This window comes from Cervus elaphus, chromosome 20 (genome assembly GCF_910594005.1).
Source record: "Cervus elaphus chromosome 20, mCerEla1.1, whole genome shotgun sequence".
NCBI lineage: Eukaryota > Metazoa > Chordata > Mammalia > Artiodactyla > Cervidae > Cervus > Cervus elaphus.
The window spans coordinates 71,411,736-71,641,336 of NC_057834.1; the positions used below are offsets into that span (position 1 = coordinate 71,411,736).

Consider the following 229,601-nt stretch of genomic DNA (forward strand, 5'->3'; position numbering starts at 1 on the left):
GAGTGGATTGCTGAATCATGTGGTAACTAGCTTTTTAAGGAACCTCCATACTGTTCTCCATAGTGGCTGCACCAATTCACATTCCCACCAACTGTGTAGAAGGGTCCCCTTTTCTCCACACCCTCCCCAGCTTTTATTATTTGTAGATTTTTTGATGATGGCTGTTTTGACTGGTGTGAGATGATACCTCACTATAGTTTTGATTTGCACTTCTTTAATAATTAGTGACACTGAGCATCTTTTAATGAGCCTTTTTGGCTATCTGTATCTCTTCTTTGGAGAAATTCTATTTAGGTCTTCTGCCCATTTTTTAACTGGGTTGTTGACTGTTTTGTTATTGAACTGTATGAGCTGTTTGTATATTTCCAAAATTAATCCCTTGTCAGTTGCATCATTTGCAAATGTTTTCTTCCATTCTGCATGCAATGTATATATTCTTGTGAAAGTAGGTTTTATTTCACAGTAAGAAAAAAAATCAATTGAAAATTAATGCCAAAAAAAAAAGAAAATTAATGCCTTCTGCATTCTGACTTTTCTCATGTTGCCGGGGAATGTGTCAGAAATGAAGAATCCGGACCCCATTTCAGAGCTACCAGACCTACTGGTCCTCAGTGGTTTGTCTGCTCATTAAAGAATGAGAAACAGTGCCCAAGCTTAATCACTAATCCTGATGCATTGGGAAAGTCACTTTATCCTTGAGTCTTGGTTTCTTGTCAGCAAAATGGGCATAATAATACAGATGTGGCCTCCCTTCCAGTCTGCTGTGAGGAGGATGGGAGATGATGTATGTGAAAGTACTTTGAAAAAACAGTTAAGCACCATATAAACGGGGCTTCCCAGGTGGTGCTAGTGGTAAAACATCTGTCTACCAGTGCAGGAGATGCAAGAGATGTGGGTTTTAACCCTGGTTCAGGAAGACCCCCGGAGAAGGAAATGGCTACCCATTCCGTGGACAGAGAATTCCAAGGACAGAGGAGCCAGGTGGGCTACACAGTCCATGGGATCGCAAAGAGTCAGACATGACTGAGCACAGATCATGTAAATTAGGTATTGCTATCACCGTGGGGCAGTGCCCTGAATGAATGAATTACAAAGAAGTGATCAGTTATCATTCCCTCAGTTTCATAATTTCTGAAATCTTTTCAGCTCTAACTTCCTAGAAGCCTCATGCTTCTTGGTTCAGCTGCTATGAACTTGCTTTCATCCCTGCCCTAGGACCCAGATGCAGGGTCCTCCTAGTCCTTTGCAACCTATCTAGGGCAAATGACTTCTTTCAAAAGGCACTGGGGTCACCAGTGTGACTTTCTGACAAATCAAATTGTGCTGTGTAACAGCAGTGGTCTGGCCTCCCCTGAGAGGAAGCTGGGCTCCAGAGGAATCTGTGAGCAGTGGGCAAACAGGCCTCTGACACATCTTCCATTGTTCATGGCTCTTTTCTTTCTTTCTTTTTTTTTTTAAGAATAAAAGCAGTAATTCTGTGCTCTGCATGTTGGAAAAACTTAAGAAGTGATGATAAATATGTGCATTGTTTCATAAGATATAAGTTTTGAAGTTTCTTCTAAGCTTTGAAAAATACAAAAACAGTTCCAAAAGGTCTAAATAGGTAAAGAAAGTACCTATAGGTGTGGCTGGCCCAGATTTCTTGCATTGAGCTCCTTCTACTGAGTTTCAAGAATCAGCATGATACTATTTTTAAGGATGAGGTTCATAAACGCTAGACATTCAGTTGTGGTTAATCATTCGTTCATTTCAACATGCCTTTAAAGGCTAATCACACCAGGTTCCGTACTTGGTTGTCTTTGTGATCTACCAGTACAACGTGGGGAAATACAGATGTGTGTGTGTGTGTGTAGGTTTTTCGATGACCACATTAAAAGAAAGAAAGAGAAGATATGAAAGGGGTATGGTAAAATTTTTAAGAACTACCCCCAGAGCCCACATTCCACTGTCAGACCCTCCTGGCCAATCCTAGCACTACCAGTTATTAGTTGTGAGACTAGGTAAGTTATTTAATTCCACTTGGTCTAAATGTTCTCATCTATACAGTACGTTAGGTTTATTGTAAAAATTTGTGAATGACTTAAACCATGTGCCCAGTGTGTGATAAGGGCTCCATAAATGTCAATTACATAATGATCAAAGAAAGGAACTAGATGTTCAATGCAGGGGGAAAATATATGAAACTTGTTAATGTCATTGTCATGATTATCAATATTCTACTGATGATATTTGTGCAGAGAAGAGTTAAATTTAGCTGGCTCTTTTATTTTCAGACAAATTATATTCAGAGACTGAGAAGGTCTTCACTAATTATTCATTTAATGTAGGTTCATTGTGGGAATTACAATAATTTCACAAGCCAAGAGCATACAGGATAATGTCTAAGTCAATAAAGAAATAACATGTTCCAAACCACTGATAGATTGATTATAATATTGTTCCAGGCAAGGGGGAGATGAAAGGAATAAAATCCAAATTTAGTTGAGTTGTGCCTTTGTGTAAGCTGGTTTGGAAGAGTTGGCTTAACCAACCAGAAGCTAACTTCCAGCTGCTGGAGAAGCAGAAGTCCCGTGTTTCTCGGGATGAAGGTGCCGGTGTTGGCCGGCAAGATAGTCTCCTTCAAGAGGCTGCTGCACGTTTTTCACCAGTGCTGGCAAAGAGTTGCCTTGCCCAGGCAGGGGCTAATGCTCCAGGATCTTCAGAGAGCTATTTAGATCAGCAAAGCGTAGCCTTGCCCAGACAGAATGCTCGTGGCAAGTCCTCACCAACTTGGCGTTTAAGGCTGCAATGTGCCATAGCCAGAGTGACTCCTCATGCATTCTTACCCATAGGCCCCCAGCAGTGCCTGCCAACAGTTGACCTATGGAATGCTCATTGACATCAACAGATGTTGATGACCTCAAGATACAGCTTCCTCTATGTAAACAACTTTGCTCTTAGATCAAAACAAGCTCATTCTTAGATCAAAAACCAAGTAAGAGGACTGGCAACAAGATGGCAGAGGAGTAAGACTAGGAGATTGCCTGCCTCCCCACAAATACATCAGAAACTCATCAAAATATGGAACAACTCCAACACAGTAACTTCTAAAGGATAGCAGAAAACTCCACAAAGGCAAGCTGACCTTTCTGGAATGAGAAATGAAACCAATATTGTAAAAGCAAATATCCTTCAATTAAAAAAAAAAAAAAAGAATTCCCAAGGTGGGGGGGGAAAGTGAGTTTGAAATCATGTGAAACTAATACACGAGACTAAACTGCTATCCAAGAAGAGATCGGCTTGCAAGATTGGCCCTTGGCTGGTGTCTGGGAAAGTAGATTTTAAGAAGTTTCCCACCCTTAACTGATAAGACTAACTTGCTGTGCCCAAACTGTTTATACAAACAATGTGGTTTATACTCAACACCCGCTCTCCTTCTGAGAGTCTGGAATTTGGGCATGTGCCATGCAGAGGCTGCCTGTCTGCCCAGTCAAAACCTCGGGCACTGAGTCTCCAAGGAGCTCTGGATGGCATCTCTCACACATGCAAAATTCTTTGCTTAATCAAAGAACCAAGTGTGTCCTTTGGGACTACACTGGGAACAGACCACTGGATGCTTGCACCTGGCTTTCCCCGGTCGTCACCCATCTGCTCTTCCTTTGCTGATTGTGCTTGGTATCCTTTCACTGTAATAGATCAGAGCCCAGTGGTAAAGAATCCAGCTGCCAGTGCAGGAAACACAGGTTCAATCCCTGATCCAGGAAGATCCCACATGCCATGAAGCAACGAAGACTGTGTGCCACAACTACTGAAGCCTGCATGCCCTAGAGCCGGTGCGCCGCAACAAGGGAAGCCACCGCAAAGAGAAACCCACACACCTCAACTGCAGAGTAGCCTCCGCCTGCTGCAAAGAGAGAAAAGCCCGCGAAACGACAAAAGCCCAGCACAGTCAAAACTAAATAAATAAATACAATTTTAAAAATAAACAAATTAGAAATGGGACAGGATGCTGAGTCCTGTGAGTGCTGCTTGTGAATCATCGAACTCGAGAGTGGTCTTGGTGACCTCCAGACACAGTGCTAAACTATGAAAGAAAAATATTTTTTTGGAAAATACTGATACCACAGCATTATCTAATTCAATATCAATAAATGAACATATCATTTTCATAAAGACTCAGAAATATAGGACTTGAGAAAATGTTCTTGAAAGAGCAAAGAAAAAAAATGCTGCCAGGCAGCTTCTGTCCTCAATGACCTCTCTATAAAATTGTAAAGATGTTAGGAATCTTTCAGCACTGTAAAAGTTAACTGCAATGTGTAGAGGAAGACAAAAATTGGCAGTGCTATAATTTATAATTTTTAGATCATCATACTTTAAAAGGCTTCCTGCTCCCTTCATACAGTTTATCCCCTGAAAAAGTGAAAGTGTTAGCCATTCAGTCGTGTCCGACTCTTTTTGACCCCATGAACTGTATGTAGACCGCCAGGCTCTTCTGCCCATGGGGTTTTCCAGGCAAGAATACTGGAGTGGGTAGCCATTCCCTTCTCCAGGAAATCTTCCCCCAACTCAGGGATCAAACCCAGGTCTTCTGAATTGCAGGCAGATTGTTCACTGCCTAAGTCACTAGGGAAAGTGGACTTGATTTCATTGACCAGTATAAATTAATTTTGATATTCACTCACAAATCCTGTGCTCTAAGAGTTAAAAGCAAATGTATCGTGTTATAAATATTTCTTGACTAATTGCTTCAGCATCAGTTTTGAAATGTATTCATTCAATGAGAATTGATTGAATACTTTCTACGTGCCAGGCAGACATGTACAATTCTTTGGTTTAACTTCAGTCCTGCTGTTTTCATTATGTTACCACAGAATCCACTTACTGGCCCTGGTTAGGCAAGCCTCTCAAAACCCCTTGCTTTATTTTCTCTTGAAGATGATCATCAGACCATGTATTTGGGTATGTTGTTGTGCTGGGCTTTGTATCAAATGAATTAGTCAGGAGTATTGTTTTCCATCCTTTTGATGAAAGACAGCTTTCCCATTAAAAAAGCAAATCCTTTATATTAAAAAAAATGTTTAATAGAATGTTACTCTTTCCAGCTGGTTAAATTTAGAACACTGAAAAAAAAAAAAGTTTCACATGAGACTCTTCTCCACTTCTGGGCTAGAGCATTTTCAACGTGAGTGTCAGCTGGATGTGTTGGTATTTAACTCACACATCCACAAGCCTTTGTCCATTCACAGGAAGGGATCAAACCCTCCTGGTCCTCCTGGTTTGCATAACAGTGGGTGAAGATTGTGATGACAGATTTCAGGGAAGGGCCTGTGCCAAAACTGTTAGTATTTTCCACTTCAAGTTTCAAATTGAAACATTCCCTGATCCAGTTGCAGGCCCACCCTTTCTGTTCTTTGAAGTAATTTGAAAGCCTACAGTCTGTAACCAGTAAAAATGATACAAATAGTAAATGTATCCAGTTGCAAAAGGCAGCAATACATTCAGTGGAATCAATGTGTGTCTACTGAGCACAGGGCACTATGGAAACCCACAGTCAGGAATAAGAAAGTAAAATGTTGATTTCCAGGAACTTAGAACCAGGTTGCCTGTCTTAGACAAAGCTTTTTGGTGTCAGGGAACAGAAGGGCCCTTGGGCTGGCTTATGCAAAACCAAGGCTTTACTATAAGCAAGAGAAAGAAAGTTGCTGGGTCTCAGTAAGAGAACAAAACCAAGACCTGAGTGCCAGTAGGAACCAGAATGGCTCTCCTTGTAGGTCCCAAGCCTCCGGCTGCCTCTTTTTCTATTTCATGCTGACTCTGTGCTGGCCAACTTTGTGAGCTTGAGACCAGGTAAGACTGCTTGTTGTACCTGTGAGATCACTCCTCCCCTTCCATGGGTATAGAGGTTTAGCTGGACCCAAGGCTGTCAGCCAAAGGCTATGCTTCTCTGCCTCCCTTGCTGCTAATTGAAGCTGCTGACTAGGCTCTGGTCACATGCAATACAGACAGGAGTGACGTACATTTACAACTTCCAGGTTATGCCTTTACATGGAAAAGAACTCCTTTACAAAGAAGAGCTCCTCTTTGAATGGACAAAGAGCTCCTCTTCTCCTTTGCCTTTACTGGCTAGTGTGGCTGAAAGTGGCAAAACTGAAGACATTTCTTTGACCTGAAGATGGAAGCTGCCCGTAGAAAATAGCAAAGACATGAGTAAGAGCCTGGTGGCCAACTCCATGGAGCCATCAGATTGGTTTTGGATGACTTGTGGGGGGAGGGGTGTGTGTGCACGGGGGTGGGTGGGTGTGTGAGTCACTCAGTCGTGTCCAGCTCTTTCCTGATGCCCGCCAGGCTCCTCTGTCCGTGGAATTCTCCAGGCAAGAATACTGGAGTGGGTTGCCATTTCCGCCTCCAGGGGATCTTCCCAACCCAGGGATCAAACACAGGCAGATTATTTACTATCTGAGCCAGGTTCAGACTGTTTTAGGAAAAAGAAACCTGCTTCAGTCTTGTTTAAGCTGCTGTTGTTTTGGTCATTATGAAAGAAGCAGGAGCCTGGAACCTAATGAGTAACCCTGCTTTCTCTGCTTTTCTCTGTATAAAATGGAAAATGACCACCTCATAGCTTCTAAATTTATAAGACCTAAATTGAGATGACCAACCAAGGATCAAACACCCAAGCAGGAGGGAATGTGCTGGTGGTCCAGTGGGTAGGACTTGGCACTTTCCTTGCTGGGGCCTTGGTTCAATCCCTGTTGAGTAACTAAGATCCTGCAAGCCTCGTGGCCAAAAAAAAAACAAAAAACAAAAAAGCCAAAAAAACCTCAAGCAAGAGAATTGATTGTCCCATCTTGGTCTTCTAGTCAGCTGGACTGAGAGGGGAGAACTGACGGATACAAGCCTAGCTCCTGGGCTCACCCCATGGGTGGAGTGAATTTCAGAGGTCCTCAGAGAGGCCCGTCTACTTTATTGGCCAGTGCTTCTGTACTGAGACTAAGCGTTCCTAGAGGTATATATGTATTCTTTTAGAAATGACTTATAACATGTAAACATAAAGCATATGAATTAAGTGAGAAGGAAAGCTCAGAAATTGAAAAGGAAGCCAAGATCTCTCTCCCAATTAATAAGGTCTCTTGTGGATATGAGGGTGGACTCCTGCTCCCACAAAGATCTTCCAAGGCTGCTGGTTCTGCTGAGGAGGGTGATGGTCCCAAGTAAAGAAGAAAGACTCTTTGGGCAAGGGTATTCAGGGAGTTGTGTGTTGTTAGACCCTCAAACACAGAGAGAGAGGTGTTTTGGTAGGTAGGGGAGAGTTTGGAATGAAAGGAAGGGATGCCAGAATGAAGAAAAGTATATGGGTGGGTCATCCCCAGGGAATGAGAAAACAGTAAGGAAGAATGAAGGAGGGGATTCTTTATGTTCATCATCTTCTCTTGTCCTCTGTTCTCTTAGCCAGTAACCAGTAGCCAGCAGCAGGGAGTAAGAGTTACAAGAAAAGACTCAAGAGCCCCCCGGAGCGATCTAGCAGATCACCCTCTCTGAGCCACAGTTTCACTTTCATCTGTAGAAGGAAAACAATAGCATCATCTCACAGGATTATGTGAGGATTAACAGAGGTAATAATATGTGGAAAGTGCTCAAAACAGTGTCTGGCACAGGGTAAGTGCTATGTATCTTAGCTATCATTATCAGACCTCTAATAATCATTATTATTCCTTCATTAAGCAGATGCTTATTAAGCTTCTGCTTAGCACTGACAGCAAGAGACCCAGCGGAGTTAAGTAACTTGCCCAGAGTTTCACAATTAAGAATCATTGATGGTGGGTTTGGACCAAGTACGTCTGACTCCAAAAAAGGGGAATTCTTATCAATTTCACCACACATGTTCCCTTTCTTCTTCTTTTTTTCTTTCATTTAATATGGTCATCATAGATATAAAAGAATTAATTTCTAAATTAAAGGGGCACATAATCTAGTGAAATGAGGGGCTAGTCAATTATAGTATATGACCATTTCTATGACAGAGGTTAAAAACTAAAAGTCATGAAGCCCCCAAGAGGTATTTAACCATATAAGGAGGATCCAGGAAGGTTTCCTGGAGAAAATAGAGAGAAGGAACAAGAGAGAAGGTAAAGCAGAAAAAGACATATGGAAAAAAAGCTTTCTGGACACAGCTGTTTTACTAAATTACTAAAAGCAAGTTGTTGCCTAGAACATAGAATGTGAAGGTGAAATAGATGAGGCTCAGAGTGTACCCCCTCCCACACCTCCACAGACATTTCAGGGAGAAAGGCATCGTAAACTCAGAGATGTGTATCTTCATCCTGGAAGCACAGGTGAGTCTCACAAGAGTAGGACAAGACTGAGTGTGCTGCTATTTGGGGGCACATGTGCTTTTGGTTAAATCAAATATAAAAAAACAAACATCTTGACTTTTCATGAATGAGTTCAGATAGTGAAACCTAAACAGGGGAAGCCATGATATTGAAGGCATGTACTGTGTCTTACTCAGAGCTCTCTCTCTTGAGCCTAAAACAGACCCTGGCACACAGTAACCACCCAACAGATATTTGTGTAGTGAATAAATGCATTGGATAAGAAGATGTGTGCATTTTAAGAGCACTGTTTGCCAACCTTCACTTATCCTTTGTGGATTAACGTTGATTAGAATGGTACTTTTGGCTGATATCTGAAGGAGCTGACTGGTTATATATTAATCACTCCTTTGGATGGTTATAAAATTAATTCAGTAGTTCTCAGGAGGTAACTCTGCATTTTCTTTTAATTGAGGTATATGCAACATAATTGACCATGTTGTTGTTTAGTCACCAAGTCAAGACCAACTCTTTTGTGACCCCATGGACGACAGCCAGCCAGGCTCCTCTGTCCATGAGATTTGCCAGGACACACTGGAGGAGGTTGCCATTTCCTTCGCCAGGGGATCTTCCTGACCCAGGAGTTGAACCCGGATCACCTGCATGGCAGGTGGATTCTTTGCCACTGAGCCACCTAGGAAGCCCTATAATCTACTATACCTCAATTTAAACTCATAAGTAAAAAGTGGGCATCACTTTGTACTTGAGATTCATCTAGGAACCATTAAGGGATAGACATAAAGCATGACCCCATCCTGTGGATGTAAGTTGTAATAATGGGGATAACGTGAAGAGGATCAGACTATTCATGCCAAAATATGTTGTTTTGGCACGTGTATTCTTTTGAAATGAAGGCAATTAAGAAACAGCAGACACAGGAGGAAACTACTGCCTTCCTCTTTTCTGCCTAAAATCAGGAAATGAATATCCCTTTGTAAAGGTGTCACCCCCTTCCCTCTCCTGTACTAAGAGACCCTTAATCACAAGAGACTCTTATCACTGGAGTTTGCATAGCAGACCTTACTAAAATAACCCTTATCTCCATTCATATCCCTCATGTATCTCCCTTCCCCCAATTTTATGCCACTAGAAGCCAGAACCCCTTTATTTTATCTTGTTACTCTTCCACATTCACGGCCCTATGCTAAAATGGTATATAAGCTCTCAAGCCTAGACACTTCTTTGGGATTTCACTTCTTTTCTGTGAAGCTCCCATGTGCATACATAGTCAATTTTTTCTCCTATTAATGTCTTTTGTCAGTTTCATTTGCAGTCATCAGTGACCAAACCCAAGAGGGTAAAATCTTTTCCTCTCCTACACTTGCATTAAAGAAGGGTAATCATTATTAAGGCTAATTGCATGATAAAAAGCAATAGTGGTTTAACTCATGTATGCAAAGATAAGAGCATGTTAATAAATGTAAGATGAACAATTGAGAGTTTTTAATGATGTACAATTTCACCTTGGAAACATAAGCTTAAAAATAAAAATATATGATTATTAATCTATTTTTAACTTGTATTTGTTTTTTATAGAAGCTTTTCTTTTTTTTCTTCTTAAGATGCCTTGAGATTTGGAAGATTTTAGTTCCCTGACCATGGATGAACCTGGGACCAAGTCAGTGAATGTGCCAAGTCCTAACCACTGGACCACTAGGGAATTCTCTATGATCATTTAAACCTCACATAACCATAGGAAGAAAACATGCTTTTTTTCCTGTATAACTTCTGGTAAGACAGTAGTGAAACCAAACAATTCAAAGGCAAATTGCAATAGCTGAAATTGATTTTTATTTTCTGGATTTGAAATACAAGAATGCTTTGTTACATTGCACTTCACTTTATTGTGCTTTGAAGATATTACATTTTATAGAAAATGATGGTTTGTGGCAACCCTGCATCGAGTGTCTATGGGCGTCATTTTTCCAAGAGCATTTGCTCACTTCATATATCTGTGTCACATTTGGGTAGTACTCACAATATTTCAAGCTGTTTCATTATTATTATATTTGTTATGGTAATCCTTGATGTTACTTTTGCAATTGTATAACATGATGCCCGTATAATACAGTGAACTTAATTGATAAATGTTGTGTGTTCTGACTGCTCCACTGACCAGTCACTTCCTATCACTCTCCCTTCCCTTGGACAACTCCCTGTTCCCTGAGAAACAACTATATTGAAATTAGGCCAATTAATAACCCTGTAATGGCCTCTAAGCATTCAAATGAAAGGAAGAGTCTCACATGTCTCTCTTTAAATCAAAAGCTGAACATAATTAAGCTTAATGAGGAATGCATGTCAAAAGCAGAGAAAGACTGAAAACTAGGCCTCTTGTGCCAGTTAACCAAAGAAGTTCTTGAAGGAAATTAAAAGTACTACTCCAGTGAATTCACGAATGATAAGTGAAACAACCTTCTTGCTGATACGGAGAGAGTGTTATTAGTCTGGATAAATCAAAATACGCATGGCATGCCCTTAAGTCAAAGACTAATTCATAGCAAGGCCTTAAATCTCTTCAATGTTAAGATGGCTGAGAAAGGTGAGGAAGCTGGAGAAGAAAAGCTTAAAACTAGCAGAGGTTTCGGAGAAGGCAATGGCACCCCACTCCAGTACTCCTGCCTGGGAAATCCCATGGACGGAAGAGCCGAGTAGGCTGCAGTCCATGGGGTCGCTAAGAGTCGGACATGACTGAGCGACTTCACTTTCACTTTTCACTTTCATACACTGGAGAAGGAAATGGCAACCAACTCCAGTGTTCTTGCCTGGAGAATCCCAGGGACGAGAGCCTGGTGGGCTGCCGTCTACGGGGTCGCACAGAGTTGAACATGACTGACGTGACTTAGCAGCAGCAGCAGCAGAGGTTTAAGGGAATAAGCTATCTCCAATAATGTAAAAGTGTAAGATGAAGCAGCAAGTGCTGATTTAGAACCTGCTGCAGGTTATCCAGAATATACAGCTAAGATCATTAATGAAGGTGCTATACTAGAAAACAGATTTTCACTGCCTGGCTTCAAAACTTCAAAGGACAGGTTGACTCTCTTGTTAGGGGCTAATGCAGTGGGTGATTTTAAGTTGAAACCAGTGCTCATTTACCACTCTGAAAATCCTAGGGCCCTTAAGAATTAAGCTAAATTTACTCCGCCTGTGCTCTGTAAATGGAACAACAAAGCCTGGATGACAGCACATCTGTTTACAACATGGTTTACTGAATATTTTAAACCCACTGTTGAGAGCTACTGCCCAGAAATAAAAGATTACCTTCAAAATATTACTGCTCATCAACAATGCACCTGGTCAACAAGAGCTCTGATTAAGATGTGGAATGAGACTAAAGGTGTTTTCAAGCCTGCTGACATAGCATCCTTTCTGCAGGCCACAGATCAAGGGGTAATTTCAGCTTGCAAGTTTTATTATTTAAGAAATACATTTCATAAGTCTGTAGCTACCATCGATTGGGGATTCCTCTGATGGATGGGAAAAGTAAGTTGAAAACCTTCTGGAAAGGATTCACCGTTCTAGATGCCATCAAGAACATTGTGATTCATAGGAAAAGATTAAAAAATCGACAATTACCAGGTTTTGGAAGAGGTTGATTTCAACCCTCATTGATGACTTTGAGGGGTTCAAAATGTCAATCAAGGAAGTAATTGCAGTTGTGGTGGAAATAGCAAGAGAACTAGGAGCAGAGCCTGAAGATGTGACTAAAGTTACATAATCTCAAGATAAAACCTGAATGGATAAGGAGTTGCTTTCTTAAGGAGGAGCAAAGAAATTAATTTCTTGAGATGGAATCTACTTCTGGTTAAGATGCTGTGAAGAATGTTGAAATGAAAGCAAAAGATTTCAAAAATCACATAAACTGAGTTGAAAAAACAGCAGCAGAGTTTGAGAGAATTGACCTCAATTTGAAAAGTTTTCCTGTGGGTAAAATGCTGTCAGGCAGCATTGCATGCTACAGAGAAACTGTTCATGAAAGGAAGAGTCAATCTGTGTGGCAGATTTCATTGTTTTATTTTGAGAAATTGCCAAAGCCACCCCAACTTTCAGCAGTCACCACCTTGATCAGTATGCAGCCATCGACATCAAAGCAAGACCCTCCACCAGCAAAAGATTATGATTCACTAAAGGCTCAGATGTTGGTCAGCTTTTCTCAGAAATAAAGTATTTTTTAAAGTAATGTATGTGCACTGTGTTTTTAGATATACTGCTAGTGCACACTTCATAGACTACAGTGTAGTATAAACATAACCTTTATGTGCACTGGGAAACCAAAAAAGTTGTGTGACTTGCTTTATTGCAACATTTGCTTTATAGCAGTGATCTGGAACTGAACTCATAATATCTTTGAGGTATGACTGCATTGCCTATAACTCATACCTATACCTGCTTCAAGCTGAAAGTAAAGAGTCCTTGCATCACTTTACAATGCAGTTGCTTTGAAAACTTTTTGGAAAAAAAAAAGACTGGGTGAGGTCAAAATATTTTTAAGATCTGTGATCAGGATCCAAGCATTTTAAAATGCAAAATTGGAGAAAGAAATGGAAACTAATAGAGTGGCCAATTCTAAACATACAAAAAAGAGTGGAAAAATGTTTTCCTGTTATGGTGACCACATTCCTCCCCTAAGTAATAAGAATTTTATTTGAACAAGCATTATAATATAATAGGGGCTCATTTATCCAGAATGACTAGAAAATGGGTCCACCTACTTAATAACATATCAGATAACTCACTCAAGAATTTCTATTTTTAAGTCATCTCAAAACTTCACTTATTTTTCAGAAAATAAGTACGAAAGAATTTTTCAGGACCTCAGATCACCATTGCTACTTTTTTGAGGCCAAACTCCTCACAGCCTTCAATACCTTCCTGATCTGGCCTCTGCCTACCTCTCCCACATCATCCTTCTCCATCTTACTCAAGACCTCCAGCCAGTTCTCTCTGTATCTTGAATCTTCTGGCCTTTGTCTCCACTTAAACATCATTCCTCCCTGGCTACCCTCTCTGAAGCTGCACACAGACTCTCCAGCAGAATACTGATACACTGTCTTCATGACTACAGGAAATTATCTCCCCTGTTGTATTTGCTTAAGTAAGCTCCTAAAAAGAATTTTTTTTTTTTTTTTTTCCTTTCTGCAAGGCATGTGGGATCTTAGTTCCCTGACTAGGAATCAAAGCCATGCCCTGTGCAGTGGAATCACAGAGTCTAAACCATTAGACTGGCAGGGAAGTCCCCAAGAAGGATTTTTTTTTTTTTAAACAGGTTTCAGGGTGGTTTTTACTTTATAAATTTTTAAAAATTTTATTTTTACTCTATTCTTTTCCAAATTCTTTTCCCACTGCAACTTCCCTGGCGGTCCAGTGGTTAAGACTTGCGCTTCCAGTGTAGGGGGCATGGGTTCCATCCCTGATTGGAGAACTAAGATCCCACATGTGCATGGCATGGCCAAATAAAGAAATAAAAAGAAGAATCTTAACTGTCTCATTTACCATTTTGTTTCCCGAGGCTAGAAGAGCCCGCAACAAATAATAAATGGAATGAGGGAAAGGCTGATCAAATGACATGCCTTCAAAAATGATTTCTAAATTTAAAAATAAATAAGTTTAAAAAAATGATTTCTGTAAAATACATCCTGTTATTAGCTTGCTGTTTTTCATTTTTTCATTAGGTATTTATTGAATGGCTACTGTGTATAAAGTGTGGGAGATAACAATGTTGAACAGATTGGTTCCTGCCCTCCTGGAGTTTATAATCTACTGAGAAGTAAAAGAGAAATCCAGTTAATCTAGAAAAATAATACAGATGAACTTATTTGCAAAGGGGAAATAGAGCACAGACCTAGAGAAATGTATGGATATCAAAGAGGATGAGAGGGCAGGATGAATTGGGAGGTTGGGATTGATGTATATACACTGTGTGGGTGTGTGTGTGTGTGTGTGCGCGCTCAGTTGAACAGTCATGTCCGACACTTTGTGACCCCACATACTATATATAAAGTAGATAAGTAATGAGAACCTAGGGTATAGCAGAGGGAACTATCTTCAGTGCTCTGCAGTGACCTAAATGGGAAGGAAATCCAAAAAAGAGAGGATATATTTATATACATAGCTGATTCACTTTGGTGTACAGCAGAAACTCAACATTGTAAAGCAACTATATTCCAACAAAAATTAACAAATAAAAACCCAGTTAGTTTAGCTGACTATATTAATGTTTTTAATATTGTTGAACAAAACACCTATTTTCCAACAGTAAACATATTTATTTTAAGAAACAGGTGCTAGGCAACTTTCTGTGAAAATATTCTCCTTTATTAGAATAGTGCTTTGTGCTGAAATTTAGACCATTGAGAAAATGATTCCTGCTGGCTCAAAGAGAAGAAAGGAATTGCATTTCAATAAGGAACTCTGGCCTTTGCATTCCTGAGTAAACAAGTTTACAAAGGAATTAAACAGCATTAGTATTTTGATACCATCTTAAATTATCTAAACTTTCTGACAAGCAACAAAGATTGGAATGTGAGTCATTTTGCATTTCAAAATGGTTGCCTAACTGAGATTCTTGATTTCTTGAAGTTAACACTACTTCTTACAACAGAAGTTTTTAAACATATCCTCTTCAAAATCAAGAACACAACTACTATAAAGAAGCTAAAATGAGGCAACTGTATGATGCAATGAGAACCTTTATGATCCTCTTTCTCTTTGACAATCAAGGGAAGCAGTAGGATCCTCTTCAAGAAAAATGTTACACACACACACACACACACACATACACTCACCCTTGCATAACAATTTTTTGAAGATTATGAATCCCTGATTGGGATCTCACCCCTCTTCCTAAATTCTTCCCCAGACTGCCAAGTTCTGGCAGCTGGTGAAGGACTGGTTTGATTTTGAACACCAAGCTTCAACAGTCAACAATTTCTGTCATCTTGAATGACAATATATAAAATGACTAGATATTACCCGTGGCTTCAGGTAGGAATAAGGCAAGAATAAAAGTAAAAGGAGGGAGAAGAGCAGAGAAGACACAGGAAGAGAATGAATGAGGAGTGAATCAATGTGGGAATGAAGGGAGGGAGGAGAGATAAAGAGAAAGGGAAACTGAGGCAGCAGGTGGGGTGTGGGGAGGAGGGGGAAGCCCTCCCTCCTAGAAGTCCAGAAGAAGCACTTTATTCTCTCAGCTCCTGCTGGGTCTTCTGGCTCCACGAACAGCCAGCCATCTGTCCAGCTCTCCCAGCACCTTCCATTGTACACCTGCTTCTCTCAGCCCACCTGCCTTTTTATTAAGAACCACTGCACTTCTTTGCTTCTTCCCACTAGAGATGGGTTTTCCCATTCCTGCTGCCTCCATTTCTTCACTGACCCTTCTTTTTCTTACCAGTAATTTGATTTCTTTTTTTTTTTTTTAATAGTTTTGGTTGTTTTATTGTATTTTGGTTGTGCTGGGTCTTCGTTGCTGTGCGAGGGCTTTCTCTAGTTGTGGTGAGTGGGTGGCTACTCTCTAGCTGCCATGTGCCTGCTTCTGGTTGCAGTAGCTTCTCTTGTTGTGGACACAGGCCCTAGGGCATGCAGGCTCCAGGAGCTGTGGCACATGGGCTAAGTAGTTGCCGTCTGTGGGCTCCATGGCTCGGGCTCAGTAGTTGTGGAGCACGGGCTGAGTTGTCTCACGGCATGTGGGATCTTACCAGACCAGGGATCGAACTGGTGTCTTCTGCATTGCAAGGCAGATTCTTAACCACTGGGCCACCAGGGAAGCCCCAGTAACTTGATTTCTACTGTGCTCTTGGGGCCTTCCATCAAGAAGGACCATAGTGAAAAAAAGGGTTTTTTTTTTTTTTTTTTTTTTGGTCTTATAGTTACTCACCTTTGCTCTTAAAATACTCTTCTACCTTTTTTTCTGGGTTCCTTTCAGTGATTTTTTTTTTTTTTTTTTTTGCACTTCTTTGTTGTTACACTGTTCCATCTCTCTGTCTCTCTCCTGTTTTTTTTCCCTCCTCTCACCAAATCTGAGCAATCTCAGAGTTTAGCTTTCACTTTCCTGCTTTCATCACATTTCCTCCCTGAGGAGACTATGAATTATAATGATGCAGTATAGTGCAGTAAGAAAACCATGTGGTTCAGAAGCAGAAAAAAAACCTAAATTCTGGTAATATCACTGTTGTGCCACCTTGAACAAGTTATTAACCTCTCTGAGCCTCTGCTTCTTCCATCAGAATAAAAAAACCTGAGGACGGTAGTATACTCCTAAAATTCTTGGTGTAAGGGTTAAATGGGATAAGATTTGTAAGAAAGTTTCCCATTGTCATAGTTTCCCATTGAGTAAGCATCTTGACCGTCAACTATATATAAGATGCTGAGGAATGAGGCAATCAACAATATAGTTTTCTGTCCTAAATCTACTCAGAATCTAGGAAGATGATTGGCATGTAAACATGTAAATTAAATACACTGTGTCAGGAGCAATAATAGGAGTATTCACAAAATATTTAGAAAGGACACACGGGGAAGGGAATAGATAAATCTACTGGAGGTGTGTGATACAAGGAAGGCTTCTGGGGGAAAGGCAATGTTTGAGTTGGATTTTGAAGGATAAATGTGAAAGAACAGAAGCAGAAAAAAACAGGTTATGTAGAGGCACCTAACTGTGAAACAGCATGGACTACTCAGGCCAGAAAAGTATGGAGAAGCCAGATAATAGTGTGGTGGTGTTGATGACGGTAATAACACCCAATTATTGAGTGAATGCTCTGTGCCAGGCATTGCCGCATCACTAAGCACTTGGCATACATGATTTCTTGATATCCTCATTATGAAAAAGCCTTGTGAGTGGGAGAGCTTGGGCTTGGCCCTGTGGCCAAATGAAAAGCCCCGAGACTTTTAAGTAGGGTGGGTGTCATGATCATAGTATATTTAGAAAAGTGATTGAGGCATCATGGTTTTTTAATTGTAGTGAACTACAACATACATTTTGTCCATTTTTAAGTGCACCATTCAGTAGCCTGAAGTATATTCACATTGTTGTGCCACAATCACCACACCATTCGTCCACAGAATTTTCATCTTGTAAACCTGAAACTCTGTACCCATTATATAAGAACTCATTTCTCCCTCCCCAGCCCCTGGCAACCACCAGCCTGCTTTCTATCTCTATGATTTTGACTATTCTAGGTATATGATATAAGTGGAATCCTACAGTATTTTTCCTTTGGGGACTGGCTTATTTCGTTTAGCATAATGTTCTCAGGGGTTGTCCATGTTGTAGCATGTGTCAGAATTTCCTTTTTTTTCTTAAAGCTGAGTGATATTCTATTGTATGTACATTCCATATTTTGCTTTTCCATTCATCCATTGATAGCCCCTTGGGTTGTTTTCACCTTTGACTATTTCAAATAATGCTCCTGTGGACATGGGTGTACAAATCTTTTCAAGATCCTGCTTTCACGCCTTTTGTGTATACACATGGAAGTGAAATTTGGATCATATAGTGAGTGTGTGTTTGTGTGTGTGTGTGTTAGTCACTCAGTTGTGTCCGACTCTTTGCAACATTGTGAACTGTAGCCTGCCAGGTTTCTCTCTCCTTGGAATTTTCCAGGCAAGAAAACTGGAGTGGGTTGTTGCCATTCCCTTCTCCAGGATCATATAGTAATAGTCTATTATTATTCTTTTCCACCATGACGCATCGCCTAGTTCCCCAACCAGGACTGAACCGGGGCCCTTGGCAGTGAGAGCAAGGAGTCCTAACCAGTGGACCACCGGGGAATTCCCAGTAATACTCTTTTTAAAAAGTAATACTTTTTTTTTTTTTTTTTTTTTTGAGGCAATCCATGCTGAAAGGCATCAGTTTTGGAGAGGAAGCCTGGGGGCAGGATGTCATTCCCGGACAAGACTTGATAAGAACCTTAACTCCAGGCTATTGGAAATGAAGAGAAGGGAATGCAGGTAAGCCATTGACAAGATCTTGGTGCCGCACTGATGATAAGAGAAAGGAGGAGGTGGGTATTCTGGATGACTTCCTTACAGGTTATCTCCAGACTTTTTGCCTGAGGCAAATAAAGTTTAAGGACCCTCTTTGAGAAAAAGAATCCTGTGGTGATTGGGGAGCTGCCTACTTACCTCCCATTCCATATGAGGCCCAGACCTGCCAATCAGAGCTTTTCTCCCTGTGGCTAAAGAGATTGCTGTACAGAGGAGTAGGTGACCCAAAGCAGAACTGAGTTGAGACTCAGTTCTGGGACTTTTGTTGGAACTGTTGAGAAATGGTTCATTTTTCTATTACCTCTTGTGTGTGTGTGTGTGTGCCTGCTGAGAGGTTAGGATGTAAGCCTGGACCTTCTGGTGGTAAGCCTGGCACCAAAAGGGAAGGGACAATGGAAGAGAAGAGGTATATGGAGATATACTGGCTTGTGATACCCTTTGATTGAGTCTCTGAGTCAGTCATGCATCAAGCTCGACCTATTTCAACCCTTTCTGTCACATGAATCCATTTTTTTGTCTGTATCACTTTGAGTTAGTGTTCTATCTGCTGTAAGCAAAATATTCAGATTCTATGTCTGTTGACCAAAAAGAACAATGGTGGGCCCTGCTTGAAACATAAGACTCCTTGGACCCAATAATTTCCTCAGGGCATAGGGTAAACCCTTTGACGTGTCAGCCAAGTGAATGCGTCTGTGATTGAGAGACTAACATATCACATGAAGTGAGTGGTGGGTACTCCACAGACGGATGAGATGAAGCCAAAAATAAAAAAAAAAAAGAAGAGCAGATGTGCCTTGTCAAAGAAATTTTAGATTCTTGAGGGATCTGGGAAATTGGTTTTTGAGAAATCATGCTAAAGCAAGCCTGGTTTCAAATCCTAATTTTGCTCTCCATTAACCACCTGGCTTTGGCCAAGTTGTGTATCCTTTCTGAATCTTAGTTTCTGATTGCAAAATAGGAATAAATAATATTTACCATCTCAGGGTTGTTGTGAGTGATGCCATTAAATGAAGTGATCATTTTAATTATTGAAATCTGTATGCAGGTCAGGAAGCAACAGTTAGAACTGGACATGGAACAATGGACTGGTTCCAAATAGGAAAAGGAATACATCAAGGCTGTATATTGTCACTGTGCTTATTTAACTTATATACAGAGTACATCATGAGAAACCCTGGGCTGGAGGAAGCACAAGCTGGGATCAGGATTGCCAGGAGAAATATCAATAACCTCAGATATGCAGATGACAGTACCCTTATGGCAGAAAGTGAAGAACTAAAGAGCCTCTTGATGAAAGTGAAAGAGGAGAGTGAAAAAGTTGGCTTAAAGCTCAACATTCAGAAAACAAAGATCATGGCATCCAGTCCCATCACTAAATGGCAAATAGATGGAGAAACAGTGGAAACAGTGGCAGACTTTATTTTTGGTGGGGGGCTCCAAAATCACTGTAGATGGTAACTGCAGCCATGAAATAAAAAGATGCTTACTCCCTGGAAGAAAAGTTATGACCAACCTAGACAACATATTAAAAAGCAGAGACATTACTTTGCCAACAAAAGTCCATCTAGTTAAGGCTATGGTTTTTCCAGTAGTCATGTATGGATGTGAGAGTTGGACTATAAAGAAACCTGAGCACCAAAGAATTGATGCTTTTGAACTGTGGTGTTGGAGAAGACTCGAGAGTCCCTTGGATAGCTAGGAGATCCAACCAGTCCATCCTGAAGGAAATCAGTCCTGAATATTCATTGGAAGGACTGGTGCTGAAGCTGAAACTCCAATACTTTGGCCACCTGATGCAAAGAGCTGACTCATTTGAAAAGACCCTGATGCTGGGAAAGATTGAAGGTGGGAGGAGAAGGGGATGACAGAGGATGAGATAGTTGGATGGCATCACCGACTCAATGAAAGTGAGTTTGAGTAAACTCTGGGAGTTGGTGATGGACAGGGAGGCCTGGTGTGCTGCCATCCATGGGGTCACAAAGAGTCAGACATGACTGAGCAACTGAACTGAACTGAACTGAACTGACTGAAACAGGCATACTTATTATTTATCATTGTTATTATTGGGCTTCCCTTCTGGCTCAGCTGATGAAGGAATCCGCCTGCAACGTGGGAGACCTGGGTTTGATCCCTGGGTTGGGAAGATCCCCTGGAGAAGGGAAAGGGTACCCACTTTAGTATTCTGGCCTGGAGAATTCCATGGACTGTGTAGTTCCTGGGGTCACAAAGAGTTGGACACAACTAAGCGACTTTCACACCCACGTGGTTATTACTGACTGTGCTGGGTCTTTGTTGCTGCATGGGCTTTCCTCTAGTTGTGGCAAGCAGGGGCTCCTCTCCAGTCACAGTGCACGGGCTGCTCATCGTGGGGGCCTCTCCTGTTGTGGAGCAAGGGCTCACGGCTGCACGAGGTTCAGTAATTGTGCTCCTGGGCTCTAGAGCTCAGCCTCAGTAGCTGTGCAGCATAGGCTTAATTGCTCCAAGGCATGTGGGATCTTCCTGGACCAGGGATCAGACCTGTGTCTCCTGCACGGACAGGCAGATTCTTTACCACCGAGCCACCAGGGAAGCCTAACAGGGATATTTTGGATCGTAGAAAAGAACATTATCAAGGAGACTTATCAGAACTGCCTGAGACAAACAATATTAGCAATACCCCTTTTCACTCTCGGAAGTATTCCTATTCGGGTGATAAAATTATATGACCTTGCTGCCCATGATGCACCTCTAGTATTGCTTAGCACGTAGTAGATGCTTAAAAGTTGCTTAGCCTCCTCTGAGTCTAGGATAAACTGATGCCTCTTGCTTCTTTGTAATTCTCCTGCATTGTGTATTTACAGGGTGTATTCTCCCAAACATTTTTTGCTATTGTCCAGGTGGGAAGGTATGTGACAAATGTGACCCATAGATTTGTATCTGTGAAAGAACACTTTCTTACAGCTCCCCACCAACTTCTTTTAATTAATGGGAATTTAGAAAGGTAGTATTGACCTCTTTAAGAGCATTTATTTCAATTCTGCATATTAAGGCAGCTCCAGTTAAAATAATTGAGATTGTTGGGCCACACCTGGTAGTTATTTTGTAATGTGAAATTTTACTTTCTAGCATTTGCTGACACATTCTATTGTTAGACTTTGGTCAGGATTTTCTAAATCTATTCTGGCAATGATAAGTTAAAGATGTCTACTATAATAGGAAAACACATAAAATGGGGGAAAGATTGAAAAAATTCTTCATGAAAAATATATACTCATGACAAAAATAAGCACAAGAAAAGACACCTAGTATCATTACTTATTTGGGAAATTAAAATTTAAACCACAATGAGATATCACCTTACATCTATTAGAATTGCTAAACTTAAAAATATTGACCATAACAAGTGTTGGTGAAGATGCAGAGAAGCTGGAATTCTTGTACACTTCTGGGGGGAATATAAAGTGGTACAATTATTTTGGAAAAGACTGGCAATTTCTTGAAAAGTGAAACCTATGCCTTTCTCATGATCCAGTCATTCCATTCATAGGTATTTATCAAAAAAAAAAAAAAAAAGATGATAGCATATGTCCATAAAAAGACTTGTACATGAATTTTCATCTAGCTTTATTTGCAATAGCTAAAAACTGGAAACAACATAAATGTTCATCAACAAGAGGATGGAGATATATATATGTACATACACACACACACACACACACACACACACACACACACACAATGGGGGAGACCTGGGTTGGATCCCTGGGTTGGGAAGATCCCCTGGAGGAAGGCATGGCAACCCATTCCAGTATTCTTGCCTGGAGAATCCCCATGGACAGAGGAGCCTGGTGGGCTGCAGTCCATGGGGTCACAGGAGCCCAACATGACTGAGTGACCTAGCCCAGCACAGCATACTGTGGTATAACCTTACAATGGAATGCTACTCAGTAATAAAACTAGGATGAACTACTGATATATGCTACAATGTTAACAAATCTCAAAATGATTTTGCTGAGTGAAAGAAGCCATTTGAAATGGAAACATTGTATAGTCTCATTTATATAAAATTCTAGGAAACACAAACTGACATGCAGAGACAGAAAATGTATCTGTGGTTGTTTGATGAGGTTGGGTAGCAAGGAGGAGAAAGGGAGAGATTAAAAAAGACCCATTTAAACGTATATAGTGGCATTAATTACATTTTCATTGTTTTATGACTATTGCCACTATCATTTTCCAGAATTCATCATTCCAAGCTAGCCTTTGTACCCATTAAACAATAACCCCCATTACAAAAAGGTCACATTTTTGTCTTTGTTTCCATGATGAAACTGAATATGATTCTTGTATATTCTATGATACAAGGAATGACCTTGAAGTAGATGAAAGTGATTTTGACTCTATGTTCTCCATCTTACTGTAGTGAGACAAGCTTACATCATGTGTTCTCCATCTTACTGTCGTGAGACAAGCCTTCATCACAGCAGGAACATCATGTGATAGAACTGTGACTTGTACCTCAAATTTGGCCGCCATTTCTCACTCTTTAACCCCAAAGAAGAAAAGTGGGTGGTGTCTTGTCCATGACACTCAGCCACTATGACACTTACTGGAAAAGCAGCCTAAATTGCTGGCCTCACTAATCCTGGGTCAATCGTGTCATTTCTGTGTGGGACGACTGACCTAATTATCATTCCTACCTCCTGACTAAATTAGCAAATCACATGCAAATCATACACTTTCCTCCCTACTAGTTGCCTCCACCTTCTACCCTCCCGCCACCACATCACTCAAAAGCGCTTGTAAAGCTAGTAGCACTTTTGTGCATTTTCTTTCGAAGTTGCCCTGTTCATTTCTGTTCCAAGCAGGCTCAACTGCGGGAAAGTTTGACTCCTCCTCTCAAGCAGTTTGCCACACCTGGTTCCATGATCCGTTCTGGCACAGTAGCTGGTGTTTGGTAAACAGAACTCTTACACCGGCCTCTCAGGGATAGAAACATGCCCTACGTGTGCACGAGAAAGCTGGGGCAAGAGGCAACGTTTCAGAGGCCGGCAGACCTGGGTCAGTCTACTTCCATCTCTGAGTTTTGGTTTTCTCACCCCTAAAATGGATATGATGTCTACCTACGGGTTGTTTGAGGGGAGTAAATGAGAACGTGTTTGGGAAGTGTCTAGAACAGTGCCAGGCACTCTGATGAGTGAGGAGAGTTCTGTTCCCTTCCTCCTCTCTATCAAGTTACTTGAGATCTGAGGGACAGAAAGTGATGCGTTGGAAGCGGGACCATGAAAGGATGAAGGCCCTTCTGGCCTAAAGGATACAAGTTTACTTAGCTCTACACAAAAGATCTGGCTCAAAGAAGCCTACGGATTAGAAAGAAAAAAAACAAACAAACAAACAGAACAGTCACCTGGGTTTTTGGATTAGTTGAACCCTGGATAAAAGATGCTTGTAAAAAGGAGTTGGTGCGAATCCAGAAAATGACTTAAAATGCCCAGGCTCTGCCATGGCACATTCCCCACTTTTTCCGTACAGCACACACAGAGTGAGCTCGAATTTGGCCCGAAGCCTTGACTGTTCTCAGGACGGCAGCCGTGGAGAGGTCAGACCAACAGGTGTGGGAAGCTGCAGGGTAAGGGAGGAAGCAGCAGGTGTCGGAGGAGGGGGCCCCCCCTTTCTTGGGCACAGGGGCTCCAAGACTGCTCCCCGCATCGAATGGAGGGGTCCTGCCCGCCACCTGCGCGCGCGGGGTCTTTAGCCAGGGAGGAGGCAGAAGGAGGCGGTGGATCAGCCACGGGTCAGCCCTGGTGGGCTTCCCTCTCCTTTGCTGGCCGCAAGCGGATGCCTGGAAGTTGACGCGAACTCCGGGCCGCTACGAAGCCCCCGGGAGCCAGGGCGACTCCCATTGCGGGGCAGGCCTCCGCCGGCGCTGCCGGCTCCGCCAGGCCTGGAGGAGGGGCCGCTTCGCCCCTGCAAGGCGTGAGGGCGGGGACCGGGGCCAGAGACCCGCGCCGGGAGGGAGCGCGGCGCCCGCCGCCCTTCAATTGGCCGCGCCGCCCCATCTCCGGAGACGCGGGAGGCGGCGGCCCTCCATTGGTCGGGCTAGTCGGCCAATCCCTGAAAGTCCGGGGGAGGCGGTGGGGGGCAGTTCGTGCGGGACTCCGGAGTCGAGCGGGAGCGTCTGGGGGACCTCGTCCGACCGAGTAGCCGAGGCACCGCCCGCGTCCCGCCGCCGCGTCCCGGCGACTCCTGCGCCGCCCAGGAGAGCGAGCTCCGAGCATCTTGTAGTGAGGCCACTCCTGGGGGCCAGGAGCGGGGAAACCGAGTGGAAGAAACCCCCGGACCCGAACTCAGCCTCTTCCCGCCCCCGAATCATCATGACCCACTTCAACAAGGGCCCTTCCTATGGGCTGTCGGCCGAGGTCAAGAACAAGGTATGCCTGGGCTCGGGTGGGGCGGGACCCTGGGGCCAGAGGTGGGATGCAGGGCGCCGCCCCGGGACCCTGAGACCCGGGTGGCCGGGGCCGCGCTTCTCCCCGCGCGCCTTGGCTGGCGGGCTTCGCGGATAGTAGATGTCGGGGCGGGGAAGGGGGTGCGCGAGAGTTTCTGCGCGTCCCCGTCCTGTCCCCGGCTGCAAGCGCAGGCTCCCGGGCGCTCTGCTGGCTTTGTTCCAGCGCCGCGGGCCGAGGCTAGCGACGGGCGGTGGGTTCCCAGGCTCTTGGAATCCCTCAGCGCCGTCCCTTGGTTCCAGGAGCGGGTCCGCGGCTGCAGGACGCACCCCTCCGTGAAGGGGGCGCTCCGGCCTGGTCATTCGCCCTTAGGTGGGGCCCGTCGGCGCGGCTGGGGACCCAGCGAGCAGCCTCCGCCATCCACTCCGGCCTGGGCCCCTGGCAGACCCTGCACCTTCACCCACTCTAGCCCCCGGGCGGAATTCAAAGCCGCGAGTAAAGTTAGGCGGCTAAGTGGGCAAACTGGGTCCCCATTGTTCCTCGCCTCTTGCCGGGTGGGAGACCGCTGAGCGGCCCCACGCAAGGGCCTTAGGACCACCGGAAGGACGGGAGCCGGCCAGAACCCTTCCTGGTTTTCGAATCCCGGTGCCAATTGCTGCTGCTTTTGCAGCAAGAGGAGACAAAGCCTGAGCGCGCCACGTCGGGGATATCCGCGGTAGACTTGAGCTTTTTATTTTTCTTAAAAAACCCAAAACACTGAAGTTTGTAGTACGTTAGACTTTAACGGTGTCCAGGAAATCTTCGTGCGTTGCTTTTGTTCAGGGTGTATTTGCCGAGGTGGACTGTAGTTTGGAGTGATTGGGCTTTGGTAACGCTCTGTTTTGCCACTTTGCCCAGCATAAGAATGCGTTGAGTTTATCTTTGGGACTTTCGGTCTGGGAAGGAGATGAGAGGCGTCCCCCTCCCCAAACCCGCTCCTTCCTTCCTCCCTCCCTGCATTCCAAGCCCATGACATCAGGGGTTTCTGGGGGGAGAGAACAGCCAATCCGCGCGGAACTGCGCACAGAACGCTCATTGTCTCCTTTCTGCTGTTCTGGCCAAAGCGCCACAAAGGAGGGCTGCTGTGGTTTAATTCCCATTAACCTCCCGGGAGCCGAGGCATGTCAGGATTGCCACCAAACCGTCCTACCTCTGGCAGAATTCACCGGCATTGTCAGAACTGTAACATCCCAGCGTTGGGCGTGTAGGAAGTGTGGAGGGAATTACCTAGGGACCATGAAGCGCACCATTGTCACACCCCAAGGGAGGATTGTGGCTCTGCTCAATCCCTGATATAGTCTCCACATCATATTGTTAATTCAGTTGTTACTAAATTCTAAACAATCTTTGAAGCAAGCAGTTGATTTTAGTTTGTGTATCTAAAATTGAAATTTAGATCTTTTACCTTGTCAAGAGTGTTGCCCCTGTTAGAAAACGGTTTCCTGAACATTATTTTGAAGAACAGAAAATGAGTGGTTTGTGAGTACAAACCCCACCAATTGAAAACCCGTAGACTATTGTGCTGTTCTTCCCAAGGTTTGCAAGTGGACCTTTAGGAATCCTTTCAGTGGAATCAGCTGGATGTAATAGCCTGGCCTGGCTTGTGCACGTTAATTTGCCCTTGAGATACTTGCATGGCAACCCTTAAGTCTCCACCTTTTGCGTTGTAAATGAGGTACTGATAACCTTGGCAGTCCTTCAAGTGACTGACTTTTCTTGGTTGTTAATATCACCTTTTTGCTGATTAATGAAGCAACTTCTGCCCCTTTCCTACTTATTATTGAGTAGACTGAAGGAAGTGCATAGACTGAGGCTAGATCACTGTTTTTTTATACATTTTTAAAAATAGTAAAACCTCAGCTTTCAGGATCTTTGGAAAGTTGGTTTTAACTTTTGGTTTGTATAACTGTGGGTTTATCCCTTTAAGCATCAAACCAACCTTTAATAACCCCTTTCATTTATATGGTTCTTTCAGACAGTATCCTTTCATAGGAAGTCTTTTGATCTCCACAGCAGAGCAGCCCTCTGAGATGGGGAGGATTCCTGGGATTACCCAACATCGTTTACAGATCAGGATGCTGAAGCTCAGAGAGGTGTGATTTGCTCAAGATCACAGGAGAGAGTTGGAATATTCTAAGAATTTTAACTCGAAGAGTGATGTCTTAGTTTAGTGGAGTACTTAGGGCTGTTCTGTTACCAGTCATTATTGTCTATCCCCCTCCCCGCTATTTTTGCTATCCACCTGTCACTTCCTGGCATCATGGTTATTCATTTAATGCTGTTTTAAATATCCCTGTTTGCTAATTCTTTGTATGAGATAATACATTTCAGCTGAGGGCTCAGAACCACCTGGTGAGTGAGTCTGTGGAACTTCAACTTTGACACTGCTTTATTTGGATAGCTTTTGATTTCTTCTTGCTTTTTCTCTATGTATTGCATAACATAACTTGCTTTTTCTCTATGATAGGTTGCTTAAATGTCAGTTTTTTTTTTTCTTAAAACCTCATTTAACCATGTGGGGGGTTGGTAGTGTGGTATGGACCTTGGAGTGAGGCAGATGTGGGTTCTAATCCCCCCTTGCCACTTAACTGCCTTGAATGATGTTGGGCAAGTTATTTGATATTTCTGTCCTAGTTTCCTAATCAGTAAACCAGGGAAGTAATAGTTACCACTTCTAAAGTTTGTGTTACTGAGATGTGTCTGGCTTGTAGTAAGTACTCAATGAGTATGTTGTGGATATTAATTCTTAGAAAAGAAAATTAGCATTGGTATTTCTTAGACTTATATGTCACTGCCTCTTTAAATATTCCATTTTATTTTAAAAAGCCTTTAGCCTATTTATATTTGAGCTGTGAAAGCAGTTCATCATTGAATTGAGGAAGCCTTTGATCTCAGATAGCTTTAATTAATAAAATTTCAAGGGAAAATCAGTCAATTTAAGATACCTGTTTGAGAAGATAATAATACATGGCAGAACATACAGATTTTTTTTTGTTTTTAATTGGCAAGATGTTTGGAAACAGACTAAAAAAAGTAGAATCCTTTAGCCTGCAGTATAACAATCTCTCTCTAATAAGAAGAAAAGGATCATAACTTGCAATCTACAAAGTCTATAATGTAGTAGAAGGTCCAGGAAAATATAGGAGCTGGTGTAGATAGTTCAGTGAGAGATGGAAACATAAAGTAGAAAGGTCTTACATGGGTCATACAGGTTGAGCCAGGCCCTTGACTGCATCTAAGGGACCGGAGGTAAATACCTCTGTGCCTTATGAACCATGGAAACGTGACAGGCCTCGAAGGGAAGCACAGCATTTCCGACACTTGGCTCTGATGTTGGAGTCAGGGTGCATGCATGCGTGCTCAGTCATGTCCAACTCTGCCAGGCTCCTCTGTCCATGGGATTTCCCAGGCAAGAATACTGGAGTGGGTTGCCATTTCCCCCTCCAGGGGATCTTCCCAGCGCAGGGATCAAACCTTGCTTGGTCTCCTGCAGCTCCTTCACTGGCAGGCGGATTCTTGACCACCGCGCCACCTGGGAATCCAGGGTACTTCCTTGTAAAGCTGAGGATGCCGTGAAGTATGCCCTCATCAGTCTTAGAGCAAGTGCTGCAGGGGCACTTACAGTTCTCAGGGAAGTGGAGGAGTGAGCCGTGGGGCAGGAGTGAGTGGAGATGCAGTGATTCTTACCTGGGCATGTTTTTGGGGAGGGGTCTAATTGAGATATTAAGAAGAATGGAATTGGAATGCACACTCACAGTTTTCTGCTCCCAGGGAATGTCTGATTTGAGCAAAGTAGCTTCTCACACAGTCTTCTTGGTTTCAAGATGGTATCCCTCAACAGACAAAAACCACTTTGGAAGACTTACTACTAAAATTGTAAGTCTTTAAAAAGTAAGTTAAGCCATCATAGAGTAATAATTAAATATAATTAAATATTATTACCAGATGTCCCATTGAGACCCTGCCCGCCCAGTGCCATTTGGACAAGCAGTTTGCCCCACAGATCAGAGTAACCCTGGGGTGATAGTGGACTCCTGCTGTCAACTGATCTCTAAGGTGGTCTGCCTCGTTTTGCTGCCAGAGAATCCTGATAGAAACGTATGGATAGGTTTAACTTTAGCTTTTTTTTGACTTTACAGTTCAGTAATAGCTTTTTAATTTAGAACTTTTTGTTTATTACCTCTTTACACCAGCAGTAGGATCTTTGTCTTATTCACTGGTGAGATATCTCAAAAATCTATCTTTTAGAATACTACTTGGCACATAATGGATGCCCAATAAGTATTTATTGATTTAATGAATTTATTCATCAGGAATAGATTTTGCTGTCTCTCGTAACTGGAAAGTAGCAGTGTTTGAGAGGTCTATGTAAAGAATTCTGTGGTACAAGTGTGAAATTTTTGAAGGAGATGGTGATTTTTATAGTTCATTTTTCTTCAGTTTCTTTTCATTGTTAATACTACACTGAAAATTTATCACTGAGATAATTCCTTCTTGTTGTTGAAGTTCTTTCTTAGACTCCCAGGTTAGGGAGGAACAGTAGAGATCCCCTCTGCAAGACTCTGTCAGGTCACCTCCCAAAAGGCCTCCTGCGAAGTGGCCCTTAAGCCCACCTGGATATGTGCCACTCCTGGGAGGGGTGTACCATTGTGATTTGCCTGCTTTTGGGGTTTGTTTTCTTGTCTTGACCAAAAAATTAAAGGAAAAACAGTTTGCTGAATTGAGAAGAGGTACTTAACTACCCATTTAAAGTGGTTTAGTCGCTAAGTTGTGTCCAACTCTTGCAACCCCATGGACTGTAGCCTGCTAGGCTCCTCTATCCATGGGATTCTTCAGGCAAGATTACTGGAGTTGGTTGCCATTTCCTTCTCCAGGGAATCTTCCCAATCCAGGAATCAAACCCAGGTCTCCTTCATTGCAGGCAGATTCTTTACTGACTGAGCTATGAGGAAAAAACCCAAAGAAAACACAGTTTGCTAAATTGAGAAGAGGTACCTGTTACCCATTTAAAATACTTAAGACTTATTTCCTCTGGAATATTAATAAGGATCATTATCAAACATTATCCTATGATCTACAGCTTTTTACGTTCTTTTCTTTGTGGAAATTGTGCAATCTGTCTACCTCTGTCCTTTAAAATTCCCAAAGTGAGCTTGACAGTGAAGATCTTGCTGCTACCATCATCAACAAGAGTCAGATCCTCTATTTCTCTAGGCGTTTTTCCCTTGTAGGTGGGATCATGAGATCAGTGATTGTTTTCTTTTCACTGAACAGTGTATCAGGAACCCCAGTTAATATTATATATTACATTTAAAAAAAGGCACAGTTGGGTGGTTTTGGTTTTTCAGCCAGTCATGACCATTATATCTAAGAGAGAGGGGAAATGCTTATTTCTCATCTCAATATGACTAGGTCACGGGAAGGAGCTTGTTAGAATTTTTTTTGCAGGTTTGATTTTCTTCTAGGCATCCTTCTATAGCATTTACTATGTGCCTTGGCTTTCCTGAACTCTGAGCTCTAGCCATGTGGACTCTTAATGGTTATTCATATGTACTTGTGCTCAGGTTTTTGTTAAGGGTTTTTTGAGCCTGTGGTTGATTCACACTGTGGGGCCTGAAGCTTATACAATTTAGAGTTCGTCATTACAAAAGAAAAGTATTTTCCAAATTTTATGAAAACATGACCATGGGAATCTTTGTGAACTTGAAGATGTCAGGTGGGTCCCCTCTTACGTTCTTCTCCATGAGAAAGTAGAACCTGGTGGCCCTGGAGGCTCTGACTGGCTCCTAATCTTGGTTCTGCCTCTTACCCCGTGACTTTGGGCAAATAACCTCTCAGTGTCTCATCTGTCAAGTGTGGGTATGCTAGTACCTATCTGTAGGGTTTGGGGTGAAATAAGCAAGACAATCTATGTAACGTGTTTCAGATAATACCTAGAACCCAAAGTACACATTTCGTACATGTTAGCAATTGTTCCATTTTGCTCTACTGGTTAGATTCAGTCCTAACTGGTTAGGTTCAGTCCTAACCAGTTCAGCTGGTTCACCCCAGCTTCTTTTACCTTCTAGATTTTGAGATTATCTTGAGGACTCGGATATTCACGCACCAATCTGTGTCTGAAGGAGGCTTCTGGCAGATCCGGGACTACAGAGGCCAAGCAGTAACTCTCTATTTCTAACTCAGGACTGTGATCTGCTCCCCAAGTCCTGATCCATACCTTCTCCCCCAGCAACCTGTAACGGAGTCCTGCAGTGAACCCTGGGCTGTCTCTGTCACACTGCCCTCAGGGCCGTGGACTTCTGTGTAGGGCTAGAGGCTTTGCTTTCTGGGTGTACCAGTACTTGGCTTTTTCTTCCTAAGAAATCGATTTCTGTTAGACAAGATACACCTTTCATTTCTGGATTTCAGACAGGGTAGGTATTCCTCCGCAGTGGACTGATAAACATATTTACCTTGTGGTGTTGTCACTGGAGACCGTCAGTCTCAAATCGTCTTAGGAAGGTTCTCCCTAGACCTGTGTGAAGCAAGTCCATGAGGAGAAAAGACTTAATTCCTAGCTTCCCCTTGGTCGGTAGGGAGGGATCCTCTTCAATGTCTTCCTTCCTCCCAGGGCCAGGAAGCTTCAGGGTGTGAGTGTGGGGCAGGCATATCCGCCCTGGGAAGGTCAGGAGTTAGGGATTCAAGTGCAAAGAGAGGAGGCGCTCTGGGCAAGTCATAACCTAAGCATTTATGGCACTTTCCCCTCTTCCCCCACACGTCTTCCAAGGGATCCCAGCTGCTGAGTGGCTAGGCACGCTGGCTATGATATCGTTCGTTCTTCTTTCCTCTTCTCAGATGTTTGCATACTAATCTTTCATCATTATCTTAAGCCTCTCTGCCTGCCTAGTGCTGCAGAAGGCTCCTCAATTGGATGGCGAGAGTGCTTTATGATTGCAGTTTTCCCTCCCTCCTTTTGTTTCACGTGGGAGGAAATAGAGAAAATAATCAATGCCATGTGTAGTGAGTCTCTTATAACTCCAACATGTGATTCTACTTTGGAAGCAAAAATAGCAACAGCAATCATACTTCTAATTGAGTATAGAAACTCTGCTTATATGAAATAGCACATTTTGAGCTTGTTGGAGTCCTTGGCCCTTAGGAGCTGAGCTGGAACCTTAGGGCGGCTCTTCAGAGTGCTCCCACAGCCAGATCACTTCCCCTGAATGGACGTGCATTCATCTCTGTCTTTCCCTTTCTTCAGAGGCCTGGATGTGAATAAAACCCCCTCCCCCAACCTCACCTCGGCCACACGCACACGCACGCACACACACACATGGGCTTTGCCTGCCAGGTTTTGTTCCTAAATTTCTTCCTCTCTGGGCTTCGTTTTTTTCATTTTCTGTTTCTCCTTTCAGTGACAACTCTGCTGTTGACACCCCTTCCAGCATTTTCTGAAACATGCATGTGGAAGGAAGCTACTTTTTATAGGGGCCAGTGGAAGAACTGAAATGCTTTTAGTCTGAAGCATCTCTGCCAAATCTCTTATTATGAACTTTTGAACCATGCTGGCAACACCCTTCGAGACTACAGATTCCGGGGCTGGTTTGAATCAAAGCCGCAGCAAGTTCACGGTGCACCGATCTGCTGCAGTGATGGTGCTGGTTGTTTTTGGATGCCTTCTCACATCTCCCTGAGTTGGAAGGACTTTTTAAGCCACAGAATCTAAGCCACCACCCTGTTCTCGGTTCTTAATCCTTTGTCTGCAGGCCGCAGAGTTGCCTGTGCTAGCTTAGAGAGTTCTGTCTCAGCTTAGTTAGAAGGGTGGGAGTGGGAGAACGTTCAGGGGTAGAAAAGACTCAGGCTTTGGAGCCACACGTGGGCTGGATGAATCCCTGCCAAGCCCGTGACCTTGGACAAGTCATCGCTGCATGAATACGATGCATCTACCTTGGGATGCCCTCTTCCTTGCCTATGAGAACCTCTTTTCTTTTTTGATCCTTATTTTATGAATGAAATATTTGTCAGGAAGAATGCAAACAGTACCGAAATATGAAAGTAAAGAAGCGAAAGTATCCTGTATCCCTTACCCCCACCCAACTGCTTGTACAACTTTAAATATCATTTGGATGTTTTAGAAATTGAATTATAGTCTATTGTGTGGACTTCCATTACTTCCCTACTGGTGGATATTTCCTTAAAAAGGCACTTGTGTGGAAAAGTGTATAACTTCTGATCCAACATTTAAATGTGCTTATGGATATTGCCAACTTGCTGCCTAAAAACAGTTGACTAGTTCCCACTAATGGTTCAAAAAAAGAAGGGAGGTTTCCTCTTGATGTTAAAAACAAAACTATCAGAGCAGCCTTGTCGAAGTTCAGGTCACTTGCTTTAGTTCTTTATTTTCAAGTCTTGAATCGGTGACATTTGTGGCCCCTACTCCATCTGTCACCTCCACCAGACTCAAGTGGGAGTTGGCAATGAGATGAGGCTAAAGAATGGAGTGAGGGCATCTCTTTCTTAAATTATTTAACTATAATTTTTTTTAAAAACAGCTCAGTTGGCATCAAAATGATAACTATCAAAATAGCTATCAAAGAGTAGCTGGACAGGAGTGGCCAGCAAAATGTAGATAGAAAGTGAAGGGTTAACATTTATTGGGTTCTTAAGATTTATGTAAATGAAGTCATTGATTCTTCTTGGCACCTTCTGATGTGATTGTTATTAATGATCTCTGACATACAGGTGAGGAAATAGGCATGGCAGAGATGGGATTCTAAATAGAGCATTCAGTTTCTGGGGTGCATGCTCCTAACCATTTTAATTTGAGGTCAGAACTCAGGGCAAATTGGCATCTCTCGAGGGAGGAGGAGAAGGCAGACCAGAGGGGAAAGCTCCGGATCTTTTAACAAGAAGGAAGAGAGGTGGGAGGGGGTCCCAGGAGTGCTGCAGAGAGCCCCAGAAAAGGAAACAGGCCACCAGACTTGGCCACAGAGAGATCACTGGTGACCTTTTAAGAGATTATTTTCAGTAGAGCAAATTTCTGATGGGAGTGGAGTGGGGTTTAGGAATAAGTACTAAGTGAGGGAATGGAGAGGACTGTCTTGATAGAGAAGAGAAACAGGACAGTATTTGAGGCTGGCAGCAGGTTCAACTGAAGATGCGCTCGTTTCAGACAAAATAGGGGTAGTCTCTGCCCATTGATGGACTAGATAAAGACCAGGGCTCAATACACATGGCGGCTGGGAGCAAAGCAGCCCAGAGAAGAAGCTTTGCCATGAAAATCTGGGAAGGTATTGGGTTGGTCAAAAAGTTCTTTCAGATTTGCCCATGTTACAAAAAGCCAAATGAACTTTTCCGCCCACACGATAAAAAGGACGAGGACCAGAGAAACAGAAGCGAGGTGGATAAGACGTCGCTTTTTCTGTGGGGGGTGCTGTGTTGCTCTTCTCACAGAGCCCCTGATATCTGATGGCATACACAGGAGGAGCAGAAGAGGGGCCAGGCCAAGGCCTGCATGTGGAAAATGCTGTTGATTCAGCCGCTTCTCTGCTCAGTCCTCCTGGAGCCCCCTTTGCAGCCTGGGCACCACTCTCTCTCCATTCCCTTCCTCGGTCCTTGATTGGAAGGGATGCGAAGTTGGGCTGATTTTGTTATTTTTGCTTGGGTGAGCAGCGAGCCTCCGTGACACAGCGTCCAGGATACTTTGGTGTTGGGTGCAGCCATCTGACGGAGGCTTCCGTGCTTCCAGAGAAACTCACTTTCTCCCTCCCTTTCTGTGCTCTCAGATTGCATTACAATCAGGTACAATGTGTGGAGTTAGCTTTTACTGTTGAGATGCAAGAGTGCCCTCATGGAAAATTCCTTCCCTCTAGTTTTCATGGGGAAAAAAAAAAGACAGTGATAGCTTGCACAGACAATACATCTTAAGACTCTCATGAAATATCTCTAGCCAACATCTATCCTACGTGTAAAATAAGATGTTTCAATCCTGTTCTTGCTGGTTGTATAAAGCCATCTCTCCAATGGGCAGACTCCATCATAGTAAGCAGAAAGGGACCCCCAAGAGGAGCTCCCCTGAAAGCTAATGAGATGGTGGGGTCTGTTTCTCCTTGGCCTACTTTCCACTGTTGTCCATCAGAAGCTCAGAGTAGGGGGCAGTGTGTGTGTTCTGACTCTGTGCCAGGGTAGGCAGCTGGGAACACTTGGGTGAGCGTGGTCAGTGGTCTGGAAGTGGAGAGGGCTTCCAAGATGGGGAGAGAGGAGTTTACAGTTGACACTTGGGATATGAGAGTGGATTTCATGCCTTCTTCCTCAGGTCATAATGAACTCTGAGACTTATCCTATGAAGCAAACTTACCAATGAACAGACATTCTCAAGCTCCAAAAAAACTACTGCCATGATACTTGTAATTACAGAAAAAGAAAGGAAGAATTTTTAGTGCTGTTCACATGCCCGAATCAGATTATTTAAGAGGCTTCTTGGGTAGCACAGTGGTAGAGAATCTGCCTGCCAATGCATGAGATGTAGGTTCAATCTCTGGGTCCGTGAGATCCCCTGGAGTAGGAAATGGCAACCTGATACAGTGTTCTTGCCTGGAAAATTCCATAGACAGAGGAGCCTGGCGGGCTACAGTCCATGGGGTTGCAGAGAGTTGGACACAACTGAGTGACTGAGTGCATGTGCATGCACACACACACACACACACACACACACAGTTCTATGAGGAGACAAGTGCTTGAAAATCTTGTTTAGTCTCTAAGTTGTGTCCTTGCCACCTGTGCTGCATATGTGCATGTCTCCTCCCCTCCTTTGTGCCTCTAGTTGGCTCCTTACGATCTGTCCGGAGTCCACCGTCTGTGTGGCATTCAGAATAAATCACTCCCTCTTCTACGTGACGTCCATCTACATGGTTAGGTGGTACTAGTCTGTCTTGCCTGCCCCCAGAGACCCTTGCAGGTCAAACATAGCCGTTCCCAGCTGACCAGTCTCTCATGATAGGCTGTATACGGTTTTCCTAATCTTTTCCCCAGCCAATTTGCTCCTTCTGGAAACTGATCCCAGTTTGTCAATGTCTTCTTTTAGAGTGTGGCACACAGAACTGACTACCGGGGTACAGTGGGATTATTAACTCACTCTTTTGTTTGACTACAAAGCACTAACCCGTTCTGTTTTGATCAATGTCATCACCTGATGACGTGGTTTGAAGGAAGATTACAATCCGTGCTTTGGCAGGTTGATTTTTTTGAGTCTCTAAAGTAGGGGTGATGATAATTGCCTAAGGCTTTATAGTTCACATACTCCTCACATTTGTTTCATTTAAATAATCCTTTCCTTGATTTACCTCATGAGGCTGTTTTCATCAAACAAATAAGATGAGCAATAGTATGTAGTTCATAAATAATTGTAGACCTCTGCAGACCAAGATAGCATTCACTTTGTTTAGGATCACTAAGTAAGCATTACTAGTTAGTTCTAGAACTTTGGGGCAGGATTTTACATTTATCTTGAAGAATTTGTTTATTAAGCTAGGATCTTTCAGAATACGAATTTTGTTTCTTTTTAACTATTCCCGATTTATGTTCTGTAAGTTTAATAAGTGTGTCCAATAGTTTCAAATCATTAATTACCAAAACAGAAGAGCAGAGATCTAACTCTTAGCCTCTGGGTACCCATCCCTGGGAGCCCCTCCCGCCTTGATGCAGATCAGCACAGTGGGCACGGTTGTTCCTTCTGACCTGGCCCTACTTCTAGGGTTACAAAACTGGGCTTCAGGAGTGCCATAGACATAAGGGACTTTTATCAGAAAGTAAAACAGATATGTCCCTAGTGATCCATCTAAGATGACTAGATTGGTAGATCAAGGAGAAGTGATGCCCATAAGAGTCAGGCATTCAAATGCAGATGCCTTTCGGTAACAGGAGAGATTTTTAAATCTGTGGCATTTCCCTAGTCTGGTAATACTGTTGGTGAATGAAGAAACAATTTGCTGAGTATCCACGATGGGCAGGCATGGGCTGTAAGGGTGGCAAGATGACTGAAGTCTCTTCTGTCGTCAAGAAGACACGGCCAGGTGTTCTTGGATGTGCCTTGCATACCTACACTGGCTCCTGGCGGTGACTGTCCTGTCCCCTAAGTGCCAACACACCTTTTCTGGAGTCCACTCAAGCATGACAGCCAGGCTCTTCAGCCTGTAAAGGAGGGGCCCTTGTTTTTGGGTGGGAGTGGGGAGGAGTGGGCCCCTCTCTAGGTTCCTATTAACTGCTGTTTGCCAAGATTTCTTACACAGGAAGCTATTCAGCATGCACATCTTTTCTCATCATTATTTTGAGTCTGGATTTTTCTGGGAATCCAGCCTCTATGATTACTTCCTCCTTGTTTAAGTTTTAACTTTCTAAATCTACTTTTTAACTATCTATATTCTAAATGCTGTAGTCTGATGGTCATTTTCTAGATAGAGAAGACAAAGTTGACATTCTGTTGTTTCTGCAGTTTCCTGTTAGTTACACTGTTTGCTTTAGGCCCTGGATCAGCTCCTCTTAAGTTATTTTAAAATCTCTAATTTCTTGTTAATTTCACAGTGTTCATATGTTGAGTCATAGTATTTTTGTATTTGTTTGACTATACACATTTGGAGGGGAAATTTTGTGCTGGTGCCATATATTGCTACCTTGATCTGAAGATTCAGCTGTACCTCTCAGAGAAGGGCCCACATTTTAAACACCCTTAGATGTTGCTCTGGTTTACCGCAGGCAGATGTGGCTTTCCATAGCTTGGGAATATATAGTCATTTCCTGTAAATATTTAGTAAGTTCAGGCCATAGGATGAATCTCAGATTCTATAGTGAACTTGAGGAAGTTGCAGTGTATCTTGACATCAATGTAAAGTGATTTTTTTCTAGAATTCCTACCCCCTACTCTCCATAAGATATAAAGCTGCCTTTAACTTTTTAAGTTAAAAAAAAAAACTTTTTTTTCCCATTTAGGGGGAAAAAAAGTATGTTAAAAGTACAGTTGAGCCCCCAGTCCCATGCTTCTCTCTTCCCTGGAGAAGCTGTTGTCTGGCACTTGGTATTTATCATTCCCACAGGAGCCAATTTTAATCCAGTGTTTAAAGCTGAGGATAGTAGACTGAACATTTGTACCAGCTACATCTTTTTTTTTCCTTCAATTTTACACTTTTATTATTTATTCAAGAAATTTAAAAAAATGTTGTACAACTTTTAAAGGTTACGTTACATTTATAATTGTCACAGAATCTTGGCTATATTCCCCATGTTGTACAATACATCCTTGAATCTAGTGTACAACCAACAGTTTGTACCTCCCACTGCCCCATCCCTAAATTCCTAAATTGCTCCCCCAGGTGTTAACTACTTGTTTTGTTCTCTGTGTTTGTGAATCTGCTGCTTTTCTGAGAAACCCACTTAAAAAAATACTTTATCCCTTTCACCAGCAGTAATCTGAAAAGAACAAGAATTTGGAATGCAAAGACAGGCAGGAAAAGAGTGGAGATGTGTGGTGATGGGAATGGACAGGAGTTATGGGCAGTATGTGGGATGAGCCTGTCTGCAGTGGCATGTTCTTTTTGAATTGTGGATGGTAAAGAGAACAGGTTAGTGTGGGATTTGATTCATACAGGTTCTGTACTCAAGCTTGAAACCAGAGGGAAGGGGCCAGGGCATAACCTTTAAAAGAACGACAGAGCCCAAGGACACTACATAAACTGACTAGAACCAAATGGAGTTGACTTCCACTAGATCTTGAGCCTTATTGTATGTTCATTGTAACACATCAGCAAGCTAGATGATGCACCCACAGGTGCCATGACTTAAAGGCTTGCAATCCTGCAATAAAGTCAAAAAGTGGCAGTGGCCCAATTCCTGGAAGTCCCCACCCCTTCCCCAAAATAGCTAAAATACTCCTCCCACTCATTACCCTATGTAACTGTTGTTTAGTTACAGAGTTGTATGTGACTTTTTTGCATCCCCATGGCCTGTAACCTGCCTGGCTCCTCTGTCCATGGGGTTTCCCAGGCAAGAATACTAGAGTAGGTTATGCCATTTCCTTCTCCAGGTGATCTTCCAGACCCAGGGATCAAACCTGCATCTCCTGCATTGGCAGGCGGATTCTTTACGACTGAGCTGCCTGGGAAGCCCACCCTATGAAATTACCCACCTCTATAAAAACTGACAGCCCCATATCCTGGGTCCACTCTTCACCTTCTGGGATAGCTCACACTCTTGTCGAGTGAGTTTCTAAATCACTTCTTACCTATCATTTTGTCTGTCACTGAATTCTTTCTGTGATGGGACTTCAAGAACCTGAGCTTCATTAATTCCTGAGACCAGATGTGATCTCAGTTAAAAGACCAATTTGAGTTGCAATCTGAGTTGCACAGTTTCAAGCTGATATAAATGGCTAGTGTTAATTCGGAGGGGTGTGTGTGTGTGTGTGTGAGGCCTTGAGATGGGCTTCCTCTTCACAGTGATCTTGGAAGGAAGAAGACTACTTGTAAGAAATGAGGTCGCCAGAGTTAAGTTCCTTAGGTCACTCTGGAACTGGAAACACAGTTTTTGGAAGATGGACTTCAAAGCATGTGATCTTTGGTCTGTTGTATCCCCAACGTGAATACTTAAAAATTTACCAAGGTGTTTTACATGCTTGGCGGATCTGTTGGGGGAGGGGTTTAGGGTGGGTAAACCCTGTTAAAGCCTGTTCATTGTGTTGCATGAGGTATCAATAGGGACAAGTGATAAAGGAAGGGAAGCGGCATCTTGATAAATCAGGTGGAAATTGACTTATTTGTTTCTTGTTTTGAGACTGGTGGTCCCAGTCTTTCTGTTCTCCCTTTAGTTTAAATACTCTGTTCTTTTTAAATACCCTTCTTTATTCTCCATGGGGTCGCAGTGAGTCAGACACAACTTAGCGACTGAATAACAAGAATACTTTTTTTGGCGAATGTCTCAACACACCTTGTTTAGTATTTGTTTCCTTCCACTAGAACTTAAGCTTTTAGGGCAGAGTCTTTGCATTTGAATCATGCCTGTTACACAGTCACCATTTGAGTGAAAGGAAGAAGGAATACAGAAGGAGACTGAAGGAAGAATGCCAGACACACCTGGATCACTTGAAAGCGGGAAGCTGACATTGAATGTGATTTTACAGAGAGTTTGGGGTAATGCTGGATTGTCCTGGTGGCTTGAAACAGTCTGTGAGAGTTCAGGCACAGCTGAAATTTGGGGGACGCTGTTGTAACTACCAGAGAAAGAAACCTGTCTGTCTGCTTCAGGTTTTAACAACAGGGCAAGAATAGAGATGCAGACAGAGAGAAACTGACATGTGGGCACAGACCAGGGGGTTGTGATTTGGGAGATTAGCATTGATGTATTTACACTGCCGTGTGTAAAATATGTAGCCAGTGGGAAGCAGCTGGACAGAAGGAAGCTCAGCTCAGTGCCCTGTGATGACCTAGAGGGGTGGGGTGGGGGGTGGTGGGAGCGAGGCTCAAGAGGAAGGGAAGTGTTAGCCACTCAGTCAGGTCTAACTCTGCGCCCCCGTGGACTGTAGCTCGCCAGGCTCCTCTGTCCATGGAATTCTCCAGGCAGGAATACTGGAGTGGGTTGCCATTTCCTCCTCCAGGGGATCTTCCTGACCCAGGGATTGAACCCAGGTCTCCCGCATTGCGGGCAGATTCTTTACCATCTGCGCCACCAGGGAGGCCCCCAGAGGGAGGGGATATGTGTATACATATCGCTGATTCATTTCATTCTACAGCAGAAACTAACAACACTATAAAGCAGTTATGCTCCAATTTAAAAAGAAAGAAGAAACTACAGAAAAACAGGAGTTTCAAAAAAAAGGTGAGAAGGAATATATGGGAAAGACATGCCTTTATTCTTTAGCAGATTCTAGGATATCCTGGGTGTGAGTGGGCCGTCAGACACTTGTTGTACGCATATAATCATCACTCTTCCTCTGCCAGGTACTGCTCCATCTTTCCACTAAATCACCTCCTGGCTGAATGCTCCCTAGTGCAGTGTGGGAACAGCACTTTCGGGTCAGTTGTTGAGATGCTTTTGAGGCTTGGTTTCCTTTGTTATTCAGTGTCCCCTTGTAGGGATTCCGGGGGAAACTTCTCAGACCTTAGTGCCAGGAAGGGCTGGGCAATTCCTAACAGCCGGCAGGAGCAGGCGTTTATCTGATGTTATGGCTCCCTTTACTATTAGGAAGTTTAGGCCCTCAGGGCCTGTTTTTGAAGGGGATCTTTTTCTAGTGCTGTTTTGCACATGATTTATTGTAAGATAAATGCGATCTGGAAGACAACTTGCAGACTGGACAGGCGCTTACCCCTGGGGAGGGGGGAAGGATGTGGGATTTGGGGGAGGAGTGAAGAGAGACCTGTACTTTTAACCCGTGTGTGTGTGTGTGTGTGTGTGTGTGTGTGTGTGTGTGTTTGGGGGAGGAGTGAAGAGAGACCTGTACTTTTAACCCGTGTGTGTGTGTGTGTGTGTGTGTGTTTGGGGGAGGAGTGAAGAGAGACCTGTACTTTTAACCCGTGTGTGTGTGTGTGTGTGTTTGGGGGAGGAGTGAAGAGAGACCTGTACTTTTAACCCGTGTGTGTGTGTGTGTGTGTTTGGGGGAGGAGTGAAGAGAGACCTGTACTTTTAACCCGTGTGTGTGTGTGTGTGTGTGTGTGTGTTTGGGGGAGGAGTGAAGAGAGACCTGTACTTTTAACCCGTGTGTGTGTGTGTGTGTGTGTGTGTGTGTGTTTGGGGGAGGAGTGAAGAGAGACCTGTACTTTTAACCCGTGTGTGTGTGTGTGTGTGTGTGTGTGTGTGTTTGGGGGAGGAGTGAAGAGAGACCTGTACTTTTAACCCATGTGTGTGTGTGTGTGTGTGTGTGTGTGTGTTTGGGGGAGGAGTGAAGAGAGACCTGTACTTTTAACCCGTGTGTGTGTGTGTGTGTGTGTGTGTGTGTGTGTGTGTGCGCGCGCACGCGCGCTTAGTTGTTCAGTCAAGTTCAACTCTTTGCAACCCTTCAGGCTGTAACCCACCAGGCTCCTCTGGCCACGGGATTTCCCAGGCAAGGATACTAGAGTCGGTTGCCATTTCCTTCTCTGGGGGATCTTCCCGACCCAGAGATCAAACCTCTGGGTATCCTGTGTCTCCTGAATTGCAGGCGGATTCTTTACCCGCTGAGCCAACGATTTGTTTTCCTCATCTCTTTCCCAAAGACATCTTTTGAGATGTTTTTCCTAATTGCCTCCTAACCTCCCCCAAATTTAATACCAAGGAACAGAGTTTGTTGGGGGAGGGTCACAAATGATTGTAATTTCTAAGAGAATGCATTGCTCTACATAATTTTTTTAAACAAGTTATTTTAGAAGTCCAAAAGAAAGCTCATACAACCGGAGGACTGCGCTGCCTTTGAACTGTAGGGTGACTCCACACTGGAGCGCTTGGCTGCTCTGTGGAGAGCGTGGGAAGGAGCAGGGGCTGGAGCCACCGTGGGCCTGGGCCCTGGCTCAGAAGCTGTAACAGGAGGATGGTCTACGCCATCAAACGCCCTGGAGGCTTTTTCCCAGTCTTCATTTCTGCTTTTTGATTGTATTTGGCAAGGTGGAGGTGTTTGGTGAGCTTTTGAGAGAAGCCTCCAACAGGTGTTCTCTGCAATTGTAGGAAAGTCATTTGCAGGAGTGTCTTGGTGTTAGAAGGGTTGGTAGGCCCCGCTGTAAAGAATTCCTGGGTGTTTAGGGAAGGAGGCAGGGACTGCTGTGGACTTGAAGGGACCAGGCAGAAATTCTGAAAGCTGCTTAGGAAGGTCAAATAAAATAAATATTAAAGACTAGTACAGAAGTGAATGTTTACAAACAGCTTAGAGGAGTGATTTTTAAACAGACTAAAGTGAAGTTTCCATAGGTATTAATGAGATAAGATTAAGTACTTTTTAAAGGTAACTTTTTTGGTGCAAGGGAAAAGAATGTCAGCATTTGCTTACTGCCTGATGTTTAGAAATGAAAGATTTTTAGATAAAAAATAGTAAGTAAATTTTATTGGCCAAAGCCTACTTTTTATTTTTAATTGCTCTCAGTCCCTTGATTTTAAAAGATGTGTATAACAAAAAAAAAAAACAATGTGTATAACAGTTTAAAAATAACCTGTGTAGTTAAACAATATAATTACATTAGTTTGAGGTGTATTCTAGTATACTTTTAAAGGAAATTTATGATTTTTGCATCCAGTGGAACAGAGCTGCAGGCTAGAAGCTAAGAGACAAATTGAAATAGATTTTTCTCCCTAGATGATTTCATAAATTTTTTATTGTAAACTTAAAACGTGCACATTCCTAAGTCTTGAACTCTATTAAGCTGACATGACTGCAGAAAGCAGTCACTTATTAGCAGTATTTGGGCAGAAAAATCCTTGCTACTCCTTCACTTAAAGGAAAACTGTTAAGTGAAAACCAATCTTTACATGATGTGGAAGCATACCTAGTTTTCATTTTTAGTTTATCAATTGGGGTGTTGAGCTTTGCATATATGAGCTTAACGAATTTTTTCTTCACATGTGCTATTATTACATTAACTCTCTGTCTCAGAGACAGTCAGCAAGTGGTCTAGAGCCCCACCTGTAACTAGTCAGAGTGAGGGTTTGAACCCAGGTCCCTCTAAGTCCAGTCCTTGATTTTTCTCTCATGACTCTCTTGATAAGAACAGTGAACAGAGGAGATAAAAATTTCTCTCGGGTGTCCCTTCTGGGATATTTCATTTACATCTGTAATCACTGTGGTTTGGGGCATGGCACCAAACCTGTCAGAAACATTTTGAACACAGGAAATGTAAATATGCTTTTATGTTTGTTTGGTTGAACATACCGAATGAACATACTGATTTGGTTAAGAATTACCACCACCACCCCACAAGAAAAACAAAACCTCTCCGACATAACTTCCATCTCTACAATTGAAAATATGAAGAGAGAGAATTTCTTTTTAGATTTTATTTTGGAGTACATATAGTTAACAATATTGTTAGTTTCACTTGTATGGCAAAGTGATTCAGTTATATCAGTAGGTGTATCTATTCATTTTCACAAAAGAGAAAGAATTTCTTTACAATTTTTGCTGATTAACCAAATTATTTAACAGAACGCTTAGCATGGGAGCAGACCTGGTTCACTTATTCAGCCTTCCTGTTGTATAGACAGGAAATGGTTCGGAAGTGAGATGAATTAACCAGTGGTCCCTAGCAAAATGGGTAGAACCAGGCGTTAGCCAAGGTAGAGCCCCTCCTAGCCTAGGATATTGTGTTTCTTTGATTCATTGAAATGCCTCTCCCAGTTGAGAGTGCTTTGCTTTTGAAAAAAATTCAACTCACTCTTAGATATTGTTTGTCATAGCTATGCTTAGGGAGTACTACTTTCTACATTTCTTCTTTGCTTGTCCTTTTCCATCCATTTTCCCTTTACTCCCAAATTTATATATAGACAGAACTTCTTTTCTAGCCACCTAGAACCGGATTTCAGTGTGAAAATAGAGTCAAGTCTTAAACTTTTTCTAATTTGTTGTTTATTCCATTTTCGAAAGGTGTCATGCGTAAACAGGTATATTTGGTATGTTGGAGGAGATGCATTATCCAGGAATATTTGTCTGAGGTATATAGAGTAGGGGATGGCACTTTCTTCACACCAGAGGCTGTGTGTTCCTGTGGCAGAACCTTCGAGCATCACTACCTCCTTCTCCCTGTTCACACGTTTAGATGCCCATGTAACTCAGACTGGCAGGGAGTCAGGATAGATAGATGTGTGATTTGGGGGGCTGGGGGTCCTCATGCAGGAAGTGAACAGTGTGGTGCCTGAACGATCTCATAGAAACCAATCTCCAGGCCAAACACTAATCCAGGAAACGCCGCAGTGTTGCTTACCGTAACATGAAATATAAACTCACGGAGTTTCCGTTTTCGATGGCTGCTTAAGTAAATCTACAGCTTAGATAAGTTACTATTTTGTCAAATATTTTGCTGAGCTCTTTCTCTAATTTGGGGAGCGATGCAGATGATAAGGACTGCTGTCTCAACTTGTGTGCGTGCTAAGTAGCTTCAGGTGTGTCTGACTCTCTTGTGACCCTGTGGACTGGAGCCCATCAGGCTCCTCTGTCCATGGGATTCTCCAGTCAAGGATACTGGCATGGGCTGCCATGCCCTTCTCCAGGGGGATTATGTCTCCTGCATTGACACTAGCACCACCTGGGAAGCCCCTGTCTTCTTAAAGGACACAGTAATTACTGGAGCAGAAGCCCCAGCCTTGGTGGGGGAGCGGGGAAAGTTTTCCTCTGTGTCTGAGACAGACTGGAACTTGAAGGGCCTCTCCATGACAAAAATGTCATCCTGCCATCTCATTTCTTTCAGTCATATGTTATAGAAGCAAACATTTCTACCAGTTCTTTCCATTTCCATCAGTGCTGCAGCTCAGCCCCAAGCTTACTGTGATGCCATCCCCCCGGGCATTGTCTGTGTGTTGGTGGCGCTTTCACCTGTGCTAATGAGCAGGAAAATGACATAATCTTTCCTTCTGCCCAGCTGTGTTCTCCTTAATAACTCTGTCTGACCAGCCTGTTTAAGGACCGACCCTGGGATAAGGAACAGCTTAAGAACTTGAGCATGTGATCTTTAACAATATTTACATTTTATTATTATTTTTTGTAATTGAGGTTTATGGTTTTATTATGAAGGGATCTTTTAAAACCTGTTCTTAGCAGGTATTTTTAGCATGTATGATAGTAAAGCAGATATCTGTTTGGTTATGTTTCATTTATTGTTGAATTCTCTAAGTAAAGAGTTAGCTTTTCTTTTACTTATTAAATGGTTGGGTGTTGGAGGCAGTGCTGGGTACTGAGAGTCTAAAGGTGAATTAAATGCTTTTCCTTCCTGTGAGGAGTCTAATGTGATACAGACTATGCATAAGCAGAATTTCAATATTCTAGTGTATGTACAATAATTATTATGAGGAAGGTGTGTGTATATGCACAGGGTGCTGTGTATTTGGCCAAATAGAAGACACAAACACCCAAACTTTCTAGGCAACAAAACTGTTAGACTGGTAGGTACTGGCCAGTTGCAATATCATGTAAAATAGTTGCATGTATCAGAATCCTGCCACTTTCTCTCACTTGATGTGGTAGCTGATGACTTAATCTTCGACGTTTAGTGTTGCCGGTGCCATACTGAAATACACTATTAGCCTGTCACTTCCTGTGTGTCATGAATGGGAATCTGTTTTATCTTGATCCATATCTTCTCCCTCTCAGTCCCAGCTTCCCTCCATGTGTTGTTCATCATTTTGTATGACACCTCCTTAATCACAAAAGTTTTATTAGTTACTGAAGCTCAGATGGTTAGGTTTGTCAGTGAGTGCCAGTGAAGGTAATTTACTGCAGGTCACAGCTATGGTCTGAATGAATAATTAAGAAGAAGCCAGTAGCTTTGGGTGCTTCAGTGTGAAACTTCTAAAGTTAGTTAACTTGTATTTCAGATTGCTTCCAAGTATGATCATCAGGCAGAAGAAGATCTCCGCAATTGGATAGAAGAGGTGACAGGCATGAGCATTGGCGCCAACTTCCAGCTGGGCTTGAAAGATGGCATTATCCTCTGCGAGTAAGTCTTGGTCCTGATGTGGCTGCTCTTCCAGTCCTCCCTATGACCTCTGTCGTGCCCCCTTTCCCAGTCCAGGGTGTCAAACCTTGATATTCTGCAAATGTGTTTAATGCTTTCCTTTACTGATGTTAAAAGAACCAACTTTACATTCCAGTCCTTGTTTGTTATTCCAATAAGTATGCTGTCACTTAATGCTTTTCTTTTCAGACTCATAAACAAGCTACAGCCAGGCTCAGTGAAGAAGGTCAATGAGTCCTCATTAAACTGGCCTCAGGTAACAGCCAAACAGCAACCCCTGATACTAGTTGGTTACTCTTTATGCAGCAAGAACTTGATTATAGTTTTTAAATAGACAATTGAGCAGAAATCCGTGCATATGACTATATTTAGTTTTCTTATAGTGCTACTTTTTTAAGTGTTCCCATAATTACTTAGAATTAGTTCTGTGACTCTTAGATGTTGAGCTTACATGTTTTTTTACTCTATTTAGTCTGTGTACTCTCAGGAGTTGATACAGCTTACACAGAGAAATACAACCTAGACCACAGGATGAATAAGGGAAAAATCAAGGAATTTAAAATAACCAAGGGTTGACTGTAGAACATGGTATTAACCATAGTCTTAGTTTATGAATGTGTATGATTAAGTAAAATTGAATCTTTTGTCTTGAGCATGTTTTGTGATATAAGAATAAACATTTAGTAACCACACATTTTTGAAAATTAAAATTTAAACATAATAAATTGTGCATTAATGTAATTTTGTACCATTTGAGAAAGAAAATTACAATCTTGGATAGCTCAGACACTGAATTCTTTAAAACATGTAAGGAAGGTCTTGACTTTAAAGAAAAAACCTGACTGCTTAAAAAGACCATTATGTAATCCACTTGAAATACTCTTTCCCTTTTTCTAAGAGAGCTACGCTTACTATGTATCTGGTCAAGAATCCTTGCCAAGTAGCTTTCTGCCTTGCATCTTGTATTTAGTCATAAAGACTTAGAATTCCTAGATAATATGAACGTCAGTGTTTAGCTCCAAAAATTTTATGCTTTTTTTTTTTAATAGTTGGAGAATATCGGCAATTTTATTAAAGCTATTCAGGCTTATGGCATGAAGCCACATGACATATTTGAAGCAAATGATCTTTTTGAGAATGGCAACATGACCCAGGTTCAGACTACGTTGGTGGCCCTAGCAGGTCTGGTACGTATATGTCTTTAATGGCTAGTTAAAAAAATCCCTGCTACATTGGTGATTAATTGCGTCTTTGCCCTCATGGGAATTCAGGCTAGGCAGGGAGAAGCCTGTCTCTCTGGTAATTATTAGCTTTGGAGAAAGGCTGCTGACATCAACTGCCTCATACTGGATAGCTTAATTAGAGTACTCATGTTTCAGAGGTCTCTGGTGTAGTTTGAATGGCCTTAGATATTTTTTCCACCACAAGTTTGGGTCTTACCGAATGAAACCTTTATCTGTGGACCACATAATTTCTTTGTTGTTCCTTCTGTAAAACTGTTGGCAGAATCTCTGTGTAAGTGTTCCTTTTCAGTTAGTGTGCATATTTCTGTGTAGGCCAAAACAAAAGGATTCCATACAACCATTGACATTGGAGTTAAGTATGCAGAAAAACAAACAAGACGTTTTGATGAAGGAAAGTTAAAAGCTGGCCAAAGTGTAATTGGCTTGCAGGTAAGTAATGTGGTATCGGGGCTTTGCTGGTGGCTGAGTGGTAAAGAATCCGCCTGTCAATGCAGGAGATTTGGGTTCCATCCCTGGATCAAGAAGATCCCCTGGAGAAGGAAATGGCGACCCACTCCAGTATTCTTGCCTGGAGAATTCCATGGACAGAGGAGCCTGGAGGGCTACAGTCCATGGAGTCACAAAGAACCGGACACAACTGAGCGACTAATACTTGTACTTTTTCATTCTTTCCTGGAGAATCCCATGGACAGTAGAGCCTGGCGGTCTAGAGTCCATGGTGTTGCAAAAGAGTTGGAGCTGACTCAGTGACTAAACAACAATGATGTGGTACTGCTTATTGTTTTTCACCATCCAAAGTGTCTCTTATAAGGAACAGATATATACATTTTGTGATGGATATGCGGCTTATACAATTTATCTCCATTTAAAGCCCATTAGACGATGATGGTTTTAGGAGAAACCTCAGACATGCCCTCTGACTTGGTAATTGTTTCTCCAGGAAATGTTTTTTAGTCCTAATTACATTGTCCTAGTTTCCAAGAAAACATATTTTATAAATTCCTAAATGTTACTGACCAAATAAAGCAATTTTACAAAACCTCAAAGCCAGTCATTTATTTACCCTAAAGCATGGTTTGTCAGTCCTGGGGAGTTTTTCATTCAGGTATTTTTTTCCTTTATGTTGTTCTCTTGGAGAATATCACAAAAACACCACTGCTGAAAGCCTAGTATGCTAAGGGCTTTACTATCTGATCCTTTTGGATACAATGCCTCTCTGTTGATTGAGTCAAATGAGGTGGATCTGTTCATTAATTTCAGCTTTATTGGAGTATAATTGACATATGAATTTGTTTTTTACACAGTACAAAATTGTACTGATGGTGAGAGATTACAAATATGAATTTCTAGTAATCAATTATTTAAATTATGATAACTGATTACTCAAAATATGATAACTCCATAAATGGAACTAGTAATGAAAAAATGATAATACAAGAGTTCAAAGATTAAGGAAAACAAATGATTATAAAATACTGTAGTCAGTGTGATCCCAGTTTTATTTTTAAAATGCGCATGCATATTTTTGTATGTATGTGTGTGTATTTATAGGTATATGTATCTGGATATATACACAGAAACAAGGTAAAACTAAACGGTAATACACAAGTGAATGTCTAAATGTTAGAACTATAGTGATTTTCCCCCCTTTTTGCTTATTTATCTTCTCCAATAAACAGGTTTGACTTGTAATAATACAGTTTTCCTCTAATAGATCTTTGTTTTTTTTTTTTTTTTTTTTTTTTTTTTTTTTTTTTAGATCTTTGTTTTTTAAGGACAAAAGACCAACAGTAGAAATGTGTCCCCAACTAGAACAGGGTATGCTGGTTAGCCCTGAAGCCATGTTACTCACAGTGGAAAAGAAAAGTTAGTTAATTTTCTCTCAACGTGGTTGAATTTAAATTCTTCATTCTGCCTCTCTATGTCTAATGATATGAGAATTGGAGATATAAAATGTAGCTTTTTTCCCCTAAAAATGTTGATTTTAATGAAACTTAAGCCCTTGCTAAAAGCTGCCAGACAAGACACCTGGCATTTACTATCACATTTTATACAAAACACATCTGGAGTAGAAACGCATGTTGTTGAGCCACAGATTGTTCTGTCCCTTTGAGTGGCTGAAGCAGGTACCCCTTAATTTGGTTACCTGTGCTATAGAGTGTGGGGGAAAGAGTAGCGTAGGAAATTATTCATAATTCTGCCACTGTCCTAATTTTGTGTGTGTCTGTCCTTCTCTTCCTATGTGCACATTTTTATCTGATTATGTTGTGAGGTTTTATATCCAATGAAGTCTTTGAAATTTTTCTTTTGCAAATGAGCACCTTAAAATTTATTTGTAAAAGCATAAAGGTTTTGTATTTAGTTAATGGCAACCTCAGCTATGGAGGGGACTTGTCAATGGCGTCCCTTCTAAGAAACCTTTTTTTAGCAGAACAGAAAGTTTGGTTGTGTCAGATAGACTGTTGACTTCTGATAATTAGTGATTTTACTTTTAACTTAAAAGATGGGAACCAACAAATGCGCCAGCCAAGCAGGTATGACGGCCTATGGGACGAGGAGGCACCTTTATGATCCCAAAATGCAAACTGACAAGCCTTTTGATCAGACCACAATTAGCCTGCAGATGGGCACCAACAAAGGCGCCAGCCAGGTAAGCGACACCGTGTTTATGCTTGTTTCAGAGAGCACAAAAGAGCCATTTAAATTCACACTTAACTTTCTTATTAACCGAGTTCAAAGTGGTTATTTTTGTGCGATATATATAGAGTATACTCCTTGAGGAAAGTAAGATTTGCTGAGAAAGCAAAAGGATCACAGGGCCTTTTCTGTAGCCACACAAGTACTGTGTGGCCCATGGCTGTTATTGGCAGTTAAGAATAGCTGGCCTCTCTATCGAACCAGAAGAAAAGGATACTTTTATTACAGTGCTCTTGCTCCAAATCCAAGTGAATTGCTCTGACTTTTATTTATTTCTAATGCTTCTGACTTAGTTTTAAAGGAGCCCTCAACAAACTTGGCAGGTAAAATTATCTGGCGTTTTACAAAGAACTCTAGCTAGCAACCTGGTAAATGTGTGAATAAGTGGATGGAAGTCAGCACAAGGAGAAGGCTGCTAATAGTACTCTAGCACTGTGCACGATGGAGGTGTCTCCTGTGAAAAACATCACCAGTGCCTCGCAAGGAGGTGTACCCATGACTGCATCAGAGCAGGACACGTCTCATATCCAGCAGGAGTGGGGATAAGGTTTGAGAAAGCGTCTTGTCATGACCTCATGAGGCGTGTTGTTGTTGCCCTTTATGGAACTTGTCCTGTCACATGGGCTCTGTCTTAGAGCTGCCACTCAGGTGTTTTTTACCGATTAAATCTGAAGCATGTGCTTAGCATAAATGAAGAGATGAGGTGAGTTACCGGCCTGTGAAAAGGCAGGGAGTAGATGTGGTAGAGGCTCTTTGGTGCCTCAGAGCCTCGAGTCCTTAAGGACTGCTCAGAGTGAAATATTTTTTTAAGTTATAATATTTTGAGAAAGATCTTTATTTGCTTTACACAGCAGTAAAAACTATATTATACATTGTGTACGTGTGTGCTCAGTTGTGTCTTGACTCTTTGCAACCCCATGGACTATAGCCCACTCTTCTATCCATGGAATTCTCCAGGCAAGAATACTGGAGTGGGTTGCCATTTCCTATTCCATCAGTGTGATTTTTGTTAAATGTATTACAGACTTTTGAAATTGGTAACCTGGATAGCGTGTATGGTCATAGTAGGCATTCTATAACTTTCAGGTATGCCAGCATTATGCCTTGTTTTTCTATTCTTTGTGTCCAGTCTTCTCCCTAATCCAAAGTAGGTGGTATTGTCTCCATCTTGTACATGAGAAACCTAAAACTGAAAGTAAATTAACTTGTCTGAGGCCACAGAGCAATGTTATAGCAGAGCAAGGACTTGAAGGGAAGGACTGACCTAGCTTGAAAGTCAATGAGTATTACTTTGTAAGAGAGATTCAGCATCAAGATATTTTGGTAAGCTAGCTTTACCCCTGAACGGAATGAAAGTTATTAGTGTTCACGTTCAATGCGCATTTCATAATTTAGAGACTATTCACAGGAAAAGATTTTAGCTGCTGTTTTAACTTTGCTATGTTTTTAATACTAGGCGGGAATGTTAGCACCGGGTACCCGAAGAGACATCTACGATCAGAAGCTAACATTACAACCCGTGGACAACTCGACGATTTCCCTACAGATGGGTACCAACAAAGTCGCTTCCCAGAAAGGAATGAGTGTATATGGGCTTGGGCGGCAAGTGTATGATCCCAAATACTGTGCTGCTCCCACAGAACCTGTCATTCACAATGGAAGCCAAGGCACAGGAACCAATGGGTCAGAAATCAGTGATAGTGATTATCAGGCAGAATACCCAGATGAATATCATGGCGAGTACCAAGATGACTACCCCAGAGATTACCAGTATGGTGACCAAGGCATTGATTATTAGATTCACAGAGGAGCTCAGTCTTTAGCTCATTGTTTTTATTCAGTGAGAACCAAGCTAGCCTTGAGTAATTTTTATCTTGTCTTCCTAAAACACTATTATGCTTATTGTACCTAAAGGAACTATTGCCTTACATACATTCCTTTTTCCTTTTTCTGCCTCTTCCCTAAATAGTTGCCTTTTAGTGCTGTGAAAGTTAAATCCTACAGCATAACCAATAACTCACATATGAAGTAAAAAGGAATACTGTGAAAGGGGAGTACTCTTGTACAGTCAATTCTTTCATTAAAAATCTATGCATTTTTACAGTCCTCTACTTAAACTGGTATTTTCAAACAATAGGAAGCTATTTTTTTTTTTTTTTTACAGTTTAGTATCTTGTTTCTACATGGAAGACTAAACATGCTTATAGCTAAATGTGGTCTTTGCCAACTAAATTTAAGATGCAGCGTTTTAGAAATTTACATATCAATGTTTCTACAGTATTGTTTGCTAATTTTTAAATAAAGTCCTGATCAGTGTGCATTTGTGATTATATGTGTACTTATTTTTTACCTAAGCCGACGAGATCTTTTCCGAGTGGTGTTTCAAAAGGAGCATGTACAAAACTGGCCTGCAGACATCAGAGTCTGGGGGTGCCTTTGCTCTTCCTGTTTGTGCCAATGTATCGATGTAGAATTGCTCTGTTTTCTTCCACTGTATTTATTGCTGCATTTCTCAGCATAAACCTATCCCATTGTATTTTTTATAAATAAATATTTTTTTTGAACATTCATATGAGCCACAGGCTGATTATTTTTCTGGCTAACTTCAAATGGGTAGAGTCAGACTTTTTTTTTAAAAGTATTCTTTCCCAGGTATTGCTACAAGGTATTTTAACATTTCTTTACTGAATCTACACACTATTACACTGGGACTGAATGCTCTAGATGAAGCTTAGAAAAATGAAGGGACCTGCCCATTGCTCACAGGAAATGCCAGCCAGGATTCAAACTATCATTTGACCCTTTGCTTATTCCATTGTCCTTCAGCTGCCTCTACCTCATTCTAAAACTAATTTGGAATAATCTTAAAATCATCTTGGGAAAAACTGGGGATGGGGTGGGGTGATTTTATGTCATATTCTAGGGTGAATAGATACTAAGAAATGTCTGGATCAGGAATAGAACATGCTATTTGATAACAGATGAGAATTTATAGTAAGTGTTAGCAAAAACCTAACCTTCAGTTATGACATGGAGGAGGTCGAACATCTAAGAGTTGTAATGATAAAAAAATCCAATCATGAAGAGACAAGTGGTTAACATACTTTTGGATGTTTTCTCAGACAAGTGATATCCTCCGATAGCACCGGCTCTCTCAGGCCTTGGGGGTGAAACGCCTGCTTGTTTTTCGCTGAGGCAGATAATAAGGACATAGGGGTGTTTGTACCCACAAAAGAAGCACAGTTGACTTGCTCATCACACAACAATGACTTAGTTTAACACTTCAGAGAAACTGCTCTGTAAATCCTTTTCTTAAAAGGAGACAGTTCAACTAATTCAATGGTGCTGTTTAAGAGAAAAGTCGTAATTTGCATCTGTTATGGGAGACCTGAGCCGGCACGCAGTTTTCTGCGGTCTGTGAAGAAGAGGGAAACATATTCACTGTTTGCCCTGCTAAATAAGCCAGACTGGGTGTCCTGTTAGGAGAGTGGGTGATTCTGTTTACCTGCTCATCTAGTTGAAGCAAGGCTGCCAATTAACATGTTAGATGTTCCTATTTGTTTTAAAAAGGAAAAACAGTCCAAGGACACCGCTCCCGCGCTTTCTGTGACCCACCACTGAATCTAAGTCTGGGAATGGGGTCCAGGCAGAAGAACTTGAAATCTTCCTCTAGGCAGTTCTCAGGTGGGTCCGTGCTTGAAAACCACTTATGCAGAACGTTTTCTAATTTCTACAAGGTAGCCTTGTACTTGGAACAAAATTTAACTTCACATCTGATTAAACTTGTGCCTATTCTATGCCATGCCCACCAGGTGGTAGTTCCAGTTACACTTTTGGTTTTAATTGTCCCTAAATTGAAGAATTGTACTTTGAAAAGCTGTAACATAAATAGCTCATTTCCAGGAGTGGAGGATTAGGTAGGAAAAAGTTCTTTGTAGTAGGGCAATATTCCAGAGATTTCTGCTAAGGTTTATTGATTGTGAATGAGGAAGTCCTTTTCAGGGTGCCCTGAAATGAGTTTTTACATAATGTGCTTTTTTAAAAATTGACCGCATAAACAAGGTCTTAAAAGATTTTTCAGTCTCATTTGGTACAAAAAAGGTTGCATACTTTTTCTGTGGTTCTAGTATTGTAACGTGGTCAAACAATGTGGACAAAAACAGTGGTGAAGAACTGGGGCCACATTGGGCCTTATCGTTTATTCTTTTTTTTTTTTTTCCTTATCGTTTATTCTGCACACAGCTCTTAGGAGAAGGGAACTTTTTCAGGTGCAAATACCTGATGGGCACTTATCTCACAATGGCCGGAGTTCTGTCCCCTCTTCGATTGTTAATGAGCTCTTGTCTCTCTGTGCCCTTGTGTTTAATTTGTTGATCCTTTTTACAAAATTCTGAAAAATAAAAGAATGAGTTAGACTAGTGTTCTGTATCCACACTGATGGGCAGTCATTTACTTGGCCATATCATTTCGGGGAATTTAATCCTTAAAGTTTTCCCTGCTGAACTAAAATTTCTTGGGGGGTAGATTTCAAAGTGGGTTTTTAATCAAAAAAGTGTAAATTGTAGAAAGAGACCTAGTTAACTTCCTAATACCATACATAAGAACAACCGTAAGAAACATGTTCTTTGGAATACATACCAAATATGTTAAAGTGTTATCATATTTTTATGTTCTGTTGGGAGAAGGATGAAGACACACTTATTTATAAAACTATAGACATGCTTTTAAACTTCAGTGCCTGGCTGGACTATGGAGTGCTTTGCATTCTCTGTTTCAAAGCAGAAGGGCCTTTAATGCCTAGATTTTATGGTAATCGAGTGAAAGAAAATTGTTAAAATGTTACTTGACAGAGACAAGGGAAAGAGATGAGAAGATTCATTCAGCTGTTAAAATATCCCTGTCTACACAGGATAAGGCAAATATGCAACAACTGTGTTGCAAAAGCTGTTGGGAACAGCTGCCTGCTATTTCCAGATAGCAGGATGGGGGCTCTACTGAGGGTGTGGCTTTTCTCAATCTTCTTGTGCCCTGGTTAACAAAGGGCCTCAGAATCACAGATCTGTTAATAGTGGCCTTGAAAGTGATTGGTCTCCATTGGAGTAGGCGTTCCCTAAAATACAACTGGTATGACTTGATATTTGGGGATGCAAAAATGCCTTAGAAAAAAGATCAACTGTGAAAGCTCCAGACCATACAAAAGGCCAAAATAAGCCATTAAAACCATTAGGGACTTGGATGGCTACTGCACCCAGAATACCTTCTACCCTGGGTCACTTGCTAAGTGTTCATTGTTCAGCTTCACTTTTCTCCAGGAAGAAGGTTTCAATAAGGGAGGTGGGATCAGCCTCAGAAAATAAAACACAAATCTTACTCTCCGGACATTTGGGTCTTGGGACATCAGGCTCACAGAGCCTGCCCACCCAGGAGAGAAAATAAGCTGGGGACCAGCCTCCTTTTTGTGCAAGTCTTCAACACTTTTGAGATTATGAGGATGGAGGTTGAAAAAGGAAATGAGATGTTTGCTTACCAAAAACTCTTGGTCCATAAAGTAGGGCTTTTCTGAGGATCCATCATTTGTTTCCAGATCAACAGCAAAACACAGGAAAAGTGCATCCAGCACAGTTTCAAACACAGATAAAAAACTGTGGGCTACTAAGTAGGCAAAAAAAGCAACCAAGAGCAGTGGGATTGCCCACACCTGAAGCACACGGTGGTAGTTAAATGCCATCAGTCCTCCAAAAACTGTGAAACACACCACTAACACCTGTCCAAAACAAGAGCTCATTGAGAATTTCTATAAATTGGTTAGGATATTTTAGAAAAGATTTTTGTCAGGTATAAGCAATAGTTTGATACATGTGCATATGTGGGGGTGTATATGCCTTACTATAATGAGTACTTGTCAGAAAACGGGATACAGTAATATAGGAAGAAGAAAAAATGAAAAGCTATGATGATACCAAAAGAAAACCCAGTTAATTTGGAGAATGGGAAGAATATATGTACTTTCATTTTATCTGTGCCTAATTTTTTTTATTTATGGAGATGTAACAAACTGTACCTCAGGGCTTCCCTGGTGGCTCAGTGGTAAAGAATCCATCTGACATTGCAGGAGATGCAGCTTTGATTCCTGGGTTGGGAAGATCCCCTGGAGAAGGAAATGGCCACCCACTCCAGTATTCTAGCCTGCAGAATTCCCATGGACAGAGGAGCCTGGCAGGCTACAGTCCATGGGGTCACAAAACAGTCGGACTCAACTGAGCAATTAAGCAACAATGGTACTTCACAAAATTTTTTCTTTTTTTTTTTTTTTTAATAAAAACTACAATAAGCATCTTCATTAGAAAAGTTTTTTTTATACATCCTTATTTTTAAAAACGATGCATCAATCCACTGAGTGGATGTACTGTAGTTTAACGTGTGATTACTTTTATCCTGGGGATTAAAGTGGATGGGCTTTTCAGTGCTGGTGTAGGGATAATAGGCTTTTGCTATATGTAATTACTGTATTTCCAGGAAATGATTATAGGCCATGAGGAACCTAATTCTTTACCAGACAAAATGGAACCTGCTGGACCCCCTCATTGTGCTTGGATAACCATAAAGATGGATGTGAATCTGCATGCCACTTCATTCAAAAAAAAAAAAAAAACCCATCAGTAATTATGTATTCCTTTTGAAAAATACAAGAAAATGAATTACTGCCTAAAATAAAACACAAGTCTTATAAAAATGAAACCTCTTAATAAAAATTTCTGGAAGTAGTTATTACAAAATGTATCACCCACAACCCTACCAAGCTAATGTAAACAATATTACCCATTTAGATACACCTACAACTTCGATTATTAGGCTGTTTTAAAAGGCGTAATCAATTTGTGCTTCTAGAGCTACTGTCACAAGAAAAGTCTCTGGGACCCAGCTGTGCCTTAAAATATATGAGCAGTTAGCACACACCTGTGGAATCCAAGCGTGTTCTAACTTGCTCCTGACGGCTCACCGAGACGGTGATGCACTGGGGACATACACCAAATGCCACAGGAGCGCACAGTGCTAAACAAGGAGTCACGAGTCCCCACATTTGCACTGGCACAAGTGGGGACTGGATCCCGTTCACTCTGGAGCTCCATGAAAGCCACCGGCGTTCGTGTCCTGTGAGGAGGCATGGCTGGAAGAAGCAAGGATGTCTAGCTTAGAAAAGTGAAGATGTGGAAGGAGGGTCAGGATGTCTGTGAAACTGTGAAATTTCAAGAATTTGAAAGGCAGTCAGATGGAATTAGGATGAAGCAAACTGAGGTGTGCAGAATTAAGCCCAGTGAGTGACAACTACATGGAAAGAGACACTGGCCAGCATAAAGACCCTTCAGCCTGAGGCATGGTCAAGAAGGGGCTGGAGGACGGCTGCCACTTCAGGGACTCTAACCTGCAACCCGGAAGGGGATGTTATTTTTAGTTTGTAGGTAGGAAAAATGAGGTTTTCACAAGATGACATACAACTCCATAGAAAAAGATGACAGCAGGAATGCAACTGGCTCCCTTTGAGACATCAATAATTCTGTATATTTAGGAAATTAATGCTCTTAATGTAGACATTTCATCAGGCTTTAACACTATGTCCATACATATTTTTAAAAATATTTATTTATTTATATTTATTTGGCTCTTCTGAGTCTTAGTTACAGCATGTGGGATCTAGTTTCCTAACCAGGGATTGAACTCAGGCCTCCTTCATTGGGAGCATGGAGTCTTAGCCACTGGACCACCAGGGAAGTTCCAATTTTCATATATTTTTATGACACAGAGTCTTCATTCTAGATATGAAAAAGTGGGATCACAGTGGTAGACTGGATAATAGCTAAGTGTAAAACTAAGATTTGAATCCTGACTCAACCTACTGTGGAATCCTAGCCAAATTATTAAACCCTAGTTTCTTCACCTGTGAAACAGAGATACTTCACAGGATTGATGATTAAATGAGAGGATGAGGCCCAGCACAGAGTAAGCGCCCAGGAAACAGTTCTCTGTCAAAGTCTTGTTGTATGTCTTAATTTTTGGATCCCAAGTTACTTTATTATTTTAGTTAAGACATCCTACCTTTCCTAGAAAAATTATGAAGTCTCCAAAGCAGTTAACAGATGTAAAATGACTTGAATTCTTGGATAAGAGTTTGAGCGCATCTTTTGCTGATGTACAAAAATCTGTCCCATTAATGGCAGTTGTAGTGTATGCATTCTGCAATAAAAGACAATAGTTAAAAAGATGATGAGTTTTAATGTTTTAAAGATAATACAATGCCAGTACAGAATATTTGCAAAATAGTTACTATAAACCCACTATCCCTACCCATAAAAGTCATTTCAAAGTCCCTTTCAGTCTCTGGAATATATGCACATATATTTTCACATAATTGTAGTAAATGGAAAAGAAATATTTCTGGTCAATACGGTGGATTAAATGATGAGTACTGCATAACTATCTTAATGCACAGCAGAGTTTGAGGGCAAAGAAGTTTAGGTACTAGAAACAAAGCAGACCCTACCTAATGGTGAGCACTGAACCACAAAGACTCAGAGGGCAGGGAATCAAGTAAGGGCTTTAGGAGTGAGGGGCTGGGGGTTGAATCCCTTGCGGGTAAGAAACAATGCTCAAGCCCATGCCAGGAAACTGAACTGTCTCTACAATCACAGAATTTATATTCAGTCATTCAAGGAAATTGGTCAAAAAATGCAACTTCTGCCTGGGACCCCTGAAATGACTAGGGTCTGGGCAGAGGAAACCATATTCCCCAGGGAATGGTGGAGCTCCACAGATAACCATACTTGAAGATGAAGTGTTCGCACGAAAAATTTACAGGAGACTCAAAGAAATGAACAGTGCATCAACCAAGAGAATCTGCACCTTGAGAACAATCCAAAATAAAGCATCCAAAGAAGTATGTTTAAGAAGTTAAGAAAATGACAGAAGGAAGAGTAACCATAAAGAATGAACAGTATGATATGAAAAATGAAGAGGCAGAGTAGAAGACAAATGGAATAGAAATTCTGGAAGTAAAAAGATATACAATTTAAATGGTGTGATGTCATCATTATATATCTGACTTACTTTACATAGGAAATAAGCATCTTCATGTTGCTCCTTGACTTTTATTATTCTAATTTTTAATAAATACATATTATATCAGGAGTGTGTATATGCATGTACATATGTAGCTAGGACATATTTAAACTATTTCAAATATTTGATATTATAAATAACTATGCAATGAACATCTTAATTTCATGATTTTGGATCATTTTTCAAGGATAAATTTCCAGAAATGGGATTACTAAATCAAAGAGGACAAGTGGGTGTATGTGTTCATATGAGATTTCTTGGGTCATTTTTCCAAAATACCTTTTCCTTATAACTACATGATAATTTCAAAGCCATCTATTTACATTTCCCCTGAAATCTTTAAAATGCTACCTGCACTGCCAGTTTACAATAATTTATAACTTCCCTTGGAAAATATACTGGAATGTTACCTGCTTTGGTTTTGCCTTTTCTTTTGGCTTAAAGGGAGAAAATTTTATTTCATTATATAAAGCTAATCCTTTCAAACACCCATTCAAAAACACTGTAAAGAAACCAACTTGGAGTCTACTGCAGTAATCCAGCCCTCAGTGGTGCATGTCTTAATCAGAGCGAGTTACAGAAGAGAAGGGGAGTAAGGCCATAGAATTATCTTTTATTTTTGGCTATGTACACATTGCTATATTTAAAATGGACAAGCAACAAAGACTCACTGTATAGTATATGGAACTCCATTCAATATTATGTAACAACCCAAATGGGGAAAGATTTGAAAAAGAATAGGTACATGTACATGCACAACTGAATCGCCTTGATGCACACCTGAAACCTAACTCAGCCTCTCTTGGTAATTCCCTCTTCCCCACGGTCAATTAGAAAGGAATATTTGGTTCTCAAAGATGAAAGATTGGGTATTTACCTCCCCAGAGATAGCACCCTGCCTGCCTCAGCAGGATATTCTCTGTCAGATGTCAGATGAGGTCCCTGCAGAAGTGCCTTAATGGTATTCCACAAGAACTTTGGATTTCTGACTTACTGCAAATGCATGTAAAATTCACTTTTAAAATCTCAAACTGGCTGTTGGTAGACTTAAGTCCACTAGTTTGAGGACTTAAGTCTTGAGAAGTGATGTGAAAACTCATTGTTCATTATCTGATTAAGCATCTCTGATCATCTAAGGTTCTCAGAGCCCTCACCACCAACTCAATGTCCTGAAGACATATGTGTGGGGCAGGTAGGTAAATGACAGAATCAATCTTTTACAGACTGAAAACCAAGGTCAAAGGCATTGCCCCAAGTGCTCTGTAACATCAGGGAGGTTTTTTGTTTTTTGTTTTTTTCATTCTAACTTTCTGGATATGACACTATCGAAAGGCTATTTAAAAGCATGGTGCTTGGCACAAAGAAAGAAATATAGATTAATGGAACAAAACAGAAAGCCCAGAGATAAATCCACGTACCTATGGACACCTTATCTTTGACAAAGGAGGCAAGAATATACAATGGAAAAAAGACAACCTCTTTAACAAGTGGTTCTGGGAAAACTGGTCAACCACTTGTAAAAGAATGAAACTAGAACACTTTCTAACACCATACACAAAAATAAACTCAAAATGGATTAAAGATCTAAATGTAACACCAGAAACTATAAAACTCCTAGAGGAGAACATAGGCAAAACACTCTCCGACATAAATCACAGCAGGATCCTCTATGACCCACCTCCCAGAATATTGGAAATAAAAGCAAAAATAAACAAATGAGACCTAAAGAAACTTAAAAGCTTTTGCACAACAAAGGAAACTATAAGCAAGGTGAAAAGACAGCCTTCAGAATGGGAGAAAATAATAGCAAATGAAGAAACAGATGAAGGATTAATCTCAAAAATATACAAGCAACTCCTGAAGCTCAATTCCAGAAAAATAAATGACCCAATCAAAAAATAGGCCAAAGATCTAAACAGACATTTTTCCAAAGAAGACATACAGATGGCCAACAAACACATGAAAAGATGCTCAACATCACTCATTATCAGAGAAATGCAAATCAAAACCTCAATGAGATACCATTACACGCCAGTCAGAATGGCTGCTATCCAAAAGTTTACAAGCAATAAATGCTGGAGAGGGTGTGGAGAAAAGGGAACCCTCTTACACTGTTGGTGGGAATGCAAACTAGTACAGCCACTATGGAAAACAGTGTGGAGATTCCTTAAAAAACTGGAAATAGAACTGCCATATGACCCAGCAATCCCACTGCTGGGCATACACACTCAGGAAACCAGATCTGAAAGAGACACATGCACCCCAGTGTTCATCGCAGCACTGTTTATAATAGCCAGGACATGGAAGCAACCCAGATTCCCATCAGCAGACGAATGGATAAGAAAGCTGTGGTACATGTACACAATGGAATATTACTCAGCCATTATAAATTTGAATCAGTTCTAATGAGATGGATGAAACTGGAGCCCATTATACAGAGTGAAGTAAGCCAGAAAGAAAAACACCAATACAGTATACTAACGCATATATATGGAATTTAGAAAGATGGTAACGATAACCCTATATGCAAGACAGAAAAAGAGACACAGATGTATAGAACAGACTTTTAGACTCTATGGGAGAAGGCAAGGGTGGGATGATCTGAGAGAACAGCATCGAAACATGTATATTATCAAGTGTGAAACAGATCACCAGCCCAGGTTGGATGCATGAGACAAGTGCTCGGGGCTGGTGCACTGGGAAGACCCAGAGGGATGGGATGGGGAGGGAGGTGGGAGGGGGGTTCAGGATGGGGAACACATGTAAATCCATGGATGATTCATGTCAATGTATGGCAAAAACCACTACAATATTGTAAAGTAATTAGCCTCCAACTAATAAAAATAATTGGGAGAAAAAAAATAAATAAAAGCACAGTTCTATAGCAACAACAACAAAGAAAGACTCATAACTTAACAAAACTTTAAATAAAGCAATATAAAAGAAAAAAGAAAAAAAGCGTGGTGCTTAAGGTAAGCACAGGTCCTGTTGGCAGGTAATCTCTGGGTTCAAGTCCCAGTCTTCAGTCTTCACCACTGACTGGCTGTTGATTTTGGTTGATTTACCCCCTGTCAGACTTCAATGTCCTGATCTATAAAATGAATTACAGCACCTACTGCAAAGGGATGTTGGGAGGATTAAAGAACCTTTTCCCTATAAAGCATTTAGCAAAGCACAGGCACATAGAAAGCATGTAATAGAGGGTGGTTATTTTCCTCCAGACCTCACCAATGATGATCTCATTTACAACTGGGAAACATAGAGGCCATTCTTTAAGCACTGAGGAGGTGGGGAAAGGACCAGCGGTTTCTTCATCCGCAGGCTTTAATCCCTCACATTCACAGGGAGCCAGGAGAGGCAGGACCTGCTTCCCAGATGACACCCCAGGTCCCCACGTGATCTTGCTCAGCAGCAGGGCCACATGCCACTCGGCCTCTTTCTTCGGGTTCTGTCCCCAGCCCCTACCCCTCCACGTCTCCCTGTTTCAGGATGGGTACACAATTTCTGTGAAGATTTCCTTTTCCTACAGATCACAACCTCATAGGCAGTTTAGCACCACTGCTCATAAGCAATAAAAATAGATTTTGTTCCTTGGCTAAAATGATTAAATGTTAAAATGGTACTTTCTCACACATGTGTTGACTCCACAGATCTTGGGGGCCAGTAACCATTTATCTTTTCTTTAATGTATCATGCCCCATGAAAGAGGGCATTAAAGCCACTCTGACAGGGAAATTATATATATGCCTTCCTGCCGCTACTGCACCACTGGTATTTTACCGCAAGGTTCAACCCTGAGTGCTGCAGAGAGACCTAGAATTAATGTCTGAATGAGGAGCTGGGGGAGGGAAGAATCACTCACGATATAGGATATGGATTGAAAATTTCTGCAGTTTCAGCATTAGCTAATTTATACTTATTCTGAGGAGAAGTGCTTCCTTGTCAGGCAACTGGAAGATGAACAGCAGTAAGTGTTCAGTGCTGTTAAGTCCTGGGGCTTGGAGCACTGGCATTTTCCTGGGATGACAGAACGCTAAAGTGACCTGCAGACCCTAGCAACATGTTAGGAAAGGAATGATACGATAAGGAACTGAGAATACATTGTGTTGGTGGTCAAGGTTAATCATGAGATCCTGAAACAAGAAAAAAGGAGGTAGCAGCACCAGGCTTTTAATACCAGACCAAATTCAGTGTGCATGTTTCTTTAGCATGACTGAACAAGGGAACATGTCTATGCCTTGAGATGGAACCCACGAAAACACAAAATTGATACAAGGAAGGTTCACCCACTTGGACCCTAGGTCCCACTGTCACTCTCTTGCCTGGGACTAAGGACTCTCTGCAGGTACAGGTGGATTAGCTTTCAGACTCTCATGGACGGCCCACCAGGGCCTGTCACAGGCTGCAGGGGAGGGTGTGGAGGGGAGCCTTGTATGGCTGGGAGGACTCGTGAATAATGAGCTACAACTCAAGCTCCAATGAGACAGCAGCACAGTGGAGTGGAAACCCAGCCTGGGGTGAGGGGAAGAGGGCTCATGGGGGAGAGGAAGGGGTGGAAGATGTCATAGAACTGGCATCGGGCTGGCTCCCTACAGGGAATGGGGGTGGATGGGGTCAAGGCAGCAGCAGGAGACAGTGAAGTGAGACTCAGGGGTCAAGCAGAGAAGTGTGGTGGAACTCCCCCAGACCCGGATCTCAGTGAGGCTGAAACGTCATACTGCGGAGCAAGGGGGGGGTGACAGGAAGGCACAGTCTGTGCTTCTGGAAGCTCCCCAAGGCTGCCCCGTGAAGGTTCAGGGCAGATCTCTTCTCACCGTCTTCTGTTGAGCCAAAAAGCCCTGCACCTCCCAAAGCTCATTCGCACCAAAGCCTTTGGGGGGGCCCCCCAGACACCTCTACTGGGCCTCCTGGGCTCTGCTTGAAGCACACTGATTGAAACCGCCCACCCTGGCCAGGCACCATAGTAACTATTTGCATGAGCTGTTTTACGACAGGAGGTCCTGGTAAGGAACATGGAACTAATAAGCCTCCACCAACTGGAAGAGTTCGGGAAAGGTCAAAAGGAGACACCACCTGTCCGACCACCTCCCAGAATCCTTCTCTCTGGCATCCATCTTGGCTGAACAAGGCGTGCAGCACCAGGAAGGGCTCTGAGTCAGAATGATTGGCTAAGGACAACCGGGAAACTAAGCCCATCACCATAAAAGCCGAGACTGCAAGCCATGTGACAGAGCTGTTCTCCTGGCTTCCCTTACCCTCCTGCTCTCCGCCCGGGCGCCCTGTCCCAATAAAATCTCTTGCTTTGTCAGCACATGTGTCTCCTCGGACAACTCGTTTGAGTGTTAGATAAGAGCCCAGTTTCAGGCCCTGGAAGGGGTCCCCCTTCCTGCAACGCTGTGACTGCTCAAACACTGAGCACATTGGTATCATTAGCTATCAGAAGCCAGGGGCCAGATTTCCCCCAAATTTAATTCTTCTGTGGGGAGAAAATAAAGAGTATTAGGAATTAAACTCATGCCAGGTACTCTGCTCCCCTCTACCTCACTTCAAGAGATGCCTTAGGGATATGTCTGCTTGCCAGAAACCTGGAAGCAGCTTCCTAATTTGTTCCTGTGGCCTTGTTTTTCTTTTGCTATCAGTAGGCAGGTGTGCAACTTCTGTGTGTAAATAAATAATCGAAAACGGCAAGCACTCATGGAGTACATACTATGTGCTAGACCTTGTTCTATATCCCCCTGAAGACATCTAATCCTCTTAACAACCACAAGTGGATGATGAGAACTAGAGCGCAGAGAGGCTGGGTAGCATACCACCGACACACACATGCAACTGACATTGCATCACTTACAAGAAATGGACCTCTGACTCATTCAGGCCCATCGGGAAAACATTTACTTTGAGCTGTTTTTTGTGCTTCCTTCCAAAAGATTCAAAATAATAAAGTGGTGCTCTCAGGAGACGTATCATTAAAAAGACCCAAGGATGTGGCAGGAAGGGTTAGTAGAAAGAGGCTGGGTTCCTGTTACGCTGCCTCCACAGACCGGCTCAACAGCCCCACTGAGTAATGTCACTTCACACTAACACCCACTCTCAGGTTCTCGCTAGAGATGCTTCATGTTTGCACAGTACTTCCAAGCGGACCATGCACCCTCCTGCTATCATCTGACTTGATCTGCTTCTCACCACAACTCAGTGAAATAATTACCATAGGTATATTATTCCCATTTCACAGAAAACTCTTATTTTTGAAGAGAAAGGAAAGAGATTAAAGTGTAATTTTAGGCAACAGAAAAGTTGGATTATTTCTTTGATTTACTCTGAGAGCTGTCCAAGAGTGTTAATTGCAGCTTTTACACAGAAAGCACATTTTCCCTCCTTAACTCAAGCCGGAAGCCAGCCCAGTCCACTCCGCGTCCTTCATCAGCGAAGGGCAGCCATTAGCCCTCCTGTGAAACTGAAGCGGGCCCTTCTTCTGGAGGCGGAACTGTGAACCCGAGCTTCTGTTGACTCTTCAGAAAGGTAAACAGAGCTTCCCTCTGCACCGGAGGAAAGGCGTTTGCCAAAAGCCCTGCCGTGAATACTCAGCTTTATTTCTGGAGTGCCTTCCTCACAAAATCCTGATATTTATTAACTCAAAATAAAACAAGAACTATGAAAACAAACCCGAGACACTGGATGATGAATAAATAACACTGGTGTTTATACTTTCCGAGGGACTGAAAGAAATACAGTGAAATCTGTGCCCAAAGCCATCCTGGTACATGCAGGGGTCTTTTCTGGTAAGACTCGCAGGAACCATCACAAGCGACTTTCATCTCAGCTCCGTTTTTATCACAAACACATGCTGAGGGAGAAGGGGCACAGCCTCGGGGCCTGGCATCTGCCGCTCGGATCCGTCCAAGAGTTCACCGCTCACCAGTTACTCAAGTCCAGGGAGATGGGGAGTGCGGAAACCTGCCAGGCCCTTCGGGTTGGGAGCGGGAGGCGGTTGAGGAAGAAACTTGCCTTGGCTGGGGCCTGATACTACCAGTAAAGCCGGGCACTAGTATTCTTGCCTGGAGAATTCCGTGGACAGAGGAGCCTGGCAGGCTACAGTCTGTGGGGTTGCAAAGAGTCGGACACGACTGAGCAACTAACACACACACACCTGCAGTGTGGTCCTGTTTGCTCCTTTAAAACGTATTTTCCTTTTGCTTATTTTTTTAGAAGAATGGCTCTATCATTTCCATGCTTGTCTTTAAATGAAATCAATCAACAGAGACAAAGAAGAAAGCAAGAAAAAGTTACTCTGACTCCTGCCCTCAGAAATAACCATTGCTAATATCACATGGATTTCACCCCAGTGTTTCTCCGAAAAGCTACACAGCAGGCAGACAGACAGAAGAGCGAATGGATGGGCAGGTAAGCGTGGGTCCTAAAACTGGAAACAAAAAGTGCTGTTAAATGAAAGCATGAATGTGAATTCTACTTCAACAAAAGGAAACTGAAACTGCAGGACTATTTGAATGTCAGACAAATGTATCTTCACACACAAGACTTCGGTTTCTAACAAAAAACAATCTTTCTAAAATTATTGTGAAAAACGTTAAGAGGTTAGAATGCTTATTTTTTAACACCATGGCTTAAATTTCAGCAGCATGGATGGTGAAAGATGAATCCTCCCCCGTTTTTTTCCTGCCTCCCGAGTTTAGTGTGTTTTGTTATTGCCATGACTTTATCAGAAGCTTGAACATATACAGCTTCTTCCATAGTGACGGTCTCAGTTACTGAGTGGCATGTACGCAGCGCAGCCCCTGTCCCTGCTGCCTGACACTCAGCTCTGGGCCAGCGGCTCTGACTCTGTCCTGCAGGGCACGGAGTAGGGGGTGGGGGGAGGCCCTCAGCTGAAAAGCCCTCTCTGTGAGGCTCATGCACATTGAATGCATAAAGGAAGATGCTTTCGGCAAACCAAGAATGGCCTCCAAATAATACTTCATCCAAAGCCAAATTCAATTCATTGGTACATTTGTTCCTTCAGTAGAATGTTAGGATTAAAAGGTTATCCCAGACGCCACCCTGAAAAACCCTCTCATTTGACTAAAGAGGAAGCAGAAGTCTCAACAGGCTAAATAACCAGGCAGAGGTGATAAAAAATGGACATGAATTGGATATTCACAGTCATGCCCTCTCCTCTCCCCAAATCCAGAAAAAGCCAAGTCAGGCCACTGCATTTTGCTTGGCCATCACTGATATGCTAGCAGAGTTCTGCGCCCCTCCAGGGAAACCCGCCAGGACAAGGATGCAGGGCTTAGTGATGAGCAGGCCCTGGATACAGGTCTGTGCAGAGTGCCGCTGCCTCCCCCAGGCCCTTATGGAGGGCAACCCCTGCTTCAACCTCATCTGAGCTGGAAATAATTGGTGGTGGAAAAGAGGGAAGCAAAGAGGCCTGGGCGTCCATATGGCAAAATTAAAGTTGTGGATCTGTGCAAAGGGAAATATAGGGGATGGGAAATGCTCCTACTATTTTTTGACTTTAGGCTTTATTAGAAAGAAGACTAAATGAATTGGCTGTCCCTGGTGAGTGAAGACCATTGATTTCCTCTCCTCCTTACTCTTACCCTTGACAGGGAACTCCAGGCAGCTCTGTGAAGCCAGTAGGGCTACAGACTTGAAGTCATAGGATCTCCACATAGCAGCTAGCATCCTGGGTAAGCTCTTCAGCCTCTGGCCTCAGCCTCCTCATTTGTACAGTGGCAGTAACACCTGCACGGTGTTCTTGAAAGGACAAACTTAGATCATATATGTAAATGTTTACCAGGGTGCCTGATAGATCATAAAAACTCAATAAATGGCTTCCTAGGTGGCACAGTGGTAAAGAATCTGCCTGTCAATGCAGGAGACACAAAGACACAGGTTCGATCCCTGGGTCGAGAAGATCCCCTGGAGGAGGAAATGACAACCCACTCCAGTATTCTTGCCTGGAGAATCCCATGGACAGAGGAGCCTGGTGGACCATAGTCCATGGGGTTGCAAAGAGTTAGACACGACTGAGCAACTGTCTGAGCTGAAATGGCTATGTTTTTCACAGACCCGAGAAGACTGGTTCTTTAGAGAATGTCAAACATCTCTGATTTGAAGTTCAGGCCCAAGGAAATGGCAAGAGGGAGATGGGGAACAGAAATGAGAATGTTTATATGTTTTCACATATTGCATATTTTGAGGGAATAATTTCTAAGTCAGGTGCATGTCCCTTCATGAACATGCTGTTGATGGGAGTGGGGCTGGCAAAGCAATAGTTGACCTGTGAGGCCTGCTGACAGAGAGCCTGGTAATCAATTGAGAGGTTGCTGGGGGTAATCACTGCTCTGTGCATGGCTTAGCCCAGCATGCAATGGAAACTCTCTTATAAGAGAAATGCATCTGCTTAAAGACACTGGATGTAATAACAGATCTCTTCTTCCTGAAGCTCCAAAGACCACTTGCTCTTGCATTCTGGCCTCTTCTAACCACTAGCACTTCTGTTCAGAAAGCAGATTCCCTTGCAGTCAGTCCTAGGTGTTGTCAGGGCAGCTCCAACAAGTGAAGGCACCTCTTATGAGCTTGCATTTTTCTTTATTGTCTCCCTGATATTCCTAGCAGATGCTCTAGGCTGTGTGAAGGCAGCACAAACCAGGGCTGGTGCTGAGAAAGCAGGGGCTCATCCTTCCGTCCAAAGACATGTATGGAGGGTGTGCCTCTGCTGGGCTCAGGGTTGGGCACCGGGCACTGAGCCAGGCTGACAGGTTTGTGTTCTTGGACCTCACGAAGTTTCTTTATTGCTGCCTTGATGGAGGCAAGATGTTGGCAGGGCCAACAGTCCCCGAGGGCCCTTCTTGCCCCCACCAAGATGCTTCTTGATGAAGTCATCCGGCCTCAGCTGTCTCACTCCTTGGATGAATGCAAGTCTAGCAAATGCTTCTCCCTGCCCCACCCCTGTGCCAGCTGAGGCCTTCTGGAAAAGGCAAAAGGAGGGAGAAGACAAAACTTCTTGAAGAACTTCAAAGACTGGATCCACTTGCCAAAACATTAAGGAACTTTCTAGCTCTGCCTAGATAAGAATGCTAACTGTGCCAAAATGCTCTTAGTCACTTCCTCTCCTATTTTTCAGAGACCTCGTTTCTGATATGTCGGTAGAGATGAGACCTTAAATGGAAGGAGGACTGTCTAGCGGTCCCCAGTGTGTGTGATGGTTCACTCTGCTCTCATGACTTCTGTTTCTCTTCCCACATCTGTTTTCTCGTTTTTGGTCTGTCTGCCTCATTCCCACAGGATTCAATCTGTGGCTCATTCCCCCAGGTGAGGGGAGGGAGCTGGGGGTAGGGTACTAAGAAGACACTCAGTGTGAAATTCTTACTGGCTTTTGATTTCCAAAATTTTGGCTTTTTAAACCTTTCCTACCAGTGAAGAAGGTGAAGGAACGGGGTTCCCAACAAGACCCCAGTGTCTGGGAGCAACAGGTGGGCGTGCAGGTCTTCCTCTATCCCTGGATTAGAAAATGAGACCCCCCTGAACTGGGGAAGGAGAGGGAGAGATCTGTGGGTTCCGAACACATGTCCAGGTCTGCTTTATTTATTTATTTTTGAAAAAACAGAGCATGGAGAATTGGCAGGACTCTAAATGGAAGTGTCCATTGGTAAGGTCTGAGTTTGCTGGGCGGGAGGGGGTTTTGGAGACCTGGGGCTTTCAGAACTAAAATCAGAACAATCTCAGGCAAAGCAAGAGGGTTGATTACCCTACCCATAGGCACATCTAGCCAGACAGGGCCAGATAGCTTTTCAGAAGACTCCAGGATCCCCAGCAGGGCCTGAAGGAGCCATGAGGACAGGAGGATGGACGTCTCAAGGGCAAGCTGTGTGTACCAATGCCTGGGGCGACCTGATACTTTGTATAACCCCATGGAGGGATAGCCCCAGAACAATGGCTTAAACTTTCTGCCAGTTCAGTGGAATGGGAGTTCACAGCCAGAAATTAGGTTGAGAGTCATGATATAATATTTCTTGCACATCTGAGACTGTGGTTGTGGTTCACACCTGTGTGGAAGTCAAAGCTGAGACTCACATAGTGGCAGTGGCAGCCCAGAAACCGTCAGGCTCTAGCTTGTAGCAGAATGTGAAATCAGTGCCTGCCACATCAAAGCGGCTTTTACTCCCTCCACCACTGTGACTCACACCACCTTCCTTTGAAAAAAAAAAAAAAATTTATGAATGCATTCTCTAGTCTCTGGCCAACAATCAATACCTTCTCCCAACAAGTCTAATGCCCAAGACGAAAACAGTCGGGGAGCGACAGCTGAAGACCACACTCAGTCCCTCAGAAGAGTACGGTAGTGAGGAGGAGAGGGCGTGGTTTCAGAGGTGGGCAGTCTGAGCCTCGGACAGCAACTCTGTTCCAGAAGCAGATGCAGATAAAGAGAAATGACATGAAGACACCTGCTCTCCATCATGAGGAAGATTAGATTTGAGGTAGGAGCTAGTTGATGGTTTAATTTCATTTCCCACACTAAATGAATTTGGGAAATGTCAAAGCTAATCTATAATCTTTCTGTTTCTTAAGCACTTAGGATAATGTTGCAAACTTGGATTGTGGAAGTTCTATCTTCCATCTGAACCATCCCCCTGCCTGGCCCCCACCCTGGCCACCATCACAGATGATGACACAGCCTCAGTTGTAAGCCTGGTGCCCACAGCAGGCACTAGACTGCGGGTGTGAAGAACACAGCAGGAGTCAACATGCAACTTCCTCCACCCCAGGACAAACACTGTTCATCGGAGCTCAGTGTTTTCACGGGTCACCTGCTTCCTTATTTGTAGAAAAATTGGATTTTGCTGACTCAAAATTCAGTTTCCATAGATCAAAGTTAAAAACACAGGCCATCTCCCTCAGCATATTTGCAGCACACCTAGAGCATGCCACGACGGGAAGGGACAAAGAACAATAAGGCAACATGTCCTAAGAGTTTGGAGGGAGGGGCAGAGCACAGGCTGGCTCAGCACTTTGGGATTCACCTGCCCCTGGGAACAAACCTTCTCAGCTTATCCACTGAGTTTACAGGGGCGACTTCAGGAGCTGGGGTTCGCTGTTGGCTGAACCTGGGAAAGAATGGTTTGGTCTCTGTTTCAAGGGTGAAACATTAATAACCTACTTTTACAATGCACTTTCCACCCCAGTCATTAGATATTCAAGGTGATATTTTTAATCTTCATCTGCTGTCTCTCGGATCTCTCTGTTCAGAACTTTATTAGGAAGAGGGGGTGACTTATTAGGTCCCCAAAACCTTAACACTCAGCTCTGGTATTTTCTTCCTGTGTAACCTGGAGCCTTTTGATGAAAGTGAAAAAGGAGAGAGTGAAAAAGTTGGCTTAAAATCCAACATTCAGAAAACTAAGATCATGGCATTTGGTCCCATCACTTCATGGCAAATAGATGGGGAAACAGTGGAAACAGTGACAGACTTTATTTTCTTGGGCTCTAAAATCTCTGCAGATGGTGACTGCAGCCATGAAATTAAAAGACGCTTGCTCCTTGGAAGGAAAGTTATGACCAACCTAGACAGCTTATTAAAAAGCAGAGACATTACTTTGCCAACAAAGGTCCATCGAGTCAAAGCTATGGTTTTTCCAGTAGTCACGTATAGATGTGAGAGTTGGACTATAAAGAAAGCTGAGCGCTGAAGAATTGATGCTTTTGAACTGTGGTGTTGGAGAAGACTCTTGAGAGTCCCTTGGACTGCAAGGAGATCCAGCCAGTCCATCCTAAAGGAAAGCAGTCCTGAATATTCATTGGAAGGACTGACTACTGAAGCTGAAACTGCAATACTTTGGCCACCTGATGTGAAGAACTAACTCATTGGAAAAGACCCTGATGCTGGGAAAGATTGAAGGCGGGAGGAGAAGGGGACAACAGAGGATGAGATGGTTGGATGGCATCACTGACTCAATGGACATGAGTTTGAGTAAACTCTGGGAGTTGGTGATGGACAGGGAAGCATGGCGTGCTGCCGTCCACGGGGTAGCAAAGAGTCGGACACGACTGAGCGACTGAACTGAACTGAACTGAACCTGGAGCAAATTGCTATTTAATCTCTCTGAACCTAAGTGTCATCTTCTACTAGAAAAAGAAAAAGGGTGATAATTGTACCTTTCTCACAGGATTGCTTGTGAGGATGAAGGGAGTTAATACATGTGAAGCAGTTATAGCTTGGTGCTTGGCATGCAGAGTGCCTGACAAGTGAGAGGTATTCCTGTCTTGAGGAGCTGCACACCTTGCATGCATGTGTGTGTGTGTGTGTGTGTGTGCACACGTGTGTGTGCCCAGTCGTGTCTAACTCTTTGTGACTCCATGGATAGTAGCCTGCCAGGCTTGTCTGTCCATGGAATTCTTCGGGCAAGAATACTGGAGTGGGTTGCCATCTCCTCCTCCAGGGGATGTTCCCGACACAGGGCTAGAACCTGTGTCTTCTGCATTGTCAGGTGGATTCTTCACCACTGAGCCACGTGGGAAATTGCTGCACACCTTGGAGGGAGCCCAACAGTTGTCTTCCAAGAGCATTTTCTGATCAGCTGAGGGTCCCCTACATAACTCACCCTTCCTTTCCTATAATAAGGCCATCATTCATTCAGCAAACAGTAACTGCTTCTCTGAGAAGGTAGAAGAATTTCAAGTCAGGAAAGACAGATGGCAACTGTGCACTGAGCCTTTCCCCAGAAGGACGAGAGGCTGCTGAGGCCCACTCGGGGCAGGAGGCTTTAGGGCCACACCCTCCTGATGTCTGAGCCTTGCAACACGCCCATGGCAGGTGGGAGCCGGCCTCTAGCAAGGCTGCTCCCCAGGAAGCCACATAAAGCCAGGGCCCTCAGCCCAGCAGGTTCTGAGCCACACACCAGGAAACATGAGGACACAGTCAGTTTTCTCCCAGACAGTCTGGGGCCTCTGATAGATAGGTGTCTCAATTCCTTTCTATCTAAAGTCAGGACAGTAGCATTTGGCACAAAACAGCTGGGCCTTGAGGATTACCATCATCTATAAATGGGCCTTAATGTAAACGATCATATTGACACACGTGTGTGTTTCCTTCTACACCATGCTCACACAGAGGCATCTCTCCAGGGCTCTCGCCGTCAGCTGGCCACCCCAGAATAGCTCTGAGTCAGTCGGCGGGGGTGGGAGGATTCGGAACCGCCACTGTCATGGAAAGAACAGCTGTCTGGATGCTCTGTGATGAGGCAATGTCAACTACCCTAAGAACCATGTCCTCCTAAGAATCTTTACATCATCTTCATAATCAACTTAGAGGAACTGCACAATATTCATTACTTTTCTGAGCTGCACATGCTGCTCTGGGGAGAAGAGAGGAGTCCCTGGAGGTTTGCCAGCTGGCTAAGGATGAACCAAAATCAGACACAGAAAAGTCACCGAGTGCCTTCACTCTTGGTGGACTGTGAGAAAGAGAAGCATTGAAATCGAGCTAACTTCAAGGGAGGTGGTGGGGGGAGAGAAGGTTTTGGGGTATTACAGAGTTAAGTCTGCCACAAAGCCTTAGAAGACAGAGACCAACTTTCTGTGCCCTGAAAAACAAGCAGTGGCAGGCAGTGTGGGCTGGGATGGGGGTGGGGTGTGAAGTAGGGAGGGGAGAGAGGTGTATGTTTGCCAAGTAGCAGCAAGTTTTTCTCTGTACTGGACTCAACAGGATTATCTGGAGCTTTTCTGTCCAGTATATTTGTTAGTCAGAAGCCAGGAAGCTATGGGCATTTCCAGTCAAATGCTAAGAGGCAATAATCTCTGCATGCATTTCTTGGTATTTCATATCTAGACAGCGTCACAGTAAAGTGGGCTGGCAACTTGACATGCTGCATTAAGGCAGATCTGAGTCACCCCATCCTCTCAAGTTGCTGACCAGGAGATACGGCAGAGATTCACCCAGCTACCCTGCATGGCGGCCCACAGTAGGAATGGGGGTAAAAGCTGCTGGACACTACCCTCCACTGGTAAGAATGACCAAGGTGACTGGCATTTTACCGGCATCTGGTCACCAGTTGGATGTATTTGTTGCTGTCATTACTGCAGCAGTGTTGGGAGAATCACCATAAGGGGATGAAGATAGGGGTTCACTCACATCGTCAGTCCACTTGACAAGATTCTGGAGGCTTGAGATCCAGGCAACATAATGCATCACCCACCTTTGTGATCCCAGGGTAAGTCCTCACCATTGATAAGAATAACAACATGAAAAAAAGATTCAGGACTTTCCTGGTGATCCAGTGGCTAAGACTCCAAGCTCCCATGCAGGGGTCCTGGGTTCTAGAACTGGTCAGGGAACTAGATGTCACATGCTACAACTAAGACCTGGTGCAGCTCAATAAGTAAATAAATAAATATTAAAAAGAAAAAGATCCTGCCATTCTGGACACAATGGAAAGACACACAGTTCAGGTTTTCCATCCTGCCCCACATTCCACACATGTCACAGCGGCAATGTGGTAACATGGTACCTGTGTGCCCCAGCTCTCAGCAAGCCACCAGGACAAGGCTGAGCACACCCAACGAAGACCTCAGGTCATTTAAACTGACCCTCTTCTTCTGCAGAAGCTCAGTGAGGTGGAGGGATTCACCCAAGCTCCACCAAGAAGGCAGAAACCAACTGCTGCCACACTTGACTAGGGGCTGCCTTTACTTAAGAGTTCCTACCGGGAGACAGGTTGGAAATTATTTTCAAACCTGTTTGACCTCAGCCCGTAGCTCACTTTCTACACCCACTCCCACTTCTTCTGGAAGAATAAAGAATTGAAAAAGAAGTCAATGCTCAACATGATAAACATACAATGCATTAAACAACAGCCAAATATTCACCAGAAATGAAGTGGGAGACAAGTAGGACTGTGGCTGAATAACAAAGCCAAACCAAGGGGACTCTGGTGGTACCCACAGTGAGGGTTCCTTCCCCAGTCTGCAAAATCCCAACTCTGCCTGGGCTCACTTACAAGCCTTGAATGCTCATCAGGCTTCACTTTGGCAGTCAGACATCTCAACAGAATTATGAATTTGAGACCTCAGGAAATTAAGTAAAACACCACTTCTGATTCCTAAATGACACACTTCAGTAAGCTTTAAGGTGGTCCAGCAGTAAAGAATCTGCCTGCAATTCAGGAGATGCAGGAGATGTGGGTTTGATCCCTACGTTGGGAAGATCCCTTGAAGAAGGGTATGGCAACCCACTCCAGCATTTTTTTTTTTTTTAATCCACTCCAGTATTCTTGCCTGGGAAATTCCATGGACAGAAGAGCCTGGTGGGCTACAGTCCACAGGGTCCCAAAGAGTTGGACACAACTGAGTGACTGACCATGCATGTGCAAACATACCAGGCACTTTACTGATTGGTAAAAAGCCTTTAGTTGTAATGTGAAAATGAAAATCCATGAAATTGTATCATTTGCCTGTAAGAATTGAAGCGAGAACATTCTGGAACATTTAACCACTTTGGAACCATCAGGAAGATGGTTCCCAAACCAGTGAGCCCACCAGTGTGTGTCAAACCTAGAGGAACACTGATCTAAAGCCACCATCAGCACTAGTTCAGATGTCTGTGTCCTCCGTGGACAGGATGTGCACTCAGGGAGGCATTTCCATGGGGAACCATGTGTGGACCATAAGAATAAGGGGCAGGCCTCCTGCTGATGGGCTAGCCTGCAAGGTCCCACTTGGGGACTTCTCAGTTGGGCTCCTGCAAAGTGCTGGGGTGGGGGGGGCTGAAGGATCTCATCTGAAAAACTCTGAGAACAGCCTGGCCAGTCGGCCTCCCAGAAGCTCTGACACAGACGTGCCTGAGGGGAGGAGGTGGGTTCAGACCACCCTGACTGGCCTTTTCTGTGTTTATAATTGCCTCATCCAGCCTTCACCCCCTTCATTTTTCCCCACACTTTTCCTGTCCTCTTCCACAAAAATCTGCCTGAAACCAGCCTTGCTCAACAGCCAGTCTGGACTCTGGCTTGGGCAGGCGCTCAAGAGATGCACCCCAGACAGTGGCTGTGACGCCCTCTCTGGCTGTTCCAAAATGCACAGTGTTCAGGGCTTGGGTCCCAGAGGCAACATGGATGTGGATTCAACTCCTAGTTCTGCCACTAATAAACTGTGGGCCCTCTCTAAGCCTCGGTTTCCTCATCTGTATGTTGGAGATAACTATCTCAGGGGGCTGCAGTGAAAACTCACAGTTGATCTACTGCAGAAAGTGCTGAGCACACAACTAGCCATACATGAGGGTAAAGTGCATGCGTTGTGTGCTCAGGCGTTCTGACTCTTGGTGACCCCAAGGACTGTAGCCTGCCGTGGAATCTTCCAGGCAAGAATACTGGAGCAGTTGTCCTTTCCTACTCCAGGGGATCTTCCCAAACCAGAGATTGAACCCGTGTCTCTTGCATCTCCTGCATTGGCAGGCGGATTCTTTACCACTGCGCCACCTGGGAAGCCCGTGAGTGCCAAGAAGCCGTGACTACTTTTGTTGCTATCAGCTGTGACCTCCGGTGGTGCTCTATGCTCATGCCTGACAAATCCTACCTCTTCAGGGCAAGCTGTCCTAACCATCAAGTCAAAGCCCCTCCCCGTACCAAGACTCCCTTTCCTGAACTTCAAAGACCTCATTCTAGCACATACAATGATAAAAATATCTCATGCAAGTGTCTCATAGTCTGCCCCATTCCCCACACTAGTGTGTCTGCTCCTTGAAGCCCTGACTTGCTTTATATTGACTCTGTTTCACCACAGTCCCCTCCTCGTTACACCTTGTACAAATGGTTTGAATACAGCATAAATAAATAGATGTTGGATAAACGGTTGTGTGAGGTGTACACACACTTGGGATTTACAATGTAGACAGGCAAGTAATGAGAAACAATGAGATGTGGAATTTCATCCCCTTCCCTGCAGGTGAATTACCTCCCCTTAGGCTGGGTGTCGACAAAATGCGGCAACTGCCACTAGCCTCCCTCCCAGGGCTGGGGAAGACGGATTAGGCTTTTAAGCAGCGAAACTGAAACACAGCCCGCTCCTTGATGTTAAGTAAAGAAGAGCATCTGGGTTCTGATGGTAACAAATGGATCTCATTCTCCTCTAGCATTTCCCGGCTCTTTCTGCACAAAACTAGCACACACACACAAAAAAAGCCTCAACTCTTTTAAATCGGATTTCCAGAGAAAATCTTTTCCTAGCAACTCATTCCAGTGCCAGGAAATTTTTCAAAGGCTAATCTAAATTCCTTCTCTCACTTTAAGCTCCCTTTCCTTTGTCCACTGCCAAATGAGATCGACAATAGCTCTGGCCGCGACTCCACAACAATCATCTTTATTCTTACAAATCTTTTTTTTTTTTTTTTCTTACCATGCTGCATGGCATAGGGGATCTTGGTTCCCCAATCAGGGATCAAACCCATACCCCCTGCATTGGAAACACAGAGTCTAAACCATTGGACTGCCAGGGAAGTCCCTACAAATATTTATTTCACTCTGCTTTTCAGGAGTTGTTTGGACAACAGGTGACCTTTCCCTCCTCATCAGTATTCGCATTGCTTCTTTCTCTTTTATTCTTCCTCCTCTTCTTTCTCAATCTCCTAAACCTGAGGCCCACATCACCTAGCAGTATCCAGTCCTATAGGAGTCACCCCACGTTAAAGCTGCTCTGAGGGACTTCCCTTGTGGTCCAGTTCCCAATTCAGGGGGCCCAGGTTCTACCCCTGGTTAGGGATATATCCCATGTGCTATAACTAAACAGTTTGAGTGCCACAACTAAAGATCCCACATGCCACAACAAAGATTGAAGATTCCATAGCCAAATAAGTGAATGAAAAAAAATATATATATATATACATATTTTTTTAAAAAGCTGCTCTGACGGCTAGTTTAGGCCCAGGCACAATGCACTGGTACCATGATCAAAATTCAAAGACCTATCCCTGTTTGCAATACTAAATCACCATGAGCTGGATCCTCGAGGCTAGCTGAGTCTTTTTGTGATTCAGAGACAATCATTCCTATTGTACGTCTGTGAAAAGGATTTCAACAATTTATAGTAATTATACTGCGATTAATACTAACACTACTTAGGATTTTGGAAACATTTTGAACTCTCAAAAGTAAAGGTACAGGGTTAATATAAGATGCTGAAATGTCAGAATGTACAAAGTATGTCCCTTAGGATAAGACGGCAGAGAAAAGAAGCAAGAACATAGCTTGAGACTGTGGCTTTCAAGTGTGTTCAAGCAGCATAGCCTGTCTTTAAATGAAACCTTCAGTGGAATCCCACTCCTCAACCAGATAAAAGTGGAGGTGCTCTGGTTGGAAGGCAGGGGCGGGAGGTGGTGATGTTGATATAGGCCCAGAGCCCATCCTTGCCCCTTCTCACCCATTTCTGTCCTCTCCTGAAGTGGTGGTCCCTGCAGCATCCACAGAGAGCCCCAGGGTGGCGGGTCTATGAAGCAGTGAAAAGAGGGACATGGAAAGAACCTGAATTTACTAATACTGTGAGGGAACAGCAACTCAGCTTTAGGGTCCTAAAGGACCATGTGACCAACATATTGGTATATCAAAGGTTCCACTGTTTTTGTCTTTCTAGTCTGTTTATATGTATCTTAGCTTGATTTTCATGTATATGTATTTTATCACAGTACATTTTTGTAATGCACCTCAATAGCATCTTAGAGAATAAGCTGGTGTCTGGATGTGTACAGAGTCCCAGGGGAGACAGGCTGGTATATTACACTGTCAGGACGTTCACAGGGTCTGGCTTGACTTGCTACGGGACATACCGTTCTGAAAGGTGCAATAGTATTTTACTGTGCTTTATACATGCTTGCTTGAAGTGATCCAAGTGAAAACTAAACATACTCTGAAATGTATGCCAAGAGTCTTAAGAAGAGCCTTAAATATAGGGCTTTACTACAAGAAGACTACAATCTCCCCCGAATAATGAAAGGTATTCTTAACACCATTTATAAGACATTAAACATAGATGGCCTAATCAGTCCCTTTACTTCTACTGGTACATTTATTAGGAAGAGTGGCAAAAATAAGAAGTACTTTTCTAAGCGAGTACTGTGAACATTTAAATTATAAAACAGCCTGCTGACTTACAAAAACACTGCTTTGTGTAAATTTGACTAAGGGTTATTACAGTTTCCTAAATTATCGACAGAAAAATAAAATACATATCTAATTTTCCACTGGTTTGAAAGACACAGGAGGAAAAAAATCTGAAATTCAAACAATCACAGTATATAATTTTTCTGATTTTTAAAGGAATATTTATAGCTTGAAAGTGAAAGGCTGGTGAAATATATAAAAATTAGGGAGGCAGTCCTCTTCCTATTTCAGGAAAATTATAGTTCTTGGAGAAGACATTGAAAATTAACTCTCAGTTGATACATATGCACTATATTAGAGTTTCTAAAGCCTCCTCTTTTTTTTTTTTTTTTGAAAGAGAGACACATTTCTTTCAGAATTTGAAGACTTGTATTATGACCTAAGGTCTTAAGGTAAAGGACTGCAGACTACAGCCAAGGAACCAGATCCATCCATCTATCTCCGCTTCCCTCCAGACAGAGCTAAGAATAATTTTCACATGTTAAAAATAGTTGGAAAAATTCAAAATAAGGAGAATATGTCTTGACACATAAGAAGTATAAAATTCAGATCTCAGGCACTTCCCTGGTGATCCAGCAGTTAAGAATCTCCCTTCCAATTCAGGGGATGTGGGTTTGATCCCTGGTCGAGGAACTAAGATTCCACATGCTGCAGGGCAACTAAGCCCTCGCACTACAACAAAGACACAGAGGAGCAAAAACAAAAAATAAAATTCAGATTTCAGTGCCCGTAAGTAAAGCTCTGCTAGGACACACTCAGGCCCATCCAGTGACATCCTGTCTGTGGCTCTTTCCTGCTGTGGCAGCAGAGCTGAGTATCTGTGACCAAGACCCAGATGACCCAACCCTGAAAACTTTTACACAATCTGGCCTTTATAGCAAAACTGGCTAACCCCCGGCCTAAGAGACGGCGCCCACTGGCAGGCCCTCACACCGGGTGTCCCCGGCGCAGGAGACGTACCTGGTTGAGATGGCGCAGGCACTTGTCAAGACACCAGAAACAGCAGCAGCAGCACTGGGACACGCACCTTGACAAGGCACTGTCCTGCTGGGTCAGGTTCGGAAAGAAAGGAACAGTGTCACCAACAGCACAGGAAAGAGGCAAGCAGAAGTGTCTTCCAGCACACCCTGTTCGTACTTGGAGATCTGTGTACCTGGAGAAGCATCACAGCAATTCTCATGGGTACAGAAGTCCTTCTATTCTGGATATGCTACTGCTACTACTAATTATTATCATTACTATACTGATGAGCAAGTGTTCTCTTCTGTGGGCTTACCTGTTAGGAGTGCTGTTGACTTCAGCAGAAAGGGAAATAGATTCGCCTGTTTTTACTAGCAACGGTGAACCAGACCTTCTGGTTCTAGTAAAAAAAAACAAAACAAAAAACTCTCTTCCTTCAGCTTTTCCTAAGTGTCTTCAATCATCAACTCTGCTTTTTCAAACCAAAGTTTATATTCATGAGAAATTCACATCCCACAGACAATAAAACTAATGCATTCTAGATACTAGTTGTGTGTCCACACACACAAAAAAATCAGGTTTAATTTTTTGGAAAAACATCCCATATTAAGACTTTCAGGGTTAAATTTTAGGGATAAATTAGTCCTTTGAACTATAACTCGAACTTGTGTATAACTCAAGAACGGATGAATTAATAAAACTTGTTGGGGGAAGGGGCGATTAAATGTATCTTACTGCCCAGATTTGGGGGGGGTGGTGGGGGAAATCCCTGAAAACAATCCTGAAATAGTTTTCTACTAGGACCCCAGGGACAATTTAGCCTTATATAGACATTTTCTCGTCCCAGTGTTAATTCGACTGGATGAAATCTGACCTGCATACTTTTCAGCCTGGCTATGGTTGTGAATGAGCCATTTAAATGTAAGAAGGATCTCACAGCGGCTGCCCTGTGAAAAGCTTATACTGCAGGTACAGTATGGGGCTATAAGGCTGCTGAGGAAGACTATTTTTTTTAACCTAAGAAAGGACGCATTTCTCCAACAGTGACATCACTAAAAGGGAGTTTAAACCCTTAGTCTTTATGGGATCTAGGAAGTGATAAATAACCTCTTAGACCTCAGCCAGAGAGGCTGACCCATTGACTATTAGATTTACGGAAGCTGTTTCCCCAAAGAGTTTAAAGTGCTTAGCTCTGGGGGGTACAGCGAGTTCCCTGATGTTTATTAACTTATGATTATCTAGTACTAATGCATATTTATATATAAAACACATGCATATATACATATATGAGGGCTTCCCTGATGGCTCAGCGGTAAAGAATCCACCTGCAGTGCAGGAGCCACAGGAGACGCGGGTTTGATCCCGGGGTCAGGAAGATCCCCTGGAGGAGGAAACGGCAATCCACTCCAGTATTCTTGCCTGGGAGATCCCATACACAGAGGAGCCTCACGGGCTATAGTCCATAGGGGTCACAAAAAAGTTGGACTGAGCAACCAAGCAGAGCATGACATACATATATGAATATATTTAATATATATAAACTATATGAATCTATTTGAAATAAAAAGTTGCTCTGTTCAAGAAATCTTTCTCCAAGTTTCCTAAGATTGAAGGATCAATTTCAAAATGCAACAGCCAGAGTAGCTAGATTTATCCTCGATGTGGAAATGTCTCTTTAAGTCACAAATATGTAGTTAAGCAATATTTCAACAGAAAATACTCTCTGATCAGGGGTGATGGCTTAGTGTGCATTTCAAGGTAAGGAAGCTAGATAATTTTATGTGAAATACAATCAACTGCTCTTAATTAATATACTAATTTTAAATCTTGATTTACAATTAAATCTTGATTGGGCTTCCCTGGCGGCTCAGATGGTAAAGAATCTGCCTGCAATGCAGGAGACCTGGGTTTGATCCACGGGTTGGGAAGAATCCCTGGAGAAGGACATGGCAACCCACTCCAATATTCTTGCCTGGAGAACACGGACAGAGGAGCCTGACAGGCTGTAGTCCATGGGGTCACAAAGAATCGGATACAACTGAGCAACTAACACTGACTGACTGAAATCTTCAACAATTCAGATTTCTGCTTAAAAGAGCAAACGAAAACAATTCTAAAGTGTAATTACGAATCCACATGTAAAACTTTCCCAGTTTACTAAAAGCACATACCTATACTCAAATGGCTGGACTCAATGTTTGTGAAACTCTGACCAAGTCACCAACACAGAGGTAGGGATGGGGGGTGGGGAGACTAACATTGTGTGAGAACAGAAAAGTTGGGAAAAATCCAACCTTTCCTTATATGGCAGGCCAGAAATACCATGAGAACAGCTGTTTTCCTGGTGTTTTGGTTTCCACTGGCATTCATAACCAAATGTGCATGGAAATAAAAACCAGGGAGAAGAAAAAACCCCCAGGCACAAAAGCCCCACAGTTTTCTGTCTTTAGAGCTGAGATTTAGGTCAGCTTGCCCATTTCTCACTATTAAGCATGAACGCACACACAGGCACATGCAACTAACTTCCCATGACACCCTCCAGGAAACACAAAAGGTGGGGACTATTTTAGCATTAAAACAGAAACAAGCAAATCTCCTCATCTTATAGGATATTTTTCTTTCTTTAAAAAAGCATGATAAATGTCCATAAAACCTTGCTAGGAATTTCTCCCATTTGTTCATCATTTAAATAGGAAGAAAAACCAGCAAGCTAAGAACTATGCCCTCCCTACACCACCTGTGCCACCATGTTGGAGAAAATCCAACAAAATTAAACAAAACAGGGAGCTGGACAGGAAGGTTGCTGGGGGCGGGGTGCAGAGGGGACCTGAAGCACACCGGAGCTCTCTGAATGGCCCCTGGCACAGGTCACATTCCCGTCCCGGGACCCAGGGCAGTTCTCCAGTGATTCACTTCTCTGTGACCCAAACACAGCACACTCTGTTTTAACGTGTTGCCTTACCTTCTCTTTCAGAGTGTTACACATGTACATGAGAACGGCTCTTGGAATCCTCACTGCAGTGATTAACAATGACCCTTTGACAACTGTTCCCTGATGGTAGCAGAAAAGAATGGAGAGAGATGAAAGGATCGGGCGATCAGGAGGGTCACTTTTATTTCTGGGAACAGGAGAAAAAAAAGACAGCATTTAAAAAACACTATTTAGAAAGAAACAAAAAAACTTCTCTCTGGTTCAAATCATCTACAGTACTAGCAATTCAGAAAGCAGTGACACCATCTGCATTTGGCAAAATTTTTATACTCCTAAGGTTAAATTATTTCTTGGACTAAGTTAAGAAATATTTTTTGGTGGTACTCAATGTTACGAACAAGGAAGAGAACATTTTAAAACATAGTGATGAGGTGAGGTGAACAAGTTTTCCTCTTTACAACGCCTAACCACCTCCACCAATCCATTAAATTGGGTATTGATCCCATTTTCAGTTTCAGTAGTTTAATTATGTAATAATCCCCTAGGTTTAAATTATACACTTGCATCTGTAAATATTGCCAGTATTAGCTTAGTGATGAAAATCACTACCACATCACATGACCAGGATTGGCAGCCAGAGAGTATCCGGCTCACAGCAGAGGGAGGAAGAATTCTGGCTTCTCCAGCTCCTGAAACCCAGCTGATTTCTCCTCTGTTCTGTAAAGGTCACCTCACTGTGAATCATTTACGGGACTTGTCATGACACAGCTCTCAAGAATGCGAAAGTCAGTTTCACAGGCAGGGAAAAAAAAGTGAAAAAGAACAGAATGGGCACATCTTTCTTCCCGCTCCCCCACACCTGAAAGATAAAACAAAGGAGGGAGGGCTGATGTCACCCCTCCCCCGGCCCACAGAGGCCAGTTCTAGAAAGTGAGGCCCTTTCCGAGAAGCTCCTTCACTCGATTCCAAGGGAGGCTTGCTTTCTTCATAATGGATTATTCTACAGCTCGCTATGGTTGCTAATAAGTCACTATGAATTAAGGTCTTGACCAGAGCCTAGGTTTTCAGGGAGGAAAAGGAATGCAGCCAGAAATGTTTCAAGGGCTGGCAACGGCCACATTTTGCTGTTATTTAAATCATCCAGGAAGGAAGAGAGAACATGAAAGTAATATCGGGAGCAGAGTAGCTGCAATCCAATCGTCCCACAAAAAGGGCGATGTGTGTTTCAACTCAATATTGTTGAAAATAGGAAATGCCAGGGAAGCTATTGCTGATATGAATTCACTTAGATCTGATAAATGCAAAAAGTAGCACAGCCAGGAAAGGCTGACACATTTTTTTCCCTTTCCTCAGTCCTTTTTTTTTTTAAGAGGAAGACTGTTTACTTTCCCATTGAGGAGATCCATGTGCCTTAGAATGGACTGGTTCTCAAGCAGGGATGCAGGCAGACGGTGGAAGCGCTTGCTCTGCATCTGACAGGGAAACAATTTATTCACAGGCCTGGGGCTGGTCCTCCAAGTACTGAAGTTTGGGCTTAGGCATCCGTTTTCTGAGGTTTCGCAGGGATGGGATTGACCACTTAAGGCAGGGTGGTGTCAGCGTTGTCTAGATGGCCCTCATCCGTGTCACATCCCAGTGATGGCTCCAGCCACTTTTGGGCTTGGCTGGAAGAAGATGTAGAAGTTCCAGAAGCTGACTTACCACTTGGGAGAGAAAAACCTGAAAAGAGGGCCAGCTCACAAACCAGGCCAGCCTGCGGAGCCAGAACTCACTCAATACCCTGTCCTAAGAACTAAATGATTGAATGGGTCAATCACTGGGGGGTGTCGGAGACCCCACCTTCTTGCCCGAGACTCTTTTCCACATTCAAAGTTTATATCACCCTGTCACCCCTCCTCTGCTGCGCATGTCCCTGGGGCCTTCATCTCTTCACAAGCAGCAAAACCTGCCTTCAGGAAGAGGCTTTGATTACACCTAGTGAAGCTTAAACTAATACATCACCGCATCTTGAGAACTGGAGTTTGGGACCACAATGCGGCAAGGGTCATACTGAGCAGCTCAGTGATGGGCTTATGAGGATGCCAGGGCCTCCTGGTGGGCTTCTGTCTACGGGGAGTGCCGCATGCTGGGCACCTTTCACTGGGTTCTGTGGGTGGTGGCAGTAGGAAGGCCCCGGGCAGTGGGGGAGAGCAGGAGACTCCAGGATGTACCCCACATGCCCAGCTCCTCTAGTTTTAAACTTGTGGCTGCTCTGAGTGCTGAAGGTGCCTGGCCCTGTGTGACGGGGCCAGGGGGTCCTAGGACACAGCGTCAGCTCAAATCCCTGGGCAAACCATTTTCTTTTTTTTTTTTAAGCACTACTTTTTAACATTTTTATTTATTTATGGCTGTGCTGGATCTTCACAGCAGCACGCAGGCTTTCTCTAGTTGTGGCGAGCAACTATGAAGGGACTACTCTTCATTGCAGTGGCTTCTCTTGTTGCAGGGCACAAGCTCTAGGCACACAGGGCTTAGCTACTCTGTGGTATGTGGGGATCTTCCTGGACCAGGGATCAAACCCATGTCCCCTGCATTGGCCGGCGGATTCTTAACGCTTGGACCATCAGGGAAGTTCTGTGCAAAGCGTTTAATGCTCTCGTTCACCTAAGTCTATAACGCCTTTGGGTCATGGTATCTAAGTGCTGTTTTGCAGTTATGATTTGTTTCAACATAACTTACTCCAGAAACTTAGGAATCTTGGAGGCACGTTTTAGCTCTGGTTAGATCCAGTCGAGTGCTCACTGAGAACTCTTCAGGAGCATGGATAATCCATTCTGTGTTGGGGCTCCTGGACAAGGATCAGGCTGCACAGGATGCTTGGCCTCCAGTGTCTGTCTGGTCCTGGGCAAAGGAGTGTGATGTGTCCCTGAAGAGACCTCGTCCTTTCCTGACATTTCCTTCAGCAGAATCACTGCAAGATGGGGTTGGAAGGACTGTGGGGGAAGCTGTGAGGTTCATTTATCCAATCCCAAAGAAAAAAGGAAACTCTTTGTTATGAAGAACAGGTCCTCAGCAGCTCTTGTCAGGGTTAGCAAACTCATGTGTGTCCTACCGAAATTCCTTAGGCTCTGCTGTGAATCCACTTCCTCACTTCCTCCTTAGCAAATCCAAAGCAGCTGGAAACCATCTTCTGTATACTTGGAAGCGATGAAGTCATGACTCAAGCGTCCCTTCTCCAAACGGAGCAGTGCTGGCTCCTTCCTATCACACCCCAGCCCCATCTTTATGCCTCTCAGTTGACCTCTCTGAAATTCAAGCAAATGGTGGTAAAAGGGAAATTACACAGGATGCCCATGTCCTGGTACTTGATGCTCCTTGGATGACCTCTTCATCTGTCTTACTGCTTGAATGAATGACAGAGATGAATGCACTCTGGCTATATTTAATTCTCACCCTGCATGCAGACTGGAACATGAGATTAAAGAATTGTAAGCCCTGAGATAAGGGAAAACCTTGAGGTTTCAAAATTAGCGCTCAGTCAAAAAGAATGCAGAACTCTTTAATAAATGAAATAGCAGTGCTAAAAATAAGTCAGCATGCATTCTATTTTAAATTAGTTTATTTTTATCAAATATGTGAAATATCTTAAAAAGTCAAATAGTACTGCTAGGTGTAACAGGAAAAACAGCAGTTTTCTTTCTCCACCACTAATTGTCTCTCCCGAGAGGCAATATTTTAGCTGTTTCTTCTGGAACCCACCTTCACACTCCTAAATTACTTGTTCTTACTGGAATTTCTTCATTTTTTCAGTCTCAGAGAATGTCTACCAACTTCCCACTATGGAAGATACAGGTTTCATTCTCCTTGGCAGCTTAAACGGCCAAGTACACTCATTTTTCCCACTCCTCTTCTTCTCAATATAATTATACTGAAGTTCTAAAAGATTTCTCCCCAGTTTTATTGACATATAATCCACATGTAACATTATCAAGTCCAAGGTGTACAATGTGTTGATTTGATCCACATATATATTGCAAAATGATTACTATCTTAGCATTAGCTTATGCCTCCACCACCTCATATAATTAACCATTTCTTTCTTTTTTTTTTTGTGGTGAGAACATTTAAGGTCTCTTCTTTTAGCAACTTTCAAGTATATAACACAGTATTGTTAACTATAATCATCATGCTGTAGTTAGATCCCCAGAACTATTCATCTTCTAACTAGAAGTTTGTGCCCTTAATCCATACCTCCCCTTCCCCTCTACCCCAACTCCCGGGCAACCACCATTCTACTTGTTTCCATTAGTTCAGCTTTTTTAGATTTGACATGTAAGTGGTATCATCCTTATTTGTTTTTCTATGACGTATCACTTGGCATATTGCCCTTAAGGTCCATTCGTGTTGTTTTAAATGGCACGATGTCCTTCTCTCTCATGGCTAAATAATATCCCATTACATACACCACATCTTGTTCATCTATTCAGCCTTCAGTGGACACTGAGGTCGTTCCCATATCTTGGCTATTGTGAATAGTGCTGCAATGAACATAGGCATGAAGACATTTCTTCAAGATTCTTTTTTCATTCCCTTTCGATATATACCTAAGAAGTGGGCTTGTTGGATCCTACAGTTCTGACTTTAATTTTCTGAGGAGCCTCCACACTGTCAGTTTCCATAATTGCTGTTACCAAATTTACACGCCCCACCCCACAGTGCTCGAGGGTTCCCTTTTCCCTACATCCTTGCCGACACTAGTTACCTCTTGTCTTTTTGATGATAGCCATTCTAACAGGTGGTATCTAATTGTGGTTTTGATATGTATTCCCTGATGATTAGTGATGTCGAGCACATTTTCTTTTTTTTTTTTTAATTATTTATTTATTTTTTCAGTGGGTTTTGTCATACATTAACACGAACTCATGTGCCTGTTTTCTGTGTCTTCTTTGGAAAGGAAGTTCTGCTCCTCTGCCCCTTTTTTAACTGAATTTTTTTTTTACTATGGAGTTATAGGAGTTATTTATATATTTTGGTATTAACTCCTCATCAGACAAATGATTTGCAAATATTTTCTCCCATTCCATAGGCTGTCTTTTCATTTTGTTGATTGGTTCTTTTATCATGTAGAACTTTTTAGTTTGATGTAATCTCACTAATTTTTGCTGCTGTGGCTAGTGCTTTTGGTGTCACATTTGAAAAATCATCTCTGAGACTGATGTAAAGGAGCTTTTTCCTTATGTTTTCTCGTAAGAGTTTAGGGACTTCAGTTCTTAAGTCTTTAAACCATTTTGAATTAATTCTTGTGAACCGTCTAATACAAGGATTTAATTTTATTCTTCATGTTGCTATCCAGTTTTTCCAGAACTGTTTATTGAAGAGATTATCGTTTCCCCTTTCTAGGACCTCAGTTCTCTTCCACTGATCTATGGGTCTATTTTTATGCCAGGACCACACTGTTTTGTGGTGTAGTTTGAAATCAGGACATATGATGCCTCCAGATGTGTTTGTTTTTAAAATTGCTTTGGCTATTTGGGCTCTTTTGTGATACAAATTTTAGAATTTTTCTATTTCTGTGGAAAATATAACTGAAAGGTTGACAGGGAATGCATTGAATTTATAGATGGCTTTGGGTAATAAGGGTATTTTAACAATATTAATTCTTCTGATCCATGAACAGAGGGTATATTTCCATTTATTTGTGTCTTTCATCAGAGTCTTATACTTTTCAGTATACAGAGCTTTCATCTCCTTAAATTCATTCTTAAGTATTTTATTGTTTCAATGCCAGTGTGAATGAGACTGTCTTCTTTATTTCTTTTTCAGATATTTTACTGTTAGAGAAATGCAACTGTTTTCTGAATGCTTTGTATCCTGTACCTTTACTGAATTCATTGACTAGTCTAACAGTTTTTTTTGATAAAGTCTTTAGAATTTTCTTTATATATTAATAAAGTCATATTATTTGCAAACAAAGGCAATTTTACTTCTTCCTTTGTGATTTGTATATATTTTCCCTCATTTTCTTGCCTGATTGCTCTGGCTAGGTCTTCCAGTACTATGCTGAATAAGAATGGCAAGGGTGGGCACTTCTGATCTTAGAAAAAAAATTTTCAATCTTTCACCACTGAGTATGTTTTAATTAATGTTTAGGGCTTACATTATCAGTGCATGAATAACATTCACAACTGTTTGAAACAGTGTATTCTGACTATATTTTCTTTTTTTTTTTTATAGCTTTTGACTTTTCTTTAAGTTAATAATATTTCACCTTTTTTATTTGCTTGGTTTTCCACGTGCTTCACCAAATGCTTCATCAAAGTATAATTCTTTTTCTACACATATTCAAACAACACATCTGATAGTCTCTAAGTTTCCTTTTTTTTTTTCCTCTAAGTTTCCTTTTTATTTTTTCTTGGAGACATCCCTCCTGGAGCCCACTGCTCTCCTGCTCCTCCTTGGACTGGACATTTTCCATACCTGCTATATAGCTACCTTCCTGGAAATTCCCTTCTCTTCTTCACTGTGTTGGAGTGAAACTCCAACTCGTGTTGGAGTTCAGTGAAATTCCTGAAATTCATGTTTTCCCCCTGGTTTACTCATTAGTTTCAGAGGAGAAGGGATATGGGGAGGAAATCTTTTGCGATATTAGCATGCCTGAATAGGACTTTATCTTCCTTTATCTTTGACTGATAGTATGAATAGGTATAGAATTCTAGGTTGGAAATAGTCTTTTCTCAGAATTTTGATAGTTTTGTCCTACTATCTCCCTGGTTCAGAGTTGCTGTTGAACATCAGATTCCATTCTAGTTCTTTTTAAATTTTATTTTTTATTGAAGTGTAGTTGATTTATAAGACTAGTTTCAGATGTATGACACAGTGATTCAATATTTTTAAAGATTATACCTCACTTGTTATTTTAAAATATTGGCTGCATTCCCTGTATTGTATAATATACAGCTTATTTAGAGTATATACAGTAGTTTGTACCTCTTGGTTTCCTACCCCTACCTTAACTCTGTCCACTTCCCTCTCCCGGATGGAAATCACTAGTTTATTCTCTAAATCTGTGAGTCTGTTTCTGTTTTGTCATATTCATTTGTTTTATTTTTTAGATTCCACATTTAAGTGATAACATATAGCATTTGTATTTCTCTAATTTATTTCACTAAGTATAATGCCCTCCAGGTCCAACCACATTGTTGCAAAATAGCAAAATTTCATTCTTTTTTATGGTTAATATTCCTTTGTATAAATATATGACATCTTCTTTATCTATTCATCTACTGATGGACACTTAGGTAGCTTCCATATCTTGGCTATTGTAAATAAAGCTGCCTGAACACTGGGGGGCATATATCTTTTTGAATTAGTATTTTCATTTTCTTTGGCTATACACCCAGCAGTGGCATTCATTCAAACAGCAGTTCTACTTTCAGTTTTTTAAGGAACCTCCATACTATTTTCCATAGTGGCTGCATCAATTTACATTCCCACCAACAGTGCACTTGGGTTCCCTTTTTTTCATTTCCTTGCCAACATTTGTGGTCCTTTTAACAATAGCCATTCTGACTGGTGTGAGGTGATATCTCATGGTTTCAATATGCATTACTCTGAGGATTAGCAATGTTGAGCATCTTTTCATGCATTTGTTGGCCATCTGTATGCTTTCTTTGGAAGAATATCTATTCTTCCCATTGTTAAATTGGGTTCTCTTTTTTTTATACTGAATTGTATGACTTTATTAATAAATAGTTTGGATATTAACCCCTTATTGGTCTTATCAATTACAAGCATTTTCCCCATTCAGTAGGCTGTCTTTTCATTTTGTTGATGGTTTCCTTTGCTGTGCAAAAGATTTTAAGCTTAATTTGTTTATTTTTGCTTTTGTTTCCTTTGCCTGAGGCAATAGATCCAAAAAGACACTACTACAACTTATGTCAAAGAGTGTCCTGCTTGTTTTCTTCTGGGAGTTTTATGGCTTCTGGACTAATATTTAGGTCTGTAATCCACTTCGAGTTTATTTTGGTATATAGTATGAGAAAATGTTCTAATTTCATTCTTTTACATGTAGGTGTCCATTTCCTGGCAACATTTATTAAAAAGGCTTTCTTTTCCCCCACTGTATATTTTTGCCTCCTTCATTGTAAGTTAACTGAACATAAGTGCATGGGTTTATTTCTGGGCTTTCTATTCTGTTCCATTGATCTATGTGTCTGTTTTTATGCCACTGTAGCTTTGAAGTTTTGATTACTTCAGCTTTGTAGCACATTCTGAAGTCAGGGAGTGTGAAACCTCCAGATTCATCCTTTTTTCCAAGATTACTCTGGCTAGTCAGGGTCTTCTGTGATTCTGTATAAATTTTAGAATTATTTTAGTGCTGTGAAAAATGTCATGGATATTTTGTATTAAATATGTAGATTGCTTTGGATAGTATGGATATTTTTACAATATTAGTTCTTTCAATCCATGAACACTGGTTATCTTTCCATTTATCTATATAATTTTCAATTTCCTTCATTAGTGTTCTGTAGTTTTCAGAGTATAGATCTTGTACCAGTTCTAGTTCTTGATGTTTTGCCTGTGATCTTTCTCTAAAGCTTCTGGGATCTTCTCTTTACTCATGTCCTCCAGCTCTGGGAAGTTTTGACAATTTCCTCCCTTTTTTCTTTGCTCTCTATTTCTAGAACTCATATTAGTCAGGTGTTGGGTGTCCTAAATTTTATCTTTTTTCTCCTATTTTCCATCTCTTTGTTCTATCTTCTGGAGGAGTTCAACTTTATATTTTAATCCATCAGTAGAAAACTTTCACTTTTGCAATCATATTTTTAACAACAAAGAGGTCTTTCTGTTCTCTCACTATTCTTTTTTCTTGGTTCTTATTGTATGAAAGCAACATTTTTTGGTTCTTTCTGAAGATATTATTACAGTTGCTATTGCAGTTTTCTTCTGCTGCCTGCATTGCCCCTATTTTTTCTAATTTTTTTTTGTTTGTTTTGTTCATTTTGATCTTTTTCTTTCACAACAGGATTCTTCAAATTTTTAATAATCACTGGCTATAGGTTCACATTTAAGCATGAGGAACCAAAGAGTGAATTGGAGGTTCTATACAAGGGTGACTGCTGACTGGTGAGTTTCACCATCTGCTTCAGAGTCAGGGCACCAGGCCATTTCATTGGGGGATCCCCATGTGGTACTATCTGCAGGTCTTTGCTTTGGGTTATACAGTTTCTCCAAAGAAGAATCCGATAATCTCATGCCTAAGAAATATCAACATGGCTGTCAACATCCTGGAGGCTGAGCTGTAGAGTGTGGGTTGGTAACCGGTAGAATGAAAGTGAAGTGTTAGTCACTCAGTCGTGTCTGACTCTTTGTGATACCATGGACTGCAGCCTGCCAGGCTCCTCCATCCATGGAATTCTCCAGGCAAGAATATACTGGAGAGGGTAGTCATTACCTTCTCCAGGGGATCTTTCCAACCCAGGGATCAAACCCAGGTCTCCTGCATTGCAGGCAGATTCTTAGACTTCCACTTGCTCCCCCTTCTTTCAGGGTAGAGCTTTGTCCCAACCTTGGCTGTGCCAGATACCCTATATCCAGGCCCTCTCTGATGACTTCTCCAGAGAGCAAAGCTCCCAACTTATATCTGCTGGTATGAAGGAGGGGCCATGGGGCCTAACTGCTCTTTAGCAAGACCTTTAACTAATCTTTGCAAGCACGTTTTACACTTGAATTCCTGAATCTCTCTAGATTTTCATGGCTCAAATCAGCCTCCTCTCCCACCAAATGCACAGAAGATAAGCTTTTTGAGGCTTCTCCAATCTGCTCACCGCTCATTCATCCTGTCTTCAGTTTTCAAAATTTGACTGATGTTTCTTCATTCATTCGTCCGTGCTCAGTCACGTCCTACTCTTTGCCATCCCATGGGCTGCTCTGTTCGTGGGATTATCCCAGCAAGAACACTGGACTGGACTGCCATGATGTTTCTAAGCTGCGATCATCGCCTGTCTCCTGCTGCCCTTCTGTGTTTATGCCTTCTTCATTTTCTCATGATTTCGGGGGAGGGGAGTTAGAGTGGGGGAAGACATTAGGCGATACATATATACACTTCATGGGAGGTTAAATAAAAAGCCCTCACTGAAAATGTTTTGATTTTGTGTGACTAAAATAGAACAAAATCACTGCTATCAGAGAGATGTGACCTGCTGCTGGCCAATTTGGTTAGAATAATCTCTGCTCCTGTACTCAGGAGCAAGCAGCACATATCACCTCCTCCGAAGGCGCAAAAGCTCTCAGGGCCAAGGGCTATAGCCCTTCGTGTGTCTGACAGGGTCTCTAAAGAAGGAGGCTCCCAACGGCACCTCTGCAATAAGACCCATAGCACTCCTTGTCGTCAGAAGGTAATTGTTCTACAGCATGAATCATCCCTAGATGACTTTCTTAGCCCCATGAACCCTCATGTTTTTCTGCCCATTTAGTCTGAGGGATTGGAGGAAGACCAGCCCCATCAGAAGTAAACTTCCTATTCTGAGTCCAACCCTGTCATTGCACTTGCCTTGTTCTTCTTGCTTGTGGTTTTATCTGCCTCATAGAGAACCTCACAAACATAAAAGAGGTGAAGAGTTGAGACATATGTGCATGTGTCCTCAATTATTTTGATGAGGTAATGGAGGATAAACACTTAAATAAGTATCATAGTGAACAGAAAAGCAAGAAATGAATTTACTAGCATTTAACTATAAGAACATGAATTGTATTTTATAGTTATGTACAATTCCCTTAGGATTTAAAACTGCTTTCAAAGAAAACATTCTCCTCATTTTACATAGGATTAAATGATGCTCATAGAACTTACTGCAGTGTGTTCCAAATAGATCAGTAATTTTTTTAAAGTTTGAGGTTAGTAAGAATGGATATTTACAGGAGAAGTCAACCCTTTCTTTTGAATATCATTCAGTTCTAAGCAGTTTGATTACTTCTGTGTTTGGCTTCCTATTGGATTTTCTAGCTTAAAGCAAAAGAGGATGGAAATGTGACAGATTTAAGATATAGTATTCCTTTTTACTGCTAAATAAACATCCTGCCAAATTTTTTTTGCCTAACTTTTTAAAATTAATTTCTATTGGAGTATAGTTCCTTTACAAGGCTGTGTCATTTTCTATTGTACAGCAAAGTGAATCAGCTATACGTATGCATTTATCCCCTCTTTTGATGGATTTTCTTCCTATTTAGATCACCACAGAGCACTGAGTAGAGTCCCCTGGGCTATATGGTGGGTTCTCATTAGTTATCTGTTTTATACACAGTATCAGCAGTGCACATATCTCAATCTCTCAATTCATCCCACCATTCTGCCTAATTTCGCACTTAGTCTTTTTCTCTTGCCAATCTCTTTTGAGAGGTCATGTCAAAATTCCAAAATATCTTTTGAGACACACAACAGGAAGCACATAGACAAATCAACAGCAGTAACACACTAGACCTACCTGTTAAAATAACACGTCACCACTGTCCCAGCTACGGTCATTTGTTGGCATGCAAGGATGAATTCACTAGTCCAGATGAGGCCAATTAAATGGTACCACCACATATACCGAATGCCCGAAAGAGGCTTATATTCCACTTGGCCACCTTCAATGACCTGTGCAGCTCCTAAAGTTTAAAACACAAACATGCTTTATATCTGTGTTTTCCTAAGTATGGAAGAAGGTTCAAGAGGCCATTCTTCCTCTGTTCTAGACTTTGGCATCACACGAAACACAGATGTCAATGTCAAGTTTGCTTAAGATCTTCATAGCAAAACTAAAATTGAGAATCCACATTTAACTTATGAATAATATTAACAGTGATGATTATGATAACTGGTAGGCAACTTGTATAAGATGACACTTATCTTCTAATAGTCACCCCACTTTACAGATATGAAAACTGAGGTTTGGCAGAGTCAAGTGACTTTTGCAAAGTCTCACTGCTCATAATTAGTGGAGGAAGAATATAAACCTGGACACAGTGGACTCTAAAGCCCATGGTTTTTCTATCACAACACTTTGTGATGCAAACAAAACTTATGTTGATGAAAGTTATGTTATAGAACCCTGCCTAGGACTGTGTTATAGAATCCTGTGTTATAGAACCATGCTTCACCAAAAATTTAGACTCAATAAAGAATCTTAATTTGTTCAAAAGGATTCATTTCAGATTTCAAGAGCAAACTCTCCTACTACATTTAAAATGGCTAGTGGGACTCAGTGTTAACCTCCTAGATTCAGATCTCAGCTTTATCCCTTTTTGGGTAGCCTGGGGCAAGTTATCTGGCCTCTTGGAGTGTTAGTATCCTTATCTGTAAAACCCATTTCCTGATGGTCATTCGAGAGAGAGTAGAATGGGTTTACCTGGTGAGTACCGGCCCACAGAAATATCAGTCCATAAGTAATGATGATTTTTATCACTTAAATTTCAGGAGCACAATATTATATTTAACTGAGGCCAGGGAGGTAACCCCAGCAATGCTCTGCCATTCACTGACCATGTCCTACTTTATTTGCTCTCATCTAAAGAAGTCCTTGAATTGGCTCTGCAATTCAACTCAATTCCATACCAAATCTCAGTTCTGCAACTATACTTGATTTTTAGATGTTCTCTGCTCTGTTTCATTTTATTATTATTATATTAGAATTTTTTTTATGTGGACCATTTTAAAAATTCTTTATTGAATTTGTTCCAATATTGCTTCTGTTTTATGCTTTGGGTTCTTGGCTGTGAGGCATATGGGATCTTAGCTCCCCAACCAGGGATCAAACCCATACCCCCTACACTGGAAGGCAGTCTTAAGCACTGGACCACCAAGGAAGTCCCCTGCTGTATATTTTAAATAAACCACTATAAGAAAGAAGATGGCACTTTGGTCTCTGGCAAAACCTACAACTTGAAGAACATTTAAAGACAGTTTCATACTAATATTTCCTTTCATAGCTATAAATTGCTCCTAGGTTCATAATTCATATGTCTTTAGACATTCACAATAGGGTCTGGGCAAAGGAAGTGGGAATGATAATCATGTTGTATAAGGAACTGATTCCACAGACGAAGGCTGGTCTTAGTAACTCCTGCTCTGTGTTCTGCTGAGCAAGAGTCACATTGTGAGAAATACTAGATCAGCTTGGTTCACAGACAGAAGTTAATATTTTATTGAACACTGGATTCATTCTGGCTTGGAGGCAATCTCCCATCCAAGTACTAACCAGGCCCGACCCTGCTTAGCTTCCGAGATCAGACGAGATCGGGCGCGTTCAGGGTGGTATGGCCGTAGACTGGAGGCAATCTCTATTTCAGGTAAGGCGCTAATAAATGCTTACGCATTTCCAAAATGGATGTGTTTCAGAAAAGCATTCCCAGTCCCACAGGAGGTGGCCCCTCATGACTGACAGGCACATGTATGTAGTAAATCAGGTGAGTGGAGACTTGGAGAGCCACTCCTGGAACAGCAGAAGTGATGGGGCCAGTCAACATGCACGGGATCACCAGTGACAGGGACACACTGCAGTTTGCAAGCACAGGTCTACAATATCACACGTGAAGTGGGGATGGATGAAGTTTCCAAAGAGGAGGAGGGACAATTTCCTCAACAGACAAAAGGCAAGTACATACAAAGGCCTTGGGTGCTAAGGAGGGATTGTGTCTCCTTGGGGCTACCAATGGCACATTCACACACACCCCAGCTTGGGACACTGATGGCAGCAGTCAGCAAGCGGAGGATGGCTAAAAGGGATACATCAAGATCCATACAGGCCACCACACTCCTGGCATTCCTCAAAGAAGCAGAATGCATAAAGATATTCTTGACTGGCCACTTGTTTTTGATCATCTTTACTGAAACCATCAACTATTTATTCTTCTAGTTCAGTTATACCAAGTTATTTACAGACTTTCCTTTAGGGCAGGGTTTTTCAACCTCTCAACATAGCATTTGGCATTTTGGATCACATAATTGTTAGGGGTGTGAAGTGGGGGAGTTGCCCTATGCATTGCAGGATATTAAGCACTTGGCCTCTACCCATTAGATGCTAGGAGCATCTTTCCTCCCCTCTTCCAGTTAAGACAACCCAAATGTCTCTAAACATCACCAAATTGCTGCTTGATAACCACTGTTGCTGCTACTGCTACTGCTAAGTCACTTCAGTCGTGTCCGAATAACCACAGCTTTAAGCAAACATTCTCTGAAGAATCAGGAGCTCTAGCTTCAGGGAGAAGCTTAGAACGCGACTGTGGGTGGGGCAGGTGTGTTTAGGCACACACGACTGCCCTCTCCTGGATGGCTAGGTTAGTGCAGGCAAGAGCCTCTCATCAAAGTATCAGTTGCTTTGTTATTAATACTAACACATTACAATACTGTTACCACCATGTGTAGCTAACAGATGCTAACGGGAACTGGATCCCGAGATGAGATTTGATCTGGATCCCAAGATGATTTTGATCTGGTGGTGAAAACGGCACTGAACTGGATGAGGGCCTGGTTCCAATCTCGGCCTTGACATTTGTGATAAGCAACCTGGGCCTCCGGTCTCTAACGGTAAACATGAAAAGGGAAGACAAGATGAACCCGGGCAACGGTTACACAGTTTGAGAGTCACAAAGACTGAGATTCATATATCTCCTCTGTCTCCTAATGGCTGAACAACCTTAGGCAGGTTATGAGGTTGCGGGGCCTTTTAAAATCTCTGTTTCATTGTCAGTAATCTGAAGATACTAATACCTACTCTTCCTTTCCTTGTTGATTCCATCCAGCCTCATGGCTCTAAATGCCATACATGTAGCTGTTACGAGGATTAAACAGGCAGTTGCTTAGAATATCAAATATAAGATAAGATTAGCTATAATTGAGGTATAAGCAGATACGATTTCAGTTGTGAAGAAATATTTATTTAGCATTCTGGATTTATGCTGGATGTCAGCTATTAAGAGAAAAAAATGAAAAAGGCAAACAAAAAAATCAGAAAGAAGATACAATCAGAGTGAATATCAGGAACTCACATACTGCTACACTAGTTTATTCACCTCCCCTTCTTCTGGACTGTTTATAATCTCTCCTCCAATCTCTAACTAAGAGTTATTTTCCCATCCTCATGCTCAGTCAGTGACCTCACTTTTGGTTTCTCTGAGAAAGCCGAAGCCATGGGAGAATCTCTGCGAGCATCTACCCCATCTCTACCCCTCAGCAGCATGCATCCATGACTGGACTGCTGCTGCTGCTGCTAAGTTGCTTCAGTCGTGTCTGACTCTGTGCGACCCCATAGACAGCAGCCCACCAGGCTTCCCCCGTCCCTGGGATTCTGCAGGCAAGAACACTGGAGTGGGTTGCCATTTCTTTCTCCAATGCATGAAAGTGAAAAGTGAAGGTGAAGTCGCTCAGTTATGTCCAACTCTTAGTGACCCCATGGACTGCAGCCTACCAGGCTCCTCCGTCCATGGGATTTTCCAGGCAAGAGTGCTGGAGTGGGGTGCCATCGCCTTCTCCGATAACTGGACTACCCCACCTTAATATGATAAACTGTCCGTGATTCTAAGGTCAGCCCCTGCACTAGATCCCCTTTCTCATCTACTTGAAGATACCACTTCAGAAAATTTCCCTCTCTTTCTTGCTTCCTTAAAATATTCTCTGACTGAATCACTTTTAATAATTTCATATCTTAAAACCCCTACTTCTGAGCTCCCTTCACTCCTCCGACTTCCTTCCTACTTCTCTGTTCCTCTTCACAGCCAAATTTCTCGAGGTTGTCTCTTACTCTTTCCAATTCTTTTTCTCTTTCTCTTAACCCACTCTATTTGTGATCCACTCCCCCACACTGCTCTGAAACTGTTCTGTTTCACTTCCATGCTACTAACTTCAATGGTCAATCCTTAGCTCTTATCTGACTGATCAGCAGCATATGACACATTCAACATTTCACCCCAATTCCGTACAGCACGTTATTCTCCTGCTCACTGGTTGCTCCCTTTCAATTTTCTTTCCTTTTTCTTCCTCATTTCCAAGACCTCTTAACATTGACATGCCCCAAAGGACAGTCCTTGGATTTCTTTTCTGTCTGCACGCATTCAAATCTCATGGTTTTAAATACTATTCATGTGTTGCCCAATTGTCAAACGCAGACCTCTAGCTGGGCCTCTCCAGAAACTTCAGACTCAAACCGTTAACTCCCTACCCAACATGTCCACCTGGATGTCTAAAAGATATTTCAATCAACACAATTAAAAATGAATTTTTGCTCTTCCTGGAAGATGTTCCACTCAAAGTCCTGTCCTGTCTCAGCTGATGGCCATCTCATCTTCCAGTTGCTCAAGCTAAAAAAACCTCAGTGTCATCCCCAACTCCTCTTTCACATTCTTTATCTAATATCAGGAAATTCTTCAAAATAGACACAGAACCTGTACGTCACAGCATGTCCACCATTACAACCCTGTTCTAACCCACTAACACCTCCTCCATGAATCACTGCCATGAAAATGTGAGTCAGACCATGCCACTCTGCCGCTTAAAATGCTGCAATGACTTCCTATTTCAGAAACAAAGTTCTGTAATGGCCCACGAGGCCCCAGGATCTGACCCTGTGCTCCCTCTGACCCCAGCCTGAGCCACGCTCCCCCAAACCACACTACTCTGGGGAGCGGCCTCCTGACTGTGTCCCCAGAGTCTCTGCCTTGCTGTCCCCTTTGCCTAGAACACTTCCCCTCCTTTACATAGACTCACGGCTCTGCCCTCACCTCCTTCAAATCTTTGCTCACAACTATCTTCTCAACAAGGCCTTCCCCAATCATTAAACTAAGAATTGGAGCCCCCTCCTTAAGCATTTCTTGTTTTAAAAATATACTATGAAAATGTAATAAATGCTAGAATACATTTAAGATGTCTGAATTTTACACAGTTTGAGGGTCCCTTGATAAGACAAAGAATACAAGGTTAGGTAGTCAGGTACTGAACTTTGCAAGAGTTCTTGCAAATGAAAGACCCTGAAGTTTAAGCTTTAGGGGCTTGAAGGTAAACTTGTCTCAAATCTGATTTAAAGTGTTATGATAAGTTAGTCTGATAAGTGTTATGGCAAAAAGCAGCACAGGTTAATTGGGGCTCCTTAAGCATTTATTCTGGAGTAGGAAATGGCAACCCACTCTAGTATTTTTGCCTGGAAAATTCCATGGACAAAGGAGTCTGGCAGGCTACAGTCTGTGGGGTTGCAAAGAGTCAGACATGACCGAGCACACACAGTCCAGCACAAGCATTTGTTATTCTTCTCTGCTCTATTTTTCTCCTTACCACCTATCAAATTTGAATATACTATAAAATTCACTGACTCATTTTATTTAATGCTTATCTCCCCGTAGCCTTCACACTGGAAGGAAAGCTGTATCTCCAGCATCTATAGCAGGGTCTGATATAGTAAATGTCCAATAAATACTTGTTCAGTGAACGATTGCACGAATGAATGAACCAATCTTCCTCAAGTAATACATCGTATCAAAGAGATGTGAGACAACTTTCAGGAAGTCTTCCTAGAGATCATCGTCATAACCTGGAGGAAATGCATCATGCAGCTAGCTATAAATTTGGGTATTACAAGCAAGTTTTAAAGCAATTTGAAAGACTGATATGTTACTAATGATTAGTGTAAATGGCAGTTTCTCAAGGAAGACAGTGCAGCTGATTGGGATCATCTCCCAAATGATGCAGGCCCAGCTGAAAACAGTCCTATGTTCTACCACATTCTGTGCACTTGGCCTCTTCCAGCCAAGTGGCTGGGTGTCCTGCTGACACCCAGCCTGCCTGAGCCTCCCACTGCCTCAGTTCTGCTCTGACAGCACGGGGATCAGGGAAAAAGAGAAGAAAATCTCATGGCCATCATGCCTGGAGTTTACCTAGCTCTTTCTGGTATATATCACATTCAATACAACATCGATGTGAATTCACTCCCTGACTCAGCACACACTGAACTCACTCAAGGGCTGTGCACGAACCTTAGAGATAGAAAGAAAAAGATACAGTCCTTGCCCTCCAGATGTTCATTCTCCTGAGGGAGGACGACACACAAGTCATTATCTTGCGTGATTGTTCAGAGGTCTCATCAGCATCTGACATAACACATTTATGCTCCTTTTCCCATCCCCTTCATCTGGTTCACTGCTGTATCTCTAGTTCCCAAGCCATGTAGCAGGCATTTGATGAATAGTTCTTGAAAGAATGAAGAATACACAAAATGTAAGGAAAAAAAAAGAAGAAATAGCTCAGTATGCTTGGGCAATTTATAAGAGTGTTTCTAAGAAATATATTGAAAGTGAAAGTATTACTTGTTCAGTTATGTCCGACTCTTTGCAACCCCATGGACTGTATCCCGCAGGCTTCTCTGTCCAGGGAATTATCCAGGCAAGAAAACTGCAGTGGGTTGTCATTTCCCTCTCCAGGGAATCTTTCTGACCCAGGGATCGAACCCAGGTCTCCTGCACTGCATGCAGATTCTTTACTGTCTGAGCCACCAAGGACAGGTCCAAGAAATACATTACTCAAAACAAATCTTGAATAATGACTTGTTTTTCCAAGCAGTGATGGGCAGAAAGTTGGGGTGAGGCTTAGGAAGGGGAGAAGATTCTAGACTAAGATCACAGCAGGTGCAAAGACACCTAGATGTTCATGGAGGCTGCCTCCCTGCACACTTCCCCACAGGGACATAAACTTCTGAAAAGCAGGAGCTGTTTCAAATCTCTCCTGAGCAACCCCTCTTCCCCTGTTCCTAGGACAGGGCTGGGCTACTAGGAAGCTTTTGTGAAATAACTTCAATTATCTTCTAGATCTCTGATAACCTAAAAAGAGGACAATTTTCTTTTAGACTGTGTTCTCAAATATGTCAGGCAGAGAACAAACCACAAACCAGAAGTTAGTACTAGACATTCCTTGGTTGACATTAGTTCCTAATATAAGAAATACCTAGGGCCCCCTAATTGCAAAGCAAAGCTCTGGTCCCATCTCAGCCTCCTAACTTCCTTATGAGGCAGCCTGGGGTAAGCACCATTTGTCTACTGCAAAAATGGGAAAAGGAAGCCCAGATTAACATTCAAGGAAGGCCAGAGCCAGCCTAGATCCCAGGGCCCTTGACGGGAGTCCCTCTATCTGATCCTGCTGCCTCCTTTCCAAGCACAGTCCTTTGCCTTTCAGCACGCTAAGCACGTTCCTGTGAGGATAGATCTCTTCTGACTGTAGTACCACGGGGAGAGAAAGCCACCCCCAGTCCAAACGGGCCCCTTTCTTCTACTGTTTCAACTCAGAGTCTTCCTGACCACCTAATGATAACTCAGGGTCATCAGATCATCTGGGCTTTTTCCAACCTGCCAACCACACCTACTGGATTCCCAAGGTTATTACCGTGTTCCTGTAACTACTTCTTCCACTGGATTCTAGTAATCACTGTCACATTGCTAGTAGCATACAAGTCCCAACTGACTAATTACTGTCACTTCTGGGGGGCCTGTCATTTCATCTGCTCCACTGAAGTAATCCCCAAACAAGCCCGAGTTTGTCAACTAGTTAAGAGACTTATTAACAGTCACTAGAGAAACAGCTCATCAAAAAATGGCAAAAACTTATCAACCTAAGTTGGCTTTTTCTGCATTCTTTCTTTTTTTACACAATAAAGTATTAACTATCCAGTCACGTGACACAACAAAAATCTCATCGGATGTACCACTGAGGACACCCCTACAACACTGGGGACTTTGGGGGGAGGCTGGAGAGTCTGAGGGCTCTGTGACTGCCTGAGGGGTCGTGAGATGAGACAGGTGCTGCGCGGGCGTCCCTCACCACCCCCATCACCTGGGCATCTGCTGAGGGAAAGTGAAATGAGACAGGTGCTATGCGGGCATCCCTCACCAGCCCCCCCATCACCTGGGCATCTGCTGAGGATCCACACAGCAGCAGATGACCCGCCCAGGCCCAGAGCTTGTCATCCTGGCACTGTATGAAAAGGCCTTTGAAGACAAAGGGACCTCTGTGTACCATGCTGGGCTATAGGTGAGTGGAAAGGAGAGGCAGGTGGCCTGGTTTCTATGCTGCCCAACCCTGGGGAGGAGGGAAGGCGGGAGCTCTGTCAACACCAGGCCTCCTGGAAGCCTGGTATCTACCTGCTCACAGATTCCTGCAGCGGGTCCTGGGCACCTAGTTTCCTTTCCTGCCCTTCATATTTATTTTTATTTATTTGGTCTGGTCTTGGTTGTAGCATCTTGTAACTGCAGTACGCAAACTCTTAGTCGTGGTCATGTGGGGTCTAGCTCCCCAACTAGGGATTAAACTCTGACCCCTGCATTGGGAGCAGAGTCTTAGCCGCTAGACCACCAGGGAAGTCCCTCCTGCTCTTCAATTCATCTCACTTGCTCATTTATCTCCTTCCAAAATGGCCATGCTTTAATACATAACCTTCCAACGTGCTGCCTTCTACCCTATAGAGCAGCCCACTCTGTCCCCGGCCCTCCTCTCAGCCCTGGGGCCCAGGCTATTTAATGCTTCCCAGGCCTTGGACCCAACTGGGGCTAAGAGGGAGAACTGAACTGAAGAGGCACACTGCTAGCGGATCAAGTCACCCCCCCACCTGAATTGGCCTTGGGGCATGATCCTCTCCGCCTGGGCCCCCAACTCTCAGGACCAGCTCTCGTCTTATTCTCTATGACCAGGTTCTCTCCTGTGCTTGGACATGACCCTGCTAAACCCCTTTGCTTCTTTCTGTACTTCCTGATCTTCTGGTAATTTCCAGCCCATCCTCTGAGAAGCCTTCCCTGTCTCACAAAGTCGGCTGGAGCCTCGCTGTGGTACTCTCACAGCTCCCCAAATCTCTCCTCCTGTGATGGTCCTCTACCTTGGCCATCCTCACCGTGGGCAGAGGCCACCACTCTTCCCCACTGCCTTGCCAGGGCCTTGTCCCGCAGCCCTCACCTAACATTTGTGCAGTCAAGAAAGAACAAAAGAATGTGTCCTGCTCCAAACCACAGAGACAATTCCCTCCACCCAGGCTCACAGCCCATAATGACAGCAAAGTGGGCAACTGTGCCCTGGAGGCTGGAGGAGGAAGGCCCCTCCCTGGGCCCAAGTCGTGCTTCCCAAGGCCTCACCTCTTCCCTGTGGTTCTGGAGGACGAGGGCTCAGCACCACAGCCTACCACCCAGAGCATCAAGTCCTGCCACCCCCCTGCCACCCCCTGGCTTCAGCCCCTAGCCTGCCATGTTGCCCTCTAGTCACAGGCTGCAAACACCACATTACGGGCATAGCCTGCATCTGCCAGCCAGGCTCTGTGGTCACAACGCTGCTTCGGCTTGAACGGACAAAGCTCAGGAGGCCTAGTTTGATTTCCTAGCCCCGTATCCCAGACACAGGGACACGTGAGGTAGTGGAAAGAGCACAGGTTCTAGAGCTAGAGCTGTTCTAGAGCTCTGGTGTCAGCTAGCTGGATGGCCTTCAGCAAATTACCTACTAGAACCTCAATGTTCTTGCCTCTAACTTCAACACAACAACACAGGCATCAAAAGGGGGTTGCAATGCTTAAAGGAGAGACCATAAGGAAGCACCTAGTACAGAGCTCAGAATTCAGGAAATTTTCAACAAGTGCTCACCTTCCTGCAGGCACCGAGGCCACTGCCTTCCTATCTGACCAGGACTAAAACTGTGTCGAGGAAGTGAGCTAGAATGTGACTGTTCAGTGTTGCCCCAGTTGAGACTTCCAACTGTCTCATGATTTCTGTTCTTTCATCTTTTCTTGGTCACTGAACCTCTTATTTTTAAACTGTGCACGGCTGCCCCAAATGAAACAGCCTTGTCTTCTCAGGAGCAAGGCAATGCAGAGGTCTGTGTGCACTCTCATTAAATTTAACTGGTTCTTCTGAGACAGCAACATTTCAGAAGGGTCCTTCCCGGCCGCCGCCCCCCCCCCCCCAAATATTGCTACAGTAGAGGGAAAAGAATTTCCTGCATCCCCCCATGACAGAGCCCCAAACACCATCACTGCTGCCACCAGAGGCCTCAAGCTGCATGGGAAGTCTGGTCTCTATAAAAACAGGCCAGTGGTTCCAGAATGCTGGGGCCTTCTGTGCCTGACTCCAGCATCATGGACCCCATCCCCACGGCCCTTACCTGCAGTCCCCAGGCTCAGGAGCACAGCCACCCAGAGGACCCAGAAGAAAATGAGGATGGTAAATGTCCACAGTGGCTGGAACAGCAGGAAGGGAGAGCTGCTGATGGCTTTATTTGTGACTTGGAGAAGTTCAACTGTCAATTTGATCCTCTTTCTGAGGACATAAATCAAGATGAGTAGAACTGCCTGGTGAAAAAGGGGTTAAATTATTCAAAATAATGCAGAACTGAGACAAACTTAAACCTTAATATTTTACTGACATCTCAGCAAACAGCTCTTTTAACACAGTCACCTCCTACTTTGTTATAGTGGAATAGACATGTTTTCAAGTACTAATTGAGCATCTACTATGTGCTGGTATTTATGCTAGATTCTGCTGCAACAACAGTGGACAAGACAGAGCCCCTGCCCTAAAGGAGCTTGCAGTCTGTCAGAGAGAGAGAGAGAGAGAGAATAAGGTCCTCGGGTGTCAGGGAACTGTTTATTTCTTTTTCCCAATAGCACCTAACATGCCAGAGAATGCTGAAGGACTGCAGAAGGGCAAGGGGCCACAAGGACAATGCTCTTTCCTTTGGGTCTCCTTCTACTTCTTCAGTTGCTGTTTCTTGGGATCTTTTGGGTGGTCCTCCTTGCTCTTTTGTGGTTATAGCATCCTTTTTAGATGCTTTAAACTTACAAATAAAAATCTCCAGGGAATTCCCTGGTGGTCCAGTGGTTAGAACTCCATGCTCCCACTGCAGAGGGCACAGGTTCAATCCCTGATTGGGGAACTAAGATCCTGCAAGCTATGCAATGCTGTCAACCTAAAATAAAATCTCCAACCTCACCTTTCTCTACATGATGGATGAGTAAGCACAACAGTTACTGACCAGGCAGTGGGTATCCTACAGTGCGTCAAACTCAGCGTGTCCAGAATGGACTTCATCATCTTCACACAAAAATCTATTTCCCCCGTATTCCCTACTCCAGGAGTCCTAATTTTTCTGCACTTTCCAAGAAAAAGTTAGGTTCCTCTCTTGCGGACTTCCATCTTACCCTACTGTAGCACTCAGCGTACTCTACTGTGGATGTTTATTGCCTGCACGGTACATTACTGACATCAAGCTTCTTGAGGGCAGGGCCATCCCTTATTGTCAAGGGCTGGCAAAGCGACAGTCATAGCACAACCTCAGTTTGCTGACAGAGCTCCCAGTCTATTCTCTCCTCTCGATTCCCACATTGATGCCACAGCCCAAATCTCATCTTCTCTCTCCTAGACCCCCAATAACCTCATTACCTCTGCTTTTAATTCCCTCAACCCCCTACTCCTGACACAAGCTAAAGGGATCTTTATAAAATGTGCAGTCAAGGATGTCCTCTCCCAGATCAAAATCATTTGACATTTCCCCAGAGCTCCTGGATAAAGACTGAAATCATCACCACTGCAAATCAGGACCTCCCCGGTCTGGTCCCTTCCCACTGAGGGAACGTCCTACAGGCTCCTCTCTTGTCCGTGTGACCCAGCACACCACCCCCGGAGCCCAAGATGCCATTCCTCTTCCTGCTGGACTTGGGTGTTGCTGCCCATGAGGATCTCATAGTCAAGTGGAGGGAAGTCGGGTGAAAGAGGAATAAAATGTGCAAAACCGCTCCCAGGGCTGAAGGGCCCAGTCGTCACCCAGCTGTGGGGACTGGCCTGAGGACCCAGGGAGGGACGCCTGGAGGAGACGTGAGAGTTGTGAAGGCTGAGTAGGAATTTTCATCTCTTGTGTCCTCAATGCCTAGCACAATCAACGAAGAAGAGGGACTTCGTTTTTTACTAAAAATTTTAATGAAGCAAAATGATATAATATTTAGGCAAATGAACTTGTAGCTCCTGAGTGACTGGTAGCTCCTGAATGGAATGCTAAAATGTGTGTATTTAATATGTATGTTTTTCAACTTAAATATGTGTGTGTGTGTGTGTATAAAAGGCTCTCCTCATGGTCAAAGTACACCACGAGGACACTGACCAGAACTGAAGAGTTAACTATCCCATTACTCCCCAGTCTTAGGGAGATCAGCATTACCCACTGGGGACCCTGCTAGGGGTGCAGGGTGGGCAGCAGAGCTGACTTACCACAGGGGTCAAGCCTCTACTCCCCTTTCTGGGCCCTAAGCTGCAAACGGCTGCATCTCAGCCTGCGCCCCCAGGCTGACACCCTGAGGTGAGCAGCCAATGCCATTCATCCTATTTTCATTGCTGCTACTGAGTATATTGAAACCACTGAAATAGCATTCCTAGGCAGCTCCCCTCACAGGATGGAATCTTGCCCCGTACATCATGTCATGGCATTGCTGGCTCTGTAATTCACCTCACGGTGGGGTGTGTGCTGGCTGTGTGTTTTTTCTGGCCAGCTCCGTTGTCTAGGGCAGGGCCCTGTGCAAAACAGGTGCTCAGTAAAAGGTGATGGTGACAAAGAGTCTTAGGGATCTTGTTAGCACAAGCTCCCCAGAAGCTGGTACTTGGCAGAAACTACGTCGCAGGGACACACGTGTAAACGAATGGTGTGTGAGCCGTGGTGCGGCTCCTCCCTCTCCGCTCACAGCCTCCCCTTTCTCTATCCTTACACCCAGAGAAGAGACTCCCCTGACCCTGGCACCTGGCGGCCACTGATGGTTCAGTGTGTGAAGACAAAGGGAGCCCTGCGGAGGGCTGGGGAGGACAATGGTTGTGGGGGGAGTGGAAGGAGGTGAGCTCCCCCGGCTCCCAGCCCTGCTTCCCCCTGCTGCTTGTGCCCAACAGCCCAGCACCTGGCCTGGGGTGTGGGGGGCTTTCTTCTTCAGCCTCCTGCCCAGGCCCTGGCTCAGCCATGGGCCTGGACCGAGGACAGACCAGGAGCTTTGCTTTATCAGATACTTGCTCCCTGAGATGCAGTTCATGTGAGGAACCCAAACCTGACACCTCCCTAGAGAGGAGAAAATGTCAGGCCTGCATCAGATGTGAGAACCCAGGTATTTCCTTAAAGGTGAGTTGGTGTGAGTTGGTGAGAGAATCAGGCTCTTACGAGAACTGAGTTGCTGAAACATTTAATGGGCATGTGAAAACCCCTGACTGTCATGCCTCCATGACATAATGCTTAGGAAGCAACACACTAAAGGATGCCCATGGGCCGCCTGAAGCCAACCCCTGAGCCTGTCCAGGCCTGTGATGCCAGCACCACCATCAGCATCCAGGAAGTGGCCTGAATGATTCTCAGTTGCCAACCATCCTCCGCCAACAACCTATATTGCCAGGCTCAATATTCTATGTTTGCCTGCTCTCAGCCAGGGAATTCACTGGGGAGGCAGCAGGTTCTCTGCAAACCAAATGAAGCTAGTGGCCGGCAGGTTTGGAGACAAAGGGCTCTCTGTGTTCAAGGGCAGTGGGAGCTGTCACGCCTTTGGGAGCAAAGCACCCACTGGCTAGAGGAGGAAGGGGGGCTCTTCTCAAACCAGGAAATAGGAACTGTTACAAGTCTGCCTCCCCCTCCACACTGTAGTGTTCACCCTATAGCTGCCTGGGGGTGAAAGCAGTCCTGCTATAGCAAGGGTAACGGATCAGCAAGGGTAATGAATCAACTTCTGAGATGGCAGAAATGACCTGGAAAGAGGTAGGATTGTTTTCTCACTTTTTGAGGCTGCAATGCATTCCTACACAGGTATCTCAAGTGAAATGTGAAGGGACTAAATGTGTATGTACACTCACTACATTACCATGTATGTACCTTCTACAGGGAAAGAAAACCAAATGCTCATTGTTTTGGGTTAAAATGCAACTGTTTGGACTTCAGAGTTCTGGCAGGCTACCTGATCTACTGCTGGAAGAGTGCTTCTTACCGTGATGACTGTAGAGACAATAGCAAATCCCAGCAGACACTTCATATTTTCCCTTTCTGTGTCCAGTTCTATGCTGAGGTCATTGGTATAGTCATAGTACAGCCACCACAAGACACCGCAGACAACTGGAAAGCAAAACAACAGTGGAACTTAGCACACATGCCGTGAGGTAACCCCCCTGTCCCCTGACACTGGGTGGCCTTGCTCGGGCAGTGGGTCCCAAATCCCTTGGGTTTTGCAGGCAATGACCAACCCTCTGAAGCAGTTAGGCAGGGTCACGGCAGCCCACTGAGGAGCTTCCAGGCCTAGGGCGGCTGTGTATCTCTGAGAGATGTACGACGGTGATTCCAAAACACAGGTGTGCCCTATGAGCCTAGCCCATAGGTGGGGCTGGGTGTGAGCATGGAGCAAACTGTACGGACAGGATGGTGAGAGGAACATTAGAGTCCAAAGGCTAAAATTCCCAAACCAGCTCTGCAGGTGACAACTCCAAAGGAGCCTGGATATTGGTCTTGCTGTTGTTCCATTGCCAAGTTGTGTCCAACTTTTTGTGACCCCATTAACTGCAGCATGCCAGGTTCCTCTGGCTTCCACTATCTCAATGGAGTTTGCTCAAATTCATGTCCACTGAGTCTATGATGCTATCTAAACATCTCATCCTTTGTTGCCCCTTCTCCTTTTGCCTTCAATATTTCCCAGCATCAGAGTCTTTTCCCAATGAGTTGGCTCTGAGCATCAGGTGGCCAAAATACTGAGTTTCAATTTCAGCACCGGTCCTTACAAAGAATAGTCAGAGTGGATTTCCTTTAGGACTGATCTCTTTGCTGTTTGATCTCTTTGCTGTCCAAGGGACTTTCAAGAGTCTTCTCCAGCATCATAATTCAAAAGCATCAATTCTTTGGCACTCAGTCTTCTTTATGGTTCAACTCTCACATCTGTACTGGTATGACCATACCTTTGACTATATGGATATTGGCTTGACACCTACAAAACTGGGCAGATGTCCCAACATCACAAATGCTCTGCATTTAGGGACTTGGTGACACCTGCACCACATACACAGTGGCTTCAGGGAGGGCGTCTTCACCACTTGTGGGTGGGGAAGAGCATCCCTCACAAGCCGTCCTGCATGTCCTCCAGCACGGGCACGCCGGGCACCTGTGAGCTGCATGGCTGGGAGGTGCTGAGGACAGAACTGATTGTTCAGAAGATGAAACACTATGGTCATGCCAAGTATTTATTTGGTCACACCAATTATTAAAAATTAAAATATCCTATACCAGGATCCTATACTGCTGCCTTGATCTTCCTGCCTGCCCCTGTCCCTCGGATCTTCTTCCCTGACAACTCCTGGATGGACCCAAGATCCAGCACTGAAAAGGAAAACAGTGGGCGTGGGACATGTCTCTGGTACCCTGCCCAGCTCAAGGGCTGTGTCTCTTCAGACTGGCCTGAGCCTTTGCAGGGTAATATGGGCCCCTAGGTGCCAATGGGTGATATGAAAATTCAGAAAAAATTCTTTAAAGGGCTTCCAACAGGCACTGGAATTGCCTTTTAATGGATGAAACCAGTACCACTCACTGGGCTGGCTCATCTGAGAGTGCAGAAGAGATGGCAGGCCAGGCAGGAACTTTGCTGTTAGCTGTGAGATAGAAGTAATCCTATAGTCCTCCCTGTCCTCTTTGGGCCTGTGTTTCCTCATATATAAAATGAGGGAGCTGGACAAGAGCTTCTCTAAGATCCCATGTAGCTCAAAAATGCCAGCTTTTAAGTTCTACATGTAACAGAAAGGTTTTTCATTTAATCAAGAAGAAACCAATCAAGTGGAAATACTTACACAACAATCCCAAAACAATCAGTGCAATGAAAATGTGAACCAGAAGGGTGGTGATGAAGCGGAAGGTGAACATCATAGCCAAAGACAAGGCTAGAAAATTAAGCAAAACATATAAATTCTAACAACAATCAAGGCATGAGGGTGATTACAATGGGGCTGGAATGACTAAACCTTCTGAAAGAGTGAAGGCTGAGGACTTTCTTCAATCTCGAAATATCTTGGACATCTATCAAACAGAAAAACAAGACATACTCAGGCCACCCTCTGAAGCATGTTCAAGTTCAGTCTGTGACAGTAAGCCACGTCCTGAAAGTGCTAGCATGCTTCTTAAACTATAAAAATGTTTTCAAAGCAGGTATTACTCTCAAATATCCTAAACTTTTTTTGTTTTAAGTCCAAATGAAACATCTAAAATTTTTTTTATTAAACTTAACTCTTTTGATTTCATAACTTAAAGTTCTAATCTTGTGTTCTCAGATATCCTCACTAAAAATGAAAGATGAATGCCTTTAAAAATGAAAAATTTAAGATTATATGATAAGATATATGTATAAAAATTTGCATATCTGTTTCCACTTTGGGGGTTTTTAAGCCTATGAATTTATTGAAAGTGAAAGTGTTAGCCACTCAGTCCTGTCTGACTTGGGGACCTATGGACTATAGTGTACCAGGCTCCTCTGTCCATGGGATTTCTTAGACAAAAATACTTCTCCAGGGGATCCTCCTGACCCAGGGATCAAACCTGGGTCTCCTGTACTGCAGGCAGATTCTTTACCATCAGAGTCACCAGGGAACTTCAGTGAATTTATAGGTACTATTTTACTCTTTTTCTGAGCCAGAATTCAAGATTACATATAGATATTTCAGTGTAGTGATTAAGATCATGGGTTTGAAGTCAGACAGATCTGGGCCGACTCTCAGCTCTGCCACCTCCACTAGATGTGTAAACTTGGTCAAGCCTCAGATGTCTTTGGGCCTCAGTTTCCTCTCATACAGATGGTGACGGGATTCTGATGAGGTTTAAAGAGTTAACAATAAGCACAATGCCTGGTGCACGTGGGTCATAAGAAGTCTGAAAGTTACATAATGGTGGCTAGTTAAGCATCCCCAAGCACTCAGGAATTAGTAACCTTTGGGTAATGAAATTATGGAAACCTCAATTTATAAACTGGAAACATGATGTTAATGGATGATCAAAGAGCTTTCAACCTTCCAAGGTTGGGAGGCAGCCATTGTAAATGACAGGGGTAAATAACAGGCCACTACTATTGCCTAAAGCAACAGAGAATATTAACTCATTCAAAGAGAAGGCTGACTCTTAAAAGGACTCATCAAGCTAAAATAGCAAAAGGGAAGTTAAACCGTCAGGAGTAGGGAAGTGGCTGCTTCCAGAAAGACTCAGAAAAGGCAGGATCCAGCTCAAGGCCTTGACCTGCCTGCAACCCAGCAAGCCTGTTCCTGGGAGGAGCTGGATCCATTGGCTCAGTGCCCTCTGACGCTAACATGATGGACACACCTCCTTCCCCTACTCAGCAGGCTCTGATCTTGCTTGCCTGCAGGAAGAGGCATTACAGAACGTCCACACTTGCTGGACATGCATTTCTGGCACTTTCCATGGCCAGTTCACAAAGTGGCAATCTTCTCTGCACATCCATTCTCAGGCAGAGCTGAAGAGCAGACCCTGGAACATCATCAATGTCTAAGGCAACCCCCACCTAGTGAGGCCTCTAGGCAGGGTCAGCTGGCCTTTTCCCAGTCTTACCACCCCTCCCCGACTTGAACTTGAAACACTGACAATATCTACAAAGAAAATATATGAAGTGAAGTTTCATATTTAGGTCAAGAGGCTAATTTTCATTGTACAGCACACATAAGTGCTAGAAATTTTGGTATAAAAAGCCACTGCAGAAAAATTAATGAAAAATTACCAAAGGCGAGGATACAGAGGCCGAGGACCGTGTCTCTTCCTGACATTATTCCACTTAGAATTCGATGGAGGGAGTCCACATCATTGATCAGAACAGATGCAAACAGAGAATAGCACTCAGGAGTTTGAGGGATGCATCGATTAAACAAGGGAAAAGACTTGCTAGAAAGAAAAGATAGAATAAGTGGCAAAGATGTTGATTTCATTTCTTATCTTAAAAAAGATACTTATTTAAAATTCTCAGCAACCAAAATGTATAAGATCTAAAGTAATAAAAAGAAGGTTAAAGTCCTGATTGAAATGTACACCTTACGAAGCCAAGCCATCTGTGGTGTCACGGTGATTAGCTAATGCTTGGGTGGGAAACTGATTATAGGGACCCACAGACACCCAAAACCTAAACTTGGGGAGTGACATTTCTGAGTCTCATATCTTGGCCCTTCCTGGATAACAAGCACCAACTCCAACGCAAGGATCACATTTCTTTAGGGAACTTTTAGAGCTAAAGACTGGCTCAGTCAGAAGGTGTACTAATGAACCCACAAGATTTATTTCTATCCTCTTTATGAAGACACATAAAGCTTGAGAGTTTTGTTATGAACAGAGTGAGTGCTTTAGAAATGAGGGATAAATGTATGAGTGAAACTGTGGTTGGTACCTGTCTTAGGTGGATGAGAAGGCTGACCTCTTTTGGAGCCTTTCCTGAAATGGAAAAATCTTTAGAAATGAGTCATAAATGTATGAGTGAAACTGTGGTTGGTACCTGTCTTAGGTGGATGAGAAAGCTGACCTCTTTTGGAGCCTTTCCTGAAATGGAAAAATGCCCAGGAATGTTCCTCCTAATGAATTTAATGTAGCCACAAATACCTTCACAGCATCCTTCTGTGGGCTCCACAGAGTAGAAATAATCCCAACCCATGAAGTGCCTAATCATCTAACAAATTGCTGAAGTATCAGGCAGTTACCAAATATTTTGTGAAATGTGTGAAGATGAAGCAGGGGGAACCCAAATGCAAATGACATTACAGCATCATGAAGGAAAAACGGCTTCGAAACACCCAATGTTTCTCAACACAGAACATACAGAGGATCTTTCTCAGGAGGCACAACAGTATAGAAACAGTTCCTGAGTCATCAAATATTGATTCAAGAGTAACACAACCAAGCCATTTTTTTAAATTAAAAATTTTACAGATGGGATTCATTCACATGGCTCAGATTCCAAAAGTACATCAGAATAAACCATAAGAAACTGCTCTTTCTTCTCCTTGAGCCTCTGAAGTACATTTGTCCACAGGCCATCAGATTTTGGTTTCTCGTATATCACCAAAGAGATATTTGTTAGCATATATGAACGTAATAGGAAATTTAAATAGCAGTCTGCTGCTGAGCCTCAAAAATAGTAAAAATTATATCCTCAAATGAGATACCAGACTCCACCAAGCTGGGCTTTTCAAAAAAGAGGTAGGAAAAAAAACTGTTACTCTCATAAATCTTTCACCTACACATCATAAGGGGCTTTCCTGGTGGCTCAGTGGTAAAGAATCTGCCTGCCAAGGCAGGGGACTCAGGTTCGATCCCTGGGTCAGGAAAATCTCCCAGAGAAGGAAATGGCAACCAACTCCAGTATTCTTGGCTGAAGAATTCCATGGTTAGTGGAGACTGGCAAGCTACAGTCCAAGCTGTAGTCCAAGCTACAGTCGCAAAAGAGTTGGACACGACTCACTGACTAAACAATAACAACACATTATAAGTGTTAGAGGTTGGAGAACAGTAAAGCATTTTAAAACAGAAACTTTCATTCTGGAATATCTTTAGCATTACTGAAAAATCACAAAGAAGGTACAGAGAGTTCCCACATACCTTCCCTCACCTCTACCTGATGTTAACATCTGACGTAACCACAGTACATTTGTGAAAATTAAGAAATCAACACTGGTACTACATAATTTACTAAACCACAGCCTTTATTTGGAAATCACCATTTTCCACCAATTCCTTTTTCTGTTCCAGCATACCACACTGCATTTATTTGTTGTGTCTCCCTTGGTCTGGGACAATGTCTTAGTTTTTCCCTATTTCTCACTACCTTGACACTTTTGAAGATTCATGATCAGGTATTTTATAAAATATCCTGCAAGCTACAGAATGACCCTCATGTTCTCTCATGATTAGACTGCAGTTACAGGTTTAGGGTGGTGGCCTGCTACAGGGTTGGGAGCACCAAGTGTAGCAGTACATGCACGGGATCTTCTGAGGTAGCCATTATCTTCACTACTTCCACCATAGTTTCAGTTCAGTTCAGTCACTCAGTCATGTCCAACTCTTTGCGATCCCATGAATCGCAGCACTCCAGGCCTCACTGTCCATCACCAACTGCCGGAGTTTACTCAAACTCATGTCCATCGAGTCGGTGATGCCATCCAGCCATCTCATCCTCTGTCGTCCCCTTCTCCTCCTGCCCACAATACCTCCCAGCATCAGGGTCTTTTCCAATGAGTCAACTCTTCGCATGAAGTTGCCCAAGTATTGGAGTTTCAGCTTCAGCATCAGTCCTTCCAATGAACACCCAGGACTGATCTCCTTTAGGATGGACTGGTTGGATCTCCTTGCAGTCCAAGGGACTCTCAAGAGTCTTCTCCAACACCAGGTAAATACAGGGAGGAACACAGATCCACCCATCAACAGAAAATTGGATTAAAGATTTACTGAGCATGGCCCTGCCCATCAGAACAAGACCCAGTTTCCCCCTCAGTCATGCTCTCCTATCAGGAAGCTTCCATAAGCCTCTTATCCTTCTCCATCAGAGGGCAGAAACACTGAAAACCACAATCACAGAAAACTAACCAATCTAATCACATGGACCACAGCCTTGTCTAACTCAATGACTGTGAGCCATGCTCTGTAGGGCCACCCAAGACAGACAGGTCATGGTGGAGAGTTCTGACAAAATGTGGTCCACTGGAGAAGGGAATGGCAAACCACTTCAGTATTCTTGCCTTGAGAACCCCATGAACAGTATGAAAAGGCAAAAAGATAGGACACTGAAAGATGAACTCCCCAGGTTGGTAGGTGCCCAATATGCTACTGGAGATCAGTGGAGAAATAACTCCAGAAAGAATAAAGAGACAGAGCCAAAGCAAAAACAACACCCAGTTGTGGATGTGACTGGTGACAGAAGCAAGGTCCAATGCTGTAAAGAGCAATATTGCATAGGAACCTGGAATGTTAAGGCAAATTGGAAGTGGTCAAACAGGAGATGGAAAGAGTGAACGTCGACATTTCAGGAATAAGCAAACTAAAATGGACTGGAATGGGTGAATTTAACTTAGATGACCATTATATCTACTACTGTGGGCAAGAATCCCTTAGAAGAAATGGAGTAGCCATCATAGTCAACAAGAGAGTCCGAAATGCAGTACTTGGATGCAATCTCAAAAATGACAAAATGATCTCTGTTCGTTTCCAAGGCAAACCATTCAATATCACGGTAATCCAAGTCTATGCCCCAACCAGTAATGCTGAAGAAGCTGAAGTTGAACAGTTCTATGAAGACCTACGAGACCTTCTAGAACTAACACCCCAAAGACATCCTTTTTATTATAAAGGACTGGAATGCAAAAGTAGGAAGTCAAGAAACACCTGGAGTAACTGGCAAATTTGGCCTTGGAGTATAGAATGAAGCAGGGAAAAGGCTAATAGTTTTTTTAAGAGAACACACTGGTCATAGCAAACTCCCTCTTCCAACAACACAAGAGAAGACTCTACACATGGACATCATCAGGTGGTCAACACCGAAATCAGACTGATTATATTATTTGCAGCCAAAGATGGAGAAGCTCTATACAGTCAGCAAAAACAAGACTGGGAGCTGACTGTGGCTCAGATCATGAATTCCTTACTGCCAAATTCAAACTTAAATCGAAGAAAGTAGGGAAAACCACTAGATCATTCAGGTATGACCTAAATCAAATCCCTTATGACTATACAGTGGAAGTGAGAAATAGATTTAAGGGACTAGATCTGATAGACAGAGTGCCTGATGAACTATGGATGGAGGTTCGTGACACTGTACAGGAGACAGGAATCAAGACCATCCCCAAGAAAAAGAAATGCAAAAAAGCAAGATGGCTGTCTGAGGAGGCCTTACAAATAGCTGTGAAAAGAAGAGAAGTGAAAAGCAAAGGAGAAACAGAAAGATACACCCACTGAATGCAGAGTTCCAAAGAATAGTAAGGAGAGATAAGAAAGCCTTCCTCAGTGATCAGTGCAAAGAGATAGAGGAAAACAATAGAATGGGAAAGACTAGAGATCTCGTCAAGAAAACTAGAGATGCCAAGGGAACATTTCATGCAAAGATGGGCTCAATAAAGGACAGAAATGGTATGGACCTAACAGAAGCAGAAGATATTGAGAACAGGTAGCAAGAATACACAGAAGAACAATGCAAAAAAGATCTTCACAATCCAGATAATCACGATAGTGTGATCACTCACTGAGAGCCAGACATCCTGGAATGTGAAGTCAAGTGGGCCTTAGAAAGGCATCACTACGAACAAAGCTAGCGGAAGTGATGGAATTCCAGTTGAGCTATTTCAAATCCTAAAAGATGATGCTGTGAAAGTGCTGCACTCAATATGTCAGCAAATTTGGAAAACTCAGCAGTGGCCACAGGACTGGAAAAGTTCAGTTTTCATTCCAGTCCCAAAGAAAGGCAATGCCAAAGAATGCTCAAACTACCGCATAATTGCACTCATCTCACACGCTAGTAAAGTAATGCTCAAAATTCTCTAAGTGCGGCTTCAACAGTATGTGAACCATGAACTTCCAGATGTTCAAGCTGGTTTTAGAAAAGGCAGAGGAACCAGAGATCAAATTGCCAACATCCGTTGGATCATCGAAAAAGCAAGAAGAGTTCCAGAAAAACATCTATTTCTGATTTATTGACTATGCCAAAGCCTTTGACTGTGTGGATCACAATAGACTGTGGAAAATTCTGAAAGAAATGGGAAAACCCGACCACCTGACCTGCCTCTTGAGAAATCTGTATGCAGGTCAGGAAGCAACAGTCAGAACTGGACAGGGAACAACTGATTGGTTTCAAATTGGGAAAGGAGTATGTCAAGGCTGTATATTGTCCTCCTGCTTATTTAAGTTACATGCAGAGTACATCATGAGAAACGCTGGGTTGGAGGAAGCACAAGCTGGAATCAAGATTGCCGGGAGAAATATCAACAACCTCAGATATGCAGATGACACCACCCTTATGGCAGAAAGCGAAGAACTAAAGAGCCTCTTGATGAAAGTGAAAGAGGAGAGTGAAAAAGTTGGCTTAAAGCTCAACATTCAGAAAACTAAGATCATGGCATCTGGTCCCATCACTTCATGGCAAATAGATAGGGAAACAATGGAAACAGTGGCTGACTTTATTTTTTTGGGCTCCAAAATCACTAAAGATGGTGACTGCAGCCATGAAATTAAAAGACGCTTACTCCTTGGTAGAAAAGTTATGACCAACCTAAACAGCATATTAAAAAGCAGAGGCATTACTTTGCCAACAAAGGTCCATCTAGTCAAGGCTATGGATTTTCCAGTAGTCATGTATGGATGTGAGAGTTGGACTGTAAAGAAAGCTGAGCGCTGAAGAATTGATGCTTTTGAACTGTGGTGTTGGAGAAGACCCTTGAGAGTCCCTTGGACTGCAAGGAGATCCAACCAGTCCATCCTAAAGGAAAATCAGTCCTGAATATTCACTGCAAGGACTGATGCTGAAGCTGAAACTCCAATACTCTGGCCACCAGATGTGAAGCGCTGACTCATTGGAAAAGACCCTGATGCTGGGAAAGACTGAAGGCAGGAGGAGAAGGGGACGACAGAGGATGAGATGGTTGGATGGCATCACCGACTCAATGGACATGAGTTTGAGTAAATTCCGGGAGTTGGTGATGGATAGGGAGGCCTGGTGTGCTGCAGTCCATGGGGTCGCAAAGAGTCAGACATGACTGAGCAACTGAACTGAACGGGTTTAGGGGAAGAGTGCTGCTGAGGGGAGGTGCTCTCAGACGACCAACTCGGGGACACGGCAGCAGCCTGACTTCACTGCTGCATTTGACCATGATCACTTGGTTAAGGTGGTTGGGCCCTGCCAGATTTCTCCACTGGAATGTGAGTATTTTTTCTCTTTCTGTACTCTGTTCTTAAAAGTGAGTCACTAAGTCTAGTCTGCTCTCAAGAGGAAGGAAATTAACTTCCACATCCTGGAGGAGGAATTTCAACACACATTATCAGAGATCTCTCTGTAAAGATTTATCCCTTTCCTCCCCTTTATTACTTAGTCACTTATTTATGTAAGTAAAGACTCATGGATATATATCCTTTGGGTTATAATCCAGTATGATTATTTAGTCTGTTGCTCAAATTGTTCCATCTTTGTCCACTGGGAGGTATTTCAGGTAGGCCCCTGTGTCTTTTTGACATGGCCAATCCCTTTTTTTTCCCCTTGAGCACTTCCTTACTTTCTAATTTGACAAGATGATGCTAGGCTTATCCGGTATTTCCCTCATTCAAGCCCTAAAATCAGACCGTTTGGAGCACAGTACTTAGAAACCAAGCTCCAGACATTGGGTATATTCATTGCTACTGGAGAATCACTGATCCTAGGCCCTCTTATAATCAGCCATAATATGTAGCTTCAAAATGGCCAAATGGTCCCCTGTGAGAAGTAGGGAGGGCAATCAAGAGAATGTGGAACTCATCCCACCCCCACAAACACATCAAAAATACATCTACATGTGGAACAATTCTCTTAGAAAGCTAACTGGAAACCAGCAGAAGAACTCCTATACAACCAAACCTGCAAGAAAAAGTGGTTCCATGTAACTGGCTGGGACAAAAAGGCATCGCATTGGGACCTGTGCCCCTGAGAAGCAAGCTGTCAAGCCACAATCTGGGCATCCACATCCTGGGCTCCTGTGTGGAGGAGACGAGCTCCCTTGACTGCTAGAAAATCTGCAGAGACAGACAGAAGGACTAGAGAAGCCCAGACTCCACTTGCACAGAGTGGGTGCATTCTGGCTTGCTGACAATCGGGGTGGAGAGAGCCATGCGCTGGTGGCTGCCACCTCGCCGCACTTAATCAGAAGGGCAAACACCCTGGTCCTGCTCACTCCACACCACAGCCTGGTGTGAGATCAGGGCACTGATCCAGTTCAACTATGCAGAAACAGACCGGGGCACCCGGGGTGTGCTCCAGGTGAAGCCACGCGGGACACTGTCTAGTCACGCATGGGGCGAGTGGAACCACACCGGCCATTGGCGGGGTGAACCCAGGGAGGTGCCACACAAGTACACAGAGGCTAAGGGCCGGGCAGACAGGCCCTGGGACTCATCTAGCTACACAGAAAGCGTCCAGAGGGCCTGGAACGTGGTCTGGGCGGGGTGGCGATGGCCAGTGAGTGCATTCAGAAGGAGCAAGTCCTCTCCCAGTGAGAGCGTCTCAGCTTCGCCCACACCACACCACACCACACCGCAGCCTCGCCCTAGGTCTGGGGCAGACAGGTCCTGGAGAAGACTGGCACAGAGGCCGCACAGGTCCTGGTTGGGGGGGGCACAGCCTCATAAACTTGTGCGGCCACAACATCCGACCCCTAGCCCCAGCCTACTCCACGCCACGGCCTTGCGTTAGATCTGGGACGAACACAACAGAGAAAGGGATGTGATCTTGGGCTGCTACCAAGCAGAGCCATGGGGACCCATAGGTCCTTTGTGACCACAGAGGCCTCACTTGCTTCAGCAATCACCTCCGTAGGGGTAGGGGCACACTCTCAAGGGCAATAAAGCCTGACTGATCCTGACCTTTAGGGTTTCCAATTCAACAACCAAGGAGCGGACACTGCTCCTAACAGAGTGACAACAGTCACGGAGCCAAAGGGAAGCCCCACCTCATATTCTGCACAGGTTCTAGAAACCCTCCTCTCCATAAAGGGCAAAATGACCAGCAAACTCTGAGGAAAGACCTGGCTGGCAGCCATACTGAAATCAGCAACTTACACCAAAGACATTGGACATGCAGAGGCTACACAGGGATGCCCTCACATAAAAACTTCTCTTTAAGACCATAGCAGATAATTGTTTCTCCTAAATTTATAAAGAAAAAGAAAGTTAAATAGAATAAAAAGGCAGAGGAACTACTTCAATTAAATGAACAAGAGAAATCCCCCAAAAGAACAAATAAGAAATAATGAAACAGGCCTTTCTAATCCACTAGACCCCAAGTTCAAAAACAGGGCAATAAAAATGCTAACTGAATTAAGAAAGATTGACAGAAACAGAGATCATTGTACCAGTTGGAGAGATGAGAGGTCATGAGAGTCCTATCAATGCCATCTGTGCTAATTCCACCCACATTTTTACTGCAGCTGATGATCGAACTGTGAGAATTTGGAAGACTCGAAATTTGCAAGATGGTCAAATCTCTGACACAGGAGATTTGGGGGAAGATATTGCCAGTAATTAAACATGAATGAAGATAGTCAGAAACTGAATACTGTGATAATACTTTATCGTCTTTATGGAAAAAAAAAAAAAAATGCTAACTGAATTAAGAAAGATTGACAGAAACAGAGATCATTGTAACAATGAACTAGAAACTATAAAGATGAACTGATCAAAAAAGGACAGTTCAACTGCCAAGATAAAAACCAACCTAGAGGTAATTAATAGCAGAATAAATGTTATAGAAGAATGAATAAGTGATCTGGAAGATAGCATGATGGCAATCATCTAGTTAGAACAGCAGGTGGACATACAAATGAAAACAAATGAAAGCAACATACGATACCTATGGGATAATATGAAATGTGCCAACCTACACATAATAGACATTCCAGAAGGAGAAGGTGGTGGGTTGTTGAAAATGTATTTGAAGAAATTATGGCTGAAAAATTCCCAAACCTAAAGAAGGGAACATATGTTCAGGTATAGGAAGCACAGAGGGTCCCAAACAATAAGAATCCATGCATATTCACACGAAGACATCTCATAATTAAGATGGCAAATGTTAAAGAGGATTCCAAAGATAGTGAAAGACAAAGAGTCAGTTACAAGGGAATCTCCAGCTGATTTCTCTACAGAAACTTGGCAGGCCAGAAGGGAGTGGCAAGATAAAGTCCTAAAAGGGAAAAACCTGCAACCTAGGATGCTCTATGCAACATGATTATCATTTAGAACAGAACGAGAGATAAAGAATTTCCCAGACAGGCAAAAGCAAAACGAATTCAGCAATATTAAACCTACCCTAAAAGAAATATTGAAGAGTCTTCTCTAAATAGAAAGGTAGCAAGAATCTATAGGAAAGGGAAAATTATAATAGGAAAGGCAAATCATAAAAGGATTGAAGATCACTTAAATAAGCCAGTACATAGACTAAACAACAATCAAAAAATTGTAAAAAAAAAAAAAAAAAAAGAATTATAACTACATTAAATAGTAAAAGAGAGCTTCCCTGATAGCTTAGCTGATAAAGAATCTGCCTGCAATGCAGGAGAACCTGGTTCGATTCCTGGGTTGGGAAGGTCCCTTAGAGGAGGGCATGGCAACCCACCCCAGGATTCTTGCCTGGAGAACTCCCATGGACAGAGGAGACTGGCACGCTACAGTTCATGGGGTTGCAAAGAGTCGGACATAACTAAACGACCAAGCAAAGCACAAATAGTAAAAGGATAAGCATGAAGATACAAAATACAACACCAAGAAAACAAAATGTGAGGGAAGGGAGTATAAAAATGTAAATCTTTTACAATGTGTTTGACCATAAATGGTTGATAGTTTAAAATGAGTAGATACAGTCATGAGTTAATATGCTTGAACTTCATGGTAACAATAAATAAAAAATATAGACTATATTCACAAAAACCAAAAGGAAAGGAAATCAAACCTACTACAACAGAGAGTCATCAAATCACAAAAGGAAAAATAAAAAAAAAGAAATAAGCAAAGAAGAACTACAAAACAACTAGAAAACAAAGATTAAAATGGCAATAAGGGAACTTCCCTGTTGGTCCAATGGCTAAGACTCTGCATTCCCAGCGCAGGGGGCCTGGGTTTGATCCCTGGTCAGGGAACTAGATTTCACATGCTGAAACTAAAAGATCCCATATGCTGCAACAAAGTTCAAAGATTCTACATTCTACAACTAAGACCCAGAACAGCCAAAAAAAAAAATTTTTTTTTAAAATAATAAACATAAAGGAACTTGAAAAAGATTTTTTTAAATGAAAGTACACACTTATCAATTATTACTTTAAATGTCAATGGGCCAAATACTCCAAGCAAAAGACACAGCATGATAGATTGGATAAAAGAAACAAGAATCTACAATATGCAGCCTACAAGAGATTCACTTCAGGGCAAAAGACACACACACACTGAAAGTGAGGGCATGGGAAAATTTAATGCAAATGAAAACAAGAAGAAAGCAGAGGTAGCAATACTCATAGACAAAACAGACTTTAAAACAAAGGCCATAAAGGAAGATAAAGAAGGGCATTAAATGATGAAAAAGGGGTCAATACAAGAAGAGGGTATTATACTCATTGATATATATACACCCAATAGGGGAGCACTTATGTTCCTTTTACACCACTCTGTAAACCGTTGGTAGAAATATAAATTGGTGCATTCACTAGAGAAAACAGTAATGGAGATTCCTTTAAAAAACTAGAAACAGCAATACCACTCCTGGGTACATACCAGAAAAAAATGAAAACTCTAATTTGAAAAGATAGAGGCACACCAATGTTCATAGCGGCACTATTTATAATAACCAAGGCATGGAAGCAACCCATGTCCATCAATAGATGAATAGATAATGTTCTACATACATATAATGGAATATTATTCAGTCATGAGAAAGAATGAAATATTCCCATTTGCAGCAACATGAAGAGACCCAGAGAACATTACATTATATTTAGTAAAGTAAACCAGGCAGATAAAAACAAATATTATATCATTTATAATGCAGAATCTAAAAAGTAATGCAGGTGAATCTATGTACACAACAGAAACAGACTCACAGACATAGAAAACAAACCTGTGGCTACCAAAGGGAAGAAGGAGGGAGTATGGGATTAACAGATTAAAAACTACTCTACATAAAATAGATAAGCAACAAGAATGTACCATATTATACAGGTAATTATTTTCAATATATTATAATAAGCTATAATCAGAAAAAAATAACTGAATCACTATGCCATACACCTGAAACTAACACAATATTGTGAATCAACCACACTTCAATGCAAATTAATGAATGCATGAATTATACATTAATGACTGATGAACACTGATGAATTATCCTCCTTAGAATCCTGCTTCAGCATTGTATACAAGTGCCTATTTCCCTACCCTTTTGCAAAGGGTGCTTTTTTTTTTTTTAAACATGTTGCCAGTCTAAGCCTGGTGTGCAGCAAGCAGTCCATGGTGTCGCAGAGTCAGACATGACTGAGCAACTGAACTATGAGGTGAAAACATCAGTCTTAAATGGAATTTCCCCTATCATAAGGGAGGTTCAGTCTTTTTTAGTATCTTTAAAAAATACTGTGCTTTTCTTTGAAGCATCTATTCATATTCTCATTTCGGTTTTATATTGTGATACTGGTGTTTTAAAAGTTGATTAGTAAGACCTTTCATAAATGAGAGGTCAATCTTTTTTAATATGAATTGTAACTTATCTGCCTGTTAATTTTGCAGCTACTATTTTGTCATGCAGAAATGTTTCTTTTTAATGTAGCCAAATTTACTGATTTTTTTAGTTTTATGTCTCTTGAATTTTAAGTCATAGTGAGAAGCCTTCTTTACTTCCAGGTTATAAGAGAATTCTCCCCTGTATTCTAGTACTTCCTGATTTCACTTTGTAAGTTAAGATCTTTAATCCATTTGGAATCTATCCATATAAGCCATGAGGTATAGATTCAGTTTTTCCCTCTGGATTCCTACCCAGCTGTCCCAACACCACTTGTCGAATAGTCCAAGTTTCTGTTACTGATTTGAGACACCATTTTTCATCATGTACTAAATTCTTGTAAGAATTCCTATTCCTGGATTCTATAATATCTTTCACTGATCTTTCTACATATGAACTAGTACCACAATATTTCAATTATTAAACGTTATGTTTTAAAAACTGGAAGGACTAGTTCTCCTTCATTGTTTTCTTCAGATTTTTCATGGTCATTTAAGAGAATTTTTTTCCTTACAGACATTCAAATCAGCTTATCTAGCTACAGAAAAAAATCCTATTATATTTATTTTAAGTATGATAAACCTATATTTTTCAACTTAGAAATAACATCTTAAATACTGTAGAGGGAAGTAACATTTTTATCATGTTGAGTCATACCATCAAGAAGACATTCTATCTTCCTATTTGTTCAAGATTACTTTGTACCTCAGAAGCATATGTAAGCTTTCATCCTGTGGTCCTTATACATTCTTGTTAATTTCTAGGCATTTTTTTGTATATACTTTTTCTTGCTGTGATAAAAGCAGTCTTTTCAAAAAACATATGAATGCTACAGATTTCAGTATATTAATCTTGCTCCCTGCTACCTTAGTTTTCTTATCATTTGTTGTTTTTCAATTAATTTTCTTACCACATTGTTGTTCAGTTGCTAAGTCACATCTGACTCTTTGCAAACCTCGGGACCATAGGGCATATAAAGCAGTATGTATATCTTACCACATATAAAGTAGTAATTTTAACTCCTGCTTTCCAATGTTTTTTTATTTATTTTTTCCATTTACTTTTATTAGTTGGAGGCTAATTAATTTACAATATTGTAGTGGTTTTTGTCATACATTGACATGAATCAGCCATGGATTTACATGTATTCCCCATCCCGATCCCCCCTCCCGCCTCCTGCCTCCCTCCCCATCCCATCCCTCTGGGTCTTCCCAGTGTACTAGCCAGGAACACTTGTCTCATGCATCCAACCTGGGCTGGTGGTCTGTTTCACCCTTGATAGTATACTTGTTTCAAGGCTATTCTCTCAGAACATCCCACCGTCACCTTCTCCCACAGAGCCCAAAAGTCTGTTCTATACATCTGTGTCTCTTTTTCTGTTTTGCATATAGAGTTATCGTTACCACCTTTTTAAATACCATATATATGCATTAGTATACTGTATTGTCTTTATCTTTCTGGCTTACTTCACTCTGTATAATGGGCTCCAGTTTCATCCATCTCATTAGAACTGATTCAAATGAATTCTTTTTAATGGCTGAGTAATATTCCATTGTATATATTTACAATAGCTTCCTTATCCATTTATCTGCTGATGGGCATCTAGGTTGCTTCCATGTCCTGGCTATTATAAACAGTACTGTGATGAACATTGGGGTGCACGTGTCTCTTTCAGATCTGGTTTCCTCGGTGTGTGTGCCCAGGAGTGGGATTGCTGGGTCATATGGCAGTTCTATTTCCAGTTTTTTAAGGAATCTCCACACTGTTCTCCAGAGTTGCATTCCCACCAGCAGTGTAAGAGGGTTCCCTTTTCTCCACACCCTCTCCAGCATTTATTGCTTGTAGACTTTTGGATATCCTGCTTTCCAATGTTTAAATCTTGAATTTCTTTCTCTTTTCTATTACTAAACAGTTTTAACACCAAAGAATCTGAATTGTTTTGAAAGAAAATGCTTTCTGAACTTTTATTTAGTGTTATAAAAAAATAAGATCAGATAAAGATTTCACGTCATTTTGTTTTTCCCCAAATACAATTCTCCATAAGACCCTAATCTTGACAATGTGGCTTGTTAAATATTGTGCTTTTTAGGCATTTAATTCCCCTATGCTGATTCCGCCTTAGTTCTGAGAGTGATGGAGGGAGGCATGTAAAGGGTGGGTCATCCCTGGTAGGTTGCGGACCAGCCAGATGCACATTAATGAGTATGTCATTAGCTGGGGCAGGGGATGTGTCTATTGGTCACAAATGGTGGTTTCTTTCCCACTTCTGTTTTTCCTCCCCCACCAGGAAAGCCACTCAAATACACAGGGAGCTACCTAGAGAGCTGATCATGTATTTAGATGACCCTATACATGGAATTTATTCAAGCAAACAATGCAGTGACATGCACAGGCTCCTATGTGAGAGGCTACAAATAGAATTTACTGGAGGGAAAAACCCAAGCCTTTTAGATTTTAAATCTAAAATTTAACGGGGGTGGGGACTCAAAATACAATATTACATTGAACTCAAAAGGAAAAAGATATGCTTCTTGTTATCTTCTGCAGTATTTCTTCACTGCTCTTAGCAGCTTGTTCCTAGGTATACAAACCTTCTCAATACTCAGTCATTGCTCTAAAAGGGTATGTTACACCTCACATGATCAACCCAGAATGAAGAAACAATTGGTTTAGTCAATGAGAAGTATTTAGAAAACGTTCTTTGGCCGTATGGCCACACTTCTCATGTTTTCAAGCTTTTTACTCTTGGCACTGCTCTACCATGATAAAATATGATAATTTCCATCTTAAAACAACCACTTGCTTGTGTAGGAAAAGGAAATGGAGCCCTCAAGGCTACTTCTATCTCCCTAACACCATCCAAGAAAAACCAGTCAATCAGCAGTTTTGTCTTCACTTGAAAAGTTGAGTGTTGGAAAGGTCTGCATTTAAGGGGAGAAAGGACTCGGACTGGCTTGAGATGTAGAAAAGACGGTGTTCCGAGGACACAGGGTATTACAGGACCAACCCCGCCATCCCCTCCCCAGCTTGGTGTGAGCCCTTTGGGCTACTTGCAAGACAAAATAAAACCAACAAAGACCTGTTTGCTTAGAGTTACAGGAACAAATGCAGATGCTGTTTGGGTTTGAATGCCAGCTCTTCCACTTGTATCACTTTAACCTGCCTCTGCAACAGCTTTCTCAGCTATAAAATAGGAATGGAAATATGTACAACACACAGGTTTTATGAGGTCCAAGTAAATTAACACATGTTAAGAGCTTAGAAAAGTACATGATAATTTTCTGGCAAGCAGCAAACTCAATAGATGTTTGTTATTATCATCAATATCAAGATATAAGCTTTTCAGGGAATTAGAATAACCATCCCATTGATAGTAAGAGGAGAGTGTATTCAACTCTGGTTAAATTACAGCCTTAAATATTCTATTCTCTTTCAATTCCTTCTTCAGGCCCAGTTACAAATAGAGTTCTTTAAAAAATCCTTCTCAAAAGACAAACACTGCATGACCTCACTTATATGTGGAATCTAAAATAGTTTATCTCACAGAAGCAGAGAACAGAATGTAGTAGCCACAGGGTGGGGGCGGAAGGGGAGATGTGGTCAAAGGGTATAAAGTTAAAAAAAACTTCTCTCCACATATTAAATAATTTTCTTTTAAGTTACTGGAATATTTTAGTTTTTTCTGGATTTAGTTATGTTTCATTGGGCTATGTTTATGACATCTAATAAGAAATCAGATTTTAAAAAATAAGGTATTACAGAAAAATAGTATGGTATTCTCCTCTGGAAAGAACTCTCTCCTCTTTAATTACTTATAACACAAAATATTTTAGAAAAGGACACAAGGATGGTTAACTATATTCTTCCCCGTGTTCTGTTAAAATCTACTCATTTTTCTTAGCACCTGCTATCTCAGCATTTTTCAAGCTGTTAGAAGATTATGAAACATATTACTTTTTAAAAACTGAAACAGACTAGGAACTATTAGTAAGAAAGAAGTCTTGTTTTGTGAGACTTTATTTCTGTCTCCATATACATCAGTATGAATGAAGATACATGTATCCTGGAGTTGTGATGTAATATGTTTCATACTGGGAATCCTGACCACAAGTTTGATGAACATTATACTAGGGAGCTGGCATAATGCCTCGGTTCTACTTAAATTGTGATTATCTTGAAGGGATTTTGCACAGAGGTCTCATTCACTGTAAACATAATTTTCAAAAGAATGGTAATGCAAAATAAACCCAAGTCCTCCTTCAGTACCTCTCAGCATCCTGATAGTGATGGAGATTATTAATTGCATTTCCCCCCCTCAGCCTTCTCAATGGCTCACACATGAGCCATTAATCATGGCAGTGCAACTTCTGCTTCACCCTTAGAGCTTTAATTACAGGGGACCTCCTCTGTACCAGGTATTGCCTTAGTTGATAGGGATGAGTAAGACTGTGAAAGTAGTTTGCTGAGTAATGTTCTTGAGAAGGACCTGTTTTCTATTCTCACTGAGAAAAAAGGTGTGTTGACCATCTGGCCTTGCCCACCAAGGCCTGCTTCTTATGGAGAAATCTAGAGCCAAAGAAACTAACAATATCCGGTTGCAATAAAAAAGCAAAAGTAAACAATTTATACTTTGTATAAATAGTTGCAGTAGAAAAAAACACATCAACTACTTTCTAAAATCATTCATTTGGTTGGTAATAATTCACACAGTACTTTTTGTTAGCTTAAGGATTGTCATTTGGAGACTAATTTTTTTTTTTTTTTTTTTTTACTGTTTGTTGAGTTTTCTCCTTTTTAGCCTGGTTCCTAATCCATTGTCCTAAATCAATATGCATATTGCAAACAGCCCCTCCCTGTTTATCCCTGGCCTTCTGTAAACTATAAGCTCTCTGCAGGCAGTGAATATCTCCTTTGAGCCACTTCCCATGATACCCAGAAGAGTAAGAGACTCTCACCATGTAAAAAGTTTTGTTAATGGATAAGGAAAATGTATGAAAACTCTTACCTTGGAGGAACTGGTAGCCTGGGGCACAGCAAGTCTGCATTTGGAATCTGGGTGTAGTTGAAGGAATTCAAATTATAAACACACAGGAAGGACCCTGGAAGCAGAAAACACACAGGCTATACCATTTTCCTACACTGTACTTATCTCTCTAAGGGAGCTAGTAAAGAAACCATAGTCATTTTACCCAACTGGGGAAAAGATAGAATAAACCACTCAGATTTAGAAAACAGGTCTCTGGGTGTCCTAAAGACAAAAAGAATAAGCATCCGGTTGAGATCAAATCCGGTTCTCTCCTTTCCTCTCTCCAAAATGTCAAATTCAAAAGTTATAAAATGATTGGTAACAAAATGATTTGAAGATGATTTATTATATAGGCTTGATATTTTTAACCCAGTCTTGCAAAGAATTTTTAAAAATCTGGCACCCCACTTCTCAGGCAGATGAAATTTGCAGTGGGCTGCCTCGAATTTCTTCTTACTTCCCTTTGCTTGTTTAATCCTTAAAATATAAATCTGAAAAGCAGGCTCAGAGTAAGTTACACAAGTGCTTTTGGAACAACATACAACTGTCCCACTGGTCAGTGAAACTATCCACAGCCCGAATATTTTAATGAAAGAACATACTTGTCGGCAATTCAACCCGAAGCCTGTGGGTGCCTCTCTAGGACTGGATGTGCCAAGTGCACTTCTCTGACCTCCATCTGACCCTGCCTTCGGGCCCTCAATGTCTGCTGTTTCCTCCTGCTTTCCACGGCAGACCAGACCCTGGCAGTGAACAGAGAACAGCTAGGGTTTCAGATGAATTCCAGATAAACCTGAATGCAATTAAGCTCAGGAGAAAATGTTTATGGCCCTTTCTACACAAGGAGAGGCACCCACAAGGAAGAGGACAATTTCCCACTTTGCAGAGGAAGCAGGGGCAAGGCAACTGATCTGATCTATGTTTGTACAGGTTACCCTGCTGTGATCCCCAGCCTTAGGGGGAATGGCGACCCCAGCCTTCGGTACCCACCACTGGTGTTTGCAAAGAGCTGGACCTCTTCCAGGGTATCAAGCTGCTCTTCAGGACAGCTGGACACACAGAGAACGGTGGAACCGAGCCTCACATCCCTGACTTCCAGGTTGCAGGAATTCATAAAAAACACGTGTCTAGGAGGCAGATAAAACGGAAGGAGAATGTCGGAGAGCATTTCCCGTCGTTGAGTTTAATTGTGGGACTTAAACGATAGCCACACGCTATCAAACATGGAAATAATTAAAGCCAACTTTCATCATCAAATACTTCCTGCATAATTTAACAAGTATGATGCCCACCTGGGGTCATCTATTGAGTGGTACAGTTTGGGAGCTGTATTCAAATGTTAACAAAACTTCCCTCTTCCAGATTCAGCATTTTCTGGGATGTTGACAACATTAAAGGACTGATAACACTGCCCTGGGTCTGCTAGGTGAGGCCAGTCAGTGCATGAGTGACTTGTGAAGTCCACAGAAAGCATAGTGTATTCAACTGTATCTCAGAGAATAGCTCAACCCAGGGAAGTGAGAAGGGGAGAGGCGGCGGCTGAGGCTGTGAATTAAAGGCTCACCCCTCCCCCTGCCTCCCAGTCTGAGCCAGGAAACTCGAGACCCTTCCTGCTGCAGCTGCCCAGCCACTGGGCACAGGAACAAAACTGCTTGTTGCCATTAACGAGGTCACGTGAGGGCTGGCAGCGGCAGCTCCCAGACCATGCCCTCCACTTATCCGGGCTGCTGAGATCAGAGCAATGTCAGGTCAAGAGCCTTGTAGGCAGTCCTCCAGGAGAGAGGCCCGGATAAGGGGTCCCAGAAGCTTCTTTTCCCTCAACTGGGGTTGGGAGGGGGGGAGGTGGTGTAACAGGAGATGGGTGAACAGATTTCCAAGCGTATGATAACTATATACTTTATTCTACTTATTTTATTAAGTTTTAAAATTTGCAGTAAAATACACATAAAATTTTACCATCTTAAAGATTTTATGTGTGCAGAGGCACGAACTACATTCACATTGTTGTACAACCATCACTACCATCCCCGCCCCCCCAAGAATCTTTTCATCTTGTAAAACAAGCTCTGTACCCACTTAATAAATAATAGTTCATCATCCCCCAATCCTGGCAACCACCATTCTACTTTCAGTCTCTATGAATGTGACTACTCTAGACAGCTCATATATGTGGAATCAAAATGTTTCTCTTTTTGTGATTGACTTATGTCACTTATCATAATATCCTCAAGATTTATCTATGTTGTAGCATGTGCCAGAATTTCTTTCCTTAAAAAGGCTAAATAATATCCCATTATATGTATATACATTTTGTTTACTATTCATCTGCTAGACACTTGGTTACTTCTACCTTTTGGCTCTTAAGAATAATAAAATATATACTTTTCATTTCAAAGAGGATGACTGTTTCCCAGCACTGCATTATGAATACAGTATCCAAAGAGAAGCACAGGTATATCTGGGAAGCCTCTTCCTCCTGTGTTCTGTGTGAGTGACATCCACAAGTGTATGGGGAAATGGCCCCGGGGCAATCCATTTCCAGCAGTGCAAAGCCCCTTACTTGAGAGCAACATTCAGGGGTAGAAGAGGCCTGCTCTGGGATCTGTATTTGGTGACTCCAAACTTATACCCAGGTCCTTATACACTTAAGATGTCTTTCCTAGGAGCTGCTTTTGTTTGTCAAGTCTTGAAGTTATTATAAGGCATTATCCATCTTAGAAAATCATGGCCAGGGATTTCTCTCCCCTCGGGGATTCCTGTCTCTTCTCTCCCCTTTTGGTTTCTCTTTTGGAGTCAGAGGGATAAGAGTATGCACACAGTGCCACAGCTGAGAGTGTAGGCTGGGGAGGGAGTGGGACACAGGTTCTCAACATCCCCAGGTGGGACTGAGGTATTTCCACATAGAAACAATATTGTGTTTGGTGTATAGTTAGTAACATGATTCTGATACATTGTAGATAATAATGCTTCCCAGGTGGTGCTAGTGCTAAAGAACCCGCCTTCAAACGCAGCAGACTTTAAGAGATGCAGGTTCAATCCCTGGGTTGGGAAGATCCCCTGGAAGAGGAAATGGCAACCTGCTCCAGTATTCTTGCCTGGAAAACTCCATGGACAGATGAGCCTTGCGGGTTACAGTTCATGGGGCTGCAAAGAGTTAGACACGACTGAATGACTAAGCTCACACACACACACACATAGTGGATAATAATAGTGACAATTAATACTTATTAAACCCAGCCTTATGAGACAGGTATAATCACTGGTTTAAAAGATGAAAATTCGGCTCAGAGAAGTTAAGTACTCTGCTCAAGGACACACAGCTGAAAAGCAGCAGGGATTGAATTTGAACTTGGGACTGGCTGGTACTAAAACCTGTGTCCTTACTACCACATCAAAATTTCCTTTTATGAGTTGGGGTTGATCGAGTTTTGAGCGGGAGAACAGTTTCCAGGCTCAAAATGACTAATTTATACAAAGTTGTGAAATCTAGCACCTCTGTAGGTTGAGGACTTACTTCAACACTTACTTCTTTTGAGTCATATCCTGCCCTGAAAGAGGAGCCCCTTCTACTGGGGAGTTCTTCTTGCCACACACATTCCCAAAGCTGTCGTAGCCGAAGAGGAGTCTTCCTGTGGCGCCAGCCGCCACTGAGTAGCCCATGATGAACACCTGGCAAAACCGAAGTGGCACGTGAGAGCCTGGCCAAAGGGCTGGAAAACAGCCCCCCACATCCCTGAATGCTGAAGTAAAATGGAACCTGGTAAAATCAAATCTCCCCAGCACCAATGTACTTCCCTCCTTCAGCAGTGACACCAGCAAGTCAGATCAATTAGGGGTCCCCAGCCTCCATGATCTAAGGCCTGACGATCTGAGGTGGAGCTGATGTAATAAGAGAAATAAGGTACACAATAAATATAATATGCTTGCATCATCCCCTAACCATCTCCCATCCCTGTCCGTGGAAAAACTGTCTTCCATGAAACCAGTCCCTGGTGACAATAAGGTTGAGGACCGCTGATAAGGGTACTGCTTCTCTAGTACTCACTTTAACAAGTTACAGAGGGACACTATTCTAAAACTCTGAAGCAGATTCCTCTCTGCTTTCTCCCCTTCTTCCCTAAGAGTCTGTCATTTTCTCTTTTTGCCTAAGATCACCAGGATAACTCAAACTTTTGCCCCTTGTTTTATCTAAGGCACTGGGGCTCTGCTTCTTTCCCTGAGGTTCTATCCACCCATCCACCTTTCCTCCCTTCCACCTCTCTCTCCTACTTCCTCTTCCACTTTTATTTTTATCTTGTATTTAGGGGACTCTGATCTTCAGGGGTAGAAGCAACACAGTTGAAAAATACCAAAATACTGTCTGTAACAAGTGAGAAAATGGTGCTTTGGAATAAGTGCTTAAAATACATAAGGAATCTCAGGAATTTTGCTGGACAAGAACATCATGCAATCTGTAGTCACTTTTGTCCAATTTCGTAATGAATATGGAATATTTGAAATTTCAGCTCAAGTGACTAGTCCCTTAATATTCATTGATGGGCCCTCTACTCAGATTGAGTCTGTAATCTTCCCATAACACAAGCTTAGTATCATAAATTTCTCTATCTGTAATACGGAAAATATCATTCAATATTTGGAAAAAATAACTGTGGTACCAGATGTTCCAAAAGGACATATTCCCAAAGTCAATTATGTTTCAGATACTTTACATTCATTACTAATTCAGGAATCAAAATAACAGTCTTAAAGTGCCTTCTAAGGGATATGGAAACAAAATCAAGCCCCCAAGGAACTCAGCCTAGAAGACAGGCAGGGCTCAGGGCTGATACACTTCTGATATCCCAGGGAAGGAGGGTCTCTGCCACCCCTACTCTACCAGCACCTCCTCAACCTCGAGGTCAGACTCCAGGACGAGCGGGTCACCTGTGCATGTGGACAGACCCCTCACCCTTTACTCTCAGGCTTCGGGTGGGGGTGGGTGTGTGCCCCTGTGGCTGGCACCGTCGACTGACCCACGCCTCGGTTGGTCCCCCTCCTGCTCTTCCTTTTGGAGTGTGGTCAGATTCTGATTGGTTTTAGACTTAGAGGGAGGAAAGGGGTCCTGGTCTTCCACCCAGATCAGCAGAGATCTAATAATAAAGGGGAGCTTAAAGGGGAGCTCCTGCCCAGGAGGGGAAGGGATTTTTTTGGTGGGAGGGGCCAGTGGCTGGAGGGAGATTTGCGTAATCCTGAGTCCCTGTCATACTACCACCTTAGACCATTAAAATTTTCTTTCAACTTCAAACACACAATTGCAATTCCAAACAGTAGGTGGGTATACCAGTTACCGTGTAGCTATCAAGGAGGTTACAGTCAGTCGTGGGAAGATATGGAGAAAGGAGTCTTGAAAGATGAGTAAGAAAAGGCAAGGTGTGAGGGGACACTGGAGAGGGAGCACAGGCAGAGATGGTCCAGAATTGAGTGGGTTCTGTCTATGCACATATAAAGAAAGGCTGGCGCTCTTTCTGTTTGCAATAGACTGTCCCGGTTCATAATTCTGGTCCCTCACCCCAAACCTCCTTTGTTCAGCCCCAGCTCAGGACAGCACCATCAATAATTCCATCCAGCATGTGCTGTGTTTCTGGTCAGGATGTCATAACAAAGACCAGAAAGCCGAACAGCAGAGGCAGAGATAACATCCTTGCCCTCTTGGCTGTGGTTAAAAAAATATTGCAAAAGATACAAAAGCTAGTCACCTAAGGAAGAACTATCATTACTCAAATTTAATATAGTAAAGAGAACATGGGCACATTGAAGTTTTCTGATTTATTTTGCGAATGATATGTAAATGTGAAGCCATTTCCAGCTTTGTGCCACCTCTCCGATGGTTCTTAGTTCTCTGGGCTGTAATGGGCCATCTATAAATCCTTTCCCCAGACAACTGCTGGCTGAAGGTTTGATAGTGAGGCACTGGGTTTGAGCTGTGGAGAGGCGAGGGAAGATCATTAACAGTCCAAGTTCAAAGCAGCCGGGAACTGGCTGAACAGCTGCTCCCCGCATTTATACAACAGCAGACCCAGAGAGAAACACTAGCATCTGTGGAAAGTTTAAGAGGAGGTGTTATAGGTATAGTTTTCCCCAACTCCTAGAGAAGAGCTCCAAGGGTCATTATAGAGGCTACACAGAACATTCGATTATGCCTTTAAGGTCCAACCTTCCACTGTGCCTGTTATTCACCTATCTGTGTGAAAACCAGTAGGTAAGTCAAGTGAGTAAATGCCTTTCTAGCTTGGAAAGAGGTTCATACTTCAGGGTTTATTCAAATTTACCTCTTTTCAACAAAGGTAATTATGTGGTAGCCACTGTCAGGCTTTATAATCATTTACCATGAAGAAACAGCATGCCTCCAACTGAAATGGATGATTTCATGAACATGATCTTTTAAGAACTTGAGTGAGTCTTTTTCTGCTGTTACCTACAACTTTAAAATAAGTTATAAAAGCATCAAGGTTTAGCTTCCAAGAGACTATTCCAGGACTAAAATGGAAGGTCTACCAGCAATCACACACACCTGGAAACTAGAGTGGGCAAAAACCTCATTACCTATCCAACTAGGGGGTTTATAGCAAAGGCTTGTTTACCTACTAGCTGCTAAACACAACATTCCAAAAGCATGTTACACTCAGCTAAAGTAAGAGGAACTTATTTCTGGGCTTACCTGGATATCCCTCTGTGAGAGGAACATTTTATTTGGGGGACTGAGACCAGATGGTAAAAGAACTTGCCCCTCAGTGGGCTGGTACTAAGAGGCCTACTGAATAACAATCCCAGGGCAGACGGTGGTTCTCATTTCCTAATGGCGTCTGGGTTAGAAAGTGACCCATGGTAATAAGCCAGCCTCTCCAATTTACTGAGCCTAGAAGGTTAAGAGATACCCGACTGGCACTTCCGAGAACTGCTGTTTGCTCTGTGGCAAACGTCTCTAGCCGCGGCACAGCCTGTTACCTGGTACCACCTGGAACCCTCACCCCCACCTCACTTCACCCCCGCCCAGGGACGCGATTTACATTTGGGGCACAGCTATTTCTGGACACACACGCACACCACTCTGGGTCTCTTCCCTGCCAGGCACCCACACTTACCAAACCAGTCCAGAAGAGAAAGAACAGGAACAACCATGCCGTATCTGTGCATTTCCTATAAATCTGAGGTCGCCACGGTCTTTGCCTGGGGGTTCTTTCTGCGGAATCCTTCCAGAATAAGAAGGGAGGGTGTTTAGGAAAAGAGGATAATTATATATTTAGGTCCCAACCTAGAAAATAAGCCCAAACTTACTCGAAGACTGTTTAAAGTAACTTTTTTTTTTTTTTTTTTTTAAACGTGGCCTCCCGAAGCGTTCACCAAGCCTCTGAAACACCTGCCGTGTGCGGAGCGGATGAGAAGTTCCCAGCCGCCGAGTCCTTACCTGGAGACGCACCTAGAGGCGGCCCCAAGTTGGTGCCTGGAGGCCAGCCTCTCCCGCGCCTCCGCCCCAGCAGCCGAGTGGGTCCGCGGTCTACCCCGCCAGGTGCCCCCGGGACGCGGCGGCGCAGGGCGGGAGGTCGATCCGCGGGATCCCGGGAGGCGGAAGCGTCCCCGCGGGGCAGGTGCGTGGAGGGGCCCGAGCCTTCCCCACGCGCGATCCCTCCCTGCGGCCAGGTGCGGGCCTTACCAGGTGCTCCGCTCCGAGGCCCTGCATCTTGCCCGTCGCGCCGGGGGCCGCGCACTGGGAGCCCTGGCTGAGCCCGCGGCGGACCGGCTCGGGGCCCGGCGGCCGACCGGCGAGAAGGGGCGCAGCGCCGCCCCGCGGCAGCCTCCGAGCGCCACGGACTTCGCCCCGTGCGCCGTCCTGAGCGGCCCCCGCGCGCCCCCGGGGCCACTCGGGTGCAGCCGGCGGCCAGCGCGAGTCCCCCCGCACCTCCCCCGAGGCGGGGCTCCTCGCCGCTCGCCTAAACCACCGCGCGGTGCGACTCCCGACTTGCCCGCGTAGCCCGCTGAAGCGTGAGGTCCCCGCTGGCCCCGCCACGACCCTGCACGCGCCCCCGCTGGGCCTAGTTAGCGTGCGGCCACGCAGAGAGCAGGAAATAGAAAGTCTCGGGAAACCGTTGCGGAGGGCGGGCCACGGTGGAATGCTGAATTACATCTACATAGCTAACAGGTGAGTGCTCGTTCCCTGCACCGGGTTCTGTTCTAACCGCTTTCAAAGGCATTATTAAAGAGTCAACCAGGCAGAAACTACTATTGCCCCAATCTACAGATGAGGCAAACCGAGGCACGGACAGTAGCCATGTAATTTGCTCGGGGACACACAGCCAGCAAACTGTAGAGCTAGGAGAGCTGAACCCCGAGACTCGGGGGTTGTCAAGGTGCTTCTCTTAACACCAGGATGAGGCCCGGGGCTGCCTCCCCATTCGGAGGACCGTCGGGGAAATGTGAATCCTGATTGGATATTTGGTAACTTGTGTTTCTGTTAAGGAATTTGGGGATGTGATGATGTCGATGGTGTCTTTGGGGTTAAGTTTTAATAAAGGAAAGTCCTGGGCTTCCCTGATGGTTCAGTGGTAAAGGATCCACCTGCCAATGCAAGAGACACGGGGTTTGATCCCTGGTCCAGGAGGATCCCACATACGGCGGAGCAAGTCAGCCCTTTCGCCACAGCTATTGAGCCTGTGCTCTGCAACAAGAGAAGCCGCCCCAATGAGAAGCCCGTGCACTGCAACTAGAGAGTAGCCCCCACCCGCCACAACTAGAGAAAAGCCCACACGTGGCAACGAAGACTCAGCGCAACAAAAAATAAATAAATAAAATTATATAAAAAAAAGGAAAGTCCTTATCTCTTAGATTTACATACTGAAACTTTTACAAAATGATACTATATCTGGGATTTGCTTCTCAAACTTCAGCGCAGAGGGCAGTGGGTGGAGGTGTGGGGGAAAGATGATTGACCATCAGTTGTGCAGAAGTTGGGGGAAGTCTCCATGGATAGAGGTTCATTATTTTCTCTACTTTTATATGTTATACATGGACACACACACACACATGCACACACGTGCACACACACAGAAAATAACACATGCCACATCCTAGTCTCCAGTTAGGAAGCTTCTAACATGTACTATATGCACGTACCTGTTTTTGAACATACTTGCCTTCTCTCCATTTTCACTCCCTACTGCCTCGACCTGAGGCTCAGCCTGACCCCATCCATTCCTCAGGAGCAACATCCCCTGCTGGACCTCTAGGATGGTTGTATCTCCAGGCACAACCTATTAGCATAGCCAAGGTGCCGCCCTCATGGTTCCCCTGCCCCTCAATCTCCTCTTTGACTCCATCTGGACCCCCAGTTTTTCTGCAGCACTTTGGTCATAGCATTTTCTCCTCTTCTGTGTGAATCTGTTTACCCCCTCCTTCACGCTGCCTCTTCACCCAACTAATCCTAGGTTTCTCATGATTGTCTTCTCCTGATAGTCTACTCCTTATCAAAGGCTTTGCCACCTTCCTGAACTTCTAGCTGCTCTCCACAGATGCTGGGCTCTTGCTCCTGGCCCAGCCAGCCAGAGATGCAAATGGAAGCACTCAAGTAGCCTGCTTTACTTTCAGGTGTCTGACCTTTACCCTTTGGGTCAGGTCTCCAGGTGCAGACGAAGGCTTGAGCTAAGCTTCGGCTGGTGTGTCTTAGTGATCCTGTGCTTGGGGGCGAGCTCCGGGGAAACGTCTGGATTCCCATCCTTCATTCCTCTTTCTCAGACTTCCTCCCTCTCCTCACCAGCTCCTGTGGCTGAGTTCCCAGCATGCTTTAAACCATAGCCTGACGCTCTATTGTTAAAATACTGTGATGTTAGACTATGATAACGAAATTTCTTTTCCAGGACTTAGGGCTCACCTTAGAGAGGCCTGCAGTGCAGGAGACCTGGATTCGATCCCTGGATTGGGACGATCCCCTGGAGAAGGGAAAGGCTACCCACTCCAGTATTCTGGCCTAGAGAATTCCACGGACTGTATAGTCCATGGGGTCGCGAAGAGTCAGACACAACTGAGTGACTTTCACTTCACTTCACTTAAAGAGACAGTTAGGAGAGGCTCCAGAGGGACCGTGACCCTCAACTCAGGCTTGAGGGTCCAGATCATTCTTCATCTTGCCTCTTCTATCAGTTGTGAAGACTCATCCCTCAGATTAGAAGCCAGAAATAAGATGAATACAGGGGTTCTTTGGTTTGAACTTTGGTTTCTTAATTTGTCTGGGAATCACTCAAGATGCCCTTGTTAGATAAGGGGGTTGCAAAAGGCCGTTTGGCCAGGGGACAGGGAAGGGAGCCAAGAAAGGTATGTGTGCAAAGTCCCAGCCCTTTGGAGCTGGGTTGAAGTAATTTCAGGATAAAAAAGTTGGAGGCTCAGAAAAGTCTTTCTTTTCTCCTTGAGATCTTTGCACAGAAATCTGGTCTCTGGGATCTGGACTAATTTTAGCACATATCCTTTCAACAAGGATTGACTGAGCATTTGCTTTGTACCAGGACTTGGTCAACTCTAGGTGCACAGACACCAAAGCAGGAAGATTTGCCCCTTCAAGGTCATGCTCACTTGGGGTTGGTGATGAGACACGAGACAGGTGATAAGCGTTCTTCACCCAGTTGACGTTACCTGAAGCCTTCCTTGAAAAGGGCTGCCTGAGTGGAGAGGTGAAGGATGAGTAAGATATGGCGAGGCGGGGAAAGGTGAGGGCATTCTAGGCAGAGGACACGGCAGCGTAGAGGCCTGGAGGATGCATGGACCTGCACAACCCCAAGCAGTGTAGCATGACGGAAGGAGGGGTGTGAGCCAGAGAAGGAGGGACGCAGAGAGGGTGTGGTGACCTGAGGGCCGACTGTGCTGGGCTGGGCTTGCTGCACCAAGCTGTTGCTTGTCCTGCTGTGGTTTTCTCATTCCCATTAGCCCTCACTTTGTAGGACAGCTTTTGGAGAATGTTCCCCTGCCTGGCTGTGCTCTGAGGACTGGAGGGAAGAGAGGCTTGTTTTATCCTTGTGTCTCCGAAGAGCTGGGAGCAAGAGTGACAGTCTTGTGGCCGGGCTTGGTGGAGACAGCAAGAATCAAATGAGAAAACTCTCATGGGGAAGTAAGACATGGAGACAGTACAGCCACCAGCTTTCTCCCTAAATGTGGTCTTTGGAACACCGTTGTCCTCAAGCCCTGAGGGGCTTTCAGTTTGGTTAATTTCTTTCTTGTAGAAGACTATATATATTTTGTGTGTGTTAGTCGCTTAGTCGTCTCCGACTCTTTTCAACACTATGGACTGTGGACCACCAGGCTCCTCTGTTCATGGAATTTGCCAGGCAAGAATACTGGAGTGGGTTGCCATCTCCTTCTCTAGGGGATTTTCCCAACCCAGGGATCGAACCCAGGTCTCCCACATTGCAGGCAGATTCTTTACCATCTGAGCCATCAGGAAGCCCATGTGTTTTAGGTTAATATATTCTTTCAAATGTATCAAGTATTGCATAATAAAATTGTATATAACACATATGTTATATATGTCACATGTATGAGTTACAATGCATGTTAACATGAACACTCTGAGCCCACCAGCCAATCTCAGAGCTAGAATATTACCGTGCTCTTCCTCCTTGAACACAACCCCTGCCAAACCTTCAATCTCAGAGGTAACTGGTTCTCTGAATATTATCAGTCTCTTGCTTGAGCATATTCACCTCACATTGTCCTGTTCCTTAATATAATTTAGTTTGCTTTTTAGGGGATGTTACAAAAATGGTGAATGATATAGAGTTGTTTGGAACTTTTTTCACTCAAAAATTTTTTTTCATGCTTGGTTTTAAAATTGAGGTTGGTTCTTCATAACAATCAATTTCAGCGCAGACTTTCTGACTGTAATATGGAAGAACAGATCCCAGAGTTCTCAAATGTTGTTGAAGATAAAATGCTTGTGCTGCTGGGGACTGACTGCTCTCATTAGTTGACTTTCCTTTGTCCCACCACTTTCACATAGTCTGATTATAATGTTATTTGTATATTAATCAGATCTCTCACCAGCTTTCTGCATTTGTGCAGGGCAGAGCCTTCCCATGAATGACTTTGAGACACTTCCTACTTCCCCTTACCAAGCAGTTGTTCCTATCTCTAGGACACCTCTTGCCAAAGCCTTTTAGGTCCACGCATGTCTTCAGAAGCCATTTTCTTCTTTTTCTGTCTTACAGTGAATAATGAGTTCTAATGGCAGTACCGTCAGAAAGCCTTCAGGATGGTTCTTTGATGGGGCTGGAGACTGAGCAGAAGGAAGTTCATGAACTGATTCCTCTTGTGTGTTCTGGGGAATGTTAGGCCTTGTGTTACTTCCCCTGGGCTGCTGCAATAAATCACCACACGTTTGGTGGCTTAAAACAACAAAAGTTTATTTTCTCACAGTTCTGGAGGCTAGAAGCCTGAAGTCGAGGCTTTGGCTAGGCCATACTCACTCCAAAGGCCCTGGAAGGGAAGAGCCCTTCCTTTCAGCTTCGGGACTTCAGTGTCCCTTGGCTTGTGACTGTGTCTTTCCAATCTCTGCCTCTGTGTTTATGTGGCCTTATTTTCTGGGTTGCCATGTGTCTTTTTCTCTGTCTCTTGACAGGACACTCATCATTGGATTCAGGGCCCACCCTAATCAATTCAGGATGATCTTATCTCAAGATTCATGTTGTAATTATCTTCATTCCAAGTAAAGTGACATTCTGAGGTTCCAGGTAGAGGCATCTTTATTTTGGGGGAAGGGGTGACATTATTTAACTCATTACAGACCTCCAGATGCTACTTGAAGAAGATGTCTCATGGTTGAATATGTTTAGAAGTATTCTTCTCTATATCCCTCTCAGAGCATCAAACTATGGCCCAGTATATTAGAGACTAGACCACACTGTGCGCGTGTGTGTGTGTGTGTTAAAAACTCTAATGCTACTTTGGGAAGTGCTTTTGGGGACTACACATTTTTGGAGGACATGGCAAACTTGTGTTGAAATATTCAGGGTCTTGAATGGAATTATTTCTGAGCACCTGGAAAGCCCTTGTCCCCGCCATACCTACCTCCCTGATCAAAGCTACCTCATATTTCTTAGACAAGAAAACTCACAGTGAAGGAGAAGGTCAGATACAAACAGCCCTAGAGAGGGCACTTGAGCAATATCTCCTTCCTAGATGTAAATGACTAACCTCACATTCTTTCTTATCCAAGATCTTGGCAGAGGAAGGGAGATAACCTGGCCCTCAAGGCCACCAGGGCTTCTGAAGTCCCAGGGGTGGCAGGAAATGAGCCCAAAAGTACAACAGCTCCCTTTTAACCCTACAGGACCAGTGCTTTTTACAAACAATTCAACACGTTTTATGGCTAGAAGTGCTCATCTGTTTAACCTGGAATGTAAGACTACCTTTGCATTTTGATACTAATACCTGATTCATTAAGATACTATCAATTTTTGCTTCTTTCCAAATAGATAAGTATCAGAATTTTTATAAATACAAACATAAACTTCTAGAAGGCCAATTGAATTTTGTTTTATAAAATTGGGCTGTATTTGATTACTTGTGACGTTTCTGTCTTCTTATTCATTAGGTAACCCTCCCTTTGGATTGGGCTTCCCTGGTGGCTCAGTGATAAAGAATCCGCCTGCCAATGCAGGAGCTGTAGGAGACTCGGGGTCAACCCCTGGGTCAGGAAGATCCCCTGGAGAAGGAAATGGTAACCTATTCCAGTATTCTTGCCTGAAAGTTTCCATGGACAGGGGAGCCTGGGGAGCTATAGTCCACGGGGCTGGAAAGGGTCAGACATGACTGAGCACGCACCACACACCCTTTGAACTGAACATGCTGTGTTATAACAACAGAAAACCCACCAACACAAATGTGCTCTGATTTTTAAGTTCTTACATGCAGCTCTTTTGAAGAAGATATTTATCTATTTCTTCTGAATTTTATCAATCATCTTTTTCTCTTCTGGGCTGAGGGAGAGGTATGGGAGAGGAGAGAGAGAAGAAAAGAGAGTGGTGGTGTGAGAAGCAGTGAATGGAGAGCGTGGAAGCTCTGTCCCCAGCTGGAGGATTTTAGGCAAATACCCTTTCCCTCTGGGCCTCTTTATAAAATGAGAGGGGAGGGCCAAGTCTTGTCTCCTTCCAGCTATGGAATTCTGTAATTTAAAATTACATGGCAGAGGTGTGGAAAGTAAGAACCCAAAGTAAGTAGAAGGAAGCAAATGACAGAGATGAGCAGAAATAAGTGAAGTAGAAATGAAAATGTAATAGAGATGGTCAATGAAAACAAAGCTTGTTCTTTGAAAAGACTGAAAAAAGGAAAAGGCAAGGCTGTGTAAGATCATAAATCAAATAGGCTGGAGATAAAGCATGCAAAATACCTGATGCATAAGAGAAGAGATATTAATGACACAGTGATTGGTGACGTGGCACCGCCTCCCTACTTTGGCTTCCTTTTTCCTTTCCATTCTCTTCAGTTTTCCTCCTTTAAAAATTTATCTTTATTCTTATTTTCATCTTTGTTCTACAGCCACATACTATATCTGATATTGGCACTCACTGGTGATAAAGAGATTTTAACCCTCAGACCAGTGTCCATATTGAGGGCCAGTGCAGTTGCCACTTTCTTACAGCCGGTGGCACTGTAAGCCAGGGGCTGCATAGTAAACTAGCCATAAATTGTAGTATGTTTTTTTTCCCCACAGATTCTATGCTCTCTTCCTCGTTGTTGTTTAGTTTTGCATTTTCACATTTCCAAAATTGTTAGGCATCCCACACTCAATGTACGGATTTACTGCAGAATTTTATGCCCCTGAAAACTGTTATTCAAATGATGTTACTTCTTATTAAATCTTAATATTTTCTTAGAATGGAAGACATTCAGTATATTATGAACCTATGGCTCTGGAATGAATGAATCACCTGAAAAGAATATTCGAAATCAGTGGACATGGGTTCTTACCAAAGAATTGAAAATGATGCATTATTTAGTTGTCTGGAATAACTTTTTCTTTGGGGTTAGACAGACTTAGGAGTTTGAAACCCAGCTTGGATACTTACTCACTATGTTATCTTGGGTAAATTTCTTATGTTCCGTAAACCTATTTCCTCATCTTTAAAATGGTGATAACAGTGGCTAATTTGAAAAATTGTTACTGTATGCCTACCAGGTATCTTGGCTCAAGACAGTTTCAGTAACCTCCATCTGTGTGTGTTAGTTGTTTAGTCGTTTCCGACTCTTTGTGATCCCATGGATTGTAGCCTGCCAGGCTTCTCTGTCCATGGAAGTCTCCAGGCAAGAATACTGGAGTGGGTTTCCATTTCCTTCTCCGGGGGATCTTCCTAACCCAGGGATTGAACCCGGATCTCCTGCATTGCAGGTGGATACTTTACCATCTGAGCTACTAGGGAAGCCACAACCTCCATCTAGTGTTATGTAATTTTCAAAAGCTGAGGTTAACAATGAAATGTGAAACAGACTTCTGTTATTTTATAACAACTGAGGAGAGTGTACCTGTGCTATTCCATGAATTAGCTAATTGACTTGGGGACTGTGGGTATTGGACCACTGTTTGGCACTCAACCCAGATGGCATTGCTTTATCATCTCCAGTGGTTCCCGGAACAGAATCTCCTGGGATGTTTGTTAAACAAATGGTGAGTCCCTGGGCCCACTCAGACCCACTAAATTAAAAATCTTTGGAGGTATGTCGCAGAATATGTCTTTAAAACAAGTTCCTGGGACTTCCCGGGTGGTCCAGTGGTTATGACTTTGTACTTCCAATGCAAGAGGTGCAGATTCAGTCCCTGGTTGGGAACTAAGATCCCACATATTGCATGGCATAGCGTGTATATATATATATATATATATATATATACACACATATATCTGAGTTCTCCATATTGTTTGTAGGGAGATTAAAAAATATAGCTCTGACCTAGAGTATGATTTCCAATGGACTAGTGTTGGAATTGTATTAATATAGCTTGCTTTCCGTAGTACTTGAGTGATATGTGATTTTAATTTGTCTGTTGGGTATTGGAAAAACAAAATGAAAGGGCAACTCTGTTTTTTTCTGTTTCCTCATGTGTGGTTCATCTTTCACAAGTCAGTCACACTTAAATAGGTCTTGAACTTGAAACTAGAAGATGAATAAATTCTGGGGATCTAATGCACAGCATAGTGATTATTGTTTTTTTCTGTTTCTCCATGTGTGGTTCATCTTCCACAAGTCAATCACACTTAAATAGGTCTCGAACTTGAAACTAGAAGATGAATAAATTCTGGGGATCTAATGCACAGCATAGTGATTATAGGCAATGATAATGTATTATATATTCCAAAGTTGCTAAGAGACTAGGTCTTAAATATTCTTATCCCCTAAAAGAAATAATTTTGTGACTCGACAAAGTTGTAGCTAATGTAATCATACTGCAATATATAAATGAATCAGCACGTTGCACACCTTAAACTTATGCAGTGTTATATGTCCATTATTTCTCGATAAAAACCTATAACCCATTTTTTAAAAGTGAATGGGTCTGGCATGACAGTGATAAAGTATCATCTCTATTGTGTGAAGTAGAAAAGGATAATTCTGGATTGGTGAATGACAGTTCTAGATAACTGAAGTTTAACTTTTTAAGTGTCAACACTATTTTAACGTGCCTGATGGGAATTATTTATTCAACAAATACATGCTGATGGCTTCGTTGGTCCCAGGCACAGGTTCCCCTTGTCCGTTCACTGAACGCGTGGAATAGAGCACGTGGTGTTTGGAACTGGGAGACCCAGCTGGACCGGCTCTCTGCACACAACAAACTTCCTGTGAGGAGGGCCTCCCGGGCTGTCCGTTCCCTCAATCCCGCCTGTCGGGTGGGTGTTCTTCCTGCTGCTCTTCATGAAGTTGTTGGTCAGTCTTCAGGGCTCCCCCCAAATACCAAATTACCTGCTGAGCTTAAGTCTTCTCCTCTAATGTTTTCACTGAAGGCAACTCAAGGTGCCCTGAACCTTGAATACACAGCTCTCTGCTTATCTGTAGACGTGTATACACACAGACACACGTGTGTGGCAGGTCGAGCACACTCTCGCTTCTGCACATTTGATCCACTACTCTGGCTCAAGGAGGTTTTCAAGTAACACGACAGGAGACAAGGTCACAGCTTGAGCCACACACAGGGCTGGATGAGGCATCCGGGGGGCTCCTGGCCGAGAGCTTCTGGAGATGCGGGTCCACGTTGGCTGCCAGAGAGCATAGCTGTCACGTCACAGAGCTCACGACAGCACCTGGAGCGTGGGAGAAGGGAGATTGCTGTCTCCTGTATGACTTGACATCTCTACTTACTTCAGTAGCCTCCTATTTTACAGACAAATGGTATTACAGTGAAACAAAGTAGTGTGACTCCTTCAGATGGGGGCATGTGTGTCTCAACCTTCTCGCCGACAGAGGGTCGTTGTTGCATGAGTGTTAATTTCTCAGTCACGTCTGACTCTTTGTGACCCCATGGACTGTAGCCTGCCAGGTTCCTCTGTCCATGGAATTCTCCAGGCAAGAATACATAAATTATTGTACTGCGAGATCACCTGGGGACTCTGTGAGCAATTGTGTGGTTGGTGGTGGGCAGCGCATTTGCCCTGCGCTGAGTGGCCCTGCCCTTTTTGCCTGGCACCTCGTCCTGCCATGACCCTCTCCCCGTCCCAGGATCTTCTCACTGTGTGAGCCTCTTGCCCCGCCGGGTAGCTTTCTGCTCTCTGACGTCCTCTTCCATCTTCTCTCTTCTCTTTCTTTTCCTCTCTAATTCTGAATTTTATCTCAGACTCTTTGTTTTGAGCCTTTTCTAACCAATGAGAAAATGTCCTGCATAGCTAAGATTGTTAAATAAATTTCCCCTTGCCCCTAACCAAAGCTATTTTGTTGTGTTTGAATAGCATATAAAGACTATGGAATCAGGCCTCATATATATCTAGCCTCCTGATGTCCATTTTACAGTGCATTTTATCATAGTTGCTTTCCTCTGCTTATCTCCAACTCTTCTTGGGTTTTTAACTGGCTCTCGTTCCTGTGTTCAAGGATTATCTGGTTCTTCCAAGTGAGTGGTGGTTCTGGACAGTTAAGGGTGGCAAAGGCCAGAGTGCAGGTCACGACTCCATTGACCTATAAAGTGGTTCAGACAAATGGTCATGGACCCTGTAAGAGCATTCCTGTAGGTGTCAGGCAGTCACCCTGGTCTAGTATTTGTTTTTTGGGGTTTTTTTTTTTTTGCTATCAAAATGCAAAAGTGACCTGGATAAGCAAAGATGGGGGCCATCTGTCAAGCAGGACTAAGAGCTCCTCACAGACAGGGACAGGCCCACCCCTGCAGGCCCCTGGCAGTGCTCTAGGGGTGGTCTCCTCCCCCAGCTGCGGGCCGTCACCACCCGGCACACGGCAGCTAGCCTTCTGGGGCGGAACCAGGACAGGGGTGAGGAGAGGGAGTCACCTCCAGAAATTTTGAATTTTGCATCATGGGCACCGCACCTGCTTCACTCTTGTCCCGACTCTGGGTACTCCAACTGTCCTCACTCCAAATAATTGGAATTCCACCTCGAAGATGGAGCCAAGTAACTTTAAAAAGAACTTACGACTCTCCTGTTCTGAGTGGTTATTCATGAGATAAAAACAAATGGCTTAGAGAATGCTACCCTTCTAGTTACAGCTCATGCCTCTTAGGCAACACATTGTTAGCTAATTGTTTAGGTAAATGAGAACTGATCCAGGATTTCTCATCTGTAGTAAATGGAAGTCCTATTGTGTTGTTTGGTCGTGCATAAGGAAACAGGAGGACGTGGAGTGAAACTGAAGTGGGTGGGAAGAAGGAGACCAGATGTGGCAGAGATAAAAGTACCAGTTTTACTGAGCAATGCAAAGGAGGATGGAAGAAAGGGAAGGACCCCACGTGTTGAGAAAAGGAACCATTGTGGAGATGAGACTTTGCAAAAATAATTCATAGGCTTGATGCATTTTCAAATTGAACCCAGTAGGATTTTTTGTGGGGGAGAAGTCTTGGCAAATTTAAAGTCTCAAAATTGATCTAAAAATATATTCAGACAAGACCACCTCATATTCTAAAGATAAGGGGGAGGATGAAATTGCCTGGTTAAAGGATCTGTGTTATCAGAGGGTAACACAGAAATAGTAATGGGATGGAAGGATACAGTTGTTGGAGCAGAATCGATGGCCAAACAATGGTGCATGTTATATGTACATTAATTCAATATGCAGTACAAAGAGAAGGAATAAATAAACAATAATAAATGAAATTAATCCTTGTTGGAACAAGGCTGCACATAAATGAATATATGTAATAAATAAATGTCATGAGTCAGTATAAGTTCTCATCTCATACCATGACCCCAAATACATTCTTGATAAATTAAACAGATATTATATTGCAGAACAACTTTATGGATGTAAGTTTTAATATGTGTCAGATTGCTAGTAGATGAAAGACTGAGTTTCCAAGTGGTAGAAAGAAAATCATAATGGAAAATATTTGACTATAGAATGTAATATAAAATTTTGGAGTTAGAAATTAAGTAAATTGTCATATATGCTGCAAAGAACCTGGTATCCTTATTCTAATGATCATAAAGACTGTAGAGAAAAATGGACAAAGGAAAAGAAATTAGCCAATTCAGCAGAAGACACACAAATGTAGAAATAAACACACATATGGAAAAATGCCAAATCTTGATATTAAAATCAGCAGGGCTAGAACATTCACTGATGTGAACATTTTAAGTCTATGCATTTTAAAAATTAATTAATCAATTGTTGACTGCACTGGCTCTTTGTTGCTCTAGTTGTGGAGAGCGGAGGCTACTCTCTAGTTGCGGTGCATGGGCGTCTCATTGTGGTGGCCTCCCTTGTTGCTATGGCGCACGGGCTGTAGGCATGATGGCTTCAGTCGTTGTGGTACATGGACTTAGTTGCTCCACGGGCCTGTGGGATCTTCCCCGGACAGGGATGAAACCCATGTCCCCTGCCTTGATGGGCTGATTGCCATCCATTGTACCACCTGGGAAGTCTTTAAATATATGCTTTTAAAAATAAAACAATCCATTGCTGGAGAAAGGGTGATATAACAGATATGTTCACACTTAGAAGAAATTGATTTGTGTTTATCTTTTGAACACTATTTTCTAATGTCTCCTGTCTCCCTGTCTGCATAGACCCCTGGATAGCAGACTCTTATTTTGGCTTACCCCTAATAAAGATATCTCTGTGTAGCCCCAAGTGAAGTATTGTGTAAGAGCTCAAATTTTGGAGTTTAAATAACTACTCTGTGCCTTACTGGTTTGGGGCAAGTTGCTAACTTTACAGGCCTCAATTTTCTTATCTTTGGAGTGGGCGTATTATTACTTCCTTCTTTGCTGTGAGAATTAAATGAGATTATATGTGATGGACCTAATAGAGTGCCTGATCACAATAAGTATTCAATAAATGCTAGTTGTTACTTTTCTTATTTTCACCCTTCTCTCTAACTCTCCCACTTTTAAAAAATACTTGATTAGATGTGTTTGCTTTTGTAAATTGCTTCAAATCCTCATTGGAACAAGGCTACATATAAATTAATAATCTATATTTCCAGTGCCACCTTTAATAATTGTGTAAATTTATCCTGCCACGTCCAATGTAGGAGAGTAATTAGACATAAGGTCAATTGCAATATGCCAACATCTATCCTAAGACTTAAAATACTCATTAACTTTGACACAGTAATTTCACTTTTTTTTTTAAAATTTTTTATTAGTTGGAGGCTAATTACTTCACAACATTTCAGTGGGTTTTGTCATACATTGATATGAATCAGCCATAGATTTACACGTATTCCCCATCCCGATTCCCCCAGTAATTTCACTTTTTGACTGCACATGTGGAAAAAAAGCTGAACAATTTTGTATCCATAAAAAGCTCCTTCACAGAATTTTTCATAGTTCTATTGTAGCTAAAACTTGAAAAGAATCTGAATGCTGTTTAAAAGAGAAATGGTTAAATTTTTCACTCAAGAAACTTTATGTAGGCACTGTTTATGAAAACTGCATGATAGCATGGTAAATGCTTATGATATAAAACCAAGAGGAAAAAGCAGTTTACTTAATTGTGTCTATAATATAACTGCAGCATCCTATGAAAACTTATGAAGAAAATGCCTGGAAGGAAATATACTAGTATGTTCACAGTAGATTTTGAGTGACGAAACAATGGATAATTTTTAAATCTGTTTTTTTTTTTTTTTCCATTTGTTTCTGTTAATTCCCGGTTTTCTCTCCTAATGAATCTCCCCACCCACACACAATGCCATATAAGGTCCCTGTTCATAACTCATGGATCAACGCAAAGGACAGCTAAGTTTGCACTGTTTTCTTTGGGCATGATGTCATCTTTGTTTCGCTAAAATGCAATTGCCTAAGGTATGCTTTTGGGACAGGGGAGTAGCTTTGGGGGCTGTATAAGGGGGCAATTTAGTGTGGATTCCTGTCATGGCCTTGCTTGGACTGATAAATTGAGAGAAAGCAGAACACCTGTAGAGAAGGGAGTGCGGATGCAGAGTTTTTGGTACCAGTCACAGAAGCTACAGAAATTCCAAAATCAGGAAAATGAAATTCCAGAGCAGAATTCTTTGCCCGATTGGGCATGAAATCACTCAAACCTTATTTCTTTAAAGAAGTATGCAAAATCCATTTGAAGCATGTTGTTACTGTCATTCCTATTTTAGTAATACTTATCTTTTAATCTGAAGTCATCAAATTAAAGACATAGAATCCAAAGATAAAATTATATACTTTTAATTTTATGCCATGAATTGTCTTTTCTGATTAAAAATTTCAAATATACAAAATGTGTAAATTAATTAATGAAGTTCATTAGTGATCCTAGTGTTAGGACTTACAACATAAGTTTCTTCATTCTTTCCCTGGTATAAATAGAGCTAACATTCCTTGAGTGATTAGCAAGTGCTTGGCACTGCTTGGAGAATTTTATATTATTAACTAGGCTCATTCTCAGTGAAGTAGGTACAATAACCATCTACATTTCTTTGGTGAAGTTCAGCTTCTTGTCCATGCAACTAGGATGTGGCAGAGCCAGGATATGGAAGCCAGGCATTCTAGCTCTGAGTCTGTGCATTTAACCTCTTTCTCCAATATCTTTATGAATACATACTAACCACAGTTGGGTTATACAGTACCTAACCTTGTAATCTGCTTTTTCTTTCTAATGTAGCTGAACATCATTCCAAAGCAGTAGAGATATATCCACATTCAGTATTTTTAATAGAGGCATTGTATTTTATTACATGGGTAACTCATAATGTATTTAACCATAATCCACATGGTTGGATATTTTAAAAAATTTTCTCTACTGTAAACAGCAAAGGAATGCACATTCCCATATACAAGTATACATTTGAGAGAATATTTCACTAGGATAAGTTCTTAGATAAGGAACATGTAGGTCAAAGTGAAAATTTTCAAGGCTTTAAACCCCTGTTGCCAGAAGGCCCTCAAGAAATGTGCACATTTAAATTCCCCCTTAACAGTACAGGAGAGTGTAAGAAAAGCATTTTATATAGTGATTCAATACATACATATTAAGTTTTCTATTTTCTTTACTAGATGCAATGACCTCTTTTCCTCTCCTCTCTTCTCTCTTTCACTTCCTTTTCAAAATTCTCTTAAGTGCCAGATATGATTCATTAAGTTAATTACATGATCCATGAATGAGTAATAACAACAATTTGAAAAAAACACTATTCAATGCTTGGATACTAGCATTCTTTTTAGTCTTTGCCTGTCTGGTAGTCTGAGATAGTGGTAAGCTATTGTTTCTATCTTGACTTCTTCAATTACTCAAGAGGCTGAACATTTTGGAAAATCATGTTTTTGAACAGAGTAAACTATAATTCATTATTTCTCAACTTATAGTGCATATTAGAATTAAAAAAATTATAATTCTTGTATTAATTGCTGGGCCAAATAATCTCTAGAAATTGGACTCAGGTATCAAAATTCATAGCCAAGGCTGAGAATAAGTGTTGTAGATGGTTCTAGTAGACCATCTACATCTACCATCGTGTGATGGTGTTGTTCACAAGATACCTAGGTTGTTACCTTATAAAACTGCACTTGGGTTAATATTCCATTGAATTTGATACTTATTTCAAAATTTACTCCACAGGCATTTAAATAAATAAATATGACTAACTTTTTAAACAGTTTTGTTCCATTGCAAGAGTTCTGACTATTAAGCACATGTCACTTCCAAGGGTCATTGTTTATTTAAATTTAAATACCTGTTCAGTTCAATTCAGTTTAGTCGCTCAGTCGTGTCCGACTCTGCGACCTGATGAATTGCAGCATGCCAGGCCTCCCTGTCCATCACCAACTCCCGGAGTTTACTAAAACTCATGCCCATTGAGTCGGTGATGCTGTCCAGCCATCTCATCCTCTGTCTTCCCCTTCTTCTCCTGCCCCTAATCTCTCCCAGCATCAGGGTCTTTTCCAATGAATCAACTCTTTGCATGAGGTGGCCAAAGTATTGGAGTTTCAGCTTCAGCATCAGTCCTTCCAATGAACACCCAGGACTGATCGCCTTTAGAATGGACTGTGGATCTCCTTGCAGTCCAAGGGACTCTCAAGAGTCTTCTCCAACACCACAGTTCAAAAGCATCAATTTTTCGACCTTCAGCTTTCTTTTACCTGTACCCTAACCTAGACATGCAGATAACTATAACACCAGGAAGAGAGTGGAACTTTTATGATCATATGAATTTATAAATAATGCGATTAAAAACATATGTTTCTACCCTGAAAATACTATCGAACAACTACTGGAGCTAATCAATGAATTAAGTCACAGGATACAAAATCAATACACAGAAATCCCTAGCATTCTGATACACTGACAATGAAAAATTAGAAAGAGAAATTAAGGAATCAATCTCATTCACTACTACAACAAAAGAATTAAACACCTAGGAATAAACCTACCTAAGAAGACAAAGAAAGAAAAAGTAAAGTCACTCAGTTGTGTCCAGCTCTTTGCGACCCCATGGACTGTAGCCCACCAGGCTCCTCCATCCATGGAATTTCCTAGGTAAGAGTACTGGAGTGGGTTGCCATTTCCTTCTCCAAGGGATCTTCCCGACACAGGGATCAAACCCGGGTCTCCCGAATTGCAGGCAGATGCTTTACCATCTGAGCCACCATGGAATCCCAAAAAGACAAAAGACCTGTATATAGAAAACTATGACACTCATGAAAGAAATCAAAGATGATACAAACATCATCTTGTATATAAACAGAGATACATATAAGAACATGATATATCTCTCAGAGATGGAGAGATATATCATGTTTTTGGATTGGAAGACTCAATATTGTGAAGATGACTATACTACCCAAAGGAGTCTACATATTCAATGCAATCCCTATCAAATTACCAATGGCATTTTTTCACAGAACTAGAACAAAAAATTTCACAATATGTATGGAAATACAAAAGACCCCACCCAAGTAGCCAAAGCTATCTTGAAAAAGAAGAATGGAGCTGGAGGAATCAACCTTGCTGACTTCAGACTTTACTACAACTACAAAGCTACAGTCATCAGATGGTATGGTACTGGCACAAAAACAGAAATATAGACCAGTGGTACAAGATAGAAATCCCAGAGATAAACCACCCACCTATGGGCACCTTATCTTTGACAAAGGAAGCAAAAATATACAGTGGAGGAAATACAGTTTCTTTAATAAATGGTGCTGGGAAAACTGGACAGATACATATAAAAGAATGAAATTAGAACACTTCCTAACACCACACACAAAAATAAACTCAAAACTGATTAAAGACCTCAATGTAAGACCAGAAACTATAAAACTCTTATAGGAAAACATAGACAGAACACTCCATGACATACATTGCAGCAAGAGTAAGGGAAATAACAAAAATAAACAAATGGGACATAATTAAACTTAAAAACTTTTCCACAACAGAGGAAACCATAAACAGGACGAAGTAAAAACCCTCAGAATGGGAGAAAATAATTGCAAATGAAGCAACTGGCAAAGGATTAATCTCCAAAATATGTAAGCAGCTTATGAAGCTCAATGTTAGAAAAACAAACTAACTCAATCAAAAAATGGGCAGAAGACCTAAAAGACATTTCTCCGAGGAAGACATACAGATGGCCAACAAATACATAAAAAAAAAAAAAGCTCAACATCACTCATTATTCAGTTCAGTTCAGTCGCTCAGTCATGTCCGACATTTGCAACCCCATGGACCGCAGCACGCCAGGCCTCCCTGTCCATCATCAACTCCAGGAGTTTACCCAAACTCATGTCCATTGGATCGGTGATGCCATTCAACCATTTCATCCTCTGTTACCCGCTTTTCCTCCTGCCTTCAGTCTTTCCCAACATCAGGGTCTTTTCAAATGAGTTAGCTCTTCACATCAGGTGGCCAAAGTATTGGAGTTTCAGCTTCAGCATCAGTCCTTCCAATGAACACCCAGGACTGATCTCCCTTAGGATAGACTGTGGATCTCCTTGCAGTCCAAGGGACTCTCAAGAGTCTTCTCCAACACCACAGTTCAAAAACATCAATTCTTCGGTGCTCAGCTTTCTTTATAGTCCAACTCTCACATCCACATATGACCACTGGAAAAACCATAGCCTTGACTAGATGGACCTTTGTTGGCAAAGTAATATCTGCTTATTAATATGCTGTCTAGGTGGTTCATAACTTTCCTTCCAAGGAGTAAGTGTCTTTTAATTTCATGGCTGCAGTCACTATCTGCAGTGATTTTAGAGCCCCCGAAAATAAAGTCAGCCACTGTTTCCACTGTTTCCCCATCTATTTGCCATGAAGTGATGGGACCAGATGCCATGATCTTAGTTTTCTGAATGTTGAGCTTTAAGTCAACTTTTTCACTGTCCTCTTTCACTTTCATCAAGAGGCTGTATAGTTCTTCTTCACTTTCTGCCATAGGGTGGTGTCATCTGCATATCTGAGGTTGTTGATATTTCTCCCAGCAATCTTGATTCCAGCTTGTGCTTCATCCAGCCCAGCGTTTCTCATGATGTACTCTGCATATAAGTTAAATAAGCAGGGTGACAATATACAGCCTTGATGTACTCCTTTTCCTATTTAGAACTAGTCTGTTATTCCATGTCCAGTTCTAACTGTTGCTACCTGACCTGCATACAGATTTCTCAAGAGGCAGATCAGGTGGTCTGGTATTCCCATCTCTTTCAGAATTTTCCACAGTTTATTGTGATCCACACAGTCAAAGGCTTTGGCATAGTCAATAAGGCAGAAATGGACATTTTTCTGGAACTCTCTTGCTTTTTCGATGATCCAGCGGATGTTGGCAATTTGATCTCTGGTTCCTCTGCCTTTTCTAAAACCAGCTTGAACATCTGGAAGTTCATGGTTCATGTACTGTTGAAGCCTGGCCTGGAGAATTTTGAGCATTACTTTCCTAGCGTGTGAGATAAGTGCAATTGTCGCTCATTATTAGAGAAATGCAAATCAAAACTACAATGAGGTATCACCTCACACCAGTCAGAATGACCATCATCAAAAAATCTACAAATAAATACTGGAGACGATGTGGAGAAAAGGGAACCCTCTTGCACAGTTGGAATGTAAATTGATGCAGCCACTATGGAGATTTCTTTAAAAACTATGAATAAAACTATCATATGACCCAGCAATCCCACTGCTGGGCATATACCCTGAGAAAACCATCATTGAAAAAGACACATGTATCCCAATGTTCATTGCAGCACTACGTACAACAGCTAGGACATGGAAGCAACCTAGAAGTCCATCAATTGATGAATGGGATAAAGAAGTTGTGGTACATATACACAACAGAATATTACTCAGTCATAAAAAGGAACAAATTTGAGTCAGTTCTAGTGAGAGGGATGAACCTAGTGTCTATTACACAGAGTAAAGTAAGTCAGAAAGAGAAAAACAAATATCACATAATAACATACATACAGAATCTAGGGAAATGGTACTGATGAATGGTACCTACCTATTTGTAGGGCAGGAGTAGAGACACAGACATAGGGAACAGACTTGTGGACACAGCAGGGGAAGGAGAGGGTGGGACAAATTGAGAGGGTAGCATTGAAACGTGTACATCATTATATGTAAAAAAGATAGCTAGTGGGAAGTTGGAGAAGGAAATGGCAACCCACTCCAGTATTCTTGCCTGGAGAATCCCAGGGACAGAGGAGCCTGGTGGGCTGCCGTCTATGGGGTCGCACAGAGTCAGACACGACTGAAGCGACTTAGCCGCGGCAGCAGCAGCAGCAGTGGGAAGTTGCTATATAACACAGGGAGCTCAACCTGGCGCTCTGTAACAACCTAGAGAAGTGGGATGGGGTGGGAGGTGGGAGGGAGGTCCAAGAGGGAGGGGACGTATGTATATTTATGGCTGATTCATGTCGTTGTATGGCAGAGACCGACACAACATTGGAGAACAAGTATTCTGCAATTTAAAAATGCATGTTTCTAATATCCTCATGGTATAGCTCATTTATTACAATTTTATTATTTATACCAAAAGCAACAGGGAAGTTTGGAAACTCTTAGCTGGGTTCAAATAGAGTATGTTTGCTCTTAAAATATTACATGTTTAAAAAATATCTTAGTCATCTGAAGGTATGATTTCACTCCATCTTAAGTATGGTGTTAAAGAAGTGTTCTAATTTGGGCTTATGAGCTATTAGCTGTGCAAATCACAGTTAATGCTTGTGTAAAGTCTGATTTGATGGTGGATTATGGTGAGGAAACTCATGTGAGAGAGTTTAGATTCTCATGAATAAACTCATGTTGTGGGAGAAGCAAGGTGCTATTTAGTATTTCAGCGTTCCATCAGAGAGTTCCAGTTGCCTGCTGGACCATCCACCTAGGTAGTCCTCTGGAACCCCAATTTAAAGTATCTCCCTAGTAGAGTTCCTAATGCCTTCCTGCCACTTTCCCAAACCCACCCTCCCTCCTCTAACTGTGGCATAGTGAACAGTCGTGTGCTTTGCAGTAGGACAGAGGTTTCTTTACATTTCTAATGCAGTCTCCTCAAGTTAGAGATATGGAAACTAGGCTAGCGTGTTGCAAGTGGTCTGTGGGGCTGACTACTGAGGTTCCAGCTCTTGAAAGCCCAAGAAGGCCAGCCTTCCCACACCTTGCCCCTCCAGCTTCAGTCTTTTGCTTCTCTGTTGTACATGGAGGGAGCTTCAGGAAATGAGGGGTGCTCACAGGAGGCTCTCAGAGGGCCAGTGGGACCAACCTCGGTCACAGGACTATCCCGGAGAAGTGAAACCAGCAAAGTAGCGTGACTGCCCTGGGTGTCGCTCTGAGAGCAGGCACTGATGAGTGATACGAATTCCAAATGTGCTCTACAAATTGGTGAATGGCAGGTGACTAAGAGGAGCTGGGGGTTGAGGTCAAAACGTGACCTCCCTTGGCGTCTGCCTTTAGCCTGTCACTAGCCGTACTTGGCAATTCCTGTCTCCAGGTTCCTTTGCTGCTGCCCCCTTAGAAGTATGCTGCAGTAGAGAAAGTTTTGCCTGGAATAAGTTACTTAGCGACTCTTTGCGACCCCATGAACTGTAGCCCGCCAGGCTCCTCTGTCCATGGAATTCTCCAGGCAACAATACTGGAGTGGGTTGCCATTTCCTCCTCCAGGGATCTTCCCAACCCAGGGATCGAATCCAGGTCTCCAGCATTGCAGGCAGATTCTTAACCAACTGAACCACCAGGACGTCCAAGAATACTGGAGTGAGTAGCCTATCCCTTCTCCAAGGGATCTTCCTGACCCAGGGATTGAACCAGGGTCTCCTGCATTGCAGGCAGATTCTTTACCAGCTGAGCTTCCAGGGAAGTCTATGCCTCAATTAACTAATCTATAAAACTGGATGAATGACAGCTCTTTAGAAGGAGCCAGCCCTGATGACCAGGATCAGACCCCCTTCACACATGCAGCTGATCTCAGATGATCATATGGAGTGTACAGTAAGGGGGCTGGGAAGCGGGTGTGGGCTGTAAGTTCACATGTGGTCCCCGCTATCTTCTCCTGCAGGGTAAAATGATCACCCTTGGGGGCAGCACAGCTCTTGGCAGAGATACAGCAGAACAGTTATGGATCCAGTCAGATGTTGGATCAGTTCAATTTTTACCTGCTCTTTACCTGTTTCAGGAGAGGAGACTGCTAATCATCTAGGAAAATTGTAGCAAGTTCAGCAGCCTTCAAGCCTCAGATGATTGGAGTATGGATTTTCCCCTTGTTATTCATGGTTACTAGAAGTCAATGATCAAGTCATCAAACCCAGACATCAGGCTTTCAGAGCTGGAAAGTTGAAAACAGGGAGAGCTGCATCCTGTTGGGTCACATCCTGTTCACGAAGGCAGGAAGTGGGGCAGCAGACCAAGATGGTTAGAAAAAGATGACGCTCACGAGGCCTTTGCACGTTATGTGTGTGTACATGTGTATTGATATGTAATGTTTTTTAAGACTCTGTGAATCAAAGCTCAAATATAATGTTTTCGGAAGACCTCAAGCTTCTTGTGAAATACTGGCTAAAAGCCAGCTCTTTTGTTGCATGACTGTGCTCAATCTGTAGCCATACCCATCGAAGAAGTAGAAAGAATATCCTATTTGCCACCTGAAAACTGGTCACAAGGGCACTGAGTGTTTCCTCGGGGAATAGGAATGTAATGTTGGGAATTTCTCAGTGGCAGTCTTAGTGAGTATGAGATTATAGATCATGTCCAGAAATAGAAATGTCATGGCTTCTCTCAAAGGGAAGGATGGATTTTCCCAGTTGTGGGAAGCCCTTCGTGCATTGCTGGAGAGGCATCGGCTCGTGTGGAATTGCTGGCACATGATAACTCCCTGCTCAAAGCACAGCTTGTCTTTCCTTCACTCAGCTGCCTCCGCGGACAGAAGAGCTTCCGGGACTGAGGAATGTCAGAAGTCCTTTCTGCTTCTTTATAATTACCTTTACTGCTTTCATTCGTCTTCTCTTTCTTCTCCCCTTTTCTTTTTTAATTTATTTACTTTAATTGGAGGATAATTGCTTTACAATACTGTGATGATTTTTGCCATACATCAGTATGAATCGGCCATGGGTATACATGTGTCCCCTCTACCCTGAACCCCCTCCCACCTCTCTCCCCACCCTACTCCTCCAGGTTGTCACAGAGCACCGGCTTTGGGTGCCCTGCTTTGTACATCAAGCTTGCACTGATTATCTATTTTAATATGTATGTTTCAATCCTATGCTCTCATAGAAAACCCTGAAGATCCCTCTTTCTTATATGTGTTTCAGTCAGGATGGTGATCGCACAATGGTTCCATGCTGCTTTGCATGGGGGTGGGATTAAGCAGAAAGCAGTTTTATGCTGGTGATTGGCATCTGTCAGGAAATGAGAAGCCTCTTCCAGTGCTGGGCTATCCAGTAACTCATGAGTGAAGGGCTTCGAATATAAATCAAGCATTCAAAATGATGGTGCTCAAACTTTTAAACTGCTGGTCCCAAGCATCTGCCTTTTAAAAAAAAATATTGGTTTGGCTGTTCTGGGTCTTAGGTGCAGCATGTGGGATCTTTTAATTTATGGCCGTGCTGGGTCTTTGTTGCCGCATGGGCTTTTCTCTAGTTCCGGTGCATGGGCTTCTCACCCTGGTAGTTTCTCTTGTTGCAGAGCAAGGGCTCTAGGGCATTCGGGCTTCAGTAATTGTGGCACTTGGGCTCAGTAGTTGTGGCTCCTGGGCACCAGAGCACAGACTTAGTAGTTGTGATGCATAGGCTTAGTTGCTCCATGGCGTGTGGGATCTTCCCAGACCAGGGAGCGAACCTGTGTCTCCTGTGTTGGCAGGCAGATTCTTTACCACTGAGCCACCAAGGAAACCCCCAAGCATCTGCCTTTGAGATTTAAAAACTATGTGCTTTGCAATTAGTACTCAATCGTTTGCTGATTTCTTTTATTTCCTCTAGTCTCTGGTAAGTAATTGTGCTAGGAATGGGTCACAGTTAACTAGGGAAATATCTCTTAGGAATATCCATACATCCTGGAACTAGATGAGAGGAAATCTGCTAAAGGCTTTACCTATCACCTCGTGATTTCAGATTTTAGTATTTAGAGAAAGAGACAGAAAGAAAGCAAAAGAAGAGAATGATATTGACTATACTAAGATCTATGCATGGGTAGTGTAGGTTTTATTATAAAAATTTTCAATAGTGGAAACCTAGCACAAATATTGCATATAATTTTACCCCAAAATAAAACTGTATTTTTATTGTGCTCTTCTAGTTCTTGTGATATGTAATGTTTAATCTATATATGTATCATCATAAATATTTTTTCACCCCAATTCATGTATAAGAGGTGTTCTTTAAAAGAAGAAATGACAATTAGACCCGCTTTTGGTGCTCGTGGACAGAGCAGCAGAGTGGGTTACAGACCACAGCAAGTTGTGTGCTTCCTTTTGGTTTTGTCCGTGGGGACTTCATCATTTTGGTATTTCGGCTCAACCTTTGAAAAATGGGAGTGGGTGACTCGTCACCTTACAAATATATTGAATGGAAAAATAACTGGTATGTAATTTCAGTATCACCAAGGTGGAATGATGTGGTATGAAATGCTGCAGTATAAACCTCAATATTGAGCAAGTCATCAGGCCTTCTGTTATCCTTTAACTTCTTTCTTTTCATTTTATTTCTTACTATACTCAGTCACTCCTTCCTCAAAATCTAAGGAGCCAGGATCCTGCTTGATAATCCCTGGGTGCTTGCTGTGTGACAGGAAATGTGTTAAGTAAGGTCTTTGCTCACGTTCCTCATTTAATCCTCCCCTCTAATGCAGGAGGTACCATTATCCTCACTTTAGAGATGAGGAGACTGAGATACTGTGATTAATTATTTTGCTTAAGATCAACTGGTAAATTATGGAGCTACTGTTCTGACAGAGATTTTTGCAAGGGTAAAGACCTTTCTACTTACAGATTAGGCTCTTCTGCAACACTGCACTGCCTCAATGCAGTACCTGGAACAGAAATGATAGAAAAAGAAGGCATGTTTCAGAGTTGACTACTAGTTCTTTATGTGATATGATCTCTTGTTCCTTTCGTTTTGTAGCTTGGATTTACTGTCACCGCCTTCTACAAGCTGGGGACAGTCATTAACAGACGTAATTGTTTAGAGAGTATGGTTTTATGTAACAGGAAAATATGTTTCAGAAATGTAATCTGGAGGAAAAGAAAAAAATATTGCATTTCCGGATATGTCAGTTCCTTTTTTGTTCCGTCTTGTTAATCATTAGGTTGAGTCTGCTCAGAATGTAACGTTAACCTCCTGAAGGATAAAAATAACTTCTCTTGTAATTTTTCTTCATGTAGCAACAACATATTGTGCTTGTTCATGGAAAGATCTATTTTTAAAAAGAGTGCAAGGCACCCTTAGTCCCATGAGTAATAATTGGCACGATGATGCTTATGGCAGGTCATCACTCTAAGTCCTCCTTTGGAAGGCTTGTGAATTGTTTTTCACACGAGTTGTACGTGTTATTTTGTGATACGTGAAACCTCATTTAGTAATAATAGAAAACCGCCAAAGGGTATCATGTATATGGTTTGGGGAATTCCTTTTACTTCCCGTATAGTGACTCACAGCTTAGATGTACTAAGTTGGGTAGGGGAAGCATCTCTATCATTGTCTCACAAAATACAAACCAGGAACCAGGAAGAGAAACTGCAGACCTCTGCATGCTCCTCTGCACTCCCATAGGCAGGAGGTGGCATCTGGAGGTGGTAGCTGAGGTCTAGCAAATGCAGCCACTGGGGGACCAGGAACAGGATGATCCTGGAAAGAGGAGGGGGGAAGTTTTCTGATACTTAAATTTGTGACATTTACTTTTCGTTTCTGGTTTAATTCTCCCCAGGTTCATCTAATCAAACACAGCCAGAACTGATTCCTTGCTCTGAAATATACACATGGCTTAACAAAACAGAAAGTGGATGACTAGAATATGGATTTCCATGTAAACTGATTCAACTGCTATGGAAAATAATATGACGGTTCCTCAAAAAAGTAAAAATAGATCTACCGTATCATCCAGCAATTCCACTTCTGGGTATATATCCAAACGAAATTAGAACAAGACATCAAAGAGAGAAGATTACTCCGAAGTTTACTGAAACATTATTCACAACAGCCAATGTATGGAGACAACCTCAGTGCTCATAAATGGATGTGTGGTGCTTGGATGAAGAAGATGTGATATATATATTTTTCCTTTCCCATGAGAAAGGACATTCTGCCATCTGCAACAATATAGATGGACCTTGAAGACTCAATATTAAGATGTTAATTCTCAAAAATTGATTTATAAAATCAAAGCAGTTATAATCAATTTCTTGGCAGGATTCTCACTCCCTTTCCTCCCCCCCTCTTCTTTTTCCTCTGTAGAAATTGCTGCACTAATCCTGAAATTTATATAGATATGCATATGAAAAGGACCTAAAATAGCCAAAACAGTGTTCAGAGAAGAAGAAAGCAATCGGAGAACTTAAATTATATGGTTTTAAGACTTAGTAGGAAAAAAACTATGGTAGTCAAAAAAGTTTGGACCTTAAACTTACAAATGTAACACATTAATTATATCTTAATAGAGCTGAGGGGAAAAAACCCTTATTGGCCATTTTGGGTTCTGAATCAAGGTTTTCAATCCTTGGCATCTTATTAAATGTTTTACAGTTTAAAGGAACACATAGCATTATACTTTTCTCTGAACAATTCCTTTCCTGATTTGGATTGGAAAATTGATCAAGATTTTGTAAAAGGCACACAAATACAACCCTAAGTAAAGAGGCCTTTAGTTGTTGTTGTCTAGTCACTAAGTTGTGTCTGACTGTTTGCAACTCCAGGCTCCTCTGTCCATGAGATTTCCCAGGCAAGAATACTGGAGTGGATTGCCATTTCCTCCTCCGGGGGACCTTCCCTACCCAAGGATTGAACCCACTCCTGCACTGCAGGTGGATTCTTTACCACTGAACCACCTGGGAAGCCCTGTGGCTCTGATATTGCTTTTAAACATTGTGAGCCTCAGTCCTGGCTAAGGTTGCTTGTGGATGTTTGAGAGCAGGGGAGCAACCAGTGAGAGAACCATTGTTTTTGGATAATCTATGATGAGATGGTTAGATAGCATCACAGACTCAATGAACATGAATCTGAGCCAACTCTGGGAGACAGTGAAGGACAAGGGAGTCTGGTGGGCTGCAGTCCATGGGGTCACAGAGAGTCGGAGATGACTTAGTGACTGGACAATGACAGCGACACAACATGGCAGATGCTTTAGGGGATTTTATCTCATACTTGCATCATCAGGCAGGTACAGCATTACCCTTACTTTATGGAAAAGTGAGAGGTGAAGGCAAACAAGATCCTTTGAGTTCAGATTTAAAACTTATTGTCCTAAAAGCAGAAGTGCTCAAGGGGACTTCTCTGGAGGTTCAGTGGTTAAAAGTCCACGCTTCCAAAGCAGGGGATGGGGGTTCAATTTCTTGTTGGGGAACTAAGATCCCACATGCTTTGTGGCCAAAAATAGGGGAAAAAGCAGAAGTGCTCAGCTTTGATATCTTAGACTCTCATATACTTTATTCTGAAGCTCTCTTCACTTATAATCAATGACTGGCCTGTCCAATGGAGCTTCCCAGGTGGCACAGTGGAAAAGAATCTGCCTGTCAATGCAGGAGACACAGGAGATGCGGGTTTGATCCCTGGGTTGGGAAGATCTCCTGGAGGAGGAAATGGCAACCTACTCCAGTATTCTTGCCTGGGAAATTCCATGGCTTCCGAGGCTGGCGGTCTACAGTCCATGGGGTCACAAAGAGTCAAATGTGACTGAGCAACTGAGCACGCACAGGCACACACACACACACACACACACACACACACACACAGCCCTGTCCAATATGTTTACCAGAGTGGCTGCTGAATGCTTGCAGAGCAATTAATCCAAATTGAGTTATGCTGTGTCAAATACATATCAAAATTCAAAGTCTTGGTGTGAACAAAAAATTTTAAATATCTCATTATTTTTGTACTGCCTGTATGTTGAAATTATATTATTTGGATATATTGGGTTAAGGTATATTATTACAGTAAAAAGAGAGCTTGGTATTAGCATAAGATAGACAAATCAATAAATGAAACAAATAGTCTAGAGCTACTCATATACTGTCAATTGATTTTCAACATAGGTACCATGATAATTTAATAGGGAAAGGATAATCTTTTCAATATATGGTGCTATATAACTTAATACCTGTACAGAGAAAAATGAACCCTGACTCTTAATATATGTGAAAAATTAATTCAAAATTAACTTGAAGTTATTAACTAAAACTATGAAGTTTGTAGACCCAAATAGGAGAATATCAGTGAAACTTGAGGTAGTCAATGACTTAGAGTGTAAAACCACTAACCATGAAAGATTGATTTTTAAAAAGACTGATTAATTGTACTTCATGAAAATTGAAAACTTCTCAAAAGTCACACACCATTAAAAAAATCTAAACACAAGCTACACATTAGGGGAAAATACTTGCATCATGTATCTGATCAAAAAACTGTATCCAAACTGTATCAAGGAGTCCAATAATTCAGTGATAGACAAAAATGCCAATAAAAATGAAAAGCAAAATATTAAAAAAAAAAAAAGAAAGAAATATGGATTTCTGAACTTTGAGAGTCACTAGAATTACATAGATGAACTCCAGGGAAGTTTTAGGGATGGTTCCTGAGTGAGGTGGCTGGTCTCTTTCACATCTGAGCTTATATCATTCTACAGCTTTTTTCTTCCTCCAGGTCTGATATGGGGTCTCCCTGGTGGTTTCCCTGGTGGCTCAGTGGCTCTGCCAATACAGGAGTCATGGGTTCAGTCCCTGGGTTGGAAAAATCCCCTGGAGAAGGAAATAGCTACCCACTCCAGTATTCTTACCTGGGAAATCCCATGGACAGAGGAGCCTGGTGGGCTTCAGGCCATGGGGTCTCAAAGAGTCACACAACTTAGCAACTAAACAATGACAAGGTCTGATAAGTTTCTCCTAGGAAACAAATTTTCAGATTCCCAGAATCTCAGAGACATTTGACCAAAATAATCTTCTGAATAAGAATTCAATGAGTAACGCTCTCATTTCTGGGGAAGCAGTGCTGACATTAGCTGGAAAGAACTGGTTATCTCTATCATTATTCCCATTATAGAAATAACTACTATCTTCTAAAAGTTACATTTCATCTAAAACCCACCATTTATAAATAGAGCCATGGGTTTTTTGCTACTAAATGTGTGTTGGGGTCCTTTAATGGGCCGGAACCTGGTGATCCAGAGTCTACGATAAGAAAGTCAAAGAAGTAAAGAGGCTAATATTTCCTGGGTTATGCAGCCAGCCTTTGCGCTCCAGGGAATCAGTCAGAAATAGAAAGAGAGGAAGAGAAAGAAAGAAAGACACAGGGACCCAAGCTCTGATGGATCAAAGGTGTTTTAATCAACATGGTGTGGGCCTATATACGTCTTACAAGGTAGTTATTCTCAGCAAAGATAAAGATTAAAATTCCAGACTTACAAAACATAAGGTGATCCATATTAGAGTTGTAAACAATCACTTTTACCATATGGTTCATAAGAAGGAAGAGGGTACTTATCACCGTATTAAAAAACTAATGAAGGAAAAGCCTACATTCCTCAGCCCTGGGAAAAGCTTGCCTCTTCTCTTGATTCCTGAATATTCAGGAATTAATAAGGAACAGAGGATTCATGACAGATCCAAAACAGCACACAGGAAGCCTCCTGTTAAATGCTTCCTGACAATTCCCCCATTTTATTATATTTGTAAAAAAAGGTCCTGACCAAATGAGTTTGGTTAGTATTAACCAACCTTATAGAAAGGCAACGATAAACAACAAATATAATCACCAAGACAGTCACCAAAGTTACAGTTCCAGACCTGATGCTGTGGGTAATACTTTGAAACCATCTTTGTGGGTCTAGCCCAGACAATCAATCAGTGAGCCGTTTAGCTAAAGTTTTCAAATTAGTGGAAGAGGGCAGATGTTTAGAAAAAGTTTCAAAGATTTCCTTTTGCAGTAATTGTACATCCAGAGAGGCATTATCATGTAAATGAAACTTGGTTTGTTCCCAGTTTTGTAGGTACTATGATTGAAATGAACAGGAGTAACACAAAATTGGCAATTAATACGAGTTACACAAAGTAAAGTCTTATTAAATTGTAAATTTCCTATGGCTATAACAAAAGGAAGTGGGACACAGGCCTGTATAAAATATGACTGATTATAGCGAAAGAAATAGTTACTATGACCACGACTGGTCCCTGTGAAATGTCTGGTGGTCTAAGTCCCAAGTTCTTCAGTGCTGGCAGCAAGTTTCCACATGTCCCATTGTTCAGGCCCAATTTGTTTATCGAGGACGATTTGAGGAGGTGGGGGGGTGTCATTCCACTGTCAAGCCAGCCAAGAAGTCCTTTGTCATGGTAATGTTTTATTACTAACCTTTTACATAATGTTTTTTGTTCTTTCCCTAACTTTCCCTAAAGTTTCAGTAGTGTAAACATGGTTCACAGTAAATAACCCAAGCAATGTCCGAAGGTCTTTTGGAGGCAGGATGAAAACCCAAGTTTGTCGGCTGATGTTTGTGTATAATTTCCCTGAGCCTAGGCACAATGGAAGGACTTCATAGCCTAAAGAAATGTTAATTAGTTTTCCCTCCTCCCCAGGGTGTGAGGGTTCCAGGGAGCGGGCATATGGGTGGAGTCACTGGTTGATACGATCGGTCTTTTCTGTGTCCATTTTATGACCTGTAATAAAGGGGGGTTGGGTAAGTAAGCCCAGTTAAGTCTGATTTGTGAATCCGGCTCAAGAAAGGGTCGAGCAGGTCAGCATAGCGATAGGAAGGTTTTCAGGACTCTGAGGCATTCCCTGTTGAGAAACCAGATTTTTAACTTGATTAGTAAGGGTTTTTATTTGTCCGCAAGTGGGGAGATCATAGGGTTGATGTCGCCGAGGGCGGTGCTTTCTGGAGATCTTTAGAACAGACATGGCCCGTATAAGAATTTCTTCCTCCTGGGGTTCTTGTTGTTTCGTTTCTGTTTTAATGTCGAGGGCCCCCTTGGGTTGAATTTTCCGAGGAGAAAGCCATGTGAGTTTGTTGGATCCATCTGGGGGAAATACAAGCATATCCCTTTCCCTGTAAGATTAATTTTCCAGATTTCCATTGTTTATTGAAACTGTCTTGATACCAAATGGGCAGAGGAAGAGAAGTGTCCTTCAATTCCTTGAAATGTTTTTCTGTTCTTGTTAAGATATCTCCCTGTAGTAAGTTAAAAAAAAAATTTAAAACACATAAAGCTGTATTAAACTGTAGTTATAGGTTTAGAAAATATATTAGAATCTAGTAAAGTCTGCTCTAGATAAGGAAGATAGTAGTGTTCCTGTGTATTCCCCCTTCTTTTAATTTTTTTATTTGTAATTTTAGTGTGTGATATGTTCGTTTGACTATGTCTTGTGTCTTTGGATTATAAGGAATACCTGTAATATGTTTAATAGAAAAAGATTGTAAAAATTGTTTAAAGTGTCTAGAAATATAGGCAGGGCCATTGTCTGTTTTAATAAAACTGTTGGGGGAAGCACACTGATTGAAACCGCCCACTCTGGCCAGGCACCATAGTAACCATTTGCATGAGTTGTTTTATGACAGGAGATCCTGATAAGGAATACGGAACTAATAAGCCACCACCAGCCGGAAAAGTTCAGGAAAGGTCAAAAGGAGACACTGCATGTCCGTCCACTTCCCAGAATCCCTCTCGCTAGCATCCATCTTGGCTGAGCGATGCGTGCGCCACCAGGAAAGACTCTGAATTAGAATGATTGGCCAGGGGCCACCCGGAAACTAATCCCATCACCATAAAACCCAAGACTGCGAGCCACGCGGCAGAGCAGTTCTCCTGGGTTCCTTTACCCTCCTGCTCTCCACCCGGGTGCCCTTCCCAATAAAATCTCTTGCTTTGTCAACACATGTGTCTCCTCGGACAATTCATTTCCGAGTGTTAGACAAGAGCCCAGTTTTGGGCCCTGGAAGGGGTCCCCCTTCCTGCAACAAAACTAGGAGTTTATGGTGGAGGTTTCTATATTTTTTAATACAAAAACTGAATATATAGAGTCAAAGACTATTAATGGGGTAAGGATGTAGGCAAGTAACTTGAATAAGAGCATATAATTCATTTTGTTGAGCAGAAAGAAATTTAGTATAAAAGACTTTATATTCCTTAAAAGACCAGAATGAAGCTTTGGCATTTTTAGTCCCATCTATATAAAAAAACCCCTCAGCTTGTGGTATAGGCTATGAGTTGATAATGTGAGAAATAATAAATTCAGTGTTCTTGAAGAAATGCCACAGCTTACCAGGATAATGAAATGAAATTTCTCCAAGATATTCCAGAAAAGCTATTTGGAAATTGGTAGAAGTTTGTGATGCGTTCTCAAATTGAGATTTATTTGTAATAAAGTTTTATTAAAGTATAAAGGGGATAGAGAAAGCTTCTGACAGACATCAGAAGGGGGCATAAAGGGTGCCCCCTGCTAGTCTTTAGCCAGATGTCATATAACAACTAGCAGTCTGCTAATTAGAGAAGGGAAATGTCTCAAAACTCAGAGAATAGCACCAGGTCCCTCACCCACAACATGCATTTTGAGATGACCTTGGCACCAGGTGAGTTGTCCTGAGCCGTAAAATGATTGACATGAATCTTGAAGAAGGCAGATTACCATACAAATAGTTTTGTTTACATAGATTAGGGGGACAATATCTGAGTATAACATACTGGTTTGTCAAGTAGGTTCTGAGCCATTAGGCAGAACTGACTTGAAGACAGTGTCTGGGTTAAATGTATAGCACATTAACATAGCTTAAGACAAATATTTCCATAAGAAAATTGCATTGGTTAACTCAGGGTTTGAGAATAGTTAACTTTAAGTGAAACCAGGTGTCATTACGGCAACACAGTATTTCAAGAGAAATCTTTTAAATTTGTATAGAGAAGGAAAAGAAAAGAAAAAAAAATTATCTATATATATAAAACTAGTTTGTTTCCTCCTGCCGCTTAAGAGAGATAAAACTGTCTGACACTTGCAAACTATTTTCTCCATTTGGAGACCCCTGGCCTTTCTGCCTGTTAAGTCAAACTAGATCGGCCAAATAAAAGACTGAAGGTTTGTGGGGGCAGGGGCCCAAAAAGTCCAGTAGGTATTCTAGAGGGGACTTCTTGAGGGTAGAGGAGAAAGTCACTTAGGGCTGGTACATCAACGGCAGCACTGCCGGATGTTGAGGGTTTGAGGGAAAAGATAGAATTTGCCCCTGGTTTTTGTTGAAGGGGACCGGTGGTCCCCTGTTTGGAGTTTCCTGGAATAGGTTTTCTTTCAATATCAATTTAAATTTACACTCTTTGGCCCAATGCATTCCTTTACAGCAGTGGGGGCAGAATTTAGGAGGTTTCTTTTTCTTTTCTTTTCTTTTTTTTAGCTTTCTTAGGGCAGTCCTTTTTTAAATGGTTCTTATCTCCACATGTAAAGCATCTTTCATTTCCCTTTCTAAAGGTAGCAACCATTGTTTCAGCCAGCATAAGCACCTTTTGTGTTTCTGATCCTAGATTGCGACAAGCCTTCAAATAATCAAAAATAGTCCCTGTCTCACAAATTGGGGCTATAGCCCTTTGACATTCCTGACTTGCAAATAAGCAAGTAATTTCTCTAGTTGCCTTTTAGCTTCTTCTCCAATTACTGTACGGGAAATAGTTTCTAATCTAGGTAAGAAATCAGCATGCGTTTCATTAGGTCCTCGTAAAGGAAAAACTTTTGGATTTGCGCCTGTTGATAGAGGAGGAGCATCTGGAGCAGCCAGGGCAGGGGTTGTAGGAAAATTCTGAAATATTTTATGTTGCCGAATATCAGTGTTAGGGGAAGCACACTGATTGAAACCGCCCACCCTGGCCAGGCACCATAGTAACCATTTGCATGAGTTGTTTTATGGCAGGAGATCCTGATAAGGAATACGGAACTAATAGGCCACCACCAGCCGGAAGAGTTCGGGAAAGATCGAGAGGAGACACTACCTGGCCGTCCACTTCCCAGAATCCCTCTTGCTAGCATCCATCTTGGCTGAGCGATGTGTGCGCCACCAGGAAAGACTGTGAATTAGAATGATTGGCCAGGGGCCACCCGGAAACTAATCCCATCACCATAAAACCCAAGACTGAGAGCCACGCGGCAGAGCAGTTCTCCTGGGTTCCCTTACCTACTGCTCTCCACCCGGGTGCCCTTTCCCAATAAAATCTCTTGCTTTGTCAGCATGTGTCTCCTCGGACAATTCATTTCCGAGTGTTAGACAAGAGCCCAGTTTTGGGCCCTGGAAGGGGTCCCCCTTCCTGCAACATCAGGAGGGCTAGAATTACCTTGAAATGTCAGAATCATAGCTTTAATGAGAGCCCATAGGGGCCGGATATCTATCGGAATATTTTTTCCTTGTCTGGCGGCTCGTTCAACATTCTCTTTGACCCGGTGCCAAATTTTTAAATCAAAACCGCCTTCATCAGGGCACCAGGGATTATGTTTAACTATTGTTTGAAGGCAAGCCTCTACTCTACTCGTTGGTGTGAAACTGAAAGTCCCTGAACTTTAAGTAAAGTAGAAAAGTGAGGGGGCTTTCCAGCTGATTCACCCATGTCTTAGTACTTACCGGCCTCAATAGGCCCCGGGGTCACTCAGTAGGAATGAGCACGTGTACCAGGCTCCTGTTCGGACGCCACTTGTTGCGGTCCTTTAATGGACCGGAACCTGGTGGTCCGGAGTCAACCGTAAGAAAGTGAAAGAAGGAAAGAGGCTAATATTTCCTGGGTTATGCAGCCAGCCTTTGCGCTCCAGGGAATCAGCCAGAAATAGAGATAAAGAGAGGAAGAGAAAGAAAGACACGGGGACCCAAGCTCTGAAGGAGCAAAGGTGTTTTAATCAACATGGTGTGGGCATATATACTGTCTTACAAGGTAGTTATTCTCAGCAAAGATAAAGATTAAAATTCCAGACTTACAAAACATAAGGCGATCCATATTAAAGAGAGAGAGAGTTGTAAACAATCACTTTTACCGTATGGTTCATAAGAAGGAAGAGGGTACTTATCATCGTATTGAAAAACTAATGAAGGAAATGCCTGTATTCCTCAGTCCTGGGAAAGGCTTGCCTCTCCTCTTAATTCCTGAATATTCAGGAATCAATGAGGAACAGAGGATTCACCACAGATCCAAAACAGCGCACAGGAAGCCTCCTGTTAAATGCTTCCTGACAGATATGGGCATCTTTTCCCAGAATTGTGTGTATATTTTGTTTGGAATTTCATTGCACAAACTAGTAGGTATAGTTTGTTTCAGTTTTTAGCCAACTGAATTTTTTGGAGTGATAATTTCATCAACAGTTCAACTTAGTTGAAATTTATAGATTGATAAATAGATTCTAAGCATGATTTGATTTGGGATTTATGAAGTGTGAAAATTTTTAAAATCTTTTAAATCACTCACAGAAATTTCTAAGTATGAAAGAAGTGCAAAGTTTGGCTGAAGGGGCCAGCGAGATTTACTTAGGGTTTCCAAGATCCCAGAACTCACATTCTGGGTGGCACTGGGTCTGGAAGGCTTAATGAATAGGCTCCAGATGCTGATGCTGAAGCTCCAATCCTTTGGGCACCTGATGTGAAGAGCCAACTCATTGGACAAGACCCTGATGCTGGGAAAGATTGAGGGCAGGAACTGAAGAGGGTAGCAGAGGATGAGATGGTTGGATGGCATCACCAACTCAATGGAAATGAGTTTGAGCAAACTCCAGGAGATGGTGAAGTACACGGAAGTCTGGTGTGCTGCAGTTCATGGAGTCGCAAAGAGTCAGACACAACTTATTGACTGAATAACAACAACCATAGAGGAGTGTCCCAATAATTTCATCTCTATGTTAATTCGAGGAAGATGCAATATAATTAGAAACTATAAATCTTCTTAAAGAAGACTTTAAGTCTTTTAAAAAGCAGTAACCTTGGCTCCAAGTAATCATTGCTATAGATTTGGAGGAAAGATTTGCACATAGGGGAGTGGAATCTTACCTGGACCTCATGATTACTGTGGATTCTTGTTTTGACCCAATTCTTGAGCCTTTTCCCAGTGAAATAATTTCAAAGCACAAAAGATTTTGAAGAAGGAATCAAAGATATGTAACAGAATCATTTGCATTTTCAAAATAAATTATAGGATGATGAAGGCAGGTGGCCAACTTTTGTTCAAACTGATTCTCATAGTAAAAAGGATAATGTTTTCTTGGGGAAAACTAAAATAGATGAAATAGGTATGAATTTAAATCTATAAATTCGAGAATTCAAGATTTAGTACAGTTTTTAAACACAACTTTATCAAAGTATAACTTATATACCATATAATTCATCCACTGTAACCTCATCAGTTCAGTTCAGTTCAGTTCAGTTCAGTCACTCAGTCATGTCCAACTCTTTGCGACCCCTGAATTGCAGCACGCCAGGCCTCCCTGTCCATCACCAACTCCCAGAGTTTACTCAAACTCATGTCCATCGAGTCGGTGACACCATCCAGCCATCTCATCCTCTGTCATCACCTTCTCCTCCTGCCCCCAATCCTTCCTAGCATCAGGGTCTTTTCCAATGAGTCAACTCTTTGCATGAGGTGGCTAAAGTATTGGAGTTTCAGCTTCAGGATCAGTCCTTCCAATGAACACCCAGGACTGATCTCCTTTAGGATGGACTGGTTTGGACTACATGGCCACTGATGACCCTTTTAAATGTAAAATTCAATGATTGAATAAATGTTAGATAATAATTTCTAACTTATGAGTCGTAACAACCAAAAAAATGTTAGACAGTCTCCAAAAGATATATATATTTGCACATGAAAAGCAGATGTTCTGATGGGAATCTAAATCTTTGTTGACAATATACGAGATTTCTCAAGAAGCCAGCAGGATGTTGCTCTTGAAAAGAGATAAATCATTTTAAGATAATGGAATTTAGAGAAGCATTACATTTCAGGGTGTGTTTAAACATTTGCTCTTTAATCCATTTACCATATCCAAAACCCAGATTTATGAACAAAATAGCCAAGAACTGAATCCCTTCAGTTCAGTCGCTCAGTTGTGTTCAACACTTTGAGACCCCGTGGACTGCAGCCCTGAATAAGAACTGAATAAGACAGCTAAAACAAGCTTTGGATGAATCTTTTTTTGAGAAACCCTAAAGGTCTAGACTTTGGTCACTCTTTGGGAAACCTGATTTCAACACTTTAAGACAAAAATTTCAATATGTTGGTCTTATAGACGTGGGAGTCAAAATTCATTTATTCCTTCATTCAGGAAATAGCTGGCGGCGGGGGGGACAAAAAGAAAAAGCTGGGAAGAAAAATTACCTCATAGTAAACATCCACAAAGACACACACACAGAAGACACTGCAGGCTGAGCAATATGAATAATTCCAAAAGGAAAATGAGATAATCTATGATATGTTTTAATAACCTTTTAAAAAAGTTTATTATAAAGTCATAATCATCCACTACATAAAAAAAAATTTTTTTCATTTATTTTTATTAGTTGGAGGCTAATTACTTTACAATATTGTAGTGGTTTTTGCCATACATTGACATGAATCAGCCATGGATTTACATGTATTCCCCATCCCGATCCCCCCTCCCACCTCCCTCTCCACCTGATTCCTCTGGGTCTTCCCAGTGCACCAGACCCGAGCACTTGTCTCATGCATCCAGCCTGGGCTGGTGATCTGTTTCACCCTAGATAATATACATGTTTCGATGCTGTTCTCTCTGAACATCCCACCCTCGCCTTCTCCCACAGAGTCCAAAATTCTGTTCTGTACATCTGTGTCTCTTTTTCTGTTTTGCATATAGGGTTATCATTACCATCTTTCTAAATTCCATATATATGTGTTAGTATACTGTATTGGTCTTTATCTTTCTGGCTTACTTCACTCTGTATAATGGGCTCCAGTTTCATCCATCTCATCAGAACTGATTCAAATGAATTCTTTTTAATGGAAATAGCAAAAAGATCACGCATAATCATTTAATAAATAACTACTGTTATTATTATTTATTTCCTTTGAGTGTTTCTATGCATGTAATTTTTATATGAGTGTAATATCACCATAAAAGTTATTTTGAACTTTAAAACACTAATCTTTGGATAAATTGGTGGAAATTTCTTAATTTGTTGGAATGTTAACCTAATTACCTAGAATTTAAATGTACATGTCCTGACTTTCATTTGCAGACCTTAAGTATAAATCTTTTAATTAAAATTATAACAAATTTGTATTTAAACAGCAGCAAAGTGGATTAAAAAACTAGAATTAAAAAAACTAGAACTTTGTAAATTTCATGGCCAGATTGCAAAATTAGGTTACAGATTAGTAGCTGGATACCTAAATGGTCAGAACTGACTATGCTGTGTACTCAGTCTTTCAGCTGTGACTGACTCTTTGCAACCCCATGGACTGTAGCCTGCCAGGCTCCTCTGTCCTTGGAGATTTTCAAAGCAAGAATACTGGAGTGCGTTGCCATGCTCTTCTCCAGGGGATCTTCCCAACCCAGGGATTGAACCCAGGTCTCCCACATTGCAGGCAGATCTTTACCAACTGAGCCACCAGGGACAGTCATTGCCATTAGCTTTAAATAGCACACATCATATCAACCATAAATTATTTGGCTACTGTTTGTTTAGTGACCATATCCTTTGTTAGATTTTAGGCTCTGTGAGGCCAGGGCTATGTCTGTCTAGTCCACAGCAGTATCCCTAGTGCTTGTTTATTTCCTGGTCAGGCTTGGTTCTAGCATAATTTGAGTAAGTCAATGAGTGGTTCATTTACTGGCAGGTTTGGGGATAGTTATCCATCTATCCCATCACCCATTCATCCATCATCAAATGCCTTAGGGAGAACCTGCCATGTGTCAGGTACTTTGCTAAGCACCAGGGTGGTGCTGGGCTTGCTGCCTGGTGGAAAGGAGTAAAGACCTTCCCTTTGGGCCCTCAGACACCACTTCTGTGGCTCTCTTGCCTGATGGTCTACTCTGGAAGCTGTTCCTTTGTATCAGGGCACTGTTCCTTTAAAATCACATATATGCTGCAAGGTGGGCTTGTCATTCCTTTACAATTTAGAGTTTTCAAGAACTAGTTTCTCAAATTTTAGAGGGGAGGGAGAGAAGGCAGGTCATACAGCTATGGAAGGGGTGATCAAGGAATCACTTGCTCCCTTCTCTGTAGCAAGAGGCCCCAGGTTGTAACAGCAAACAGGTCCAGGTTGGCTGAGTCCATCACCGCCTGTGTGGTGACAGGCTGCTCAGTGCCTTACCTGCCCAAAGACACTGCAGATCAAATGGGGCTGCCGGCCTGGCAAACCCTGTGAACCACACGGGCCACGCTCTCCCTGCATCAGGGAGAAGGTCAGCCCCTCAGACCTGCTGCTCTGCGGATTGCAGATGCCTCTCCTGGGCAGCTTCTCCTGAAAGGGTTTCCTCTTCCAGGCGTGGTCTTCCGCATCAGGGCCACAGGGACCCTAGCTTGAGTCTTCTTTTCCTTCCGTCTATGGGCAGAGGCTGGAGCCGAGCTCCCAGCTGCCCCAGGCAGGAGGGAAACTCTGCCAGAGGAGAGTCAGATCTGGGGAAAGAGGCAGGGCTTGAACTGAACTCTGCCTTATTGCCACACAGCCACCATGCCCCTCCCCAGGGCAGTCCTCCTGGCCCCCTGGGGCCCTTTGCGTCCTGGGAGGTGGCCCTCAGAGGCCTCTCGGGCTCTGTCCTGTCCAGGAGGACCTCATTCCTCCTGGCTACCAGGACAGGCAGCTCCTCCCTCCAGCCCCTGGAGGCCCTGCACCATCACCTCCATATTGGTGGCGGTGGAGAGGGGCTGCGGTGGAGGCCTCACTTTGCCTCTCTCTTGGCTCCGGAGGATCCCCAGTTTCTAGCCCCTTCTCTTTGAAGTTCTTTCACTGTCTCCTCTCCTTGTGAGGTGGACTGGAGTGGAGGAGAGACACTCCTATAAATAAATTCGAGGCCAATGGCTCCGTCAGCTGGTCTCAGACAAGAAGCTCTGGCTCTCAGACCTCAGGGAAGGTACGGGGAGGGGAGGAAGGGTGGGCTTCCCATGGTGAGTTCCTGAGGAAAGCAGGCATCTGAGTCCAGGTGTTTTCACTTGTTAGCAGTGTCAGAGTTTAAATAATTACAGTATAAGAATTAGAGTTGGGATGGTGGGATTTATATCTGTTTGTTGGATGTAAATCTGAACTCAAGGAAATAAGCACTCATTTCAGTAAAAGATTTTATTCAAATATTAATGTCATCCCATATTTTAAAAGGGCAAAGTGCTTGAACATTGATTTTTCAAACATTGAACACATGTTCAGATGTGAAGCAAGTAGGAAAAGTGTTATTATATTTATTTCTGACAGATGGGGAAACGGGGACTACAGGGAAGCAACAGGACCTCCCTGTGGGAGCATCTCGAGCGTCTGCCCTGAGCTGGATCTTCTGCCCTGAGGACTTTGGTCAGACCACCCAGGTCTGAGCATCGCAGAATCCTGACCCGCACTGAGTTCTTAATAAATGCCAGTCAATCAGACAACAGCCCCCCGCCCCCCTTATATAACCTCTCTGGTGCCCTGTGCTTTTCCTCTATGCCATTGATTACAGCCTCCAATTACAGTCAACACTTAACTACATAGTTTGAACTGCATAGGTCCACTTATACACAGATTCTTTTCAATAGTAAATAGTATAGTACTACACAATCTGTGGTTGGTTAAATCTGAGGATGTAGAGTTGTGGATGAAAAGGAATCATGTAATGGAGGGATGACTCTAAGTTATACACAGATTTTTGACTTCATGTCAGGTTGGTGCCCTTAACCCCTGTGTTATTCAAGGATCCATTGTATATACTTATTTGACAGACGTCAATCCTTCCGCACCCATTTCTTGATGACAAACACCAAGTCTGTTTTGTTCAATTCCTGTGTGCTTGCTAAAGAGGTTCTAGGTTAATGAGTGAAAAATGGGCCTTCTCATAGCAGTTCTGCACAATTGTGATACTTGGCCACTTTTCTGCCTTAATTGCTAATCAATTAAATGGGAGCAATAATATATCTTTCTCAAGGAAAGATACATTGGGAAGATAGCTTGGGAAATTTTGCTGTTCCCTTGGAGGATCCATCTCCCAGAGGCTTCTCCAACCACAGCCAACGTGTTCTCTTTCTCCACCCATGAAGTATGGAAAGAGATGTTACCTTTCACAAGGGTCAATACAATTCTTTTTTTTTTATATACAATTCTTAATTTGTACCCCAAACAGAAGTTTGGATGTTGCCATGTTTTGAAGGAAAATGAGGTCAGAAACTATCTTCAGAAACTCCTGAAACTGAGGCCATTCCAAGGCCACCATTGGTCATGGATCATTTGTCTGAAACCTTCTGTTATGCTCGCTCCTTGCCGTGCCCCACACTCGGCCCTTCAAGTCCACTCAGGGTGGCCTACATGCAGACGCTCTCATTCATGGTGATGAGGATACCATGTGGGTGTCCTGGGAGGCAGGCCAGGTGGCCAAGGAAGGACCTAAGGATCTCCAGTAAGTCTTGAAGGACAAATGCAAATTAGCTAGCAAAAGAAGGGTTCTGGGTGGAGAGGACCGGATGATGAAAGCCACGAAGGAGTGAGAACTCCCGGCAAGTCTGGGATCCATCTCTACATGTTGTCTTAGGGTGTGTAAATGGCTCAGCAGTTTCTGTTTTTTCCTAAGCATGAAGCAGTGTGTGGTGGTTTGTTCCAGGTGACAATGCTTTCTTACCTTGGGCTGTCTACAAGAGTGGTCACCCAGTATGCTTCTGAGAGACCACACTCCTAGCCAGCTAATGCCAGTGGGGGCATGAGAAGGCACGCTGTTCCAGCTACTTCCTTAACGGGGGTCCCAAGAGAGTGCTGTTGTGCTATATTTATGATTCATTTTTTGGCAATGGATGGACCTCTTGCCAAATCCCTGTCAACAGAGCTGAGAACTGGGGTGGGGTGCCCCAGGCCTGGAGAGGTGGCTGGGCTGAACCTCAGGGCTTCCCAGAATCTCAGAAGAGGAAGGGGCTGAAATGGGTAGGTTGGCCAGCATCCTGTAGACGCTGATGTGGAGACCTTTGCGGAAAAGTCCAGTGGGCTGCATGCACACTTGCTGCAGAGGGGATCACGGGCTTGCGGAGGAACACGGCCTTAGATAGTCAGGTCCAGCTTCCCTTTAGGTTGGCGCACTGGGCAACAGAGCCTGGGAGAGGCGCACCCTCAGGTCAGCCTGTTCCTCAGTGCCGCAGGTGGCTTCGTTTCCCTCAAGGCTGGTCTGCTTATGTTGATTCTGGTTCTTCTAAAGTGATGCAGATTGTACTCACAGGTGAAAAACATTAGGGCCTGGATTTCCATGAGGTCCGTTTGCTCCCACCTGGGAGGTAAAGCCTTCTTTCTAACTCAGCGTTTCTAACTCAGAGTTTCGTAACATGAGTGTCACAATAAACTAATGAGTAGTCCATTTTCTTATTGAGGCTCCTACGAGTTTCCACATTTCCGGAGTGGTCCAGCTCTCGGTGGCAGCTAGGGTTTCTGTCCCAGTGAGCTAATGTTCTTATCAGCAGTTCCTTCTGATAAATTGAGGAAAGTGGGGAGTTTAAGGACTGGAAACATTGAAACCTAATTGGGGAAAGTGAGCACTTGAACTTCCTACCCAATCAATGATCCTTTTGTTCTAGTCTAGTCTTCTTGGGATTTGAGGTACAATGAATTGAAATGTGGCTCTGCTCTTCATCTCCGGGTTCCTCCTTCACTGGAACCACTAACTGGAAGGGACCTCCGGGATGGTTTATCTCACCCCACATCGCTCATTGAGCACAAAGGCCCAGAGACCTTATGCCTGAGAGCACGTAGTTATTAATGGAGGGGATGGGCCCAGAATCCAGGCTTTTCCACAATCAGCTCAGTGCTCAGTCCACCAGCCCACACTGTCTCCAACCTCATGTTCAGCCCTGGATATTTTATTACCTTCTTTCCCCCAACCCTTTGTGCCTTTGTAGCCAGAGCACAGTGTTCTTTATGCAGATGATACTAAAGAAAAGTGTTGCTTAACTTTTGATTTGTTGAGGTTGTCATGTCATCTTGAAGGAAATGCACTAGAAGTGTGTGGGGAAACATTGCACGTCATCTTCCATGACTTTCACGTTTGGTTTTCAAGGAGTAGGGCAGTGATATCATTCGTTCTTGAATAGGAAGAACAAGCCAAGCTTGTTTTCAGAGTCTAGCATAGCACTTCACACGGAGGCTGAAAGTTCCTTACTGACCGTCATGCTGAGTACAGAGCATCAACGTACTGTCAGGTCTCTGGATCTTTGGGGCTTAAATGGAAAAGCATCATCTCCAAGGTGGGGGAGAAAGGATGGGCTTTGTAGTTTCACATAAGTAACATCCAAGTAACATCCCTTGGAATACTAGCTGCCACCATGGCCTGCTTTGTATGTATCACATATGGTGCTCTTATTAAGCTGTGCAAACCATTAGCTCATTCAATGCTCAGTGCTAAGTGGTGAAATTTATATTATTCCGAATTTTATGAATGAGACGAGTGAGACTCAGTTTCTTACCCAAAGTCACACAGTAGAATGTTGCAGAGCATGGAGTCAAATTGGCTGACTATAAGCCCTCCAATCTAGAAATGTCTGAAGACGTGGCAGGAGGGGAAATAGATGGGGAAACACTGGAAACAGTAACAGAGTTTATATCTTGGGCTCTAAAATCACTGCAGATGTTGACTGCAGTCATGAAATTAAAAGATGCTTGTTACTTGGAAGAAAAGCTATGACAAACCTAGACAGCGTATTAAAAAGCAGAGACATTGCTTTGTCGACAAATGTGCATCTAGTTAAACCTATGGTTTTTCCAGTAGTCATGTATGGATGTGAGAGTTGGACCATAAAGGAGGCTGAGCACTGAAGAATTGATGCTTTTGAACTGTGGTGTTGGAGAAGACTCTTGAGAGTCCCTTGGACTGCAAGGAGATCAAACCAGTCAATCCTAAAGAAAATCAATCTTAAATATTCTTTGGAAGGATTGATGCTGAAACTCTAATACTTTGGCCACCTGTTGTGTAGGAGCCTCAATAAAAAAAAAAATGGGCTGATGGTAAAGAGCCTGATGCTGGGAAAGACTGAAGGCATGAGGAGAAGAGGACAACAGAGGATGAGATGGTTGGATGGCATAACCAACTCAGTGGACCTAAATTTTAGCGAGCTCTGGGAGTTGGTGAAGGACAGGGTAGTCTGGCATGCTACAGTCACAAAAAGTCAGACACAACTGAGCGACTGAACAACAGCAGCAACAATGGCAGGAGGGCTTCTAGGGAGGAGAGTCATTGAGCTACTGTCTCCTGCCAAATGCTGGACTTCTGTTCTCCATGCTCAGACTCCCAGTGGGGACTGCCGAACACTTGTTCATGCTCTCACCCCCACATCCTGTCCCTATGGAAGGGTGAAAAAGGAGAGGAGGCCCAGCCATCTCCACTTGCCCTCTCAGTGTTTGTCATCATGAGCTGCAGCAATGAAGATGGACTGGACTCTGGTGTGATGTGCTGGTAAGCCATCTCAAGTTTCTAGTGCTGAGGTTTGGAACACAGCTGCACTTGCTTCAGGGAGAAAGAGGAATGCTGTTTATCAACACTAAGCCTCTGAACTCATTCTAGTGACCTTTGAGAAGTCACTCTCTATGGGACTGAAAGTTATGGAGAAGGAATTTTTTTTATCTTCTCACATGTCTAGGTTGAATTACTATTGCCAAGTAAAACAAGTATAACTTTCCCCTCCCATATTCTTAACAGACATATTCCAGAAACATTTCGTCCTTCTCTTTAGAAGATTGCTGTGGTTTTTCTGGTATCAGATCAATAGAAAAATGTGATACCCTGGTAGTAAAAGCCAGGGCCAATTTTTGAGAAATATCTGTATAACTGGTAGATTTTATGTTATTATTACTTTTTGTTTGCGTTTCATCATACACTCCTCAACAGAACTAAAGACACTCCCTGTCCTAAAGAAGTTCATAATCTAATGATGCCATTGGGAAGTCACTGGTTTTTATTGCAGATATTTTGCAAATAAAAAAAAAAGAATTAATGCAAGTCATAGTCCATATAAACAAGCCTATTAAGAAGGAATCAGAGAAGTTACAAAGTGTCATGAGGATTTGTTATTCTTGGAGATTTGTTATTTCTCTCTGTAATGAAAAGTGTGTGGTTTTGTTTTTAAAACGAAATTGCAAAAAAACCATTAAACATGGTGGTGGGAGGATATGTCCATAGGACCACCTTATAAGGAGCAATGAACACTTGAAAATTATCGATATTCTTTTAAATTTAAGAACACCTTGAGTGCTCTGAGTGAATAAATGAGAGGGAGTAAAGAGGTAGGCTATATGTGAACTCCATTCTGGAGCTAGTTTTCTAGGGGGATGCTTAGTTTATGTAAGGAAGTAAGCAAAGGTTGGAGAGCCAAATGGAGCAAGGTGATTCTACCCAGAAGGTTCTCCCAGAGCAGTGGGGAGGAGGAAGAGTGTCGCTTCCTTTTTACCATGTGACTGGCTGCAAATCCACGGGTCGGGTGATGCCATCAGTGCGAGGACAGAGCCATCTCTCCCCTCCCCTCTCCTCCTCCCTGAGCCTCTTCATAATTCCAAAGGAGCCAGAAGCAGTCAAGCCAGTCAAGCTCACCGAGACTCAGCATGCCTCCCAGGATCTTCTCTGCCACAAGGAAGAAGAGGGAATATTTCTTAGTTTGATGATTTGCTTCTAGTCCATTTAAAGGTCAACTGCCAAAAGTGGAAAGGGGATGCAAAGTAAAGACTAGATCTAAACGTTGTTAAGGTAGAAAACTGGTACTTTGAAAGTCTGCATTTCTGCATTCAGGGGTGGAAATGGAAATTTACCTTTGGGGCACCCTAGTCATTTTTTGAGGAGACAATTAGGTGCCACTTCCTCCATTATACTGGTCAATATAGCAGCAGGTGACCTTGTTTTCCCCTTTTGGAATATCTAGGGAGTGAATTCTATTCATTGCTGTTTGTATAGCACCTAGAGCTGTGCTTGGTGCAAAAGCAGGTAAAGAATTGTAGGAATGAATGAATGCTTAATCAAAGGAGGTGATTCTCTCCTGCTTCTAAGAGGAATGTGGGGGCTGGGAAACATGTTTTGAAAACTCTACATGGGAGTTTGACATGCACTTTTTAATAGAAGCAATTTGATATATAGTGATTAGGAGGTGTACTGAAATAGCACTCTGCACCACAGTTGCGGTAGGCACTTATGGCTTGACCTGAGGCCCTTGTTCAGTTGGTCACGCTGTTTCCATTGAAAAGGCATCTGAGTCCTAAAAACTGGCTGATAAGTGACCATGGAAATACACACCAATCTTAGTTGAAATCTGCCTGAAAATTCAGTTCAGCTGTGGCTGTTTAGCAATCTGTCCACAAATAAGGCATTGCTGGGAAACCCAATGGCTTTTATTCTTGCGGTTGGTCCCTGCAGGAAGCGTTGGTGTAGTATCAGAAATGTGGACTTGGACTTTTTAGACCTCCTTGCAGCTATGACATCTCCTTAAGTGGCCCACATGGACCAGGGAAAGTCCTTCCATGTATGTTAATATCTTAGATGCTCTGGCTTAGCAGCACATGACCCAGAAACAGAGTGGCCTCTAGCGGTCACGACTTTCAAGGAGATGCAGATAAACCAGAGAAAAATCAGGATAACATCATGGAAGATCATAAGGTTGGACATGAGGCTGGTCAATCAGTTCTAGGAGATGGCTGGCCTGTCACACGTAGCAAATAGCATTGTTGCATAGTGATGCAGATTTGAAGGGATATTCTCCATGTAGGTTCATTCAGGTACCCTGGTACCCCAACCTGCTGTCCTGGAGATTGGGGTTTGTGAGAAGCAGGTAGTCTCAGATGGCACCTGTGTTGAGGTCACAGATACCCAGGCAGAAACCTGACACCTTGTTCTTCTACTTGAAGACCCTAGGACCTCAGGGGAAGTTGGAGAGTCTAAGGCTTTCTGACTGTGAGACGATGCCTCCCTGCTGATGGAGAAGCCTGTATCAGTTTGGAGAGAGTTCCAGACTGCTCACAGGGGTTCTTCCTGGAACATGAAGAAGGGGTTGGCAGGTCTTGGCAGGGTATAAGGATAGTGTTATAACACACCAAGCAAGACAAAAGTTTTAAATAGTTGAAGACATTATTATTATTATTATTTAATGTATTTATTTTTAATTGGAGGATAGTCGCTTTATAATATTGTGTTGGTTTCTGCCATACGTCAACATGAAGCAGCATTAGGTATTCATATATACCCTCTTTCTTGAACCTCCCTTCCACTTCCACCCCATGCCACCCTTTAGGTTGTCACAGAGCCCTGGTTTTACTTCCTTGAGTCATATGACAAATCCCCACTGGTTATCTATTTTATGTATGGCAGTGTATATGTTTCCATGATACTCTCTCTGTCCATCCCAGCCTAGGAGAGGTTATTTGATCTCCACCGGGATGTGCGGGATCAAAGTAGGATGAGGGGCCTCTTGAATAAAGGTGGTATCTGTGGTCACCGTGTCCCCCATCGGGGGCTCCTCTGCTAGCATCTAGTTGCAGTGACATTCGTAGCCTCATGGGTGGGTGGGGAGAAAGCCATGAAGGGCATTAACCAGCCTGAGCAGAAACATGACATTGTGTTAGCTTCATTTTCAGGTGACCCTACTCAAGCAGTGGCAAAGATAAGTCCTGGTAGTGCCAAGTTCACATGCCACCAGCTAGTTACCAAAGTGGGGAAGAATTTTTCTCCTTCTCAGGAGGACCAGTGACAGTTCCAAGGCTGAGGATGCTCCTTGGCCCACAGGTGTCAGGTAGTATGACTGTGACTTTGATCAGCTAGGCCTGGGGCAGGTAATCTCTCTTCAGTCCTTGGCCTGAGATTGAGGGAGAGGTGGTTGTCTAAGAAAAGGGCATGAGTTCCAAGCAGCAAAAATGTCATATTTCCACACTCCCTGACTTGAAATACGTGACTGGGTATAAGTCAAAGCCAGAATTTAAATGAAGAACTGGTCACCTAGGGCCTTCCTGCAGCTGCAGTGTGCCTAGAAAGTGAAGGGGTTTTCCTGATCTGCTCTAGAACATTTCTTAAGAAATAAAATATGCTCAAGCACTTGGCCTTGGAAAAAATTCACGTGACTAACAAACAAATGGACTGGAAGCTGGGGGAAGGGTAGGCAGGAAGCTAAGAGAGAAAGCTCATATCCTTTAAACAAATAGGCAACACTACTGAGAATAAAGGAGGAAATGAAGCAAGAGTTGAAATAATGAAGTGGTTTATTTTTTTGGCAAAAAATGATGCAACATCTGCGTTGATATATAACCTAAAGAAAACCCCAGTAATTTCCGTTATTGTGATATAATTAGATGACAGTGACATTTTTTTATTTCTTCCTTGTCAGTTTTTTCTAAGCTATGAGTTAATCTAGTCTGGCAATCACTTTCCTCAGGTAAAGTCCCTCTCATTCTTCAGTGGTACCTCTTTGAAAGTACCATTCATGTACCTTTTTTTCAGATTGACGCAGGGTGAGATTCTTTTTCTTTCTTGTCGGCTTTTCTGCTTCTATACATATCCCTAAGATAGCACTTGTCATGTTGCACTGTAATTTTTCATTTGTTCAAAAAGTTCTGTTAGGCAAGATGGATTTGAGGTACGTCATTTGACTTCTCTGAACGTCAAAGGGGAATAAGAGTTCCTTCCACAAGGAAGTGCCATGAGAATTCAATTCAAGGAACTGATGCAGGAACAGCATACTAAGTTGCTTCAGTTGTGTCTGACTCTGTGCAACCCCATAGACTGTGGCCCACCAGGCTCCTTTGTCCATGGGATTCTCCAGGCAAGAATACTGGGGTGGGTTGCCATGCCCTCTTCCAGGGGCATATTAGTGCATTTTAGGCTTTAATCTCATTGAAATAAAGGTAATTATTATTGATATGTCCTTTACTAGATGGTGAACTCCTTGAGGACAACAGCTGCTCTGAGGTAATAGTAGTAGACACTCTATGTAGAAAGAAATGTATGTATGTAGAAAGAGAAAGAAAAAGACAGGGAAAGGTTGGGAGATGAGGAGAAGAGAGGGAGAGAGAGAGGGAAATGAGGGAGGAGATAATAAGGGGAACAACTAAGAATGGGGCACTGACAGGCTTGTCCAGAAGTAACAGCCTACGTAGCTAGAATGAGCCTATCCAGCTAGGAAGGGTCTTAACAACTTTTGTTTTAGAGGCAAGGAAATGCAAGTGACTCAGATAGGAAAGAATCTGTCTGCAGTGAAGGAGACCTGGGTTTGATCCTTGGGTCAGGAAGATCCCCTGCAGAAGGGCATGGCAACGCACTCCAGTATTCTTGCCTGGAGAATTCCATGGACAGAAGGGCCTGGCAGACTACAGTCCATGGGGTCACAAAGAGTCAGACACGACTGAGCAACTGACACACACACAGAGACCAAAAAATGGTAAGGAGAAGGTCTAACACCATAAATGTGGTATTTTTGGTATGGGCTGGAATACAGGCTGACTCTCGGGGTTATTCTACACAGCTCCTGCTGTTGTCTGGGTCAGCCTTTTGTCCTCTCCATCTTCCTTAGCAATGCCAGGCATCCACATGGCTTGATAAACCTCAGCTGACCTCTGCCTCTGGGAGAATAGAACCTTTCCTATCCATGCCTAGCTGGAGACTGAGGAAAACTTAGGTAGTTGGTGGGAGTTTTTGATTGTCTCCTGTGAAAAACAGAAGACAGCCATTAAGGAGTAACATGGTCCTGGCCTTAATGTGGTTGGTTCTATGGGATTAATTCCTATTTGCACCTATAAGGAGGATCACTAATTACAAGTGATGAAGCAGTTAAAGAAATACAGTACATGTCCTTCCTGAACATAGGTTTGAGCTGAACAGCCTACAAGCATTACTGCCTTCCTTGGGAAATGGGCTTGCATTTAGGTGACCTAAGATTCCAAATAGGATATCTGCAGCTCCTTCTGGAGGGAGTATCAGAAAAAAAAAAAAACAACAAAAAACATTCCTGTGTGTGGGTGGATTTGGCTCCTCAGAAGTGAGTGAAAACTAATATAGAGACTTACAGGAAAAGTTTAAAAGGGAATTTGGAATAGAATTGAGAAAAAAGAGCCACAGTGGGTGTTGTAATATCTGTAATATACTTTTAAATATTTCATCACAGGCAGTGTATTCTCATGTTTGTAGGTTACATTATACTGTAGGTGTAACCAGTTGTCCTATTTGGGAATTCACACACTAGGGTGGCAAGTCAGCATTCTAATTAGGAGAACTGTATTCCAGAATCAGCTTCTATAAGAGCTTTCATGATCTTTATCTCTAATCAACAGCAGAGGCTTTACCAGTTGGCATAGAAATAGATTTCCATTGTTGAAAGCTGTGGCTTTCTAATTGACATCGTAATGCAACATTTATGTCATTTTAATATGTTATGAACCCAATATTTGTGTTCCTCTAAAATTCATTAATTGAAACCCTAACCCCCAGTGTGGGGCCCTCATGGTGGGATTAATGCACTTATGAAAGAGGAAGGCATGGGATCTTTCTCTCTTTGTGCACGTACCAAGGAAAGACCATTTGAGGGCCCTCAAACTAGGAAGAAGGCCCTCACCATGAATCTGACCATGTTTCAACAGTTGAAAATGGGGTTTCAAAAGCGAGATTGCTAATTGTAAAGATAAATGGATTGTCTAAAATATTAGGATAGCTCTCTGCTCTTGCTTGAGAGTGTAAAGAACTAGATAGTCCCGTAGCTCTTAGTGAGGAAATCCTGTATCTGAATTTGACTTCTGACGATTCTGGTTGTTTAATGCTTATCATAAAATTAATTGAATTTTGCTCCTAGAATATTGTCACATTTTCTGACATGATGAGGTGATGTCCAGAGTTGTAGCCTTCATGCCTTAACTATGAAGGAAAGCCAGCATGTTGAATGTATTAGTTATATAATGCTCCTTAAAAAATTACCCCAAAGTTTAGTGGCTTAAAACAACAATCATTTATTATCTTCCGATGGTTTCTGTGAGCCTGGAATTTGGGAAAGGTTCTAGCTTGGGTGTTTCTCATGACGTTGCAATTAATGTTTACTAGAGCTGTAATTATCTAAAGTCTTGCATGGAGCTGGAGGACCCACTTCCAAGATGTCTCACTCATATGCCTGGAGTCAGTATTTCCTGCTGCAAGGAGGGCTCAGTTCCTTCCCATGTCAGCCTCTCCATATGGCCAAGACTTCCTCACAAGCATCCTGAAAGAGAGAGTGCCAAGAGGAAGCTAATCCTCTCTGTGACCTAGCCTCATATAGCATCACTTCTGCCTTACTCTGTGGATTGGGATGGCCACAGTCCCCTGACTAGACCTGAGAGGAAAGGACATAGACTCCACATCTCATCAGAAGGGACATCAGTCACATTGTATGAAGAGCGTGTGCCGTGGAAGAAATATATAGATGTGGCCACCTTTGTGGAATACAATCAACTGCACAGTCTTAGTCTACTTCTGCTGCCATAACAAATACCATAGGCTGAGTGACTTAAATAGTAAATGTTTTTTATTTTTCTCACAGTTCTAGAGGATTGAAGTTCAAGATCATGGAGCCAACATGGTCAGATTCATGGTGAGGGCCCTCTTCCTAGTTTGAGGGCCCTCAAATGGTCTTTCCTTGGTACGTGCATAAAGAGAGAAAGATCCCATGCCTTTCTCTCTTTTCATAAGGGCATTAATCCCATCATGAGGGCCCCACACTGGGGGTTAGGGTTTCAATTACCGAATTTTAGGGGAACACAAACATTCAGTTCATAACATATTAAAATAATATAACTATTTGGAGAAGGCAATGGTACCCCACTCCAGTATTCTTGCCTGGAAAATCCCATGGACGGAGGAGCATGGTAGGCTGTAGTCCATGGGGTTGCTAAGAGTAGGACACGGCTGAGTGACTTGACTTTCACTTTCATGCATTGGAGAAGGAAATGGCAACCCACTCCAGTGTTCTTGCCTGGAGAATCCCAAGGACGGGGGAGCCTGGTGGGCTGCTGTCTATGGGGTCACACAGAGTTGGACACGACTGAAGTGACTTAGCAGCAGCATAAATATTACGTTAATATTTATGTAAATAATATAAGGGGCTTTCCTTGTGGCTCAGATGGTAAAGAATCTGCCCATAATGCAGGAGACCTGAGTTCGATCCCTGGGTTGGGAAGATCCCCTGGAGAAGGGAAAGGCTACCCACTCCAGTATTCTTGCCTGGAGAGTTCCATGGGCAGAGGAGCCTGGTGGGCTACAGTCTATAATATAAAGAGAAAAAAATAGAAAAAAACCTAGGTCCTTGATACCATAATTGTGCTGCTTAAATAACGAATCTTAGAAACATTGCTGAATGTCTTATTTCATAAGAGAGTACATTTTCTTTACTGATTTATTCCATTATTGTAGCTGAGAGTATATTACTTGGTATAAAAGCGAGAGTAAAAGAACTGGGTATAAATTCTCCTGAAGTCACTTAGATAATTCAACCAAAGCATTTAATTACATTCATTTATTCAACAGATACTTATTAATGGCCTTCAATGTGCCAGCGAGGTATGATATAAGACACTAGGGAGGCAATATAGTGAGTAAAAGAGAAATACCTGTCATCGTGGAGCTAAGAGTCTACTATGTGTTCTGTGGGTCTCTGTGTGTGAGAGTGATGGTTGTATGTGGTGGCAAGTGAGACACCAGATAAATAATTAAAATGATGTAAGTGGTGAGGAGTACAACAGAGAAAAATAAAGCAGAGAGGGGTAGAGTGGCAGGGGAAGTCCTCACACAAAAAGTGACATTTGAGTAAAGACTTGGAGGAGGTGAGGGGTGAAGTATGTGTAAAGGCCCATGTGGAAACACACGTGTGTGTATGAGGAGCATCAAGGAGCCAGTGGGACCCAGGGGACTGAGGACCGTAGGAAATGAGGATGGAAAGTTTACAGAGATGGGAGCAAGCTGTATCACGATATGGGAAGCCATCTGAGCTTAAAGAGAATGAAAGTGTTAGTCGCTCAGTCGCATCCAACTCTGTGCGACTGTAGTCCGCCAGGCTCCTCTGTCCATGGAATTCTCCAGGCAAGAATACTGGAGGTTGAGGGTTGATATGATCTGACTTACATTTTAATAGGATCACTTTGGCTGCTGTGTTGATGATTAGATTGAAGAGGAGCAAGGTAGAAGCAAGGTGACTAGTTGGGAAGCTATTGAAATAACTCATATGAGGAATAATGATGAAAATTTGGCAGCAGTGGAGGTGGTAAGAAGAAGTCAGATTCTAGACATGTTTTGTTAGAATTTTCTGACAGATTGGAAGTGGGCTATGAGAGAAAGAGAGGGGGCACAGGTGACTTCAATGTTTTGGGACTGGGCAGCTCTAAGAACAGTGCTTTTTTTTTTTTTTTGGTTTCTACTACTGTATAACCAGCCTGTCGAATTGGCATAAACAATAGCAACATTTATTGGCTCCCAAATCCGCAGCCTTAGCTGCACTCTGAGGAAACAGCTGGTCTTTTTCTCCCTTGAGTCAGCCAAGGCAGCTCAAGTTTAGGGGCTGAAGTCATCTGAAAGGTTGCTTGCTCACATGTGTAGAGACATGCTGATTGTGGGCCAAGGTTGGCTTTGTGTGGCCTTTCCATTTGGCTGCATGGCTTCCTCACAACATAGTACCTGGGTTGTATCAACTTTAAATTGGCACTTGCCAAGAGCATTGCCAGTGACCAAACAAAAAGGGCATTTGCCATCTGCCTCTGCAGAGGTTGAACCCTGTGCTGTTGCAGCTGTTGACCTTCAACTCCCCCTGAGGGGGTTCAGGGCGGAGTGAGGCACTATGTGCTCCGGGGAATCTGATGGGACAGGTCTTCAGATGGTTGGATGTTGTCAGGAACTGATTTCATGATTACAATCCTTCAGTTCAGTTCAGTTCAGTCGCTCAGTGTGCTGACTCTTCTGCCACCTCATGGACTGCTACCTGCCAGGCTTCCCTGTCCATCACCAGCTCCCAGAGCTTGCTCAAACTCATGTCCATCGAGTTGGTGATGCCATCCAATCATCTCATCCTCTGTCGTCCCTTTCTCCTCCTGCCTTCAAACTCTCCCAGCATCAAGGTCTTTTCTAATGAGTTGCCTCTTTGCATCAAGTGGCAAAGTGTTGGAGCTTCAGCTTCAACATCAGTCCTTCCAGTGAATATTCAGGACTGATTTCCTTTAGGATAGACTGGTTTGATCTCCTTGCAGTCCAAGGGACTCTTCCTTCAAGAGTCTTCTCCAACACCACAGTTCAAAAGCATCAATTCTTTGGTGCTCAGCTTTTTTTATGGTCCAACTCTCACAGGCATACATGACTACTGGAAAAACCATAGCTTTGACAGACCTTTGTTGGCAAATTAATGCCTCTGCTTTTTAATATGCTATCTAGGTTTGTTATAGCTTTTCTCCTAAGGAGCAAGAGTCTTTTAATTTCACGGCTGTAGTCACCATCTGCAGAGATTTTGGAGCCCAAGAAAATAAAGTCTGTCACTGTTTCCATTGTTTCCCCATCTATTTGCATGAAGTGATGGGACTGGATGCCATGATCTTAGTTTTTTTGTATGTTGAGTTTTAAGCCAGCTTAAAGATGAAATTCCAATGCTTGTATCTCATCGTATCTAGAAAAGCACTAAATACCTTCGTGATGACATCAGATCCTCATGACCTTTTGTAAAAAACCTTTTTTTTTGCAAGGGTTTTTTTTTGCAAAAAACCTTTTGTAAAATGAGTGCTTAATTGTATTGAACTCCCCCTTCACCAGAATCTTATATATTGACCTTCCCCCACTGCCTCTTTGGAGCAGTCTGTCAGTGCTGTATGAGGTGCTGCCTCCCGGTCTGCAACCCTCATTTTGCCCCAAATAAAACTTAACTTGCAGCTCTCAAGTTGTGTATTTTTTTTAGTTAACAGTTGCAAAGATTCAAGGGTGAGAGGCCCCAGAAAAAGAGCCAGGTAGAAGCTGTATCAACTTTTATGAATTCCCCATGAAAGTCTGTGTCACTTCTGCCACATTTATTGCATCAAGGCAGTTACAAAGTTCTGCCAAGAGTCAGAGAGTAGGAAACAGTCTCCATCTCTTGATGGGAGAGTAGTAAGAACACACTGTTGTTGGTTAGTGTCTGACTCTTTTGTGGCCCCATGGACTGTAGCCTACCCAGCTCCTCTGTAAATGAGACTTCCCCAGTAAGAATACTGGAGTGGGTTGCTACTTTACCACTGAACCACCAAGGAAGCCGTCACCAATGTATCAGTTCAGTTCAGTTCAGTCGCTCAGTTGTGTCTGACTCTGCGACACCATGAACCGCAGCACACCAGGCCTCCCTGTCCATCACCAACTCCCGGAGTCCACCCAAACCTATGCCATTGAGTCGGTGATGCCATTCAGCCATCTCATCCTCTGTCGTCCCCTTCTCCTCCTGCCCTCAATCTTTCCCAGCATCAGGGTCTTTTCAAATGAGTCAGCTCTTTGAATCAGGTGGCCAAAGTATTGGAGTTTCAGCTTCAACATCAGTCCTTCCAATGAATACTCAGGACTTATCTCCTTTAGGATGGACTGGTTGGATCTCCATGCAGTCCAAGGGACTCTCAAGAGTCTTCTCCAGCACCACAGTTCAAAAACATCAATTTTTCTGCATTTAGCTTTCTGTATAGTCCAACTCTCACATCCATACATGACCACTGGAAAAACCATAGCCTTGACTAGACGGACCTTTGTTGACAAAATAATGTCTCTGCTTTTCAATATGCTGCCTAGGTTGGTCATAACTTTCCTTCCAAATAGTTAATATTTAAAATCAGAAAGACAGATTCTGTGACCAAAGAAGTGAATGTAAACAGAAAAGAATGTGACCCAAGAATTGAGTTCTAGGGCCCTAGACATTTAGCAGTAAAGGAAACATGGGGCAAATGAGACTGATAAGGAGAGGCCAGGATGGAGCATGGTATCCTGGAAGCCAGGTGAGAAAAATGCCAGAGGAGGAGTCACGGGCCGGAGTTTTCAGTTTTGTAGATTGTGATTCTGTGATGGGAAACACCTGAACAGGTATTTGTGTTTCTAACTCAGGCTCTTAGCTCCATCAGTACAAATTCTTCTCTCTTCTGCTGGATCAGATAGCTTCTGGAGGGCAAAGATGTTAGCTTGGTCATCTCTGGACACTCTAAGGTCCCATCATGATGTTTTCCACAAAACTGATACTTACTAAGTGAGGGTGGACACACATTAGCAATGAAGGGGTACCATGTAAGTTAAATTCCCTTAAAAGAGCACTTGTAAGCTTGAGAAGCTTCCCTGGTGGCACAATGGTAAAGAATTTGCCTGCCAATGCAGGAAATGTGGGTTCAGTCCCTGGGTCAGGAAGATACCCTGGAGAAGGAAGAAATCCCATGGACAGAGTCTGGTGAGCTACATATGGTCCATGGGGTTGCAAAAGAGTAAGACACAACTTAGTAAACAACAACAACAAAGGAATTCCTCATTATTTGTGGTAGTTATATTCTATAAAGTTGTCGTAAACTTTGAATTAGTGAACACTGAACCATCACTCCCGGTAGAATATGGTGCTAGATTTCTGTGAGCCTCTGATCATAAGTTTTGTCATCTGAAGACCATTATTGAGTACATGCTATTGGTTCATTAAGTTCACAGTCAGCACCAAAACTCAGGCCTGAAGGAAGCTTATCTAACATTTTCTCCATCACAGCCTGTGTTGTGAATAGGAACACTGGACAGCACTTCAGCACATGCTTGGGAGTCATCTTAAACAAGGAAATCTAATCACCAACAAAATGCACGAAAACGTGAGGAACGTGACACTAAGTAGCCTGAAAAGAATTCTTGTTTACACTAAGAGGGCTGAACCAGGGTAGAAAGGCCCAGTGTTCTGTGGTCCTCTCCTTCTCAGACCTTAGCCAGAAGCTCTTGCACTGGGTGATTCAGCATTTCTGCTGCTCTGCCCCTGTCTGCTAACGACCATGGGAGGACAGTGTGCATTCATTTTGTCATCATGAATAAAGTTTAGAAAGTATACATATTTGAAAATACAGAATCCGAACCATGAGGATGACTGTATTTAACTTGTCTTAAGCTGAATGTAAAGGTCAAAGAAGAACGGTTTTTATAGCTTTATCTCTGTACATCCATATGGAAGGGGCCCTAACTTCAGTATTTTTTAAAAATTTAAAGATGCCATCAATACTTTGCAGCTTAACAATTTGCAAAAATAACTCTGAAATTATAGTTTGCTTTCATCTCATTGGTTTGAAATCATATTTTATTGCTTTAAAAATGCGTTACTATTTCTGAGTGTGTCTTCTTTGGTTAGCACATTCTTCTTATAGTCCCATAAATTAGTTGCTCTGAGCAGACTTTTCTATTTGGACACTGAGGTCATTGAACAGAATAGAAGCTGGGGTACCCCTTTAACACTCTTGGGGAAGGTGAGCTCCTGCAGTGTGATTCAGTGTCTGATTTTACTCTGGGCCACAGGTGAGGCTGCCTAGAATCCTGCCACTGTACAAAAGCTCTCAATACTGGGTTGGTGGCAATTTGCAGAAATTCCCTGAAAGTTTTAAAAAGCCCCAAAATGGGTCAGGTGGGTGGAAATTGGGAAAAGCACAAACTAAATAATAGTATTTATAGAGACTGAGCCAAAGCAGCACTAGGTCACCGAAGCAGAGGGGACCACTCCCTCTCTAAAATTCTGTGAAATTCCTGTGAGAGAAAACATATTTGGCTTTAAGGGAGAACAATATCTTGATCTTTTGGTTTTAATAAGCAATTTCCTAAATAGCTAAATTAAGTTAAAGGAGAAAAATAAAAACAAAGTGAGCAGAAATGTGAACCCCAATGTCCTTTAAAAACGCCTTTATAATTTTCCATGGTAAAGTTTTTTGTTTAGTTAAGGAGAAGCAAATTTGTCATCTTTTCTGGCAGCCTCAAACTATTTGGTTTCTAATTCCTAAAGTCATTTAGCTCATTGAAGAGTAAGCCTATCTCTCCTAACAAACACCCACTGCCTGCTTGGAGCTGGGGAGACTCTCTGGCGGGGGCTCAAGGGCACCCCAAGGACATGACCCTGTACTATTCCCTGTTAGACACTGCTACATAGCACGTCCAAGACAAGCCAAGGGTCTCTGGGAGAGAAGGCAGCACCAATCTTGCCATTAGTCTGACCAGCTTTCCTCCGCCTCTTCTCTTTCCCTAAGATATTGTCTTCCTGCCAAGATAATGTCCTGAGTTGTGCAGATGCGAGAAGCAGGGCAGAAAGCCACTCCACTTTGTTTTGCCTGCAAGTTAACCTTGAACTCTCAAGGGAGCACTTAGCCTCCGGCAGAAACAACACCCTCCAAATACAGCAACCCAGTTATTCTGGGTGCCAGACTGCCCTTGACTTCAGCTTTCCCAGCTGCAAAAGATTTGGAAAACGTCTTTGAGGAAAAGGTGATCGCGAAAGCTATCCACTTTTCTCAGGCCAGAGGGCCAGGCAGATTAAGGAGGAGGCCCCGAGAGTGGTATGGATGTTGCCTAGGATACTGGTTTTAAAGGAGCGCTAAAACCTCACTGGAATAAACTAGAGATGTAATGTCATTTAACTCAGGCTTTCCCTCACAGCTTTTCTGTGGAAGTAAGTGGTTCCAATGAAGCATTTGTTTTTGTGATGCCATGCAGACAGCGGGGCACATCTACAGGCCTGCCTCAGACCCCCACCCTCCCCACCAACCTTGTTTACACAGGTCAAGACTGAAGTCACATTTCCGTCAGCTGACCTGGGAATAATGCACAACTCCTAAGATGTTGTTTCCTGGAAATGAGGGTTTTATTATTACAAAAATCTTTTCTTGTCTAAATGATAAGCTCTTTAACATACCCCCCGCCAAACAGCCTAGCTTAGAAAATTGCCCACAATAAGTATAAGTAGTCATTCTCTTGTTTTGAATATGAAGAAAGGAGTATATGATTTTTATCCATAGAAACTTCTTACCCTCACTATGTTGAACAAATTAGCTTTAAGGGGAGTGACATTATTACTATTCTGGAGCCCCTGTGTCTTTCTGGCCCTACTGGTTTAAGTTGCTTGGTTAATGATTCCTTCCTGGTCCTCAATGGCTAGGGACAGACTACTGGCAGCAGAACATCTGGTCTGCAAGAGCCAACTTTATGGTGAGGGTTTCCTGCTCTCAAGTAAGGGTGACCAACTCTTGTGGTTTTTCCCGGACTGAGGGTTTTCAGTGCTAAAACCAGGAAAGTCCAGACAAGTTGGTTACTTTATTTTAGGCCAACTTGTGCCGAGGGAGGCAGCAAGGTAAGGCTGTTACAGGCTCTGAAAACCCCTGCCTGAATTAGGACTTGTCTCCATCATTTCATTTGCGGTGTAACCGTGGGCAAGTGACTTAGTCTCCCTGCTTTTTAGTTTTTCACACCTAAAAATAACATTGACCTCTTAGGGCTCTTGTGAGCCCAAAGTAAGAATAATGTATGCAGAATGCCTCTCAGTGTGCTGTGCAGTAGGAAGTGCTTATAAATGGTAACTGTTTTTGTTGTTGTAAGTATTATTATTTGATGGTATAATGGCAGTGATGGGGTGGGCAATCCTGTGGGAAAAATAGCAACTGATACATTTGATGTCCACCCAGAGCTAGCAAGAGATGCTCAGATAACATTTGAGAAAGCTTAAGAAGAGGGTGGGTGGGATTATGTTCTTCCTTTTGGAAACAGTTTGTCAAAGTGGAATTTACTTTTGAGAAGTTTGAAAAGTTTGAAAGAAGTTTGAAAACTTTTCTTTTTGAAAAGTTTGGGTGTCTATAGGGACAAATTTCAATAATCTGGAAAATCCAGGCAGATGGCTTTTTTTGGATAAGGGAGACACTGTTCTGTGTGCATGCTCAAAGCTCTGCAGGCCTCTTAAGCGCCCTCAGTGAGGAAGGGAGGGAGCCTGTGGTTCATCAGCCCCCCTGGGGCACAGGATCAGGCTGCACACCCTTGGCATGTGCTACGGAAAACCTGTGCTGGGGCTCCAGACACATGTGTTTTAAATCAGTATTAACAGAGTCTGGTTCTGAAGCTCTTATTTCCTGTCGGTGAATTTTTGCTGAGTCACTGGAGCTCATGCATCTTCTGAGACAGCAATAACATGACCAGATGAAACTGCTGTGGGCCCACCGCTTGCCTGTGGGCACATATTTTTGCAAACTTGATTCAACCAATATGCCTTCACAGATCACATACTGCGTGCCCTGCATTGAGTTAGGGACCTGGAACTTACTCCAAGGGATAGGGCCCAGCTTTGTCCACAAAGAGATTGCTTTCTAGTGGGGAGGACAGATCCATAATCAAGGACTACAAATTGAATCTTAAAGAGTTTTATAGATTATAAATAGAAATATAAACCATGTGACTGGGAAGCATGGAGTAATTCCTTCTGACTGGGGAGAATCTCAAAGGAAAGTACATAGAGCTAGGTTTTGGAAGAAGAAGAGACTACTTTAAGTAAGACTTCAAAAAGCTGAGAAAAGGAAAGGAAGTTTGGGCAGAGGATATGAGGAAGCTGTAAAATGTATACAGCTTCATGGCATCATGTCAGGCAGCCAGCATGCTCCACTGGACCACAGGAAGCCCAAAGGCAGCTTCGTGGGAGATCAGTTGGGCTGCTGATAGAGGCTGTGGAGTGGCTGTGAGACTACAGAGTTTGTACTTTCCTTCATAGGCAAGCGGGTGAGGGAGCAGTGTTCAAGTGAGGGAGCAGTATGATCATGGCTAGGTCTTAGAAAAATGAATTGGTCAAGGAGGGAGTCTGTCTGTGGTTATGGAGGATGCAGGAAGACAGAGAGAGCTCAGGTGTTAGCTACGAAATGCAGATAAGAGTTGTTGAAGTCCCGAACTTTGGAAGTGCCAGAGAGAATGGAAGGGAGGGAAAAGAAGCGATTAAGGAAACACGTGGGAGGCAGAAAGAAAAGATTTACCTATGTCCAACCCCAGTGTGGGAATTAGGCAGGGTGGGGGCAGCTGGGAATGGAAGAGTGAATGGAATCTGTGAAGAGCTGCAAAGATGACAGGTGGTGAGGAGCAGGGAGGTGGGGTCATTTAGCTGAGAAAAAAAGGTTGACCAGAACCTTAATGAGAGTGTGAAAGAGACGAGTGACAACTGTTTCCTGATCTCCTCAGAAAATGACTCAAGCTAAAGTCTAAAGAATGTGGAGGACTCATAAGAAAGAATTTCCAAGTAGGGACCTGACAGGAGGAGACATTTTGCTGTGAGCACCAATCCCCACATCACTGCCTGGAGTGGGGAAGAAGTGCCTCTTTCCATCCCCCTTACTAGAAACCCAGCTAAGTCCTTCCTCCGTCAGCTGTTTCCTAATGTCTCTTTAAAAATCATAACAGGATAAAAATTCAAATCTTCTCTGAGTATGTGGCCGAGTATTTGAAATGTAGAGACCAGGAATATATTAACCAACATAGAGTAAATTGTTTAGAAAAGTCGCTGTTCAGAGTTATAGAAGCATACAATGCAAATAAATTAGCTATTAAAGTGGCCAAGAAAGCATTGACCAGCCTTTGGCATTCTTGAAACTCACCAAGAGTCAACCAGTCATTCCTGTTCTGTGAACAGGCAGGAACCACCACTACCAAACTTTCCTCATGCTTCAAGTATATGGCAGCTTTGTTTTGATTATGTCTGTTCCCTTCTCAGAAATCATATTTGTTGCAAGTCTTAAAATTTTTTAGCAAGAACCTCAAGGCCCATAGCATCACATCTCATTATTCTCTATTCCCCGCTCTTTGCTTTGATTCTATTTGCTTACCTCCTATTGTATCCAATCTCAGTGGTTTCAAATCCATGTCATATGTTAGATTCCTGTGTCTCACCCCTGAAGATCCTGATTCTTGGTTTTGGGAGTCTGTGTATTTTTTAAAAATGTTTTTTGGAACATAATAGACATATAATAGCCTATGTTTATTTATAACATACAATTTGATAAATTTTAACATATTTATAGGGGCTTCCCAGGTGATTCAACTGTAAAAGAATTTGCCTGCTAATGCAGGAGACACAGGGCTGATCCCTGGGTAGAGAAAATCCCCTGGAGGAGGAAATGGCAAACCACTCCAGTATTCTTGCCTTGGAGAATCCATGGACAGAGAAGCCTGGCAGGCTATAGTCCATGGGATCGTGAAGAGTCAGACAAAACTGAGCGACTGAGCATATACACATGCAACATTTGTATATGCCAGTGAAACTGTCACCACAATCAAGACCATGAATGTATCCCTCATGCCCCAAATTTTCCTCATGCCACTTTGTCATCTCTCCCTCCTGCCCTTCCCTTCCTGCTGCTCTGTCCCCCGGAAATGACCAACCTGCTCTTGTTACTATAGATTAGTTGTATTTTCAGGAATTTAATACAAATTCTAGCTCCTTTTTGTCTAGCTTCTTTTACTTTCATTTTATAATGGTTTTGAGATTCATCTCGGTTGTTGCTTTTATCCATAGTTCATTCCTTTTTATGGCTAATGTAATATTTATTAATAGTTGTGTGACTGTATCAGAATAAGTTTATGCATTCACCTGCTGATGGATTTGGATGGTTCCCAGGTTTTGCCTATTGCAAATAAAACTGCTATGAATGATTGCACACAAGTCTTTTACGGGTATATACTTTCATTTATCTTATCTAGGAAGAAAATGACTGGAGAATATGGTAGTTATATATTTAACTTTATGAGAAACTTCCAAACTATTTTCCAAAATGGTTGCACCATTTCACATTTCACCAGCAGTACATGAGAGTTCTAGCTCTCCTACATCCTTGTCAATACATAGTGTGATCAGTCCTTTTAACTGTAAGCATGCTAGTAGGTATGTAGGGATATCTCATTGTGGTTTTACTTTGCATTTACTTTGCATTTCTAGTGACTAATAATGTTGAATGTCTTTTCACATTTTTGTCATCTGTGTATTTTTTTGGTGAATTTCCTGTTGAAATCTTTTGCTGAGTTTTAAAAATTGCATTCAGTTCAGTTCAGTTCAGTCACTCAGTCATGTCTGACTCTTTGCAACCCCATGAACCACAGCACGCCAGGCCTCCCTGTCCATCACCAACTCCCAGAGTCCACCCAAACCCATGTCCATTGAGTCAGTGATGCCATCCAGCCATCTCATCCTCTGTCATCCCCTTCTCCTCCTGCCCTCAATCTTTCCCAGCATCAGGGTCTTTTCAAATGAGTCAGCTCTTCGCATCAGGTGGCCAAAGTATTGGAGTTTCAGCTTCAGCATCAGTCCTTCCAATGAATATTCAGGACTTATCTCCTTTAGGATGGACTGGTTGGATCTCCTTGCTGTCCCGGGGACTCTCCAGAGTCTTCTCCAACACCACAGTTCAAAAGCATCAATTCTTCGGCGCTCAGCTTTCTTTACAGTCCAACTCTCACATCCATACATGACCACTAGAAAAACCATAGCCTTGACTAGATGGACCTTTGTTGGCAAAGTAATGTCTCTGCTTTTTAATATGCTGTCTAGGTTGGTCATAACTTTCCTTCCAAGGAGTAAGCGTCTTTCAGTTTCATGGCAGCAATCACCATCTGCAGTGATTTTGGAGCCCGGAAAAATAAAGTCAGCCACTGTTTCCACTGTTTCCCCATCTATTTTTCCCCCTGCAATTGAATTTGGAGAATTCCTTGTATAGTGTAGTTACAAGTCCTTTATCAGATATGTGATTGGCAAATATTTCCTTCCAGGCTATGGCTTTTCATTTTCTTAGCAGTGTCTTTTGAAGAGCTCCTAATTTTGTCTTTTGAAAAGTTCTAAATTTTAAGTTTCAAATATTTGTTTTTTCTCTCATGGATCACAATTTTGGTGTTACGAGAAATCTCTGCCCAATCAAATGTCAAAAAGGTTTTCCTACCCTAATTTTTTTCTAGAAGTTTTATAGTTACAGCTTTACACTTAGGTTTATAATCCATTTTAAGTTGTAAAAGTTACATATTGAAGTTCAGTTTTTTATGTGTATCTATTAATAGCAACCCACTCCAGTGTTCTTGCCTGGAGAATCCCAGGGACGGGGGAGCCTGGTGGGCTGCTGTCTATGGGGTTGCACAGAGTCGGACACAACTGAAGCGACTTAGCAGCAGCAGCAGCAGCATTGATATAATGAATTTGTTCTGGAAGCATTTGTATAAAAGACTTTCTTTTCTCCACTGAATCGTCTTTGTGTTATACTTTTGTTGAAAATCATCTGACCACTACATATGAGTCCATTTCTGAGCTTTTGTTCTGCTCCATTGGTCAAGTTTGTCTACCGTTACACCAATACTACACTGTCTTGGATACTTATTACAGCTTTGTAATATTTTAAAGTCAGGTAGTTTAAATTCTCCAGCTTTGATTTTCTTCTTCAGCATTGATCTATTTTATTTAGGTCAGTCATAGGCTGAGTGTTTAGAGAATTATGACCCCACAAAATTCATCTGTTGAAGTCCTAACCCCAAGTATCTCAGAATGTGAGTGTGTTTACAGATAGGGCCTTAAAAGAGGTTATTAAGGTAAAATGAGGTCATATGGGTTTGCCCTGATCCACTATGACTGATGTCCTTACAAGAAGAGAACACAGGTACATACAGAGGGAGGACTGTGTGAACACATAGGGAGAAGATAGCCATCTTCTACAAGCCAAGGACAGAGACCCCAGAAGAAACAACCCTGCCTCCAGAACTATGAAAAAATACATTTTTGTTTTTTAAGCCACCTGCTGCTGCTGCTGCTAAGTCGCTTCTGTCATGTCCGACTCTGTGCGACCCCATAGACAGCAGCCCACCAGGCTCCCCCATCCCTGGGATTCTTTAGGCAAGAACACTGGAGTGGGTTGCCATTTCCTTCTCCAGTTTAAGCCACCTAGTCTGTGGTATTTATTATGGCAACCCTAGCAAACTAATATAATGTTTCATCACATTTTCACTTGGATTTTTTTAACCAGTTTGTTATTTTCTAAAAAGTTCCTGCTGAGATTTGAATTAGGATTACATTAAATCTGTAGATAAATTTGAGGAATATTTATGAATTAACAACACTGCGTCTCAAATCTATAAACACAGTTTCTCTCTCTCTTTAGATCTTCTTTCCTTTTTATAAGCAATGTTTTGTAGTTTTCTTTGCCTGCATTTTGAGATTGAGCTTCTGTCAGATCTATCTCAAAGTATTTAACACTTTTTGATGTTATTATAAATAATATTGATGTTGATTTAAATATGTAATTCTTCATTATACATAAACAGATTTTTAACTGTTTAAACTTTTCATTTTGAGATAGTTGTACTTTCACATGTAGTTGTGAGAAATACAGAGAAACCCAGTGTATCCTTTACCCAGCTTCTCCCAATGGTAGTATCCATAGTACATATCACAGTCGGGATATTGACTTCCATGCAGTCAAGACAGAGAATCATTCCATCACCCTAAGGATATCTCTGTTGCCCTTTTGTAACCACATCCACCTCCGGCCTCGTAACTCATCTCTGATCCCTGGAAACCGTCAATTTGTTTTCCATTTCTATGGTTTTTCTCATTTCAAGAATGTCACTATAATCTTTGAGACTGGCTTTTTTCATACAGCATAATTTCTTGGAGTTTTATGCAAGCTGAATATATCACTAGTTCATTCTTTTTTATTACTAAGTATTATTCTGCTCTATGGATATCCCATAGTTTGTTTAACCATTTACTCTGTTGTTTCTTTTTATTCTTTTTGCCTCTGTTTTATTGAGGTAAAATTGACAAAATTATGAGCTATTTGAAGTGTACATTGTAATGATTTGCTATATGTATACATTGGGAAAGGATTCCTGCGTGAAGCTAATTAACATATCCATCACCTCACACATTTATCTTTTTATAATTTATCTTTCTATTTTTTTTGTTGGTTGGTAAGACCCTTTTAGTGGGAAAAAAGTGAAAGTGTGACTTGCTCAGTCATGTCCAATTCTTTGTGACTGCATGGACTGTAGCCCACCAGGCTTCTCTTTCCATGAAATTCTCCAGGCAAGAATACTGGAGTGGATAGCCAGTCCCTTCTCCAGGGGATCTTCCCAACCCAGAGATCAAACCCAGGTCTCCTGCGTTACAGGCAGATTCTTTACCATCTGAGCCACAAGACAAGTTGTAAGCAAATTTCAGTTATACAATACAGTGTTATCAATTATAGTCACCATGTTATACCTTAGATCCTCAGACATTATTCATCTCATAACTGAAAAGTTATTGAGTTGATCATAGTTTTCTTTTGGAGTCTGTTCATATGAAGAATTATACTAATTAGTATTCAAATAATAAACCATCCTACATTCCTGAGGTAAATTCCATCTAGTCATAGATTTTTTTCCCAATATAGTGTTGGTTTTGACTTGTTAAATATTTGTTACAAGTTTTTAAATCTATGACTATAAGGGTTATTGATCTGTGGTTTTATTTTCTTTTAATATCAGTTTAGTTTTTATATCAAAAGTCATGGTGGCCAGTAGAATGAGTTGGGAAGATTTCCCTTTTCAAGTTTCTAGAAAAGTTTTAGAATTGATATTATTTCTTCCTTATGTATTTTGTAGAATTTCTAGAGAAACCATCTCTTCCTGAAGTTTTTTTTTTTAATGGAAAGATTTTTTAGTATAAATTCAATTTCCTTAATAGATACAGCATTTATCTATATTTTCTTGAGTGAAATTTAATAGTGTGAGGCTTTCAAAATAATTGTCTATTTCATATAAGTTGCTGGATTTATTGGCATAATGTTCATGTGCTCTTATTTTTTAAAAATATCTATAGAATCTATAGTGATACCAACCCTCTCATCTGCGACATGGACAATTTTTGTGTTTTTCCTTATCAGTGTGGCTAGAGTTTTCCAACCTTATTGATCTCTCAGTGTTTTCTCCCCATTGTTTTTCTTTCTTTCTTTAAAAATAAATTATTATTTTTAACAAAAAATATTATTATTAACAAAAAAATATTATTAGCTAGAGTCTATTGTTGTTGTTTAGTTGCAAGTCATGTCTGACTCTTTTGTCACCCCATGGACGGTAGCCCACCTGTCTGCTCTGTCCATGGGATTTCCCAGGAAAGAGTGCTGGAATAGGCTGCCCTTTCCTCCTCCAGGAGATCTTCCCTATGCAGGGATTGAACCCATGTCTTCTGCATTGGCAGGAGATTCTGTTTTTTACCACTGAGCCACTGGGGAAGCCCAGCTAAAGTCTATTCCTTATTCAAATTTCTTTCGTTTTTACTGGTCTGATCTGCTTGATAGCATATCAAACATCTGCCACTTGGAACAGGCAGGAACATATTCCTTGTGACTACAGAGGATCACCTCCCATGTGTTAGCTAAAGTTAGGGAGGCACTTAGATTCAGTGTGAGCCTTACCGCTTCTCCACCCAGAACTGTCCAAAGATAAAATGGCCTTCCTTGAAAGACAAGTGTCCTATTATGGGGGCCAGTCAAGTGCTGGCTTAAGGAGCACTTGGTAGGAATGTTGTGGAAGACATTCAGATGCCGACTGGTGGGAGTGGGACCGGACAACCTTACAGCTCCATTCCAGCCAGACAGCATGTGCTTTTGTGAACTCTGCTGCCCTTGTTTTGCAGTGGGAAGGCATTTCCTGTCTGCAATTGGGAGGCTGGCTGGGCTGCCCCACCACCTGCTGCCCAGGGCTCCTCCCCAGAGATGTAGCAGAAGGGCTGGCAGCTGATTGCTCCCCAGACAGGCAGCATGCCCTGGGCCCTGCTGTAGGATCTTAGAGCCTGGAGATAAGCCAATGCTCCAAGCCAAGTGCTAAAACCACCCCTCCCCAAACCCCAACACTGCGAGCTTCTTCTTTCTATGACCCTGAGGTCACTGTGGCTGAGGTCTTGCAAGACTGGAACAACAGGGCAGGACAGACTGTTTTGTAAGTGTTTCTTAGTCTGTCGAAGTTTCTACTTCTTTTAAAAGACCTTTCAGGTGTTTCCTTTCCTCTCCTTTTCATTAACTTGAAAACTGCAAATTATATTTGCGAAGAGTGAAAGAAACAAAAAATCCCTTGCCTGAAGGATTTCTTCTCAACTTACTTCTTAGTAAACTCTGCTCTGAATGGGGTTTCTAGCTGGCCCAGCTCTGGATCTACTGAGGAGAGAACTCAACAGCATTTCAGAAAGAAGATTTAGGACTTGGGGCCTTGATTTGAAAATTACCCTGTCTCTACTTCTGTTGTTTTTCAGAGATGAAAGATCCTTATGGTGTGGAGTGTGTATGTGTGTGTGTGTGTTGTGTGTGTGTGTGTGTGTACAGTCAAGGGCACATCTATCATTTTGCCCAGTGATGAAATATAGAATACAATAGACAATAAACAATAGATAATAGAATGCCAACTGTTATGATAAAAAGTGGCTTGTGGGCCAATGGACTCCACTTCGCCATGTTGAATGAATTCAAATCCAAAAACCTTAATATGCTGTGAAATATACTCAGGGTGATCTAGCTCCAAATTTTCTCCCTGCTTCCTCTCCTATTCACACTCCTTCCTCAATAATCTACCAAGTTGCTTGAAATTGTTGCCTTTAACAGTGCTGCTTACATGTCTCTAAGAATTCTAGTTAAAAGGATTGAGTATCATAGGATGGATTTCTCACTAACCTATTTGTACCCATCCTAGCAGGGATAGCTTGATCACAGAGTCTACCTGAGAACTTAGATTCTAGTGTGGAGATAGAATGGGATCTAAGACAAGCAAAATTTCTAAAACACTTTTTATTTTGTACTGGGGTATAGCCAATCAACAATGTTGTGATAGTTTCAGTGAACAGTGAAGGGATTCAGCCATACATATACATGTATCCATTCTCCCCTCCTATCCAGGTTGCCACATAACATTGAGAGTTCTGTGTTCAATGCAGTAGGTCCTTGTGGTTATCCATTTTAAATATAGCAGTGTGTACATTTCCATCCCAAACTCCCTAACTATCCCCTCCCACATCCTTCTCCCAGCAACCATAGCTTCATTCTCTAAGTCTGTGGGTCTCTTTCTGTTTTGTAAGTTCATTTGTATTATTTCTTTTTAGATTCTTTTTATATTGTGACACGTAAGAGATGTCACAATATTCCTCCTTCTCTCTCTGATTTACTTTACTCAGTATGGCAATCTCTAGGTCCATCCACGTTGCTGCAAATGGCACTATTTTTTTTCTTTTTAATGACTAAGTAATATTCCATTGCCTATATGCACTACATCTTCTTTATCCATTCATTGTGTATGGACATTTAGGTTGCTTCCATAAGACAAGCAAATTTTGATGGAGAAGGAAAGAGACCCAAAGGACGTGATGGAACAAAGACCTGGAGCAGCTCTGACAACAAAATGATATCAGGCTTCTGTCTCCACCCACCAGGTGAGCTCATGGACTCCTGTTATAGCAATTAGTGCCAATATGCCAATATCTCCAAAATCCAAATCTCCAAGGCAGACCCCTCCTCTATGCTCCTGAGGCCTGAATCCAAACTTCCCTGATCATCTCTATTTGGAATTTGCAGGCCCCTGGAGTTTTGTATCAATCTATCTGCTCACCTTTCCTTCAAAACCAGCTTCTCTTCCTAGTCACACTCAGGTGAATTACAGTGTCACCCACCCATAGGTGCCCAAGGAAAGCTGGATGTTTGCCCTAGCTATTCCTAGACCTTCCACATCCAGTCGCAAGTCCTGTGTGGTGTCCTCTTAAATATCTCTTGAATCTAGCCCAACTCCCCAGCCCCACTGCCATCGCTCTGAATGGAAATCTCAGCATCTGTCTCTCCTAGACCTTGTTAGTATCCTCCTGCCTCACCCTCAGTCTGGCCACTGCCCAATTACTTTTTCTAAACTGCAAATCTCATCATGTGCCTCTTTTACTTAACACTCTTAGTGATTGCCTATTTATTCCCCTTGGAGTAAAACTCCTTAACATGTCCTGAAATATATTGCCCTGTGGTCTGGCCCCCGAGTTCCTCTCTTGATTCATTCCCGGCCCATCTTCCCTACCCCATCTTACATTCTGTCTCAGACCACATTCAGCTACTCAGAGCGCCACAAATGGGCCAGACTTTCTCTTGTATAACTTGAACGTCCTGCTCTCTTGCCTGGCATTCCTTTAGCCTCCTTCTTTGCCTGTCCAGGCCCTCCTATCAGGGCTGAGATCCATATTCTTCCTCGGGAAGCCTCCCTGGTCCATCTGAGCTAGACTGCACCTTCACCTGTGACACCTGGTGTACTGAGTGGTGTGGCTGCGCCTGCCCATCTCCCCTGGGAGTCTGTGAGCCCCCTCATATGTGGGCAGGATGCTGCAGCCACCCCCGCCTCCCCATTGCTTGCAATGGTGCTGAGCTTTCCATCACTGCTTGTTGAATGCATGAGTGTCTGAGTCTTCATTACCTCACAGAGTGTTTGTGAGAATTAAATGATGACACGCGAAAGGACTTCATAAACTGTAAATGTGTTAGGGCTATTTTGGAGTAGCAAAAGATTTAGAGAGGAAATGAACAAGCTAGGTAGGTCCCCCAACTGTGAAAAAAGAAAGATGTTGAGCTGCGATGTCCTAGGGAGTCAGGAGAATGCCAGGACAGCTCTGAATACAGTACCTGTGACCTGGAACTACTCGTAGAGGGAAAGGACACCTTGAGGAATCACTCTGGGTCATGTGAGCTCAGGGAGGATCATTCTGGTGCAGTTCTCATCTCTACTGTAGCACAATCAGTCATCTCGTTAGATGCTCGGGCAGTGAGCCGACACATTTATAGCTTGAAACCAGAGCTTCCTTGTGTTTATATGACTCTTTATTAGATGGAACATGCAGACTGTTGGAACAATAAACTCATAGTCCTCATTAAAGATGTAGATCAGATTTTTATGACATTTTGGCAGAGATCCTGGAAATTTCCATATTCGCCTCATCAGTGATGCCTTTCTTGGTGTGTGTGTGTGTAAGAGAGAGAGACAGAAGAGGGGGGAATGATAACAAATGGGAAAACAAGTCCTGCTCTTTTTTGTTGGCCGTGCACAAGACTCACTCTACGTCTCTCCCATCCCTTCTCCACAGGGCAGAGGTCTGACGAAGCTGAATTAAAGCACACAGCTGAGGCTAGAAGCTGAAGTAGGGTTTCTTATCTCCCCCAGTAGTGAACATGGGTCTCAGACGCTCACATTCCCTGGGCTAGAGACAGAGTGTCATAGGGACAGAGGGAGTTAGAGGGGGCCAAGCGACCCCCATGTGCAGGCAGGGTGGGGATGGAGGTGACTGGTCCTGGACATGTGGCTGTTTGTCACCTCATAGGGACATTGTAAAAACTATACTGTTGATGACCTGGGTAGTGCCATCATATTGGCAATGGCATTTGCCTTGAGGAAGAACTAAGAAGGATGTAGACAAGAAGGAGGAACCCCATGTTATGGGAAAGCAGTCAGATAGATCAGTAGTTAATTAACCATTGGTATTTATTCAGTACTGTTGTGAATTAAATTGTGGTCCTGGCCCAGGTTCATATGTTGAATAACCCCCAAGGTGCCTGTGTTTGGAGACAGGGCTTATAAGGAAGTAATTAAGGTTAAATGAGGTCATAAATGAGGGACCTTAGCAGATGGGATTGGTGTTCTTGTAAGACAGAGGTCCACAACCTCCAGGATCTAATGCCTGATGATCTGAGGTGGAGCTGATGTAATAATAATAGAAATAAAGTGTACAATAAATGTAATACACTTGAATCATTCTGAAACTACCCCCTACCCTGGTCTGTGGAAAAGCTGTCTACCATGAAATGGTCCCTGGTGCCAAAAACATTGGGGACTGCTGTTACAAGAAAAGAAACAGATATTAGAGATTTCTTTTTCCACATATATGCACAGGCCACATGGAGACACATGAAGAAGATCTGCAAGCCAACAAGAGCCCTCACCAACCCTGTCAGCACCTTAATTTATGGATTTCAAACCTCCAGAACTGGGGCAAATAAATGTCAGTTGTTAAGACATTCAGCCTGTGTGTTCTGTTATGCCAGCCCCTGCAAGCTGAAACAGGTATCTGCTGTGTGCAAAGTCCTTTACTTTTGGGGGTTGTGAAAGAGGATCCCTTCCCTGGACCCTTGGTTTCATCGGGATTTTCCTGTTTGAGTCCCATTCTTTGAGTCTCCCTAGGTAGCATTTCTTTCCATGGCACTATGGTTTAAGACAGAATTGTGGCTTTCTCAAAGTTTTGAGAGAAGACATCCCTAATCCTTCACTAAAAGCCACTCCCTCCTGCTCCTCTTTCTTTATCCTAAATTGAGAAGTTTGTGCACGCCTGTGATAAATGGGGGAAGAATCATTCTCAAGCTCTTGCTGCACAGGCTTTCTGCCATAAATAGACTCTCATCCCTGGTCAACCATGCCAGGCTAGGAGTGGGAGGAACGTGGGTTCTGAATTCCCCAGATCTTCCCAGTTTGCTACATGAATGGACTAAAATGCCTTGTCTTACTTAAAACTCCTAAGAGGCATGTGTGTGTATGCTCAGTCACTCAGCCATGCCTGACTCTTTCCGATCCCATGGACTGTACACCTGCCAGGCTCCTCTGTCCATGGAATTTTCCAGGCAAGAATACTAGAGCAGGTTGCCATTTCTTCCTCCAGGAGGTCTTGACCCGGGGATCAAACCTGAGTCTCTTGTGTTTCCTGCATTGGCAGGAGGATTCTTTACCTTTGTGCCACCTGGGGAGCCTAAGAGGCACATACCTGACTTCAGGTTTTCTCAGTATTGTTGTGACTTTTCAAGATTAATTTTCAGAAAGGGTTTGATATATGTGCCCAGATAAAATATATTGTTCAAAGAGTGCTCAATTATTGAAATAAGCCGCTGTGAGTATGGTTCTGAGCTGCAGCGGGCAGAGAGAGAGTTCAGCTTATAGAAACCAAGGTGGGGGCCCCTGGGCTTCTGACTAAGTGGACACTGGGAGCTGTCGGCGTGTCCCCCAGTTGCCACTCACGGAGCCTTCCATCTCATACTTATGTCTTGCTAAAGAGAGGAACATGGGGAGGGGTGCCAGCCTACCACGCACCAGGGGATTTTTCTTGGCAGACAGAGGTAGCTCCAACCACAAGTCTCATGTGGATCAACTCTGAGAGCAGAGACACACTTGGGAGGGGGGTCACAATTCAAGTAGATGGCAGGATGGAACCTGACTCAAGGAGAAAATACACAGTGTGGGGCAACCTTTCCTCTTTGCCCTCAATTTCTCAATGAAGTTAGGAAAGAGGAGCAGGAGGCAAACTTGGAGAAAGGAGACTATCAAGATTTTTAAAATGACAGTTTGACTGTTGCTGATTAATAATTCATAGAGAGTTATGGGTTACTACTCACAGGATTGAGAGTTAGCAAGTGGCATGTCTTTGCAGCCTAAAACGGTCTATGCGAGAAGCTGAAGTAAAACTTCTGCTAGACTTGAATGTCTAGAACCATTCAGCATCTGCACGTGTCTACTGAAGGAGTTTAAATGGCCAACCAAATATGAGAGGTACACAACCTCACTAAAAATGACAGAAGGACAGGTTAAAGGTGAGATCTGCTTGCCTCTAAGACAGAGTTTGAAATGTTCAGCAGTTCCACTTTGGGTTCCCAGGTTAAAGAGTGAAGTGAGCCCACGAGTTTCCTTCACTCCAGCTCCGTGTGTGTGCTTAGTAGCTTTGTTGTGTCCGACTCTTTGCGACCCTTTGAGCTGTAGCTCACCAGGCTCCTCAGTCCATCAGACTGTCCAGGCAAGAATGCTGGAGTCAGAGGCCTGTTGAAATGGCAGTGAAGATGTGCAAAAGGAAATACATCCAAGTGGTGGAGAGTGCAGCAGGTAGGGACATCAGCAGTTTCTGAAAACGTTCTGGAAGATAAATGGGCTTCCCAGGTGGCTCAATGATAAAGAATCTACCTGCAATGCAGGAAACACAGGAGATATGGGTTTGATCCCTGGGTTGGGAAGATGCCCTGGAGGAGGAACTGGCAACTTACTCCAGTATTCTTGTCTGGAGAATTACATGGACAGAGGAGCCTGGTGGGCTACACTCCATAGGGTTGCAAAGATTTGTACATGACTGAGTGACTGAGCATGCATGCATGCATAGAAGATAAATAGGAAGCAAATTGATTGAATTGCCAAATGACCCACTAAGGGAGAATCAGTATCTGAGGTGTGAAAGAATGTTGCAGTGAAGAGAGAGCTCATTTCTGGGAAGGAGTGCCCTCTTCCTAGGTGCTCTGGAAGACATGCTAAACTGAGTTGGCAGGGGGAAAGTAGAGGTGAAAAGCAGTCTGGCAATCAGGTTGACTATTTGCAGGATGATCTGTGGAATGACTGAGCCAGTTTCTCACCCTTATTCTCACCATCTCCCCACCACATGCCAGAACAGCTGAACATGTACTAGTTGCCTTTAAAAATGAGTCTGATTTTTAGGGAAATTCTGCAGTTTGTCTGGGGGGTCTGGGAGGTTTGCATGCTAAGTCAATTCAGTCATGTCCAACTCTTTGCAACCCCATGGACTGTAGCCTGCCAGGGTCCTCTGTCCATGGATTCTCCAGGCAAGAATACTGGAGTGAGTTGCCATGCCCTCCTCCAGGGGATCTTCCCAACCCAGGGATCAAACCCGTGTCTCTTAAACCTCCTGCATTGGCAGGGATTCTTTACCACTAGCACACCTGGGGAGGTCTAGGGTTGGATGAGGGTGGCCCTCCAGAGTGAGGTTTTCCTTGTTTTGGCCCTAAGAAGGGGGCATACAGGGTGTGGGAAGCATCCTATCAACTTGATTTCTTCCCCTGTGAGTGGTGCAAGTCCCTATGCTCCACTTACTGACACATACTCGTGAATGCGAATGGATAAGCAAGGATAGCCAGAGTTCCTGAAAATTAATCATTTCAATAGAATGACTGGAAAGAAAGTTGAGGAAATATTCCAGAATGTAGAGCAGGAAGGGAGAGGTGGAAAATATGAGGGGAAAGTTAAAAGATGTGGAGGATTAATCAGGAAGTCCAACATCTTTCTGGCAGAAATTCCAGGAACAGCAGAGAAAATGAGGGATAAAAATTATCACTGAAAGGCAAGAGCTTTCAAATTGGAAGTAGCTACTGGAGACAGAAAAAATAGTTTTTAAAGGACCCATATGCATTGTGTTGGGCTTCCCCAGTGGCTCAGAGGTTAAGAATCTGCCTGCAATGCAGGAGACGCTGGTTAGATTCCTGGGTCTGGAAGATCCCCTGGAGGAGGGCACCGCAACCCATTCCAGTATTCTTGCCTGGAGAGTCCCACGGACAGAGGCGCCTGGTGGGCTACAGTCCATAGGGTTGCAAAGAGTCAGACATGACTAAAGTGACTGAGCAAACATGCATGTACATGCATTATATTAAAGCTTAGAGCCTGAAATATAAAGAGAAGATGCTCAGTGCTTCCAGGGAATTAAGATGGAGCACCATATGCACTGGGACAACCCAGAGGGATGGGATGGGGAGGGAGGTGGGATGGGGGACACATGTACACTTGTGGCTGATTCATGTTAATGTAGGGCAAAAACCACCACAATATTGTAAAGTAATTAGCCTCCAATTAAAATAAATTAATTAATTTCTAAAAAGATGGGGCACCATAAAAGAATAAGAATTAACATGGCCTTGGCCTTCTTTTCAGTGATTTTGGATGTCATAAGAGTAACCTAGTGGAGCAATGCCCTTGTCGTATCATCAGAATGTGATTTTCCATTTAGAATTATCAACCTAACCAAATTATTCACTAAGCATTGGGGCAAATAAAGAATATTTAGAACCACACTATTCAATTCTTCAGTTAATAATGTTTATACAATTATACTGTTATAAATCTGATGATTGATTTTCAATTTTCAGAATTAATTTTGCTTATAGACAAAACAAAGGCTTAAACATTTATTCACTATCTTAGTTCATTCAGGATACCATAACAAAATACCACAGACCGGGTACCTTATAAACAATACCATTTATTTTTTGCAGTTCTGGGGGCTGGAAGTCCAAGACCACGGTGTCAGCATGTTGGGTGCTCTTGAAGGCCCTCTTCTTGAAGGCCCTCTTCTGGATTTCAGACTGCTGACTTCCTCACATGGTAGAAGAGACAAGCAAGCTCATAGGGGCCTCTTTTATAGGGGCACAAATCTCTTCATGAGGGCACCACCCTCATGACCTCTTAAAGACCCTACTTCCCAATATGGTAACACTGGGAATTAAGATTTCAGTGTATAAATTTGAGCTGACACTAACATTAAGGCCACAGCATTGTAAGATTACTTGTGTGTACATTCCAATAAGAGTAAAAGGAATACAACAAAGATGAAGTCTTGGAATTTAAAAAATATTAGAAATAAATAAGGGTGTAATTAAAATTAAAAAAAAAAGAAACAAACATAGTGACTGTATTACATACCTGAAAGGCAGGAAAATGGATGATAAACATATAGTAATGAAGATATTTGTTTATATTGTCAATTTGTTAAAAAAGAAAAGCAACTAGAAACCCTAGAAATAAACAAAAATCAGAGGGAAAATCCTAATTCGAATAGGAAGCAATCTAAATTAAGGCATAGTTGTGAGAAACTGATTAGGGTAAGGAAAGGATTCTTTTGATTTTGACTTTTGAGCATTCTTTTGAGTGGCTCAGGGTTATTTTCTTCCTTACTTGATTTTTTGGTAAATAATTTTCATATATTTACAGAATTATAAAAACTACCTATTGATTTCCAATTTTTAGACAAAAATATGAAAGGCTTAAATTTGGTTTCAGAATAGAATATAACTACTGCAAACCCAATAAACATAAAAGGCATTGGGTGGTGATGGGATAAGAGAGGAAGTGAAGGCATAGAGAGAAAGGATGGCAAAGGTAGAGGGACTATTTGTTCATTTACATGGTGACACATTAAGGGAAATGTCTAAAATTATGAAGGTGAGAAGAGACAGAGATGGTGAGAAGATAAGTTAGCACAAATCTCTATGCAAGAGACAGTCAGAACTGTTAAAAGTTGACAAATCGGGAAATTGAAATATAAACATGCTATTTAGCATTTTGCGGCAACCACCAGAAGAACTAAAATCAAAACTGGCAGAAGTTGGTTAGCATAGGGAGTGGAACAGAGGAGAAGGAGATTTTTCACAGTGTTATGTACTCTTTTTTTTTTAAAATGTACTCTTTAAATGTGATTTTCATCACATGTTGGTATTACTTTAAAAATAAAAGTGTAAATAATAATACTGTTACCAAGTGTTGAAAGTGGTGAAGAAAAGAGACCCGGTAATACTCGGCAAGAGTGAAAATTGAATTGGTCCAAACTTGTGAAAGGGCAATTTTGTAATATCAAAAAGAGCCGGGCTCTCCCTCAAGTAATAATATTGTGTAAGTTTCCAATGCATGTTCGGTGGCAGCTGGCCGACCAAGCAGAGGCACAGGATACACAGAGATTCTCCTTCTTTGCACATGAGTGTGAACATGCACACACACACGCTCTCATCCCGCCACATGTCTCACAGATTAACTCACTAAGCTGGAAGCATGAGCCGCCCAGGTTCTTAGAGCTCTCCCGTCTCCAGCTTTAATTCTTTACAGTGAGCCTCACAAGGGAGGCTGTCTCTAGTGGTTTCTTCATCCTCCCATGACTCATCTTGGTTTACTTTTGTGGAAATGACTGACTTGGGAGCTGGGCTTCGTCCCTCCTGCCAGAGTCTGAGGCTAACCAAAGTGTTCTGAAGCCCGTGGGTGCTGGTCCGCCACTTGGAGGCATGCCCTTGAGTCTGCTCCTCCGTTCCTTGTGGTTACTCAGAAGAGGCTCTGTCTGTTTTCCAAATGTGGTCAGCCCATCAGAGAGGCAGTCCTTGTGGCCTGACATGCTCACACTCCCTGTGTCATCGTGGATGTTATGGGAAAGAGAACACACTGACTTTGGACAGCCTCAGCAGTGGCCGATCAACTTGAGTAGGGAAGCCAGGTTCTTCCCATGATTTGGTGATGAAGCTCTTGGGAAATGCTTATGGTCAAGCTACATTTTTGTAGAGAATAAACATTAATACATAATTAAACACAGAACTCTTAATCTCTCTTTTTGATGAGGAAACTGATGCTCAGCAATAAGACAGTTGTCCAGGATGATTCCACTAGAAAATAGTAAAGTGTGGATTGGGATAGAAATCTTCTGAATCCTAGTCTTTACCGTGAGACATTTTTTAGGACTTCTTAGTGTAACAGTTGTCAGGATTAGACAAAAAGCTCTTTACTCTGCTTCAGAGCTTTGTAGAAATCCCTGTTCTGAATAGTGACATCCAACATCTCACTTTGTTGGGCTTTGGATTGGATTCAAAATTTGCTACTTAAGGACTGTGTGCCCTTGGTCACGTTCACATTAACATCTCTGAGTTTCAGTTTTCTAATCTGTGAGATGGAGATAGTTATTTCCAAGAAAACCTCACCAGGATCGTTGTGACGTTTAAATGACATACTGTACATCAGGCACTCAGTAGAGGCTCCAAATGGTGGTGGTAATGGTGGCAGCGAATGCAAAGAGGATTATTTTGAGGCATATCAGATACAGTGATCAGCTTTTCCAAATTGCCTCTTCATATGAGTTTCTAATTAGCTACTCTCCTGTCTTCTAAGATGTCAACTCATCTTTATATGATTACTTTTAAAAGTAGCTGGTTATACTAATTTGTAAAGATAATTTTGAGTTAGCAAACTCTCTCTCCAAAAGCAATTGTAAATGTGTTGTTATGTTCCTGATACTGAGCATCCAATGCAGCATAATGCAATCAGATGGCAGAGTCTCATTCTTTCTTGTCCTCAAGAACATGGTTTCTCAAAGAGGAATGGAAACTGTGTGCATGGCACACAGGGTCATTTTCAGCAGATGAGATAGCATCCTTTCTATCTGTGAGAGAGGCATTTGTTAAGTGAGTGGCAGCATCACAGGTGCTCAGAGCATTTGTATTTGGTAAATTCATGCTTAACAGGTTCATAAGCAAGCAAGTAGAGACCATTAATAACAGCTTTTGCACTTTGGAGAAAATGAATGTCAATCAGAACCATAGACTGTGTTCTTCAAAGGAGGGTAGACAGGAGATAGGGAAGAAAGTAAACATCTTGTCTGAATGAGAGAACTGGCCCCAGGCATCAAGGGGATGGAAAAGTTATGTCATTGCCTGTGAATTGGGGTAAGTTCACAGAGACACCAAAGCCAGAGGAAGGGAGGGAGGTAAGCAAAAGTACATATGTGGAAAGGAAAATAGGTGTAGTTCCTTTAGGAGAGAGTTGTTTGTGGTAATATAAAGGGACCACATCCAAATGTAGACATGCTACAGACCCAAGGTCCCTCTAGTGCAGTGAGGCTCATAGAGGGAATGGATTATGTGTCTACTTGGGGAACACTAAGAAGCCAGGCCATCACAGCCCCTAGGGGTAAGAAGCGTACTTGCTTCTTAGAAGAAATGGTGATGGAATTGTCAGATTGATCTTCAGTGTCTTGGTGTAAATGCTAGATACTGAGGCTGTCCCAACCCTGAGTATGGAAGAGGAATAAAGGAGAAAGAGGGAATTTCTCTGGCAAGCTGGAAAATTCTCTCTGACTCATCATATACACTGAAGGACATGACATGAGTACCTTCAAATCCAAGTCAGTGAACAATGCTTCAAGTAGGACTCAGACTGGTCTTATTCTGCAGCACTTAAGAGAGTTGAGTTCCTATATTTCAAATATTGAGAAAGTTAATATTTAAAGATACAAGAGAAAAAAAATATGTCAAAACTTCAGAGCAGTAGTGCTTCACAAGGAAGAGAGGAGGGCAATTTTGTCCCATCTCCTTCCAGGGGACATTCAACACTTTCTGGTTGCTACTTGAGTAGGAGGGAAGGGTGACACTGGCATCTTGAGGGTCGAGGGGGCTGAAATGCTGCTAAATATCCTAAAATACACTAGACAGCTCCCCACCCCCAACAAAGAGTTATCTGGCCCAAAGTGACAATAGTGCAGAGGTTGAGAAACCCTGGCTTAGAATTGTCCTCCTTCCCCAGTGGCTCAGCAATAAAGAATCTGCCTGCAATGAAGACAACTTGGATTTGATCCCTGGGTTGGGAAGATCCCCTAGAAGAGGGCACAGCAACCCACTCCAGTATTCTTGCCTGGAGAATCCCATGGACAGAGGAAACTGGTGGGCTAAAGTCCACGGGGTCACAAAGAGTCAGACACAACTGAAGCGATGAGCAAGCACACATACCAAGTATATCAACCCTTAAACAATGTAACTACTTGAATTTTAAAAAGGACTTGTGAGAACAGAGGTTTATACTAGAAGCTGAATAAGTCATGTGATTAATAAAAATCACTGTAAATGAGCAATCTTAGCTTTTTCTCACAAATCCCTTACCCTAAAATTTTCAAATATGAAGAAGGACTAATTTAATGGAACCATAATTTTAAAAGCTCTACAGATTTCTATAATGACATTGTTATAACTTTTAGATATGCATATTATTCTTTATAGTTTATAAATTACATGAATTGCCTTTTAAGATATTTATAATTTGGTATAATTACTCTAATTTATAAACTTCAAGAGGTTATGTTTTAGTTTTTGGAATGTCTACTATGTGTCAGGCACTGTACTAGGCAACGCCATTTTCCCCCAGACCAATAAAAGCTTGGTCTTGAGAAGTTTTGAATCTCCTAGGGAGCACAGAGATATGATACATATAATAATAGAAGTATAAACATAGTCATGGGAGAACGGAGGAGGGAACTGAAGTCATCTGCTTGAGGTTACAAAACTAGTAATTGGCAAATCTGGAACTTGTCTTAAGATCTTCTGTGTCTCAAGCCAAGTCCTCTGTCTTGGCATGACAATATAGCTTTTCCAGAGATTTAAAAACAAAACTGAAGAAAATCACTTAAATCTATACATATGTTATGGAACAGGCAGAAGTATTAATATAGAAACATGGTTGAAAGGTCAAGAGTAGTATATTAGAAGAGAAGATAAACCCTTGCAGAACAGAAAAAATAAAGATGCCACTGGTTTCAAATCTACCCCTGGGCTGTTCTTGAGGTTTGTGATTATTTTAGGACCCAGGAGGAGTCTGACTTTGAGTTAGAGGAGCAGGAAACAGAAAATTCTTGTGGTTGGGCCAAGTTCCCACTCCTCTCCTGGAAGGGGAGATGCGTTCTCCATCCAGGGAGAAGTTTAGGTAAGTAGGAGGAGTGGCCCATGATGCAGGTGAATGTGGAGGAAAGCACAGAAGGCAGCTGGTTCCTGAGAACTGCATCCCAACGGTCAGCTCTTTCCCATCTCACTTCCTCCTCCAAACCTGGACGGAAATATGAAGCCACCATTCACTGGCGGTTACTCATTCTGAAGACAGAAGCTGATTCCAACAAAATGTCATTTCGCAGCTGTTTGCTTCCACTTCTACTTGTCTGCTCCTCCCCGCCTGCCCCCCCACCACCCTGCCCCAACTCAGACTGAGCTGCTCCTGTGGAGGAGGGCAGCCTGAAGCCCAGGGTCTAAATCATTCCTTTTGTCTTTTCAGGTGGAGACGGCATAATGGGACCCATGTCAGTGACACAGAACACTCTGTCCTCTCAGCCCCAGGCTTTGTCCCCAGGGGAAGGGGCAAGAGGTAAACGTAAAATCTGGTGGGCTTGTGCTGTGTGGAACTGCAAAATCTCAGTGCCAAGATTGGCATCCACCCTCCTGCTTCCCCCTCCACTTCCTTCTCCTCCAGGCTGACTTACCATCACAGTTATTCTGCCTGGAGCTCCACCATGGCCATAGTTGACTGGACCAGAGCAAACCCCTGACCTGGCTGGGCCAATCACAACCTTCCCTGAGAATTTGGAAATGGGCCTCAGAGACATGGAAAAAGTCCCACTAAAGGTTCTTTACCTTTGCTCTGTGTTGAAATTGCCCAGGGAATTCAGAATCCCCGCCCCCCCCCCCCCCCCCCACACACACACATGCACGCACCCCTGATCTGTTTTCGGTATAGCCTGCTTTGCAGAGCCTCCTAGTGCAGCTAGGCACAAGTGTACAGAGAAGCAGACACATGGAGGTTTTTGAGGTGGATCTTCAGAGAGAAACTGGAATGAGAAACTCTCACTCTAGAAAGAGTTAGACAGTGATTTTGACCCATGATAGTTTTCTATTTCTGGATTTCCAGCTCCCTGGGACCTCACTGTAGCTCCTGCCCTTGAATCCTCCTTTTAAAATGCTTCTTCTGAAGCTACTTTGAGTACACAATGTACTACAACACAATGAACCTTTACCAAGGCTTTCTCACAGCCCTGCCAACACTGGTCACTGCAACCTACTTATGGTTTTACTAATTAATTTATTTCTATTTGTTTATTTTTTTGGTTGCTTGGGGTCTTTGTTGCATGTGAACTTTCTCTAGTTGTGACAATCAGGGACTACTCTCTAGTTGTGGTGTACAGGTTTCTCATTGTGGTGGCTTCTCTCATTGTGGAGCACGGGCTCTAGGGCCTGCAGACTTCAGTAGCTGTGGTACACAGGTTTATCTGCTCCACAGAATGTGGGATCTTCCCAGACAAGGGATCAAAGCCATGTCTCCTCCATTGGCAGACAGATTCTTAACCACTGAACCACCAGGGAAATCCCAATTTGCTTATTCTGCCTCAGAAGCCTCTCTTGCCTCTCATCCTTATGGACTTTTCAGTGCGGTTCTCATCTTTACCCTCCCTGAGTGGGCTCCCTGGCCTCTTCTCTCTCATCCAGCCTCCATATAAAACAGATCCAATCCACTCACCCTTGAATTTAGGGTCCTTTACTGGTTCCACATTCAGTTTAGTTCAGTTGCTCAGTTGTGTCTGACTCTTTGCGACCCCATGAACCGCAGCACACCAGGTCTCCCAGTCCATCACCAACTCCCGGAGTCCACCAAAACCCATGTCCATCGAGTCGGTGATGCCATCCAGCCATCTCATACTCTGTCGTCTCCTTCTCCTCCTGCCGTCAATCTTTCCCAGCATCAGGGTCTTCTCAAATGAGTCAGCTGTTTACATCAAGTGGCCAAAGTATTGGCATTTCAGCTTCAACATCAGTCCCACCAATGAACACTCTAATGATGTTCACCCTGATGTTCACCCAATGAACATCAGTCCTAAAGGACTGATCTCCTTAAGGATGGACTGGTTGGATTTCCTTGCAATCCAAGGGACTCTCAAGAGTCTTCTCCAACACCACAGTTCAAAAGCATCAATTTTTCTGCACTCAGCTTTCTTTATCGTCCAACTCTCACATGACCATGTATAGTCATGTATAGTCCAACTCTCCATACATGACCACTGGAAAAACCATAGCCTTGACTAGACAGACCTTTGTTGACAAAGTAATGTCTCTGTTTTTCAATATGCTGTCTAGGTTGGTCATAACTTTCCTTCCAAGGAGTAAGCATCTTTTAATTTCATGGCTGCAATCACCATCTGCAGTGATTTTGGAGCTCAGAAAAATAAAGTCAGCCACAGTTTCCACTGTTTCCCCATCTATTTCCCATGAAGTGATGGGTCCAGATGCCATGATCTTAGTTTTCTGAATGTTGAGCTTTAAGCCAACTTTTTCACTCTCCTCTTTCACTCTCATTAAGAGGCTCTTTAGTTCTTCTTCACTTTCTGCCGTAAGGGTGGTGTCATCTGCATATCTGAGGTTATTAACATTTCTCCCGGCAATCTTGATTCCAGCTTGTGCTTTATCCAGCCCAGCGTTTCTCATTATGTACTCTGCATATAAGTTAAATAAGCAGGGTGACAATATACAGCCTTGACGTACTCCTTTTCCTATTTGGAACAAGTCTGTTATTCCATGTCCAGTTCTAACTGTTGCTTCCTGACCTGCATACAGGTTCCTCATTACCCATTAAAAACAACAAAATAGTTCTGTATAAACTGACGTGTAAAAAAATCTCCTATGTTACTAACAGGGGGCAGGCGGGCGGGAAATGCAGGTTAGTAGGTATAGGATCTTTTAAAATGTGATTTAAATTTGAATACATAAAAATACCTGCAAAAATTTAGGAAATGGGGAGGACATTTATTAAGCTATTAGCAGAGGTTTCCTTGGTATGGTGATTTTGGATGTGCAAAGAGGAAATTTCCATTGTGTAGTACTTCCTGGAACATTTGATAAAGGATGAGGAGTACAGGTAATTTTTCATTTTTTCTATTTTCCTCCAATATATTTTTAAACTGTCCAAGGTCCTTCATATTCTTGCCCCCACCTACTTCCCAGTATCCCCTCCCACACTCTGCTTCACATACCCTCCAACTGTTCTAAGCTTTTCACCCTTCCCCAAACTTAGCACCCCCTTTCACGCAACTATGGCATTGCCTGTTCCATGCCTTTTTCCTGAAATGCTTGTATTTCATTCTTCCTCTGAAGTGCTTCTACTTTTCTCCTTTGACTCAGCTCAAATATCACCTCCTCTGAGAAGCCTACTTGCATGCTTAGTCACTCAGTAGTGTCTGACTCTTTGCAACTCCATGGACTGGAGCCCATCAGGCTCCTCTGTTCATGGGATTTCTCAGGCAAGAATACTGGTTGTTGTTGTTTGGTTGCTAACTCTTTGCAACACCATGAACTGCAGCATGCCAGGCTTCCCCATCCTTCACTATCTCCCGGTGTTTGATCTAACTCATGTCCATTGAGTCAGTGATGCCATCCAACCAACTCATCCTCTGTCATCCCCTTCTCCTCCTGACCTCAATCTTTCCCATCATCAGGATACTGTAGTGGGTAGCCATTTCCTCTTCTAGGGGATCTTCCAGACCCAGGGATTGAACCTGCATCTTCTGTGTCTCCTACATCGCAGGCAGGTTCTTTACCTGCTGAGCCATCTGGGAAGACTTCTTATACTGATCAATCTGTATCCTACATCAGAGTTAGTTGTTCTGTCCTAAGGACCCCATGGTGCCCTGCCTCTGTGTCTGCTGTAACACCTTGGAATAGTGTTTTGATTGATGAGATCACACGATCGCTGCCTTAGTCTGAGGTGCAGTCCTTGAAGGTGAGGGCTGAGACTTACTCATCTCTGTGTCTTCTGTATGTATTAATGGCCGAGAACAGGACTAATAATGGCTGCACAGAAAATCGTGGTTGATTGAATAAATGGTGAACAGGCTATGCCACACAAGCTAGAGCCGTGATGCAGGGCTGCAGCTTTCCCCCACCTCTACCAGATAAAACCAACTAACCAACTAGGACTCCTGAGCCAGCCTCAAGCACAGAGTTGGTGTTTTTCACCAGCCAGCTGGCTCTCTCACCAAGGTGGGATGGTAATCGTTAACGTGACACTTTAAGCATCAGAAGGATTAGAAAGAAAGATGTTTCTAGTGGTTAGTGACTAAGATTAAAATCATGAGGCTATGCCTATTCTGAAAACTGTCGAACTGATGGACCAGAGTTGATGTCAGTGTGTGTACTCACTACTCCCTCCCTCCCAGCATCTAGAAAGAATTCTTTAATTGTGCACTCCTGACTTCTCCCCAACTTGGGAAAGATCCTTTTGCTGGGAGAGGAGCCACATCGAGCCATAGAACACGGTCCTGGGGAGGAAGGGAATGGGGGTGGAGGCAGAGGGTAGAGGAGCTTTCTTCAGGGATAGAAGGACAGCCTCTTAGAGCAACTCTGAGCCGAGGAGATGGAAGTGAAAATGTGGATGTTCACGAGTTCCTGTCTTTGTTTAGCTTCTGTAATGACTTGCATGAGGAACGAGAAAGAAAGAAATTCCTTTTAAATTATATTTTAGCTGTTGTCCTGTACTTCTGAAATGTGACACTGTCCCAAGCCCGACACAAAAGAGTTAGTTTTGTAAGATTCTTAGTGGAAGCGAAGGGACTGCAAAAGGATGAAAGCATGCCTTTCACTCAAGGGTTTGCAGCTCCACAGGTGGCTCTGCCAAAGAGAACACAGCCAGGACAGGCAGAGGCAACAGGAGTCCTGGTGCTGGTAGTTCTGGCTGTGGGTGAGGAGACAGCCTGGACAGTGAGGCACTGCGTGGAGTGGGGGGCGGTGGAGGGCCACCACTCCCTGGGGCTCTTAGGCCAGGGATGTCCAGGAGTCCATGGGGCTGCCTGGAGGGAGAAACTGTAGGGAATCTCAGTTTGGAGCCAGGTTACGGCTGGATGTGGTACCCTGGGGGAGCTGGCAACTAGACAGGCTTCCACCCAGACCAGGGATGCCCCAGAAACTGCCAGACCACTGGGTCGTGAAGCCCAATACTGGCAGGTGGTGGCTCTGAGGCAGCTAAGGTTTCTAATATCTCAACAGTAGTTTACTCAAAGAGAAGCCTCTGGGCTATACTCAGAATCTCCCCCAAAGTGGCTGCAGATCTTAGGATCAGATGGGGAAGGTCCTGGGCCAAGACAAATGTTACTGAGACAGTAACATATATGGGTTGTAGTTGCTTAGTTGCTAAGTCGTGTCTGACTCTTTTGTGACCCCATGGACAGGAGCCCACCAGGCTCCTCCGTCCATGGGATTTTCCAGGCAAGAATACTGAAATGGGTTGTCATTTCCTCCTCCAAGGGATCTTCCTGACTCAAAGATTGAAGCTGAGTCTCCAGCATTGGTTTCCCTGGTGGCTCAGTGGTAAAGAATCTGCCTGCCAATCAGGAGACTCAGATTCAATCCCTAGGTTGGAGAAGGAACCTTCTTCCCTGGAGAAGGAAATGACAACCCACTCCAGTATTCTTACCTGGAATATCCCATGGACAGAGGAGCCTGGTGGGCTACAGTCCCTGGGGTCACAAAGAGTTGGACATGACTTAGCAACCAACCAACCAACCAACCAACAACAGCAATAATACATATGGGTTAATTAACTGTGGAGAGAGGAGCTCATGATCGTGGCAGCCCCTGTGGTCCAGGACTTATTACTGAAAAATTAAGCTTGGCCGAGGGAATAGCAAAGGCAAAGCAAAGTTGCTTGTTTGAAGGAAGGCATCTTAGATGGCAAGCAGTGGGGTGCATTTGACTACAAAAGCCAGAAGTTCTGATGTAGAGGTCTTGCCCACTGCTGACACTTTAAATGATATTGGACTCTCAGTTTTCACATGTGAAAAACAACATCGCCCATATTTTGTACATGAGAGTGTTTGGCACACAGTGTGCATTCATTCATTTATTCAGTTTATAAAAACACCGAGCACTTGGTACGTGCCAGGCAGTAGATTGGGCACTGGGGACACAGGTGAGCTGGTAGATGTGGCCCCTGTCTTCGTGGGGCTTACTTCTACTGGAGCAGTCAGAATGCTGGTTGAGTCTGGATCCTTCACTGCCTACCCACTCCTGGGGCCCCTTTCTGTGGAATGGGCTTCAGCCAGTACTTTTAGAAATGGTTAGCAGGGAAGGGTAGACTCAGAACAGCATATTTTAGGACCGACAGGGAAGCGAAGTTGATCCAGCCATAACTGTCTTCTCCAGAATAAGGGGTCTGTGGAGAAGCCGAAGAGGTTTCACGATAAAAACCAGGAAATAATTACAATCTCCTCCCAGCCGTTTCCAAGAAAACTGTCTTTTTCCAGGCTGACAACAACAGCAAAGATAATCACACCAACATTTTAACAGTTCTTCTGAATCAGTAGGATATTCAACAGGCCACTTCTACAGAGTGACCAGAAAGTTGGAAAAGAGGACCACAGAGGAAAAATTAAAAGAACTATGATGATCTGTTGTAAAGGTAAAAGCACTGTTTTGTTGTTTGTTGTTTAGTTGCTAAGTTGTGTCTGATTCTTTTGTGACCCCATGGACTGCAGCCCACCTGGCTTTTCTGTAGTGGTGTTTCAATTGAGGCTATCTGTCTATCTACACACCAGTTCTTTTCCCTCTCTATAGAAAACTCTTTAAATACAATGTGTTTCTGTTGTGGTGGGAATTTTTGAAGTGAGATATAGGGAAGGACTTCCTGACTCCAAGAATGGTTAGGTGCCAGCCGAGTAGAGGGTTATAGAATGAGATCAGCCCTCTTACATTGAGAAAACAGACTTGGCCCATGTGAATGCTTGCTATCAGATTCTGTCCTTCAAGACCCAGTCTCATTGGTTATTATCTCTGGTGTGTAAGCAAGACCCGACAACTGCAGGCTAAAGGGGCTTCAATCCATTTAAAGCCTCTCTCTCGAGTCTCCTTTTGAGCCTCCAGCCCATCTTGCCCAAGAGGCTGATCTTTAGGAGCTGTGTGAGGGCTCCTTGCCCTGGGCTTGACCTGGGTTTAGCCAGTGGGAAGCCCACCTGGGGGTCCTCCAGATAAGCTGGAGGAAATCAAGGTGGGTTGTCTCTCCAACCCCAACTCGATGGTTTGGCACCTGCTAAGTCCCTTCGTGGAGGCTGCAGCTCTCATTGGATGGCCTTTCCTACAGCTCTGGTTCTCACTGGGTTCAGGGCAGTGCTCCCCCATCACATCTTCATGTCTAGAGGTGGTAACAGGCTGTTGCCAAGCCTGGAGCACTTAGATTAGCCCTGCTCATACCGTTGTAAAGAGTCCTTTAACAAACCCTTCTTAGTCATCTCTTTAAGGGTATGTACCATCTGTCTCCAGCTGGAATTCTGACTCATACACTCTCTGAATTATACTTGAAGAATTTCTGAAATTTCATTCAACATTTATTTTAACAAAAGTGTTTGAGCAAGTACTTTATACAAGTGACAAATACTGAAAGACTTAATAATATCTAAATGTTTTGAGTGTGCCAGCTAATGGACTAAACAATTTATATAATTTAATCATCATGATAATTTCGTGGTGACGTATTTTTAAACCACTTTTCAGGTATGGAAAACAGTGTTCCTTGTAATTAAGTAGGGGAGGCAGGATTCGTTCTCAGATGGGTTTCATTTTCAAACTTATAAACTTCTTCTCTTTATGGTCTCTTATATACAGTGATAATTATGATAGGATATTCAGAGAAATGAAAAACAGAGGAGGAGGGAGGAATTCATATGCTAAGAGTTGGATACAGAAAACTACAATCTTTTTTTTAAACTTGAAGACTAGTAGGAGGGCAAACCTACACAGACAGTGTGTTAGATGATAAGTGTATCAGATGAATTAGGGGTGGGAGAAGAGGGTTTATACAAGGGTATTATGTGCAGTGATATGTTATCAAGTGGTCCCCATCCTCCCAAAAGACTGAGTTACAGCGCTTACCAATCTCTGTGATGCAAATACTCCCACCATAGCTCATGTCAAGCCACTAATATGGCATCACTGAATGGGAAGAGAAGTGCAGAATTGGCTCTTGAGAGCAGGTACAGACCTGTTACTGTGCATCACTGTGTTTATGTGTAAGCGTGGGGAGTCAGAAAATAGCATGTGTGTTTGGGGTGCTCTAGGCTGGTAGGATCTGCAAGAGCAAGAGGAACAAGTGGCAGGGGGAGGTGGAATTGGGGACAAGGCTGAGAAAGGAGAGGAGAAAGAAAAGACCGTGGGAGAGGGCTCTGGCTGAAAGGCTGGAGCTGCACTGTCCAATCTGGTACCCACACATTGCTACTGATTGTGTGAAATGTGTCTGGTCCAAATGGGGGTGTGCTGTTAGTGTAAATTATACACTGGATTTCAAAGACTTTGTGTGTGTGTGTGATTAATATATAACTATATATATAAATCTCAATATCTCTTGTGTTGATTACATGTTAAACCACATATTAGTATTTACAATTAATTTTACCTGTTTTCTCTTTACTTTTAAAAATGTGGCTACTAGAGAAAGCCAAACTACCTGTGTGGCTCACAATCTATTTCTTTTAGACAACTTTGGGTCAGAGAATTTGGTCTTTATTCAACAGGCAATGGAGAGTCTTAGAAGAGTTTTAAACAGGTGTGGTCTGTTTCCCATAAAGATCCATCCAGTGTGATGTGGAGACTGCTGAGCCCAGGCCAGATGAAGCAGACTTGAGAGTCCAGGCAGAGGGACGCGGCCCTGAAGGAGGGAGAGGAGTGGAAATGAGGCGGGAGAGAGCAGATTGGATGGGACAGGGTGTCTGATTGCATGTGGAAGCTTGAGGGTGATGGACCACTGTCTAGATGGAGTGATATTAACAGAGACTAAAGTACAGGAGGGATGACAGTTTCTTGGGGGGAGATGTTGAGTCTGGGGTGCCAGGGAACTTTCAGGTGTCCAGAAGGCAAGTAGGTACAGGGGTCTGGAATCCTGGTAGCACCATCTACAAACTGTATTCCGAATCAACTGTCTCCCACCGCCTCTACTGACACCACCCCATCAAACCACCATAATATCCTATCTGGGTTATCACTGCAGCCTCCTGATATCTGACGCGTTGGCCTTGCTTTCCCTCGAGTCTCAATCTACAGGCAGAGTCACCTTGTTGAAAGCACATCAGAGGATGGCATGCCTCCCCTCAAAGTCTTCTGATGAATCCCGTGGCACTCAGGCTTCACACCACCATGTGCAATGGCTTAAGGCCCTATGCAACCTGGCTCTGAGCCTCACTGCCATCTCCCTCGGTGACTCTGCTCTAACCACATGGGGGCCCTCACTATTCCTGGGACTCACCAAGAATCCTCTTTGCCTCAGGCCTTTGAACTTGGTGCTCTTCTCCCCATGGATATCTTAGGAGACGTCTCCCTCACCTCTTTCAGGTCTTGACTCAGCTACTTTGTGAAGCCTTTGTGAAGCCTTCCTGCTCACTCCATTTAAAATGACACCCCACTCTTTCTTTCCCTTCTTTATTTCATCAGCTCCTACCACTATTAATCATACTATAAATGTTACTTATTTATGTTATATGTCTGTGTCCCTCATTAGAATGTAAACTCCTTAAAGCAGAAATTTTCTCTTTTATTTTCTACTGCAGCCAAGAAACTGGAATGGTTCCTGGCACATAGTAGATACTGAAATAATATTTGTTAAATAAATGAATGAACTGTAGAAGACCAAGAAGACCAACGGGGTGAGTACATAAGACCTAGAAACAGACATGCCCTTGGAATTTGAGCTTTGACACTAGTCATTGTGACCCTGGGTTGGTTATTTAACATCTCTGAGCCTTAATTTCTCATCTATGAAATGGAGACATTAATAGTACCTCCCATAAAAGATCATTGTAAGGATGCATACAGTCAAGAAATATTTATGGGCCCACTCCTGTGTGCCAGGAGCTGTATTTAAATGGAGATTAGATGAGAGAATTTATAGAAGAATTGACAAGGTGTCTCCCATTTCCTCCTGACACTGGCAGGGGAAAGAGTGGTAGGCAGTCAGGAGACAGGGCTGAGCTGGGAGTGAGTGTACTGTCCCAGGGGGAGTGAGCAGAGTGTGGGTGAGGGGAGGGGACTGTGCTGACCTTGCTGAATTCACAGGGCTGAACCCCGTGAGGGGGAGCCAGGAAGCAGGCTGGACTCTAAAGACTGGGTAGGGAGTGGAAGGGGAATTCTGGTGTCATCATCAGCATACCAGTGCCAAAATCCAAAATTGCAGACACAGGCTCTCCCTAAAGTGATGAGTCATCCCTCCCGGGAGAAATGACACCATGGGGGCCCCCCTGTGAGGAACCACGGGCCATGAGAAGAACACAGTGACTTGTCCGGGTCCCACTGACTTCAAATGGAATTAGGATTGGAGGCCCAAGTCCCCTGCCTCACTATCTGAAAATCCCATGAAAGAGCCGGAGTCTCATTCTGGGCGGCAGTGGACAATGGCTCTTTGTCACCAGCCAGTGAAGAGTAAGTGAGAGCAATGATGAGGGCAGAGGTCTGAGGGGTCTGTGCCTGTGGGGGTCTCAGATGGCATGGAGAGGAGGGTCAAGGCTGGGAGGTCACAGTCAAGCAAGATGAGCACGTGAAGGACTAGGGGCCTTGTCTGTTCCCTCTGGACCCAGCACGGCTCTGGCCCTGGCTGCCTTGGGGTGAGACTTGCTCTGGTCTTCCTGGTGGATTATTCTGGAGGCCTTCCCAGGGAAGTTTGGAAGAAGCCCCTCCCCCGCCTTCATGTACAGGCCCCAGGATGGCAGTTTTTTCAATCACATGAGCCTCTCAGGCACTCTGGCTCCTTTGATGCCCAGGAGGCTGTGCCACAGGGCCCACAACATGAAGCAGGGGCCCCAACGTGCTGTGGG

General features: G+C 42.8%; 2 protein-coding genes and 3 long non-coding RNA genes across 10 annotated transcripts; 4 read left to right on the plus strand and 1 right to left on the minus strand.

The window, feature by feature from the left end:
- The first annotated feature begins 24,456 nt into the window (after positions 1-24,456).
- Positions 24,457-52,955, plus strand: CNN3 (calponin 3). The gene is made up of 7 exons (XM_043875982.1): positions 24,457-24,745; positions 46,307-46,428; positions 46,636-46,702; positions 47,496-47,633; positions 48,003-48,119; positions 50,194-50,340; positions 51,844-52,955. Exons 1-7 carry the CDS (start codon positions 24,689-24,691, stop codon positions 52,183-52,185), a joined length of 990 nt encoding a protein of 329 aa, XP_043731917.1. The 5' UTR covers positions 24,457-24,688; the 3' UTR covers positions 52,186-52,955.
- A 1,595-nt stretch (positions 52,956-54,550) lies between these two features.
- SLC44A3 (solute carrier family 44 member 3) lies at positions 54,551-137,853 on the minus strand. Of its 6 annotated transcripts, none has more exons than XM_043875978.1 (16): positions 137,482-137,716; positions 137,159-137,266; positions 136,403-136,497; positions 133,564-133,706; positions 131,028-131,164; positions 130,017-130,110; positions 113,267-113,427; positions 111,339-111,428; positions 109,502-109,626; positions 105,664-105,850; positions 94,997-95,162; positions 83,565-83,721; positions 80,603-80,689; positions 58,482-58,619; positions 55,915-56,151; positions 54,551-54,777 (listed from the first exon to the last, which is right to left on the minus strand). In XM_043875978.1, the coding sequence occupies exons 3-16, from the start codon at positions 136,403-136,405 to the stop codon at positions 54,682-54,684; spliced, it is 1,821 nt and encodes a 606-aa protein (XP_043731913.1). In that variant the 5' UTR covers positions 136,406-136,497; positions 137,159-137,266; positions 137,482-137,716; the 3' UTR covers positions 54,551-54,681. The 6 variants fall into 6 exon arrangements, with proteins under 6 accessions (XP_043731913.1, XP_043731912.1, XP_043731911.1 ...); XM_043875977.1 differs by having other exon boundaries at positions 137,352-137,716; XM_043875976.1 differs by lacking the exons at positions 136,403-136,497; positions 137,482-137,716 and adding an exon at positions 137,728-137,853 and having other exon boundaries at positions 80,603-80,686.
- Positions 66,221-68,335, plus strand: LOC122676583. The gene is made up of 3 exons (XR_006335606.1): positions 66,221-66,280; positions 66,708-66,902; positions 68,108-68,335. It is a non-coding gene; the product is annotated as an uncharacterized LOC122676583 (long non-coding RNA).
- A 182-nt stretch (positions 137,854-138,035) lies between the features above and the next one.
- Positions 138,036-163,957, plus strand: LOC122676582. Its single transcript, XR_006335605.1, has 2 exons — positions 138,036-138,213; positions 163,056-163,957. It is a non-coding gene; the product is annotated as an uncharacterized LOC122676582 (long non-coding RNA).
- A 41,346-nt stretch (positions 163,958-205,303) lies between these two features.
- LOC122676654 lies at positions 205,304-209,458 on the plus strand. The gene is made up of 3 exons (XR_006335624.1): positions 205,304-205,384; positions 206,738-206,861; positions 209,345-209,458. It is a non-coding gene; the product is annotated as an uncharacterized LOC122676654 (long non-coding RNA).
- The last annotated feature ends 20,143 nt before the right edge of the window (positions 209,459-229,601 follow it).

Bases quoted from the DNA above. Each gene is read 5' to 3' on its own strand.
- CNN3 (XM_043875982.1), top strand. From the start codon at position 24,689: ATGACCCACTTCAACAAGGGCCCTTCCTATGGGCTGTCGGCCGAGGTC. The intron at 46,429-46,635 runs GTAAGTCTTGGT...TTTTCTTTTCAG, and splicing joins GATGGCATTATCCTCTGCGA to ACTCATAAACAAGCTACAGC. The intron at 46,703-47,495 runs GTAACAGCCAAA...TTTTTTTAATAG, and splicing joins CCTCATTAAACTGGCCTCAG to TTGGAGAATATCGGCAATTT.
- SLC44A3 (XM_043875975.1), bottom strand. From the start codon at position 137,754: ATGCAGGGCCTCGGAGCGGAGCACCTG. The intron at 131,165-133,563 runs GTAAGTGTTGAA...TCTGCCTCCTAG, and splicing joins CAGGATATGACTCAAAAGAA to ACACGTGTTTTTTATGAATT. The intron at 95,163-105,663 runs GTAAGGGCCGTG...TTTAAACTTTAG, and splicing joins CCTGAGCCTGGGGACTGCAG to GAGCTGCACAGGTCATTGAA.